The sequence below is a fragment of the Pseudophryne corroboree genome, chromosome 6 (genome assembly GCF_028390025.1).
Source record: "Pseudophryne corroboree isolate aPseCor3 chromosome 6, aPseCor3.hap2, whole genome shotgun sequence".
Lineage (NCBI taxonomy): Eukaryota > Metazoa > Chordata > Amphibia > Anura > Myobatrachidae > Pseudophryne > Pseudophryne corroboree.
Window position 1 is genome coordinate 788,923,406 of NC_086449.1, and position 288,358 is coordinate 789,211,763.

Sequence of the window (288,358 nt, forward strand, 5' to 3'; positions counted from 1 at the left end):
GATGTTGACAGGTCGCGTTCCGCTTGACTTGACAATTTTGTCACCAGCAGGTCTTTCAACCCCAGCAGACCTGTGTCTGCCGGAAAGAGAGATCCAAGGTAGGCTTTAAATCTAGGATCGAGCACGGTGGCCAAAATGTAGTGCTCTGATTTCAACAGATTGACCACCCGTGAATCCTTGTTAAGCGAATTAAGGGCTGCATCCACAAGTCCCACATGCCTAGCGGAATCGCTCCCTTTTAGCTCCTTCTTCAATGCCTCCAGCTTCTTCTGCAAAAGCCTGATGAGGGGAATGACCTGACTCAGGCTGGCAGTGTCTGAACTGACTTCACGTGTGGCAAGTTCAAAGGGCATCAGAACCTTGCACAACGTTGAAATCATTCTCCACTGCACTTGAGACAGGTGCATTCCACCTACTATATCGTGCTCAATTGTATAGGCTTGAATGGCCTTTTGCTGCTCCTCCAACCTCTGAAGCATATAGAGGGTTGAATTCCACCTCGTTACCACTTCTTGCTTCAGATGATGGCAGGGCAGGTTCAGTAGTTTTTGGTGGTGCTCCAGTCTTCTGTACATGGTGCCTGTACGCCGAAAGTGTCCCGCAATTTTTCTGGCCACCGACAGCATCTCTTGCACGCCCCTGTCGTTTTTTAAAAAATTCTGCACCACCAAATTCAAGGTATGTGCAAAACATGGGACGTGCTGGAATTTGCCCATATTTAATGCACACACAATATTGCTGGCGTTGTCCGATGCCACAAATCCACAGGAGAGTCCAATTGGGGTAAGCCATTCCGCGATGATCTTCCTCAGTTGCCGTAAGAGGTTTTCAGCTGTGTGCGTATTCTGGAAAGCGGTGATACAAAGCGTAGCCTGCCTAGGAAAGAGTTGGCGTTTGCGAGATGCTGCTACTGGTGCCGCCGCTGCTGTTCTTGCGGCGGGAGTCCATACATCTACCCAGTGGGCTGTCACAGTCATATAGTCCTGACCCTGCCCTGCTCCACTTGTCCACATGTCCGTGGTTAAGTGGACATTGGGTACAACTGCATTTTTTAGGACACTGGTGAGTCTTTTTCTGACGTCCGTGTACATTCTCGGTATCGCCTGCCTAGAGAAGTGGAACCTAGATGGTATTTGGTAACGGGGGCACACTGCCTCAATAAATTGTCTAGTTCCCTGTGAACTAACGGCGGATACCGGACGTACATCTAACACCAACATAGTTGTCAAGGACTCAGTTATCCGCTTTGCAGTAGGATGACTGCTGTGATATTTCATCTTCCTCGCAAAGGACTGTTGAACAGTCAATTGCTTACTGGAAGTAGTACAAGTGGGCTTACGACTTCCCCTCTGGGATGACCATCGACTCCCAGCGGCAACAACAGCAGCGCCAGCAGCAGTAGGCGTTACACGCAAGGATGCATCGGAGGAATCCCAGGCAGGAGAGGACTCGTCAGAATTGCCAGTGACATGGCCTGCAGGACTATTGGCATTCCTGGGGAAGGAGGAAATTGACACTGAGGGAGTTGGTGGGGTGGTTTGCGTGAGCTTGGTTACAAGAGGAAGGGATTTACTGGTCAGTGGACTGCTTCCGCTGTCACCCAAAGTTTTTGAACTTGTCACTGACTTATTATGAATGCGCTGCAGGTGACGTATAAGGGAGGATGTTCCGAGGTGGTTAACGTCCTTACCCCTACTTATTACAGCTTGACAAAGGGAACACACGGCTTGACACCTGTTGTCCGCATTTCTGGTGAAATACCTCCACACCGAAGAGCTGATTTTTTTGGTATTTTCACCTGGCATGTCAACGGCCATATTCCTCCCACGGACAACAGGTGTCTCCCCGGGTGCCTGACTTAAACAAACCACCTCACCATCAGAATCCTCCTGGTCAATTTCCTCCCCAGCGCCAGCAACACCCATATCCTCCTCATCCTGGTGTACTTCAACACTGACATCTTCAATCTGACTATCAGGAACTGGACTGCGGGTGCTCCTTCCAGCACTTGCAGGGGGCGTGCAAATGGTGGAAGGCGCATGCTCTTCACGTCCAGTGTTGGGAAGGTCAGGCATCGCAACCGACACAATTGGACTCTCCTTGTGGATTTGGGATTTCGAAGAATGCACAGTTCTTTGCTGTGCTGCTTTTGCCAGCTTGAGTCTTTTCATTTTTCTAGCGAGAGGCTGAGTGCTTCCATCCTCATGTGAAGCTGAACCACTAGCCATGAACATAGGCCAGGGCCTCAGCCGTTCCTTGCCACTCCGTGTGGTAAATGGCATATTGGCAAGTTTACGCTTCTCCTCCGACAATTTTATTTTAGGTTTTGGAGTCCTTTTTTTACTGATATTTGGTGTTTTGGATTTGACATGCTCTGTACTATGACATTGGGCATCGGCCTTGGCAGACGACGTTGCTGGCATTTCATCGTCTCGGCCATGACTAGTGGCAGCAGCTTCAGCACGAGGTGGAAGTGGATCTTGATCTTTCCCTAATTTTGGAACCTCAACATTTTTGTTCTCCATATTTTAATAGGCACAACTAAAAGGCACCTCAGGTAAACAATGGAGATGGATGGATTGGATACTAGTATACAATTATGGACGGGCTGCCGAGTGCCGACACAGAGGTAGCCACAGCCGTGAACTACCGCACTGTACTGTGTCTGCTGCTAATATATAGACTGGTTGATAAAGAGATAGTATACTCGTAACTAGTATGTATGTATAAAGAAAGAAAAAAAAACCACGGTTAGGTGGTATATACAATTATGGACGGGCTGCCGAGTGCCGACACAGAGGTAGCCACAGCCGTGAACTACCGCACTGTACTGTGTCTGCTGCTAATATATAGACTGGTTGATAAAGAGATAGTATACTCGTAACTAGTATGTATGTATAAAGAAAGAAAAAAAAACCACGGTTAGGTGGTATATACAATTATGGACGGGCTGCCGAGTGCCGACACAGAGGTAGCCACAGCCGTGAACTACCGCACTGTACTGTGTCTGCTGCTAATATATAGACTGGTTGATAAAGAGATAGTATACTCGTAACTAGTATGTATGTATAAAGAAAGGAAAAAAAACCACAGTTAGGTGGTATATACAATTATGGACGGGCTGCCGAGTGCCGACACAGAGGTAGCCACAGCCGTGAACTACCGCACTGTACTGTGTCTGCTGCTAATATATAGACTGGTTGATAAAGAGATAGTATACTCGTAACTAGTATGTATGTATAAAGAAAGAAAAAAAAACCACGGTTAGGTGGTATATACAATTATGGACGGGCTGCCGAGTGCCGACACAGAGGTAGCCACAGCCGTGAACTACCGCACTGTACTGTGTCTGCTGCTAATATATAGACTGGTTGATAAAGAGATAGTATACTCGTAACTAGTATGTATGTATAAAGAAAGAAAAAAAAACCACGGTTAGGTGGTATATACAATTATGGACGGGCTGCCGAGTGCCGACACAGAGGTAGCCACAGCCGTGAACTACCGCACTGTACTGTGTCTGCTGCTAATATATAGACTGGTTGATAAAGAGATAGTATACTCGTAACTAGTATGTATGTATAAAGAAAGAAAAAAAAACCACGGTTAGGTGGTATATACAATTATGGACGGGCTGCCGAGTGCCGACACAGAGGTAGCCACAGCCGTGAACTACCGCACTGTACTGTGTCTGCTGCTAATATAGACTGGTTGATAAAGAGATAGTATTCTACTAATATTATATATACTGGTGGTCAGGTCACTGGTCACTAGTCACACTGGCAGTGGCACTCCTGCAGCAAAAGTGTGCACTGTTTAATTTTAATATAATATTATGTACTCCTGGCTCCTGCTATAACCTATAACTGGCACTGCAGTAGTGCTCCCCAGTCTCCCCCACAATTATAAGCTGTGTGAGCTGAGCAGTCAGACAGATATATAATATATATAGATGATGCAGCACACTGGCCTGAGCCTGAGCAGTGCACACAGATATGGTATGTGACTGACTGAGTCACTGTGTGTATCGCTTTTTTCAGGCAGAGAACGGATATATTAAATAAACTGCACTGTGTGTCTGGTGGTCACTCACTATATAATATATTATGTACTCCTGGCTCCTGCTATAACCTATAACTGGCACTGCAGTAGTGCTCCCCAGTCTCCCCCACAATTATAAGCTGTGTGAGCTGAGCAGTCAGACAGATATATATAATATTATATATAGATAATAGATGATGCAGCACACTGGCCTGAGCCTGAGCAGTGCACACAGATATGGTATGTGACTGAGTCACTGTGTGCTGTGTATCGCTTTTTTCAGGCAGAGAACGGATTATAAATAAAACTGGTGGTCACTGGTCACTATCAGCAAAACTCTGCACTGTACTGAGTACTCCTAATGCTCCCCAAAATTAGTAAATCAAGTGTCTCTCTAATCTATTCTAAACGGAGAGGACGCCAGCCACGTCCTCTCCCTATCAATCTCAATGCACGTGTGAAAATGGCGGCGACGCGCGGCTCCTTATATAGAATCCGAGTCTCGCGATAGAATCCGAGCCTCGCGAGAATCCGACAGCGTCATGATGACGTTCGGGCGCGCTCGGGTTAACCGAGCAAGGCGGGAAGATCCGAGTCGCTCGGACCCGTGAAAAAAAAACATGAAGTTCTGGCGGGTTCGGATTCAGAGAAACCGAACCCGCTCATCTCTATTGATCACTCCATAATTTGGAGAGCGATCCAGTACAGAATAAATATGACTCCTTACTATCGAAGGAAACCCATCATACCACCATCACCCTGGTGAAATGGTAACAACAATCCTGAATCGAGTGGAGAACCCTGCCATGAGAGATTCCCTCATGAAGTTTAAGTAGGAAAATTGGGATCTGTCTGACCGAGTCGTCCGGCCTCGGGAGCACGAAAAAGCTTGAACAACAGCTTCTTCTTTTTTTTTTTTCTTTTTTTTTATGACCGGAACAGCAGGACAATGACCTGATCCAGACACAACTCTTGTATTACGTCACATACTATCTCCCTGTCATGAGGAGGATCGGTAAGGTTGATTTGAAAAAATCAGTGAGGGGAACGTCTGGAACTCCCGTATGTCCCCCTAGGGACTCTATCCTTAACTCACGGGTCCATGTCCTTTCCATGGACATGGACCCCCGCAAGATAGACCCAACGTCCCACGGTGGACGTGGCAGAAAGAATGGATGATTCCTGCTCCTGTGAACCTGAAAAGGCAGCTGACCTCTTACCTTTTTTTACCTTCCTTTACCTGCAAAGAAAGGGGAATCCTTATCTATTCAGTCGAAATGACTGCATCCTACAACAATGCGTCACCAACCGTTGTGAGGGAACATAGGGCAAGAAGGTAAACTTACCCGTGGCACCTGCCGAGAGCATATTAACAATGCCATCACCAACCAGGCTTCACCTTCATGGGGAAAAGACTCCACTTCTTATCGGATTCAGCATTTGCATCTCTTTGGTGAATCCAAAACGCCCTCCTAGCCGAGACCTCCATGGAAGTGGCCCGCGCACCCAAGAGTCCCATCCCTTGTAGTCGCACGGTAGTATGTTGCAATGTTCTAAACATGACTCAACTCATGGAGTAACACATCTCTCCTCAGGGTAATTATATCGGATGACAAGGTAACCGACCATTTCTGAATACAAGCACTCCCCCCTGCGCATGCAATGCAAGTATAATCAAAGCATATAATTAAATATCACTTAGCTTCCTGTAAACGATCCTTTGTGACAGGGCCCCGTGCAGAACAGGGGTTGACTCTCACTTTATTCTATCCATGGCGGGAAAAGAATAAACACTCGGACTCCTCGTGATGATTTGAAACCATCTTGTCCCGGCTGACCTAGAGTTATTCAACAGAGCGACCAGCACATGAGAAAGAAAAGTTTACTTCAGCATTCGTTATAAATTCTTGTATAAATATACACATTTAAAAACACATATACACACGTATATCTATATATACATATCTCATATATATATATATATATATATATATTTATTTATTTAGTCAGGAACAGCAGGGTCCCTAGTGACATTAATGCGTTCTTAATGTGTATGAACATGTACTGAATGCCGATGTTGTGGATCTAATCAGGAAACATTATGGCCGACATAAGACATAGTATTCGTGTCGACAACAGGGAGTAGTAACTGAGCAAAATAAAATTTTTGCGACCCCGAGGGGTCTGAGGGAAATATATACATAATTTTAATATTACGCCCCCACAAATATTACTACGTCTGTGCTCGAACTACAGATCAATGCAATCGTACCATACAAATACATATATATATATATATATATATATATATATATACATACATACATACAGGTATAGCTTTTTGGAATTGCATCACATTATCATGTTAATTTATACCCAGTCATATTAGTTGGTGCCGACAGGGTCGGCACCCACATATGTCTGTGTCTCCCATATAGTTTTTTCTTTGGAAAAGCTTACAACTACTGACATGCTGACACTTAATCTCATGAATCAAGTACCATCAGGAATCAGCGGTGCCGACAGAGGGATTCCCATCGCCGTTTGTGGCAGAGCACTCACACATGCCGACACACGTGTACTAAACACCCACCGACATTACACTGACTATAATGGGTAGATCCCAGTATCTGACAGGGAAAACACAGAAAACGTTTACCAACTCATTTACCACACGCTCATTATATATAGTGCTTTATTTTTGTACCTATATTCCACTAAACAACTGTGCAACCCCCCCGTTTTACACTGTGAGCTGTTCATCAGTGTTTTGGCAGGGCCTGCGTCTCTGTGAGGAGAAAATGGCGCTGGATAGAGTTGTGAGGGCTAAGCCATGCCCCCTTATCGGCGCGCTTCAGTCCTGCTAGTTTTTCACATTTTTATACTGGCGGGGGTCAGTATACAGTGCCTATGCACTGTATACCTCTTTGCCAGGCTATATATATGAGGTATATTGCTGTCCAGGGCGCCCCCCCTGCGCCCTGCACCCTTGTAGTGCCGCTTGTGTGTGGGAGCAATGGCGCACAGCGCGACCGTTGCGCGGTACCTCAGAGACTCTGAAGTCTTCTGCCGTCACTGAAGTCTTCTGTTCTTCTTTTACTCACCCGGCTTCTTTCTTCTGGCTCTGTGAGGGGGGTGACAGCGCAGCTCCGGGAACGAGCAGCTAGGCGTACCAAGTGATCGGACCCTCTGGAGCTAATGGTGTCCAGTAGCCTAAGAAGCAGAGCCTTGAAACTCACAGAAGTAGGTCTGCTTCTCTCCCCTCAGTCCCACGATGCAGGGAGCCTGTTGCCAGCAGTGCTCCCTGAAAATAATAAACCTAACATAAAGTCTTTTCCGAGAAACTCAGTAGAGCTCCTCAGTGTGTGACCAGTCTCTCTGGGCACAGAATCAAACTGGAGTCTGGAGGAGGAGAATAGAGGGAGGAGCCAGTTCACACCCATTCAAGGTCTTGAGGTGCCCATGTCTCCTGCGGATCCCGTCTATACCCCATGGTCCTTTTGGAGTCCCCAGCATCCTCTAGGATGTATGAGAAAATAATAAGGCGGGGGCGGTCATAACTGTTGTGCCTAGGGGCACCCTCACCCCTAAATCCACCCCTGCTGACCGCACATGCATGAGTGGTGGGTGCAGGGGCGGGACCCATCGGATCCCTTTCCCGGTGCTTTTTGTGCCCAAAGACAACAATGACTAACGCCATTTTCAGGTGGCACTAACTACCGGGGCCAGCTTGGTAAATTCGGCAAGAACGCTGCCCCTATAGGTTTGTATGGGTACTGCTGTAGCAGTCAAAAACTGGAGGACAGCAGCAGATATCGGACCCCTATAGGTACATTCAGGGGACACTTAAAAATGGTGTGTTTTTGGGGGGAATATCCCGCAAATAATAACGGATAAACAGGCCCCTAAATCTTGTGTCAACTGGTAACTTTAATGAAATAGCGGCACCTTTTGCATATTAAAAACACCTACCTATATGGGTGATATTTGAAGAATTATTTACATTATATAGGCATCATCTCACTGCCAGAAAATAACTGTTATCTGTGTATACGTTTGTATGTGTTCTATGGGGGTCATTCCGAGTTGATTGCACGGGCAGCAAAAAGTTGCTATGCGCGATCAACTAGACGCCGCCTATGGGGGAGTGTATTTCTGCATAGCAAGGCTGCGAACGCTTGTGCAACCCTGCTATGCAAAAAAAGTTATGTGTAAAAGAAGACCAGGGTATGAGTTACTTACCCTGTGCGATCGATCCAGCGATGCAGGTCCCGGAATTGACGTCAGACATCCGCCCTCCAAACCCCTGGACACGCCTGCATTGGACTCACCACTCCCCGAAAACGGTGAGTTGCCGCCTGGTTCCGTCTTCCTCCGGTCAGTCTTCTTGCAGTAGCCGCTGCGACCGCTTTCTTAGTTCGCGGCATCGCTGCGTTTCCAGGCAACAATGCGCCTGCGCAATGCGGCCGCCGTGCATACGAAGTTCCGACCCGATTGCATGGCTGCGAGGAAGTGCAGCGTGCGATCGGGTCGGAATGATCCCCTATGTCTCTTGTTACAAATCAGTCCGACATTCTTAATATTTATGTAATGAAAGTTAATTTTTAATAATATAAGACACTGACAGCTAATATCCTGGATTTAGATTGTAATTAAGAGTGCCCCCAGTATAGAGTCTTCGTTTCTCTCCAGACAAGTCTTTGCTATTTCTGACTCCACCAACCCCATTAATATAGTTGATGTGTTAATCAACATTAATCTATAGGAATTTGGTTTACTCTCATCTTATTCCCAATAATGACAACATTTTTATTTTTTTGCTAATTTATTTAATATAAAAAAAAATAAGAAATCACACATGTACATAAGTATTCACAGCTCAATACTTTGTTAATGCACCTTTGACAGCAATTACAGCCTCAAGTATTTTTGAATATGATGCCACAAGCTTGGCACACCTATCTTTTCGCAGTTTCGCCCATTCCTCTTGGCAGCACCTCTCAAGCTCCATCAGGTTGGATGGGAAGCGTCGGTGCACAGCCATTTCCAGATCTCTCCAGAGATGTTCAATCGGATTCAAGTCTGGGCTCTGGCTGGGCCACTCAAGGACATTCACAGAGTTGTCCTGAAGCCACTCCTTTGATATCTTGGCTGTGTGCTTAGGGTCGTTGTCTTGCTGAAAGATGAACCGTCACCCCAGTCGGAGGTCAAGAGCGCTCTGGAGCAGGTTTTCATCCAGGATGTCTCTGTACATTGCTGCATTCATCTTTCCCTCTATCCTGACTAGTCTACTAGTCCCTGCAGCTGAAAAACATCCCCACAGCATGATGCTGCCACCACCATGCTTCACTGTAGAGATGGTATTGGCCTGGTGATGAGCGGTGCCTGGTTTCCTCCAAACATGATGCCTGGCATTCACACCAAAGAGTTCAATCTTTGTCTCATCAGACCAGAGAATTTTGTTTCTCATGGTCTGAGAGTCCTTCGGGTGCATTTTGGCAAACTCCAGATGGGCTGCCATGTGCTTTTTTACTAAGGAGTGGCTTCTGCCTGGCCACTTTTCCATACAGGCCTGATTGGTGGATTGCTGCAGGGATGGTTGTCCTTCTGGAAGGTTCGACTCTCTACACCAGGCCTGGCTAACCTGTGGCTCTCCAGCTGTTATGAAACTACACGATCCAGCATGCCCTGCCATAGTTTTGCTATTAGAGAATGCTAAAACTGTGGCAAGGCATGCTGGGATTTGTAGTTTCACAACATCTGGAGAGCCACAGGTTGGCCAGGCCTGCTCTACACAGAGGAAAGCTGTAGATCTGACAGAGTGACCATAGGGTTTTTGGTCACCTCCCTGACTAGGGCCCTTTTCCCCTGATTGCTCAGTTTAGACGGCCGGCCAGCTCTATGAAGAGTCCTGGTGGTTCCGAACTTCTTCCAATTACAAATGATGGAGACCACTGTGCTCATTGGGACCTTCAAAGCAGCAGATATTGGGGGTGATTCCGAGTTGTTCGCTCGCTAGCTGCTTTTAGCAGCATTGCACACGCTAAGACGCCGCCCTCTGGGAGTGTATCTTAGCATAACAGAATTGCGAACAAAAGATTAGCAGAATTGCGAATAGAAATTTCTTAGCAGTTTCTGAGTAGCTCGAGACTTACTCCTACACTGCGATCAGTTCAGTCAGTTTCGTTCCTGGTTTGACGTCACAAACACACCCAGCGTTCGCCCAGACACTCCCCCGTTTCTTCAGACACTCCCGCGTTTTTCCCACAAACGCCAGCGTTTTTCCGCACACTCCCATAAAACGGCCAGTTTCCGCCCAGAAACACCCACTTCCTGTCAATCACAATACGATCACCAGAACGATGGAAAAACTTTGTTACGCCGTGAGTAAAATACCAAACTTTTGTGCTAATTTACATGGCGCAGGCGCACTGCGAACATTGCGCATGCGCAGTTTGCGACTAATCGCTCCGTTGCGAAAAAAAACTAACGAGCGAACAACTCGGAATCACCGAAATAGCGCTGCTGCGGCTCCAGTCCCCCTCCCTCCTCCTCCTTCTCCGCTGCCCAGCGCTGCTCTCCTCCCCAGTGCGGCGGCGGCGCACGGCGCAGACTTCAGAGGCGGCATGTAATGAGTCAATTTGACTCATTACATGCCGCTGGCCGTGCGCCCTCAGGGCAACTGCGCTGTGTGCCAAGCCCACTTGGCAGACACGTAGTTACGGCCCTGGCTGTGAATACTTATGTACATGGGATTTCTTAGTTTTTTATTTTTAATAAAGTTGCAAAAATCTAAAAGAAAAAAAAAATTCACGTTGTCATTATGGGGTTTTATTATGTGTAGAATTTTGAGGGAAAAAATTAATTTATTCCATTTTGGATTAAGGCTGTAACATAACAAAATGTGGAAAAGGTGAAGCGCTGTGAATACTTTCTGGATGCACTCTATCCATCTATCTAGCTATATATATCTATATAGATATATTTATGTATTTATTCCAAGCATATGATTATATGATTTGCCTTGCATTACTGTAAATAGCTTGTCTCTTCATGAACACAACTTGTTAGAACAGATGAAGGACTTGTATTGCCATCATGTGTGACAGAGCTCAGTTTGATTGACAGGCCAGCTGGTACTCCAGACTCTAGGCAACGCAGACGATCCCCGAGTCGTCGCTCGCCGCACAGGCCCTTGTGTAATCGTTCTCAGAGCTGATCGATTCGCCGGCAGTGCTGCAGCTCCCGTCCTCTCTCTCAGTGCGCCTGCGCCTGCCGGACAAGATGTCGGACGACAAGGTGAGTGGGAGAGAGGCGCAGAGGGGGCGCAGTGACGCTGTTAGTCGGTGGGGTATCTGTGCTTTTGCCCTTCCTACATGGGTGCTGAAATCGGGGTATAACGCGGCCGTGTTTAGCAGTTGGGTGACTTTTATAGAAGTGTCTGGTGCATGAGGTCCCGCGTCGTGGGGGCCGCCATCTTCCTGTAGTCCGGGGGTCTAACTGAGCCCCATATGGTGCATCCCAGCGTGGGGGAGTGTGCTGTGACTTGTAGTTCCTAAGCAGCTGCGGGAACCAAGGCCACACTGACTGTAGCCTTGGTGGGCGTTGGAAAATGTCAGGCTGGGTAATGTCAGACTTGTGTATAGGCCCACAGCAAGGTTCATCTCACCAATATGTCCCCAGGGGGCACTGACTGGCTATATAACTGTTACTAGATCAGCTATCCGGTTATCACATAGGCAGCTAGGTAGTAGCTCACATTCCGGCAGTGTGGTATGGGAAAGTATAAAAATAATAAATAAAATGCATTATAAGGGGTCATTGCCGTGCTGACACGCGCTTATTGATTGGGTTGGCGTCGCAGGCCGTGCTCAGGGCGTACAGTACATCCATCTTTATCTTATATCGACCGGCCATGCTCTCTCCTAGCTACATGTATGGTACAGTGCAGTGATAGGGAACCTTTGGCACTCCAGCTGTTGTTGAACTACACATCCCAGCATGCCCTGTTACAGTTTTGCTATTTGGCCATACTGTAGCAGGGCATGATGGGATGTGTAGTTCAGCAACAGTTGGAGTGCCAAAGGTTCCCCATCACTGGTATAGAGCTTGCCGGGAGACCTCAGCGGGGCGCGCACTGCGCAATAATCCGGGCGGTTTTCTCCTTTGTCTAATAATTCCCAAGGGTCTACAGTCAATCGCCTCCTGTCGTTTTTTCAAACAGCCTGTAACATGACAGGAGCTGATTGACTGGGTTTACCCTCTGCTTTACTCCTTGTTTCTCTGACGTCCTAAGTGGATGCTGGGACTCCGTAAGGACCATGGGGAATAGCGGCTCCGCAGGAGACTGGGCACAACTATAAAGAAAGCTTTAGGTCTAACTGGTGTGCACTGGCTCCTCCCACTATGACCCTCCTCCAGACTTCAGTTAGAATCTTGTGCCCGGCTGAGCTGGATACACACTAGGGGCTCTCCTGAGCTCCTAGAAAGAAAGTATATTTTAGGTTTTTTATTTTACAGTGAGATCTGCTGGCAACAGACTCACTGCAGCGAGGGACTAAGGGGAGAAGAAGCGAACCTACCTAACTGGTGGTAGCTTGGGCTTCTTAGGCTACTGGACACCATTAGCTCCAGAGGGATCGAACACAGGACCCGACCTCGATCGTTCAGTCCCGGAGCCGCGCCGTCGGCCCCCTTACAGAGCCAGAAGCAAGAAGTGTTCCGGAAAATCGGCGGCAGAAGACTTCTGTCTTCAACAAGGTAGCGCACAGCACTGCAGCTGTGCGCCATTGCTCCTCATGCACACCTCACACTCCGGTCACTGATGGGTGCAGGGCGCTGGGGGGGGGCGCCCTGAGGGCAATATAATACACCTTGGCTGGAAATCTACACCATATATAGTCAGGAAGGCTATATAGGTGTAAAAATACCCCTGCCAGAATTCCAGAAAAAGCGGGAGAAGTCCGCCGGAAAAGGGGCGGGGCCATCTCCCTCGGCACACTGGCGCCATTTTTCCCTCACAGCTCCGCTGGAAGGACGCTCCCTGGCTCTCCCCTGCAGTGTCAAGCTACATAAGGGTAAAAAAGAGAGGGGGGGCACTAAAATTAGGCGCAATATATATATATATATATATATATATATATATATATATATATATATATATATATATATAGCACTCCAAAAAGAACGGCACTCAGGGACTGACATATATGCAAACGTGTATTGTAGTTACATCGAACGTAAACGTTTTCGGGGACACAGCCCCTTCGTCAGGATCAGAAGACAATAACATTTAAAACAAGCACAAACATACATTTAAATACCTGCTGGTGACTCACCTGTATTCCTCCGCTCATCAGTCCCTCCGGCGCCGGCAAGCCGCTATGACGGATTTCCTGTGAAGACAGGAACCGTGACCATGGTAACGCTGGTTTGCGTTTCACCTGCTGGGCTTCCCGTTCCACACAGCCGTTATTATTGCGCATGCTCGGACGCCGATGTTCCTGTAAGCGGAGACACAGGGAAAACACGCAGCATGACAGACATTGTGAAAAAGTGACATGCATAAAAATAATAATAATAGCATACACAATAGATAATACCATTGAAACAATTAATAACAGACTACTATACATATACAGAACAGTGCCAGAGAAGTGAAAGCCACCTATATCTCCATTACAATATCCGGTGCTATCAATACTTCTAAATAGTGATTTTAGATAATAGTATACCGTCAAGACCTATAGGGAGTTCCAGTTAATTTTCTCATTAAGACCCATAGGGTAAATAGTACCCAATCGCAGGATCCATTGGGATTCCCTAATTAACAAATTTTTGGGTCTATTCCCCCCACGTAGTGATGCTGGAACGTGATCAATAATAAAATATTTTAAAGAGGACAGGGGGTGGCCCATTTCCTTAAAATGCTTGGCAACAGGTTGATCAATATATCTCCCCTCTAAAGTTAGACGTATGGCAGAGCGATGTGCCGCCATGCGCCCACTGAATTTACGTATAGTCTGGCCCACATAGTAAAGCCCACATGGGCAAACTATTATGTAAACTACGAATGAAGTACTGCAAGTGAGAATATGTCTAATCTCATATGTCTTATCAGTGTGAGGATGCTTGAAGGATTTGCAGGCAATTAAATGAGTACATGTAGCACAATTAACGCACCTATAGCAGCCCGGCTTTTTGGTATATACGTTATGAGGTCTAGTGGCCCCAAAACCTGTAATGTCTGTATGTACCAGACGATCACGCAGATTACTCCCTCTCCTAAAGGCCGCTATAGGTCTACTATTCCTAAAGACTGGTAGGTCTGGATCTGATTTCACCAAAGGCCACAACGCTTGTGTAGCTCTTCTAATAATGGGGCTAGCTACTGTGTAATCCGATACTATAGGCAATATGTCCTGTTCAGCTTTATGTTGCGGATAAAGTAACTCTGTGCGTGACATGCCTAGTACTCTAATTTTCTGTTCCATCAGAACATCCCTGTCATAGCCTCTATCAAGAAATTTGACTATGAGGCTATCTATATGTCCTTCTATTTTAGTAGAATCACTTGTGATCCTAGCAATCCTCATCATCTGAGAGAGTGGGAGGCCCTTTTTCAAGGAATCGGGATGATGGCTAGAGGCTTGAAGCAGAGTATTCCGGTCAGTCATTTTGTGATGCACTTCTGTCTCAAACTTACAATTATTCAGTAAAATCCTGACGTCTAAAAAAACCAGCTTCTGTAAGGCTATACGAATACGTCAACCGGATGGGAGACTGTGCATCATTAATCACTGCCAGCAGATGTTCTAACTTCTCTACCCCGCCCGTCCATAACATGAACATGTCGTCAATGTATCTGGTATACCATAGTACATTGTGACAAATTTCAGGATCCTCGAAGAAAATGACATCTTCGAAACTAAACATAAAAACATTGGCATACGAGGGGGCCACAGGTGACCCCATTGCACACCCCCGCAGCTGAAGGTAAAAATTACCGTCAAACAAAAAGTAGTTTCTTCGTAATGTCAGTTCCAAGAGGGTCACAAATAAATCATGATTAAATTCATCAGCATCTAAAAACGTATTGAGAAATTGGCGCATGGCCCTTAAACCCCCATCATGGGGTATGGAGGTGTATAAGCTGGAGACATCCATACATACCATCAGTGTTCCTGGAGCTACTCTATCAAATTTAGACAGCTCTAACAGAAACATTGTGGTATCCTTAAGGAATGATTGTTTTCTAGACAGAAGTGGTTGTAAAATACAATCAAGTAATTGAGCCACTGGTTGATATAGTGACTCACGTGCTGACACGATAGGGCGACCTGGTGGGTGCGCCCTATCTTTATGCACTTTAGGCAGGGTATATAGAACAGGGACCTTAGGGTATTGTACCACCAATTTGTTATATACCTTACTAGAAATCAACCGGTCATCACATGCTTTTTTAAGAATGCTATTTAATTCTGATTGGTACTGCTCAGTGGGATCTCTAGGTAATTTTAAGTAAACCAATTTGTCAGATAATTGTGACATAATTTCTGCTCGGTAGTCACCAATGTCCTGTATGACGATGGCCCCGCCCTTATCGGCTGGCCTGATGACAATATCGTCATACTGGGCTAGATCCCGTAAAGCCAAAGTCTCCTCTCTCCTCAAGTTGTGTCTGATAGCTCCTGGTGCTGCTGTGTATCTTGAAACTGCACCATCAAGTAATCCAAACGTTTTCAGAGACGCATTAGTGGAGACAGGATCATATTTGGAGCTAGAGGATGATTTCAGAAAATGATCCAAAATGGTGGTCACCGGAAGTTCTTGATGATATTGAAAATGTTCTTTTAATCGTAAATTCCTAGAGAATTTGTGAGCATCTCTCTTCCAGTTAAATTCATTGAATTTGTTGGTCGGTACAAAACTCAAGCCTTTGTTCAATACTTGCACTTCAAGAGGTTTCAAATGTCGTTGTGACAAATTAAATATTAGGTCTTCTTGGATTCTTGAATTTTTCTTCCCCCTCTTGTTTTGGCCCCCCCGGCGGGTGGGAGAATGGCCTGAGGATCCATACCATTCCTGGGTCCCCTGCCTAAAGGGGCACTTGCTGGACGTGAAGTATCATCTGATTCAGAGACGATGAAGTCGCTGTCGCTGTTTGATGTTTGATAATCTTTTCTGGCGCCAGGGTTGCGTTTTTGCCATGGGCGTCTCCTAAATGTGTTTCTGCGACCTTGATTTCCATTGTCTCCTCCTGTCAGCCACTTATACACATGATTGTCGTCATAGTCACCATCAACGGTGCGTTTCTTTTGTTTCTTAAATTTGATTAAGTTATTTTTATATTCATTGTGCTGGAGCTCCAATTTATTCAACCAATCATGACTGGATTCGCCCTCAAGGGTATGTAGATGGTCTTTCTCAAAGTTGGCAATTTTCTGTTTTGTGATTAGTAGTTCTCTGTTGGATTCCTCTATAACAGACACCATTAGGTCAAATGAACACTTGTTCAAAATAGCGATCCATCTGGCAACAAACTCTGGATTGTTCCGGCCAATTGTAGGCACGTTGTGGACCCTGAAGCCTCTAGGAATTTTATGTTCGCGATAATATTCCGATAGCGAGATCGCATGCAAAAGATAATCGGTTTCGCGGCGTTTCAGCTTCAGCAGCTGTTGGTACAGGTCCTCTGAGTTAACTACCGGATCACTGGTGTTCATTGCATCATTACATAGGATGGTCTCAATCTGAGCAGCAGTGTAGCTAAAAGTTGCCCCTTGTGGAGGTGCAGATATAATACAGCAACCAGAAGATTCAGCAATCGGTGCTGGAGCCTCCATTATATTTAAACAAAATGGCCTACACGTATAGAATGAGGGCACTGATACACTATAGATGGAGTCCGATCCAATTTATAAAGGTTCCCAACAGTTAGGTGTACTGGCATGTACCCCAAATGAATGATTAAAACGTTTATGCAATGTCCAAGACCCAGTGTCTAAGTAAATAAATATAAGTATAAACGATGATAAGGTGCCATACAACAGGTGCTCAATTGCACATCATATTCAATTCCAAATCAGTCGGCACTCATATAAAGAACAAATGCCCCGGTGTCCAGCTCAGAAAAAATCCATAGCACTCCAAAAAGAACGGCACTCAGGGACTGACATATATGCAAACGTGTATTGTAGTTACATCGAACGTAAACGTTTTCGGGGACACAGCCCCTTCGTCAGGATCAGAAGACAATAACATTTAAAACAAGCACAAACATACATTTAAATACCTGCTGGTGACTCACCTGTATTCCTCCGCTCATCAGTCCCTCCGGCGCCGGCAAGCTGCTATGACGGATTTCCTGTGAAGACAGGAACCGTGACCATGGTAACGCTGGTTTGCGTTTCACCTGCTGGGCTTCCCGTTCCACACAGCCGTTATTATTGCGCATGCTCGGACGCCGATGTTCCTGTAAGCGGAGACACAGGGAAAACACACAGCATGACAGACATTGTGAAAAAGTGACATGCATAAAAATAATAATAATAGCATACACAATAGATAATACCATTGAAACAATTAATAACAGACTACTATACATATACAGAACAGTGCCAGAGAAGTGAAAGCCACCTATATCTCCATTACAATATCCGGTGCTATCAATACTTCTAAATAGTGATTTTAGATAATAGTATACCGTCAAGACCTATAGGGAGTTCCAGTTAATTTTCTCATTAAGACCCATAGGGTAAATAGTACCCAATCGCAGGATCCATTGGGATTCCCTAATTAACAAATTTTTGGGTCTATTCCCCCCACGTAGTGATGCTGGAACGTGATCAATAATAAAATATTATATTACACAACGACATTTGAAACCTCTTGAAGTGCAAGTATTGAACAAAGGCTTGAGTTTTGTACCGACCAACAAATTCAATGAATTTAACTGGAAGAGAGATGCTCACAAATTCTCTAGGAATTTACGATTAAAAGAACATTTTCAATATCATCAAGAACTTCCGGTGACCACCATTTTGGATCCTTTTCTGAAATCATCCTCTAGCTCCAAATATGATCCTGTCTCCACTAATGCGTCTCTGAAAACGTTTGGACGATTACTTGATGGTGCAGTTTCAAGATACACAGCAGTACCAGGAGCTATCAGACACAACTTGAGGAGAGAGGAGACTTTGGCTTTACGGGATCTAGCCCAGTATGACGATATTGTCATCAGGCCAGCCGATAAGGGCGGGGCCATCGTCATACAGGACATTGGTGACTACCGAGCAGAAATTATGTCACAATTATCTGACAAATTGGTTTACTTAAAATTACCTAGAGATCCCACTGAGCAGTACCAATCAGAATTAAATAGCATTCTTAAAAAAGCATGTGATGACCGGTTGATTTCTAGTAAGGTATATAACAAATTGGTGGTACAATACCCTAAGGTCCCTGTTCTATATACCCTGCCTAAAGTGCATAAAGATAGGGCGCACCCACCAGGTCGCCCTATCGTGTCAGCACGTGAGTCACTATATCAACCAGTGGCTCAATTACTTGATTGTATTTTACAACCACTTCTGTCTAGAAAACAATCATTCCTTAAGGATACCACAATGTTTCTGTTAGAGCTGTCTAAATTTGATAGAGTAGCTCCAGGAACACTGATGGTATGTATGGATGTCTCCAGCTTATACACCTCCATACCCCATGATGGGGGTTTAAGGGCCATGCGCCAATTTCTCAATACGTTTTTAGATGCTGATGAATTTAATCATGATTTATTTGTGACCCTCTTGGAACTGACATTACGAAGAAACTACTTTTTGTTTGACGGTAATTTTTACCTTCAGCTGCGGGGGGGTGCCATGGGGTCACCTGTGGCCCCCTCGTATGCCAATGTTTTTATGTTTAGTTTCGAAGATGTCATTTTCTTCGAGGATCCTGAAATTTGTCACAATGTACTATGGTATACCAGATACATTGACGACATGTTCATGTTATGGACGGGCGGGGTAGAGAAGTTAGAACATCTGCTGGCAGTGATTAATGATGCACAGTCTCCCATCCGGTTGACGTATTCGTATAGCCTTACAGAAGCTGTTTTTTTAGACGTCAGGATTTTACTGAATAATTGTAAGTTTGAGACAGAAGTGCATCACAAAATGACTGACCGGAATACTCTGCTTCAAGCCTCTAGCCATCATCCCGATTCCTTGAAAAAGGGCCTCCCACTCTCTCAGATGATGAGGATTGCTAGGATCACAAGTGATTCTACTAAAATAGAAGGACATATAGATAGCCTCATAGTCAAATTTCTTGATAGAGGCTATGACAGGGATGTTCTGATGGAACAGAAAATTAGAGTACTAGGCATGTCACGCACAGAGTTACTTTATCCGCAACATAAAGCTGAACAGGACATATTGCCTATAGTATCGGATTACACAGTAGCTAGCCCCATTATTAGAAGAGCTACACAAGCGTTGTGGCCTTTGGTGAAATCAGATCCAGACCTACCAGTCTTTAGGAATAGTAGACCTATAGCGGCCTTTAGGAGAGGGAGTAATCTGCGTGATCGTCTGGTACATACAGACATTACAGGTTTTGGGGCCACTAGACCTCATAACGTATATACCAAAAAGCCGGGCTGCTATAGGTGCGTTAATTGTGCTACATGTACTCATTTAATTGCCTGCAAATCCTTCAAGCATCCTCACACTGATAAGACATATGAGATTAGACATATTCTCACTTGCAGTACTTCATTCGTAGTTTACATAATAGTTTGCCCATGTGGGCTTTACTATGTGGGCCAGACTATACGTAAATTCAGTGGGCGCATGGCGGCACATCGCTCTGCCATACGTCTAACTTTAGAGGGGAGATATATTGATCAACCTGTTGCCAAGCATTTTAAGGAAATGGGCCACCCCCTGTCCTCTTTAAAATATTTTATTATTGATCACGTTCCAGCATCACTACGTGGGGGGAATAGACCCAAAAATTTGTTAATTAGGGAATCCCAATGGATCCTGCGATTGGGTACTATTTACCCTATGGGTCTTAATGAGAAAATTAACTGGAACTCCCTATAGGTCTTGACGGTATACTATTATCTAAAATCACTATTTAGAAGTATTGATAGCACCGGATATTGTAATGGAGATATAGGTGGCTTTCACTTCTCTGGCACTGTTCTGTATATGTATAGTAGTCTGTTATTAATTGTTTCAATGGTATTATCTATTGTGTATGCTATTATTATTATTTTTATGCATGTCACTTTTTCACAATGTCTGTCATGCTGCGTGTTTTCCCTGTGTCTCCGCTTACAGGAACATCGGCGTCCGAGCATGCGCAATAATAACGGCTGTGTGGAACGGGAAGCCCAGCAGGTGAAACGCAAACCAGCGTTACCATGGTCACGGTTCCTGTCTTCACAGGAAATCCGTCATAGCGGCTTGCCGGCGCCGGAGGGACTGATGAGCGGAGGAATACAGGTGAGTCACCAGCAGGTATTTAAATGTATGTTTGTGCTTGTTTTAAATGTTATTGTCTTCTGATCCTGACGAAGGGGCTGTGTCCCCGAAAACGTTTACGTTCGATGTAACTACAATACACGTTTGCATATATGTCAGTCCCTGAGTGCCGTTCTTTTTGGAGTGCTATGGATTTTTTCTGAGCTGGACACCGGGGCATTTGTTCTTTATATGAGTGCCGACTGATTTGGAATTGTATATATATATATATATAAGCAGCTATAAGGGAAAAAACACTCATTTATAGTGGGATCCCTGTGTTATATAGCGCTCTGGTGTGTGCTGGCATACTCTCTCTCTGTCTCCCCAAAGGGCTTTGTGGGGTCCTGTCCTCTGTCAGAGCATTCCCTGTGTGTATGCGGTGTGTCGGTACGGCTGTGTCGACATGTTTGATGAGGAGGCTTATGTGGAGGCGGAGCAGATGCCGATAAATGTGATGTCACCCCCTGCGGGGTCGACACCTGAGTGGATGGTTCTGTGGAAGGAATTACGCGACAGTGTCGACTCCTTGCATAAAAGGTTTGACGACATACCAAATATGGGACAGCCGGCTTCTCAGCCTGTGCCTGCCCAGGCGTCTCAAAAGCCATCAGGGGCTCTAAAACGCCCGCTACCTCAGATGGCAGACACAGATGTCGACACGGATACTGAATCCAGTGTCGACGACGATGAGACTAATGTATCTTCCAATAGGGCCACACGTTATATGATTGAGGCAATGAAAAATGTGTTGCATATTTCTGATGTTACCCCGGGTACCACAAAAAAGGGTATTATGTTTGGAGAGAAAAAACTACCAGTTGTTTTTCCTCCATCTGAGGAATTAAATGAAGTGTGTGAAGAAGCCTGGGCTTCCCCCGATAAGAAACTGGTAATTTTTCTGACATTAACCCGAGTACCACAAAACAGGGGTTTTATGTTTGGGGAGAAAAAGCAACCAGTGTTTTGTTCCCCCATCAGATGAGTGAATGAAGTGTGTGAAGAGGCGTGGGTTCCCCCGATAAGAAACTGGTAATTTCTAAAAGTTACTGATGGCGTACCCTTTCCCGCCAGAGGATAGGTCACGTTGGGAGATATCCCTAGGGTGGATAAGGCGCTCACACGTTTGTCAAAAAAGGTGGCACTGCCGTCTTAGGATACGGCCACTTTGAAGGAACCTGTTGATAAAAAGCAGGAGGCTATCCTGAAGTCTGTATATACACACTCAGGTACTATACTGAGACCTGCAATTGGCTCAGCATGGATAGTGCTGCTGCAGCGGGGTCTGTTACCCTGTCAGGACAGGGATACTATTTGGCTAACCATAGAGCATATTAAAGACGTAGTCTTATATATGAGGGATGCACAGAGGGATATTTGCGGGCTGGCATCCAGAATTAATGCAATGTCCATTCTGCCAGGAGGGTATTAGGGACCCGGCAGTGGACAGGTGATGCTGACTTTAAAAGGCACATCTGCCTTATAAGGGTGAGGAATTGTTGGGGATGGTCTCTGGGACCTCGTATCCACAGCAACAGCTGGGAAGAAATTTTTTTTACCTCAGGTTTCCTCACAGCCTAAGAAAGCACTGTATTATCAGGTACAGCCCTTTCGGCTTCAGAAAAGCAAGCGGGTCATAGGCGCTTCCTTTCTGCACAGAGTCAAGGGAAGAGGGAAAAAAGCTGCACCAGACAGCCAGTTCCCAGGATCAAAAATCTTCCCCCGCTTCCTCTGAGTCCGCCGCATGACGCTGGGGCTCCACAGGTGGAGCCAGGTGCGGTGGGGGCGCGTTTCGGGAACTTCAGCGACCAGTGGGCTCGCTCACAGGTGGATCCCTGGGTTCTGCAAGTAGTATCACAGGGATACAAGCTGGAGTTCGAGGCGACTCCCCCTCGCCGTTACCTCAAATCAGCCTTGCCTGCTGCCCTCGGAGAAAGGGGAGGTAGTACTGGCGGCAATTCACAAGCTGTACTTCCAGCTGGGGATAATCAAGGTACCCCTCCTTCAACAAGGCCGGGGTTACTATTCCACAATGTTTGTGGTACCGAAACCAGTCGGTTCGGTGAGACCCATTCTAAAATTGAAATCCTTGAACACTTATATACGAAGGTTCAAGTTCAAAATGGAATCGCTCAGGGCGGTTATTGCAAGCCTGGAAGAAGGGGATTATATGGTATCACTGGACATCAAGGATGCTTACCTGCATGTCCCCATTTACCCTCAGGAGTACCTCAGGATTGTGGTACAGGACTGTCATTACCAATTCCAGACGTTGCCGTTGGTCTGTCCCCGGCACCGAGGGTATTTACCAAGGTAATGGCCGAAATGATGATACTCCTTCAAAAATAAAAAAAAGGGAGTTATAATTATCCCTACTTGGACGATCACCTTATAAAGGCGAGGTCCAGGGAGCAGTTCTTGGTCGGAGTAGCACTATCTCGGGAAGTGCTACAACAGCACGGCTGGATTCTGAATATTCCAAAGTCGCAGCTGGTTCCTACGACGCTTCTACTGTTCCTGGGTATGGTTCTGGACACAGAACAGGAAAAAGTGTTTCTCCCGGAGGAGAAGGCCAAGGAGTTGTCATCTCTAGTCAGAGACCTCCTAAAACAAATACAGGTGTCGGGGCATCAATGCACGCGAGTACTGGGTAAGATGGTAGCTTCTTACGAAGAAATTCCATTCGGCAGGTTTCATGCAAGGATCTTCCAGTGGGATCTGTTGGACAAGTGGTCCGGGTCGCATTTTCAGATGCATCGGCTGATAACCCTGTCTCCAAGGGCCAGGGTGTCGCTGTTGTGGTGGCTGCAGAGTGCTCATCTTCTAGAGGGCCGCAGATTCGGCATACAGGACTGGGTCCTGGTGACCACGGATGCCAGCCTTCGAGGCTGGGGGGCAGTCACACAGGGAAGAAACTTTCAAGGACTATGGTCGAGTCAGGAGACTTCCTTACACATAAATATTCTGGAACTAAGGGCCATTTACTATGCCCTAAGTTAGGCTAGACCCCTGCTTCAACACCAGCCGGTGCTGATCCAGTCAGACAACATCACGGCGGTCGCCCATGTATACCAACAGGGCGGCACAAGAAGCAGGATGGCGATGGCAGAAGCCACAAGGATTTTCCGATGGGCGGAAAATCATGTGTTAGCACTGTCAACAGTGTTCATTTCCAGAGTGGACAACTGGGAAGCAGACTTTCTCAGCTGGCACGACTTCCACCCGGGAGAGTGGGGATTTCATCCAGAAGTCTTCCAAATGATTGTACACCATTGGGAAAGGCCACAGGTGGACATGATGGCGTCCCGCCTCAACAAAAAGCTAAAAAGATATTGCGCCAGGTCAAGGGACCCCCAGGCGATAGCTGTGGACGCTCTGGTGACACAGTGGGTGTACCAGTCGGTTTATGTGTTCCCTCCTCTTCCTCTCATACCCAAGGTACTAAGGATAATAAGAAAAAGAGGAGTAAGAACTATACTCACTGTTCCGGATTGGCCAAGAAGAGCTTGGTACCCGGAACTTCAAGAAATTATCTCAGAGGACCCATGGCCTCTGCCGCTCAGACAGGACCTGCTGCAGCAGGGGCCCTGTCTGTTCCAAGACTTACCGCGGCTGCGTTGACGGCATGGCGGTTGAACACCGGATCCTGAAGGAAAAGGGCATTCCGGAGGAAGTCATTCCTACGCTGATTAAAGCTAGGAAAGAAGTGACCGCAAACCATTATCACCGCATTTGGCGAAAATATGTTGCGTGGTGTGAGGCCAGGAAGGCCCCAACGGAGGATTTTCAGCTGGGCCGTTTTCTGCACTTCCTACAGTCAGGGGTGACTATGGGCCTAAAATTGGGTTCCATTAAGGTCCAGATTTCGGCTCTATCGATTTTCTTCCAGAGAGAACTGGCTTCACTACCTGAAGTTCAGACTTTTGTTAAGGGAGTGCTGCATATTCAGCCTCCTTCTGTGCCTCCAGTGGCACCTTGGGATCTCAACGTGGTGTTGGATTTCCTAAAGTCACATTGATTTGAGCCACTTAAAACCGTGGAATTAAAATATCTCACGTGGAAAGTGGTCATGCTGTTGGCCTTGGCTTCGGCCAGGCGTGTGTCAGAATTGGCGGCTTTGTCATGTAAAAGCCCTTATCTGATTCTCCATATGGATAGGGCAGAATTGAGGACTCGTCCCCAGTTTCTCCCTAAGGTGGTATCAGCTTTTCACTTGAACCAACCTATCGTGATGCCTGCGGCTACTAAAGACTTGGAGGCTTCCAAGTTGTTGGACGTAGTCAGGGCCCTGAGAATTTATGTTTCCAGGACAGCTAGTGTCAGGAAAACTGACTCGTTGTTTATCCTGTATGCACCCAACAAGCTGGGTGCTCCTGCTTCACAGCAGACTATTGCTCGCTGGATCTGTAGTACGATTCAGCTTGCACATTCTGCGGCTGGACTGTCGCATCCTAAATCAGTGAAAGCCCATTCCACGAGGAAGGTGGGCTCTTCTTGGGCGGCTGACAATAGTTTTTGTATGCAGCCCTGCGCTGCCAGTTAAAAGCAGCCTGTTTGCAACACGTGGGATATTCCCTTATTTATCCCTATGAACCACACGAAATATACACAAGCAATAGATGGTTGCAGACTAGCGCTGAGTTTAAAAATAATGAAATTTATAAACAACTTGAGACTTTTCAATCTTCGTCCAAAGTTTCTTTCAAGCTCTTTCCACACATCAGAAAGACACTCACTTTATTATTCTGTCTCGCTTTCATGTAAAGGTATCTTTCTATCACCATACATCCACGGTACACTTCACTTGCAATGGACTTAGCTATTGGAATAACACTTACATTAGTGTCCTATCCCGCGTACACATCAAGGTATCTTTCGTATCCCTCACAGTATGGGCGGCAGGAATAAGGCAGACCAGTATTTTTCCAAAAAACACACGGCTTCTTTATTCATCCAATACAGCAAGTAAGTGATCTGGTATGATGGTTAGCAGCAAACTTCAACGCGTTTCGGGGATACCCTCCCCTTCCTCAAGAAGTAAAATGTATGTTCTAATCAGCCCGGTTATATTTAGGCTTCACAAGGTCACATGATCCATTTTGACCAATCCCTCACCATAGACAATTAACAGGTGTATATGTTTAAACAATTAAGAACTCCCACAACAGGAGTAACTTGCACATAAATCATACAACATGTTTTCAATTCACAGATTAAAAATATGTAAACCTAATTAAACACATTCAGCGTTGGTAATGATTAGGATCAGAATGTTTGATCCTCATAAGCAAAACATGCATTAAAGCAGACCTGTTTAGTTTTCAGAAAACAAGCAGTACAAAACCAAAACGCACTGTTTAGTTTATGTGCCCATATAGAGCGCTAGAAACGTGGAGAATATTCTCTCACTAGATACGATATAAATAGGACCCGCTGTATGTTAAGCACAGTTAAACTCAGATAGGTTTCCAGATATTAAACCGGCAAATAGCCGGCGATGCGGGTTTAATATACCCAAGTAAAACTAATTTGAAGGATAAATGCAGAAAATAAATGCAGAAAATAAATGCAGTCGGCAGATGACTGACGGTGCAGATAAAACGGACCCGAATGGGAATGCTCTCTTGGCGTATATAATACTCGTTTTCTGACTTAAACAGACCCCCCGACATATAAACTGTGGCACAACATTGTAGAGATATCATATTGTAACAGACGTCCAGGAGTCATTGGGTGCAGAGAGCTTCATCTGGTTGTCTCAAACGGTGCTGGATTGTTGTTACAGTTCTTGTCTTCCGTGGGTCAGTTTTTTTATTCCGCATAAAGCACATGATTGTGACTCAAAGATGAAACATGAAAGATGACAGAGACAACACAAAAAAAAGGAGAATTTAGGAGCGGCAGACTACAATACATATAGCATTACAGAAACCATTTAATCTCGAACTCTAAATTTAAACCACTTGGTGTTAGAGTTCTCAAGTGGTGTATAGTTTTCATTTCTGTTTGTGCTAAAAGTTTCTCTGTGCACCGAGATCTCCAGTTATTTTTAACTGTTTTTATGCCTATAAAACTTTTTAGACCTCCGAGGTTGCAGTTGTGCTTATTTTTAAAATGGTTAGATACACTGTGCAACTCGTACCCCTTCTTTATATTCCTAGTGTGTTCTGATAGGCGTTCTTTTAGCATTCTTCCCGTTCTCCCCACATATCGCAGTCCACAATGACACTCTAGAAGGTATATGACATTCTTTGTGCAGCAGGTAATAAAATCCTTAATCGGATATGTGGTCTGTGTCTGATTTGATGTGTATTCTGTTATTTTTCTATTTACATTACAGCTTTTACACATAGGGCAGAAGCCACATCGAAAAAAACCTTTTGAGGTAATTCTAGTTTGCATTCTTTCGATGGGCAAAGCACTCTTTACGAGCATATCTTTTAAGTTTTTAGCTTTACGGTAAATGAATCTTGGGCGATTCCTAATATTACCAGACAGTAACGGATCCTTCATTAATATATGCCAATATTTTCCAATAATCTGCTCTAACTGTTTATGTTGAGAGTTAAATTGGGTTATGAATGCTACTTCTTGATTCATACGGGGATCCTTTTTCTGACTATTAAGCATGGTGGAGCGTTCTAACATCCGAGTCTCAGCACGAGCTTTAGTGACTATTACAGGATTATATCCTTTATCTAGGAATTGTTTCTCCATAATTTCAGCATGTGCATCATATGCACTTATATCCGTACAGTTCCTACGTAATCTCCTAAACTGGCTTTTGGGTATACTCCTCAGCCAGTTGGAGTGGTGATTGCTGTCGGAATTCATAAAGGAGTTACAATCTGTTGTTTTTGTAAAATTCCTTGTAACCAATCTTTCACCCTCGGTATATGCATAAATCTAAAAAATTAATCTCTGTAGTATTAATATTAAATGTAAATTCAATATTTCTGTTGTTTGAATTGAGGTATGCACAAAACGTTTCCAAAGATGGACGATCTCCGTCCCAAATGAACAGGACGTCATCTATATATCTCGTCCAGAGTACTAGACTGGCACCCCACTGGTGATCAGACCAAATCGTCTGATTTTCCCAGTGGGCCATAAATAAATTAGCATAACTCGGTGCCAGTCTAGTACCCATCGCCGCTCCGAGCAGCTGTAAGTAAAAATCTCCCTCATACCAGAAAAAGTTATTGTGCAATATGAGTGATACTCCCTCCAAGATAAATTGTATATCTACAACAGGGGTGTTTGCTTCAGTTAAGAAATGTTGGAGTGCCTCTAATCCCTGATCGTGTGAAATAATCGTATATAAGGACTTCACATCTGCTGTTACCAAGAGGTAATGTGATTTCCATTGTACAGCAGCCAACTTATTGATAACTGATATAGTGTCTCTTAAATAAGATTTTGTGTCCACTACAAGCGATCGTCCATCTTTGGAAACGTTTTGTGCATACCTCAATTCAAACAACAGAAATATTGAATTTACATTTAATATTAATACTACAGAGATTAATTTTTTAGATTTATGCATATACCCAGAGGGTGAAAGATTGGTTACAAGGAATTTTACAAAACCAACAGATTGTAACTCCTTTATGAATTCCGACAGCAATCACCACTCCAACTGGCTGAGGAGTATACCCAAAAGCCAGTTTAGGAGATTACGTAGGAACTGTACGGATATAAGTGCATATGATGCACATGCTGAAATTATGGAGAAACAATTCCTAGATAAAGGATATAATCCTGTAATAGTCACTAAAGCTCGTGCTGAGACTCGGATGTTAGAACGCTCCACCATGCTTAATAGTCAGAAAAAGGATCCCCGTATGAATCGAGAAGTAGCATTCATAACCCAATTTAACTCTCAACATAAACAGTTAGAGCAGATTATTGGAAAATATTGGCATATATTAATGAAGGATCCGTTACTGTCTGGTAATATTAGGAATCGCCCAAGATTCATTTACCGTAAAGCTAAAAACTTAAAAGATATGCTCGTAAAGAGTGCTTTGCCCATCGAAAGAATGCAAACTAGAATTACCTCAAAAGGTTTTTTTCGATGTGGCTTCTGCCCTATGTGTAAAAGCTGTAATGTAAATAGAAAAATAACAGAATACACATCAAATCAGACACAGACCACATATCCGATTAAGGATTTTATTACCTGCTGCACAAAGAATGTCATATACCTTCTAGAGTGTCATTGTGGACTGCAATATGTGGGGAGAACGGGAAGAATGCTAAAAGAACGCCTATCAGAACACACTAGGAATATAAAGAAGGGGTACGAGTTGCACAGTGTATCTAACCATTTTAAAAATAAGCACAACTGCAACCTCGGAGGTCTAAAAAGTTTTATAGGCATAAAAACAGTTAAAAATAACTGGAGATCTCGGTGCACAGAGAAACTTTTAGCACAAACAGAAATGAAAACTATACACCACTTGAGAACTCTAACACCAAGTGGTTTAAATTTAGAGTTCGAGATTAAATGGTTTCTGTAATGCTATATGTATTGTAGTCTGCCGCTCCTAAATTCTCCTTTTTTTTGTGTTGTCTCTGTCATCTTTCATGTTTCATCTTTGAGTCACAATCATGTGCTTTATGCGGAATAAAAAAACTGACCCACGGAAGACAAGAACTGTAACAACAATCCAGCACCGTTTGAGACAACCAGATGAAGCTCTCTGCACCCAATGACTCCTGGACGTCTGTTACAATATGATATCTCTACAATGTTGTGCCACAGTTTATATGTCGGGGGGTCTGTTTAAGTCAGAAAACGAGTATTATATACGCCAAGAGAGCATTCCCATTCGGGTCCGTTTTATCTGCACCGCCAGTCATCTGCCGACTGCATTTATTTTCTGCATTTATTTTCTGCATTTATCCTTCAAATTAGTTTTACTTGGGTATATTAAACCCGCATCGCCGGCTATTTGCCGGTTTAATATCTGGAAACCTATCTGAGTTTAACTGTGCTTAACATACAGCGGGTCCTATTTATATCGTATCTAGTGAGAGAATATTCTCCACGTTTCTAGCGCTCTATATGGGCACATAAACTAAACAGTGCGTTTTGGTTTTGTACTGCTTGTTTTCTGAAAACTAAACAGGTCTGCTTTAATGCATGTTTTGCTTATGAGGATCAAACATTCTGATCCTAATCATTACCAACGCTGAATGTGTTTAATTAGGTTTACATATTTTTAATCTGTGAATTGAAAACATGTTGTATGATTTATGTGCAAGTTACTCCTGTTGTGGGAGTTCTTAATTGTTTAAACATATACACCTGTTAATTGTCTATGGTGAGGGATTGGTCAAAATGGATCATGTGACCTTGTGAAGCCTAAATATAACCGGGCTGATTAGAACATACATTTTACTTCTTGAGGAAGGGGAGGGTATCCCCGAAACGCGTTGAAGTTTGCTGCTAACCATCATACCAGATCACTTACTTGCTGTATTGGATGAATAAAGAAGCCGTGTGTTTTTTGGAAAAATACTGGTCTGCCTTATTCCTGCCGCCCATACTGTGAGGGATACGAAAGATACCTTGATGTGTACGCGGGATAGGACACTAATGTAAGTGTTATTCCAATAGCTAAGTCCATTGCAAGTGAAGTGTACCGTGGATGTATGGTGATAGAAAGATACCTTTACATGAAAGCGAGACAGAATAATAAAGTGAGTGTCTTTCTGATGTGTGGAAAGAGCTTGAAAGAAACTTTGGACGAAGATTGAAAAGTCTCAAGTTGTTTATAAATTTCATTATTTTTAAACTCGGCGCTAGTCTGCAACCATCTATTGCTTGTGTATTCTTCTTGGGCGGCTGCCCGAGGGGTCTCGGCTCTACAACTTTGCCGAGCAGCTACTTGGTCGGGGTCAAGCACATTTGCTAAATTCTACAAGTTTGACACCCTGGCTGAGGAGGACCTAGAGTTTGCCCATTCGGTGCTGCAGAGTCATCCGCACTCTCCCGCCCGTTTGGGAGCTTTGGTATAATCCCCATGGTCCTTACGGAGTCCCAGCATCCACTTAGGACGTCAGAGAAAATAAGATTTTACTCACCGGTAAATCTATTTCTCGTAGTCCGTAGTGGATGCTGGGCGCCCATCCCAAGTGCGGATTGTCTGCAATACTTGTATATAGTTATTGTTTAACTAAAGGGTTATTGTTGAGCCATCTGTTGAGAGGCTCAGTTATTATTCATACTGTTAACTGGGTGTAGTATCACGAGTTATACGGTGTGATTGGTGTGGCTGGTATGAGTCTTACCCGGGATTCAAAATCCTTCCTTATTGTGTCAGCTCTTCCGGGCACAGTATCCTAACTGAGGTCTGGAGGAGGGTCATAGTGGGAAGAGCCAATGCACACCAGGTAGTCCTAAAGCTTTCTTTAGTTGTGCCCAGTCTCCTGCGGAGCCGCTATTCCCCATGGTCCTTACGGAGTCCCAGCATCCACTACGGACTACGAGAAATAGATTTACCGGTGAGTAAAATCTTATTTTTATACCAGGGGCGTGGCCTAGAAGGCACAAGGCCACATCCCATTTTTGCATGTGCGCCTTCGGCATGATGTCGGCTCTTTGACGTACCTAAAGCCCAGTACCCACGGGCCGATGCAGGAGAGATGTGTGCTGAGCGAACCGCTCAGCACACATCTCTCCTGCCGCTCAGCATAGCGCGATCTGTGCTGAGCGTGCGGGGGGAGACAGGGGGGCCGCTCATTTCACCCAACGGGTGAAGTGAGCGACCCGCTAGATTGGCCTGCATGCAGGCCAATCTAGCAGCAGCGATGTGCGGGGCCGCGCATCGCTATCGCTGAGGGGGCTACACACGGAGCGATCATGCTGATATTCTAAGCAATCTAGTCAGATTGCTTAGAATATCGCTCCGTGAGTACCCCCCTTAACACATCTTTTTAGGCTCTTTGTCTCTGACTGGTTGGCCACCCCTGCTCTAGATTGTCACTGGTTTTCCTATTACTACGTCTTATTTATTGTAGCGTTTACCTTGAACTTTCTGTTCTTAACAGGGTGCCCCAAAGTTGAAGGATCTCGCCTTTCTGAAAGATCAGCTGGAGGGTCTACAACGTAGAATAGAGGGCGAGGTACAGTCTGGAGTAACCCAGGTAAAGTAATAGTTATCTTTTATTGGCTGTAGAAAAATTACAAATGCAATTCTTACAGTAATAATTTTTTTTTTCCAATATAATAAATATCCATATAGTAAAACCACAGAGTTCTCATCCCAGTGACGCCAGTGGTTTGGTAGATCCTTATCGCTGCCATTGCCTGCATCCAATGCTTGGAGCAGTTTGCATGTAAACTGTGGACAAGGGACGTCCGCATGTCCCACTATCAGCAGCAGAAGCTTCCCTCTGCCAGCAACATAGAGACTCTGGGGGAAATGTTATAGGCTGCGGCTTGCAGGCATCGGCGCGAATCTGGCAAGTGTGCCCGGTGTGTTAAAGCGGCAATCATTTAAAAGGCAAAACAGCTTGGTTGTCCCTTTTACAATAATGCTGCTAAAAGAATATTGGGCAGAGTGACCAGGATAGCTCTGATGGCTGCACCCCACATGCTGTATTGTATTTCCCCCGCTCAGGCGCTGGTAGGGGCTTAGTACCCGCCCGGCTCCTGCCATAATTTCTGTGTATCGCCAAATCTGCACATGAAAACTGTTTTCCCGGTTTCTTTAATTTGCGGCCTAACTGTTGTGTATTTATAATGTTCCAACATGTTTTATGGTTCTGATACAGAAGATAGGCATTAAAAAGACACACATTAGGCAAACAGGGTAAAAGGTCAACACACACAAAATAAAATGTTGGGTGTTGTTTTGTGATTTTAAACATTTTTTTTTTTTACTCCCTCGCGGGCTTGCTTTGCTCGCCACACTTTGTGCGCGGTTGCTAATGGTGATAGTTTGTGACATGGATAGTCAGTTTGATGAAATGCGTCTGCTTGCGGCCTCGCTTCACTCGCCCCGCTCACCACAAGGTTACTAAAGGTAACAGTTTTGGACATGGATCGTAAATGCAGCAAAAGTTGTAAAAGTGTCGACTTTTTGACGGTCGACCTTATGACCCTATCGACCTAATGCATGTCGATCATTAGTGGTCGACCTATTGACTGTATTCCTTTTTAGTGTAGATCTATAGACTGGATACCGTGTTTTATACCGATAAAGGTTTTCTCTCTCTAAGTGTATTGCGTTACATATAAGAAGCTCATTGTATCCCTCCTTATATCTCATTTCTTGCTTAGATAGCCATACCTCTCTGATATCGGGAGATATGTATTAAAGCTTGGAGAGAGATAAAATAGCAGCCCATCAGCTCCTAACTAATTATTCAAACACAGCCGGTAAAATGGGATGTAGTTATGTAATGGGATATAGTTAGGTCACATTACCGTCACCTACCTCCCGCCGGGATCCGGTCTGAAGATCGACAGTGTCTAGGTCGACAATGTTTAGGTCGACCACTATAGGTCAACAGTCACTAGGTCGACATGGATGGAAGGTCGACAGGGTTTCTAGGTCGACAGGTCTAAAGGTCGACATGAGTTTTTCACTCTTTTTTTTTTTTTGGATTTTTTCATACTTAACGATCCACGTGGACTACGATTGGAACGGTAAAGTGTGCCGAGCGAAGCAGTAGCGGAGCGAAGGCACCATGCCCGAAGCATGGCGAGCGAAGCGGTGCACTAATTTGGGATCCCGGTCACTTTACGAAGAAAACGACACCTAAAAAAAAAAAAAATCCTCATGTCGACCTTTAGACCTGTCTACCTAGCACATGTCGACCTAGAAACCCTGTCGACCTTCCATCCATGTCGACCTAGTGACTGTCGACCTATAGTGGTCGACCTAAACATTGTCGACCTAGATACTGTCGATAAAACGAACCACACCCCCTCCCGCCACCCCCTGATCCCAACAATTGGCATGCCGACTAGCTGGGACTATTCCCACTTGTGAGTGTCCGTGACACCCGTATAGTGGGAATAGAATCTGTGGCGAGTGCAGTGAGCCCGCAAGGGGACTTGCTGCGCTCGCCTCCACCTGCTGGGATCCCGGCGTCGGGATGCTGATCGCCGGAATCCCGGCCGCCGGTAATCCATACCCAACTCGGTAAAATGATAGTTAAAAGCCGATGGGTTGTGTGGTGAGAGGGCATGTGTTTCACCATAATTGCCCATGTTTCTGTGAGGTCAGCTTCCTTCAAGAGAGAGGAAAACAAAACCTGCACATCCTGCACCTGCAGTAGTAATTTTGAACTCCGGGCTTTCTGTATTACACAGCTCTAAGGGTAAAATTAGAAGTCTGGGTTTTCCAGCTCACTTAGAGCCAGCAGGAAGTCAGAAGCAGGAGAGGAGTTTAGAACTCCCATACGCCCAGTACACAGTGCACTGATGCCTGCTAGAGGCCAGCGAGTAGACTGCAGTTTTATAGTTCCGGGGCTTGGACGTTGGCTGTGCCAAGAGAGCATGGCGGATGGTGGCTCTAGGTCATTGCAGCAGAATGACTGTTGAGCACGGGGAATGCTAAGACATTTACTTTGCATTTGTCCAAGTTATGTACCTGTGCAATCAGGCCCAAGCCCGTGTATGCTATGTCCAGTGTCTGTTTCCATTAAAGACCCTGGGGTAAATTTACTAAGAAGGGAGTTCTATTTATCATGGGATGTTGCCCATAGCAATTCTAGATTCAGATTCCAGGTATTATCTTCTAGAACAGTGGTTCTCAAACTCTGTCCTCAGGACCCCACACAGTGCATGTTTTGCAGGTAACCCAGCAAGTGCACAGGTGTATTAATTACTCACTGACACATTTTAAAAGGCCCACAGGTGGAGCTAATTATGTCACGCGTGATTCTGTGAAGAGACCTGCAAAACATGCACCGTGTGGGGTCCTGAGGACCGAGTTTGAGAACCTGTGTTCTAGAAGGTGCTAGATAAATCAAAGTCAAATCTGGTTGGTTGCTATGGACAAATAGAAGTCCCATCTTAGTAAATTTACCCCACAGTGTTTTACTAGACACCTGGTTTCCGAGACCTTATTTCCAGTACCCGTTGTGGTACTTTATCTCTCTCCAATGTTTGATACAGTTCCCCCTTATAGTTGGTATTGTATAGCATGCCCAGGGGACTAAAAAAAAGTTAAAAGTTAACTTCAAGAGACACCGTTACAGCTGCCACTTATTCTGCTCTCATGTACGGTCTGTATTTCTTTAGAAAACATGTTTATGAATTGTACAGTGTGGTTAGCACTTTATATCATTTTCCTGAGAGCCGCCTCTTCCCATTCCCGCTTGCTGAGTCTCTCTGCGTTGCCAGATTGCTGCAGCGAGGTGGTGTGCTTACTGTAAGAGGTTAGTGAGCCTGTGGGGGGGCTCCATCTGCCGCCTGTCCTCCTCTGATAAGATTGACGTAAATGAAGGTTCTGACCATGCTCTGCTGAGGCCAGGAATAAGCAATAATAACGTACTTAATCCCACCTTATTAGTTCTTGTTTGTGATCTCGGCACCACTCGTGGGAGTCTTTGACATTTTGCAGACGTCTGTTGCCAGTTTATATAAGATGTAACTGCAGAGAAGATAGAAAAGTACTTCTGTTGATGGGTTTATTACTATTACTGTACGATTTTACTGTCTTGTTGATTCAACATCAACTGTGTTGCTTGTCCATTTCCATCACCGGCCGCCCCCCCCCCCCCCTGCTAGGATATTGGAATTAGGATGAAAGTAAAAGTTTTCATTATTTCTTTGTGAATGAAATATGCTTAGCTGTTTTGTCTATTTTACATATTATGCATTTTATACTGACTGTTTTATACATATTATAGTTACTGTTGAGGTTTTCTGTCTGGCAGTTGGCACAATGCATTCCAGAGCTAACAAAGCAAATAGCATTTATGCTAGTATTATACACTGCTCAAAAAAATAAAGAGAACACTAAAATAACACATCCTAGATCTGAATGAATGAAATATTCTTATTAAATACTTTGTTTTTTACATAGTTGAATGTGCTGACAACAAAATCACACAAAAATTATCAATGGAAATCAAATTTATTAACCGATGGAGGTCTGGATTTGGAGTCACGCTCAAAATTAAAGTGGAAAAACACACTACAGGCTGATCCAACTTTGATGTAATGTCCTTAAAACAAGTCAAAATGAGGCTCAGTAGTGTGTGTGGTCTCCACGTGCCTGTATGACCTCCCTACAACCCACACAAGTGGCTCAGGTAGTGCAGCTTATCCAGGATGGCACATCAATGCGAGCTGTGGCAAGAAGGTTTGCTGTGTCTGTCAGCGTAGTGTCCAGAGCATGGAGGCGCTACCAGGAGACAGGCCAGTACATCAGGAGACGTGGAGGAGGCCGTAGGAGGGCAACAACCCAGCAGCAGGACCGCTACCTCCGCCTTTGTGCAAGGAGGAACAGGAGGAGCAGTACCAGAGCCCTGCAAAATGACCTCCAGCAAGCCACAAATGTGCATGTGTCTACTCAAACGATCAGAAACAGACTCCATGAGGGTGGTATGAGGGCCCGACGTCCACAGGTGGGGGTTGTGCTTGCAGCCCAACACCGTGCAGGACGTTTGGCATTTGCCAGAGAACATCAAGATTGGCAAATTCGCCACTGGCGCCCTGTGCTCTTCACAGATGAAAGCAGGTTCTCACTGAGCACATGTGACAGACGTAACAGAGTCTGGAGAAGCCAAGGAGAACGTTCTGCTGCCTGCAACATCCTCCAGCATGACCAGTTTGGCAGTGGGTCAGTAATGGTGTGGGGTGGCATTTCTTTGGGGGGCCGCACAGCCCTCCATGGGCTCGCCAGAGGTAGCCTGACTGCCATTAGGTACCGAGATGAGATCCTCAGACCCCTTGTGAGACCATATGCTGGTGCGGTTGGCCCTGGGTTCCTCCTAATGCAAGACAATGCTAGACCTCATGTGGCTGGAGTGTGTCAGCAGTTCCTGCAAGACGAAGGCATTGATGCTATGGACTGGCCCGCCCGTTCCCCAGACCTGAATCCAATTGAGCACATCTGGGACATCATGTCTCGCTCCACACCACCAACGCCACGTTGCACCACAGACTGTCCAGGAGTTGGCAGATGCTTTAGTCCTGGTCTGGAAGGAGATGATCCTCAGGAGACCATCCGCCACCTCATCAGGAGCATGCCCAGGCGTTGTAGGGAGGTCATACAGGCACGTGGAGGCCACACACACTACTGAGCCTCATTTTGACTTGTTTTAAGGACATTACATCAAAGTTGGATCAGCCTGTAGTGTGTTTTTCCACTTTAATTTTCAGTGTGACTCCAAATCCAGACCTCCATGGGTTAATAAATTTGATTTCCATTGATAAGTTTTGTGTGATTTTGTTGTCAGCACATTCAACTATGTAAAGAACAAAGTATGTAATAAGAATATTTCATTCATTCAGATCTAGGATGTGTTATTTTAGTGTTCCCTTTATTATTTTTGAGCAGTGTATATATCTTGTATAATAATTGTGTAGGGTCTGTCCCGTCTTCTTAATATGGGTGCAGTGGAAGCCTGGTCACACACCTCAACGGCGCCCACTGCCGAGGGAGGCAGGACAGACCTAGAAGAGGAGGACCATGGTCAGAAGAGAAGGGGCGGGCCAGACAGAGTGGAGGATGGGGCGGGTGTGGGGGCAGAAACCAAGATGACCCGCCATATGGATCAAGCAGTCATCTGGCTGGAGGAGCACTTGCAGTGAACGTCTCGATTTGTATTAAACCTAGTTTTCAAATTTGGGTGTAGATTGATTAAATCTTCTAAAGACGACAATAGCAGCCAGTGTGATTCTAGATAGCATTTTATAGAATGTACTAGATAAATGACAGCTAGAATCTGAGTGTTCCCATAGGCAACACTTCAGATTATCCTCTTTAGAAGGTTTGATAAATCTCCTCCTTGGTCTGCTGTATGAGATATGATTTGGGATGGCCATCAATTTGGAGCCCACACACAGTATTAGAGGTTGCTAAATTTGTGTACAACTTGTGAAGGTAGTATCTTACACCCTATTTTATGTAACATAGCATCCTAACATGTAAATAAGTAGTATATTCCTTATAATATTGTTACAGGGTTAGGGGAACATATACCATCTCCTGTGGTAGATGCGGTACACAGCAGCCAAGAGAACACACAAGTCCAAGGTTTCTGGTGCAACTGGTCTCAACCAGTTGTATTAAGCAGCAAAACGAAATAAAACAATAAAATAAATACCTTGCCGTCCGGCACTTAATTAAACACAAAGTCGTTCCTAAAGGTGGGTACACACTAGGCGATGTGCTCCATGAGTAACATCGCCTAGTGTGTCCTCCTCCCGGGCCGTGCGACATGGGCATGCACACTGTGCGATATTGCTAACGATAACACACAGTGATGTCATTCCGCAGCCGGGACGTGCAAGCAGCTTTGGACGATGAGTCCAAATTGAGTGGCATACAACCCGCGGGGCTACACGACGTTTGTCGTTTACAGCGTACAAACTGGACAATATAGTAAACGATATCGCTCAGGCAGGGTCAAAATGAGCAACGTCATTTACTGTATCGACTAGTGTGTATGAGCCTTAACTCACTACAAAACACAAGATGTTTTACCAAACATAGCTCACTTGTTTTCAGTAGCTGGTTTCTCGAACAGAGAATTTGCAGTCTTCTTTATCCTCAGGAAGTGTGAGAGGCCTAGTGATCTTGCTTCCAGCCCTAAAACAATCTCATGCAGCTGAAATTACTAATTGGGACCTAAGACCTGAACTGGGTCTAATGAATGGAGGCCACCCTCCTTTCTCACATCCGTACCCCAGGATCCCATAACAGGCTTTAACCAAAAGCCAAAAAGCTCAACACAACATTCCTGCGGTTTTAAAACACATGGGTTAGAAACCTTGGCCAAATAGACCTGCCTTCCAACACTATTCCAGTGTTCTTATCACAACAACCATCTGTTCGCAGTGCCAGATTAGGGTGTTGGTAGATGAGGGGTGTGGGATGGGAGGGTGTATGTGACCTGTGGACCCTAGGACCCAGGGATGAAAAGTCATGGTCCGGATCACCACTAGTTAAACAACTCTGACTGTTGAGTGATCCCAAGGGTCGAACAATCGGCTATTTTTGCACTGTTGTATTAGGGTACATGTTAAATATTACATTTAATGATATTTGTCTAACTGCCACTTCAGTATTTCCCACCTGATTTTAAATCTCTATCATGCATGATGACACAGTGCTCTTCATTTAGACCATTAGGGTCTTACAGTAATTGCCACTCTGAAGTAATAATCCAGCTCTATATGTAGGCACTGCAGTTTATATTTAACCCCTTGCCTGGCACTAACGTATGGAATGCTACAGCATACCAGGTCGCATCACACACGTCCGGCACTCCCCGCTGCTTCCTCCGTCTGTTGTGGAACAAATACGTTCTGCACAAGGACAGAACAGATTTCCTCCTACTGCTGCGGCCCACTGGGAGTGATGTTGCGCTCCGTGACCGCCAACATCACTCCCAATTTTCGCGCCACACAATGCTTTGTGAGCGGCATTCCGGGGTGCATATGCTGAAACTAAAAGTGCGAGGAGGGAAACATAGTTCCCCATTGAACACGAATACGCTGATGGTCAGCCCCACACTCTGCTGTGCTGTCTGCAACAAGGTGGGGGCTGTAACACGGGGGAGGGGGTAAATGGGGGGATGTCGGCTGGCGCTAGGGGGTTACGCTGTCCTCTGGGGAGGGGGAACTAGTAATATTAATCATTATTAAAAAAGCAGCTATATAGTGGCACATGGGTAGGGAGGGGGGTGTTTAACATGGGCCTATTGACACTGGTGGTGAGGGTAGGAGCTTTGCCAGGGGATCTGAAGATCTGTTACCACAAGGGGTTGATAATTCAGGGGATCTTATGCCATTAGGGGGATATTTGTGATGGGCGGTGGGTAGTATAATTACAATGGAGGCCTATGGACACAGGGTTGGGGTGCAAAACAACTATATATATATATATATATATATATATATATATATATATATATATTTGTTTTTTTTTTGTTTTTTGTTTTAAATATATCTTTAAAAATACTATTTAAACTTTATTTAAATTTGAAAAAAAGACATGCTGCGTGGTTTTGGCAAAAAAATTGTCAGATAAGTGTTCAATTAAATTTTAACTTAAGCTTAGAAAAAAAAAACCCTAAACAACTCTTTGTCATTTGCAGGAAGGCTCCATTCTGAGTTCCCCGTTCCTGAAGGGATTCGTGGCCGGTTATGTGTTTGCCAAGCTCAGGGCCTCTGCCGTGCTGGGCTTTGTGGTGGGGACCTGCACAGGAATTTATGCCGCTCAAGCCTACGCAGTACCAAACGTGGAGAAGACCATCAAGGACTACCTTAGCTCTTTAAGAAAGGGACCTGATTAGACTGGAGCAAAGGGGCTGACACTCCATTAACTGCGCCGTTCATGCTTTAGGTGCTATATTGGAACTCTATAGCCTATTGGGTACCTTCTATTTGCACATTCTTACAAACTATGCAGCTGTCTCACCTGGACCTGCCGTGGGTGGTAGGAATTGGCTCAGCAGGCCAGACGGCGTACTGTTAAGTGCTTTCTCTATTTTTGCTTATGTACATTCAATGCCAATTGGAAAGTGATGAGGACATCTCTCTTCCTGGGCACACGTTGCACTTACTGATCGCTCAGTGAGTTGCCTGGGCTACAAGACTTTCATCTCTGTATTGTTCATTAATTTTAAATAACACTGCAGCATCTAGACTATAAGAGCCATATATTGTTGGTCAAATTACATAGACAACCTTTGCTGCCGGCAAACGGCTTTCATATAGCATATTAGCCAAGCCTAGGACTTTTTTTTCCTGTATCTTTGAATTGTTTAAACATTTTAATCCAATATGAATAAACACAACTTGATGCCAATTCTGTGAGCACCTGCATAACTGCCTTTACCTAGTACACCGCTTCTGCAGGGATGTTTATTATTGATAATGTGGAGCCAGAAGAACCGTTGGGTTTGTCCCCTGGTCAGATAATCAGGCGGGTGACATGGGGGCTGATGTTGGTGGCCTCCGTCTGCATCTATGGGTCTCATGCCCCCCTGATTTCCCTGTGCAGAGTGGGTGGGCAGATTCCATTCAGTTCGTCTTCTGTAGTCCTCCTTATTGAGTTGTCCAAATTTGTAGTGTCCATCGTCTTGCTTCTGATCTGGGATCGGCGGTCGTTGCAGGTGTCGGTCTCATGGAGGCTGGCTGCTCCCTATGCCCTGCCCGCCATTCTGTATGGTGCCAACAACAATTTAGTGGTTCACATGCAGCACTTCATGGACCCCAGCAGTTTCCAAGTCTTGAGCAACCTAAAGATCGTCAGCACGGCCCTGCTCTACAGCGTCGTCCTACGTCAGAGGCTCTCCGCCCGCAAGTGGTACGCCTTGTTCCTGCTGATGGCAGCTGGCGCCTTCTACAGCTATGGTGGGATTCAGGATCTAGAGGATCGCTCTGCGGACACCCACATATACGTAAGTCTTCCAGGTCTGCTGCTGATGCTACTCTACTGCACCATCTCCGGATTGTCCGCAGTTTACACAGAGGTCACGCTGAAGACTCAGAAACTCCCACTGAACTTGCAGAACATTTTCCTGTACTCTTTCGGCATAATAATCAACTGGCTGGTTCATGTAACAGGAGGACATGGCCAGAGTTTTCTGGATGGCTTCTCCGTTTGGGTCCTGGTCATCATTATCAGCCAGGCCCTCAACGGCTTGATTATGTCGGCTGTGATGAAGCACAGCAGTAACATCACAAGACTGTTCATCATCTCCCTCTCCATGCTCGTGAACGGACTTCTCTCTTACCTGCTGTTCCAGCTGCAGCTGACCACGCTTTTCTTCTTAGCCGTCCTGCTCATCGGCTGCGCTGTCTATTTGTTTTATGGCCTCAAATGAAATTGCAGGATGCAGCTTGCCAGTTACGCCCATGTGGTCGCCCGTTCTCTAACTCAGTTTGCAACCTCCTCTTCTTCACTCTGCCGGCAACTTCATATCATCGCTATTATTTCTTACTTTGTGTTTTCCTGCTTGAATGTTTACTGCAAGATATTAGTAATTTGGGGGGTAATCGATTGTTCGCTTGTAACAATTGTCTGTTTAAGCTGGCAGTGGATTATTATTAAGGGGGATTTCTTATTCGTTATATAGCTGTTATTCCAGCCGCTAGTGACTGCAGCATTAATGGAAAGTGCCATGGGTGCAAATAAAGTACATGTGCGGGTGTGATACAGGTGCCTAACGTTTGGGATGCCGGCGGGAAGAAGACCGACAGCGGCATCCCGATGGAGGGAATCCCGACAGGGGATAGGTAAGTATACTTACCCTACCCTCCTAACCCTCGTTGGTGGTGCCTAACCCTCCCTTCCCGGCAACCTAACCCTCGCTGGTGGTGCCTAACCCTCCCTTCCCCGCAACCTAACCCTCGCTGGTGGTGCCTAACCCTCCCTTCCCCGCAACCTAGCCCTCGCTGGTGGTGCCTAACCCTCCCTTCCCCGCAACCTAACCCTCGCTGGTGGTGCCTAACCCTCCCTTCCCCGCAACCTAGCCCTCGCTGGTGGTGCCTAACCCTCCCTTCCCGGCAACCTAACCCTCGCTGGTGGTGCCTAACCCTCCCTTCCCGGCAACCTAACCCTCGCTGGTGGTGCCTAACCCTCCCTTCCCGGCAACCTAACCCTCGCTGGTGGTGCCTAACCCTCCCTTCCCGGCAACCTAACCCTTGCTGGTGGTGCCTAACCCTCCCTTCCCGGCAACCTAAACCTCCCTGGTGGTCCCTAACCCACCCTTCCCTGCAACCTAGCTCTCCCTGGTGGTGCCTAACCCTCCCTTCTCCTCAGCCTAACCCTCCCTGGTGGTGCCTAACCCTCCCTTCCCGGCATTACTGTCTCCAGGGGTGCCCATTCCTAACCCACTCTCCCTTCCCCACGGCCTAACTCTATCAGTCCCCGGCATACTTACAATCGGGATTCCGGCGTTAGTATTTCAACTGATGTCTGTATTTTGGCGTCGGTCTTCTGGCTGCGCATCGGATTTCGACTGCTGCATCCCGACCGCCTCCATCCTGAACGTATCCCACCTGTGCATCCACCATTATACTATACTACTGGAATGTGAGGCCAGATTCAATTTCCTTATTGGAGAATGAACAAAGAGTTTTTTATTGGTTGGTTTATTTTAGTTACATTGAATAAAATGTAAATGTTTGGCACTGAAGCATGGCTACTGTTTTGTTACTCTTACCCTGTAATCTGCAGTGGTCACTGTTCATCAGGCACTTTGTAATCCATAACTGCTCCCATCAAAAGCATAAGATCGCCATAACAAAGCACCAAAAGCACACAATAAATGTAATAAATTGCAGTATGAATGGCAGATCACATTGACCGTGACCGTGTTGGCTGCAAGAAGTCAATAACTTGCTGCATGTTGTGAGTAAAATTTTATATCAAACAATGAAATATGTGGATATTCTAAGACCTTAGTCCCAGGATATTATACACATTCAAATATTCTTATGAAATACCCAATAAAATGTATTTTTCTATCTTCTCTAACTGTTCACCACTGATTTTATGTGTTTAATTAAGTTGATGAGGAAATGTGAGTTAATTACAGTAAAACTACCTATACACATCGCAAGATCCCAATCACGATCCACTTTTGGGGGACAATTGCTCCACGTTTCTGCATCCACCAAAACTCTGGAATTTCAGATGGAAATGTTGGGGTTTCTCAGTCTTACAAACTAGCGCTAAGGCTTGTGGTACACAGTGACTAGTGCTAAGCTATGTGGGAGCACAATAGAAGCACCCATGGAACACGAGTCCAGCTCCATTATGTCCTGTGTGTGTAAAGTTTTGGGACATGAAAAGGGAAGGACCTTCATGTATTTTAAGCATAGATAGATTACTTATTCATTATATGCAATTCTAATACTGGTTTAAAAACCAATCAATAGCTGAACACACAACTGAATTGAAATCGCGTACAGTAGCATACACTAATGAGGCAATCGCATTGTAATGCATCACAAGAAGGGGGCGGGCATTTAATAACGGCAGGAATTTTATGTGACAAGAGAGTAGGAACTTTGTGTTGATATATAAATATGCAGCTCCTAGATAATACTCCTAAAAATTTGATGTGCGTTTATAGCGGGGGTGGGGAGTGGGGGGGTTGTAGCTTAAATTTGAAAAGAAATGGACTATTTACTGTACGCTGCTCCAATTCAGGTAATAAAGTCTTTCTAAGCGTTCCAGAAGGTACTATTACACAACAAGGTGCCTCCTCTTTCTCTTGTCTCACATATATTATTACTGTTTGTTTATAAGGCATCACAAAAATCCAGAGCATCGTGCAGGGTGGAAATAGAATAGAGAGGCCAACAGGCAGAGTGCTGTATAACATACTAGGCAGGGTATACAGCAAGTGTTGGCAAGAAGGTACTGAAAGCATAATATAAGGACATAGGTGGACAGATAGATACTGCATGTATTGTGTGTGGTTTATTTATTTATAATGCAGAGCAGAGATTAGCGAGGCACTCGTGCTACAATCTGAATACTTGTGTGCTGACAAAAAGTTTTATCATGTAGAAATCTTGGTAAGATGCACTCCTCTTATTTTTAAATGGTAAAAGACCTTTGACCTGAATTCAAACCAAAAAGGGGAGGCGTTTAGGCCAGGGGTGGGTGTCTGGGCATATAGGGAGGGAGTTTAGGCCAGGGGGTGGGTATCTTTGGGTGTATAGGAATGGAGTTTAGGCCAGGGGTGGGTATCTTTGGACATATAGGGAGGGAGTTTAGGCCAGGGGGTGGGTATCTTTGGGTGTATAGGGACCAAGTTTAGGCTAGGGGTGGGTATCTTTGGCCGTATAGGAATGGAGGTTAGGCCAGGGAGAGGGTATTTGGCTGTATAGGAATGGAGTTTAGGCCAGGGCGTGGGTATCTTTGGCCCTATAGGAATGGCTTTTAGGCTAGGGGTGGGTATCTTTGGGTGTATAGGATTGGAGTTTAGGCCAGGGGTGGGTATCTTTGGATGTGTGGGGGGTTTACACCGGGGGTGGGTATCTTTGGCTGTATAGGATTGGAGTTTAGGCCAGGGGTAGGTATCTTTGGGTGTGTGGGAGGTTTACACCGGGGGTGGGTATCTTTGGCCGTATAGGATTGGAGTTTAGGCCAGGGGTAGGTATCTTTGGGTGTGTGGGAGGTTTACACCGGGGGTGGGTATCTTTGGGCATATAGGAAGGGAGTTTGAGTGTATCGGGCATGGCTTGTGTTTTCTGTGGCTAAATGTTGCGCTACGAAACACAAATGTTGTCTCTCTATATCATGGGTCTTCGACCTGTGGCCCTCCAGCTGTGAAACTACACATCCCAGCATGCCCTGCCACAGTTTTGCTATTTAGGTATGCTAAAACTGAGGCAGGGCATGCTGGGATGTGTAGTTCCACAGCAGCTGGAGGGCCGCAGGTTGAAGACCCATGCTCTATTTAGATCAGGCTTTTTCTACCAGTGTGCCGCGACTAGTTGCAAGGTGTGCCGCGGAGCCAGAGCAGCTCCGGCCGTGACCTATGCCTTGGTGACGCGGCGGTGTGATATCATAGGTCACGGCCGCCGCGTCTCACCACCCAGCCAGCCCACCCGCCTGTATACATATCTTCCAGTTCCTGCCTGCGTACACAGCTTTCCTTGCCCACCCACATCCACACCTGAAACAAAAAAAGTAGAGAATCCCTGCTATGTGGCGCTAAATAGATAAGAGCTGCCCTAGATGGTCTACCCTCCTATATGTCACCAAACATCTCAATACATACATAGATATAACAAATTTTTGGAAGGTATACCGCCCTAGGCGCTTGAATTCAATATTGTGAACAAACAATATGGTGTAGTCACAAATTCAAAAGACTTCAGTGTTGTTCCATCTGTTGATAGTTTGCTTGATTTCAACTCGAAAAGATGCAGTGCATGAAATAAAGAAAAAATATATTTCTCTGACGTCCTAAGTGGATGCTGGGGACTCCGTCAGGACCATGGGGAATAGCGGCTCCGCAGGAGACAGGGCACAAAAGTAAAAGCTTTAGGATCAGGTGGTGTGCACTGGCTCCTCCCCCTATGACCCTCCTCCAAGCCTCAGTTAGGTTTTTGTGCCCGGCCGAGAAGGGTGCAATCTAGGTGGCTCTCCTAAAGAGCTGCTTAGAGTAAAAGTTTTATTAGGTTTTTTATTTTCAGTGAGTCCTGCTGGCAACAGGCTCACTGCAACGAGGGACTTAGGGGAGAAGAAGTGAACTCACCTGCGTGCAGGATGGATTGGCTTCTTAGGCTACTGGACACTAGCTCCAGAGGGACGATCACAGGTACAGCCTGGATGGGTCACCGGAGCCGCGCCGCCGACCCCCTTGCAGATGCTGAAGAGAGAAGAGGTCCAGAAATCGGCGGCTGAAGACTTCTCAGTCTTCATGAGGTAGCGCACAGCACTGCAGCTGTGCGCCATTGCTCTCAGCACACTTCACACCAACGGTCACTGAGGGTGCAGGGCGCTGGGGGGGGCGCCCTGGGCAGCAATGTACATACCTATACTGGCTAAAAATACATCACATATAGCCTCTGGGGCTATATGGATGTATTTAACCCCTGCCAGATTGTCAGAAAAACGGGAGAAGAAGCCAGCCGAAAAGGGGGCGGGGCCTATTCTCCTCAGCACACAGCGCCATTTTCCCTCACAGAACTGCTGGTGGGAAGGCTCCCAGGCTCTCCCCTGCACTGCACTACAGAAACAGGGTTAAAACAGAGAGGGGGGGCACTTATTTGGCGATATGATTATATATTAAGATGCTATAAGGGAAAACACTTATATAAAGGTTGTCCCTGTATAATTATAGCGTTTTGGTGTGTGCTGGCAAACTCTCCCTCTGTCTCCCCAAAGGGCTAGTGGGGTCCTGTCCTCTATCAGAGCATTCCCTGTGTGTGTGCTGTGTGTCGGTACGTGTGTGTCGACATGTATGAGGACGATGTTGGTGAGGAGGCGGAGCAATTGCCTGTAATGGTGATGTCACTCTCTAGGGAGTCGACACCGGAATGGATGGCTTATTTAGGGAATTACGTGATAATGTCAACACGCTGCAAGGTCGGTTGACGACATGAGACGGCCGGCAAACAAATTAGTACCTGTCCAGGCGTCTCAAACACCGTCAGGGGCTTTAAAATGCCCATTTACCTCAGTCGGTCGACACAGACACAGACACGGACACTGACTCCAGTGTCGACGGTGAAGAAACAAACGTATTTTCCATTAGGGCCACACGTTACATGTTAAGGGCAATGAAGGAGGTGTTACATATGTCTGATACTACAAGTACCACAAAAAAGGGTATTATGTGGGGTGTGAAAAAACTACCTGTAGTTTTTCCTGAATCAGATAAATTAAATGAAGTGTGTGATGATGCGTGGGTTTCCCCCGATAGAAAATTATTGGCGGTATACCCTTTCCCGCCAGAAGATAGGGCGCGTTGGGAAACACCCCTTAGGGTGGATAAGGCGCTCACACGCTTATCAAAACAAGTGGCGTTACCGTCTCCAGATACGGCCGCCCTCAAGGAGCCAGCTGATAGGAGGCTGGAAAATATCAAAAAAAGTATATACACACATACTGGTGTTATACTGCGACCAGCGATCGCCTCAGCCTGGATGTGCAGCGCTGGGGTGGCTTGGTCGGATTCCCTGACTGAAAATATTGATACCCTTGACAGGGACAGTATTTTATTGACTATAGAGCATTTAAAGGATGCATTTCTATATATGCGAGATGCACAGAGGGATATTTGCACTCTGGCATCAAGAGTAAGTGCGATGTCCATATCTGCCAGAAGAGGTTATGGACACGACAGTGGTCAGGTGATGCAGATTCCAAACGGCACATGGAAATATTGCCGTATAAAGGGGAGGAGTTATTTGGGGTCGGTCCATCGGACCTGGTGGCCACGGCAACAGCTGGAAAATCCACCTTTTTTACCCCAAGTCACATCTCAGCAGAAAAAGACACCGTCTTTTCAGCCTCAGTCCTTTCGTCCCCATAAGGGCAAGCGGGCAAAAGGCCAGTCATATCTGCCCAGGGATAGAGGAAAGGGAAGAAGACTGCAGCAGGCAGCCCATTCCCAGGAACAGAAGCCCTTCACCGCTTCTGCCACGCAGTGGGCTCACTCGCAAGTGGACCCCTGGATCCTACATGTAGTATCCCAGGGGTACAGATTGGAAATTCGAGACGTCTCCCCCTCGCAGGTTCCTGAAGTCTGCTTTACCAACGTCTCCCTCCGACAGGGAGGCAGTATTGGAAACAATTCACAAGCTGTATTTCCAGCAGGTGATAATCAAAGTACCCCTCCTACAAAGGTTCGTGGTACAGAACTGTCACTATCAGTTTCAGACGCTGCCGTTTGGATTGTCCACGGCACCCCGGGTCTTTACCAAGGTAATGGCCGAAATGATGATTCTTCTTCAAAGAAAATGGACAATCTCCTGATAAGGGCAAGGTCCAGAGAACAGTTGGAGGTCGGAGTAGCACTATCTCAAGTAGTTCTACGACAGCACGGGTGGATTCTAAATATTCCAAAATCGCAGCTGTTTCCGACGACACGTCTGCTGTTCCTAGGGATGATTCTGGACACAGTCCAGAAAAGGGTGTTTCTCCCGGAGAAGAAAGCCAGGGAGTTATCCGAGCTAGTCAGGAACCTCCTAAAACCAGGAAAAGTGTCAGTGCATCATTGCACAAGGGTCCTGGGAAAAATGGTGGCTTCTTACGAAGCGATTCCATTCGGCAGATTTCACGCAAGAACTTTTCAGTGGGATCTGCTGGAAAATGGTCCGGATCGCATCTTCAGATGCATCAGCGGATAACCCTGTCTCCAAGGACAAGGGTGTTTCTTCTGAGGTGGCTGCAGAGTGCTCATCTACTAAAGGGCCGCAGATTCGGCATTCAGGACTGGGTCCTGGTGACCACGGATGCCAGCCTGAGAGGCTGGGGAGCAGTCACACAGGGAAAAAATTTCCAGGGAGTGTGATCAAGTCTGGAGACTTCTCTCCACATAAATATACTGGAGCTAAGGGCAATTTACAATGCTCTAAGCTTAGCAAGACCTCTGCTTCAAGGTCAGCCGGTATTGATCCAGTGGGACAACATCACGGCAGTCGCCCACGTAAACAGACAGGGCGGCACAAGAAGCAGGAGGGCAATGGCAGAAACTGCAAGGATTCTTCGCTGGGCGGAAAATCATGTGATAGCACTGTCAGCAGTGTTCATTCCGGGAGTGGACAACTGGGAAGCAGACTTCCTCAGCAGGCACGACCTCCACCCGGGAGAGTGGGGACTTCATCGGGAAGTCTTCCACATGATTGTGAACCGTTGGGGAAGACCAAAGGTGGACATGATGGCGTCCCGCCTGAACAAAAAACTGGACAGGTATTGCGCCAGGTCAAGAGACCCTCAGGCAATAGCTGTGGACGTTCTGGTAACACCGTGGGTGTACCAGTCGGTGTATGTGTTCCCTCCTCTGCTTCTCATACCCAAGGTACTGAGAATTATAAGACGGAGAGGAGTAAGAACTATACTCGTGGCTCCGGATTGGCCAAGAAGGACTTGGTACCCGGAACTTCAAGAAATGCTCACAGAGGACTTATGGCCTCTGCCGCTAAGAAGGGACTTGCTTCAGCAAGTACCATGTCTGTTCCAAGACTTACCGCGGCTGCGTTTGACGGCATGGCGGTGGAACGCCGGATCCTAAGGGAAAAAGGCATTCCGGAAGAGGTCATTCCTACCCTGGTCAAAGCCAGGAAGGAGGTGACCGCACAACATTATCACCACATGTGGCGAAAATATGTTGCGTGGTGTAAGGCCAGGAAGTCCCCACGAAGAAATTTAAACTCGGTCGATTCCTGCATTTCCTGCAAACAGGAGTGTCTATGGGCCTCAAATTGGGGTCCATTAAGGTTCAAATTTCGGCCCTGTCAATTTTCTTCCAGAAAGAATTGGCTTCAGTTCCTGAAGTTCAGAAGTTTGTCAAGGGAGTACTGCATATACAACCCCTTTTTGTGCCTCCAGTGGCACTGTGGGATCTCAACGTAGTTCTGGGATTCCTCAAATCACAGTGATTTAAACCGCTCAAATCTGTGGATTTGAAATATCTCACATGAAAAGTGACCATGCTGTAGGCCCTGGCCTCGGCCAGGCGAGTGTCAGAATTGGCGGCTTTGTCTCACAAAGCCCATATCTGATTGTCCATTCGGACAGGGCAGAGCTGCGGACTCGTCCCCAGTTTCTCCCTAAGGTGGTGTCAGCGTTTCTCCTGCACCAGCTTATTGTGGTACCTGCGGCTACTAGGGACTTGGAGGACTCCAAGTTGCTAGATGTTGTCAGGGCCCTGAAAATATAGGTTTCCAGGACGGCTGGAGTCAGGAAAACTGACTTGCTGTTATCCTGTAGGCACACAAAAAACTGGGTGCTCTTGCTTCTAAGCAGACGATTGCTAGTTGGATGTGTAGTACAATTCAGCTTGCACATTCTGTGGCAGGCCTGCCACAGCCAAAATATATAAATGCCCATTCCACAAGGAAGGTGGGCTCATCTTGGGCGGCTGCCCGAGGGGTCTCGGCTTTACAACTTTGCCGAGCTGCTACTTGGTCAGGGGCACACCCTGGCTGAGGAGGACCTGGAGTTCTCTCATTCGGTGCTGCAGAGTCATCCGCACTCTCCCGCCCGTTTGGGAGCTTTGGTATAATCCCCATGGTCCTGACGGAGTCCCCAGCATCCACTTAGGACGTCAGAGAAAATAAGAATTTACTTACCGATAATTCTATTTCTCGTAGTCCGTAGTGGATGCTGGGCGCCCATCCCAAGTGCGGATTGTCTGCAATACTTGTACATAGTTATTGTTACAAAAATCGGGTTATTATTGTTGTGAGCCATCTTTTCAGAGGCTCCGCTGTTATCATGCTGTTAACTGGGTTCAGATCACAGGTTGTACAGTGTGATTGGTGTGGCTGGTATGAGTCTTACCCGGGATTCAAAATCCTTCCTTATTGTGTACGCTCGTCCGGGCACAGTATCCTAACTGAGGCTTGGAGGAGGGTCATAGGGGGAGGAGCCAGTGCACACCACCTGATCCTAAAGCTTTTACTTTTGTGCCCTGTCTCCTGCGGAGCCGCTATTCCCCATGGTCCTGACGGAGTCCCCAGCATCCACTACGGACTACGAGAAATAGAATTATCGGTAAGTAAATTCTTATTATAGTGTGATACAGTTTTAAGTGAACAAAATGTCTTCGTAATTATATGTTATGTAGCTCTATAGGTGATAATATATCCAATATTAGCCAAGGCGTACCCCACTCACTATGTGAATGATGCAAAATAAGCACATCAAGGTATCTTTAATCAAAGGAGCATGGCGTACCCTACTCACAATGTCACAAATGGTTTGAAGCTCATTGTGGAATTTGGACCTTTTCTTTCGACCCAAGTTGTTTTGATCCACGTGTACCCAAAACAAACAAGAACAAATTCTCCAATGTGTAGTAGAGCTTCCAAAACCATGTGAGATGCACACTTGACTATACAGTAACGTACTTTTAGGATCAATGTTTTAAATATTAAGAAGAATAAGCGTACCCCACTCACAAAAATGGAGTACTTTCTATACACATCAAGGTATCTTTAATAATCTTGTATTCAGGAGTATAGAATGCGTACCCTACTCACAGAATTATGCGAGATTTGCAAAGCCCATCAAGGTTTCTTTCATTTTCAATTTCCTCTCCAAAAAAAAAAAGGCTGGATGTTTCTTAAAACCATAAAAATTTATTGTACAAAACCCCAATCGGTAGGGGAAAGTTCCAATGAAACAAAGAATACAGTAAAATGCCAATAAAAAGAAAAAACAAAACCACAAAGTTAAAAACATGAACCATCCATGCTGAAACTCTGGAGGTATTTCTCCAAAAAACAACAATTTCCTCCAGAGATTACCTTATCCAGAGTTCAGCTGTGTGTCGTGGATGGATGAAAAAAGCTGCCTATCCCCACTCCTGTTTGTCAGTCAATGCATTTCGGTCTAAATGACCTTTTTCAAGACATGTTCAGTTCCTGTTTTGACGTCACACTGGCACGCCTGCGTTTTTCCGAACACTCCCTGAAAACGGTCAGTTGACACCCAGAAACGCCCACTTCATGTCAATCACACTGCGGCCACCAGTGCGACTGAAATGCTTCGCTAGACCCTGTGCAAAACTACATCGTTCGTTGTGCTCGTACGGCGCGCGTGCGCATTGCGCTGCATACGCATGCACAGAACAGCCGTTTTTAAGCCTGATTGCTGCGCTGGGAACAACTTCAGCTAGCGATCAACTCGGAATGACCACCCTAGTCTCTTGAACACTTCTGTCACAAATAGTTTATAGGGCAAGCCTTTAGTAGGTAATGCTGTGCAGATTTTGCGGCTATACCCCCAAAGAAGCGAAGAGACGTGATAGTCAAATGTTTGACAATCGCAGTTTTTTTATTTTTTTATTAATTCAATAGATTTTTATTGATTTTCAAGACAAACAAATAACATATGCAATGGTGTTACAGAATATGTAAGTCAAAGTATATATGCATAAACAATAAAGAAAAATACAGCCAATAGGAAATATACATTTGAGTGGCGTGATCTCTCGTTACCAACCAGCAAGGTATTTCACTTACAAAAAAAAAAATCGTAAAAAGCAATACCGTACTAGGACTTGATATAAAAGCAAACACAGACAAAGAATATCCATGAGAAAGGGGTATTCTGGAGTTCCAAATAATTTATGGGACAATGGTCATCTGTGGCTTCAGTAAAATGGCCAGTCATTAATACATTGCAGACACGGGTGCACTGATTAAACGGGGAAGATAGGCATCTGGTCCATAATTTATCAAATTTATCCGGGGCCTTTCTAGATATATAAACAAAATTTCATGGGATACAACCGAATTCACAAGTGAGATCCACAGATTAGGGTCTGTAGGTGCCATCCACGAGCGTGCTATCAGTACCTTGGCCAAGGCACATAGATTAAAGACGTATCGTCTAGAGCAGGCATGTCCAAACTGCGGCCCTCCAACTGTTGAGAAACTACACATCCCAGCATGCCCTGACACAGCTTTAGCATTCTTTGACAGCAAAACTGTCAGGGCATGCTGGGATATCTAGTTTCACAACAGCTGGAGGGCCGCAGTTTGGATATGTCTGGTCTAGAGTGTACATCCATTATCTCCTCATCTGCAAGGATACACACAGAGGGCATAAAGATATCTGAGGGGACACCCGTAGAAGTTATTATCTTTATCACTGCTTGCCAGAAGGCTTGTACCACCGGACAAGACCATAATAAGTGCCAGAAGGTGCCATCCAAGGAGGCACACTTCGGGCACTTAGAGTCCCCCTGCCCTCCTATACTAGCTAGACTGATAGGAGTAATATAAACTCGATGCAGTAGTATATACAAGTGTATTTGTTGGAAGCGAGCCGAGGTGGTGGCTGTGCGAGAAGCCCTCAAAGCCTCCTCCCAGATGTCTAAAGAAACAGGTCCCAAATCAACTTTCCATTTGGATCTAAGACTAGGGAGACTTCCAGAATGATGGGCACCGAGCAGAGCAGAGTAAAGAGCAGAGATAGCCTCGGTTTCTCTAACGTCCTAAGTGGATGCTGGGGACTCCGTAAGGACCATGGGGAATAGCGGCTCCGCAGGAGACTGGGCACATCTAAAGAAAGCTTTAGGACTAACTGGTGTGCACTGGCTCCTCCCCCTATGACCCTCCTCCAAGCCTCAGTTAGATTTCTGTGCCCGACGAGAAGGGTGCACACTAGGGGCTCTCCTGAGCTTCTTAGTGAAAGTTTTAGTTTAGGTTTGTTATTTTCAGTGAGACCTGCTGGCAACAGGCTCACTGCATCGAGGGACTAAGGGGAGAAGAAGCGAACTCACCTGCGTGCAGAGTGGATTGGGCTTCTTGGCTACTGGACATTAGCTCCAGAGGGACGATCACAGGCCCAGCCTGGATGGGTCCCGGAGCCGCGCCGCCGGCCCCCTTACAGAGCCAGAAGAGCGAAGAGGTCCGGAAAAATCGGCGGCAGAAGACGTTCCTGTCTTCAATAAGGTAGCGCACAGCACTGCAGCTGTGCGCCATTGCTCTCAGCACACTTCATACTCCGGTCACTGAGGGTGCAGGGCGCTGGGGGGGGCGCCCTGAGACGCAATAAAACATGATAAAAATACCTTACATGGCAAAAAATACATCACATATAGCTCCTGGGCTATATGGATGCATTTAACCCCTGCCAGAATATACAGAAAAACGGGAGATAAGGCCGCCGAAAAGGGGGCGGAGCCTATCTCCTCAGCACACTGGCGCCATTTTCCCTCACAGCTCAGTTGGAGGGAAGCTCCCTGGCTCTTCCCTGCAGTCACTACACTACAGAAAGGGTTAAAAAAAAAAGAGAGGGGGGCACTAATTAGGCGCAGTATTAAAACATACAGCAGCTATAAGGGGAAAAACACTTATATAAGGTTATCCCTGTATATATATATATATAGCGCTCTGGTGTGTGCTGGCATACTCTCCCTCTGTCTCCCCAAAGGGCTAGTGGGGTCCTGTCCTCTATCAGAGCATTCCCTGTGTGTGTGCTGTGTGTCGGTACGTTTGTGTCGACATGTATGAGGAGAAAAATGATGTGGAGACGGAGCAGAGTGTCTGTAACAGTGATGTCACCACCTAGGGGGTCGACACCTGAGTGGATGTACTGTTGAAAATTACGTGACAGTGTCAGCTCTGTATAAAAAAACAGTGGTTGACATGAGACAGCCGGCTACTCAAAGCGCCCGTTACCTCAGATGGCAGATACAGACGCCGACACGGATACTGACTCCTGTGTCGACGGTGAAGAGACAACCGTGATTTCCAGTAGGGCCACACGTTACATGATTGAGACAATGGAAAATGTTTTATACATTTTTGATAATACGAGTACCACCAAAAAGGGGTATTATGTTCGGTGAGGGAAAAACTACCTGTAGTTTTCCTGAATCTGAGAAATAAAATGAGGTGTGTGATGATGCGTGGGTTTCCCCCCGATAACAATTGATAATTTCTTAAAAAGTATTGGCTGTATACCCTTTCCCGCCAGAGGTTAGGGTGCGTTGGGAAACACCCCCTAGGGGGGATAAGGCGCTCACACGCTTGTAAGAACAGGGGCTCTACCCTCTCATGAGATGGCCGCCCTTAAGGATCCTGCTGATAGAAAGCAGGAGGGTATCCAAAAATGTATTCACACACATACTGGTGTTATACTGCGACCAGCAATCGCCTCAGCCTGGAGGTGCAGTGCTGGGTTGGCATGGTCGGATTCCCTGACTGGAAATATTGATATCCTAGATAAGGATAGTATATTATTGCCTATAGAGCATTTAAAAGATGCATTTCTATATATGCATGATGCACAGCGGAATATTTGCCGACTGGCATCAAGTATAAGTGCGTTGTCCAATTCTACCAGTAAAATGGTCAGGTGATGCGGATTCCAAACGGCATTTGGAAGTATTGCCTTTGAAAAGGGACATTTGGGGTCGGTCTTTTAGACCTGGTGGCCACGGCAAAAACTGGGAAATCCACGTTTGTACCCCAGGTCGCCTCTCAAAATAAGACGCCGTATTATCAGGCGCAGTCCTTTGTTGGCAAGCGGACAAAAGGTTCCTCTTTTCTGCTCGTGACAGAGGGAGAGGAAAAAGGCTGAAGAGATTAGCCAGTTCCCAGGAACAGAAACCCTTTCCCGCCTCTGCCAAGCCCTCAGTATGACGCTAGGGCCTTACAAGCTCAGGCACGGTGGGGGCCCGTTCTCAATGAATTTCAGTGCGCAGTGGGCTCACTCGCAAGTAGACCCCTGGATCCTTCAGGTAATATCTCAAGGGTACATATTGGAATTCGAGACGTCTCCCCCTCGCCGTTTCCAAAAGTCGGCTTTACCGACGTCTCCCTCTGACAGGGAGGCAGTTTTGGAAGCCATTCACAAGCTGTATTCCCAGCAGGTGATAATCAAGGTACCCCTCCTGCAACAGGGAACGGGGTATTATTCCACACTATTGTGGTACCGAAGCCAGACGGCTCGTTGAGACCGATTCTAAATCTAAAATCTAAAATCTTTGAACACTTACATACAGAGGTTCAAATTCAAGATTGAGTCACTCAGAGCAGTGATTGCGAACCTGGAAGAAGGGGACTACATGATGTCTCGGGACATCAAGGATGCTTACCTTCATGTCAAAATTTACCCTTCTCACCAAGGGTACCTCAGGTTATGGTACAGAACTGTCACTATCAGTTCAGACGCTGCCGTAGGGATGGTCCACGGCACCCCGGGTCTTTACCAAGGTAATGGCCGAAATGATATCCCTTCGAAGGAAGGGAATTTTAGTTATCCCTTACTTGGACGATTCCCTGATAAGGGTAAGATCCAGGGAACAGTTGGAAGTCGGTGTAGCACTATCTCAGGTAGTGTTGCGGCAGCACGATTGGATTCTCAATATTCCAAAATCGCAGCTGGTTCCGACGACTTGTCTTCTGTTTTCCTAGGGATGTTCCTGGACACAGTCCAGAAAAAAGGTGTTTCTCCCGGAAGAGAAAGCCAGGGAGTTATCCGAGCTAGTCAGGAACCTCCTAAAACCGAACCAAGTCTCAGTGCATCAATGCACAAGGGTTCTGGGTAAAAATGGTGGCTTCCTACGAAGCAATCCCATTCGTTAGATTCCACGCAAGAACTTTCCAGTGGAACCTACTGGACAAATGGTCCGGGTCGCATTTTCAGATGCATCAGCGGATAACCCTGTCACCAAGGACAAGGGTATCCATCCTGTGGTGGTTGCAGAGTGCTCATCTTCTAGAGGGCCGCAGATTCGGCATTCAGGACTGGGTCCTGGTGACCACGGATGCCAGCCTGCGAGGCTGGGGAGCAGTCACACAGGGAAGGAATATCCAGGGCTTAGGGTCAAGCCTGGATACATCACTTCACATAAATATCCTGAAGCTAAGGGCCATTTACAATGCTCTAAGCTTAGCAAGACCTCTGCTTCAAGGTCAGCCAGTGTTGATCCAGTCGGACAACATCATGGCAGTCACCCACGTAAACAGACAGGGTGGCACAAGAAGCAGGAGGGCAATGGCAGAAGCTGCAGGGATTCTTCGCTGGGCGGAAAATCATGTGATAGCACTGTCAACAGTATTCATTCCGGGAGTGGACAACTGGGAAGCAGACTTCCTCAGCACGACCTCCACCCGGGAGAGTGGGGACTTCACCCAGAAGTCGTCCACATGATTAAAAAACTCGACAGGTATTGCGCCAGGTCAAGAGACCCTCAGGCAATAGTTGTAGACGCTCTGGTAACACCGTGGGTGTACCAGTCAGTGTATGTGTTCCCTCCTCTGCCTCTCATACCCAAGGTACTGAGATTGATAAGATGGAGAGGAGAAAGCACTATATTCGTGGCTCCGGATTGGCCAAGAAGGACTTGGTAACCGGAACTTCAAGAGATGCTCACGGAGGATCCGTGGCCTCTACCTCTAAGAAGGGACCTGCTCCAGCAAGGACCCTGTCTGTTCCAAGACTTACCGCGGCTGCGTTTGACGGCATGCCGGTTGAACACCGGATCCTGAAGGAAAAAAAGGCATTCCGGATGAAGTCATCCATATCCTGATCTAAAGCCAGGAAGGATGTAACCGCAAAAACATTATCACCGCAATTTGCGTAAATATGTTGCGTAGTGCGAGGCCAGTAAGGCCCGACGGAGGAAATTCAACTGGGTCGATTCCTACATTTCCTGCAAACAGGAGTGTCTATGGGCCTGAAATTGGGGTCCATTAAGGTTCAGATTTCGGCCCTGTCAATTTTCTTCCAAAAAAGAACTAGCTTCAGTCCCTGAAGTTTAGACGTTTGTAAAAGGGGTACTGCATATACAGCCTCCTTTTGTGCCTCCAGTGGCAATTTGGGATCTCAATGTAGTTTGGGTTCCAAAAGTCACATTGGTTTGAACCACTTAAATCTGTGGAGTTAAAATATCTCACATGGAAAGTGGTCATGCTGTTGGCCCTGGCCTGGGCCAGGCGCGTGTCAGAATTGGCGGCTTTATCCTGTAAAAGCCCTTATCTGATTTTCCATTCGGACAGGGCGGAATTGAGGACTCGTCCTCAGTTTCTCCCTAAGGTGGTTCCAGCGTTTTCACCTGAACCAACCTATTGTGGTGCCTGCGGCTACTAGGGACTTGGAGGAATCCAAGTTGCTGGATGTTGTCAGGGCCCTGAAAATATTCCAGGACGGCTGGAGTCAGGAAATCTGACTCGCTGTTTATCCTGTATGCACCCAACAAGCTGGGTGCTCCTGCTTCTAAGCAGACTATTGCTCGTTGGATTTGTAGTACAATTCAGCTTGCACATTCTGTGGCAGGCCTGCCACAGCTAAAATCTGTAAAAGCCCGTTCCACAAGGAAAGTGGGCTCATCTTGGGCGGCTGCCCGAGGGGTCTCGGCTTTACAACTTTGCCGAGCAGCTACTTGGTCAGGGGCAAACACGTTTGCTAAATTCTACAAATTTGATACCCTGGCTGAGGAGGACCTGGAGTTCTCTCATTCGGTGCTGCAGAGTCATCCGCACTCTCCCGCCCGTTTGGGAGCTTTGGTATAATCCCCATGGTCCTTACGGAGTCCCCAGCATCCACTTAGGACGTTAGAGAAAATAAGAATTTACTTACCGATAATTCTATTTCTCATAGTCCGTAGTGGATGCTGGGCGCCCATCCCAAGTGCGGATTGTCTGCAATACTTGTACATAGTTATTGTTACAAAAATCTGGTTATTATTGTTGGGAGCCATCTTTTCAGAGGCTCCTCTGTTATCATATTGTTAACTGGGTTCAGATCACAAGTTATACGGTGTGATTGGTGTGGCTGGTATGAGTCTTACCCGGGATTCAAAATCCTTCCTTATTGTGTACGCTCGTCCGGACACAGTATCCTAACTGAGGCTTGGAGGAGGGTCATAGGGGGAGGAGCCAGTGCACACCAGTTAGTCCTAAAGCTTTCTTTAGATGTGCCCAGTCTCCTGCGGAGCCGCTATTCCCCATGGTCCTTACGGAGTCCCCAGCATCCACTACGGACTATGAGAAATAGAATTATCGGTAAGTAAATTCTTATTTTTTGCAATATTTGTTAATAGGTGAACAGGAGACGTCTGGAAGAGAGGAAGCAGCACCAAACTGAGACGCACAAGCGTGACGAAGCTGGAGGTACCGATAATAATGAGACGTGGGCAGGGTAAAATCCACTCGGAGTTGTTCAAAGGATTTAAATGTACCCGAGGAGTATAGGTGACTAAGGGAACAAATACCCCAGCGTCCCCACACCGACCCCATTTGTAAAGAAGCAAATTGAGGAAGGGCACGAGTGTAAGTCAATGGAGTGTCAAGGTCCCATCCCTCCCCCTGCATCATGCAATGTACTTGCCTCCATACCACGATAGCCTGTTTAACAAGTGGCATAGCGAGGACAGTAGTATTGTCACTATAATATATAATAGCTGTAGAGGCGAGAGAGACGTCCGAGTAGTTGATAATAAGCTTGAGATCAACGTATCCCCAGAGGGGTTGGTAACCCAGGGTATTAGATGGAACAACTGAGCTGCCAGGTAGTGTAACCTAAATTTGGGAAGAGCAAGACCACCTGAGTCACGAGGTCTAGTTAGGGTATCCAATTTAATACTAGCCCTACGGTTAGACCAAACTAGTGAGGATAAGTGAGTGTTGAAGAACATAAAGCATTTTAGGCAATACATCAATTTTAATGAGATTAATTCTACCAGTGACAGTGAGCGGCAATTTTCCCCACACTCTGATACGTGATCGCAAATAGTCCAGTTGTATGTTCAAATCAGTAAATTGTGAAGACCGATTAGTTATCCATACACCCAAGTATTTTAAAGAATCCACCCAGTGAAGCGGCAGGTCCCCGGACAGGCGAGCAGGACAGAGGCCCCTAAACGGAAGGATGAAGGACTTGTCCCAATTAATGGACAAACCAGAGAATCCCCCAAAAATATTATTTCCAAAACATGGGGCATGGTAGTGGGATAGTCAGATATAAATAAGAGAATACAGGTTGAGTCTCCCTTATCCAAAATGCTTGGGACCAGAGGTATTTTGGATATGGGATTTTTCCGTATTTTGGAATAATTGCATGCCATAATGAGATATCATGGTGATGGGACCTAAATCTAAGCACAGAATGCATTTATGTTACATATACACCTTATACACACAGCCTGAAGGTCATTTTAGCCAATATTTTTTATAACTTTGTCCATTAAACAAAGTGTGTGTACATTCACACAATTCGTTTATGTTTCTTATACACCTTATACACACAGCCTGAAAGTCATTTAATACAATATTTTTAATAACTTTGTGTATTAAACAAAGTTTGTGTACATTGAGCCATCAAAAAACAAAGGTTTCACTATCTCACTCTCACTCAAAAAATTCCGTATTTCGGAATATTCCGTATTTCGGAATATTTGGATATGGGATACTCAACCTGTATCAACTGCATAAAGAGCAATTTTGTCCGTCCTGCCTCCCAACCGGAAAACCGCCACCCGCGAGGAAGATCTAATAATACAGGCCAATGGCAAGAGCAAAAAGGATCGGAGACAGAAGACATCCCTGTCTCGTCCCTCTCTGTAGGGAGAAAGCGGAGGATATATGGCCATTAACAGAAACCCGAGCTGTTTGAGCAGAGTAAAGTAATTGGACCCACTTTATAAAATTGGGTCCAATGCCGAACCAATCCAGTGCCCCCCCACAAGAACCCCCACTTCACTGAATCAAATGCCTTAGCAGCATCCAAAGAAACAATAACCAAGGAGCAGGAGTCCTCGCGAGGGGACTGGAGATGAGCAGAGTCGGACTGGCCCACAGGAGTACCAGGGAAACCACCGGTTGGCCCCACTGCCTGAGTGCCCACTCCTTCCTCTAGGGATCAGGTTCCAGGCTGTACACTTGTATTATACATGGTAGATATGTTGCATTACACTGCACTAAACTATTGTGTATTTCAAGCCTCTGTGGAGGCTGGCCACACCCCCTTTGTAGGCTGGCCACACCCCCTTTGTAGGCTGGCCACACCTTTAAGTATGGGCCCCTATCACTGCATTCCCCCGGTGGGCCCTTTATGCCCCAGTCCGACACTGGTGATGAGTGTAGAGTCTACATAAAGTAGGTACGGTGGACCGGACCGGCGACAATCGGTTTTAATCTTTAGTGTAAGCAGCAGCTGTTTGTTTACTTTCCATTTCTCTTTTCTTTTCCATCTTATCTGTAGAATTTATAATGTAGTTTTGTCAGAGAAAAACCGTGTTTAATAAGCCGAAGTGTTCAAATATAACTGAGAAGTAAGATCTGTAGCACTGGGCCTAATTCTCTCAGCAATAAACCTGCTAGTAACAGATATACAGTATTATTCTGTGAGGACCACAGGAACTCGCTCTGAATTTCCAATGACGTTCTTGAGGGAAAGAGGATAAAACGCGCATGTAAACCAACCCGAAGGAGCTTCTTCTTTTGTAATCCATATAATAATTTGCAATATATCAGATAAAAATTGTACGGAGCTACAATAAAAGAAGGGAAAATAAAACTTTTTTTGTTACAAATGAAAATTGTGCTCGTGCTAAAGACAATAAACATATTTCAATGAAACGCCGTTGTCGGGCTTACATTCTAGAATAAGCAAAAATTTATTACATTGAAAGTTTTCCTGTTGCCTACAAGGGCGATCACTTTTCTGGCTGACCAGTGCCTCTTATCCATTCATATCAAGCAATGATAACCATGAGGCACGAGGCACTTGGTTATAGTCAAAAACAAATGTCAGCCTTCACTCTGAGTATGCCATAGGTACACTTTGTGGATTTGAGGGGTGTTGTACAAAATGCCAATATTCCGAATGTCCAGGGGCGTTTTAAGAGAGGAGGAGGCCCGGGTGCAGCCTCCTCCGTTCGGGCCCCCTCCTCTCTGCCGGCAGCGCTGAGAGTCTGAGCACTAGAGCGCTCAGACTCTACTGCGCATACGCAGATCTCCGGGAAAATGGCGCGGCGGCCATTTTCCCTGAGATTTCTCTACTGCGCATGCGCAGAACTCCATGAAAATGGCAGCTGAGCCATTTTTAAGGAGTTTTAACACTGCTGCGGACGTCGCCGTGGGACTCCGGAGGGGTGGTCTTCTGTATACCGGCGGTCGGGCTCCCGGCGCTCAGTATACCGGCGCCGGGAGCCCGACCGCCGGCATACCGACACTTATTTTCCCTCGTGGGGGTCCACGACCCCCATAGAGGGAGAATAAAATAGTGTGGCGCGCGTAGCGCGCCACCGTGCCCGTAGCGTGGCGAGCGCAGCGAGCCCGCAAGGGGCTCATTTGCGCTCGCCGCACTGTCGGTCAGCCGGCGGTCGGGCTCCCGGCGCCGGTATGCTGGGCGCCGGGAGCCCGACCGCCGGCCAGCCGTAGTGAACCCCTCCGGAGGGGTGAGTATTCAGAAAATGGGTGCAGCGTGTGCGATGGGGGCCCCCTCCTGACTCAGGGGCCCGTGTGCACCGCACACACTGCACCCATTATAGAAACGCCAGTGCGAATGTCCATATGAAATATTCATTGACATGATGTATGCACTGTGAATGTTGACAGTCGGCACGTCAACATAATGGTTTCAGGTGACTGTAACCCTAACCATAGCCCAACCCTGAAATGATCAGTCGTCATTCTGCCTGTGGACATTTGCAATGTTGACATTTTGTATATGTTGACCTTTAGACCACACCAACATTCTCATTGTTAACATAATGTCTCCATACCGTTTGAAGTTATGGGCCAGCTTGGTTGTTCCACCTTCTTGCCACTTTTATACTTCTTTTGTTTGCACCTGTATTTCTGCTGATGGTGCATTACGGGATATGTGAAGGCAGGCATGCATGTCACCATAAACAGTACTGTTCATGATTTGTAACATTAATTACTGAAGGAGTACATTTAGTTTATACCAATGGGGCTTGCTGGAGGTCAAAGCCATGCTCAGGCAGCAGTAGGTACGAGAGGGGCACATCAGAGGGGGCCAACAGATCAAATGTAAATCTGTGGATGTTTGTTGCCATTATTTGTGAAATCATTTGCCAAAGCTGCATTGCAATGTATCATTTCAGTAAGACGACTCAGGATTATCTTTTATTTATATTGGGGGTGGGGGGATAAGAATGTCTGTATCTGTGTATTAGAGTTTAGGTACTAGAGAGGTACAGTAGATGAATTGACCAAATTGGTTACACTAAGCGACAGGTTCTCAAACTCGGTCCTCAGGACCCCACACAGTTCATGTTTTGGAGGTTACCTGTAGATTTTTAAAATGTGACAGTTGGTGATACACAGTGCAGCTGCTGGGTGACATGGAAAACGTGAACCGTGTGGGGTCCTGAGGACCGAGTTTGAGAACCACTGATATCCTAATACTTTATGTAAACTAGGGACAGCCTTGTCTGCTGCGGACTGCGGAGCTTCTCAGTCTTGCATCACTTTGTGATGGGTGTGGATCATTGGGTTGACGGTCAACAGGTCAACCATGTATGGTCAACTTCATGCAATAGCTCGACAGGGTCAATATAGATCGACAAGTAAAAGGTAGACAGTACGAAAGGTAGACACAAAAAAAGGCAACACAAGGTTTTTTTGGGTGTCATTTTCTATGTTATACCACATGTGACCCCAATTAGTGTACTGCTTCGCTCGTCACGCTTCGGGCAAGGTGCCTTGCTGCGCTCGGCACAGGTTACTATTCCCGTTCATAGTCCACGTGGATGCTAAATGATGAAAATGGGCAAAAAAAAACTTGTGTTGACCATTGTCATGTCAATCTTTTACATGTCGACCTTTTGTACCTGCCGACCATATGGGGTTGACCTATTTACTGTCAAAGTGTCATCCGGATCCTCTCTGTGATAGTGCAGAAGGCAAAGTATACATGTTAGCTGTGTAGATTACAGAAACTGTGTATGGGCTGTTAGGGGTAGATCCTATTAGGTGCAAGAGGGCGAATGGATATTGCAATGGGGGTGTGGGCAATGGCACTGCAACTTGCCCCTCTAGTGGCCCAATCCTGCCCCAGACTCTCAGATGTTTGTATGCAGCCCTAGCGTAATTAGTAGCAGGGGCGGATTGGCCATAGGGCTCACCAGGAAGATTCCTGGTAGGCCGGTGTGTCTGTGGGGCCTGTTTTTTTGTGTGTTGTCATGTGGCCCCACCCCCCACATGACAGGCAGCCCCCCGCACTCAGTACACTGCATTGTCCCCATTCATTCTGTTATTCCATCTCTGCAGTACAACGACTCTGCCATCCAGTGATGCTGCCATGGGTACACGGTATGTTATACCTCTTGTGCTGCCCATATCGGGCCACTTCTGCTAAATCTTACAGGTCCCCTTTTAGTTCTCAAGCCGCCCCTGGTCTCAGACACAACTGCAGCAAAAGATGCAAGGAAGGCGGCATTTGCATACAATCAGGCCCTATGAGGATGGATCCCGCCCCCCTCAGCAGACCCCACACCCTCATCAGACCATACCCTCCATTAGGGCTGCTTTCATAAAATTCCCGTGCTGGTTTTCCATCCCAATCCACCCCTGGTATATACTGTAGCATCGTTGCGGCTGGGACCTTTTTATTTTTCTCCCAACCAATCCCATCATCTTCTTTGTTGTTCCGATACGTTTATTTAGATAAGATAAGATAAATTTATTGTCACTGTTCATAGTCATGTACAGCGAAATTACATACAGTTTCATGTCATATACATAATAAAATACATCACAGAAGTTTAGCAAGGTTGAGAATTCAAACCAACAATCGCAGAAGGGAAAAAACTATTCCTTAACCTAGTGGTACGACATCTTAAACACCTATAACGTCTCCCCGATGGCAAGAGGGAAAAAAACACATTACAGGGATGACCCCTATCTTCAATCATCTTGGTTGCCTTTGACAGACTCCTTGCGGTGAATACATCCGCCAACCTAGGCAAGGGCTGGCCGATGATCCTCTCTGCGGATTTAATCACTCTTTCCAAGGCAACAAGATCCGAACACTTGGCATTACCATACCACACCGTGATCGCGTAGGTTAGCAAGCTCTCAATCACACAGCGATAAAAATTAACAAGAGTAGATTGCTGCAGACCTGCTACTCGGAGCTTTCTTAAGAAAAAAAGACGCTGCTGAGCCTTCCCAACCACGGACGTGATATGCAAGGCCCATGATAAATCCTCCGCGAATTTAATCCCCAAAAATTTCACATCGGTGACCCTTTCCACCTCCTCACCATTCAAAAACAGCGGACAGATGCTGTTTTTTTTAGATTTCCTAAAGTCTATCACAACCTCCTTGGTTTTCTTACTATTTAATAACAGGTTGTTTTTAACCCCCCACTCAGCGAGCCTTCTCACTTCCTCTCTGTAACCACTCTCATCTCCACTGGTTATCAAACCCACCAGAGTGGTATCATCCGCAAACTTAATCACAGAGATTGTATCCAAATTAGACTCACAGTCGGAGGTATACAAGGAATATAAGAAGGGACTTAAAACACAACCCTGCGGAACTCCTACACTTAACGATAGGTGATGCTGCCAGCTCTGCCTTTTCTCTGCCTGGCGTTATCAGTATGTTTCTGCAACCTTCCTGTATGCAAACCTCCCATTACAGAGTTAAGGTCCGTACACATTAGACGATGTCGCTCTGTGAGCGACGTCGTCTAATGTTTCCCCTCCCGGGCCGGACAGTCGGGGGCCGACTGTACACACTGAGCGATATGACCGCTCATATCGCTCAGTGGCGTCACGCCTCCGCCAGCCCTGCATGCAGGTCATGGATGACAGTCCAGATCCTGCATGCATGCACTGGCGACAGCGACGATCGTTGCCGACCCGCGGGGCCGCGCATCGGTCGTCGCTGGCGGCATACACACTTGCCGATAAAATGAGCGACGTCGCTCAGGGAGGGGGAAAATGAGCGACGTCGCTCAGGGAGGGGGAAAATGAGCGACGTCGCTCAGGGAGGGGGGAAAATGAGCGACGTCGCTCATTTTATCGGCAAGTGTGTATGGGCCTTTAGAAAAATAAGAAGTCTACAATGCAGCCGTGTATTTACTTAATAGTTACTTTAACAATTTGTAGAAATAAAGTTTCCTGCACAAGGATCCAGTTGTGTCTTTATACTTTTATACAAATAAATACATTTGACAGAATCATTATAATCATTGCTCCAGTATATCTCAGCAGCATGGATCTGCAGGTCTGTGCTCTCTGCAATACATGCACCTGGAACCCTGGCAGACAGGTTGCGTCTAGGATTTCTTCATATCTTTTCTTCTTAGTTCTGTGATCGCTGAAATCAGAGATTGCAAATGAATCACAAAGCGAAACCAACTCCATGTCCGAGAAAACTGCACAAAAGTTCTACATAGCAAACTTCAACAGTGATCTACATATATATAAATAAAAGGCAAATACCACTGACTCATCTCAAAATCTCCTGAACAATAAGGACCAGGAACTTGACATTTGGACAGTAGCTTGCTTTTGTGACGTAGGCATCCAATAAGAAAGGATTTTTTTAAATTTCACCCACAAAGAGGTTAAAAATGGTGAGATAATTCCCCCCTCACAGAGGCGAGACAGCCCACCCAGCCAGGGCTATAAAGAATACATGGTGCTGGCGATACCAAGTTGCGGAGGGGGGAGGACACAATGCTCTGGACTTCCTTGCCAGTGGCAGTTGCAGAGCACTCCATTATTGAAATAGGGGACCCACATCAATTTCCACCCCTAAACACGGTCAAACATCGCTGAGTGTGGCTCCCCTTTTTCAATAATGGACTGCTCTAAAACTGCCACTGGCAAGGAAGTGCAGCCTTATGGTTCAGGAGATTTTGTGATGAGTCAGTGGTATTTGCCTCTTTTATATATATATATATATATATATATATATATATTTATTTCAGATATAAGTACTTAACCAACCTATTTCCAGTCAGGAGAGGATAGTGTCTCAATTATCAGAGGTTAACCTGACACTTGAACTAAACATTGCCGAACCTCTCAGAGAGCAATAGGAGGAACGGAGACATAGATATTTTGACTCTTAAATGCATTAAAGGAAAGCTTGATAGTCAGCAACTGCTTATCTGCTGTGTAAAGGGAACCGACAGCTCTCCCAGTGACCTTAAGTGTTGTGAGAAAATCTTTACCTTTTTACCTCAAAGGAGGAGCCCTAAGGAGAGCGAGAACCTAAGCAAGGACACCTAGGGCCCTTTGAAATAGAGTCAGCCTATCCCTGCAAACCTAACATATGTAACATACAGCGGGTGGAGCTTGGCCTGTCGTCCCACCATTTACAGCACTGAGCAGGGCAGCATTAGAGGCGGGACGGGGCAGAGAAGGAGGCGGATTATTCTCCTCAGCACCAGCATTTACAGCACTGAGCAGGGCAGCATCAGAGGCGGGACGGGGCAGAAAAGGAGGCGGATTATTCTCCTCAGCACCAGCATGTACAGCACTGAGCAGGGCAGCATCAGAGGCGGGACGGGGCAGAGAAGGAGGCGGATTATTCTCCTCAGCACCAGCATTTACAGCACTGAGCAGGGCAGCATCAGAGGCGGGACAGGGCAGAGAAGAAGGCGGATTATTCTCCTCAGCACCAGCATTTACAGCACTGAGCAGGGCAGCATCAGAGGCGGGACGGGGCAGAGAAGGAGGCGGATTATTCTCCTCAGCACCAGCATTTACAGCACTGAGCAGGGCAGCATCAGAGGCGGGACAGGGCAGAGAAGAAGGCGGATTATTCTCCTCAGCACCAGCATTTACAGCACTGAGCAGGGCAGCATCAGAGGCGGGACGGGGCAGAGAAGGAGGCGGATTATCTCCTCAGCACCAGCATTTACAGCACTGAGCAGGGCAGCTTCAGAGGCGGGACGGGGCAGAGAAGGAGGCGGATTATCTCCTCAGCACCAGCATTTACAGCACTGAGCAGGGCAGCATCAGAGGCGGGACGGGGCAGAGAAGGAGGCGGATTATTCTCCTCAGCACCAGCATTTACAGCACTGAGCAGGGCAGCATCAGAGGCGGGACGGGGCAGAGAAGGAGGCAGATTATCTCCTCAGCACCAGCATTTACAGCACTGAGCAGGGCAGCATCAGAGGCGGGACGGGGCAGAGAAGGAGGCGGATTATCTCCTCAGCACCAGCAGTTACAGCACTGAGCAGAGCAGCATCAGAGGCGGGACGGGGCAGAGAAGGAGGCGGATTATTCTCCTCAGCACCAGCAGTTACAGCACTGAGCAGGGCAGCATCAGAGGCGGGACGGGGCAGAGAAGGAGGCGGATTATTCTCCTCAGTGCCAACCTTTTGACAGCATCAATCTGGGGAATATGATTATCATTTTACATTTCCAGGTTAAACAAACTGAGAAGCGTTGGGCTGCAAAAGCCCCCACTTAGTAAATTGGGTTGTGATTACCATTCCGACAGTCGGGATCCCAGCGCACGAGATACCAGCACCATAATCCCGAAACGGCAGAATACTGATGTCAGAATCTCGAAATGGAACACAACACCGACGCTGGGATCCCGACTGTCAACACAGCGTCCCAGGTAAGTACTATGCCAGGGGTGGGGGGGAAGGGGGGGTTAGGTTTAGCCGACCCCTGGAGGACTTAGGGTTAGGGTTTTCTCGCACTCTTGTATTTTTTCACATTTGTACCCATTACATTCCAACATCAATATCTAATTTTTATACCTGTTTTCTCTGACGTCCTAGTGGATGCTGGGGACTCCGTCAGGACCATGGGAATAGCGGCTCCGCAGGAGACAGGGCACAAAAGTAAAAGCTTTAGGATCAGGTGGTGTGCACTGGCTCCTCCCCCTATGACCCTCCTCCAAGCCTCAGTTAGATTTTTGTGCCCGGCCGAGAAGGGTGCAATCTAGGTGGCTCTCCTAAAGAGCTGCTTAGAGTAAAAGTTTTGTTAGGTTTTTTATTTTCAGTGAGTCCTGCTGGCAACAGGCTCACTGCATCGAGGGACTTAGGGGAGAGAAGTGAACTCACCTGCGTGCAGGATGGATTGGCTTCTTAGGCTACTGGACACCATTAGCTCCAGAGGGAGTCGGAACACAGGTCTCACCCTGGGGTTCGTCCCGGAGCCGCGCCGCCGACCCCCTTGCAGATGCCGAAAAGTGAAGAGGTCCAGAAACCGGCGGCAGAAGACTTTTCAGTCTTCATAAGGTAGCGCACAGCACTGCAGCTGTGCGCCATTGTTGTCAGCACACTTCATAGCAGCGGTCACTGAGGGTGCAGGGCGCTGGGGGGGGCGCCCTGGGCAGCAATGATAGTACCTTATTCTGGCTAAAAATACATCACATATAGCCCCTGGGGGCTATATGGATGTATTTAACCCCTGCCAGGTCTCAGAAAAACGGGAGAAGAAGCCCGCCGAAAAGGGGGCGGGGCCTATTCTCCTCAGCACACAGCGCCATTTTCCCTCACAGAAATGCTGGTGGGAAGGCTCCCAGGCTCTCCCCTGCACTGCACTACAGAAACAGGGTTAAAACAGAGAGGGGGGGCACTTATTTGGCGTTATGACTATATATATTAAAATGCTATAAGGGAAAAACACTTATATAAAGGTTGTCCCTGTATAATTATAGCGTTTTTGGTGTGTGCTGGCAAACTCTCCCTCTGTCTCCCCAAAGGGCTAGTGGGGTCCTGTCCTCTATCAGAGCATTCCCTGTGTGTGTGCTGTGTGTCGGTACGTGTGTGTCGACATGTATGAGGACGATGTTGGTGAGGAGGCGGAGCAATTGCCTGTAATGGTGATGTCACTCTCTAGGGAGTCGACACCGGAATGGATGGCTTATTTAAGGAATTACGTGATAATGTCAACACGCTGCAAGGTCGGTTGACGACATGAGACGGCCGGCAAACCAATTAGTACCTGTCCAGGCGTCTCAAACACCGTCAGGGGCGTTAAAACGTCCTTTTACCTCAGTCGGTCGACACAGACACAGACACGGACACTGACTCCAGTGTCGACGGTGAAGAAACAAACGTATTTTCCTTTAGGGCCACACGTTACTTGTTAAGGGCAATGAAGGAGGTGTTACATATTGCTGATACTACAAGTACCACAAAAAAGGGTATTATGTGGAGTGTGAAAAAACTACCTGTAGTTTTTCCTGAATCAGATAAATTAAATGAAGTGTGTGATGATGCGTGGGTTTCCCCCGATAGAAAATTATTGGCGGTATACCCTTTCCCGCCAGAAGTTAGGGCGCGTTGGGAAACACCCCTTAGGGTGGATAAGGCGCTCACACGCTTATCAAAACAAGTGGCGGTACCGTCTCCAGATAGGGCCGCCCTCAAGGAGCCAGCTGATAGGAGGCTGGAAAATATCCTAAAAAGTATATACACACATACTGGTGTTATACTGCGACCAGCGATCGCCTCAGCCTGGATGTGCAGCGCTGGGGTGGCTTGGTCGGATTCCCTGACTGAAAATATTGATACCCTTGACAGGGACAGTATTTTATTGACTATAGAGCATTTAAAGGATGCATTTCTATATATGCGAGATGCACAGAGGGATATTTGCACTCTGGCATCAAGAGTAAGTGCGATGTCCATATCTGCCAGAAGTTGTTTATGGACACGACAGTGGTCAGGTGATGCAGATTCCAAACGGCACATGGAAGTATTGCCGTATAAAGGAGAAAAAGACAACGTCTTTTCAGCCTCAGTCCTTTCGTCCCCATAAGGGCAAGCGGGCAAAAGGCCAGTCATATCTGCCATGGGATAGAGGAAAGGGAAGAAGACTGCAGCAGGCAGCCCATTCCCAGAAACAGAAGCCCTCCACCGCTTCTGCCAAGTCCTCAGCATGACGCTGGGGCCGTAAAAGCGGACTCAGGTGCGGTGGGGGGGGTCGTCTCAAGAGTTTCAGCACGCAGTGGGCTCACTCGCAAGTGGACCCCTGGATCCTACAAGTAGTATCCCAGGGGTACAGATTGGAAATTCGAGACGTCTCCCCCTCGCAGGTTCCTGAAGTCTGCTTTACCAACGTCTCCCTCCGACAGGGAGGCAGTAGTGGAAACAATTCACAAGCTGTATTCCCAGCAGGTGATAATCAAAGTACCCCTCCTACAACAAGGAAAGGGGTATTATTCCACACTATATTGTGGTACTGAAGCCAGACGGCTCGGTGAGACCTATTCTAAATCTGAAATAGTTGAACACTTACATACAAAGGTTCAAATCAAGATGGAGTCACTCAGAGCAGTGATAGCGAACCAGGAAGAAGGGGACTATATGGTGTCCCGGGACATCAGGGATGCTTACCTCCATGTCCCAATTTGCCCTTCTCACCAAGGGTACCTCAGGTTCGTGGTACAGAACTGTCACTATCAGTTTCAGACGCTGCCGGTTGGATTGTCCACGGCACCCCGGGTCCTTACCAAGGTAATGGCCGAAATGATGATTCTTCTTCAAAGAAAATGGACGATCTCCTGATAGGGGCAAGGTCCAGAGAACAGTTGGAGGTCGGAGTAGCACTATCTCAAGTAGTTCTACGACAGCACGGGTGGATTCTAAATATTCCAAAACCGCAGCTGTTTCCGACGACACGTCTGCTGTTCCTAGGGATGATTCTGGACACAGTCCAGAAAAAGGTGTTTCTCCCGGAGAAGAAAGCCAGGGAGTTATCCGAGCTAGTCAGGAACCTCCTAAAACCAGGAAAAGTGTCAGTGCATCATTGCACAAGGGTCCTGGGAAAAATGGTGGCTTCTTACGAAGCGATTCCATTCGGTAGATTTCACGCAAGAACTTTTCAGTGGGATCTGCTGGAAAAATGGTCCGGATCGCATCTTCAGATGCATCAGCGGATAACCCTGTCTCCAAGGACAAGGGTGTTTCTTCTGCGGTGGCTGCAGAGTGCTCATCTACTAAAGGGCCGCAGATTCGGCATTCAGGACTGGGTCCTGGTGACCACGGATGCCAGCCTGAGAGGCTGGGGAGCAGTCACACAGGGAAAAAATTTCCAGGGAGTGTGATCAAGTCTGGAGACTTCTCTCCACATAAATATACTGGAGCTAAGGGCAATTTACAATGTTCTAAGCTTAGCAAGACCTCTGCTTCAAGGTCAGCCGGTATTGATCCAGTGGGACAACATCACGGCAGTCGCCCACGTAAACAGACAGGGCGGCACAAGAAGCAGGAGGGCAATGGCAGAAACTGCAAGGATTCTTCGCTGGGCGAAAAATCATGTGATAGCACTGTCAGCAGTGTTCATTCCGGGAGTGGACAACTGGGAAGCAGACTTCCTCAGCAGGCACGACCTCCACCCGGGAGAGTGGGGACTTCATCGGGAAGTATTCCACATGATTGTGAACCGTTGGGAAAGACCAAAGGTGGACATGATGGCGTCCCGCCTGAACAAAAAACTGGACAGGTATTGCGCCAGGTCAAGAGACCCTCAAGCAATATCTGTGGACGTTCTGGTAACACCGTGGGTGTACCAGTCGGTGTATGTGTTCCCTCCTCTGCTTCTCATAACCAAGGTACTGAGAATTATAAGACGTAGAGGAGTAAGAACTATACTCGTGGCTCCGGATTGGCCAAGAAGGACGTGGCACCCGGAACTTCAAGAAATGCTCACAGAGGACTCATGGCCTCTGCCGCTAAGAAGGGACTTGCTTCAGCAAGTACCAGGTCTGTTCCAAGACTTACCGCGGCTGCGTTGACGGCATGGCGGTGGAACGCCAGATCCTAAGGGAAAAAGGCATTCCGGAAGAGGTCATTCCTACCCTGGTCAAAGCCAGGAAGGAGGTGACCGCAAAACATTATCACCACATGTGGCGAAAATATGTTGCGTGGTGTGAGGCCAGGAAGGCCCCACGAAGAAATTTCAACTCGGTCGATTCCTGCATTTCCTGCAAACAGGAGTGTCTATGGGCCTCAAATTGCGGTCCATTAAGGTTCAAATTTCGGCCCTGTCAATTTTCTTCCAGAAAGAATTGGCTTTAGTTCCTGAAGTCCAGAAGTTTGTCAAGGGAGTATTGCATATACAACCCCCTCCAGTGGCACTGTGGGATCTCAACGTAGTTCTGGGATTCCTCAAATCACATTTTAAACCGCTCAAATCTGTGGATTTGAAATATCTCACATGAAAAGTGACCATGCTGTTGGCCCTGGCCTCGGCCAGGCGAGTGTCAGAATTGGCGGCTTTGTCTTACAAAAGCCATATCTGATTGTCCATTCGGACAGGGCAGAGCTGCGGACTCGTCCCCAGTTTCTTCCTAAGGTGGTGTCAGCGTTTCACCTGAACCAGCTTATTGTGGTACCTGCGGCTACTAGGGACTTGGAGGACTCCAAGTTGCTAGATGTTGTCAGGGCCCTGAAAATATAGGTTTCCAGGACGGCTGGAGTCAGGAAAACTGACTCGCTGTTATCCTGTATGCACCCAACAAACTGGGTGCTCTTGCTTCTAAGCAGACGATTGCTCGTTGGATTTGTAGCACATTTCAACTTGCACATTCTGTGGCAGGCCTGCCACAGCCTAAATCTTTCAAGGCCCATTCCACAAGGAAGGTGGGCTCATCCTGGGCGGCTGCCCGAGGGGTCTCGGCATTACAACTCTGCCGAGCAGCTACGTGGTCGGGGGAGAACACGTTTGTAAAATTCTACAAATTTGATACCCTGGCTAAAGAGGACCTGGAGTTCTCTCATTCGGTGCTGCAGAGTCATCCGCACTCTCCCGCCCGTTTGGGAGCTTTGGTATAATCCCCATGGTCCTGACGGAGTCCCCAGCATCCACTAGGACGTCAGAGAAAATAAGATTTTACTTACCGATAAATCTATTTCTCGTAGTCCGTAGTGGATGCTGGGCGCCCATCCCAAGTGCGGATTGTCTGCAATACTTGTACATAGTTATTGTTACAAAAATCGGGTTATTATTGTTGTGAGCCATCTTTTCAGAGGCTCCGCTGTTATCATGCTGTTAACTGGGTTCAGATCACAGGTTGTACAGTGTGATTGGTGTGGCTGGTATGAGTCTTACCCGGGATTCAAAATCCTTCCTTATTGTGTACGCTCGTCCGGGCACAGTATCCTAACTGAGGCTTGGAGGAGGGTCATAGGGGGAGGAGCCAGTGCACACCACCTGATCCTAAAGCTTTTACTTTTGTGCCCTGTCTCCTGCGGAGCCGCTATTCCCATGGTCCTGACGGAGTCCCCAGCATCCACTACGGACTACGAGAAATAGATTTATCGGTAAGTAAAATCTTATTTTTTTCGGGAGACTATATTTTCTGAAGCTACCATTAGTTTTTTTTTACTCATTCTAACAAAAATGTTCACATAAAATGTAACCCAAGGGAAATTTCAAAAAGAAGCAAAAGCAAACGTTATGTTTTTCCTCGTCTTATAAACACCAGAAAGAAATACTTTGGGGTTCTTGTTTCGCCAATAATCTACCTTTCCAAAACAGTAAAAAGATGAATTCTGTGAGCTGGTTCTGACAACAAAAAAAAAATCTGCACCTGAAATTTAAAATTTTCACTGTCTCGACTCAATGCTCACTCTATAAGAGGAACATGTCGGCCCAACAAGGCATATACTATTTTAAAAACTAGACAAACAACTGCATTAAATGAGGGATTACTTTCATTTATTTGAAACGAGATTGGGGCGATCTGGGCTTTAGATCCCCCCACCACCACCTGTGGAAAAATAATAATTGTGTATTGTTTCAGTTACAGTTATTGTCACAGGTGATCAATGGAGTCTATGGGTGTCAATCAGACTTGGCCGCATTGCAGTTTGCCGTACATCATGCCTGCGTGGTCAACATGATTGACAGTGGCGGGCATTGTGTGGGTGGCGACGCTGCGTTTGGCGGGCGTGGCAGGCTGCGCTGGCAGGGGTCAACCTTAATTTGATGTGTTCCCAATTAAATTGCGTACGCATGGTGAGGCGGCGCCACATATGTTGGGTGGCCTTGCCCTGTGCTGGGCGGCCCCCAGCATGTGAGGAGATGGACGCAGATCTTGCTCCATACATCTCTGAATCACCCCCTATGTACTAAGCCATGCAGAGTGATAAAGTGGACGGAGATAAAGTACCAGCCAACCAGCTCCTGTCATTTTTCAAACACAGCCTGTCACATGACAGTAAGGAGCTGATTGGCTGGTACTTCCACTTTATGTCTCTCCAAGGCTTAGTGTATAGACACTCGCTGCTACGGGGGGCCACATAACGTCAAAGTGGGGACTCCTCACTATCAAATATGGGCATTCACTTGGTTGTAGCTGTAATTATGGGGCAAGATAGGGACGTGGTGCCCTCAGCCCTTTTATACGGAAAGCGTACTGTGGGGTACCATTAACCATAAGTACTAAGAGGCCCCAACATTTGAAAGATGGGACTCCTCTCTAAAATGTGTGCCCCTAAACTGTTCATTGGGGGAGGTTGACCATGCTAAGAACCCCTAAATTGGCAGCTGCCACTGTGTCATTGCCACACTACATACATGATATTCCCAGCATCAATGACAAATGCTCGTAGCGTGTATTGTGACCCCGTGATGGAGGATTACAGTATGTAGGTAGCCCACGCTGCATTTAATTTCAGTCTTACATTAATTTGCCTTCTTAAACACACATGATAACAATCGTTCAAGTTATGGATGGCCATCGGTGGGTTATCCATCGATGGTTACCATCGATGGTACCACTGATGAATAACCTTGATGGTGGGAAACTATCTGTAAAGGAAACATCAATAGTTTCATCCATCGATGGTCACCCCCTACTTTAGTATTGAGCAAGCCGCGGGCCAATCAGGGCATGGGGGCATGGCCTCAAAGGTGTCAGGGGTGGAGCTGTGCTTCGTGTCCCGGCACCTATTTAAAAAACTAAAATTAAAAAAATTGGTTGTGCCATGCTATCGATGGAGGGAAACCATCAGGTTCACCACATCGATGGAAAAAGTATTCTAATTTGGCCAAAAACCATTGATGGTTAGGAATCATCGATGATCGATGGCCATCCCTAGTTCTAATCAATTATAATGGATGAAGCGGGCACAGCGGCCGATCACTAGAAGACTCACTGTTCTGTAGCTGCTTGTTCTCCGCCTCCAGCTCCTGGTTTCTAGCGGAGAGTTGGACGCTGTCCTGAATGGTTTCCTCCAGGAGTTTCCGGTAGCGGTGTTCCTGTGCATCCATCTGTTCCTCTAGCAATCCGCGGTAAGCGTGGAATATCTGATCACATAGGAAGCACAAAGCCAGAGATGAGAGTTTCCTTCTAGGTTTGTAAGCATTATGGGGCGGATGTACTAAGCCTTGTAGAGTGATAAAGTGGAGAGAGATAAAGTACCAGCCAATCAGCTCCTAACTGCCGTGTTACAGGCGGTGTTTGAAACATGACAGTGACAGCAGGAGCTGGTTGGTTGGTTGGTTGGTACTTTCTCTCTACTTTATCACTCTCCAAGGCTTAGTACGTATGATATGCCCCTATGTACATGGTTTACTCTGGCCTGGTTCCATGCAGTCTCCAGGTATTGTACGCCATATCCATTGACTGAGATACTGATGACATCATTCTTCCCGATGGACTCACAAAGTACTATAGTGTCCAATGTCATTAATTGTCACAGTCATTTAGCATGAAGTGGACACCTGTATTTGTTAACCATTGTTGGCACATGACAGCGTTCTCCATTTTGCTTTTTATACCATATACTATAAAAAGTTATGCAAATTAATTTTCTGGATATACGGGTATGGGAAACTATTACAGTGAATGCTTGGAGTTATGTACTTTTCCTTACATTGCAGCCCTAAGTCTAAAATATCTTAAAGTTACAAAAATGACCACAATACTTCCCTGCCCTGCGCCTGACACTGCTCACGTCATTGGATTTAGTAGGGCTCCTCACAGTGACTATGGGGTATATTTATTTATCATGCCTAAAGAAAAGCGGAAACAGCTGTTGAGGAAAATTACTGCAATGGGTCCCTGACACTGGTTCAGTATGATTTCCTGATGGATGGGATGCCGGCAGTCAGAATACCAACAGCGGCATTCCGTCCGTCAGAATCCCGACAGTCCCCTCTAAAGTACCCTCTGCCCCCTACCCTAACCATCCCTTGTGGGTGCCTAAACGTAACCCTCCCTTGTGGGTGCCTAACCCTAACCCTCCCTTCCCCGCTGCCTAAACCTAACCCTCCTCACTTGATGCCTCACTCTAACCTCCCCATATAAGTGCCTAACACTAACCCTCCCTCCCCGGTCCCTAACCCTAACGTTCCCGTGTCTGCACCCTAACCCCCGCAGGGGCAGGACACCGGCGCATCTCGCTGTCAGGACAATCGGGATGCCGGCTGTCTGTATTGTGACGCCGGTATCCCGTGCAGCGCCGGTATATAGACCCTGGGATTGCGTGCTACTTCGGGATCCTGGAGTTGGTATATCGACAGCTGGGCTCCCGTCCGTCAGGAAGGTAGCTAACTGCTTCCCCTTGACTCTGCTCATCCTACACCCACTGACTTTACTTCCCTTGCGGCCACTGCTACAATTGTGACAATGACAATTACACCACTTTCCCAGACATGGCCCAGAGTGTTCACTGCGCATTCAACAGCAGGGGGTGGGTGGGGGGGGAGGGTAAAGGGTCGCTATAGATGGAACCAGGTGAATCTTTCTGTGTTATAATATTCTTATATCAATTTACTTTATAATAATAATTCTGAACAATACATCCCACGGACTTGTGTTATAGTCTTGCAGCACTAATTAGGCAGCATTACTGATACCCCTTTCACACCGCACAAATAACCCGGTATCGACCCGGTATATTGCCCGGTCGACGCAGGTTAATGTGCGGTGTGAAAGGGGTCAATGACGAATTCCCGGGTCGCCTGGCCCGGTAATTCAACCAGGGAATAAAGAAGGATTATTCCCGGGTTGAATACTGGGTTAGGTGCAGTTTGAATGGGTTACTAGGGTCGATGCGACAGGGACCCGTTAACAGCATAGGGAGAGGCGGCGCGGAGATGATGTCATCACCCAGCGCTGCGCCCGATGCCGGCACCGCCGGGTCGGGAAGCAATTTGAAAGGATCCTGTTTCCAATTACCGAATGCGACCCGACATTGCGATGTGAAAGGGGTATGAGTCACCTGCAGACTGTTAAACAAACTCAAAAGCTTGGGATTGTTGAATGGACAAGAACCTGGTTGCAGGATAGGAAACAGAGAGTTGTGGTAAATAGAGTGCATTCACAGGAAGGAAATGTTACCAATGGAGTACCCCAGGGATTCAGTACTTGGACCAGTGCTTTTTAATATCTTTGTTGGTGACATTGCAAACGGTATTGAAGGGAAAGCATGCATATTGCAGATGACACAAAGGTATGCAACAGGGTTTTTAAGATAAATGACTGAGGATCTAGGTAGATTAGAAGAATGGTCAAGAAAATTACAAATCAGTGCCAGAAAATGCAAGATCATGCGCTTGGGTCTCAAACACCCAAAGGCTAAATACAGTATTAATGGCACTATACTGGAAACTACTGAGGAGGAAAGGGATCTAGGAGTCACTATTTCAGGTGACTTAAAGGCAGGTAAGCAATGTAACAAGGCAATGAGGAAGGCTAGTCAGATGCTCGGTTGCATAGGGAGAGGATTCAGCAGCAGAAATAAAGAGGTAATAATAATGCCACTGTATAGGTCATTGGTACGGCCTCATCGAGAATACTGTTTCCAGTTCTGGAGAACTGCTGGGAAAGAGCAGTCCATTCAATCCATCCGCACACTGATCTCCATTAATGTGCGAATGCCTGATTTGGCGCATGCACAGTCACGATTTCTTTCTCCGACACCCATGCGCAGTATGCTGCAATGCGCCAGATCCATCCGCATACCCATCTGACTCAGAATCAGGCCAATGTGTCATCTGTGTTTTGGCATCCACTATCCGTGGGCACCATAAGTTCGGCTGACAGTAGAGCTGGCTCTGCATGCTGCATTTCCTAAGCTGCCACACCTGGCTTACAGACTACCTTTGGCCTACACTCAACAGAGCCAGCTAATAAGTGAGCCGTCCCTGCTACATCACTATTCATCAGTGGACACTGGTACCGTATCTTCTGAATATGAATTCAGCCCACACAACATGGCTGCCCTGACTTCATTTAGGCAGTAGGGTGTTTTATTATGATCTCCCCGCATTCAGGCCAGTAAGTGTACATTATATACCTGTAAGATGTGCTGTTTGTGTGCATGTGCTTCTTCCTTGTAAAAGTGGCACAGTAACTCCAGGTCCTTCTCTGCCTCGTTCCTTTCCCTCCTCAGAGCTTCCAGCTGCAAAACCAGGACCGATTTCTCTCTTCTCAGCTGCTGCACCTCCTGCTCCGGGCGGGAAACCTGCAGGAAATAGGAATATCGCAGCAGGTGAGGATTACTTCATGAGGAGAAAGTGCCTACGTCTGACCTCGTTATGTAAGAAGCGTCATCCTTTCAGTGCAGAAGGTCAAGCAGCCTCTTTATTAATGCGTGGATGGATTGGTTCTGTCATTCTGTGTGATCTCACTCCTTGGCACCAATACCCACTGCCTTCACTATTATGTTATATACGTGAGATTATTCTTATCCTTTAGTTCTTACAATATAAAGACATTATGCAGTGCTGCACATTGAGAGGATTATGATGCAATTAAATGACTTGAAATAGAAGGTAGAAATGTTCCTACTCCAAAGAGCTTACAATCTAAAAGATTATGTCGAAGTTTTGGCAAAAAGCTAATGTAACTGCCTCCTCATGTTGGAAGCACAGCTATCAGAATGCACTGCTTGCACGGGTTGGGAACAAAATGTTGATAGTTGTTGACTACGTCAACGTTCATCCTGTAGAAAGTGAGGACATGTCGACGTGTTAGAATGTCATATATCGTCCCTGGTGGCTGCCGCAGCATCTTGAGGGTCCGTTAAGTATTTAACTGCTAACCCCAAACACCCCCCTGCAGCTTAACACTAACCCTACTGGCCGCAGCCTTACCTTAATGGCAACATTCTGAGGATGTCAACATGTTGCCTGTCGACATTTTAACAATGTAAACATCATAGCTATCAACATGAATGTCTGAATTGTTATTGCCGACCTTTGACTACATCCCATTTGGACAGATATTATGTAAGATAGTTTATTAATATATTTGCATTAGAGATGAGTGGTCCAGATTCCTTGGAGTCGAACATCAGGGATTCGCAGCTTGGGTGTTCACGCCAGACTCGGATTCCACGTCTAGGCTGAACATCATCATCCCGGCGTCGGATTCCTGCGGGACTTGGATTCCATATTAAGGCGCCATTGCCGGGACTCGGTGCCATATCACTCAATGAGCAATGCCGAATACTGTGCTATACTCTGTGTCCATCCAGAGACTGGCTGTGTGTGTGCAGTATAGTAACTGTATATAGGGGCACGCTGCTGTTTGCTGTGCTGTGTCCATCCAGAGACAGGCTGTGCAGTATAGTGACTGTATATAGGGGCACGCTGCTCTATACTCTGCTATTTTGGCTGGCTGTGTCCAGAGACTCCGGATTCACAAGTGACTGTGAATAGGCGGCACGCTGCTGTATGCTGCGCAGTACTCTGCTGTAAATTATACTGTTTGGTGCGCTTTACCCTAATGCGTTTTGTCCGCGTGCATCTCTAATCCCTGTGATTCCACACAGTTTGAACCGAGCTGCAAGTAAAAAAAAAAAAAAATATATATATATATATATATATATATTGTTTGTACTGTTTGGTGCACTTTACCCCAGTACGCTGTGGCCAGGGACGGAGTGGGACCTCTTTTCGGCCCTGGCATCCGTGTGTACCCGCGCGTGCCTTCGGGGGAAGTCGGGGGCGTGGACTCGTGGCACGTCCCCATATTGCTTAGTAATGGGGCACATGCGACGTGACATGGTCGCGCAGTAATTGCTCACGGGGGCGTGCCATGTGTCAGGGGGCATTGACTCACAGCATGCACCCATATTGCTTAGCAACGTGCACATGGTCACTACGGGCGGATGCCGGGGACAAACCTGGGAGCCAGAAGCTGTGCTGCGCGCGGCCTTCCTGGCTCTCTGTTGACCGGACCGGCCCACCAGCCCTTCTGGCATTTGCCAGAAGTGCCAGATGGGCAGTTCGGCCCTGGCTGTGGCAGTGTTTCATAGATGTGCTATAAACTGCTGTCTATTTGTACCACTGCTCTGTCGTTTAGTAACCAGCCAGCTCGCTGCAGCCTTTGGCCAATATTGGTGAAAACAATATTGTGAGCTGTGAGGTGGTCAACATTGACTGGAAATGGATGAAAATTAATGTTATTGAGGTTAATAATACTCTAGGAACAAAAAAGGGCCAAATGATGTGATTTTAGCTTTTTCTCTAACGTCCTAGTGGATGCTGGGGACTCCGTAAGGACCATGGGGAATAGACGGGCTCCGCAGGAGACAGGGCACTTTAAGAAAGAATTTGGATACTGGTGTGCTCTGGCTCCTCCCTCTATGTCCCTCCTCCAGACCTCAGTTTGAATCTGTGCCCGGACGAGCTGGGTGCTGTTTAGTGAGCTCTCCTGAGCTTGCTATAAGAAAGTATTTTGTTAGGTTTTTTTATTTTCAGGGAGATCTGCTGGCAACAGACTCCCTGCAGCGTGGGACTGAGGGGAGAGAAGCAGCCCTACTCTCTGAAGATAGGTCCTGCTTCTTAGGCTACTGGACACCATTAGCTCCAGAGGAATCGTACACAGGATATCACCCTTTGTCGTCCGATCCCGGAGCCGCGCCGCCGTCCCCCTCGCAGAGCCGGAAGACAGAAGCCGGGTGTAAGAAGCAAGAAGACTTCAAAATCGGCGGCAGAAGACTCCAGTCTTCAAACTGAGGTAGCGCACAGCACTGCAGCTGTGCGCCATTGCTCCCACACTAAACCCACATACTATGGTCACTGTAGGGTGCAGGGCGCGGGAGGGGGGGGGGGGGGCGCCCTGGGCAGCAATTAGGACCTCTTGGCAAAAGTTGGGCATATATACAGTTGGGCACTGTATATATGCATGAGCCCCCGCCATAATTTTACACAGAAACGCGGGACAGAAGCCCGCCGCTGAGGGGGCGGGGCTTCTTCCTCAGCACTCACCAGCGCCATTTTCTCTCCACAGCTCCGCTGAGAGGAAGCTCCCCAGGCTCTCCCCTGCAGATTCACGGTAGAAGAGGGTAAAAAGAGAGGGGGGGGGGGGCACATAAATTAGGCGCAAAAACATTATATACAGCAGCTACTGGGTTAACACTAAGTTACTGTGTGATTCCTGGGACATATAGCGCTGGGGTGTGTGCTGGCATACTCTCTCTCTGTCTCTCCAAAGGGCCTTGTGGGGGAACTGTCTTCAAAAAGAGCATCCCCTGTGTGTGTGGTGTGTCGGTACGCTTCAGTCGACATGTTTGACGAGGAAGGCTATGTGGAAGCAGAGCGGGAGCAAATGAATGAAGTGTCTCCGCCGACGGCGCCGACACCTGATTGGATGGATATGTGGAAGGTTTTAAATGATAATGTTAATTCCTTGCATAAAAGGTTGGATAAAGCTGAAACCTTAGGACAGTCGGGGTCTCAGCCCATGCCTGATCCTATGTCGCAGAGGCCGTCAGGGTCTCAGAAGCGCCCACTATCCCAAATTGTTGACACAGATACCGACACGGATTCTGACTCCAGTGTCGACTATGATGATGCAAAGTTACAGCCTAAATTGGCTAAAGCTATAAGTTATATGATTATAGCAATGAAGGAGGTGTTGCACATCACAGAGGAAACCCCAGTCCCTGACAAGAGGGTTCATATGTATGGGGAAAAAAGGCAGGTGGTGACCTTTCCCCCCTTCACACGAGCTAAATGAGTTATATGAAAAAGCTTGGGAATCTCCAGATAAAAAACTGCAGATTTCCAAACGGATGCTTATGGCGTATCCTTTCCCGCCAACGGACAGGCTACGCTGGGAATCCTCCCCTAGGGTGGACAAAGCTCTAACACGCTTATCCAAGAAGGTGGCCCTACCGTGACAGGATACGGCCACCCTAAAAGATGCTGCGGATAGAAAGCAAGAGGGTACCCTGAAGTCCATTTATACACATTCAGGTACCTTACTAAGGCCGGCAATTGCGTCGGCCTGGGTGTGTAGTGCTGTAGCAGCATGGACGGATACCTTGTCTGAGGATCTGGATACCTTGGACAAGGATACTATATTAATGACCCTGGGGCATATAAAAGACGCTGTCCTGTATATGAGAGATGCTCAAAGAGACATTAGCCTACTGGGCTCTAGAATAAATGCAATGTCGATTTCTGCCAGAAGGGTCCTGTGGACTCGGCAATGGACAGGCGATGCCGACTCAAAAAGGCACATGGAGGTTTTACCTTACAAGGGTGAGGAATTGTTTGGGGAGGGTCTCTCGGACCTGGTCTCCACAGCTACTGTTGGAAAGTAAAATTTTTTGCCATATGTTCCCTCACAACCTAAGAAAGCACCGTATTACCAAATGCAGTCCTTTCGTTCACAAAAAGGCAAGAAAGTCCGAGGTGCGTCCTTTCTTACCAGAGGCAGTGGCAGAGGAAAGAAGCTGCACAACACAGCTAGTTCCCAGGAACAGAAGTCCTCCCCGGCTTCCACTAAATCCACCGCATGACGCTGGGGCTCCACAGGCGGAGCTAGGCGCGGTGGGGGCGCGTCTCCGAAATTTCAGCCACAAGTGGGTCGTTCACTCCCAGGTGGATCCCTGGGCAATAGAGATTGTGTCTCAGGGATACAAGCTGGAATTCGAGGAGATGCCCCCTCACCGATTCCTCAAATCGGCCCTGCCAGCTTCCCCCTTAGAGAGGGAAATAGTGTTAGCTGCAATTCACAAATTGTATCTTCAGCAGGTGGTGGTCAAGGTTCCCCTCCTTCAACAAGGAAAGGGTTATTATTCGACCATGTTTGTGGTACCGAAACCGGACGGTTCGGTCAGACCCATATTGAATTTAAAATCCCTGAACATATACCTGAAAAGGTTCAAGTTCAAGATGGAATCGCTCAGAGCGGTCATCGCAAGCCTGGAAGGGGGGGATTTTATGGTGTCTCTGGACATAAAGGATGCATACCTTCATGTCCCCATTTATCCACCTCATCAGGCGTACTTCAGATTTGTGGTACATGATTGTCATTACCAATTCCAGACGTTGCCGTTTGGTCTCTCCACGGCACCGAGAATATTTACCAAGGTAATGGCGGAAATGATGGTGCTCCTGCGAAAGCAGGGGGTCACAATTATCCCATACTTGGACGATCTCCTCATAAAGGCGTGGTCCAGAGAGCAGTTGCTGATCAGCGTAGCACGCTCTCGGGAAGTGTTACAACAGCACGGCTGGATTCTAAATATTCCGAAGTCGCAGTTGATTCCTACGACTCGTCTGCCCTTCCTGGGCATGATTCTGGACACAGACCAGAAGAGGGTTTATCTCCCGATGGAGAAGGCTCAGGAGCTCATGACACTGGTCAGAGACCTATTAAAACCAAAACAGGTGTCGGTGCATCACTGCACGCGAGTCCTGGGAAAGATGGTGGCATCATACGAGGCCATTCCCTTCGGCAGGTTCCATGCGAGAACCTGTCAATGGGATCTACTGGACAAATGGTCCGGATCACATCTTCAGATGCACCGGCTGATCACCCTATCCCCCAGGGCCAGGGTGTCTCTCCTGTGGTGGCTGCAGAGTGCTCACCTTCTCGAGGGCCGCAGATTCGGCATTCAGGACTGGGTGCTGGTGACCACGGATGCAAGCCTCCGAGGGTGGGGGGCAGTCACACAGGGAAGAAATTTCCAAGGTCTGTGGTCAAGTCAGGAGACTTGCCTTCACATCAATATCCTGGAACTAAGGGCCATATACAATGCCCTACGTCAAGCGGAGACCCTGCTTCGCGACCAATCAGTTCTGATTCAGTCAGACAACATCACCGCAGTGGCTCATGTAAACCGCCAAGGCGGCACAAGGAGCAGGGTGGCGATGGCGGAAGCCACCAGAATTCTTCGCTGGGTGGAGAATCACGTAAGTGCACTGTCAGCAGTGTTCATTCCGGGAGTGGACAACTGGGAAGCAGACTTCCTCAGCAGGCACGACCTCCACCAGGGAGAGAGGGGACTTCATCAAGAAGTCTTCACGCAGATTGCAAGTCGGTGGGAACTGCCACAGGTGGACATGATGGCATCCCGCCTCAACAAAAAGCTACAGAGGTATTGCGCCAGGTCAAGAGACCCTCAGGCGATAGCTGTAGACCAGTGGCGTAACTAGAAATTTTTCTCCCCCAAGCCAAAAAATTCTTCGGCGCCCCCCCCCCCCCCCCCCCCCTTCATGCTCCATAATTGGGAGTAAGAAAGGGATAAACATGCGCGCGCGCCAAAAAAAGGGGCGTGGTTTTGTTGGAGTGGGCGTGGTTTTGCATAAAGGGGCGTGACATTGCAGGAAAAGACTATCTTATACCCCAGTTTTGCAACCTGCACGCCCGTACGTTGGCCACCACAGGAAAGAAAAATAATCCTGATTCATGCCCCTTACATTATTTGTCATTTTTCCTCCTTATAGTAATGCCCAGTATACATTATTCCACATACTGCAATGGCCCTTAGACATTATGCCGCACACAATAATGCACGACACAATATGCACACACTGTAATGCCCCCAACACATTATGCCACACACCGTAATGTCTGTGACACATTATGACAGGAATCGCAATGCCCGTTATACATTATGCTACACACTGCAATGCCCCTGATACATTATAGCACATACAATGTCTGTGACACATTATGACACAACGCAATGTCCGTGATACATTATGCCACACACTGCACTGCCCGATACATTATAGCACATACAATGCCTGTGACACATTATGCCACACACTGCAATGACCTTGAGACATTATACCACAATGCCCGTGATATAGTATACCATACACCGTAATGCCTGTGACACATACCGCAATGCCCTGCCCGTTATACCCTATGCCACACATCGCAATGCCCGTTATGTATTATGCCACACTGCAATGACCCTGAGACATTATACCACATACCACAATGCCCGTGATATAGTATACCACACATTGTAATGCCTGAAACATTATGACACACACCGCAATGTCCGTGATACATTATGCCACACACTGCAATGACCCTGAGACATTATACCACATATCACAATGCCCGCGATATAGTATACCATACACCGTAATGCCTGTGACACATTATGACACTAACCGCAATGTCCGTGATACATTATGCCACACACCGTAATGCCCATTACACATTAAGTCCTACAGTAAGGCTTCTAATTACTTTTCAATTACCTGCTCGTTGTCAGGGGTTTCATGCACTGGGTGTCATGCTCGTTGCCAGGGGTTTCATGCTCTTGGTTCCATGCACGGTGCCAGGGGTTTTCATGCTCAGGGTGTCATGCTCGTTGCCAGGGGTTTCATGCACTGGGTGTCATGCTCGTTGCCAGGTGTTTCATGCACTGGGTGTCATGCTCGTTGCCAGGTGTTTCATGCACTGGGTGTCATGCTCGTTGCTAGGGCTGTGCTCCCAGTGCCACATATGTCCCCAGTGCCAGATATTCCCCCACGGTGCCAGGTACTTACATGCCCCAGTGCCAAATATAGTCCCCCCCCCCCATGTGCCAGGTACACATATACCCCCCCAGTGCCACATATGCCCCCAGTGCCAGATATTCCCCCCCAGTGCCACATATGCCCCCAGTGCCAGATATGCCCCCAGTGCCAGATATGCCCCCAGTGCCATATATTCCCCCCCCAGTGCCAAATATGCCCCCAGTGCCATATATGCCCCCAGTGCCAGATATTCCCCCCCAGTGCCAGATATTTCCCCCGTGCCATATATGCCCCCAGTGCCAGATATTCCCCCCCAGTGCCAGATATTCCCCCCGTGCCATATATGCCCCCAGTGCCAGATATCCCCCCCAGTGCCATATATGCCCCCAGTGCCAGATATTCCCCCCCAGTGCCATATATGCCCCCAGTGCCAGATATTCCCCCCCCAGTGCTATATATGCCCCAGTGCCAGATATCCCCCCCCCCAGATATTCCCCCCAGTGCCATATATGCCCCAGTGCCAGATATCCCCCCCAGTGCCATATATGCCCCCAGTGCCAGATATTCCCCCCCAGTGCCATATATGCCCCCAGTGCCAGATATTCCCCCCCAGTGCCATATATGCCCCAGTGCCAGATATCCCCCCCCCCCAGTGCCAGATATTCCCCCAGTGCCAGATATGCCCCCCAGTGCCAGATATTCCCCCCAGTGGCAGAAATGCCCCAGTGCCAGATATTCCTCCCTCCCCCCCCCCCAGTGCCATATATGCCCCCAGTGCCAGATATTTACCCCCCCCCCCCCCCCCGCCGTCGCTTTTTGGAGGGACGCGGAGGGCACACAGCTCGCCTCTCCTGTGTCCCTCCTGCTGCATCATCTCCGGCGGCCGCGGGTCTATTAGGGGGAAGTGCCGGTTCGTGAGCCAATTAGAGCTCACGGACGGCACTTCCCCCTATTAGACCCGCGGCCGCCGGAGATGATGCAGCAGGAGGGACACAGGGAGGCGCGCTGTGTGCCCTCCGTGTCCCTCCAACAAGCGGCGGAGGGAAGGAGACTGCAGACTGACATGCGGACGCTCGTCCGCATGTCAGTCTGCTGTAAATCAGTGGCGCCCCCGCAGCCCCTCGCCCCCAAGCCAACGCGAGGACTGCGGGGGCAGTAGTTACGCCACTGCTGTAGACGCACTAGTGACACCGTGGGTGTTCCAGTCGGTTTATGTATTTCCTGCTCTTCCTCTCATACCCAAGGTGCTGAGAATCATAAGAAAAAGAGGAGTGAGAACAATACTCATTGTTCCGGATTGGCCAAGAAGGACTTGGTATCCAGATCTGCAAGAAATGCTCACACAGGACCCATGGCCTCTGCCTCTAAGACAGGACTTGTTGCAACAGGGGCCCTGTCTGTTCCAAGACTTACCGCGGCTGCGTTTGACGGCATGGCGGTTGAACGCCAGATCCTAGCAGAAAAAGGCATTCCGGATGAAGTTATTCCTACGCTGATGAAGGCTAGGAAGGACGTGACGGCTAAACGTTATCACCGTATATGGCGAAAATATGTTGCTTGGTGTGAGGCCAGGAATGCCCCCAAGGAGGAATTCCAGCTGGGCCGTTTTCTTCACTTCCTACAGGCGGGAGTGACTTTGGGCCTAAAATTGGGTTCCATTAAGGTCCAGATTTCGTCCCTGTCTATTTTCTTTCAAAAAGAACTGGCTTCTCTGCCTGAAGTGCAGACGTTTGTAAAGGGAGTGCTGCATATTCAGCCCCCTTTTGTGCCTCCAGTGGCACCTTGGGATCTGAACGTGGTGTTGAGTTTCCTGAAGTCACACTGGAGTTAACCGTGGAGTTAAAATATCTCACGTGGAAGGTGGTCATGCTATTAGCCTTGGCTTCGGCTAGGCGTGTGTCAGAATTAGCATCTTTATCACATAAAAGCCCCTATCTGGTTTTCCATATGGATAGAGCAGAATTGAGGACCCGTCCACAATTTCTGCCTAAGGTGGTGTCATCTTTTCATATGAACCAACCTATTGTGGTGCTTGTGGCTACTCGTGACTTGGAGGATTCTGAGTTACTAGATGTGGTCAGGGCTTTGAAGGTTTATGTAGCCAAAACGGCTAGAGTCAGGAAAACTGAGTCGCAGTTTATCCTGTATGCATCCAACAAGCTGGGTGCTCCTGCTTCAAAGCAGACTATTGCTCGCTGGATCTGTAACACGATTCAGCAGGCTCATTCTGCGGCAGGATTGCCGCTTCCAAAATCAGTAAAGGCCCACTCCACAAGGAAGGTGGGCTCTTCTTGGGCGGCTGCCCGAGGGGTCTCGGCATTACAGCTTTGCCGAGCAGCTACTTGGTCAGGTTCAAACACTTTTGCAAAGTTCTACAAGTTTGATACCCTGGCTGAGGAGGACCTTGTGTTTGCTCATTCGGTGCTGCAGTCATCTGCACTCTCCCGCCCGTTTGGGAGCTGTGGTATAATTCCCATGGTCCTTACAGAGTCCCCAGCATCCACTAGGACGTTAGAGAAAATAAGATTTTACTTACCGGTAAATCTATTTCTCGTAGTCCGTAGTGGATGCTGGGCGCCCGTCCCAAGTGCGGACTTCTTCTGCAATACTTGTATATAGTTATTGCTTGCATAAGGGTTATGTTATAGTGCATCAGGGTTGATCTGATGCTCTGTTGTTGTTCATACTGTTAACTGGGTAAGTTTATCACAAGTTATACGGTGTGATTGGTGTGGCTGGTATGAGTCTTGCCCTGGATTCCAAAATCCTTTCCTTGTACTGTCAGCTCTTCCGGGCACAGTTTCTCTAACTGAGGTCTGGAGGAGGGACATAGAGGGAGGAGCCAGAGCACACCAGTATCCAAATTCTTTCTTAAAGTGCCCTGTCTCCTGCGGAGCCCGTCTATTCCCCATGGTCCTTACGGAGTCCCCAGCATCCACTACGGACTACGAGAAATAGATTTACCGGTAAGTAAAATCTTATTTTTTTTGTCAATTTAAAAAAAATCCAAATCCAAAACCAATCACGGCGTTATGGCAAATCCAAAGCTAAAACTAGATGACGAATCAAAGCCAAATCCAGCAAAAATGGTCTGGCGCACATCTCTTAGTTTGCATAATTTATGCATTGCATACTTGCTGACCTCTTAAGAAACCAATCCGTAAATGACTGGAATCATGTCACCATGTGCCCCGCCCAATGCACAGTAACCGCGATTTGTGGCACTCAGCAGAAGGACGCGGAGCCACAATAAAGTGATTCACCTCATAAAGAGCTTCCTGAATGTTTGGAGAGTAGTAGACATGTAATGTATGACGTATTGAGGCAAATATACTAAGCCTTGGAGAATAATAAAATAGAGAGAGATAAAGTACCAGCCAATCAGCTCCTAGCTGTCATGTTACAGGCTGTGTTTGAAAAATGACAGGAGCTGATTGGTTGGTACTTTATCTCTCCCCCAAGCTTAGTACATCTGCCCCATTATAACTAAAGGTTCTAAAAATTAAAAGTGGTGACGTAGCCCATAGCAACCAATTGGATTCTGTCTATCATTTTCTAGAATGCAATAGAGAAATGATAGACAGAATCAGATTGGTAGCTATGGGCTACATCACCACTTTTCATTTTTAGAACCTTTAGTAAATTTACCCAAGTGTAGGTTGGTCACGCAGCAATAACGGGTCAGCCCCCAATGGGTCTCATTGCCATTTGTGGCTCTACAGAACTGGCATTTATATAGCGTCATTTTATTTTTATCGTTATTTTTAAATCCAAACAGAATTTGCAGCGATCTGTGACTTTTTGGAGCCAAATGTCGGATGAATTACAGTGCACAGAATTTCTGTGGTATCAAACAAACCTATTCAAGGACGTACAAGTATTACATTTTAGCTATATTATTCTGTCAGCAGAATTGTAAATATATTCTATATTAATTGTAAAGCTATATTCTGTCAGGGAATTGTAGTCCACCCAGGGCCTCCTATGCTGGTTATACCCATTCGGTATTCCCTGTTGTCATTTTATTTGTTACATTTTTATTTCATTGACTGCTCTGAAACAATAGAAGATACTTTATGACGGTTATTTTGGTGTTTCCAGACTATCAGCCTCCGTCTAATGCCACACAGATTATTTCCAGATGCATCACGCTGAAATTCTGTGGTAACTTCATGATGAATCCCAGATTTATATAACAATGCTGCTTTTTTTTCTATATAACAATGACTAATATTAAACGCAAGCTTATGTGTTGACAATAAAAGGCCAGCTCACTATTTATATATTAATAGCAAACATTCGATCGATAGAAATAGTTTAACAATCAGAAAAAAAAACATTGTAAAACCATTATTCTGTTTCATACTGTTCTATAGTACAGGAATGTCCTGGAGACTTTCACATCTTGTGCACTTATGCAGGGAGGAGAGAAAGGATGTGATGACGCGTTTTGCTGTGAATGACATCATAGCCCCGCCTCCTGCTGCAAAGAGCACCCCTTTACAGGAAACTTTCTATACTCTTGTCAATCATTCCAAACTGCAGAAAAAAGTGCCCAATTAATCTCCTTCCAAAGTCAATCATGTTCTTTATGCAATTTTAAACCCAACTAAATAATTCAGCATTTCCCTTACCTCTGTTATATAATTAGGTTCTTCTCCAAACAATTTGCTTACATATCATGCAGAGATCCAGCCATCTCTCTTCCTTCCCCTTCTGCCCTTATGTAAATGCCAACTGATCCTGGCACACTAAGCTCAGCCCAGCTATTACAATGGGTCACTTCCCTTCTAATGTAGGTAGAAACAGGTAGATAATAAACACCCCTGGATGTTATATAATGCAGCTGTTCTTCTTTCCATGTGTCTTTATTTTGTCTCTAGCATTGGTAGGTCAGGTAGTATTTGTTATTTGTCTATAGTGCAGGGGCTTACGTCTTCATCAGTCCCAGCGATGCACCAAGTAATGCTACAAGCTAAAAGAAGCCTGGCTACCCGGGGAACACCAGTGTTATACAGCAGAAAGAGGATTTTAGGAATACAGAACAGTTATTCCAGCAGGATTTTGGAAGGGTCATGGATAGGTCAGAAGTAATCATACCCGCATGCAATGTCCATGGGTATAAGGTGCCAGAAATACTATGGGCCACGCAACTCATGCCATGTCATCCTCTTGGTCATGAAGCGCTCAGGCTATCGTGGCAGAGGTGGCACAACAATATAGCAACTGCTAGCTGGTAACCACAGTAAATGTAGGGAGAAGATGTACTGCTCTCCTGAATGGAACCTGTCGGTACAGAGGGATCAGAGAATAAACAGCAGGTAGTCAGATAGCAAGATAGAAATCAGTAGCCAGAATAGCTTCAGCTATGGGGTGTGCACTGTTTGAGAACCCAAGAGCAATCACCTAGCACCGACTGCGAGGTGAGGTTATACGTTATAGCATTAGGGCAGGGGTGGGGAACCTTTTTTCTACCAAGGGCCATTTGGATACTTATAAAATTCTTCGAGGGCCATACAAAAATGATCAACTTAAAAATTGGCCGCCCCCCAGTAGTTATGCCCCAAGTCAGTAGTTATGCCCCCAGTCAGTTGTTATGCCCCCAGAACATACTGTATGCTGTATGCCCCCATACTGTATGCCCCCAGTCATGGTTATGCCCCATTAGATATGCCCCCAGTCAGTTGTTATGCCCTATTAGATATGCCCACAGTCAGTTGTTATGCCCCATTTAATATGCCCCATTAGATATGCCCCCTAGTAGCGCCGCTTACACACACACATTAAGAGAAAAAGAAACCACAATACTCAACAGCCCCGCTCCTGCTTCTGGACCGCTGCCACCCACTCCTCAGAACTATGGGAGAGACGTCATGACATCTCTCCTATAGCGCACAGCAGCAGAGCCGGAAGCCGGAGCTCAGGAGTGAGCTCCTGCCTCCGGCTGCTGCTGGGGGAAGAAGCCGGACGCCCACTAGTAACAAAATCTCTGCAGGCGCCCGGCATCTCCTTCGGTTAGGTAAGCCTCACCGGGCCGGATCAAGTGGCTCTGCGGGCCTTATACGGCCCGCGGGCCTGAGGTTCCCCACTCCTGCATTATGGGGTAGCGATTCAAATTCAGAGTAGCTGACATCACATGCACATTTAGAAGACACCCACACTAGACCTTCACCTCAATGGATCCAAACAGCAGAGACCCATAGTCAGGACCTATTTTGTCCCGATTTGGCATGTGTTGGGAGGGATGGATACATCTAGTAGTATACTTGGAGTAAATATAACATGTTTACCCCTAGCACAGAGGTTGTGCATTCATATACGATGTAATTATGAGCAGACTACTAACCTCCTGTGCCTGCTTGTCTTCCTCCAGGCCAAGCTGTTCTTTCTGGATCAAGGCTCTGTGCTGCTCCTTCAGCCACTCCCTCCGTGCTTGTGCCATGGAGAATTCCAGCTCCATCCCCAGGCAGGCCGACAATACGCTCTGCCAGAAACAAGCTGCTAATTGTAATGAAATGAGTCACAGCGAAATATAACTAGAATAAAATACTCCCGGATACGGCAGGCCTAGTTCATTTCTAGTGTGATGCCAGCGCTGCCACCTCTTCCTCTTATTCCCCCCTATTCACCTCATGTATACCCCTTCGTCTCCTCAGACTCAAGCTTGTCTTTCCTGCTGGCTCATCTGTGCCCTCACTGCCTCTGTCGCGTCTCACTTGTCAATATATCTCCGGTGTGGGTGAGGTCAACAGTTGTTAGGTCGAACCCAAAAGGCTGACATGCACAATGTCGACTTTGATAAAAGGTCGACCTTGACAAAAGGTCGACATGGGAAAGGTTGACACAAGAAAAGCTCTACATGGGTATTTATAGTTAATTTTGGTGTCATGTTCTCCGTATTAGCACGTGGAACCCCAATAATTGTACCACTTAGCTCGGCCCAGGTTATCATTCCTAATTAGTGCCCACGTGGATGGTAAAATATGAAAAAGGAAAAAACTCGTTGACCTTTTGCTGTGTCAACTAATCTCATGTTGACCTTTTGTCAATGTCGACATTTTGTCAAATGTCAACTTAATGCATGTCGACCATATGGTGTCGACCAATCATCGGATCCCCTTTATTGCCACCAGTGGCGGCTCCAGAGGTGGGGCTGCAGTGCAGTCCAGATTTCAAATAGGGGAGCCACACCAACTGTCACCAACTGTCACTCCAAACTGACTCACTGGCAGTTGGTGTGACTCCCCTATTAGAACTAAGGACTGCGTTGCAGCCCTACCTCTGGAGCTACCGCTGATCGCCACCATTTGTCTAATATCTGCTACCCCTGTCTACCTCCAACTCTTATTTTTACTGAAGACGCAGTGGCGGCAGAATTAGCGTCCATCTCTGAATTGGGCTTTTTGTCCCTAGGGGTAGCAGTTGATTTACCAACGGACACAATATCGACGGTCATAATCCCAACAGCCACTGACCAACAGTCAAAATACCGAAACGGTCAAAATACCGACATTCATTATGCTGACATGTTCAAAATAAAGACATAGTCAGGATACAGACATTTGAAATGCCGACATGTCAAAATGTCGACATGCGTTTTTAAGGAATTTTTGCCCAAAAACAGACTTGTTCATACTTTACCATCCCAGTGGACCTGGACGGGGAATATAATAGTGTGCCAAGCACGCGCTCGCCATGTAAGGGGACGCGCTACACTTAGACAGTGCCCATGTCGACTTATGGCGACACTGACACATAAATTGCAGAAAACATCATGTCGGTATTTCGACACACCGGCATGTCAAATGTCGGTATTCTGACTATGTCGGCATTTTGAACATGTTGGCATAATGAATGTCGGTATTTTGACCTTGTAGGTATTTTGACTGTAGGCCAATGGCTGTCAGGATTATATCCATCGGTAAATCACACTGAACCCGTCCATAAATTGTGTCTTTATCTGAAGTCCAGTAGAAACATACCTTTTTAGGTGCTGTGTGTTGGGTGTAAGGATCCCCGGCACTGGGCTTTCCATGGTCTCCTTGTGTTAGATGACAGTTCTGGCGTGATTGTTTCAGGTCCGTCTCACCTTGTTTGACAAGTTTGAAAAATTATTTGTCTTCTGTTGCATTCATTTTCCATAAGCTCCACACATTTCCTCAAACAAGATTCCAGTTATCAAGGTAACTTGCAAGGTTAGCTAGCCAAGATGTTGACTAAACAGTTCTCCCTATATTGTGATCCTATTTGTTGGGAGGATACGGAAGACACTCCGGACCCTTCTTGTTTTAACAGATATCAGCTAACGCTCAAAAATGTGTGAGTTCCTTTATTCCTGCATAAAGTCCACAATTACTATATATATAAACACAGTTGCTGGAAATGTTAAACCAGTTGGAAGTATAATCGAATTTCACAGGTTCGATGGTTGCGACCGTGTTTGCGGAACGATTGCCTCGGCCATGCTGAGCCGTTAAGGGTTAACTTTTACTGCATCGCCGGCGAAAGTGTAAAGATATATAGGACTTAACTGGGAAACGCGTGACACGGCTAACCGATTCCTGCGCGTACAGTGGAACTAAAGGCAAAGACTTTAGCTTTCAGTGCCCCTTATTGTGCAACGAAAAGGTCATTGTAAAAACTTTTGCAAAAAATGTTTTAAACTACTAGCCATTAAAAAAATCTAGATGCATTGGTGGTCATTCCGAGTTGTTCGCTAGCTGTTTTCGTTCGCAGCGCAGCGTTCAGGCACAAAAAAAAGCGGCACTTCTGCACATGTGTATGTGACGCAATGCGCACGCGCGACGTACTTTCACAACGGCCGATGTATTTTCACACAAGGTCTAGCGAAGCTTTTCAGTCGCACTGCTGGCCGCAGAGTGATTGACAGGAAAGGGGCATTTCTGGGTGTCAACTGACCGGTTTCAGGGAGTGATCGAGAAAACGCAGGCGTGCCAGGAAAAACACAGGCGTGGCTGGCCGACTGCAGGGCGTGTTTGTGACGCAATATCAGGAACTGAACAGTCTGAAGTGATCGCAAGCGCTGAGTAGGTCTGGAGCACTTCTGCTAAGCTAAGATACACTCCCAGAGGGCGGTGGCATAGCGTTTGCACGGCTGCTAAAAACAGCTAGCGAGCGAACAACTCGGAATGAGGGCCATTGTTCAAAGAATATTGGAAATTTTGGGCTTGAGCCAGAGGTGGCCCACTGCCGATGTCACAGTGTAGTGATATTTTGCAACTGTATATATGTCACACAGCGCATATGTCCCGACTATGGCCCTCATTCAGCTTCAGTTGCAGTTTTGCATTTTTACCAAAACTGCAGCTGGCTGCGATCGCATGTTGGGGGCCGCCCAGCGCAGGGTAAGGCCACCCGCCATGCAAATACCCAGCAGCAATGTGATCGCAATGTAATTGCAATTGCATTGCTGATTTGTGGAAGCCTCCCTGCCTCCGCACCTAGGCTGTGAAGGCAGACGCAGGGCGGTCATTTTTTTCAGATCGCATCGGCCGTGTGTGACGTCACACAACCGCCCCGAACCCGCCCCCCTTTTCTAACGACATGCCTGCCCAACGCCAATTCGATGCCCCCGCAATGCTGCGTTAACGCCCCGTTCTGCCCTGCAACACCTCTATCTGCCAATAAGGCAGAGGCGTTTGCATAGTAAGATGCAATCGTTGTTCCCCAGCCTGCGCATGCGCAGTATGGGTCCTACACGTGCACAGTGCAGGATTTAGTGGGGAAATGCGATTGTATATCAGTAGGAGCCTATGCCCGTACAGAGTCGCAGTTGTGTCAGGCGCATGCAGGGAGAAGTGTAATGGAACTGTAGAGGGCGTTCCTGGGCAATGCTGCGAGGTATCTTGGAGCACGCACGAGATGGTTGGTATTATGGGCATGTTATGGGATCATCACAGGCATGCTGGAGACAGTGACTGCGCAGACAGACGCTGGACCGCTCACACAGGAAACATCCACAGATGGAGACACTGCGTCCACCATAGGGGCTGATGCAGATATCAGTGGTTCAGCCTATGGTGGCGTTTAAGGGCATACGGATGTACAAAAGGGAAGGACTGTGTATAGGCATTTCGGCTAATGATGGTTGACCGCCATTAGATGCAGCTGCGGCGTTTCTGCATCCACCTCTAATTAGGCTCCTTGGCTCCAACTTTGTTCCGGTTAAATAACTGTATAGTACAATTTATTTGGATCTTTTATGTTAAGGGGGGTACTGACGGGAGAGATGTGTGCGATCTTAACACAGACCGCTCAGCACACATCTCTCACCCCGCTCAGCACAGCGCGATGTGCTGAGCGAGGGGGAAAGCCGACGGGGGGCCGCTCACTTCACACAACGGTGAAGTGAGCGACCCGCTAGATTGAGCCTGCATGCAGGCTCAATCTAGCATCGGCGATAGCGATGCGCAGGGCCGCGCATCGCTATCGCTGGAGGGCATACACACGGCAGATCCGCGCTTAAAATCTAAGCAATCTAGCAAGATTGCTTAGATTTTAAGCACGGATCTCTCCGTGTGTACCCCCCTTTACTCTTTTCTTTTGCTGTATAAAATGTATTGTAATTTTATTGTATTGAAACGTCAGCCAGTTTGATATTGTAATACATCAATATTTTCTATTGTGTTTTTGTGTATTGTAAGTCAAGAAAGATTATGGGGGGTATCCAATTAGCCACGATAACACGGTTTCATGATAAAAACATGGCTTTTTATCACATTTGCGATAGCTTGGTATCCAATTAGCTGCGATAAGTTATCGCGATAAGTCTCCATAGGGTTTATCGCAAATTTCTCTTCACCATCTCTGAGCAGGTGATAAGTAGTGCAACATCCCTATTTTAAGGTATTATCAGAACCCCTGGGACACCCCATTGAATGACTAATTAGGCACTTAGAAGTTTTTCATTATTTTTAATTGGCCAATAATGACATGTTCATTTTGGGGTCAAAAAATGCAAAGTGGTGGAAATTGGGGTACAGGGTATGGGACAGGTATGTTGGGGTGCTTTATGAGTGGGACTAGTGTTTTTAGACTTGCAGGTGGGACTAATCGGTCTGTTTCCACTTTTTTTTTTTAAGTCCCCTAAAATGTCCCAAATATATACTTATACTAATTTTTATGTACCCCAAATTTAATGAGAGGGCTTATTTTGCTGAACAAAAATAGCTTTCTATAATTTTTTCACATTTAATAAAAATTGCATATAACCCGTCCCAATTTAGTTAAACCAATTAGTTATATTATGGCTACTAACAGACATCTATAATGTTTTCCTATATTAGTTTTTTTGAGGAGTGCAAGCAGATTTCCCCCATTTTCTCCTATATTTATTTCTGGTTTTGCCGGCTAGAATTAGCGCGCAAATCCAATTTTCGCCATTTTGGAATAGTATAGGTGCAAAAAACAGGAGTGCTCAGTCTGCGATAAGCTGTTTTTTTGGGGGGAGATAGAAGCAATAACTTTAGCCTGCAATCACGAATCACATTATCATGGCTTATTGGATACCTCCCTATAAATAGATAAAAAGCAGTGGCAGAATGCAGGCAGGATGTGAATTTTCACCTCAGTAAGCTGATCATGTGACTTGCTGACATCATAAACAGCCTTTGAGATGTCACTCAGCTTTGGCAAAGAGGTCACTGCTGTGTAGAAAACTGTCAGATATCAATTGTAACTGCTGATATGACATCTCACAATGTAAGGTATGCTTTTTTAACCTAGATGTTACATGAATATAACCATCAATCCTCTATCCATCCAAATACACCCCAATTGTAATGTTGAGCACTACTGAGGTTTGCTAAGGCTTGTAGCTTTAGGAATGGAATTATGGAATTATTCCGGCCAATTGCAAAATTTTAGGCAATGCATCACGGTTTTCTGAATGCACATTTTACATCTGCCCCACCTGCAGAGCAGGATTTGGCATCAGAGGTTCAGGCTTCAGCCCCAGTACAGGTTGAGTATCCCTTATCCAAAATGCGTGGGACCAGAGGTATTTTGAATATCGGATTTTTCCGTATTTTGGAATAATTGCATACCAAATGAGATATCATGGTGATGGGACCTAAATCTAAGCAAAGAATGTATTTATGTTACATATACACCTTGGGGGTCATTCCGAGTTGTTCGCTCGCAAGCGGATTTTAGCAGATTTACTCATGCTAAGCCGCCGCCTACTGGGAGTGAATCTTAGCATCTTAAAATTGCGAACGAAGTATTCGCAATATTGCGATTACACACCTCGTAGCAGTTTCTGAGTAGCTCCAGACTTACTCGGCATCTGCGATCATTTCAGTGCTTGTCGTTCCTGGTTTGACGTCACAAACACACCCAGCGTTCGCCCAGACACTCCCCCGTTTCTCCGGCCACTCCTGCGTTTTTTCCGGAAACGGTAGCGTTTTTTCCCACACGCCCATAAAACGGCCTGTTTCCGCCCAGTAACACCCATTTCCTGTCAATCACATTACGATCGCCAGAACGATGAAAATGCCGTGAGTAAAATTCCTAAGTGCATAGCAAATTTACTTGGCGCAGTCGCAGTGCGAACATTGCGCATGCGCATTAAGCGGAAAATCGCTGCGATGCGAAGATTTTTACAGAGCGAACAACTCGGAATGACCCCCCTTATACACACAACCTGAAGGCAATTTTAGCCAATATTTATTATAACTTTGTGCATTAAACAAAGTGTGTCTACATTCACACAATTCATTTATGTTTCATATACACCTTATACACACAGCCTGAAGGTCATTTAATACAATATTTTTAATAACTTTGTGTATTAAACAAAGTTTGTGTACATTGAGTCATCAAAAAACAAAGGTTTTACTATCTCACTCTCAGTCAAAAAGTCCGTATTTCGGAATATTCCGTATTTCGGAATATTTGGATATGGGATACTCAACCTGTATTTGTAAAGTACATTTTAGTGATACCTGAACATTTGTCCTTTCCGTCCAATTCACCATCTTTAGTAAGTTGTTGTTTTCTGCTCTGGTTAATAAGATGGATGAGCCGCTGGTGTGGAGACTGGTCATATCTAGGCTCAGATATGCCTTCCGATACCGTGTTACACAGACAGTTCTGGCATTCCTAAATAATAAATAGCACATACTGTAGCTCAGCACTGGACTCATACTGCAGAACAGATGGGTACAATTAATTTAGAACTTCTGTTTGTTTAATTAACTGTATATTATTAACATGAATAAATAGCTAAAACACACATCCAAAAGACAAGGGTGAGTCCATACTCTAGGCAAAATGTGGCACAGTAATACAGATGGTCACACATACCCCTTGCTCTAACACAGCTTCATCCTGTGTTTTGCATCAAGGCATTGATATCATCCAGACACAGGTATGTATTTTGTTGCCCTTGTATATGACATAAGCTATGTTTACTCTGTGTATTTTAATGATCTGCACCGCAGAGCACTTCTGTCATATCAAAGGGCAAAAAAAGTAACTGTCAAAGATAAAAATAGGCATAAACTCTGGTTGATAAAATGTCCTTGTTAAAAATAAAAAACAACAAACAAACAATATAATGCCATGTATTTAGTAAATAAAGTGTGTCTAGATGCTGGAGGCTCTCTTTAATCTTACTGGACCCTCATATTATAGAAAGGGTAGTATGTTGGGACCCAAAATCCTTAAGTGATGAAGTCATTTCCTTCAAAAGAATGGATTGCAGAGCAGGGGCATTACTAGACTTGGTGACACCTAGGGGGTCAGTCCGACCTGTTTGCATGCTGCCGATTTTTGCAGCGCAGCAATCAGGTCACTACTGCGCATGCGGTACAAAGCGGATCGTTACTGAGCGATGGATTTAACGAAGAATCCATTCGCACAGCCGGTCGCAAGGAGATTGACAGGAAGAGGGCGTTTGTGGGTGTCAACTGACCGTTTTCTGGGAGTGTTTGGAAAAACGCAGGCGTGTCCAAGCGTTTGCAGGGCGGGTGTCTGACGTCAATTCCGGTACCGGACAGGCTGAAGTGATCTCAAGGGCTGAGTAAGTTCGGAGTCAGACCTACTCAGGAACGGCACAAACTGTTTTTGTACCGCTCGGCTGCACAAGCGTTCGCACACTTGTAAAGTGAAAATACTATAGGCGGTGACTATCTGATCGCAGCGCTGCAAAAAGTAGCTAGCGAGCGATCAACTCGGAATGACCCCCCTAGTGCGGGTGAGAAACTCGGGCGTGGCTTCGCAGGAAGTGGGCGTGGCGGGGTTCCCGGAGATGCTGAGCTGCCCCCAGGGACTGTCTGTCTGCTGTACTGTGACAGGAGCTGCACGTAGTGTCACAGTGCAGCACCCAGCTCCTGTCACTGGGGAGGAGCCTAAACCCGGAAGTCCCCACACCGTATAGGACAGCGCTCATCAGGAGATAAGTCATAAGGTGTTAATAAATGCAGATATGCATGCGATTATGAGTGCTCAATTAAACTGTAATTAATTATGCATCCTGACTTAATAGCTTTGTGAGAGGGACATTATTATATCAGCATACCTCCAAAATGTCCTGATTTCAGCGGGACAGTCCTGTATTTCGGGGACTGTCCTGTCAAAGTCGAAAAATATTGTAGCACACACATCATGTACTAACCACACACACGCCCGCTGCGCGTGCACTTGTTCCGTCGTGCGTGCACATATCCGCAATTTGCGTATGGTCACTCCCGCGTTCCTGCGCGTGGTATGGATATTTACGGCGGAGTTTGTGAGCGCATAGAGGGTTATCAGAACATTACATATTTAACCCAAATAGTGCACATTATACACATAGCCCCCCTGCACCACATCAGCGGGTATCAACAGTTTAAATGATTCCAGGACTAAGGGATTCACCTTTGCATGATAGGAAGGGACAGACAAAGGTTATAGGGTGATGTCTGGTATCCAGCTGTAGGGTATTTTAAGGGTAACATTCTGGTGTTGGTTTGCGGAAGATCGCATGTTCCTGCGTATAGTTATGTGCAGAAGTAGAATATAGATATAAACTGTATTTACTGTATATTATGTATGCGGCGGGAATCCAGAGGAGACCACCCACAAGAGCAGTTGGGAAAGACATCGCCCACCTTTTCAAATCAACCTATGACCTCTCCTGTAATGTAAAGATGCATCTCTATGTCCAATAGACAAAGGGATTACAGTAACCATTGTATTGTATATGGAAGTAGTGTATAAAAAGCCTATTGCTGCCTGGCCGGTCAGAAGACTCTGAACACTATCTACCTGATGAGCGGAGGACTGGTCCAGGTTGCGCAAGCGAACATTCTCACGTATGTACATTGACTGTAGCCATTATTCTGTTGTAGATTTATCTTGTTAGCCTTGTAGTGTATAACTTGTACTGTTATCCCCTTTTCAAATAATCCACTGTGGTGTTAGAACCCAGCGGTTAAATACAAATCGGTGTTGTGTCCTCATTTCCCTGCTAGGGTTTAAAGTGTATTTAACTGTATAAGGTTTAAGAGTGTATTGATAAGGTGTGTACGCACTGCAGGTACTTTATACCGTCAGCACTGCGTAAGGTTTAAGGTATAACATCATTGCATTGCATTACTAACAAGGTTTAAAGTTTATAAGGAGTGTGTGCGCGCGCTGTGCGTACTTTGTACACCCAGCGCGGCGTGTGTACGCTAAGTACGTACAACGTACGGGACTCTGTACGTAAATAGCGTACAAAGTGTGTAGCGTGTATATTAAGTCTAGTGGCCGCAGCGGCTACATGGTAAAAGTGTATTTAGAGGTATAGCTTTATGTTTTAAGATAATATCGACATTATCAGTCCCACCGTCCCACCCACGGGCCGCAATGTCCCGTGGGCAGTGGAGAGGTTGGCGGGCATAGCACTGCAGAGCAGCGGATAATGGATGGCAGGCACAGACCCAACAAGCTGCAGAGACTGGAAGAGGCTTCCAGCAGCTCCCCCAGCTCTGGGAAAGTCTGCAGCATGACGAAAAACGTGGGTGTGACCCGTGAGGCCATGCCCCCCATCGCCACTAAGCCACACCCCTCATTTTATGCACTTGTCCCGCATTGGAAGCATCAGAAGTTGGGAGGCATGTAACAGTAAGCCCCAACATTGCGGGGGAATATAGAATCCTCATAACCGTCTTTTCACGTTAACTACTACACAGCCAGGTGGAAATTAACATTTTGACCTACTTTTGTAGAAATGTATGTATCAGAGCCATTTATTATAAAGGTAACGCAGGCGGTATCACTGATATGTCCTGCTTACCTTCCAGCCCTGATCTGGCCTGCCAAAATTAATCAAGCTCCGAAAATACACATTTTCAGATAGTGGGAACATTTGTCATCTTCAGATGGCGTTTGCTCCGGCACCCCTGCGGTCCGGGCTTGCACAGATTGATCTGATCGGATCCCTCCGCCAGAACTCGCGCTTGTGTGAACCCAAATTCACGCATGCACACTAGCACTGCAGTGCTACGTTTCACCACTACTAAAGTAGCGGCGATAGTGAACGTGTGGACAGCTAATCATCGGATCAGCTGTTCCGCACCAGAGCAATGTTGTTGCTACGGCGATTTTGTATCCACCGTTACTACTCGCCCCTTATAATTAACATGATAATAGGGCCCTTATGCACTAAAATATATGAACAAGTTTGACTCCAGAAACTGGGTCCTATTTATCAACGAGTGATAACTCATTGTGAATGATAAAACTCATTGCGTATTATAAATGGTGCTCCAGCCAATCAGCTCCCAACTGTCATTTTTCAAACACACGACAGTTGGGAGCTGAACAAATGACAGTTGAGAGCTGATTCCATGCCTCCCAACTTTTGGTGCAGAGGAAGCGGGACTTGCCACGCCGGAAAAGGGGTGTGGCCTCATAAGGAGTGGGCATGGCCTTGGGTGGATAGGCGTGACCCAGTGCTGTGACATCCTTTTTCTATGCATTTTGGGGGCGTGCCCAGCGCTAACCCTTCCTGCACTGATAGATGCCGTGCGCCGATGCATGGCATACATTCATTGATCGCCAGCTACTTTGTAGAGCAGAACAGCGGTGATCACTGGCTCACCCATTCTGCACCTCCCCCTGCCTGTGGGGCAATGCGGCCCAAGGGAGGGACAATGAGACAGTGTCTAATTAGCGGGACTGTCCCGCTGTATACGGGACAGTTGGAAGGTATGTGATTGGCTGGAGCACCATTTATTCATAGGCAATGAGTTTTATCACTCAGAATGAGTTATCACTCGTTGATAAATGAGCCCCAGTGTTTTTTTTAGTAGCAAGCAAGTAATCCAGTGGGTATAATTATGGCTTTGCACATGGGGCTAAACTCCAGGGCCAATATTTACTAATATTCGTGTTTTAGCCGTTTTTAAGGGTGTTTGAACTCGAATGGTATCGGGTGCATTTTACTGCAACTTTTTGAATCCTTATACGATCATTCACTAAGCTGCCGAGTTTTCCACATTCGTTTTTTCCGATGTCGATGTGATTCGTAATGTCAGGCAGTGTTTTACGGGAGTGATGAGTAAAACACTGCCTGACAAAACACAAGGAATCCCGGCCGGATCTGTGAGATCCGTGCAGGGCTTTATTGTGCACCTTTTTTAAAAAAATTAAAGTGTTAAAAATAAAGAAAAAAATTGCGTGGGGTCCCCCCTCCTAAGCACAACCAGCCTCGGGCTCTTTGAGCCGGCCCTGGTTGCAAAAATATGGGGGAAAAATTGACAGGGGTTCCCCCATATTTTAACAACAAGCACCGGGCTCTGCGCCTGGTCCTGGTGCCAAAAATACGGGGGACAAAAAGCGTAGGGGTCCCCCGTATTTTTTGGAACCAGCACCGGGCTCCACTAGTCAGAGAGATAATGCCACAGCCGGGGGACACTTTTATATAGCTCCCTGCGGCCCTGGCATTAAATCACTAACTAGTCACCCCTGGCCGGGGTACCCTGGAGGAGTGGGAACCCCTTAAATCAAGGGGTCCCCCCCTCCAGCCACCCAAGGGCCAGGGGTGAAGCCCGAGGCTGTCCCCCCATCCAAGGGCTGCGGATGGGGGGGCTGATAGCCTTGTGAAAAAAAATAGAATATTGTTTTTTGTAGCAGTACTACAAGTCCCAGCAAGCCTCAGTTTTTACATTAAACAGACCCTTTCCCATAGATAACCATGCACAGATCTCACTGATCCTCGACTGGAAAAAGCAGGTCTATTTTTTTGCTGCTTTTTTTAACGATTCGCAAAAAAATACACCCGCACTTGAGCACTCAGAGACTAGCACCCAAATACGAATGAATAGTGAATACCCGTGTTGTATGAAATAACAGCCGCGTTTGACCGATGGTCTATTCATTCGTATTTCTGAACTTTGTCATTCAAACCATTACGAATAGTCCAAACACTGCCGAGATTGGTGCTTAGTGAATTCCTGTGTTGGGACTTAGAAAAAAAAACACAAATCGGACAAACTCGATTTTTTAGTAAATATTGGCCCAGGTATCTACTTGGTTCTACAATACAACGGGGAACACTTTTCTCAAACTGTTCCATCCTCTCACCTCATGGTGGCACTTTTTCTTTTCTCCAAGTTGTTTGGAAATCTCTCGCTTTTCATTCCAACTTTGTTTTTTCACCATCTGTGCAGAAAGAAAACATAAAGTCAGAGGAAATGTATTTTTATCTGCATTTTACGGCTACGCTGCCAGGCTGTGACCAAGCTAGAAGTGAGTTATTTCCTCAATAATGCGTAATGTAGCCGGAGTATCGGGAATTGAAGCGCACCGGGCGGAGAAATGGCTGTCTGATCAGTCAGACTAGTGTCTAACAAGTGTTATTGCCAAGCAGCGTCTAGCACGGCCATTACACACTGCATCATGAAGATACTGCTTTTAATTAGTTTTAGCAGAAACAGGCGAGCAGGAGAGGAGATCTAAATGGTTTGGCAAAGTAGTATCTTGGGGGTTTCACATTTTACACGGCCAATGCCTTCAGATTTCTCCTAATACTTCAATGAGGCCTCTCCTAGATACAAGGGGTGTGGATTATTAGATCAACAGTGTCTAGGTCGACAATATTTAGGTCGACCACTATAGGTCGACAGTCACTAGGTCGACAGGGTCAGAAGGTCGATAGGGTCAGAAGGTCGACATGTTCTAGGTCAAAAGGTCGACATGGGTTTTTAGGGGGGGGGGGGTTGTGTTGTTTTCTTTCTAGAGTGACCGGGAATGGCTCGCTTCACTCGATTACCATTCCAATCGTAGTCCACGTGGATCATTAAGTATGAAAAAGTTTTAATTATTTTTTTAAACTCATGCCGACCTTTTGACCTGTCAACCTAGAACATGTCGACCTTCTGACCCTGTCGACCTAGTGACTGTCGACCTATGGTGGTCGACCTAAACATTGTCGACCTAGACACTGTCGATCTTCAGACCGGATCCCGATACAAGGGCACTATACACGACTGTTGTTTATAGGGCTAGATGTATCAAAAGCTTGGATAGGGGTAAACTGGAGAGAGATAAAGGGGGCATTTATCAAAGCTTGGGGAGAGATAAAGTGGAGAGTCATAAAGTATCAGCTAATCAGCTCCTTACTGTCATGTTACGGGCTATGGGCCTAATTCAGGTTGGATCGCAATACGACGAGGATGCAGGCGCATGCGCTCTCATTTTCTGCGGTGCTATGCAGAAAGTGTGATCGCCTCTGCCTGTCAATCAGGCAGAGGCGTTGCGCAGCCAGGGGGAGGGAGGGGCAACATTCTGTTTCCAAGGCGGAGACGGAGCGTTGCAGGCGGCACGGAGTGAAAATGGGGGCGTGGTGGCGTGAAAGGGGGGTTTGGCGGGGGTGTGATCAGGGCGGCCTCTACGATCACACAAATGGCGGCCCTCTTGCGGCCGCAGCAAGGCTGCGCCAGCAGGGGGCTGCCCCATTTTTTACCATCACGCCGAAATTGCGGTGGGACTTTAATTTCAGCATGGGCAAGAGGGGAGGCGGCGGGTCGCATGCTGGGCGGCCTTGTCCTGCGATGGGTGGCCCCAGCATGTGATAAAAAATAAGATTTTAAACCTACCGGTAAATCTTTTTCTCCTAGTCCGTAGAGGATGCTGGGGACTCCGTAAGGACCATGGGGATAGACGGCTCCGCAGGAGACATGGGCACTGTAAAGCTTTAGAATGGGTGTGCACTGGCTCCTCCCTCTATGCCCCTCCTCCAGACCTCAGTTATGACTGTGCCCAGAGGAGACTGACAGTACGAGGAAAAGGATTTTGTTATCTAAGGGCGAGATACACACCAGCCCACACCATACACACCGTACAACATGGTATACAATAGCCAGTTAACAGTATGAACAAAACAGCATCAGCCAGAGGCCGATCTCAACTGTAACTTAACCCTTAAGTATGCAATAACTATTGTGACAAGAACACTGGGATAGTGTTTGAGGGCAGGTATATTTGTCCCAGGTTCTTGTCTTACATGTTTTAGAAAATGTTAACTTCTAGGAAAAATGCTTTTTTGTTTTGTCTGAACCTTTTCAGTTTGCTGTAAAAGCTGGGAAAAGGCTCTGAGAGAGAGATAAGGCGAGTTCTAGACATTGGGCCCAGTTCGGGTCTTTGGCCTCACAGAGGGCTAATCAGGGTTTCAGCTGTGTAAGAGTGATATAGTGCTTCTAACCTGATTAGTATGGGCAGACTGCCTGGGAAGGCTGCAGGATCTGTGTGTGAGAGACACGCTTTCTGATGCAAGTAAGCTATACAGTATGTACTGAAGAACTCTGTGTTTTGTTTAGTGACAGTTAGGAACACCTTATGTTTAGTTAGTGCCGGACAGGCAAGGTATTTTTATTTTGGGGTTTGTTTTATTTTCTGTTTCAATAAAACTGGCCGGGGTCAGTTGTACCAGAAACTGGACTTGTGTTGTTCCTCAGCTGCTGCGTGCTGCCATATTCCCCAGGAAAAGGCACCTTGCACCCCTACAGTGTTACAACTTGGTGGAGAATGCGAGCAGGCCGTTCTGCGCATAAGTGAAAGCAGCAGCTTTGTGAGGCCTGCAGAAAACGGTGGTTTATGCAGATACAGCCCAGTGTGAAGTTACTGAGACTCACCCCTGAGGGTTTGATATATGTCCTGGGTGAAAGCAGCTACAAGGCCGCCTGAAAAATCTGTTGACATGGAGGATCTGCTTAAAGCCTTGCTGCAAGCTACAGCGGCTCAGCAGGAGGCCAACCGACAGCAGCAGGTGGCAATGGAGGAAAATTGGAGACTACAGCGTCAGGATAGAGAGGCCTTAGCAGAAGTGGTGCAGAGACTTGCAGCTCGGGTTGGAGATGTGGCCGTCAGTGCTCCAACCAGCTCTAGTTCTATACGAGCCAGTCACTTCCTGCAGAAAATGACAGAGGCTGATGATGTGGAGGCCTATCTGACCACGTTTGAAAGGACTGCCGAGCGTGAGAACTGGCCGAAAGCACAGTGGGCCAGTCTGCTGGCACCTTTCCTGTCAGGTGAGCCCCAAAAAGCTTACTTTGATTTAAGCCCTGCTGAGGCTCGGGACTATGATAAACTAAAGACTGAGATCCTGACCCGCCTGGGAGTCACGCTGTCAGTACGAGCACAACGGGTGCACCGTTGGCTGTACCCCATGGAGAAGCCTCCGCGCTCCCAGATGCACGACCTTATTCAGCTAACAAAAAAATGGCTACAGCCAGAGACATTAACTGGTCCCCAGATGGTGGAAAGAGTCGTCATGGACCGCTACTTGAGATCTTTGCCCATGGTCCTGCGCAAGTGGGTGAGCCATGGAAACCCGGGTACTGCTGACCAATTAGTGGACATGGTAGAGAGGTATTTGGCAGCAGAGGAACTACTGATGACCACCCAGCAACCCATAGATCCTCGACAGCGCCCTTCAGTAAAGACTGGTAAGACTGTTCCGTGGGAAAACGTTGCTGGGCGGTTAAGAGAACGCAAGGCTGGAGAGACTGTAAACACTGGCCCTGGAAACAGGCCAATGGGGCTAGAACGGTCTATGCTGCCCAAATGGGTTGATAATCGTGTGGTTAAATGTTTTAGGTGTGGTATGCCAGGTCATGTTATTGCCAATTGCCCAGTCACGCAAGAACCCATGCAATGTGATGCTGCCTTTGAATGTCGCAGAATGTCTTTCTTTGCTAGGTTAGCCTGTACTGTGGTACCTTCACCTGAGCTGGAAAAACAAATGTGTGATGTGTTCTTAGAAGGTAACCGGGTAGAGGCCTTGCTAGATTCAGGAAGTTTAGTTACCCTCGTGAAAGCTGGGTTAGTGAACCCCTTAAAGGTCCAGCAAATACCTATTGGGGTAACTTGCATACATGGGGATATCCAACATTATGCCACTGCTGAGGTGAATATAGAAACTTGTTGTGGGTCAGCAATGGTTAAAGTGGGACTGGTCCCTACCTTGGTGCATGAGGCCATAATAGGGAGGGATTTTCCTAATTTTTGGAAACTGTGGGAATCACGGTTATCAACAGATGTGAGAAGTAAAAAGCCAGTTGATAATACCGGTGATTTTATGGATGTACGTGGGTCTTCGGAACTTTCTGGCCCTTTGCCTTTTGCTAGTTTGGCTGGGGAAGTGACAGATGGGGAGTCCAGTGAGGACCCTCTTGCCGGGAACAGAGACATAGTAGTTAGAACTGAAAGCGTGCCTGACCTGGAGGTAAAGAAGGATCTGTTTGCGTCTGAACAGTTAAAGGATCCTACCTTAATAAAGGCTAGAGAGAATGTTAAGATTGTTAATGGGGAACCTGTGGTACCAGGTGACAGGGTTACGTATCCCCACATGGCCATCTGTAATGAGCTCTTGTACCACATTGTCAAAAGGGGTGAGGATGTGGTGGAACAGCTGGTAGTTCCCCAGCCTTATCGGAGAACGGTACTAGATTTAGCTCATAGTCACGTTACCGCAGGACATTTAGGGGCAGAAAAAACCACTGAAAGAGTTTTACAAAGGTTCTTTTGGCCAGGGGTTTATAAAGAAGTGTCTGAATATTGTTCTTCCTGTCCTGAATGCCAGTATCATGCCCCTAGACCCCATTTCAGGAGCCCACTAGTTCCCATGCCTATTATAGAGGTCCCGTTTGACAGAATAGCCATGGATCTCGTGGGGCCCTTGTTAAAGTCTGCTCGGGGCCATCAGTATATCCTGGTAATTATGGACTATGCCACTCGATATCCTGAGGCTGTCCCTTTACGCACTATCACAACCAAGGCGATAGCTAGGGAGCTGGTGCAGGTATTTAGTAGAGTGGGAATACCAAAAGAAATTTTGACTGACCAAGGTACTCCATTTATGTCAAGGATCATGAAAGAATTGTGCAAGTTATTTAAGGTCACTCACCTCAGGACGTCCATCTACCATCCCCAAACTGACGGGTTGGTGGAAAGGTTTAATAAAACATTAAAAAGTATGTTAAAAAAGGTTGTTGAGAGAGATGGGAAAAACTGGGATTGTTTGTTGCCCTACTTGTTAATGGCCATCAGAGAAGTTCCTCAGTCCTCTACGGGGTTTTCTCCATTTGATTTGTTGTATGGTAGACACCCCAGAGGGCTGTTGGATGTTGCCAAAGAGACGTGGGAAGGACAGCCCACTCCTTATAGAAGCGTTATTGAGCATGTAACACAAATGCAGGATAGGATTGCAGCCGTGGTACCTGTTGTCAGAGAGCACATGGAACAGGCCCAAAGTGCTCAACAGAGGGTCTATAACCGGAGTGCCAAGATACGGGAATTTGCTCCTGGAGATAGAGTTCTTGTTTTGGTACCCACTGTGGAAAGCAAATTCCTAGCTAAATGGCAGGGTCCATTTGAGATTAGGGAAAAAATGAATGAGGTTAATTACAAAGTATACCAGCCGGGAAAGAGAAAACCCGAACAGATCTACCATGTTAACTTAATCAAACCCTGGAAAGATAGGTTGTCTCTGTCAGCGGAGCCTTGCCCTTCGGTGTCTTCACCCCGGTTGCTTCCCGCAGTGAAGGTGTCAGAGACATTATCAGCTGATCAGAACAATCAGGTTAAAGAATTTCTCATCCAAAATAGGGAGGTATTTTCAGAGCTGCCTGGCCGAACGACCATAATAAAACATGACATTGTCACAGAACCAGGGGTCAGGGTTCATTTAAAGCCATATAGGATTCCTGAAGCTCAGCGAGAAGCTATTTCTAAGGAAGTTAAAACCATGTTAGAACTTGGAGTCATAGAGGAGTCTAACAGTGAGTGGTCCAGTCCCATAGTGCTCATCCCGAAGCCCGACGGTAGCATACGCTTCTGTAATGACTTTCGTAAGTTAAATGAGGTGTCCAAGTTTGACGCATACCCCATGCCCCGTGTGGATGAGCTTGTAGAAAGGCTGGGAACATCCAGGTTTCTCACCACATTGGACCTGACCAAAGGTTACTGGCAAATACCTTTATCTGATAGCGCCAAAGAAAAAACAGCCTTTTCGGTTCCGGAGGGGCTGTACCAGTATAAGATGTTACCCTTTGGGTTGCATGGGGCTCCAGCAACCTTTCAACGGGCGATGGATAAAATTTTGAGGCCCCATAGAAAATATGCAGCTGCCTATTTGGATGATGTGGTAATTCACAGTACAGACTGGGGGTCACATTTGGTTAAAGTACAAGCAGTACTGGACTCAATCAGAGAGGCAGGGTTAACTGCTAACCCAAAGAAGTGCTGCCTCGCAATGGAGGAGGTCAAATACTTGGGCTTCACCATAGGCAGAGGTCTGATTAGGCCCCAATTGAATAAAGTTGATGCTATTCAAAACTGGCCTCGTCCAGTGAATAAAAAACAGGTAAGGGCTTTTTTGGGAATTACTGGGTACTATAGACGGTTTATTCCTAATTTTGCGACCACAGCGGTGCCGTTGTCAGACCTTACCAAAGGGAAGCAGTCAAATGTGGTGAAATGGAACCCTGATGCAGAAAAGGCGTTCCAAGCATTAAAAGTGGCTTTGTGTTCACAACCCAGTGTTGATAACACCAGATTTTTCAAAAGAATTTGTGGTACAGACAGATGCCTCAGAGGTAGGGATAGGTGCTGTGCTGTCCCAAACCAGAGATGGGGACGAACACCCTATCATTTATTTGAGTAGGAAACTCAATGAGCATGAAAAAAGGTATGCCATTGTGGAAAAGGAGGCTTTGGCCATTAAGTGGGCACTAGATACCTTGAGATATTACCTCTTGGGTAGACAATTCAGACTAGTGACAGACCATGCCCCTTTAAAATGGATGTATGTAAATAGAGGCAAGAATGCTCGTGTAACTAGATGGTTTCTAGCGTTGCAGGACTTTAAGTTTACTGTCGAACATAGACCGGGAACACAATTGGCCAACGCAGATGCATTGTCTCGCATCTTCTGTTTGGGGGCTACAAGTGTTCCGGCCCCTAGGTCGAAACAGGGGAGGGGGATATGTGACAAGAACACTGGGATAGTGTTTGAGGGCAGGTATATTTGTCCCAGGTTCTTGTCTTACATGTTTTAGAAAATGTTAACTTCTAGGAAAAATGCTTTTTTGTTTTGTCTGAACCTTTTCAGTTTGCTGTAAAAGCTGGGAAAAGGCTCTGAGAGAGAGATAAGGCGAGTTCTAGACATTGGGCCCAGTTCGGGTCTTTGGCCTCACAGAGGGCTAATCAGGGTTTCAGCTGTGTAAGAGTGATATAGTGCTTCTAACCTGATTAGTATGGGCAGACTGCCTGGGAAGGCTGCAGGATCTGTGTGTGAGAGACACGCTTTCTGATGCAAGTAAGCTATACAGTATGTACTGAAGAACTCTGTGTTTTGTTTAGTGACAGTTAGGAACACCTTATGTTTAGTTAGTGCCGGACAGGCAAGGTATTTTTATTTTGGGGTTTGTTTTATTTTCTGTTTCAATAAAACTGGCCGGGGTCAGTTGTACCAGAAACTGGACTTGTGTTGTTCCTCAGCTGCTGCGTGCTGCCATATTCCCCAGGAAAAGGCACCTTGCACCCCTACAGTGTTACAACTATATACAAGTCTTGCAGAATGTTTCCGCACTGGGACGGGCGCCCAGCATCCTCTACGGACTAGGAGAAAAAGTGACAATGCTAAATTCCTTTGTCGTATAAACAACCCTTATGAAGCTAAGAACACTGTACGCTGTTTACTTAAGAAGTACCGTAATGGTACGCTATCTGCGTAGCGATCGCTCAGCCGTAGGCGAGACGCTCAAGCGTCACGTTCGCTCACGGCCCAGTGATCACAGGACACGTTATTGGTTATGTCTAGGGGAAAGATTCGCTGTAACGTAGCGTACGCTAGAGACCACGAGGAGGTCACCAGCGATGCAGACGCTCACAACACTATACCTTTATGTTAAACCTTATACCGATGAAATACACTGAATACCTTAATGTGAGTACAGGGTGTAAGTGCAACCTTGTGGAACCTGACTATCTACAAAGCTGCATGAGCGTCACCGACGCTCAAATGAACACTTATCACTATAAGAAATACACAGATACTGGTTTAGGTTTCCAAGGCCTATTAACTGTATTATGTCTAATATACTTGTAAAAGGGGATAACAGTACATATGATACACTACAATATAACAGAGACTTCCTAACCACAGAACTAAACAATAAATACAAAAAGACAATACTACACTGACCTAAATGCAATACGATACAATACTATAATACTATAAGGTATTTAAGAGAAAAAGAGGAGAGAGAGAGATAGAGAGAGAGAGAGAGAGAGAGATTGGCTCGCAGAAAGACAATGATTATGGAGAGAACTTACGCACAAAGGGTATGATCGCCAGCGCCTCGATATCCAGCTCCCGATTATCAGCAGATAACCGTTGATGAGAGAGTGAGAGCTGGATGTGGTCAGCCTGCCTATTTATGCTCCACACACAATGCAATCTCCTGGTCCTACAATCCCATTGTCCATTGGCCGAAGGAATTCGGCCCTGCATCATAACAAAAGGTCATAGGGTGATTCATACAGGTGGGCTGTGACGATTTCCAACAGCTCAGGTGGGTGGGAAACTGGGTTTCCCGCCGCATACCTGAGTATGTGCAAATCATAGAAATGGACATAAACTTCTTATGTCCATAACTATTCGCACGAGCGATTAATACGCTCCAAACCAACACCGGAATATTGCTAATTAAATACTCTTCCGATGGGTACCAAACACTGCAGTATGATTCCTGTTAAACCCTTCGTACGATGCAAAGAGGGATTCCTCAGCTCTGGGACATTATACTTTAACCAAACTTACAGAAACTATCAAAGGGATCATGATCTATAAACTACATTAATTGTGAACATTTGTAACTAATGAGTCGCACGCTACGATCACATAAACTCTACCGTAAATGCGCATACTGCGCGTGCGAGTGCACGCTATTGCGGGTATGCGCTTCCACGGGAGAGCGTACGCATGCGCAGCACGGACCAGTGTGCGGTGCAAATATGGCAACGTGCATTGAGACATTTTTCTGACTTTGACAGTCCACCCTTTGGCAGTCAATAATAACTGCCACAAAACATTTAAGGAGAAAAATGTAAGTCAGGGGTTAATTGATTTCCATGGTTGGGTAGGGGAGGAGAGAGGAGAAGGTGTGAAGAGGGTATGACCTAGTGAGAAAGCAGGAGCATGTGTGTATGAGTCCATGTTTGGAGGGTCATGTATCATCGTGCCGTACGTGTGGTAGATCAAGCTTCGAGGTATTGCGAAGTATACATTTGAATTCCTTCTTATCCTGTGGTACAGGTCTGTGGATGGGCTGTCAAACTTTACCGAGCTCATTTCGGCTGTAGTTGTAACAAAATGGGGATGCACATTTTAGTTGATGATACATGAATGGGGGAGGTATGTGGTTGCTGATATCTGTGCCTGAATTCCCTATCGTCTATGTGTGTCATTACCTGAGGGTTGTAGAGATGAAGATAGAGAACACTTATGAAAAATGCAATGGTATTCTATGTCAGGGAAATGTACATTCGTCGATTGAGGTCTTGATTGGTGTCGGTTGATTGGAGTCTTCTTCTTTGTGCTTTTGCTCATAAATCGTGAGTAAAGCAAACAACGTCCATGGATTTACAAAAAATGTTGGGCTATCGTGATTTTAAAGTTCCTAGGGAAACTGGGGTACCCATGGCATTGTCCATCAAAATCTTGTATATCAGGTCGACTGCTCTTCTTCTTTCCATCTTTCCGTTGTCGGCCCCTTGGCTCATCAAATCCTTCGTCTACGTGGGTCTTTGTACCTCGGAGGAAAACATAGAAATGGGTGAAAGACGGACCGTATACTCATTACATCATTACGTCATGGTTTCTAGCATTGGGTCATAAATCAAATCCAGGTTAATTACAGTTTCCTCACTCCTTAAGCTCATCACTTTCGTACTTTGCTTGCACCTCATCAAAGCCTGCCCGCATCTAAATATCAATCCAAACGATATAACGACACCCAAAATACATAGGAGAAACTTTCCAACATCCATTATGACTCCTTGAGCCCAGTCTCCTAAACCGGAGAACCAATTTCGCGGGTTCAACCATGACACCCAACCAGTCAGCTCATTACCTACAGCAGCAAGGGTGAGATTGTGTTTTCGACGAAATTCCCACTTTAATTGCAGAATATCGTCCATCTTTTGGTCTATGACCTCTACCGGATCCTCGGTGCTATTTGTGATATACGTGCAACACTTTATGCCGTACTGTGTTGCCAATGTAACACAATATCCGCCTGTTACTGCTGTAAGATAATTAAGAATCATCCTATGCTGAACTAGTTCTGTTTTATAAGCTTGAAGTTCTCTTCCAGTGTATCTAAACGTGTCATCATACATTTCAGTGATATTATCTAACAAATTGGCGAGTGCGGAAATGTATCTATAATTCATCACACCTCGAGCGGTGCGAGTGAAATCTAACGCTACCAGAACCTGAATCCCGGTGGATTCATGGATAAGATCAGAGGCCGGATGCTCTAACCTTTCTGACAGTTGTCTTTTAACAAGGTGCTCGTAGTGAGTGTGAGTATAAGGAGTTTGGGCACCACGGTGTATGTCCTTCATTTTGTCATGTGTAACAGTCATCACTTCAGGCAATACTTTTCCAATATAACACAATCCTTCAGAGTTTGGGGCAAGCCACTTGTACGCCTTTCTCCCGCATATGAAATATGCATCATCGGGGAGAACATATGGGACGGAGAAGGACATGACCATGTTACAAACCTTCCAGGTGAAATCTCCTGACCCTAATTCTTCCATCTGCCTAATGCACGTATCGGTTTGTACGATATGTGCACAGTATCCTGGTGATACCTCTCCAACTCTAGTAATCCTATTTCCTAAGGTATATCGATACCGGAAAGATTTTCCTCTACTGGCTATGTGGCGTACGAGCTCTGTATCTGTAGGCATTCTATCTGCTCTGTGTGAAAAGGTCATGGTAAGGTTGCTCCATGACACTTCCCAATTTCCCGGTTTTCTGGGATTGGAGATGTTAAAACATATGAGGGACCTATCCACATGGTATTGGTGGAGCTTCAAACTAGGAGGGCTGGAGATGTTAAACCTCCGGTCCACCGGTCTCCCACCACTTAGCTCAAGTACCTCCCCTAACGTTAAAGGAAATGGTACTAGCCCTGATTTACTGTGACCCTGAGGTACTTGAGAGCATACCCAACAATCTGTTTGGTTTAACACGTTACCCACTAAGGAGTGATAGTCACTCAATGGATGCCGGTCTATATGGATATTAAAACTAGATTGACATTTCTTTATGCATCCATCTTCAACCAGATTATCACATAGCCTACAGATACAATTTTCCTCAGCTAACAATCCATCACAATTTCTTCTATCGGATCGTTTTCTGATACTCGCCTTTGCTTGTTGGTTTGGTTGATCTTGGAAAACTACGCCTCCATCATCATAATCGGAACCCATTCCAGAACCTCTTTCGACCTCTATGGTACTCTCGCCGGAACAGACTGCTCTGGTCAACATCATGGTTAACATCAAAATCCGGACCACAGTCTCTTGGGGCAAGTCCATCTTTGAGGAGGAAATAGAGAAGAATGAGAAGGGGGAAAAAGAAATTTTAAAGGAGAGGGGATGGGAAGTGGAGAAAACAATAAAAGGGAGAGGGGAGTCGACAGCTGCTTTCGGTCTTCAAGGCTCAGGTGCCGCCTCAGTCCTCCTGGAACAGACACTCTAGTGATACAACCTCTACCGTCTGTTCCTTATCACGGGACTTCTCTGGATCAGCAACCTTCTTGCAGTGGGATGAATGGACCCAAGTCTCTCTCTCAGCAACCTTCAATGCTGTGGTGCTAGTCAATAAGACCTGGTATGGTCCTTCCCATCTATCAATAAGACAACCTGAGCGTAGAAAATTTCGTATCATTACATAATCCCCAGGTTCAATGTCATGACAATTACTATCTGGTAAATCAGGAATCACCAACTTCAGATTATCATTTTGATTCTTCAACTGCTTACTCATGTTAATCAAGTACTTTACAGTTACTTCATTGTTACATTTCAAATCATCCTGAGGGTTAATCATGACATGCGGTTGTCGACCAAACAAGATTTCAAAAGGGGACAGATTAAGAGGGGACCTGGGAGTGGTTCTGATGCTATACAAAACAATGGGTAAAGCTTCTGGCCACGTCAATCCTGTCTCTGCCATTACTTTACTCAATTTATTTTTAATAGTGCTGTTCACTCTTTCGACCTTCGCGCTCGCCTGTGGACGGTACGGAGTGTGCAGCTTACTATCAATTCCCATCAACTTACACATTCCTTGAAAGACATCACCTGTAAAATGGGTACCCCTATCACTTTCAATGATTCTAGGGATACCATATCTACATACAAATTCCTGCACAATTTTCTTAGCTGTAAACATAGCGGTATTTGTAGCTGTTGGAAAAGCTTCGACCCAATTCGAGAAAACATCTATACAAACAAGTACATATTTCAAATTTCTACATGGGGGTAATTGAATGAAGTCAATTTGTATTACTTGGAAAGGGCCGCCGGCAGGTGGGATATGGGATGGTTCTGTTGGTATTGCTTTTCCAATATTCTTTCTCAGACAGGTAAGGCATGACATTGCTCTTTTACTAGCATGAGAGGAGAATCCTGGGGCGCACCAGTATGCTCTTACCAATTTGCACATCCCCTCCTTGCCTAGATGAGTCAGCCCGTGAGCTGCTTCAGCCAGACACGGAAGGTATGCCCTGGGGGCCACTGGTTTACCATGTCCATCCGTCCAGAGCCCTGAGGACTCCTGGCCATATCCCTTTGCCTTCCAGACTGCTCTCTCCTGAGTGGAACACAAATTCTGCATTTCACACAACTTTCGTGTGTTGATGGTATTAAATACCATCAGTTGTGTGGTGTCTGTCCGTATGGGGGTAGCAGCTGCAAGCTTTGCAGCTTCGTCTGCTCGGCTGTTACCAAGGGATACTGGGTCTTGGCTATATGTATGTGCTTTACATTTGATAACAGCCACTCTGTCGGGTTCCTGTATCGCTGTTAGAAGCCTTTTTATGTGAGCTGCATGCGCTATCGGTGTACCAGCTGCCGTCATGAAATTTCTGAGACGCCATAGCGCTCCGAAATCATGGACTACCCCGAACGCGTATCTAGAATCGGTGTAGATATTGGCAGACTTACCCTTAGCCAATTCACATGCTCTGGTTAGGGCGACCAGTTCAGCAACCTGGGCTGAGTGAGGTGGGCCTAGCGGTTCCGCTTCTATGGTGTCTTGGTCATCTACGACTGCGTATCCAGTACACAAGTCTCCCGAGTCTGACTGTCTGTGACAACTACCGTCCGTGTAGAACGTGAGTTCTGCATCTTCTAGTGGATTGTCACTGATGTCAGGCCTTGCGGTAAAATTTTGGGTCAAATATTCCATACAATCATGTGTATCTTCCTTTGCATTAAATCCTCCTTCCCCATCACTCTCACCTCCCACCCTTTGTGCCTGTCCAGGCACACCTGGGAGAAATGTTGCAGGGTTTAATGCACTGCATCTCCTTATGGTGATGTTTACGGGGGCCATTAGTGCTAATTCCCATCTCGTAAACCTGGCTGATGAGACGTGTCTGGTTTGGGCAGAATTCAATAAGGCAGATACCGCATGTGGTGTATGGATTGTGAGGTTGTGGCCTAGCACGACATCTTCGCTTTTCGTCACTAGCAATGCTATCGCCGCAACGCTACGCAAGCATGTGGGGAGGGATCGCGCTACCGTGTCTAGCTGAGCGCTGTAGTATGCAATTGGCCTGCTGGCATCACCGTGTTTTTGTGTTAGTACACCTGCTGCGCACCCAGCACTTTCTGTTCCGTATAGTTCAAAGGGTTTCCCATAGTCTGGCATACCTAGTGCTGGTGCCTGCGTTAGGCACTGTTTGAGTCTCTCAAATGCTGTTTCAGATTCGTCTGTATGCGAAATCCGATCAGGTTTGTTTGAAGAGACCATTTCCTGCAAAGGTAGCGCCAATATGGAAAACCCTGGGATCCAATTACGGCAATACCCACACATTCCTAAAAACGTCCTGATCTGTTGCTGGGTTTGTGGCAGTGTCATGTCTCTAATGGCTTGGATTCTATCAGCGGTCAGGTGTCTCAGTCCTTGTGTTAGACAGTGTCCCAAGTATTTTACCTTAGCTTGGCATAATTGCAACTTGTCTTTGGAAACCTTGTGACCTGTGTCTGAAAGATGAAACAGGAGCTGTTTCGTATCCTTCAGGGAAGCTTCCAGTGAATCTGAACACAGCAGTAGATCATCCACGTACTGTATCAACACTGATCCACTTTCCGGTTGGAAAGACTGTAAACAATCATGCAAAGCCTGAGAAAATATACTTGGACTATCTATGAAACCTTGGGGTAACCGAGTCCACGTGTATTGGACTCCTCTGTATGTGAATGCAAACAAATATTGGCTGTCAGGGTGCAGAGGTACCGAAAAGAAAGCGGAGCAGAGGTCAATAACAGTGAAAAATTTGGCAGTGGGAGGAATTTGCATTAGGATGACAGCTGGATTAGGCACTACGGGGAACTGACTCTCGACTATTTTGTTAATCCCCCTTAGATCCTGCACTAGCCTGTAACCCCTCCCCCCACTCTTTTTAACAGGGAAGATGGGACTATTTGCTGTGCTGGACGTTCTTACTAGAATGCCCTGTTGTAGCAAGCGCTCTATTACGGGAAAAACTCCTAACTCCACCTCTGGCTTCAGAGGATACTGTGGGATTTTTGGAGCTATCCTACCTTCTTTTACTTGTACTACTACTGGAGCTACGTTTGCCATTAATCCAGTGTCCTGTCCATCTTTTGTCCAAAGTGACTCTGGTATCTGAGATGTCATCTCTTCTATTTGGGATGGATTCCTATTTGTCATAATGGAATGTGACATTAATTTTGATGGGGAGTCTAACATGTCTCGTACTTCCTGAGCGTGATTCTCAGGGATGTCCAAGAATACACCTTCAGGAGTACAATAAATGACGCAACCCATTTTACATAGTAAGTCTCTTCCCAGGAGATTGGTCGGTGCCGATGCAGCCAGCAAAAAGGAATGCTTGGTATGCAAAGGCCCTATTGTAATCTCGGCTGGTTTGCTAACAGGGTAGTGCTGGACTACTCCTGTTACTCCCATGGCTGGAATTGTCCTACCAGTGGTTCTCATGCCCACTGTCGAATTTATCACTGACTTGGCCGCCCCTGTGTCTACAAGAAAGTTTAAAGTTTTACCAGCCACATTGATTGCAATCTCTGGTTCGCTTCCAAGACTGGCAATCAATTTAACTGGTTGCAGATTACAGGTATGGCCACACCCCTATTGGGTATGCTGACCTCCCTGAATCCCATTGGCAGCAACTATTTGTGAGGGAGTTAGCTGGGAGCTACCAGAGGCATGCCAATCTCTGTTCGGAGGGTATCTTTTTGTTTCCCCTGTATGTGGCTCAAAACTCCGCCTCTGTGGACCCTGCTCCCAATGTCGTGTGTTGTGTTGTTGTCTAGGGGGTTGAAAAGATCTTTGTACATTTCTTACTCTACAGTCTCGTGCATAGTGTCCCTGTCTGTTACAAGAAAAACATGTTATTACACTTGCCTTACCCACAGGATTCGGTGGTACATACGCAGGCTGCCTTGTGGTCAGCGCCTGTATACTTACTGACATCAACTTATCACTTTGCGACTCCCTGTGCCTAGTGATGTTTCTGTCATGATCAATAGCAGCCTCTCTCAAGCCGGACACTGACAGACCTCGCCAACATGGTTGTGTGGTCTGTACCCTAGTTTTTAATGTTTCTTTCAAACCATCCATTAGTACAGATACTGCTACTTCTCGATGGTTTGGGTTGGTCTTAATGTCCTCTATACCAGTGTACTTTGCCATTTCTAATAGTGCCCGGTGAAAATATTCTATTGCCGTTTCGGACTCCTTTTGCTTAATGGAAAATATTTTATTCCATTTAACAATGGCTGGGAAATACTCCTTTAGCTGCAAATTTATCCTTTTTACATTATCCTTATTGTACACGTCTGTAAGCGGTACATCTTTATCCAATGCACAATCAGCTAAAAACTGAGTTGCATCAACATTGGAAGGTAAACAAGCTCTTAGCAGTATCTGCCAATCCTTGTTGTTGGGCTCTAAAGTGTTTCCTAAATCCCTGATGTATTTTTGGCTAGCAACTAAGTCCTTCCTGGGGTCAGGAAATTCGGACACTATTGTTCTTATTTCCATTCTGGAAAATGGGGCGTACATGGCAATATTCCTTATGGGAGTGGCTCCAGACACATTTGTTTTTCCATTGGGAACTGCTATTACCCTTACAGGAGCAATTCTAACAGCCTCTTCCTGTGTAGATTCTACAGCTTGTTGTGGTACAATTGTTTCAGTGTAGTGCATGGTGCCGTACTTACCCGTTGACACGACCTCACCTATCCCTCCGCTAGGGGCTTTCACTAATCTCGTGGGTGTCGCTGTGCCTACTGTGGTCTCTGCTATGGTGGCTGCAAGAGAGAGAGCTGAAATTGTTGCTGAATCGTCTTCTTGATCACACTCCTGAGGAAGGTTCAAAACAGGGTACATCTTGCACGGGTTAATACTTGCATGAGTTATTCGGTTAACATCATTTACATTTACAGGGTTACTAAGAGTTTGTGTTTTACAACCCAGTGCGTTTCTCTCCGCAATCAACTTCTCTCCTGCAATGTATGGTGGAGGAGGAGCTGTGGCAATCAACTTCCTGACTGCCCCAGATCCTGCTGCCAGAGCCAAACCTCTCTGTATCTCACCTTCCTGGTGCCATAACTGTAAGTAATCATGATGCTGAATTCGTCTCTTTGATGATTTTACGAGACATATCCTCCTCCTTAAATTTTGTAACACCTCTGGACTGAAGCTACCTATTCTTGGGAACTTGTCCCTGTCTTGTACAGCCATTCTTTGCCATTCATCACATAAAACCTCTGTGTGACTACCGTATTTTTCACACATAATGTATCTTGCCGACCCAATTGGTCGGTCCTCCGAATCAACCTGAACCTGGGTTGATCGCCCCCTACCGGAACAAATGGCCCCCATAATCTGTAGGCGTTGCTTATTCCTCCTTGGATCTTTTATCTCAAGGTTTTCAGCGAACCCTTACAAACAAACCAAGATGTCCTTGGGCAGGCCGGCGGTGGTGGTTTATCAAGTACCCCACTTACTTCTCGCCCACGTTGGCCTGTGCCGCAATCACTGTAACCAGAGCTGTGGTACCCAACCCAGGGCCCCTGTAAACCTTTACTTACTGGGGCGTGCTGGACCTACCAGTCCCCAGCAAGTATCGGTTGTTGGATAGTTCCTGAGTGACCAGCGAACTTCCCTTCCAAAAATAAAAAATTACACAAATCACGTCAGAATGTACAAATAGCGTTTGTGACCACTTTACTCTAATGGTATTTAGGTCAGATTACTAACTACTGCACACAATTACGTGTGGTCCAATCGTTCAGTACACGAGCACTACTTGTCATGTACTGAAAGACCAATGGAATCGATGTTTCCGGCCGCGATTCCTTCAGCAAGAGCTTATGGCCTATATGGGTTCTGCACCAACACCCCAGGCGTTGTGCCACTGGACTTTTATAGCGGACCTTTTACCTTACGACCTCCTGGTCTTGTTCCTTATGACCTCCTGGTCTTGTTACCTTATGGTCCGCTATACTCTAATGCTCAAATATTATTTTAACCAGGGATGCCTCCCTAGCCACCGTATATGTCACTTACACGTATGTTCCTCGACGAGTACTCGACTTTCCTTTTGGTTCCACCTTAAAGTTATATAAACTTTTGTATACAAACACACTCACTCAACACATGTACACTTTGTTTCTATATCTATTTCTGCGCAGAAATTGTCTTCAGGCCAAAAGTGTTACCAATTAGGAGCAGGATCTGTTAAACTAAATTTCAGATTTTCCAAAAAATAGATTTGCGTTATTTACCGCGTCGCGTTATCTACCGCTGTGCGTTACTTATTGCTTTTGCGCTAATTATCGCTTTGCGCTAATTATCGCTTTTCGTGACTTGGGCTACGTGGGCGTAACCAGACGCTACGTTGCGTAATGAACGCTGCGTGCGTCTGCCTTTTGGATTGCGTACGCTAGTCTTTGTTAGCGACACGTGTACGCAATGCAAAGGATCCACCGTAACACAATATATTTATTTATCAATGTAGATGATCCCTGATCATCTACCGCAATCCACACTGACTGCCTTGTATCTCAGACAAACCGTGTGTTTGTTCTATACTTTAACTATTACCTCTACTTTTAAATAACAGCAAATCTCTTTTTAGCACTTTCTATCAACTATAAAAAATTGGCAAACAGGAATAGTGATATACGAAATTTGAAAAAGAAATGCAGATAAATGTATGCGTACGCAAGACAAAAGAAAAATAAACAGTTTTAAAAGACACAAGCGTTTTGTTCTTACTTCCGGTTACCGGATTCCTTCAGCACTCTTTACCTAAGCGAAGCAGACGCTTATCCCGTCAGCAACTGCGAGACAACCTCCCACCCTTTTGCTGGGGGATAACGTCTGCTGATCTACCTAGTGCAGATGTGAAAAGGACCGGACGAGCCCGCAATTGACAATGCTAAATTCCTTTGTCGTATAAACAACCCTTATGAAGCTAAGAACACTGTACGCTGTTTACTTAAGAAGTACCGTAATGGTACGCTATCTGCGTAGCGATCGCTCAGCCGTAGGCGAGACGCTCAAGCGTCACGTTCGCTCACGGCCCAGTGATCACAGGACACGTTATTGGTTATGTCTAGGGGAAAGATTCGCTGTAACGTAGCGTACGCTAGAGACCACGAGGAGGTCACCAGCGATGCAGACGCTCACAACACTATACCTTTATGTTAAACCTTATACCGATGAAATACACTGAATACCTTAATGTGAGTACAGGGTGTAAGTGCAACCTTGTGGAACCTGACTATCTACAAAGCTGCATGAGCGTCACCGACGCTCAAATGAACACTTATCACTATAAGAAATACACAGATACTGGTTTAGGTTTCCAAGGCCTATTAACTGTATTATGTCTAATATACTTGTAAAAGGGGATAACAGTACATATGATACACTACAATATAACAGAGACTTCCTAACCACAGAACTAAACAATAAATACAAAAAGACAATACTACACTGACCTAAATGCAATACGATACAATACTATAATACTATAAGGTATTTAAGAGAAAAAGAGGAGAGAGAGAGATAGAGAGAGAGAGAGAGAGATTGGCTCGCAGAAAGACAATGATTATGGAGAGAACTTACGCACAAAGGGTATGATCGCCAGCGCCTCGATATCCAGCTCCCGATTATCAGCAGATAACCGTTGATGAGAGAGTGAGAGCTGGATGTGGTCGGCCTGCCTATTTATGCTCCACACACAATGCAATCTCCTGGTCCTACAATCCCATTGTCCATTGGCCGAAGGAATTCGGCCCTGCATCATAACAAAAGGTCATAGGGTGATTCATACAGGTGGGCTGTGACGATTTCCAACAGCTCAGGTGGGTGGGAAACTGGGTTTCCCGCCGCATACCTGAGTATGTGCAAATCATAGAAATGGACATAAACTTCTTATGTCCATAACTATTCGCACGAGCGATTAATACGCTCCAAACCAACACCGGAATATTGCTAATTAAATACTCTTCCGATGGGTACCAAACACTGCAGTATGATTCCTGTTAAACCCTTCGTACGATGCAAAGAGGGATTCCTCAGCTCTGGGACATTATACTTTAACCAAACTTACAGAAACTATCAAAGGGATCATGATCTATAAACTACATTAATTGTGAACATTTGTAACTAATGAGTCGCACGCTACGATCACATAAACTCTACCGTAAATGCGCATACTGCGCGTGCGAGTGCACGCTATTGCGGGTATGCGCTTCCACGGGAGAGCGTACGCATGCGCAGCACGGACCAGTGTGCGGTGCAAATATGGCAACGTGCATTGAGACATTTTTCTGACTTTGACAAAAGATTTACAGGTAGGTTTAAAATCTTATTTTCTCTTACGTCCTAGAGGATGCTGGGGACTCCGTAAGGACCATGGGGATTATACCAAAGCTCCAAAACGGGCGGGAGAGTGCGGATGACTCTGCAGCACCGATTGAGCAAACATGAGGTCCTCATCAGCCAGGGTATCAAACTTGTAGAATTTTGCAAAAGTGTTTGACCCCGACCAAGTAGCTGCTCGGCAAAGCTGTAATGCCGAGACGCCTCGGGCAGCCGCCCAAGAAGAGCCCACCTTCCTAATGGAATGGGCCTTTACCGAATTTGGTACCGGCAATCCAGCCGTAGAATGAGCCTGCTGAATCGTGTTACAGATCCAGCGAGCAATAGCAGGAATGCCAACCTAGTTGGCTGCATACAGGACAAACAGTGCCTCTGTTATCCTAACCATAGCCGTTCAGGCTCAATAAATCTTTAAGGCCCTGACTACATCAAGGGACTTGGAATTCTCCAAGGCCCTGTAGCCACAGGCTCACAATAGGTTGGTACATATGAAATGACTATACCACTTTAGGCAGACATTGAGGACGAGTCCTCAACTCTGCCCTATCCGCATGGAAAACCAGATAGGGGCTCTTGAAAGACAATACCAAAAAGAAAAGAAATATGATAGCGCTAACAATTTTAACTGAACACAGATGTTTTCTTAAAAATATATCACATTTATTTGTTAATATTCAATATATAGTCATAAATGACTTAGCACATATAAAACCATATGTTTAAAAAGCCTCTTATAGCCAGTCTCTAGCCCACGACAATTGATGTTAATCAAGCACACCTTTTTGTGTTATTAGAGTCCCTGTGACCGGTCACAATATCAACAGGATCCTTTATACTGGTTTGCAGACGTGTCCAATTTTATGGTATAGTTACCAATATTTTTGTGGATTAGCCGGGTATCCCACCTAGCGAAGGTCCAGAGGCTTATCTCCGTTCCGACACAGATGTATGATGGTTCTCCCTGTATTAATTTTCCACATCCATAGATGAAATGGGTCCAAAGGGACAACGTCTGACAAGGTGTCCTGATGGTGGCTTCGAATTGTCAAGGTGTAGACTGGTCTCCTAACGCGTTTCGCTGGCGTCTTGGCAGCTTTGAGAAAGCTGCCAAGACGCCAGCGAAACGCGTTAGGAGACCAGTCTACACCTTGACAATTCGAAGCCACCATCAGGACACCTTGTCAGACGTTGTCCCTTTGGACCCATTTCATCTATGGATGTGGAAAATTAATACAGGGAGAACCATCATACATCTGTGTCGGAACGGAGATAAGCCTCTGGACCTTCGCTAGGTGGGATACCCGGCTAATCCACAAAAATATTGGTAACTATACCATAAAATTGGACACGTCTGCAAACCAGTATAAAGGATCCTGTTGATATTGTGACCGGTCACAGGGACTCTAATAACACAAAAAGGTGTGCTTGATTAACATCAATTGTCGTGGGCTAGAGACTGGCTATAAGAGGCTTTTTAAACATATGGTTTTATATGTGCTAAGTCATTTATGACTATATATTGAATATTAACAAATAAATGTGATATATTTTTAAGAAAACATCTGTGTTCAGTTAAAATTGTTAGCGCTATCATATTTCTTTTCTTTTTGGTATTTTCAGTATATGAGAGACTGACTATCTCTCACCCTGGTAGCAGCTTAGAGAACCAGCACAAGTCTTAGCGCCAGAACCTGTATTAAGTAATTAATACTAAATTTTCACCTTGCTCTTGAAAGACAAGGCCGCCAATTCGGACACCCGCCTCGCAGATGTCAAGGCCAATAACATGACCACTTTCCAATTGAGAAACTTCAATTCAACTGTTTGAAGCGGTTCAAATCAGTATGACTCAAGGAAACTTAACATCACGTAAAGGTACCATGGTGCCACTGGGGGCACCAAAAGAGGTTGGATGTGCAACACTCCTTTTACAAAAAACTGGACTTCTGTGAGAGAAGCCAATACCTTCTGAAAGAATATGGATAAGGCAGAAAGCTGCACCTTAACAGAGCCTAACTTTAGGCCCATATCCACTCTTGTCTGTGGAAAATGGATAAAACGTCCTAGTTGGACATCCTCAGTAGGAGCATTCTTGGCTTCACACCAAGACACGTATTTTCTCCAGAAACGGTGATAGTGTTTCGCCGTAACATCTTTTCTAGCTTTAATAAGAGTAGGAATGACCTCCTCTGGAATTTCCTTTAGCTAGGATTTGGTGTTCAACCGCCATGCCGTCCAACGTAACCACAGTAAGTCTTGGAACACGCACGGCCCCTGTAGTAGCAGGTCCACCCTGAGAGGAAGGCCCCTGAAGATCTGCATATCAGGCCCTTCAAAGCCAATCTTGAACAAAGAGTATCGTCTTCACTCTTGTTCGTCTAATGATTCTCAATATTTTTGAGATGAGAGGAAGTGGAGGGAACACATAGACCGACTGAAAACACCCACGGTGTCACCAGGGCGTCCACCGCCGCTGCCTGAGGGTCCCTCGACCTGGAACAATACATTTGAATCTTCCTGTTAAGGCGTGATGCCATCATGTCTATTTGAGGAAGTCCCCAACGACTTGTCACCTCTTAAAGACTTCCTGATGAAGTTTCCACTCTCCTGATGGAGATCGTGTCTTCTGAGGAAGTCTGCTTCCCAGTTGTCTGTAATGAAGACCGCTGACAGTTTGCTTCCATGATTTTCCACCCAGCGAAGAATCCTGTTGGCTTCTACCATTTCTGCTCTGCTTTTTGTCCCGCCCTGGCGGTTCACATGCGTCACGGCCGTGACGTTGTCTGATTGGATCAGAACAGGTAGGTTGCGAAGAAAATTCTCCACTTGTTTGAGGCCGTTGTAAATGGCCCTTAATTCCAGCACATTGATGTGTAGGCAAGCCTCTTGGCTTGACCGTATTCTCTAAAATAGTTTTCCTGTGTGACTGCTCCCCATCCTCGGAGGCTCGCGTACGTGGTCACAAGAACCCAATCCTGAACGTCAAACCTGCAACCCTCTAGAAGGTGAGTAATCTGGAGTCACCACAGGAGAGAGAAAGAGAGAGAGAGACCCTGGCCCGGGGAGACAGGACAATCTTCCAATGCATGTGCAGGTGGGACCCTGACCACTTGTCCAGAAGTCCTTGTGGAATGGCCTCGTAGGCCGCCACCATCTTTCCTAATACATGAGTGCCTTGATGAACCGACACTCTTTTTGACTTTAACAGGTCTCTGACCATGTTCTGGAGTACTTGGGCTTTTTCCTCTGGGAGAAAGACCTTTTGTTTTTTGTGTCCAGAATCATGCCCAAAAACGACAGTCGAGTTGTTGTTGGAACCAACTGCGCCTTATTGTTGATTTAGGATCCAGCAGTGTTGTTGTAGTATTCTCAGGGAGAGAGATACGCTTTGTAACAATTATTTCCCTTGACCTCGCCTTTATCAGGAGATCTTCCAAGTACGGGATAATTGTGACGCCTTGCTTGCGCAGGAGCACCATCATTTCCACCATTACCTCGTCGGGGCCGTGGAACGCCCAAACGGCAAAGCCTGAAACTGGTAAGAACAATCCTGTACAGTGAATCTCAGGCCCGCCTGATGAGGAGGATATATGGGGACATGAAGGTATGCATCCTTTATGTCTAGTGACACCATAAAAACTCCCCCTTCCAGGCTGGAGATCACTGCCCGGAGAGATTCCATCCTGAATTTGAACCTTTTCATATATATATATATATATATATATATAGGTTCAGGGATTTTTAGATTCAGAATGGGCCTGACCGAGCCATCCGGTTTCGGGACCACAAAAAGGCTTGAATAAAACCCCTTCTCCTGTTGTAGCAGGGGAACCTTGATAATCACTTACTGATGATACAGTTTCTGTATGGCAGCTTCCACTGTTTTCCTCTCTGGGGAGGAAATTGGCAAGACTGATTTAAAAAATCGGTGAGGAGGCACATCTTCGAATTCTAGTTTGCATCCCTGGGACACCGTATCTACTGCCCCAGGATCCAAGTCCGACGAACCCAGACTCGGCTGTGCCCCTACCGGCGCTGACTCCCTCAGCGGAGCCCCAGCGTTATGCAGTGGATTTTCCAGAGGACGGGGAGGGCTTTTGTCCCCGGGAACTAGCCGTAGCAGGCGCTGTTTTCCCTCTACCTCCACCTCTGGCGAGGAAGGAAGAGCCCCGACCCTTTCTGGACTTATGCGACCGAAAGGACTGCCTCTGATATTGAGGTGTTTTCCTTTGCTATGGGGAAACATAAGGCAAAAAAGAAAATTTACCCGCGGTAGCTGTGGTAATCGGATCCGCGAGCCCTCCCCAAAAAACTTCAGCTTTGTAAGGCCAAGCCTCCAAATGTCTTTTTGAATCAGCATCACCTGACCATTGGCGGGTCCACAGGTACCGTCCAGCAGAAATTGCCATGGCATTGGCTCTTGCACCCAACAGCCCAATATCTTTTGCAGCTTCTCTCATATATAATGCTGCATCTTTAATGTGACCCAAGGTCAACAAAATGGTATTTTTATCTAGGGTGTCAATGTCAGATGACAAGGTATCTGCCCACGCTGCAGCTGCGCTACCCACCCATGCCGACGCTACTGCCGGCCTTAGTAGGGCACCCGTATGTGTATAAATCGATTTTAAGGTAGTTTCCTGTTTGCGATCAGCAGGATCCTTGAGGGTTGCCGTATCCGAGGATGGTAGCGCCACCTTTTTTGACAAGCGCGTTAAAGCCTTGTTCACCGTGGGTGGGGAATCCCACCGTAACCTGTCCTGGGAGTGGAAAGGTTACGCCATAATAATTCTCTTGGGAATCTGCAGTTTCTTATCTGGAGTTTCCCAAGCTTTTCAAACTGGGCGTTCAGCTCGTGAGATGGGGGAAAATTTACCTCAGGTTTCATTTCCTTAAATATGCAGACCCGTATGTCAGGGACAGAGGGGTCCTTAGTGATATGCAAAACATCTTTTATTGCAATAAACATATATTGAATACTCTTGGCCACCCTTGGGTGCAACTTAGCATCATCATCGTCGACACTGGAGTCGGAATCCGTGTCGGTATCAGTGTCTACTACCTGTGAAAGGGGACGTTTCTGAGACCCCGAAGGGCCCTGTGACACAGTCAAAGCTATGGATTAACTCCCTGCTTTTTTCTTTGGACTCAGCTTTGTCCATTGTGTTTAAAACATTCCACATATCCATCCAATCAGGTGTCGGCGGCGCCGACAGAGACACCACAATCATCAGCTCTGCCTCCTCCTTAGATGAGCTTTCCACCTCAGACATATCGACACACACGTACTGACACCCACACACACACTGGGATACCTAATATCATGGAGACTGACCCACAATAAGGCCCTTAGGAGAGACAGAGAGAGAGTATGCCAGCACACACCCAGCGCCGCTGTACACTGAGACAAAAATCCCAGTCTGTCAGCGCTTTTTATATATATATGTGTAAAAACACTTTTTCACAAATTTTGCGCCAAATAACGTGCCCCCCCTTTTTTTGACCCTCTGTATTAGGTGACAGCAGGGGAGAGTCCGGGGCCGCTTCTCTGCAGCATGCTGAGGAGAAAATGGCGCTGGTTAGTGCTGGAGGATCAAGCTCCGCCCCCCGACGGCGGGCTTCGGTCCCGCTCTAAATCTTTATACTGGCGGGGGATTTGGAATATATAGCCTCTACAGTATATATATGTACTTTGCCAGTGTTATCTGAGGTATATTTGCTGCCCAGGGCACCCCCCCCCCCCTGCGCCCTGCACCCTTACTGTGGTGCCTGTGTGTGTGAGCTGGGAGCAATGGCGCGCAGCGTTACCACTGCGCGTTACCTCATGAAGATCTGAAGTCTTCTGCCGCCTTTGAAGTCTTGTTTCTTCTTTCTTCCGGCTCTATGAGGAGGACGGCGGCGCGGCTCCGGGACGAATGGCGAGGGGGAGACCTGCGTTCTGACTCCCTCTGGAGCTAATGGTGTCCAGTAGCCTAAGAAGCAGAGCCTATCACTGAAGTAGGTCTGCTTCTCTCCCCTCAGTCCCACGAAGCAGGGAGCCTATTGCAAGCAGTGCTCCCTGAAAATAATAAACCTAACAAAAGCTTTTTCAGAGAAACTCAGTAGAGCTCCCCTGCAGTGCATCCAGTCTCCACTGGGCACAGGAATCAACTGAGGTCTGGAGGAGGGGCATAGAGGGAGGAGCCAGTGCACACCCATACTAAAGCTTTACAGTGCCCATGTCTCCTGCAGAGCCGTCTATCCCCATGGTCCTTACGGAGTCCCCAGCATCCTCTAGGACGTAAGAGAAAGGATAGCAAATCCTGTGTTTAGCAGTATCTCCTATATAATAGCCCAGATCTGTCACTCTGTGACTGTGTGTATAGCGCTGGGCGTGGCTAGGAGCTTTCATTGGCTTAGGGGCAGGTCTATCACACCCAGCCCACAGCTGATTGGCAGGGCTGGCCCGACGTATACGCACGCAGCATCCTTGCAGCGGGCCCCGCGGCTGCAGCTGTCACTGATCAGCAGAAACGCTCCGTATACACTGGCCCCGCCATGCTGCTTCCCGGATGCAGAGGTGATCACACAGCAGCCACCACAGAAGGATTTGAACGCGGACACACAGCCCCAGGCACCGGCAGCTTTGGATGCATGACCACTGTCCCTCAGCTGCCCACCAGCACTGATTGCAGCTGGACGCTTCCGCGGGCACAATACCCAGCCTGGGGGAGGCTGTATGGGAAGAACACTGTGTGAGGACAGCGCTGATTGGTAGAGGAAACCGCGGTGGGGGCTGAGAGGAGCGGGGGATGGAGCAGCGGCCATGGAGAGGTGTACAGTAAGACAGTGGAGGAGGTGCTGGCGCACTTCAGCATCAATGGGAGCATGGGATTGGGCTTGGGGCAGGGTGAGAAGGAGAGATGGGGGTCCAATGGTATGTCAGTCAGCTCTCAACCCTGTAGTGTCACATCCCCGCAGTGGCTGGAGTATCATTCATCCCTACATCTGCAGCACCACATACAATCCACTGCTGCCAGAGCCCAGGGATCCGCCGCTGGGGAGAAGGCATCACAGGGTGTAGGGAGCAAGGCCCTGGGGGAGTGTGTATGAAGCAGGTACCGCAGCATGATGTGTGTGCATAGGGAGCAGGCACCACAGGGGGTGTGTATAGTGACTGCAGGGAGGGTGTGTGTATGGACTAGAGGGAGTGTGTAGGACACAGGCACTTCAGGGTAAGGTGTGTTTTGTGAGCAAGGATAGCAAGGAGGGTGTAGGGAGCGAGGGAGCATAGGGTTGGTGCTTGGGTGTGTAGGGAGCAGGATCCGCACATTATATATATATATATATATATATATATACTGCATATGTGCAGGACTCCCTCCCCCACCCGCGGCACCGCCACACCCGCCCCGCCCCCACCCGCAACACCCTGGCAACGGCCCCTCCCCCACCCGCTGTGGATCCGGACCACCTCCCCCACCCGCGGCATCCCCGCAACCGCCCCTCCCCCACCCACGGCACCCCTGCAACCGCCCCTCCCCCACCTGAGGCAACCCCACCCCATCCGCGGTACCCGCGCAACCGCCCCTCCCCCACCCGCGGTACCCCCTCCCCCGCCCCTCCCCCATTCGTGGTGGCTCAAGACTCTCTCCCTCCCCACAGCACCCCCACATTACCCCCTCCACTCCCCCCCCACACGAGGAATAACCGCACCTGCCCCCCTCCCCCACCCACGGCAACCCTGCAACCGACCCTCCCCCACCCGTACATGCAGACTCGTACAGTTCTGCTCTTCCAGTGCAGTGTTCAGTACACGCAGACTCACATTGCAGTTCTCCTCTTCCAGTGCAGTGTTTTAGAGTACATGCAGACTCGTATTGCAGTTCTGCTCTTCCAATGCAGTGTTTAGTACATGCAGACTCGTATTGCAGTTCTGCTCTTCCAGTGCAGTGTTTTAGTACATGCAGACTCGTATTGCAGTTCTGTTCTTCCAGTGCAGTGTTTAAGTACATACAGACTCGTATTGCAGTTCTGCTTTTCCAATGCAGTGTTTAGTACATGCAGACTCGTATTACAGTTCTGCTCTTCCAATGCAGTGTTTAGTACATGCAGACTCGTATTGCAGTTCTGCTCTTCCAGTGCAGTGTTTTAGTACATGCAGACTCGTATTGCAGTTCTGTTCTTCCAGTGCAGTGTTTTAGTACATACAGACTCGTATTGCAGTTCTGCTCTTCCAATGCAGTGTTTAGTACATGCAGACTCGTATTGCAGTTCTGCTCTTCCAGTGCAGTGTTTAGTACATGCAGACTCGTATTGCAGTTCTGTTCTTCCAGTGCAGTGTTTTAGGACATGCAGACTCGTATTGCAGTTCTGCTCTTCCAGTGCAGTGTTTTAGTACATGCAGACTCGTATTGCAGTTCTGTTCTTCCAGTGCAGTGTTTTAGTACATACAGACTCGTATTGCAGTTCTGCTCTTCCAATGCAGTGTTTAGTACATGCAGACTCGTATTGCAGTTCTGCTCTTCCAGTGCAGTGTTTAGTACATGCAGACTCGTATTGCAGTTCTGTTCTTCCAGTGCAGTGTTTTAGGACATGCAGACTCGTATTGCAGTTCTGCTCTTCCAGTGCAGTGTTTTAGTACATACAGACTCGTGTAATATCTCTATAAAAGGGTTCGTACCTGAAACTCTGTCGGTCTCGTAATCGGCCGTATCCACTCTTCAACGATGTCTTGGCCAGCGTCTATTCTTCTCCTCACCTGTAAGGCTGGGGCAGAAGGACCAGGAGAACCCCGGAAGGGCAACCCAAACCCAATGTGCTCAAGGACCACGACACATGGAGACGGTGACAACCATTTATTGCACTGACGATATCAGTCACCGCTGTAACTCAATTTTCATTAAACACAGTTGCATAGGTTGAACATTATTACAATATCCTGAGTCTTTCCCTGTCTTATAACAACATTCACAGTTTTAACACCTCGAAGGTATAACTTTGACCAAATCAAACAATCAAATACTTCACCCGTACTACCAATCATTTGGAGAATAATGTCCTATTAGGGTAAAGTATGTCCTGGCAGTAACGCGGAGCCCTCCCTAAACTGTCCACGAGGGGGACGTTTGCAGCCAATGTCTCTCTAATAGACTGCTTATACTGAAACAGAGGACTTCTAAGGAGGCGTCAGTGGACGCAAGGTAAACAGTTGTAAACAGGCATGCAAAACCACTTTCTCCATAATACAGAACAGCAGTAATGTCTCACGGTACCAACCGCATTTGTATCCACAGAAAGGTGAGTCAGTTATCATCCAGTGATATAAACTAGTAAACAGACCAGTTCTGGCTTGCACAGTAAGAACAGGGGTTTGCACAGTCCTGTTACCTTTTGTCGAACTGTGTTGTAACAACCGGGTGCAGTATAAGTGTGAAGGTCATGACATGGACCCGTTAGGAGGCGCTATTACATAGGGCGAGTCTTTGACGGAGCTGTTTAGGGTTAGGGGCGTCCCCCTTTCTGACAGGCGGCAGTTAATGATAACCCTCTACTTTACGTGGAAACATCTATGAAGACCCAGGTACAGTGCTTCTGTACTTGGGGTTCCTGTAACCCGGATAGCTGGGATATTGGGGATAAGTGAGAGTACCTGCGGTATATTCGTTGCTCCTGCTGTCTGCAGCCGTGCTCCCAATCACTGCAGCCTCTCCCGTATGACTGTTGTTAGGGGAATCCTCTTCCCACGCAATCTCCCCCCTTCCGGATCTCGAGCCCTTGTGCCGCGGCGTCTTTGATGTTGGGCAGGTGTCAGGAAGCCTCCATGACCTGAGCCACCTCCCTCTCTTGTCCACGCGGCGGTGTTGTTCCTTCTCTCCGGCCGTGGCAGGCAGCAGCGATTCCAGCGGGTGGGCGCGCTCTCTCTGTTCCCCTCACACCGCGGTCCTCTCTCTCTCCGTCTTCCCGCCTCTGCCCCGATCTCCTCAGCTCACTGTTCTCTCAGTCTCCTCACTGCCTGCTCACTCTCCTCAGCTCACTGTTCTGCAGGCTGCTGCAGGACAACCCTTTTATAACTTTGCATTCCCAGGAACACATTCTATCTGGGATTTCCCGCTCTTAGTCTGCAAATGGGTGAGTCATGCACTTTGCATTTTGCAGACTGATCTGTATTGCTATGAGCTGTGCTGTTAACTCCTTCTGTGCTGCAAGCTGTTGGCTGCTGGCACAGTGCTATGCAACTCCAGCAAACATTTTATTTTTTTTAAAGTCATGCTGGCACCTGTAGTGCCACAGTTGATTTGGGCTGCAGTTTCAGGGTATCACATGCACCCCAGCTAAAATCTTGCGTGTCCTCACGCCTATGGCAGCAGGCCAAAGTCTCTAATATAAATCTCAATTTAAGCATAACAATAAACAGGTGTAAACAATTCGGATATAAGTATACAGTGGAAAAGGTTAACAGTTTACTCCCTATACCTTAAAGACGGGACGCCCTGGATGCTGCGTCCCGACCTTCTGGTCTCAACCCCAGGGATGTCGCTCTCGTCAGGAGCGGTAATTAGGCTAGGCCGATCCTGGTCATCAACAGGCCCATTGAACACCGGGTTTGGCGTTATGGGTGGGGCTGAATGCGGTGGTGGTAGTCCACCCATAAACACTAAGAGCTCCATGGGATCGTGTAAGGGTATGCCCCCTAGGGTCTCCCGTCCCTCTGCCACAGGTGGATCTGCGCTTCTCATTGGTAACTCTACGGTGCAGAGCTTGAGTTGGTCCCTTGGTACCACGCTGACTGGACCTTCCGGGCCCTTACGGATCTTGTAGGTGTGTCGGTCGCCCTCAGGAACACTGATCACGACGTACGGGCAACTTTCCCACATAGCGTCAAGCTTGCTGGTACGGTGATTCCGTTTCTTCCAGACAAGGTCCCCAGTCTTCAGTGCCTCCGGTCGGATGTGGGCATTGTAGTTTATCTCTTGGAGCTGCTGGGCATGCTCAATTCTTTTTATTACAATTTCTCGGGCAGCTTCTATCCTCCGCTGGTGCTCACGGACCCAGTCGGTCTTTGGGTCGATGGGAGGGACCACAGCAGGGGCCAATTCCAGGTCCTGGGGTAATTTGCCTCGTCGGCCGAACATGAGGTAGTACGGTGTGAAGCCGGTAGAGCAATGTTCAGTGTTGTTGTAAAGATAGGTTAATTCGGGGAGTACGGTCGGCCACTTGGTGCGATCTTCTGCCACCAGGCTCCAGGGCATCCCGATGAGGGTCTGGTTAGCTCTTTCGCACAATCCATTCCCCTGTGGGTGATAGGCTGTGGTCCGAGCTTTCCGACAGCCGTAGTAGGAACACAGTTCGTGAAACAACTGCGACTCAAAGGCAGGGCCTTGGTCGGTCAAGATGCAGTCTGGATACCCATAGGGCCTGGCAAAGTGCTTCAAAAACAGTTCAGCAGTGGTTTTTGCAGTGAGGTCTTTAGCTGGGACGGCTACTAGGAATTTACTGTAATGGTCCGTTATTGTAAGGGCATACAGATATCCATTGGTGCTCGGCTCCAATTTCACGTGGTCCAGGGCAACAATTTGCAGTGGATGTTGACTCTTAATGGGATGCAGAGGATCCTTTTGGGTAATGTCGGCCTGCCTTTTCCTTGTGCATGGAACACAGTCGCGGCACCATCTTTCTACATCCTCTCGCATGCCCACCCAGAAATACCGTGTGCGTAGGATAGCTTCAGTCTTTTGTGTGCCGAAGTGCCCGGACTTGTCATGGTAGGCCGTGAGCAGAAGAGCAGCTTGATCTTTGGATACAACCACCTGAGTGACTGGTTGGTGGGTACTTGGATCTATGCTGGTACGCACTAGGATCCCCTCCTCCAAGTGAATGCGGTCCCTATGCCGTAGTAACTTTATCAATTCCGGGTCGGCTTTATCCCGTTGGGCCCGGGTCAATGGGCGCCGCTGGTGCAACAAGGCCACAAGTTCCCTCAGCACTGGATTCTTCCGCTGCTTCTCGCGCCAGTCGACTGTGGGAGCATCCAGTAGGGCATTCTCCACTCGTGGAGGTCCGGTGACGGGTAGGGGGTCTGACGTGACCGTTCGTCCCTTTCGAGAGACTTTAAACACCGGGGTTTCGACATCCTCATCCACATCTCTATCTTCCTCTGTAATGTCCACAGTGGGTAATCAGGAGAGGGCATCGGCGTTCCCGTTGGACTTCTCACTTCGGTAGGATACGGTGTACTGGAAATTTGCTAATCGGGATACCCATCTCTGTTCCAGGGCTCCGAGCTTAGCAGTGGACAGATGTGCCAGCGGGTTATTGTCCGTCATGATGACGAACGGCGTGGCGGCCAGATAGTGTTTAAACTTCTCGGTGACGGCCCAGATGAGGGCGAGTAACTCTAGCTTAAATGCGCTGTAATTCTCACAGTTACGCTCGGTCTTGCGGAGGACCCGGCTGGCGTATGCAATCACTCTTTCCCGCCCGTCCTGCACCTGGGAGAGTACGGCCCCTAAACCCCGGTGACTAGCGTCTGTGTAAACTTGAAATGGTTGTTCATAATCGGGATAGGCCAACAACGGGGCTTCGATTAAGGACGTCTTCAACCGATGAAAGGCTCGCTGCTGTTCCTCTCCCCAACATACCAGGGACGACCCTCTTCGCTCATGACCCGATTGGCCTCTGAGTAATTCGTGCAACGGGGCTGCCACTGCGGCAAATTGTTCAATGAAGCGTCGATAGTACCCCACAAATCCCAAATAGCTTAGGACATCTCTGACGGTCTTGGGGACTGGCCAGTCCTGAACGACTCTGATCTTCTCCGGCCGGGCATCACGCCCTCGGCGCTGACAACATGCCCCAGATACTGGACCTTGGGCTTGAGCAGGTGACATTTGCTCGGTTTAAGCTTCAGGCCGCAGTGGATCAACTGTTGGAACACTTCTTCCAAATGTCGCAGATGGTCCTCGTAGTTTCTGGAGAAGATTATCACATCATCGAGGTACAGCAGGACCATCTCGAAGTTGCGGTGTCCGAGACAATGCTCCATGACACGTTGGAAGGTTGCCGGGGCGTTGCAGAGTCCAAATGGCATCCTTAAGAATTCGAATAAGCCCATTGGCGTAGTGAAGGCCGTCTTCTCAATGTCTTCAGGGGCCATTTGGACCTGCCAGTAGCCGCTGGTGAGGTCCAGTGTGGAGAAATACGCCGCCGTCTTCAAGGCTGTCAGAGATTCTTCGATTCTGGGAAGCGGATAGGCGTCCTTGTGAGTTGCAGCATTGAGCCTGCGATAATCTACGCAGAAGCGCAGGCTACCGTCCTTCTTCTTCACTATCACCAGTGGAGCGGCCCATGGGCTGTGGCTTTCGCGGATGACTCTAGCCTCTTTCATTTCCGCAATCATGTTCCTCACTGGCTGGTACATAGTTGGGGGGAGGGGCCGGTGGCGTTCCTTGATAGGAGGGGTTGTCCCGGTGGGAATGTGATGATACACTTCATCCGCTTGACCAAAATCCGAAGGGTGTTGGCTGAATGCAGCAACGTTGCGTCGCACCAGCTGTAATATTCCATCTCTTTGGTCAGTGGGGGTGTCAACATTGCCAATCTGGATCTCGGCCCACCATGGGGGTTCTTTCTCAGCCGCCGACTTTTCGCCGTCTGCCGCTCCTGATTGAGCCATGGTTACCCCCTGTCTCACGATGTCTTGGAAGTCGATCCAACTGACCTTCGCCACCGGACAATACTTGTAGAGTCTGATGGCATACGAGTGTGGGTTCAGAAGACGGACTGGTACCCTCCCGTGTACCACCTTGGCTAGTGTCCTCGCCACAGCGAACGGCTGTTGTCCGTCCCGGTCACAGGGTTCCACCAGAGCCTCGTAGTTTCTTCCCCCCGGACCAATTCTCGTTTTGCACCACACCACTTGCTCCGAATTCGGTTTCAACAGAACAGGTTGGCGGTCGGTGATTCGGGCTTTTCCAATCTCACCCTGACCATTAATGAATTTCCTTCGGCCCTCTAGTACTTTGACGGTCTGTTGCAGGGCCTTTCGCTCCTTAGGGGTCGCGGTCTTCATCTCGTGTCGCAGGGCTTCTACTAGTTCCTCTGGACAGTTTCGCAGAATGTTCATGCCTAGGATCACGGGTGGCAAGTGTGCGTTGGGCGCAGTGGTGATGAGGTATCCTTGGCGGGTCAAGGCGGCGTTTTCTACTTCCACGTCGGCTTCCCAGTAGCCTTGGAAGGCGATAGGTTGTCCATTGCTGGCTAGCAAGTGGAGCCATGTAGTGGGTGGGGACACAATGGTAGCTTCGTCCCAGTGTTGGAGGAACTCCGTGAATCGGATTGTAGAGACTTGTGAGCCCGTATCTAAGAGAGCTGGTATTTCGATCCCATTGATGCAGATGTTCAGGTGAGGGCACTCTCCTACATACTGGGGCCACCAATCCCGCGATGGCGGACCTGTCAGTGGTTCTCCTCCCGAGGGTCGGTCCCTCGCCTCGGGGTCCCCCCGTTTAAAGGGTCAAGTGGGCAGTTCCGTTCGATGTGTCCGCTCTGGTGACATCCCCTACAAATCGGTCGACCCTGTGGGTCAAACCGATCGGTAGGCCTTCGGCCTGACTCCCTCGTGACCTCCCATCGAGGGTGGCATCTTCCACCGCGTTCTTGACGCCCTTCTCTGCGTCGGCTTCCACTTGGTTCTTTGCCGAGTTCTTCCAGCTTCTGGCTCATCCGAGACAGGCTGAGCGTCACTTCTGACATCTGTCGGTTAAGGGTTTCGATAGGGTCTGGCCCTGTTGGGGCCTGTGCCTGCTGAAGGACTGCCCCCGCTCGGGTAGTGGTGTCTACATTCTTGTACGAAGGGATGCTCTGGAGGCTTTCTTCGTCCACTTTCCTTGGTGTCTCGTCGTCTTCAGCCTCGTTGCCCTGATTCATTCCTAAGATCTGTAGAACATCTTCTTTAAATGCAGAGAAGGAACTGTCCGGTTTTTGGCGTTTCCACATTCCTAATTGTGACCGAATCGCTTCACCTTGTGCTCCTTCCATAAAGAAATTAATTAGGGTGTCATCGGTCAGTCCGGCATCCAGTGGATCTAGTGTTCGTACAGCCCTCAAGGCTTCCTGTAGGCCTAGTGCAAACTCCCGTAGAGATTCGCCTGGTCGTTGCTTTCTTGCGTACAGACGGCTCTTTAGTTCTGCTACCGTTCTGCATTCAAATATGTTCCTCAATTTCTGGAGTATACAATCTGCACTCTTCTTCTCCGTATCCTCCCATGCTTCTACCTCCCTCAGTGCTGGGCCGGTTAATTGCCCCTTCAGGATCTCTACTTTTTGTTCTTCCGTGAGCGTATATAGGCGGAACATGGAGAGCATTTTGTCTTTGAATGCCTTGAAAGTACTTGAGCCAGGGACTTGTTTTCCTGCATATGTTGGCAACCATGAGGCCCCAAAGTAATATGGCATGGTGATCGGTGATGCCGTTGTCCCTGTCGGATTTCCGGGTGCCGCTGGTGGTTGTCCCTGTGCCGAGGACGACTCCGGAACATCTGGGTTCGACATCTTGAAACGATCCTGTTCGCGGACGCCAAGTGTAATATCTCTATAAAAGGGTTCGTACCTGAAACTCTGTCGGTCTCGTAATCGGCCGTATCCACTCTTCAACGATGTCTTGGCCAGCGTCTATTCTTCTCCTCACCTGTAAGGCTGGGGCAGAAGGACCAGGAGAACCCCGGAAGGGCAACCCAAACCCAATGTGCTCAAGGACCACGACACATGGAGACGGTGACAACCATTTATTGCACTGACGATATCAGTCACCGCTGTAACTCAATTTTCATTAAACACAGTTGCATAGGTTGAACATTATTACAATATCCTGAGTCTTTCCCTGTCTTATAACAACATTCACAGTTTTAACACCTCGAAGGTATAACTTTGACCAAATCAAACAATCAAATACTTCACCCGTACTACCAATCATTTGGAGAATAATGTCCTATTAGGGTAAAGTATGTCCTGGCAGTAACGCGGGAGCCCTCCCTAAACTGTCCACGAGGGGGGCGTTTGCAGCCAATGTCTCTCTAATAGACTGCTTATACTGAAACAGAGGACTTCTAAGGAGGCGTCAGTGGACGCAAGGTAAACAGTTGTAAACAGGCATGCAAAACCACTTTCTCCATAATACAGAACAGCAGTAATGTCTCACGGTACCAACCGCATTTGTATCCACAGAAAGGTGAGTCAGTTATCATCCAGTGATATAAACTAGTAAACAGACCAGTTCTGGCTTGCACAGTAAGAACAGGGGTTTGCACAGTCCTGTTACCTTTTGTTGAACTGTGTTGTAACAACCGGGTGCAGTATAAGTGTGAAGGTCATGACATGGACCCGTTAGGAGGCGCTATTACATAGGGCGAGTCTTTGACGGAGCTGTTTAGGGTTAGGGGCGTCCCCCTTTCTGACAGGCGGCAGTTAATGATAACCCTCTACTTTATGTGGAAACATCTATGAAGACCCAGGTACAGTGCTTCTGTACTTGGGGTTCCTGTAACCCGGATAGCTGGGATATTGGGGATAAGTGAGAGCACCTGCGGTATATTCGTTGCTCCTGCTGTCTGCAGCCGTGCTCCCAATCACTGCAGCCTCTCCAGTATGACTGTTGTTAGGGGAATCCTCTTCCCACGCGATCTCCCCCCTTCCGGATCTCGAGCCCTTGTGCCGCGGCATCTTTGATGTTGGGCAGGTGTCAGGAAGCCTCCGTGACCTGAGCCACCTCCCTCTCTTGTCCACGCGGCGGTGTTGTTTCTTCTCTCCGGCCGTGGCAGGCAGCAGCGATTCCAGCGGGTGGGCGCGCTCTCTCTGTTCCCCTCACACCGCGGTCCTCTCTCTCTCCGTCTTCCCGCCTCTGCCCCGATCTCCTCAGCTCACTGTTCTCTCAGTCTCCTCACTGCCTGCTCACTCTCCTCAGCTCACTGTTCTGCAGGCTGCTGCAGGACAACCCTTTTATAACTTTGCATTCCCAGGAACACATTCTATCTGGGATTTCCCGCTCTTAGTCTGCAAATGGGTGAGTCATGCACTTTGCATTTTGCAGACTGATCTGTATTGCTATGAGCTGTGCTGTTAACTCCTTCTGTGCTGCAAGCTGTAGGCTGCTGGCACAGTGCTATGCAACTCCAGCAAACATTTTATTTTTTTTAAAGTCATGCTGGCACCTGTAGTGCCACAGTTGATTTGGGCTGCAGTTTCAGGGTATCACACTCGTATTGCAGTTCTGCTCTTCCAGTGCAGTGTTTAGTACATGCAGACTCGTACTGCAGTTCTGTTCTTCCAGTGCAGTGTTTTAGGACATGCAGACTCGTATTGCAGTTCTGCTCTTCCAGTGCAGTGTTTTAGTACATACAGACTCGTATTGCAGTTCTGCTCTTCCAGTGCATTGTTTAGTACATGCAGACTCGTACTGCAGTTCTGTTTTTCCAGTGCAGTGTTTTAGGACATGCAGACTCGTATTGCAGTTCTGCTCTTCCAATGCAGTGTTTTAGGACATGCAGACTCATATTGCAGTTTTGCTCTTCCATTGCAGACTCGTATTGCAGTTCTGCTCTTCCAGTGCAGTGTTTTAGTACATGCAGACTCGTATTGCAGTTTTGCTCTTCCAGTGCAGTGTTTTAGTACATACAGACCATACTTACCGACATCTCAAATCTCCTCTCCGGGAGATGCCCGGAGAGAAGCAGGTGGGCGGCTACGAGATAATTGCATCATTAAGCCCCGCCTACTCGCCAGGAAAAACCCACAGTAGGTCATTAAGCCCCGCCTACTCGCCAGGAAAAGCCCACAGTAGGTTAATATTTGCATAGGGGGCGGAGCTAAATGACGTGATTAGCATATAATCGCGTCATTAGGCTCCACCCCCTCCACCAGTCCACGATTTTGCTGTATCTTTCTCCACATTCTGCCCACTTCACTAGGAAGTGGGCAGAATGCGGGAGGTGTGCCCACTCTTCCGGGGCCGCGGGGGCCTACTCGAAAAACCGGGTGTCTCCCGCAGAATCCGGGAGAGTAGGTAAGTATGATACAGACTCATATTGAAGTTCTCCTCTTTCAGTGCAGTGTATTAGTACGTGCAGACTCATATTGCAGTTTGCTCTTTCAGTGCAGTGTTTTAGGACATTCTACATCATAATTCTGTGCAATGAGGAAACTGTACAATGTTACCACAATGATTTACATTGTGAAGGTTGCAGATTTGCTTAGCAGAGCAGTAGGAATGTATTCATTGAAGTGTTGTGCACTGACTACATGGGCATGGCCCGAGGCCAAAACACTGCTGTCTGGACTGTAAATGACACTCAGGGGATTCAGATGACAGTTCCACTACTGACTGCACTCAGAATATTCTAATATTCCTGTTTTTCCCTCTCCTGGTAACTGATCGCTACTTATGACCATGAGGTGACGTCACAATCTGGAAGCTTTTTTGGCACGATGAAGATCCTGGTTCATTGACGATCCATAAAATGTTCAAAACTGCTCACAGAAAGCATGGGGCTATTTACCACAAATTAAATGTAAGCGAAATTAAAATAAAAAAAAATAATTTCTATATATCAATTTGATATTTTTAAAGCAAATGTCTACAGATATAAATAATGGGAGAGTTCTTATTAATTGCCCTGTTTAGGTCTCTCTTCACCATTATTGATACAATTAGTGCTTATAAGATCGTAACAGGCTCTGCTGCACACAGGATCTATTTACCTTCAGTAAGTGGGACGGTGCTTTAAACTAAAGCTTTTTTCGAATATGCCATTTTCCTTTCACCTTAGACGGGTTGCCATGGCAACTAAGCTAGATGGCCTTTGTTTAGGAACAATGTTCCCCTTAGGGACATTTAAGAGCAAGCAGGAACTCAGAGATTTATGATCTCAGGAACTGTACGCCCAATAAAACACCTGAACACAATGGATGGGGAGAAACAGTTGTTATATGGGATTAGAAACCTTAAGGTGGACCTGTGGCCTGTACTCGGCGGAGGCTGCCATTTTGTCAGTGTTCATAATAATAAGAATTTACTTACCGATAATTCTATTTCTCGTAGTCCGTAGTGGATGCTGGGAACTCCGTAAGGACCATGGGGAATAGCGGCTCCGCAGGAGACAGGGCACATCTAAAGAAAGCTTTAGGATCACCTGGTGTGCACTGGCTCCTCCCCCTATGACCCTCCTCCAAGCCTCAGTTAGGATACTGTGCCCGGACGAGCGTACACAATAAGGAAGGATTTTGAATCCCGGGTAAGACTCATACCAGCCACACCAATCACACTGTACAACTTGTGATCTGAACCCAGTTAACAGCATGATAATAGAGAAGCCTCTCGAAAAGATGGCTCACTACAACAATAACCCGAATTTTTTGGTAACAATAATTATGTACCAGTATTGCAGACAATCCGCACTTGGGATGGGCGCCCAGCATCCACTACGGACTACGAGAAATAGAATTATCGGTAAGTAAATTCTTATTTTCTCTGACGTCCTAGTGGATGCTGGGAACTCCGTAAGGACCATGGGGATTATACCAAAGCTCCCAAACGGGCGGGAGAGTGCGGATGACTCTGCAGCCCCCAATGAGAGAACTCCCGGTCCTCCTCAGCCAGGGTATCAAATTTGTAGAATTTTACAAACGTATTTGCTCCTGACCAAGTAACTGCTCGGCAAAGTTGTAAAGCCGAGACCCCTCGGGCAGCTGCCCAAGATGAGCCCACCTTCCTTGTGGAGTGGGCATTTACAGATTTTTGGCTGTGGCAGGCCTGCCACAGAATGTGCAAGCTGAATTGTACTACAAATCCAACGAGCAATAGTCTGCTTAGAAGCAGGAGCACCCAGCTAGTTGGGTGCATAGAGGATAAACAGCGAGTCAGATTTCCTGACTCCAGCCGTCCTGGAAACATATATTTTCCGGGTCCTGACAACGTCTAGCAACTTGGAGTCCTCCAAGTCCCTAGTAGCCGCAGGCACCACAATAGGTTTGGTTCAGGTGAGACGCTGAAACCACCTTAGGGAGAAACTGAGGACGAGTCCTCAATTCCGCCCTGTCCGAATGGAAAATCAGATAAGGGCTTTTACAGGATAAAGCCACCAATTCTGACATGCGCCTGGCCCAGGCCAGAGCCAACAGCATGACCACTTTTTCTGTGAGATATTTTAACTCCACAGATTTAAGTGTGTCAAACCAATGTGACTTTTGGAACCCAAAAACCACCTGGAGATCCCAAAAGTGCCACTAAAGGCACAAAAGGAGGCTGTATATGCAGTACCCCTTTAACAAATGTCTGAACTTCAGGGACTGAAGCTAGTTCTTTTTTGGAAGAAAATTGACAGAGCCGAAATTTGAACCTTAATGGACCCCAATTTCAGGCCCATAGATACTCCTGTTTGCAGGAAATGTAGGAATCGACCCAGTTGAATTTCCTCCGTCGAGCCTTACTGGCCTCGCACCACGCAACATATTTTCGCCAAATGCGGTGATAATGTTTTGCGGTTACATCCTTCCTGGCTTTGATCAGGATAGGGATGACTTCATCCGGAATGCCTTTTTCCTTCAGGATCCAGCGTTCAACCGCCATGCCGTCAACGCAGCCGCGGTAAGTCTTGGAACAGACAAGGTCCTTGCTGGAGCAGGTCCCTTCTTAGAGGTAGAGGCTACGGATCCTCCGTGAGCATCTCTTGAAGTTCCGGTTACCAATTCCTTCTTGGCCAATCCGGAGCCACTAATATAGTGCTTACTCCTCTCCATCTTATCAATCTCAGTACCTTGGGTATGAGAGGCAGAGGAGGGAACCCATACACTGATTGGTACACCCACGGTGTTACCAGAGCATCTACAGCTATTGCCTGAGGGTCCCTTGACGTGGCGCAATACCTGTCGAGTTTTTCCCAACGGTTTATAATCATGTGGAAGACTTCTGGGTGAAGTCCTTACTCTCCCGGGTGGAGGTCGTGCTGAGGAAAACTGCTTCCCAGTTGTCCACTCCCGGAATGAAAACTGCTGACAGTGCTATCACATGGTTTTTCGCCCCGCGAAGAATCCTTGCAGCTTCTGCCATTGCCCTCCTGCTTCTTGTGGCACCCTGTCTGTTTACGTGGGTGACTGCCGTAATGTTGTCCGACTGGATCAACACCGGCTGACCTTGAAGCAGAGGTCTTGCTAAGCTTAGAGCATTGTAAATGGCCCTTAGCTTCAGGACATTTATGTGAAGTGATGTCTCCAGGCTTGACCATAAGCCCTGGATATTCCTTCCCTGTGTGACTGCTCCCCAGCCTCGCAGGCTGGCATCCGTGGCCACCAGGACCCAGTCCCGCATGCCGAATCTGCGGCCCTCTAGAAGATGAGCACTCTGCAACCACCACAGGAGGGATACCCTTGTCCCTGGTGACAGGGTTATCCGCTGAAGCATCTGAAGATGCGACCCGGACCATTTGTCCAGTAGGTTCCACTGGAAAGTCTTGCGTGGAATCTGCCGAATGGGATTGCTTCGTAGGAAGCCACCATTTTTACCCAGAACCCTTGTGCATTGATGCACTGAGACTTGGTTCGGTTTTAGGAGGTTCCTGACTAGCTCGGATAACTCCCTGGCTTTCTCCTCCGGGAGAAATACCTTCTTTCTGGACTGTGTCCAGGATCATCTCTAGGAACAGAAGACAAGTCGTCGGAACCAGCTGCGATTTTGGAATATTGAGAATCCAATCGTGCTGCCGCAACACTACCTGAGGTAGTGCTACACCGATCTCCAACTGTTCCCTGGATCTCACCCTTATCAGGGAATCGTCCAAGTAAAGGATAACTAAAATTCCCTTCCTTCGAAGGAATATCATCATTACGGTCATTACTTCAGTAAAGACCCGGGGTGCCGTGGACCATCCCTACGGCAGCGTCTGAACTGATAGTGACAGTTCTGTACCATAACCTGAGATACCCTTGGTGAGAAGGGTAAATTTTGACATGAAGGTAAGCATCCTTGATGTCCCGAGACATCATGTAGTCCCCTTCTTCCAGGTTTGCAATCACTGCTCTGAGTGACTCAATTTTGAATTTGAACCTCTGTATGTAAGTGTTCAAAGATTTTAGATTTTAGATTTTAAAATCGGTCTCACCGAGCCGTCTGGCTTTGGTACCACAATAGTGTGGAATAATACCCCGTTCCCTGTTGCAGGAGGGGTACCTTAATTATCACCTGCTGGGAATACAGCTTGTGAATGGCTTCCAAAACTGCCTCCCTGTCAGCGGGAGACGTCGGTAAAACAGACTTTTGGAAACGGCGAGGGGAATACGTCTCGAATTCCAATTTGTACCCCTGAAATATTACCTGAAGGATCCAGGGGTCTACTTGCGAGTGAGCCCACTGCGCACTGAAATTCATTGAGAACGGGCCCCCACCGTGCCTGAACTTGTAAAGCCCTAGCGTCATACTGAGAGCTTGGCAGAGGCGGAAAAGGGTTTCTGTTCCTGGGAACTGGCTGATCTCTGCAGCCATTTTCCTCTCCCTCTGTCACGAGCAGAAAAGAGGAACCCTTTTGTCCGCTTGCCAACCAGGACTGCGCCTGATAATACGGCGTCTTATTTTGAGAGGCTACCTTTTTTAAGGCAATACTTCCAAATGCCGTTTGGAATCCGCATCACCTGACCACTTTACTGGTATAATTGGACAACGCACTTATACTTGATGCCAGTCGGCAAATATTCCGCTGTGCATCATGCATATATAGAAATGCATCTTTTAATTGCTCTATAGGCAATAATATACTGTCCTTATCTAGGATATCAAATTTCCAGTCAGGGAATCCGACCACGCCAACCCAGCACTGCACATCCAGGCTGAGGCGATTGCTGGTCGCAGTATAACACCAGTATGTGTGTAAATACATTTTAGGATACCCTCCTGCTTTCTATCAGCAGGATCCCTAAGGGCGGCCATCTCCAGAGAGGGTAGAGCCCTTGTTCTTACAAGCGTGTGAGCGCCTTATCCCCCTTAGGGGGTGTTTCCCAACGCACCCTAACCTCTGGCGGGAAAAGGTATACTGCCAATAACTTTTTAGAAATTATCAATTGTTATCGGGGGGAAACCCACGCATCATCACACACCTCATTTTATTTCTCAGATTCAGGAAAACTACAGGAAGTTTTTCCTCACCAAACATAATACCCCTTTTTTTGGTGGTATTTATATTATCAGAAGAGTGTAAACTTTTTCCATTGCCTCAATCATGCAATGTGTGGCCCTATTGGAAATCACGGTTGTCTCTTCACCGTCGACACAGGAGTCAGTATCCGTGTCGGCGTCTGTATCTGAGGTAACGGGCGCTTTAGAGTCCCTGTATGAGACGTCTGGACATGCACAAGCTGAGTAGCCGGCTGTCTCATGTCAACCACTGTCTTTTATACAAAGCTGACACTGTCACGCAATTTCAACAGTACATCCACTCAGGTGTCGACCCCCCAGGGGGTGACAACACTATTACAGACACTCTACTCCGTCTCCTCATCATTTTTCTCCTCATACATGTCGACACAAACGTACCGACACACAGCACACACACAGGGAATGCTCTGATAGAGGACAGGACCCCACTAGCCCTTTGGGGAGACAGAGGGAGAGTTTGCCAGCACACACCAGAGCGCTATATATATACAGGGATAACCTTATATAAGTGTTTTTCCCTTTATAGCTGCTGTATTGTTTATACTGCGCCTAATTTGTGCCCCCCTCTCTTTTTTAACCCCTTTCTGTAGTGTAGTGACTGCAGGGGAGAGCCAGGGAGCTTCCCTCCAACTGAGCTGTGAGGGAAAATGGCGCCAGTGTGCTGAGGAGATAGGCTCCGCCCCTTTCTCGGCGTCCTTATCATCCGTTTTCTTGTATGTTTTGGCAGGGGTTAAATGCATCCATATAGCCCAGGAGTTATATGTGATGCATTTATTTTAGCCATAAAAGGTTTTCTATCGATTTATTGCGTCTCAGGGCGCTGCCCCCCCAGCGCCCTGCACCCTCAGTGACCGGAGTGTGAAGTGTGCTGAGAGCAATGGCGCACAGCTGCGGTGCTGTGCGCCTACCTTTATCTGAAGACAGGAAAGTCTTCTGCCGCCGATTTTTCCGGACCTCTTCGCTCTTCTGGCTCTGTAAGGGGGCCGGCGGCGCGGCTCCGGTGACCCATCCAGGCTGAACCTGTGATCGTCCCTCTGGAGCTAATGTCCAGTAGCCTAAGAAGCCCAATCCACTCTGCACGCAGGTGAGTTCGCTTCTTCTCCCCTTAGTCCCTCGATGCAGTGAGCCTGTTGCCAGCAGGTCTCACTGAAAATAATAAACCTAAACTAAAACTTTCACAAAGAGCTCGGGAGAGCCCCTAGTGTGCACCCTTCTCGTCGGGCACAGAAAATCTAACTGAGGCTTGGAGGAGGGTCATAGGGGGAGGAGCCAGTGCACACCAGGTGATCCTAAAGCTTTCTTTAGATGTGCCCTGTCTCCTGCGGAGCCGCTATTCCCCATGGTCCTTACGGAGTTCCCAGCATCCACTAGGACGTCAGAGAAAAATTGATAGCCTGAATTATACTTTATGTTTTTCCATCTTCTGCCGCAACAGTCATCATTAGTTTTGGCACTTCCTCCAGCCAGGCTGCAAAGCGGCTTCCATTCACCGTACTCATGACTCAGTAGTACAGTGGAACTCAAGCTACACGGCCATGACACTCCCAGAAGGCAAAACAGTTCCGTGCGATCACATTGTCGCCGCTCAGTTCCCATCCCATTTCACAGTAAGGGACTTAGCCTTAGCCTTGGAGAGAGATACAGTAAAGAGAGACAGTACCAGCCAACCAGCTCCTAACCGTCATTTTTCATACACCGCCTGTAACATGGCAGTTAGGAGCTGATTGGCTGGGTTTTTTTTAATCTCTTTCTACGGCTTAGCACATCTCCCTCTAAACAAGATCCGGCAAAGATCCATCGTTCGAATGCGTAAATTTGTTTAAGTGCTGTATGTTAACACTCGCTATTTGCGTCTGTAAAAAAAGATCAGCTCCACTCCAGATCCGCCTGTTTCCAGAAATATACCAGGCGCCCGGAGGTGAAATAGACGGTGGCGCCCCCCAGTGGCTCCGACTTGCACACGTTCTGACATCACAGCGACTTGCCAATGGTACGTCTGGGAGAATAAAGATTCCTTAGTGCAGCTAATTGTGGCGATACGGAATCATGATTTTCAGGTGCTGGCTGCAAATGATAATAAATAGAGTCCTGCGTGTGTGGGGGGAGGGATATCAAAGCTCGGAGAGAAAATTGTCAGAGATAAAGTACCATCCAATCAGCTTCTGCCTTACATTTTACAGGCTGTGTTTGAAAAATAACAGTTAGGAGCGGCTTTGTTGGTGCATTATCTCTCACAGTTGTATCTCTCTCCAAGCTTTGATAAAACTGCCCCTGAAAGTTTTACTATAATAATTAGTGGATTTCCTTAAAACAACTTCTGCTCTCCTTTCTTTCTTCATATAAGACACACAGCAGAGCTGTAGCTCACTATCACGCAGTCATATTCCAGACTCTTTCGCTGAAGGGGGCTGCAAAGGGGGTTTGTGAACTTGGGGCCTAATTCAGACAAGATCGCTCCTCAGCGAATTTGCAGAGGTTTGCAATCGAATAGTCGCCACCCAGACTGAGTGAAAATCTACCCGGTGCAAGTCTGCATACACCGTGCGAAAAGCTTTGCAAACGCCGGCCAGCTGCAAATCCGTTCGCAACTCACTCACTATCGAATGATTTTTCCAGTCTGTGCAGTGTGCGTGTAGCCCAGGACTTACTCCTACAGTGCGAAAGAAACGGGCTGATCGGGGCCGGAGTTGACGTCACACATGTTTTTCCTGACAAAAGAGATGCTGATTTATTTTGCAGTTTGGCCTCGCACGTGTGCATTACGATCAGTACGCATGCGCAGTCAAACAATAATCATCCGCCTTGCGATTTCGCACAACAGCAATCAGGTCTGAATTAGGCCCATGGGGCAGCAGTCAGCAGTTACTGTAGCAAATCACTATGAAATGAGTAGAGAAAGATCTGTCCTAGTTCAGCAGCCCTCTCTGTCTTTCTTTCTTGGTGCCCCTTTGACAGCTGGACCCCGGCAGCCAGTGCCTCCAATGTCTCTGAGAGTTGCACCACTGATGTAGATTGAAGATTTAAAGTGGCTATAATGTAAAAGGCAGCAGCTTACCTATTTCCCATGCATGGCCATAGTTCCGAGCATTCGTGCAGTAGGATGCTGCGAAGGAATCCAAAGACTAATATGGCCTATAGTCTACACCGTGGCTAAGACCTTCTAAAGATGGTGTCAGCTATAAGCCAAGCAAGACAGCCTAAGCTTTTCTGAGCTTTGTAAATTTCTGCACTTAGGACCCGATTCATATCTGTATGGAATTGCACAGCTGCAAGGAAACTAATTAACATACTAATGCAGCAGGAGGCATCTGTTGGAGATAGATGCCTCCTGTTTGCATTTGCGAGATCCAAGTGCTACGTCTGAGGACACAGCCTTGGATCACCACTGCGACCATCGGTCACGATTTGGTTAAATCAGGTGATGCCTATTGTTGAATATTTTCCAATACTAATATAGGGCTTTATTAAGAGTTGTGGGGTATTGCACAGCCGCAGGGAAGTAGCTATGCAAAACCGTACAACTGATATGCTAATGCAGCAGGAGGCATCTGGTGTAAATAGAAGATGCACCATCGGATCACACTGCGTTACCATCAGTCGTCTGAGTAACCTTAAGGTTACTCAGATGGGCATCTCAGGTCCGCAGCCGAGGTTATTACACAGCCGCTGTGTCTTTTTACTGCTGTGTGATCTGCATCTATCTCTGAATCAGGCCCCAAGGTACTGTATCTACATAGACTTTGAAGAAAGAGGACAGAGCGAGGCAGTGTTCCAATGATGTGGTGCAGCACAAGAGGAGTCTTACAGTCACGCCTGTGACATCACTCACCTGTAGTTCCCTCACCGCTTCTGCGAGTTGCCTCACTGCGCTCTCTTCCAAAGCGTTATCGGACAGAAGCTTGGATCGCTGACTTTTAATTTGCCCTCTCAACTTCTGAACACTCTCCTCAGGATCCCAGAGATTTGCTGAAACCTTTTTGGACAGTCCTCTGACACGATCAGCAACGGAAAGGGCCGAAAGGATTTCCTTTCCAGAGAGCTCTAGAAATACATAACATTACAATAATCATGTCAGATGGGGCAGTACATTGGGAAGCCAGAGAGTAATCAGTAAGCTTGGTCAGAGTAATGCCACAGGTTCCGCATACTTTATGTGAGTTAGCATGGCCAGAGATAACGGTGAAAGTTCAATACACTTTTCATCAGTCCGAAGCACACAAAGTAACGTTTCGTACTGGTTCATAGACACAATGCTCTGGCATTGCCTGCTGGCACCTGAGCTCAATTGCAAATAAGGCTTCCTGTGCGTCAATCAGAATACCAAGGACACGATAGTCTGTGACAAGCACTTGCAGGCAAAATATTTCTAAAAGATGTCTTACAGCGTAACTGATCTGTATATGCACCATGGGGGATTGTGTAGAGTTGTTGTGCTTTGTGACATCTCTCACTTCCAAGCACTCAAGACTTGGTGGTGTGGCGTGAATGTAAAACCTAATAATCCTCGACTGCCCCAAACCCTGCGGTTTTCGGCCACCCTGATACCTAATCACTATCTCAGTGTCATCTGCTGATGCAGCTATGTTTAGTTACCCTGTACTTGTACTATATCGTCTTCAACTGTAAGGCACTGTTTTCCTGTTTTGATTATTTGTGTATGTACTCTGTAATTGGGCGCTGCGGAACCTTTGTGGCGCCATATAAATAAAGGATGATAATAATAATAATAATAATAAAGTGATCTGGGCACCTGTGTTCTCTTGGTATGTTCTAATTAGCACTCACGACTACGAAGGAGATGCATCAAGCCACCGAAAGAGTAGACAAGTGGAGAAAATGTTCATAGCAACCAGCTTCTACCTAGCATTTATCAAGCACATTCTATAAAATAATAGGTATAAGATGAGTAGTTGCTATGAGCAATTTGTCCACCCCTACAACCTTAAAGTTTGCAGCTTCTTCCCCCCTATAAAAGAGGTTCTCAAACGCGGTCCTTAAGGCACCCCAATGGTCCAGGTTTTAGGTATATCCATGGCTCAGCGCAGATGGTTAAATCAAATTGACTGAGATGCTAATTAAGTCACCTGTGGGCAAGCATGGATAAACTTACAACCTGGACCGTTGGAGTACCTTGAGGACCTCTGCCCTATAACCTTTCCATCTGACAGGGTATTGCAAATTTTCTAAGAAGAGATCCTACTGTCCAACCTTTTCTACAATTAATTCATCATGTCCCTAAATCCTGATGGGACTGAGTTGCGTGAAGATGGTGACGATGCTTGCGTGAGTTATGACCCATGTAATACAGGGTGGAAACTGTGCATAGACATAGCTTAGGCTCAGATGGTGATGGTCTGGCTGTAACAACAAAAGGTCCAATAAATCAGCTAGTTTAGGTGATGGTAGTCCCATACTGAGATTACATTTACACACCTTGGCAGGCTGTTGAAGCCTATCTACTTTAAGTAGTTCAAGTGACTTCCTCACATATAAGACTGTCTACCATTCTTATAAAAATGCCCTGGACGACTTCCGGTTCCGGCTCCCATGTGATCGGGTGCCTAGTGTGAGAGCTCCGCTGCTACCCTGGCCAGCACAGCACGCAGCGCCGCTTTCGCGGCAATAATCCCGGCGGTTCCCACAGCCTTAGTGAGGGGAAGCTCTTCTCCACCTTATGGAGAAGTTTCTCACCTCTCCCATGCCGGCAAAGCAGCAAAGATCCCGCTCTGAGCGGCACCGGGCGGAATCCAACATGGCCGCCGCACCGGACACACTGGAGGGCACGCAGCAGCAGGATGATGGATCTCAGCCTGCCTCTCCTGACCCTGCAGCTTCAGTCTCATATGAGGATGTAGTGAAAGCAATCCAGGTAACAATGGGAAAAGTCACGAAAGGAGTCCCCCTCAAAGAGCCGTAAACGTGCAGGGTACAACAGTGCAAACTTCCTGCCCTCCTGGACCAGGCGAGAGCAAATCTGAGAGAAATCCTTGCGAGCTCGGGATACTTCTGCAGAGTAATCTTGAAAGAGACGAATGTCCCCTTCCAATAGGCGTGGGTCCGGGATCGTGGAAGCTGCTACGAGCAGCTGCGGCGTGTCAGGCCTCTCTGAAAAGAGCTCCCTCACTGCCAGGTGCAGGACTACCTGCAGGAAAGGCTGGACGGAGCTTACAGAAGAAGCCCCGTCATAGACCCTCACCACAGGCGTCCAGGTATGTTGGGGACGGGGCGGTCAGCCCCACTGTGTGGGGACACTGTATTGTGAAGCGACGCCCGCCGCTATGTGAGCCGCCCGCCGCCGCTACCAGGACACCACCGCTATGTGAGCCAGCCGCCCACCGCCGCTGGCAGGACACCGCCGCTATGTGAGCGCCCACCGCCGCTATGTAGGCCACCTCCCGCCGCTACCAGAGCCGCGCCGGCCGCACTTGCCACACATAGCCGCCGCTCCACGGCTATATGCAGCTCGCTCCCCGGGTCCCGCTATCCGCTGCCCGGATGCCCGCTCCCCGGCTCCCTCTACCATGTCCCTCTGCCATCGCATGTAAGGTCCCCGGCTCCATGTACCCGCTCCCCGCTGGAATAGGCAGCGGCCCCTCATGGACGCGCACGCTGCTAAGCTGACGCAGGTGGCACAGGACATTAAGTCTCAGATGAAACAGCTGTCCCAGAGGGTATTATCCACTGAGCAAAGATTGGGGGAAGTATTCCAAGACGTGGCAGAATTAAAAACGAATACTGACACTATGCAGAAATCTTATTACCAAGTTATGAATAAATTAGATGACCTGGAAAACAGGTCGAGGAGGAATAACCTCAGGATCATGGGCCTAGCAGAATCTCTGAAAGGGCCAGACCTGTATCGTTTTTTACAAGTGTCCCTCCCAGAGTTGTTGAAAATCCAGGACACATGTGCAGACATGGTAGTGGAAAGGGCCCACCGGTTAGGACCGCCCAGGACGGGTCAGAACGCGAGGCCACGTGTGGTGATTTTTCGCTGTTTAAACTTTCTTCATAAAAAAGCTATTTGGTCTGCTTCCAGGAGACACAGGACTCTTGCATGGGATGGTGGGGACATTCGTCTCTTTCAAGATTACTCTGCAGAAGTATCCCGAGCTCGCAAGGATTTCTCTCAGATTTGCTCTCGCCTGGTCCAGGAGGGCAGGAAGTTTGCACTGTTGTACCCTGCACGTTTACGGCTCTTTGAGGGGGACTCCTTTCGTGACTTTTCTAATGTAGCTGACGCAGATGGTTATCTGTCTGAAGGAAGGAAATCGAGACATGCGTCTTCTCCTACTTCTCCACGTTCCACATCATAGGCCCTGAGCTGGGGGTTACATGCGTTATTTGATGGATGGCCTAGGAGTTCTGGCCGGGACTGCTCATATGCTTGCTATTTGTATGGTACCCATGAACGGGGAATAATTGCCTAAATGCTTTTCATCTATTTTATAAGTACCAGACACCCTCTTTTCCTTAGCCTCAGTTTAATCTGTTCAGTTGGGCTGGGTGGAAGCTGGGATTCTCATTTATCTTGTTGAATGTCGTTATTGGCCGGGGTGTGCTAGGGGTAAGCACGCCCAGTTTGAAGTTAGCCTTACGATATGGCTGGAAGTTCTTATTTCTTTTTCATCCACTAGGGGTCACTGGAGTACTCTTGGGATATGGACGGCTTCAGCAAGAACAGGGCACTGAAAATTTAAATTTAGAACTCTCCTCCCCTCCATATCCCAGAGTACCTCAGTGTTTTTTCTGTGCTCATAGCAGCAACAGGGTTTGTGTGGTTCTCCACACTACTTTTGAATATTTTTATTTTTATTTTTGCTTTTTCTTTTTTAACTACATTTTCCACATCCCTTCCCCCCTTCCAATAGGCGTGGGTCCGGGATCGTGGAAGCTGCTACGAGCAGCTGCGGCATGTCAGGCCTCTCTGAAAAGAGCTCCCTCACTGCCAGGTGCAGGACTACCTGCAGGAAAGGCTGGACGGAGCTTACAGAAGAAGCCCCATCATAGACCCTCACCACAGGCGTCCAGGTATGTTGGGGACGGGGTGGTCAGCCCCGCTGTGTGGGGACACTGTATTGTGAAGCGACGCCCGCCGCTATGTGAGCCACCCGCCGCCGCTACCAGGACACCACCGCTATGTGAGCCAGCCGCCCACCGCCGCTGCCAGGACACCGCCGCTATGTGAGCGCCCGCCGCTATGTAGGCCGCCTCCCGCCGCTACCAGAGCCGCGCCGGCCGCACTTGCCACACATAGCCGCCGCTCCACGGCTATATGCAGCGCGCTCCCCGGTTCCCGCTATCCACTGCCCGGATGCCCGCTCCCCGGCTCCCTCTACCATGTCCCTCTGCCATCGCATGTAAGGTCCCGGCTCCATGTACCCGCTCCCCGCTGGAATAGGCAGCGGTACACGGAGCACGGGGGGGGGGGAGCACACACAAGGGGGGAGATTGTGCCCATAGCAGCAGCAGTATGAAATGCTGCATGGGTTATTAGACAGATAGGCTATTATGCCTTTGTTTAGCAGGATGATCCCAGGTTATATCTGTTTGAAAAATGTTATACCCTGTACACTGTTTTACCTGTAAGCATGGCATGGTGGCCATTTTAACCATGCTTCCTGTTCTTCCTGTTGTGATTCCAGATGTTCCTGTCCTACATCTCTACTCCACCGGAGGCGCAGGGGTGTTAGTGGGAATTTGGGATCAGATTTCATATAGTACTGGTCACGTGCACTGCTCTTGGCCAGATATATATATATATATATATATATATATATATATATAGAGAGAGACACCTTAGTACTGTTTTCCTGAGTCGTGCAAGTTGTCTGTCTTTGTATATTGTGTTGTCTGTCTGCATAATGAGTAAGGCACCAGCAGAAACTAAAAAGCAGTTTCACTGCAATGTCTGTAAGACTGCAAATACAATTTCGGCTCCGTTTTCAATGCCAGTGTCATCCATTAGCAGCTGTCATGGCTGGATTGCAATCAGAATTGGCCGCCGCTCGACAAGAGCGGGAAGCGGCAAGATCTGAGTCAAGGGGGAGACCGCTAGAACTACCGGTGGGGTCTCAGCTTTGCCAAAGGTCCAAGTCCACCTTGGGTAGAAGGGATACATTTCATATGATTTACCTGTTTCTGTGATGTTGCATTCTGACGGTTCTATGCCGGTCCTCATTGTGCAAGATGAGGGTGAGGAGGGCGAAGTAGACCAGCAGTCAGATAGTGAGGTTTTTGACAGCCCAGGCGTTGATAATCTCATCCGAGCGGTGCGTCAGTCTCTGACCTTTACAGAAACTGAGGAGCCTCTGACAAATGTTGTAGTCGTCTTTCCTAAACGACCGAGAACTCCAATGTGTTTTCCTGTTTCAGAATCTCTTAATAAGATGTTACTGGAAACACGAAAGAATCCGGATAGACGGTTTTCTATACCTCGCAGATTTAAGTCTCGTTACCCGTTTCCAGAGTCTGTGACAGCTACATGGGAGAATCCGCCATTGGTGGATTCGTCTGTGTCTAAACTTACAAAGAAATTAACCATACCAGTACCAACTGCTACTACGCTTAAAGACCCTTCTGACCGTAAAATAGTAGCTATGCTAAAGTCCATGTATATAGCAGCAGGAGTGTTGCTTAGACCTGGGTTGGTTGGCATTTGGGTCACTAAGGCGCTAATGGTATGGATAACAGGATCCAAGTCTGCCTTATACTTCTCGCTGATCAAATCTGGGAAGCTCACTTCTCGCCTTTCATCGTCGCTAGTTACAGCACGACGAGCACTCTGGCTGCATTCTTCACAAGCGGAGGCAGAGGTCAAAAGAGGTATAGAGGCGTTGCCTTACAGTGGCGAGAAGTTGTTTGGTCCTGAATTGGACAAATGGATTTCTGAGGCCACGGGAGGAAAGTCTGTTTTCCTACCATTGCCTCCAACGGTACCTAGACGGAAATACTCTGGCCCGGCGTTCAAATCCTTTAGACCTCAGCCCTTTCGAGGCCGTGGTAGTGGAACAGCCACGCCTGGTAGACGCGGTCGAGGACGTGGTTTCCAACAAACCAACACCAGTCGTCAGGACGCTAAGGTCACCGACAAGCCAGTGGCATGGCGGGCTCCCAGCCCATCTCGGATCTCCAATTGTGGGAGCACGCCTTCAGACGTTCCATTTGGCGTGGTACCAGACATCCACAGATGGGTGGATCCGCAATTTAGTGTTAAAAGGTTACAAAATAGAGTTCGACTGTCTCCCGCCACTGCGGTTTTTCAAGACAGGACTGCCTCTGTCGGACAACAAGAGGGCGGTTCTGCAAATTGCATTCCGTCCCTGCTGGATTCAGCAGTTTTGATTCCGGTTCCTGTACACCAACAAGGTCAGGGTTATTATTCCAGTCTGTTTGTGGTACCAAAGCTGGATGGCATCCGTCAGGCCAATATTGAACTTAAAAGGTCTCACTCAGTACGTCACTCACTACAGATTCAAAATGGAATCTCTGCGGTCAGTAATTGCAGGTTTAGAGCCACAGGAATTCATGATTGCGCTAGATCTCAAGGATGCGTACTTACACATTCCGATTTGGCCACCTCATCAGAGGTTCTTGCGTTTTGCGATACGGCAGAACCATTACCAGTTTCAGGCTCTACCGTTTGGCCTCTCGTCAGTGCCTCGGGTATTTACCAAGGTGATGTCTGTGATGATAGCTCATCTCAGATCCCTGGGAGTGATGATAGTTCTGTACTTGGACGATCTGCTCATCAAAGCTCCGTCTCAACAGATGCTCCTCCAACATGCGTTGCTAACGTACAATGTACTTGTTCAGCACGGTTGAATTGTCAACTTCAAGAAATCTACTTCTGTCTCAACGACTTCAATTCCTAGGTATGATTCTCGATACGGTAAATCAAAGAATTTACCTGCCAGAACAGAAAGTACAGATTATTCGTCATCTGGTACAATTAGTGCTCAAGCCACGTACAGTCTCGGTACATTTGTGCATTCGCCTCTTAGGCACAATGGTGGCGGCTTTCGAAGCGCTTCAGTTCGGAAGATTTCACTCACGTCCTTTTCAACTGGATATGCTCGCACAGTGGTCGGGCTCGCATCTGCAGATTCACCACAGGGTGAGGTTGTCGCCACGGGCCGGGGTATCTCTACTCTGGTGGCTCAAAGTGCACAATCTAACCACAGGGAAACAGTTCGGCGCCTGGAATTGGATAACTCTAACGACGGACGCGAGTCTCAGAGGTTGGGGAGCTGTAGTTCAAACTTGTCAGCTCCAGGGTCTCTGGGCGGATCACGAAATATTGCTGTCTATAAATGTCCTGGAACTCCGGGCAATTTACAATGCGCTACGACGAGCAGTGCACATGCTTCGGTCTCAGACTGTCCAGTTGCGGTCAGACAACGCGACGGCGGTCGCATACATCAACAAACAAGGAGGAACGAGAAGCCGCATGGCAATGCGGGAAGTAGCTCGAATCCTCACTTGGGTCGAGTGTCACTGAGTGATTTTGTCGGCAGTGTTCATTCCGGGAGTGGACAACTGGGAGGCGGATTATCTCAGCCGTCGGGATTTTCATCCAGGAGAATGAGCCTTAAATCCAGAAGTGTTTCACATGTTGGTCCTGAGGTGGGGTTACCCTCAAGTGGACCTGATGGCATCTCGCCACAATCACCAAACGCCCCAGTATGTGTCCAGAACGTTAGATCCAAAGGTCAGTGGCGATGGATGCTCTCACAATCGCGTGGCCGTACGGCCTCGTGTATCTGTTTCCACCGTTTCCGCTGCTTCCTCTGTTGCTAAAACGGATCAAAAGGGAGTCCGCCACAGTCATACTAGTGGCGCCTCATTGGCCTCGGGGAGCTTGGTTCTCGGATCTCCGCGGACTACTCGCAGACGATCCTTGGCCGCTCCCACTACGTCCGGACCTGTTACAACAGGGTCCGTTCCTTTACCCCGATTTAGTGCGGCTGCGTTTGACGGGGTGGCTGTTGAGACCGCCCTCTTACGAGGAGAGGGCGTTCCAGAATAGGTTATACCAACCATGTTACGAGCTGGGAAGCCTGTTACGGCAGCTCATTATTACAGAATTTGGCGTGCCTATATAGGTTGGTGTGAAGCTCGGAAGTTCCAACTTCATCTTTCAAGTTATCCCGTCTTTTGTTATTTCTACAGACGGGGTTAGATGGAGGTCTGCGTTTATCTATACTTAAGGTGCAGGTATCTGCTTTGTCAAATTACTTTCAAAGACGATTGGCTCTATTGCCGTCTGTACACACTTTTCTACAAGGTGTCCTCAGCGTACAGCCTCCATTCATTCCACCTACAGCGCCATGGGACTTGAATCTGGTTTTAGTTTTCTTAAAGTCTTCATATTTTGAACCCTTACAACAAGTTGATATTAAGTTTCTCACTTGGAAAACAATTTTTTCCTAGCCTTAGCTTCGGCAAGGCGTGTTTCAGATTTTGGTGCCTTGTCATGCAAGCCACCGTATTTGGTGTTTCATGATGACAGAGCGGAACTTCGGACGAATCCCGCTTTCCTACCAAAGGTAGTGTCATCTTTTCACATCAATCAACCAATAGTAGTTCCTGTGTTAACAAAAGATTCTGGAACTTTGGATGTGGTACGCGCACTACGCGATTATGTATCCCGAACGTCTACAGTTCGTAAGACGGATACGTTGGTTGTTCTCTATGATGCTGCCAAGATGGGTTGGCCAGCTTCTACGCAGACCTTATCCAGATGGATTAAACTGACCATACGTCAGGCTTACCTTCATGCTAGGTTACAGCCGCCTACATCAGTAACAGCTCATTCCACACGTTCTGTGGGAACTTCATGGGCAGCTGGTCGTGGGGCTTCTACAACGCAGCTTTGCCGTGCGGCTACGTGGTCATCAGTGCACACGTTTGTGCGCTTTTACAAGTTTGATACGTTTGCGGCATCAGCATCTTGCTTTGGCCGCCTAGTGTTACAGGTGCCAAACAGCTCTGCCGCCCACGGGGGAAGCTTTGGTACGTCCCAAGAGTACTCCAGTGACCCCTAGTGGATGAAAAAGAAAATAGGATTTTGGTACTTACCAGGTAAATCCTTTTCTTTGAATCCATAGGGGGCACTGGACGCCCACCCAGAGCAGTTTTACCTGGTTTGTGGTAAGTTCAGGGGATCTTATGGTAACACACTCTCACCGACTGGTTCAAGTTTTCAAGTTCTATCGGTTATGGTGTCAACTGTTTAGTTGTCAGTAACGTTATGTGTCAACTTTATTGTTGTCCGTTCTGTTATATGTAATTCTCCATTGTCAACCTCTCTATAGCTCCTGTTCGGCTCAGTAAAAAAACACTGAGGTACTCTGGGATATGGAGGGGAGGAGAGTTCTAAATTTAAATATTCAGTGCCCTGTTCTTGCTGAAGCCGTCCATATCCCAAGAGTACTCCAGTGCCCCCTATGGATTCAAAGAAAAGGATTTACCTGGTAAGTACCAAAATCCTATTTTCTTGGACGGTAGAGGCGAGTTATTGCCTCTTGTCCTGTTCTGTCTTTTTTTTTCTATGTGTTGTTACCCTCTTTATGTCCCGTCTTGTCCCCCCTGTATGTTTGCTCAAGTGTCGTGGTGGATGGAGCAGCGGTGGCTGGACCACCACTTCCTTTACGTACTCGTCATTACTTCATTGGGTTTATTTAGATTAGTTGCATGTCGTCTCTAGCAATTAGCACATGGAATGTGGGGGGTATAAACTCCCCGGCTAAGAGGAAAAAATTCCTTAAGTATCTAAACAAGCTCCGCATGGATATAGCATTCTTGCAGACAACGCACCTCCTCCCTCTAGAGGTAGCCAAACTTAACACACTTCGGTGGTCAGTATTGGCCTCGGCCCCATACTCCTCTAAGGCACGGGGAGTGGCCATACTGATAAGACAGTCACTATCTCATACTGTTCATTCTATAAAGGTTGACCCACAGGGTCGGTACGTTATTGCAGACGTCACAGTAGATTGCACACGCTTATTGCTATGTAATATATATGCTCCGAATAACCGCCCCAAAGTGTTTTTCTTGGATATGTTGAACAAACTATATGGTCATATAGAGTCCAACATTGTGTTAGGGGGGGATTTCAATGTGGTTTCGTCTCATGTTTTGGATAGGAATGTGGCTTTGAGTCGGGGGTATAGCACCCCGAAAGTGGGTGTTCAGTATCTAACACGCCGACTGCGGGTGGTGGATGTGTGGAGGGCGTGCTATCCGCTGGAACGGGATTATACCTGCTTATCTGCTGCGTATGGTACGCTCTCCTGCATTGACTACCTGTTGTTATCAGAACACATGTTCCCCAAGGTTATGGATGCTGGGATCGAAGCTATTAGTATTTCGGAAAACTCCCTATGTTGGATTATCTCAAATTTTCACAACTGCGCCTATGTAAAGATGTTATGGGTGTTGTGTGAAAAAAACAGAAGTGGAGAACAGCAATCTAAATAATAGTGTTTAATAAACTATCATAAGATAAATTCATAATTTGCAAATAAACCCTAATAACCAAATGAAAAAATAGGTGAACAAGAAAAGAAAAAAAAAAAAATTTGGATAAAAATTATATATAAATAAGAAAAAAGAAAAAAGAAAAAGAAGAATGAAAAAAATATATATAAAAAAATTAGTCTCTATTGTTTGAGATGAATTGTTGCCAGTCAAAAAAGAAAATTTTTATTGCTTATACGGTGAGAATAGAGTGTGGCGTCCCACCTCTTTCACACCTTAGGTGTAGTCCTGTACTCACTTGAGTATACAGTGAATTTGGAGGTTCTGAACTGGTACAGGAGTTTGCGGAGTGAAGAGTCCTTTGCTGATTTTATAAGTGAACCTTTTATCAGAGGCTGGTGATGATCTTGAATGTGGTTACTTTAATATGGGGTACCCCAAGTGGATAGCGGAGGGACAAGGTGAATAGGGGACAGGGTGACTGGAAAACTCCGGACTCCCCGCTTGTCACCTCTGTCACGGATGGCGGAAGGCGCCCGCGTCCACGGGCGATCATCGCCTGCCGAGACCGGGGGATGCGGTCACGTCTCTGGGGGGAAGGTACCACAGGCTTCGGGACCCACAAAGGGACTGTCCGCCGTGAACCCTCCCTCCTACGGAGTGTGTTACCTTGTTTCCTATGCTTGATCCCATCGACCGCTTCCACGTCTCTGCTCGGTCTTCTCTGCGCCTGGCGATCGATGTTCCGCTTGTCTGGTCTTTTTCCCCTCTCGGCCGCGCGGTTTAAACTTCCTCCGCAATGTTTCTTGTATCGTATGGGTGTTTAGTCTGGATCTGTTTCTGTAAAGCCACTGTTGTCTATGTGAATGTCTCTCTCCTCTCAAACGCGTATCGACCCGTCTGGGTCTTCCTCAGGGAGTCTGTCAGACTCCCTGAGGAAGACCCAGACGGGTCGATACGCGTTGGAGAGGAGAGAGACATTCACATAGACAACAGTGGCTTTACAAAAACAGATCCAGACTAAACACCCATACGATACAAGAAACATTGCGGTGGAAGTTTAAACCGCGCGGCCGAGAGGGGAAAAAGACCAGACAAGCGGAACATCGATCGCCAGGCGCAGAGAAGACCGAGCAGAGACGTGGAAGCGGTCGACGGGATCAAGCATAGGAAACAAGGTAACACACTCAGTAGGAGGGAGGGTTCACGGCGGACAGTCCCTTTGTGGGTCCCGAAGCCTGTGGTACCTTCCCCCCAGAGACGTGACCGCATCCCCCGGTCTCGGCAGGCGGTGATCGCTTGTGGACGCGGGCGCCTTCCGCCATCCGTGACAGAGGTGACAAGCGGGGAGTCCGGAGTTTTCCAGTCACCCTGTCCCCTATTCACCTTGTCCCTCCGCTATCCACTTGGGGTACCCCATATTAAAGTAACCGCATTCAAGATCATCACCAGCCTCTGATAAAAGGTTCACTTATAACATCAGCAAAGGACTCTTCACTCCGCAAACTCCTGTATCAGTTCAGAACCTCCAAATTCACTGTATACTCAAGTGAGTACAGGACTACACCTAAGGTGTGAAAGAGGTGGGACGCCACACTCTATTCTCACCGTATAAGCAATAAAAAATTTATTTTTTGACTGGCAACAATTCATCTCAAACAATAGAGACTAATTTTTTTATATATTTTTTTTTTCATTCTTCTTTTTCTTTTTTCTTTTTTCTTTTTTCTTATTTATATATAATTTTTATCCAAATGTTTTTTTTTTCTTTCCTTGTTCACCTATTTTTTTCATTTGGTTATTAGGGTTTATTTGCAAATTATGAATTTATCTTATGATAGTTTATTAAACACTACTATTTAGATTGCTGTTCTCCACTTCTGTTTTTTTCACACAACACCCATAACATTTTTACATAGGCGCAGTTGTGAAAATTTGAGAAATGCCATTAACCTTCTGGGGATTTTGGGTTTAGCCCCAATCACGTATTTCTGCCACCCTCATAATATCCATACAGGTAGAGCGCTGATTACATCTGTAATTACTATGTTGGATTAAACTGTCGGTACACGTAGATAAGGGCCTGGTGAGGCAGTGGCTGTTTCCGGCTTATCTGGCTAATTCATTGAAATTTCGTAATATGTTGGAAGCAGCATGGCTAGATTACAAGAGTAATAATGCTGGTTGTGAGTCCGAGAAGCCTCTGACGTTCTGGCAGGCGTCTAAGCCCGTCATGAGAGGGGTTATTATGTCTTACTGTGCACACAGGGATAGGCAATTAGACGGCTCATACTTGGAAGCTCAGGCAAACTTGACAACTTCCTTTCAAAGGTTTAAGCAATCACAAACCCCGACTAATAGGGCTGATTATAATAATAAGAAGGCTGTTTTTGATAATATTCTGAATCACTTGGAAGCCAAGCACACTTTCTATAGGAATGCCTCCTTTCACAGATATGGTAATAAACCGGGTAAATTAATGTCCTTCTTATTGAAGGGACGTCACTCTTCTTCGGTAATTAAATCCCTCCGCACTAGCGACGGTACTAGGGTCCGGACTAATGCCAAGATAACGGAGGTGCTGAGTTCTTTTTATTCCCAACTGTATTCTCAGCCTCCTAGTAATCTGCCCAATATAGAGGCATTTTGGGCTAATATGAGTTTACCTCAGATGTCTGACAGCCAGGCCTCATCCCTTATGGCACCCATATCGGGGGAGGAGGTAGAAAGGGTGATTAAGGCATTGAAAACTGGAAAGGCGCCGGGACCGGACGGCCTCTCCAATGATTATTACAAAATCCTATTACCCCACATCCGGGACACATTGCAGGTATTTTTTAATGAACTACTCTCAGGTCAGGCTCTGCCTAGTTTCTTTAATTCAGCATTCCTTAGGGTGTTGCCGAAGCCAGTTAGGGACCTGGAACTCCCGGAATCTTATAGGCCCATCTCCCTCCTTAATACGGACTATAAGTTGTTTACCAAGATATTAGCTGACAGGTTGAAACTTATATTGCCCTCTATTGTCCTCCCAGATCAGTCGGGGTTCATTTGGGGTCGTCAGGCGGTTGTGAATATCAGAAAAGTTTTAACTGTAATGCAGAGGTTACAGGATTCCTCAGATACGGGCACCAATGTTATCCTATCACTTGACGCCGAAAAGGCATTTGATATGGTGACTTGGGACCATTTATTTGATACACTACATAGGTTCGGGGCCCCATCTGCCTTTTTAGAGGTGTTGGTCCGCTTGTACAAAGACCCTGCCACGCAGGTATTGGGAAATGGCTATATTTCTTCCCCCTTCTACATTAAGAGAGGCACCGGTTAGGGTTGCCCCTTATCCCCACTGCTGTTCGCTCTGGCCCTGGAGCCACTGGCGATAGCCCTCCGTGACGCGTCTTCCTTTAGAGGCATTTATGTGGGCAGGCTGGAGGTTAAAATAGCACTGTTTGCTGATGATATGTTGCTGTTTATTGCTGACCCCAGCAGGTCAATAGGACCTATAGTTTCCATCATTGACAGCTTTGGATCCTTTGCGGGTTACAAGGTTAATCTTTCCAAATCGGAACTAATGCCTCTATCGGGAGATGCGTCTTTTTTCAATAGGCACCCGGTTTTATCCCAGTTCCCTAGGACCCAGGGGGCTCTTAAGTATTTGGGGATAATGACCCCTACGTCACTGGAACTGTTATATGCAGTTAATGTTGCACCGGTCCTGACGGCTGTTCGGGTCCTCCTAGACGGGTGTGTTAATTTGCCTTTGTCCCTGATGGGTAGGGCCACGGTACTTAAAAGCGTGGTGTTCCCGAAACTCTCATATGTTTTGCAGATGCTGCCATTTCGCCTTACAAAAAAAGACTGTAAGTCGGTAAATTCCATGTTCTCTAAATTTTTATGGGGAGGGAAGAAACCTAGGATTTCTTATGCTAAACTTCAGTTGCCAAGGGCGGAGAGGGGCTGGGAATCCCAGACTTGGAGGCGTTTAGTAGAGCAGTGATGTTCCGTTATGTCACCGACTGGTTATGGCAGCGTTCCTGCTTTACCAATTATACATTGAAGGAGGAACTGTTTGCCCCCTTCTCTCCCAGCGCCCTCCTTCACACCCCAAAGAACAAACTGCCGGCATCACTTAACGAATATTATCCTTTCTGATACTTATGGAGCCTGGCACTATTCCAATTCTAAATTACATAGACACTCGACCTATTCCCGATACACAACTTTCTGGGGGAACCCTTGCTTCAGCCCGGGGCTGGAAAATGCTAACTTTAAGCAGTGGCGGGAGCGGGGAATTTCGTCTATTAGAGATGTATTTGACCCTGGGGGACGACATATGCTGTCCTTTGAGGAATTGAGGTCCAGATATGGTATAGCAAATTCAAATTTTTATATGTACCTGCAAGCCCGACATTTTGTCACCACTATGGCGGTCCCTATGCCCTCGCCAGACATACAGGATCCGATAGCCACTCTCCTCACTCTCACGAATGCCTCTACTTATCGTCTATCATATTATTATGATCATTTACGGGTGGTGCAGGAGGAAAAGCTATGGAATCGCACAATTTCTAATTGGGCGGGGGATATACCAGATTTCCCGGCGCAATCAATCCTACTGAAATCCTGTCAGTATACATTTAAATATTTACATTCGGCTCAGCTTCAGGAAGTGTATTTTAAGTTATTACACAGGGCTTATATAGCCCCAGCCCAAAGAACACATATGATCCCGGATGGGACAAGTGAATGCTTAAAATGTCACGTGTCAAGGGCCTCTTTCTTTCACTGCTTCTGGGCATGTAGGAAGATTGCTACGTTTTGGAACAAAGTTATTGTTTTCATTAATAGATCTCTCTCATTGGGGGTTGCCAGAGACCCCATAGCTTGTTTATGCAACTGTTTTGAGGGTTGGCCTCTTGGCCCAGATAGGAAGCGAGTCACTCCCATTCTCACGGTCATTCTCACGGCGGCTAACAAAGTTATTCTGAATCATTGGACGAAAACGTTGTCTCCCTCTTTAGGGGAATTAAAAAATGTGCTTTTACGGGTTCTCTATTTCGAGCGCCAAGCCACCTTGCCAGACATTGAGAGGGGGGTTGCTCGGATTTATTCGAAATGGGAGCTTTACATTGACAGCCTAGACATTGCAACACAGGGCCATATTGAAAGGCTCTTTGAAAATACCTCCTGGATTCTTTATAAACGAGTGGATGCTAATTGATATAAGTGTACACTTTGCTGTTTTGAGGCTGATGAGTTCATAGGTTGTTTGTACTGTATGTACTCCGCGCGACTACGGAGTGAATTGTCTTGTCTCCCCCTTCCCCCTCTTGTTTTTCCCCTTATTATTATTTTATCATGTTTATAAGTGGGTGATAATAGTTTACAGTTTAAAGTGTATGAATACAGGATATGTGGAATTAGGTGGCACAAGTTGCAAGGCACTGAGATCCCGCGGTTCTGCTATAGCGGGGATGTACGTCTGTATTTATGCCTTACTTATAATTTTTCATTATGAATCACCACTGTATGTAACTCTTACATTATGAAAATAAGAAAATAAAAACAGTTTAAAAAAAAAAAAAAATGCCCTGGACACTGCCAAACAAACATATTTCCAAACTCTTATCTCTGCTCAAGTCTCTAACCCCAAACGACTCTTTAATACATTTAAATCACTTCTGAATCCTCCCTCACCTACCCCACCCGCCACTATCAAGGCACAGGATCTTGCTTCCTACTTCAAGGAGAAGATTGATAAGATCCGAGATGAAATGGTATGCTCTCCGGCAGCCAGTGACCTGCTCCGTTCTTTACCTGAACCTTCTGGCACTCTTTCTTCATTTGATCCCACAAATGAAGATGAAGTATCATCACTCTTCTCATCCTGCTACTCTACTACCTCTCCTCTTGATTCTTTACCCTCACAAATAAGTAAAGCTCTGTCTCTGGTGCTCATCCCTACCTTAACTAACATATGTAATCTCTCTCTCTCTCTACTGGTATTTTTCCTTCACTCTTCAAGCATGCAGTGATTACTCCCATTTTAAAAAAACAAGATTCTGACCCTAATGCTCTCTCAAACTACCGCCCTATCTCTCAGCTCCCTTGTCTCTCTAAGCTACTTGAGAGACTTGCCTACCCTTGACTCACACACTTTCTTAACTCATACACATTGTTGGACCCACTTCAGTCAGGCTTCCGTTCCCAACATTCCACAGAGACGGCACTGACTAAAGTGGTTAATGATTTGGTCACTACGAAGTCTAAAGGCCACTACTCACTACTTATTCTTCTAGATCTATCTGCTGCATTTGACACTGTAGGCCACTCTCTTCTCATACAGACACTACAATCCCTAGGTCTTAAAGACACAGCCCTTTCTTGGTTCCTATCGTACCTATCTAATCGCTCCTTCAGTGTTCGCTTCTCTGAATCTACCTCCTCTTCGCTACCTCTTTCAGTTGGAGTACCGCAAGGCTCAGTCTTGGGTCCTCTGCTTTTCTCTATCTATACTTCATCTCTTGGTAAACTAATCAGCTCTTTTGGTTTTCAGTATCATCTGTACACAGATGATACTCAAATCTACCTATCCTCCCCTGACTTGTCCCTATCTGTACTGGACCGTGTCACTGAATGCCTTTCTGCCATTTCATCCTGGATGACATCTCGCCACCTCAAACTGAATATTTCAAAGACAGAGTTAATACCATTAATACCTCACAGTCTGAATTTGCAGAAGAGATGGTACAAGGATTATACCCCTAGTCAGCAAAGAATGGGCTCTGTCTGGTTGAACTGTATATATACTGTAGCGTTATACACATTTTGCAGTGGTGATCAAATCAAAATATCTAAAGAGATTTCGAAAACGCTCTCCAAAATTGTGCTGCAAAAGTTGTGTCCCACCATCTTACACAATGGGGTAAATTTACTAAGGTGGAAATTTTTTAGAATTGGTGATGTTGCCCAGGGCTGGAGTCTTGTGGACCTACAGGAACAGTTCACAGAAAGCTAAAACGCAGATAAGGCTTGTTTTAAGATGTCCTCTCTGAGCCTCAGACTGCTGTTGATTCACAGACTAGCGCAGCTCTATAGGTATTGGCAGTAGGAGCTAGGGGTGGGCCCCCCTCTCTCTGTAAGGGCCCGGGACACCAGTCCCCACAGTCCCCCCTGGTGGCTTCCCTGATGTTGCCCACAGCAACCAATCAGATTCTATCTATTATCTTCTAGAAACAGCTAGATAAATGTTAGGTAGAACCTTATTGGTTGCTATGAGCAACATCACCAGTTCTAAGAAACTCCCACCTTAGTAAATTTACCCCAATGTATTCTGGAGAGCAAGTTCATTTTTAAAGTGTGCTTTGGAACCAGATGAGCTGTCTGAGGTGCTGATGGCAGTTTCTTAATGGTAAAACCACTTGCTGTCTTAGTAAAATCATTGATTGATTGTCCTATGCAGGCGTTTCTGTGTCATTCTCTAAACAAGTAGTATTTATAAGATAATAAAAGTTTGCTGTACACAGAATCAGTTTTCCCTCAGTAAGTAGGACGGTGCTGTACACTAGAGCTATTCACGAACAGTATATATGCTTTTCTCTTTTCTGCTTAGATGGGTTGCCATGGCAACTAAACTAGATGGCCTTTATGTAGGAACAATGTCCCTCTAGGGACATTTCAGTTCAGACCAAGCAGGAATTCAGAGATTTATGATCTCAGGAACTGTGCACCCAATAAAACACCTGAACACAAAGAACGGGGAGGGGGGGGGGGGGGGGGAGTGTTATATTTAATTGCCAACATTAAAGTGGACCTTTGCTTGAACACACACATACACACTGCCCGATCCGTCGGGGACTGACGTCATGAACTGGGCGGGCGTGTACACACGCCCGCCCAGTTCAGCTGTCAATCACCGCCGGCCGCCACAGCATGTGTACGGGCAGTCGGCCGACCGCCGTATACACACAGCGACGCGCCAATATATCGGTAGATATATTGGCCGTCGGCTGTGCTGCGGGGCCGACGCGATACGTCTATGAACGACGGAGTTCACAGACGTACACAATGGCCGACGGACCCGCGATATATCGGCATTCACGAGAACGGCCGATATATCGGCCAGTGTGTACGGGCCTTTAGTGATATCCCTGCTTAACAGGATTGGACTATTTTGTTTTAGATGTTCAATGTGAAAAATAGACCCTACGTCTAATTGTTTGCTAGGGTTGGTACTTTGTTACTCCCCTGCAGAGAGCAACCATGCTTTATCTCCACATAGAGGCCACATAATTGGGCAGCCCTGCCTGTCCCAAATGTCACTCCGCAATGGCAGGTCTGTCTCCCTGATGCAAGCTTCTGACTTGGGTTTGGGACATTTGCTACTAACGAGTTAGTAAATGATGCCCTCCTTACCCTTAAGTATGCTATCCTGAGGATTCTACCACTTATAGTATGCAAATTATAAATGTTACTTCAATGCTGATTGGTTGCCATGGGCAACTTCTCCACTGGCTCACTTCTCCACTCTTTTCACTGCTTAGTACATCTCACCCTAAAGCAGGTCACTCCAGCATCCAAACAATCAGTGGGCCACATGGAGGCACGTGGCAGGCCACGTTTGGCCCACGGGACACCCCTGTTCTTACACACTGTAGATGTTACATGATTACTGCTCTTTAAAGGCACCCTAGCTCTTGTCCAAATGGTTTCTATAGACGGGATCAGTACGAGATACTGCCGGACGGGGATCCCGGCGGTCAGAATACCGATACCGGGATCCTGACCGGCACAATCCCGACAGGGGGGCGAGCGCAACGCAGCCCCTTGGAGGCTTGCTGCACTCGCCACGCTGCGGGCACGGTGCCTTGCTACGCTCGCCACACTCATTTATTCTCCCTCTATGGGTGTCGTGGACACCCACAGAGGGAGAATATGTCAGGATTGTGCCGGTCGGGATCCCCGTGTCGGTATTCCGACCGCCGGGATCTTGACCGCATCCCCTATAGACAACAGTGTGAGAGCATTGATATACTGTACATTACGAAGTTAATATAGATTTGGTTACTTAAGAAAATATATAAATTCTTTTGGCTGACACCTCCTCTCAAATGACTTACCTTCAACGTTTAAGCAGGCCAACAAAACCGTCAAACTGTTCCCCTCCAAGGCCTCTCTTAAAAGCAGTGGCAGTAGCCTCTCATTCCGTTCCAAATCAGCTTTCTCTATCACATTCAACAGCGACCAGGTGCCACTACAACAGAAAGTAACTAATAAGTAACAGTAAGACCCATTCCACTGATTCCTCATGAGCAATTATACAGTACTTTGGGTCAGCTGTATATACACCAGATCTAGACTCACACACTATCCTCTTGCTTTAATGCTAAGAGATACTGGACCTTGAACTTCATATAGGACCTTATTCCGGTACACCTTTTTGCATACTTGGCTACGCTCCCAGGACCGGAGACTCCTGATTTATTTTCTAGTCTCCCGCACCCCCCTGAAAAGTTGACACACCTCCTGCATTCCGTCCACTTCCTAGTAAAGTGGGCAGAATGAGGCGATGAATACCATGAATCAGCCACTTATTGGGTGGGGCTTAATGATGTCATTTTATGGTAATTGCATTATTTTAGCCCCACCCCTATTCAAAGATTTGTGAACCGCAAGGGAATGGAGCCCAATGACCCAACTGGTCTGGCCCCGCCTACATCCCCGCCCACCTGCTTCTCCTCTCAGTGCTTCTTCTGGAGTGGAAACATAAAAGGTCGGTAAGTATGATTTATTATGTTTGCATGCAGGGTAAATACTGGCTGCTTTTGCATGTAGCCCACAAATGCTGGACAGCTTTACTTTTACACCCGAATGTAAATCTCTCTGTACATGTTACACCTGCCCCACCTGCAGTGAATGGTTTGCCCAGAATCACCAGTTACACCTGCCCCACCTGCAACGCAGCATGGTTTGTCCAGATGCACCTGTTACACCTGCCCCACCTGCAGCACAGCATGGTTTGCACAAATGCACCTGTTATGCCTGCCCCACCTGCAGCACAGCATAGTTTGCCCAGATGCACCTGTTACGCCTGCCCCACCTGCAACGCAGCATGGTTTGTCCAGATGCACCTGTTACACCTGCCCCACCTGCAGCACAGCATGGTTTGCCCAGGTGCACAGTTACTGGCTCTTTTTTGTCCCATAATCACTTAAATATTGTTTTGTTTTTAAATGAAATACAGATAAAAAATACAAATAATTGAAATGAAGATTAACATCTGGGTCCAGTATGTTTCCTCTTAAATCGCCAGAGCACAGGCACAACCTATGAAGAGACGTTTCTCTGGTCACTTTTTATTTACTTTCCTTGGGTGACATATGTGTGAGAATTGTGTCTTTTACACCGTGCAGACTGTAGAGATAAGCAGTGTCTGTACTGGAAGCCCCTGGGATGTCTCAGCCGGCTATGGCTGCTGTCTGCCAACCTCTCAGTGACTTGAAGGGTAAGTACAGAGGAAGGTCTGCTCATTCTCTAGGCCGGGTAATATTAAGTGATAAGTCGTTTGGGCGGAGGCAGGCACCAAATATGTATTTTAAGTAAACATCTGTGTTGCTGTTATTTTAAAATAAATAATATTGTATAAAGGTTTCATATAGTAAAATATTTCATGATTGGGGTGGAGGAAATGGTCTGTGGCCCTCATTCAGAGCCGGCCGCAGCAGCACGTCTATACGCAGCGGCTTGCATTTGGCGGGTCTGCGCACTTGCGCCGGCCATAGTGCACGTGTGTGACCCTACACCTTGCGGCTGCATCTTGACAGCGGCGGGAGTTCGGAGGGTGGCGGCCAAAATGGGGGCCTGTCGCGACCGTTTTGGGGGCACTGTGTGATGTCACACTTAGCTGCTCCAATTTAAAAAATGGCGGCGGGCAGCCTGACAGCGCAGCCAGGCTGCTATGTCAGGGGTCAACCTTAATTCAATGCATCCGCAATTACACTGCGGACGTATCGTGAGGATGCGCCACATATGCTGGGCGGCATTGCCTGTGCTGGGCTCCCCCAGCATGTGAGGAGATGGACGCAGATCTTGCCGCTTATGCAGCCATCTGCATTTATTTCTGAATCACCCCCTGTAGCCTTGCTGACAGGCTCTAAATCAGTGGTTCTCAAACTCGGTCCTTAGTTCATGTTTTCCAGGTCACCCAGCAGGTGCACAGGTGTATTTATTACTCGCCGACACATTTGAACAGATTCACAGGTGGAGCTAATTATTTCATGCAATTTATTTGCGATTCTGTGACGAGACCTGGAAAACATGAACTGTCTGTGGTACTGAGGACAGAGTTTGAGAACCTATGCTCTAAATTAAACCAAAATTCCTGTGCATATTTTCCTGTCTTCAGTTCGGAGTCACTGTCAGTCTTGGGCTGTAGGGCTATTGTAGATGTGTAGTCTTAATAAGCCTGTGCTTCATCCAGGTTTCTTTCTATTTTAAGTAGACAGAGAAGGGGCAGAGGGGAGACACAGGAAAACTAGTGATCATGGACCCCTATAAGAAAACATGCAGCCACTTCACATGGGCCTCTTAACAAAATGCAGTGCAGACACACGGTGCAAAATATTCTATATAACAAAAGTGTAACGCTGCTGCTCACCACTAGATGGCGCCCAACAGAGCAATCCAAGTGTTGCTCTGTTCGGCCGCATAGTGCCGCCAGGACTGACATTACTGTTATGTTGTTCCGTCATTTTGACTGGCTGGTAACTAGTAGACACATAATAGGACATGCTAACCAGAAAAAAAAAGGGACATGACATTGTCAGATTAAGCATTTACTAGTGTTCCTTGAATTCTAGCACTAGCATGTAAATGGGTAAGGAGGTGAAACTTATACCCACTTTCACTTAGTCCTGGGGTTGCGGGCGGTTGCGGCACAGCAGTGCCTCTCTGATGACGTCCGCTGCAAATGCCAATCAACTGGCATGCAGAGTCACTGGCGTTTCCTTAATACCAGTGGGAGCCAACCTACACAAACTCACGTGCACTTAGCCTTTGATCACATGACATTAACTGTCATGAATTCAGGATGCTGAATTTTTTTTTTACTGTACGTTGGACTGAATTTCCCCCCAGCGAAGTATTCCAGTAAAATCAGAATTAGAAAGTACAGGCAGTAGTTTGTAAACGCTGCAATCACTTCTCAGTATATCAGTATGGTACAGATACCTAAATAACGGAAAACAGGAGAAGCTTAATACTTGTCCAGCAGTAATACACTCTGAATGCTATGTAACACCAGTGTTGTGCACATTGCCTGATATATATGTTCTACGAACTCAGATTCAATTAGCCGCGAGTTGGCCAAAAATTACTTAACACGTTTAAAAAAAAAACTGTGTATGCTACTTTTTGCTATTCTATTAGAAATCCGTGTTAGCGTAGGTCTCATTGGGAGTTACCACTAAAGAAAGGTCGTGCATATCTATATATCAAAACAATATTGAGAGAATGCCAGTGGTTTCTGAATAGGATAATAGGATTTTAATACCTACCGGTAAATCCTTTTCTCCTAGTCCGCAGAGGATGCTGGGGACTCCAAAAGGACCATGGGGGTATAGACGGGATCCGCAGGAGACATGGGCACACTAAAAAACCTTTGGGTGTGAACTGGCTCCTCCCTCTATGCCCCTCCCCCAGACCTCAGTTATAGGAACTGTGCCCAGGAGAGACGGACATTTCGAGGAAAGGGTTTTTGTTAAACTAAGGGCAAGAAACATACCAGCCCACACCACAAACATACCGTACAACCGGATTAGCAGGAAACCAGATAACAGTATGAACTAACAACAGCAACAAGCTGAATATAACTGATACACAAACCTCGTGTAACCGAAAATAACCAGTATCAATACAACTGCAAGGAACAGTCTGCACTGGGATGGGCGCCCAGCATCCTCTACGGACTAGGAGAAAAGGATTTACCGGTAGGTATTAAAATCCTATTTTCTCTTACGTCCTAGAGGATGCTGGGGACTCCAAAAGGACCGTGGGGTCTATACCAAAGCTCCAGACCCGGCGGGAGAGTGCGGACGACTCTGCAACACCGATTGAGCAAACATGAGGTCCTCATCAGCCAGGGTATCAAACTTGTAGAAGTTAGCAAAAGTGTTTGAACCCGACCAAGTAGCTGCTCGGCAAAGTTGAAGTGCCGAGACCCCTCGGGCAGCCGCCCAAGATGAGCCCACCTTCCTGGTAGAATGGGCCTTTACTGACTTCGGCAACGGTAGCCCAGCCGAAGAATGAGCGTGCTGAATCGTATTACAAATCCAGCGTGCAATAGTCTGCTTAGAAGCAGGATTTCAAATCTTGTTGGAAGCATACAGGACAAACAGAGCCTCTGTTTTCCTAGTAAGAGCCGTTCTGGCGACATAAATTTTCAAAGCTCTTACAACATCAAGAGATTTTGGGACTGCCACAGCATCCGTAGCCACAGGTACCACAATAGGTTGATTTATGTGAAACGAAGAAACCACCTTCGGCAGAAATTGTTGACGACTCCTCAATTCCGCTCTATCCACATGAAAAATCAAATATGGGCTCTTGTGAGACAAAGCCGCCAACTCGGACACTCGTCTGGCAGACGCCAAAGCCAAAAGCATGACCACTTTCCAAGTGAGAAACTTTAACTCAACCTTACGCAAAGGTTCAAACCAGTGAGACATAAGAAACTGCAACACCACATCAAGATCCCACGGCGCCACGGGTGGCACAAATGGAGGATGGATATGCAGCACACCCTTCACGAAAGTCTGAACCTCAGGAAGGACAGCCAATTCTTTTTGAAAGAAAATAGATAAAGCCGAAATCTGCACTTTGATGGAACCCAATTTCAGGCCTGCATCCACGCCTGCCTGCAAAAAATGGAGGAAACGTACCAAGTGAAAGTCCTCTGCAGGAGCTGCTTTGGTTTCACACCACGACACATACTTTCTCTAAATACGGTGATAATGCTTCGCCGTGACCTCCTTCCTAGTCGTAAGGAGAGTGGGGATGACCTCCCCGGGAATACCCTTCCGAGCTAGGATTTGGCGTTCAACTTCCACGCCGTCAAACGCAGCCGCGGTAAGTCCAGAAACACGCAGGGCCCCTGCAGTAACAGGTCCTCTCTTAGAGGAAGCGGCCAGGGATCTTCCACTAGTAATTCCTGAAGATCCGGATACCAGGCCCTCCGTGGCCAATCTGGAGCGACGAGTATAGCCCGAACCCTTGTTCGTCTTACGATCCTCAACACCTTTGGAATGAGAAGAAGTGGAGGGAACACATACACCGACCGAAACACCCACGGAGTTACCAGGGCGTCCACCACACAGGCTTGGGGTTCCCTCGACCTGGAACAATACTTCGGAAGCTTCTTGTTGAGGCGAGATGCCATCATGTCTATCAGAGGAATTCCCCAACGCCTTGTCACTTCTGCAAATACCTCTTGATGAAGAGCCCACTCTCCTGGATGGAGATCGTGTCTGCTGAGGAAGTCTGCTTCCCAGTTGCCCATGCCCGGGAGGAAGACTGCTGACAGAGCGCTCACGTGCTGTTCCGCCCAGCGGATAATTCTTGTGGCTTCCGCCATTGCCGCCCTGCTCCTTGTTCCGCCTTGTTGGTTTACGTACGCCACCGCTGTTATGTTGTCCGACTGGATCAGGACAGGGAGACCCTGAAGAAGGTTCTTCGCTTGCAGGAGGCCGTTGTAAATGGCTCTCAACTCGAGAACATTTACGTGGAAACAAGATTCCTGGCTTGACCATTTTCCCTGGAAACTTCTTCCTTGCGTGACTGCGCCCCAGCCTCGGAGACTTGCATCTGTGGTCAGCAGGACCCAGTCCTGGATTCCGAAACGGCGTCCCTCTAGAAGGTGAGAGCCCTGCAGCCACCACAGGAGAGAAATCCTGGCCCTGGAAGATAGACTTATTTTCCGGTGCATGTGCAGGTGAGACCTGGACCATTTGTTCAGCAGATCCCACTGAAACACCCGGGCATGAAACCTGCCAAACGGAATGGCTTCGTAAGCCGCAACCATCTTCCCTAGCACTCGAGTGCATTGATGAATCGACACTCTTGTCGGTCTCAGAAGCTCCTTGACCATGGTCTGTATTTCCAGAGCTTTGTCCTCCAGAAGAAACACTCTCTGTAGTTCCGTGTCTAGGATCATGCCCAGGAAGGGCAGCCGAGTTGTCAGGAACAACTGAGACTTTGGCAAATGTAGAATCCAACCGTGATGTCGCAGAACCGACAGGGAGAGTTCCACCTTTCGTAGCAATTGCTCTTTTGATCTCGCCTTTATCAGGAGATCGTCCAAGTATGGGATAATTGTGACCCCTTGCTTGCGAAGGAGTACCATCATTTCCGCCATAACCTTGGTGAAAACCCTCGGGCCCGTGGAAAGCCCAAACTGCAACATCTTAAATTGGTAATGACAATCCTGCACCGCAACTCTCAGGAAGGCCTGATGAGGAGATATATCGGGACGTGTAAGTAGGCATCCTTTATGTCGACTGACGCCATAAAATCCCCCCCTTCTAAGCTGGAGATCATGGCTCGAAGAGATTCCATCTTGAACTTGAAAGTTTTCAAGTATGGATTGTGGGATTTTAGGTTCAGAATCGGTCTGACCGAGCCGTCAGGCTTCGGCACCACAAAAAGGCTCGAATAGAACCCTTCCCCTCACTGCTTTTGTATCGCAGCATTTACTACTACTCTTTCTGGCCGAGACCGCCATGGCATTGGCTCTTGAGCCCAAGAGGCCAAAATCCCTCGCCGCATCCTTTAGGTAACCTGCAGTGTCCTTGATATAACCAAGAGTCAAAAGAATGTTATCCTTATCAAGGGTATCCATATCAGAAGCCAAATTATCAGCCCACTTAGCAATAGCATTACTCACCCATACCGACGCCACAGCAGGTCTGAGCAAAGCACCAGTATTGACGAAAATGGCCTTCAATGACGTCTCCAGCTTGCGATCCGCTGGATCCTTGAGAGCAGCCGTGTCAGGAGACGGAAGCGCCACCTTCTTGGACAATCAGGACAGAGCCTTGTCGACATTGGGAGACGCCTCCCATTTCTCCCTGTCATCAGAGGGGAAAGGATATGCCATAAAAATTCTCTTGGGAATCTGCCACCTTTTGTCCGGCGACTCCCAAGCCTTTTCACAAAGAACATTAATTTCATGAGAGGGGGGAAACTTCACCTCAGGCTTTTTTCCCTTAAATAAGCAAATCCTTGTGTCTGGAACAGCAGGTTCCTCAGATATATGTAAAACATCCTTAATAGCCACAATCATGTACTGAATAGTACTCCGAACTACCCTTGGGTGTAAAGTAGTCTCATTGAAATCGACATCGGAATCAGAGTCCGTGTCGGTATTTGTATCTACCATCTGGGTAAATGAGCGTTTTTGTGACCCCGAGGAGGTCTGTACCTGAGACAGAGCGTCCTCCATGGATTTCCTCCATGTTTGTGTCTGAGAATCAGATTTATCCAGCCTCTTAGACAATAAAGCCACATTTGCATTCAGCGTACTCAACATATTCACCCAATCAGCAGTCGGCTGTGCCGACAGAGTCATTCCCAAATCCTTTTCTGTGCCCCCAGTAACTTCCTCCGGGGAGGTACACTCAGCCTCAGACATGTCGACACATAGTACCGACACACCCACACTCACACCGGCCAAATCAAGGGGACAGACCCATAGGGAAGCCTGCAGAGTGAAACACGGAGGGAATATGCCAGCTCACACCCCAGTGCCCATATACTACAAAGCAATAATATATGTGGTCAGCGCTGCCATAGAATAATAAAAAGCACCAAAATGCCTGTCGTCCCCCCCCCCCCCCCCCCCCCCCCCGTTTTGCTCCCCTCTACTTGGAAGGAGCTTGGAGGTCCGGGCCAGCGTCTCTGCAGCGGCTGTGGAGAGAGAGAAAATGGCGCTGGTGAGCTGTGCGGCTAAGCCCCGCCCCTTCCCGGTGCGCTGTAGTCCCGCTAAAATTTTAAAATTTTATACTGGCAGGGGTATAGTATACGGTGCCCGGGCACCGAATATGCCTTCTGCCAGTTTAATTTGACCCCAGTAACTGCTGCCCAGGACGCTCCTCCCCCAGCACCCTGCAAGTGCCGTTGGTGAAGTGTGTGGAAGCATGGAGCGCAGCACTAACGCTGCGCTGTACCGTTACTGAAGTCTGCTGCCGTCTGATGTCTTCGGTTCTTCTAATACTCACCCGGCTTCTTTTTCTGGCTTCTGTGAGGGGGGTGACGGCGCGGCTCCGGGAACAAGCAGCTAGGTGAACCAAGTGATCGAACCCTCTGGAGCTAATGGTGTCCAGTAGCCTAAGAAGCAGAGACTTTAACTAAGAAGAAGTAGGTCTGACTTCTCTCCCCTCAGTCCCTCGATGCAGGGAGCCTGTAGCCAGCAGGTCTCCCTGAAAATAAAAAAAACTAACAAAAGTCTTTTCCAGAGAAACTCAGAAGAGCTCCCCTAGTGTGTGTCCAGTCACTCCTGGGCACAGAATCTAACTGAGGTCTGGGGGAGGGGCATAGAGGGAGGAGCCAGTTCACACCCAGTCAAAGTCTTTTTAGTGTGCCCATGTCTCCTGCGGATCCCGTCTATACCCCCATGGTCCTTTTGGAGTCCCCAGCATCCTCTAGGATAGAGGTTCTCAAACTCGGTCTTTGGGAGCCCACACAGTGCATGTTTTGCAGGTAACCCAGCAGGTGCACAGGTGTATTAATTACTCACTGACGCATTTTAAAAGGTCCACAGGAGGAGCTAATTATTTCACTTGCGATTCTGTGAGGAGACCTGCAAAACATGCACTGTGTGGGCCCCCGAGGACCGAGTTTGAGAACCTCTGCTCTAGGACGTAAGAGAAATTATATTTAATAAAACACTCCTTCAAGACAATAAAAAACAAACACAAACATTAATTGTATAAACAATTGCCTCACACACAACAGCATCCAGGATCAGAGTTTTTTTAACCAGGAAAATAAGGTCAATAGACTTGTATATACACACACTTAAAGATCACTGTATAGAGACCCTTTAATATCCCTCCACACAATTTAATTTGCAAATCACTGTGCGACATCTGCAAATTGCTGTTTTTAATTCAATTACAAGTGAATTGAGAGCGCACATCACGAGAATAGCCTGCAAAATAAGCAATGCTAACCCAGGAGCACAGGGCGCGGAACCCACTGCTGACTGAATGGGCCCCTAAGCGTAACTACTTAGCAGAGACCTTCGCATGCGGACTTTATAAGGTAACAGCTGGACTCCCCCGGCTGATATGAGATACATACATGTTTTCACTGGCCTGTAAAGACTTCTCACTAAGTTCAAAAATCTTCACCACAGAGCGGACAAACAGTGACCTTTCGCTGTCTCCTCTGTTGCTTCTTTCCACTGTGATCTTATATAGGGTGCTGCAAATGAGGAAAACACCAGCTCATAAACATCAATGTTATTTCACACTTCACAAATGTTCGATCTTTATGGAAAACTTACCGAGAATACATAAGTGACACTTTTATTGTGGTTTTCCACTACTGATTTGTGTTGCTATTGCCCCAGGGGTAGGGTATGGCATCCTGGCAGTGGGGATGACGGCAGTCACATGACCGACAGCGGCATCTCAACATTGAGGATCCTGACATCAGAGGAGGTAAGGTAAGTATTTTTACCCTGGAAATGATCAAAGGCGCCCACAAATAGAGAAATAGCAACAGTGGGGTGAGTCTAATAAGGAAAAATGAATAAAAAACCTTTTACAATACGGTCTAGATGTCCCAAACACAGTCCTTGGGTCACTCGTAGCAGATCGAATGTCCACGGGAAACATGCAAATAAAAGAAATACAAAAATTCCAATGGGTAATATTGCTGGAAAATTCTGTCTTGTGATAATCAGAATAAGAGCTCTGGTGATTCAACTTGATAGAAGGGAGGACAGACTCACCACCAATTCAGTATCGAATGGAGCGTACCGAAACTCACTTGTATAGTGATGGAGAAAAGCACATAAAGGTATCTTTGTCTAATGGTATTGCATCAATTCATATAGGCACAGCGTACCATAACTCACATGTAAAACAGGTTCAATCCACATATAAAGGTATCTTTCAATCACAATCCAACCCGATGGATGAGCAGAATTTTTTTTTCTTTTTATTACACAAAAAATTGCCAATTAGAATTTACATAAATGATAAAATGAGCAAGATGACCTCATGTAAAACTGGGAAGTGCAGACTGGGGTATTAAAGGGGTGTAGTACAGCTGACCGGCGGTCAGGAGACCACCGGTCAGCTTACTGGCGCCGGGATCCCGGCAGCATACCGACGCCGGGATCCCGGCAGGGAGGGGCGAGTGCAGCAAGCCCCTTGCAGGCTCGCTGCGCTCGCCAAGCTGTTCTATTCCCACTCTGTGGGTGTCGTGGACACCCACGAGTGGAAATAGTCCCTGTTGGTCGGCATGCCGACCATCGGGATAGTGAGCCGTCGGGATGGTGGAGGAGGTCATGTGACTGTCGGTCAGCTGACCGGTGGTCACATGAATACCACCCTATTAAAGCAGATGGAAAAAACTGTAACACAGATGGGAAGTCCAGAATACCCACTGTATATTAACCCCAGCGTACCTCGCAGAATGATACAGACGGACAAACTTGCTGCCAAAATAAAAAGTGTTGAGTTTAAAGGAAAAATCCACTCTCAGCATGCACCAACGCCGTTTCGACCATGGAGGTCTTTTTCAAGGTGTGTATGCTGAGTGTGGACCAAGTGCTGTTTAAGCCCATGAGGCAGGAAGTAGATTAACCCAATGCATGATGGGATTACCAGATTTAATATTATGTTTATAACCATATAAAATTCATAGATGTCCTATAGGAACTAATAAAATAATGGAATAAATATATAAAAGAGAAGATCATCATGAGAAAATAGTGAAAGGCAGGAGAAACACTTAGAAACGCTGGACCAGAAGTAACCGCGGTCCGCGATTCGTTCCACCTGACCGGAAGCGTGGTTTGCATTCCAACGGACAGGAAGTGCGTTCCACCTGGCCGGAAGTGCGGTCCGCGCTTCACCGGGCGGGGAATGCATTCCACTCAATGGAATAGTGCGCGTGGTCAGATCAAGGAAATTGACACTCTTTTGGCTTATCACAAAAGTCAGTTTAATATTAAGATTATTGGAATTGAGAAAAGAGCAAAAATTACTTAATTCCAATTGATTTCCACGCCAGATGAAAAAAATGTCATCTATGTAACGGCACCAGGACACCACTTTTCTGACCATTTTTATTAAATACAATAATATACTTACCAAAGGTTACACCAAAACGATGGATTGTAACAGTCTAATACCATACAATAGTCAACACCACCCTAATTGGCTAAAGGGTATTCCAAAAGGACAATTTTTGAGATTAAAACGAAACTGTAGTGAGACATTAGAATACCAATCTCAAAAAAACATCATGAAAAAAAAGTTTCTGGAAAAAGGGTACAAAAAAGAAATCTTAGAGAAAGCAGAAGGTGAAGTGGAGAACATAGAAAGAAAAGACATCCTAGTAAAACATCAAGATAAGGTCCCAATCAACAACTGTGAATGGGCATTCATATCCGGATTCGGTTCAGACTACAGGAAGCAAGAACAGATAATTAAACGTCATTGGCACCTCTTAATGAGAGATCTCATATTAAAGAACATCATTCCGGAAAAGCCGCGATTCATATATAGGAAAAGTAATAACCTGAAAAACTCCTTGGTGAAAAGTGCGTTACCATTTGAATCAAGTAATCCTATCCGGACCAAAGGATTTCATCGATGCGGCACCTGTATAGTATGCAGGAATATACCTGCAACCACCTCCAAAATCATCGAATTTGTCCATAATAATATCAAATATCAAATAAAAGATTTTATAACTTGCCACACCACCAATGTAATATACCTCATTAAGGGGGTAATACCAAGTTGATAGCAGCAGGAAATTTTTTAGCAGTTGGGCAAAAACCATGTGCACTGCAGGGGAGCTAGATATAACATGTGCAGAGAGAGTTAGATTTGGGTGTGGTGTGTTCAATCTGCAATCTAAATTGCAGTGTAAAAATAAAGCAGCCAGTATTTACCCTGCACAGAAACAAAATAACCCACCCAAATCTAACTCTCTCTGCAAATGTTATATCTGCCCCCCCCCCCCCCCCCCCCCCCTGCAGTGCACATGGTTTTGCCCAACTGCTAAAAAATGTCCTGCTGCGATCAACTTGGAATTACCCCCCAAGTGCAGTTGTGGTCTCCTCTATATAGGAAGAACAGGGAGAGCACTAAAAACACGTATTGCAGAACATCTACGCAATATTAAAAAAGGTATTAACACCCACACCTTATCAGAACATTTTCAGAGTAAACATAATTGTTCTGTGTCACATTTAGCCTCATTCATAGGCATACAACAAATTAAAGCTTCTTGGAGAGATCACGACACAGAGGGGAGTCTTGCTAAGGCAGAAATGCAGTGGATATTCAAAATAAATACCCTTATCCCTGCAGGATTGAACTCTGAGTTCGAACTAAAATGGTTTCTGTGATTATATACATGCAGTACTTTTTTGTTCATTTATAAGTTTTTTTCTGTTATTTGTATGCCATTATCTGTACTGATATTTATTGTATAAGGCATTCTTATACTTGTAAATTTTAGGTATACATTTACTCATTTCTTGCTTAATTTTTACATTACCTTTATTGCATCCTATTTATTTATGTGAAAGCCCCATTTTATAAGATTTTCTACATTTGAAATATACAGGGGACCATTGTTTACATATGCACGGTGTAATATCTGTGGCCATTATATGTCCTTTGCTGCATTTTTTACTATGTGTTCTGCTCCCCATATGGCTTTTTTACTTTAGGTGACCAGGCATCGCAGGCGTAGAGTGGCTTTTATTGAAGTGTAATGTGTCTTCTATGGACACAACACCTCGGCCCCCATGAGTGCATGCGCACTATTCCATCGAGTGGAACGCATTCCCCGCCCGGAGAAGCGCGGACCGCACTTCCGGACAGGTGGAACGCACTTCCTGTCCGTTACATAGAAACATAGAAACATAGAATTTGTCGGCAGATAAGAACCACTTGGCCCATCTAGTCTGCCCCTTTTTTTTCTTTTATATATTATTTTTATCTCTAACCTTATTTGATCCATATTTCTTTGTAAGGATATCCTTATGTCTATCCCATGCATGTTTAAATTGCTCTACTGTCTTAGCCTCTACCACCTCTGATGGGAGGCTATTCCACTTGTCCACTACCCTTTCTGTGAAATAATTTTTCCGCAAATTTCCCCTGAACCTCCCCCCCTCCAGTCTCAGTGCATGTCCTCGTGTCCTATTGCTTCTCTTCATTTGGAGAATGTTTCCCTCCTGGACTTTGTTAAAACCCTTGATATATTTGAAAGTTTCTATCATGTCCCCCCTTTCCCTTCTCTGCTCCAAACTATACATATTGAGATTTCTTAGTCTTTCTGGGTATGTTTTGTGATGTAGGCCATGCACCATTTTAGTTGCCCTCCTTTGTACAGTTTCTAATGTATTAATATCCTTTTGAAGATATGGCCTCCAGAACTGAATACAGTATTCTAGATGAGGCCGTACCAATGACCTATACAGTGGCATTATTACTTCTTTCTTTCTGCTGCTGATTCCTCTCCCAATGCAGCCAAGCATCTGACTAGCCTTCCTCATTGCCTTGTTACATTGCTTACCTGCCTTTAAGTCATCTGAAATAGTGACTTCTAGATCCCTTTCCTCCTCAGTAGTTTCCAGTATAGTGCCATTAATACTGTATTTAGCTTTAGGATTTTTGAGACCCAAGTGCATGATTTTGCATTTTTTGGCATTAAACTGTAATTGCCAGACTCTTGACCATTCCTCTAGTCTACCTAGATCCTCAATCATTTGTTTTACCCCACCTGGTGTGTCTACCCTGTTGCATACCTTTGTGTCATCTGCAAAAAGGCATACTTTCCCTTTAATGCCATTTGCAATGTCACCAATAAAGATATTAAAAAGCACTGGTCCAAGTACAGATCCCTGGGGTACTCCACTGGTAACATTTCCCTCCTGTGAATGCACTCCATTTACCACAACTCTCTGTTTTCTATCCTTCAACCAAGATCTTATCCATTCAATAATCCTAATATCCAATCCCAAACTTTCAAGTTTATTTAGCAGTCTGCGATGTGGAACTGTGTCAAAAGCCTTACTAAAGTCTAGATAAGCTATATCCATGGCTCCACCTTTATCCATCACTTTAGTCACACAATCAAAAAAGTCAATAAGATTTGTTTGACACGATCTCCCCCCAGTGAATCCATGCTGTTTGGGATCCAGTAAATTGCCGGATTTGAGATAATCTACAACTCTTTCTTTTAAGAGTGTTTCCATCAATTTCCCTACTACTGATGTAAGACTCACTGGTCTGTAGTTGTTTGCCTCTTCCTTGCTTCCACTTTTGTGCAGTGGGACTACGTTTTGTCACGATCCGGGTATCTGGACGCCATTACTTACCCTTCAGATGCCTCCTAAGGCTGGCTCAGCGTTCCAGGACCGGATCCCGCTGTTCCTGAGTTTCCACATGCAGAATGTCAGAGTGGTGATTTCATCAGCCGCGGCCTCCGCTGTGCCCGCGTGGTTAAATGTGCGCTTGTCAGTCTGGCGTCTCCTGTCTCCTGTGGCCGGCGTCGCCATTACTGTTTCAATTCTCACATGGATTACAAACCAAACTTCCCTCCAAGTGTCTGCATGGGCGCAGCCATCTTGGATTTTGTCATCTGATTATTTCCACCAATCTGCTGTCTGTATTGTTGATTTGCATAATTGCCTAGCCAACCCCTTCCTTGCTGCAGGTATAAGTATGCTGTGCCTGAGCAAGGAAGGCGTCAGTGCTTTGGTTGTCTAACCTAGTTCCAGTTTGTCTCTCTCCTGTGGTTGTCTTCCAGGTTCCAGCTCCTGTCTCCAGACTTCTGCTATAGAGACCCGCACCAGCATTCCATCTGCGGTGTAGCCTGACTCTCCGATCCATTCTGGACTCACCTGTTTCCAGCTATCAATCACCTGCTTCCAGCCCAGCTTCCAGCAGTGTACAGCTTCTCTTAAAGGGCCGGTGTCCTTTCTGCAGTTTACCACTCTCCACCGGTATTATTATTTCACCGCTCTCAAACTCCAAACTTCATTATCAATCACCTGCTTCCAGCCCAGCTTCCAGCAGTGTACAGCTTCTCTTAAAGGGCCGGTGTCCTTTCTGCAGTTTACCACTCTCCACCGGTATTATTATTTCACCGCTCTCAAACTCCAAACTTCATTATTATTTCATCGCTCTCAAGTTCGTTTATTATTTAACTGGTTCCAGCCAGTATCCACTCCGTACCAACAACAGTCTGGTTCCAGCCAGTATCCACACCAGCCGTTTTATCTTCAGCAGCCTTTCCTGGAACACCAGCTGGTACGATCCTGGGTTCTCTCCATTGCTACAGTCAGGCCTGGTAAGGACTTTCCAACTAGAAGATTATAAGAACTGTCTCACACTACCAGTGCCTGTGGCCCTTGCCACCCTGTAGTACCCAGGAATTGTATTTATCCTCTGCTGACTTTTATGTTTCCTTTACTGCTGCTGTGTTACGGAGTTTGTCATAATAAACATCATTGACTTTTATCCTGGTTGTCGTGGTCACGCCTTCGGGCAGTTATTCTACATGTTACTTACATGTCTAGGGGTCTGATACAACCTCCCAGGTTCCGTTACATCTCAGCCCCTACAACTGAGGCTGCCTCCCGTCAGCTCAGGCCCTCAGTTGTGACAGTAAGCACTGACCTAATGAATCCAGCCGGAGACCAGGATCAAGCGACCAGGCCGATGCAAGAACTGGCAGCCCGACTTGAACATCAGGAGGCTGCACAGGGCCACATCATCCGCTGTCTTCAGGATCTCTCTACACGGCTGGATGGGATTCAAACGACCCTCCGTGGACCTGGCACGTCCGGTGCATCCACTACAGTGACACCAGCTGTAACCCCACCCACCGTACCCATTTCCAGTCCACATCTTCATCTTCCAACGCCAGCAAAATTTGATGGATCTCCAAGGTTCTGCAGGGGATTTCTCAATCAATGTGAAATCCACTTTGAGCTTCTACCTGGCAATTTCTTCAGTGACCGTACCAAAATTGCCTATATCATCTCCCTTCTCAGTGGCTCAGCCCTTGACTGGGCATCACCTTTATGGGAGAAGTCTGATCCCCTGCTATCCTCCTATACTGACTTTGTAGCTACATTCAGGCGCATCTTCGACGAGCCAGGCCGGATAACATCTGCTTCATCTGAGATTCTCCGTTTACGCCAGGGAACACGTACTGTGGGACAGTATCTTATACAGTTTAAAATCCTGGCATCCGAACTGGCATGGAACGACGAGGCCCTGTATGCTGCATTCTGGCATGGCTTATCAGAACGCATCAAGGATGAGTTAGCTACCAGAGACTTGCCCTCTAAGTTGGATGAGCTAATTTCTCTTTGCACGAAGGTTGAGCTACGTTTCAGAGAGAGAGCAACCGAGCGAGGAAGATCATCTACTCCTAAATCTTCTGCTCCTCCTCCTCGTCAACCATCTCCATCCAAGGATGAGCCTATGCAAATTAGTCGTTCCCGTCTATCTCCCGCTGAGCGCCGAAGACGTCTCTCTGAGTCTCTCTGTCGCTACTGTGCAGCTCCGTCGCACACTATCAATGCCTGTCCCAAACGTCCGGGAAACTCCAGATCCTAGCTCGCCAAGGAGAGGGCCGGCTAGGGGTAATGATCTCCTCTCCATCTCCTCATGACTGTAACCTCCCAGTGTCGCTCCAAATTGCTCAACGTTACAGGAACGTCATTGCCCTCCTTGATTCCGGAGCAGCTGGGAATTTCATAACCGAAGCTTATGTTAAACGGTGGTCCCTACCCACCGAGAGACTGTTCTCGTCCATCTCTTTGACTGCCGTGGATGGCAGCAAGATTTTTGACGCAGTCATTTCCTTAAGGACTCTTCCAGTTCGTCTGAGAGTGGGAGTTCTTCATTCTGAGTATATTTCTTTTTTAGTGATTCCAAGAGCCACACATCCAGTGGTTTTAGGCCTTCCATGGCTCCGTCTCCACAACCCATCAATTGACTGGACGACTACGCAAATACTGGCATGGGGTCCCTCCTGTGCTGAGACTTGTTTAGCCAAAGTTCTTCCTGTTTGTTCTTCCTTCCCCAGGTCATCTGATGTTCCGCCTCCTCCATATCAAGACTTCACGGACGTGTTCAGTAAAGCCTCTGCTGATATCCTTCCTCCTCATAGAGAATGGGACTGCCCAATCGACCTCATTCCAGGGAAGGTTCCACCGCGAGGTCGAACTTATCCGTTGTCTCTGCCTGAGACACACTCCATGGAAGAGTACATCAAAGAGAACCTGGCGAAGGGTTTCATCCGACCATCTTCTTCTCCAGCCGGCGCAGGCTTCTTCTTCGTTAAGAAGAAAGACGGTGGTCTGCGTCCGTGCATCGACTACAGAGGTCTGAACGACATTACCGTCAAGAACCGATACCCTTTACCCCTGATTACCGAGCTCTTTGATAGAGTTAGTGGTGCAACTATTTTCACAAAGCTGGACTTGAGGGGTGCCTACAATCTCATCCGAATCCGTGAGGGTGACGAGTGGAAGACCGCCTTTAACACCCGTGACGGACATTATGAGTACATCGTCATGCCCTTCGGATTGAGCAACGCTCCAGCAGTCTTCCAGCACTTCGTGAATGAGATTTTCAGGGACATCTTGTACCGCCATGTCGTGGTTTATCTAGACGACATCCTCATCTTTGCTAATAATCTCGAAGATCATCGTTTCTGGGTAAAAGAGGTTCTTTCCCGTCTCCGTGTCAATCACCTCTATTGTAAATTGGAGAAGTGTGTGTTTGAAGTTAAAACCATTCCGTTTCTAGGTTACATTGTGTCCGGTTCCGGACTAGAGATGGATCCTGAGAAACTCCAAGCAATCCAGAATTGGCCTATACCCTTAAGCCTCAAAGGGGTCCAGAGGTTCTTAGGGTTCGCCAATTATTATAGAAAATTTATACGAGACTTTTCCACCATTGTGGCGCCTATCACTGCATTAACCAAGAAAGGTGCTAATCCGTCCAAGTGGTCCGAGGAAGCTACACAGGCCTTTCACCTTCTGAAGCAACGGTTCATCTCTGCACCAGTTCTGAAACAGCCCGACACCGACTCTCCTTTTATCTTAGAGGTAGATGCCTCCTCCGTTGGAGTAGGAGCAGTGTTATCCCAGAGGGCCAAAGATGGACATCTACATCCTTGCAGTTTCTTCTCCCGGAAGTTCTCCCCAGCTGAGCGCAACTATGCCATTGGCGATCAGGAGTTGCTAGCCATCAAGCTCGCTGTGGAGGAGTGGAGATACCTGTTGGAGGGAGCTTCCCACTCAATCACCATACTTACCGACCACAAAAATCTTTTATATCTCAAAGGCGCACAATGTTTGAATCCTCGTCAGGCCAGATGGGCACTTTTCTTCTCTAGGTTTGACTTTAAACTCCAGTTCTGTCCGGGTTCTCAGAATCGTAAGGCCGATGCCCTTTCCCGCTCATGGGAGCAAGAAAATGAGTCCGAGTCTGCAGACAAGCATCCTATTATTAATCCGTTGGCATTCTCCACGGTAGGGATGGACTCTACGCCTCCACCAGGGAAAAGTTTTGTTAAGCCAGTTCTAAGGAAGAAGCTCATGCATTGGGCCCATGCTTCCCGTTTTGCTGGACATACAGGCATTCAAAAAACCCTTGAATTTATTTCTAGGTCCTACTGGTGGCCAACTCTGAAGAAGGACGTTATGGAATTTATTGCCTCCTGCCCAAAGTGTGCCCAACACAAAGTCTCCCGCCAGTCGCCTGCGGGGCAACTGGTTCCATTATCTGTTCCCCGTCGACCTTGGACCCATTTGTCAATGGACTTTGTTTCCGATCTACCTATCTGCAACAAGTTTAATACCATCTGGGTGGTAGTTGACCGGTTCACCAAGATGGCACATTTCATCCCTCTCACCGGTCTTCCGTCAGCTTCCAAGTTGGCTCAAGTGTTTATACAAGAGATCTTCCGACTTCACGGTCTTCCTGAAGAGATCATCTCGGATCGTGGAGTACAATTTGTAGCCAAATTTTGGCGAAGTTTGTGTCAAGCCCTCCAAGTCAAGTTAAAGTTTTCCACGGCTTACCATCCTCAGACCAATGGTCAAACCGAGAGGGTGAATCAGGACTTGGAGGCCTTCCTCCGTATATATGTGTCTTCCTCTCAAGATGACTGGGTTCAACTCCTTCCTTGGGCCGAGTTCAGCCACAACAATCAATACCATTCCTCATCTTCTTCTACACCATTCTTCATTAATTATGGATTCCACCCTAAAGTCCCAGAATTCCAACCGCTTCCCGCAACTTCTGTTCCAGCAGTGGATGTCACCTTGCGTCAGTTTTCAAATAACTGGAGGAACGTCCGCGCAGCCCTGCTTAAAGCCTCATTCAGGTATAAGAAGTTTGCCGATAGGAAGCGTAGAGCGGTTCCTGCTCTCAAGGTGGGTGATCGTGTGTGGCTGTCCACGAAGAATTTGAGGTTGAGAGTTCCCAGCATGAAATTTGCACCTCGCTACATCGGACCCTTCAAGATTGAACAAGTCATCAATCCTGTTGCCTACAGGTTACAGTTACCATCCTTCTTGAAAATACCCAGGACATTTCATGTTTCTTTGTTGAAACCGCTGATCCTGAATCGGTTTCATTCCGCACTTCCTCCAGCTCCCAAAGTTCAGACTCAACGGGGAGTCGAGTACGAGGTGGCCAAGATTCTGGACTCACGTTTCCGTTACGGTCAGTTACAATACCTCATTGACTGGAAGGGCTATGGTCCTGAAGAACGCTCTTGGACCAATGCCTCAGACGTCCATGCTCCTGCCTTGGTCCGAAATTTCCACGCAAAGTTTCCTTTAAAGCCTAAGAAGTGTCCTGGGGCCACTCCTAAAGGGGGGGGTGCTGTCACGATCCGGGTATCTGGACGCCATTACTTACCCTTCAGATGCCTCCTAAGGCTGGCTCAGCGTTCCAGGACCGGATCCCGCTGTTCCTGAGTTTCCACATGCAGAATGTCAGAGTGGTGATTTCATCAGCCGCGGCCTCCGCTGTGCCCGCGTGGTTAAATGTGCGCTTGTCAGTCTGGCGTCTCCTGTCTCCTGTGGCCGGCGTCGCCATTACTGTTTCAATTCTCACATGGATTACAAACCAAACTTCCCTCCAAGTGTCTGCATGGGCGCAGCCATCTTGGATTTTGTCATCTGATTATTTCCACCAATCTGCTGTCTGTATTGTTGATTTGCATAATTGCCTAGCCAACCCCTTCCTTGCTGCAGGTATAAGTATGCTGTGCCTGAGCAAGGAAGGCGTCAGTGCTTTGGTTGTCTAACCTAGTTCCAGTTTGTCTCTCTCCTGTGGTTGTCTTCCAGGTTCCAGCTCCTGTCTCCAGACTTCTGCTATAGAGACCCGCACCAGCATTCCATCTGCGGTGTAGCCTGACTCTCCGATCCATTCTGGACTCACCTGTTTCCAGCTATCAATCACCTGCTTCCAGCCCAGCTTCCAGCAGTGTACAGCTTCTCTTAAAGGGCCGGTGTCCTTTCTGCAGTTTACCACTCTCCACCGGTATTATTATTTCACCGCTCTCAAACTCCAAACTTCATTATCAATCACCTGCTTCCAGCCCAGCTTCCAGCAGTGTACAGCTTCTCTTAAAGGGCCGGTGTCCTTTCTGCAGTTTACCACTCTCCACCGGTATTATTATTTCACCGCTCTCAAACTCCAAACTTCATTATTATTTCATCGCTCTCAAGTTCGTTTATTATTTAACTGGTTCCAGCCAGTATCCACTCCGTACCAACAACAGTCTGGTTCCAGCCAGTATCCACACCAGCCGTTTTATCTTCAGCAGCCCAGCCTTTCCTGGAACACCAGCTGGTACGATCCTGGGTTCTCTCCATTGCTACAGTCAGGCCTGGTAAGGACTTTCCAACTAGAAGATTATAAGAACTGTCTCACACTACCAGTGCCTGTGGCCCTTGCCACCCTGTAGTACCCAGGAATTGTATTTATCCTCTGTTGACTTTTATGTTTCCTTTACTGCGGCTGTGTTACGGAGTTTGTCATAATAAACATCATTGACTTTTATCCTGGTTGTCGTGGTCACACCTTCGGGCAGTTATTCTACATGTTACTTACATGTCTAGGGGTCTGATACAACCTCCCAGGTTCCGTTACATCTCAGCCCCTACAACTGAGGCTGCCTCCCGTCAGCTCAGGCCCTCAGTTGTGACACGTTTGCTCTTTTCCAGTCCCCTGGAATTACTCCTGTAGCTAATGACTGGTTGAATAATTCTGTCAATGGTGCTACCAGCACCTCTTTAAGTTCTTTTAATATCCTTGGATGTATCCCATCTGGCCCCATAGATTTGTCCACTTTCAGCTTTGAGAGTTCTGTTAGGACCTTCTCCTCTGTAAATGTACTTGTTTCATTTTCCTGAATATCCCTGCAACTTAACTGTGGCCCCTTCCCCTCTCTTTCAGTAGTAAATACTGAGCAAAAATAATAATTAAGATGATCTGCTATTAAATTGTCTCCTTCAACAAGACTCCCAGTGTCCGTCTTTAGTTTTATAATTCCGCCTTTTGTTTTTCTCCTTTCGCTTATATACCTAAAAAAAGTTTTGCCTCCTTTACCCACTGACTGGGCCATTTTCTCCTCAGCTTGTGCCTTTGCACATCTGATTACCTTCTTTGTCTCCTTCTGTCTAACAAGATATATCTTTTTGTCTTCATTATTTTGTGTCTGCTTATATTTCCTAAAAGCCATCTTTTTTGCTCTCACAATATTTGCTACTTCTTTTGCAAACCACACTGGCTTTCTTTTCCTTGTGTTTTTCCTAACAGTTTTGATACAAAGGTCTGTTGCCTTCAATATTGCACATTTTAATGTTTTCCACCTCTCCTGCACTGTTTCCAAGTTCCTCCACTCTGCCAAAGAATCGCTTACACATTTTCCCATCCCTACAAAATCAGCCTTCCTAAAATCCAACACCTTTGTTTTTGTATGGGACGAGTCAGTCTCTGTCTTAATGCTGCACCATACTGCTTGATGATCACTGGATCCCAGGTTTTCACCCACTTTTACGTCCGATAATCTGTCTCCATTTGTAAGTATTAAGTCTAATATTGCGTCTTTCCGAGTGGGCTCCCTCACCAATTGGTGCAGGATGCTCCCTGAAGGGAATTTAAAATGTTCCTACTTCTAGTGGAACTAGCAACAGACACCTCCCAGTTTACATCAGGAAGATTGAAGTCTCCCATGATTATTACCTCTCCTTTTAATGCCGCGCTTCCGGTCAGGTGGAACGCATCGCGGACCGCGGTTACTTCCGGTCCAGTGTTTCTAAGTGTTTCTCCTGCCTTTCACTATTTTCTCATGATGATGTTCTCTTTTATATATTTATTCCATTATTTTATTAGTTCCTATAGGACATCTTAAATTTTATATGGTTATAAACATAATATTAAGTCTGGTAATCCCATCATGCATTGGGTTAATCTACTTCCTGCCTCATGGGCTTAAACAGCACTTGGTCCACACTCAGCATACACACCTTGAAAAAGACCTCCATGGTCGAAACGGCGTTGGTGCATGCTGAGAGTGGATTTTTCCTTTAAACTCAACACTTTTTATTTGGCAGCAAGTTTGTCCGTCTGTATCATTCTGCGAGGTACGCTGGGGTTAATATTAATTTACAGTGGGTATTCCAGACTTCCCATCTGTGTTACAGTTTTTTGCATCTGCTTTAATACCCCAGTCTGCATTTCCCAGTTTTACATGAGGTCATCTTGCTCATTTTTATTATTTATGTAAATTTGAATTGGCAATTTTTTGTGTAATAAAAAGAAAAAAAAAATTCTGCTCATCCATCGGGTTGGATTGTGATTGAAAGATACCTTTTATATGTGGATTGAACCTGTTTTACATGTGAGTGATGGTACGTTGTGCCTATATGAATTGATGTAATACCATTAGACAAAGATACCTTTATGTGCTTTTCTCCATCACTATGCAAGTGAGTTTCGGTACGCTCCATTCGATACTGAATTGGTGGTGAGTCTGTCCTCCCTTCTATCAAGTTGAATCACCAGAGCTCTTATTCTGATTATCACGAGACAGAATTTTCCAGCAATATTACCCATTGGAACTTTTGTATTTCTTTTATTTGCATGTTTCCCGTGGACATTCGATCTGCTACGAGTGACCCAAGGACTGTGTTTGGGACATCTAGACCGTATTGTAAAAGGTTCTTTATTCATTTTTCCTTATTAGACTCATCCCACTGTTGCTATTTCTCTATTTGTGGACGCCTTTGATCATTTCCTTGTCCTTTTTCTCATTTGTTTGTATTTACCTGAAGTTGGGCAGGTATTAAGGGTTCTCATTGGGCTGACCACATTACTTTAGTGCACCAGAGTTCACCTCCATATTTTCCTTTACAAGTATATTTACCCTCCCCCCCGTCTCCAACCTTAACCCTCCAGGGGTGACGGCTAGGACTAAACCTCCAGGGGTGGCGGCTAGGACTAAACCTCCGGAGGTGGCGGCTAGGGCTAACCCTCCGGGGGTGGCGGCTAGGACTAAACCTCGGGAGGTGGCGGCTAGGGATAACCCTCCGGTGGTGGCGGCTAGGACTAAACCTCCGGAGGTGGCGGCTAGGGCAAACCCTCGGGGTGGGGGTGGCTAGCGCTAACCACACACCCTAGTGCCTAACCCCCCTCCCCCCGCTTAGTGCCTAACCTGAGTGCTGAACTCATCCCTGTCCAGAACATGATTTAAAAAAATTGTTTTTTTTTTAACACATTGTAATTTGGAGAACTGTTTTTGTATAACCATAGTGGAAGGAGCACAGTGCTCTAATCAGGGCTGTTTTAGTCACACAGGCAAACTAGGCAAAATCCTACAGCAGCAGTCATCAGGGAGCACTGTATAAATACTGTTATACTTGATTATGTTCTATTACGTCGACATATGAAGAGACGTTTCTGTATGCATGTTTGTATTTATTTTCCACGCTTGACAAAATGTGAGTGTGTCTGTACTGGAAGCCCCTGGGATGTCTCAGCCGGCTATGGCTGCTGTCTGACAACCTCTCAGTGACTTCAAGGGTAAGTACTCAGGGAAGGTCTGCTCATTCCTTATTACTGCCAGATAAGAAGCACCAGGTAATACTAAGCGACATAAGCCAAGCACCAAATATGTGATAGTAGTATAAGAGGTTTTATATAGCAACATATATTTGGTGCTAGTGTCAACATGAAGATAAAGAGTTCTCATTTGCTCTTTATGGTTATAGTAACAATTGTTTTATATACAGTAAGTATGTGTTTGTAAAGGTGGGTACACACTTAGCAATAAAGTAAACGACTTCGCTCATTTTGACCCTTCCTGAGCGACAACGTTTACTATATCACCCAGTGTGTATGCCGCCACCGCCAAGCGATGTGCAGCCCCGCAAGTCGTTAACGACCCTCGGTGTCGGCTGTGCATGCAGCTTGTTTTGGACTCGTCGTCCAATACTGCATGCTCCGGCCGGCCACGGCGCGACGTCACTGTGCGATATTATTAGTGATATTGCGCAGTGTGTGTGCCCGTGCTGGGGTGGCCCGGCCCAGGAGGGTAAACACTGTGCGACGTCGCTCACCGAGGTACATCACCTAGTGTGTACCCACCTTAAGACTTATGTTTTATTTACAAACAGAACTTTTCTTTTTAATGGCTGATAACACTGTGTAATGCTGGGTGCACACTTATAGATATATCTGCAGATCAGTTCATACACACTGCCCGATCTGTCGCGACTGACGTCACAAAGTGGGTGGGCATTTACAGTCGGCTGACTGCCCATTCACATAGCACATTGCGCCAATATGTCTTTAGCCATCGGCTGTGCTGCAGGGCCGACGCGATATATCTGTAAACGGCGGCACTCACAGACATTTCGTTGGTACACACTGGCCGACGGACCAGCGATATATCGTCTGTTCAATTGAATGGCACCTTAACAAAATTTTTGTCCTTGGGTAGTAAGTGCTGGCTCTTAATTGCTTATATTTCAATATGAACATATAAAGTTGTACACAAAAGAGTTAGAAGTGAGGAGCTTTTGGAGATTTAAGACTATACAGTACATCACTTTCACAAATCAGTCCCCAGGTGCAGTCTCCCATCATGTGCTCATTATACTTTCCTCGGTAGCAGCGTCCAGACCCTGTGGAGATCTGATCCGAACCGAATCCGAATGTGAATCTTTCTATGGTTCGGAATTCGGATTTTAAATCCGAATTTCAGGTTTTGGATTGCAAAAATTACATGATTTTAGCTGCTTATGTCAATTTTTATCGATTTTTTTTTTTTTTAATCAAACCAAAAACCGAACCTGAATCAAAACACGAGAGTGGTTTTGCCAAAACATGATGATGAAATAAAACCGAAACCAAGACATGGGGTTCCACGCACATCTCTATGGGAAGCTCTAGAGAGCTCTCTAGGGTTAGCTTCCAGATGAACGGGATCCCAGCGTTCAATATACCAATGCCGGGAATCCCGATGGAGGACAGAACACCTGGCATCACTATACCGACTATACGCCGATGCCGGCGTTAAAAAAAAACGTCAGCCAGCATGCCGTCCTACAATGGGGGGGGGGGTAAGGTTTAGGCAGGAGAAGGGATTAAAAATAGGCTGCAGCGCCAGAAAGGTTAGGGTTAGGCACCGGGGAGGAAGGGTTAGGGTTAGCCACTTAGTGGGGGAGGTTAGGGACCGGGGAGGAAGGGTTAGGGTTAGACACTTAGTGGGGGAGGTTAGGGTTAGGGACCGGGGAGGAAGGGTTAGGGTTAGCCACTTAGTGGGAGAGGTTAGGGACCGGGGAGGGAGGGTTAGGTTTAGGCACATAGAAGGGGAGGTTAGGGTTAGGCACCAAGTGAGGAGGATTAGGTTTTGTCAGCAGGGAAGGGAGGGTTAGGGATAGGCACCACCGGGGAGGGTTAGGGTTAGGCACTCCCAAGGGAGGGTTAGGGTAGGGAAAAGGTGAGGGTTAGGGGGCTTTCTGGGGGGCTGTCAGGATTTTGATAGATGGGATGCCGCTGTCGGTATACTGACCGCCGGCATTCCGTCCATCTGCAAATCATACTGATCCCATCTCTAGCTCAAACTGACTTGTTTCTTACACACCTGTAACTCTGGTCTTCTAGCTGTTCCCGTCCACAAAGATACAGACTGTAGGCGTCCTCGGGGCTGGTTACAATGATCTCACTGGCTCCATCCACGGCCCTGGAACGGTGCATCAAAGAGTTTATGTGTTATTATTGTACTTGACGTCTAAACGAAAAGGGCCAAACTGAATCCATTGTCCTAGCGATCATTCAGCGATCATTCAGTTCAACCGCAAGTTATACTACACAGTGATTCTGCCTAGCGAGTCTATTACAGGTTGAGTATCCCATATCCAAATATTCCTAATTACGTAATATTCCGTATAGTGTAACCTCTGTTTTCTGATGGCTCAATGACACAAACTTTGTTTAATTCACAAAGTTATTAAAACTATTGTATTAAATGACTTTCAGGCTGTGTGTATAAGGTGTATATGACACATAAATGCATGCTGTGCTTAGACTTGGGTCCCATCTCCATGATATCTCATTATGGTATGCAATTATTCCAAAATACGGAAAAAGCCCATATCCAAAATACCTCTGGTCCCAAGCATTTTGGATAAGGGATACTCAGCCTGTACTAGAGCACAAAATCTGAGTGAAATGGGATCTCAGTATACGCAACTGCCAGCAACTGTGTCTACACGTCCATGGGACGCTTCTAGGTGCGTATGCCCCATTACCATAATTTCTCTGACGTCCTAGTGGATGCTGGGAACTCCGTAAGGACCATGGGGAATAGCGGCTCCGCAGGAGACTGGGCACAACTAAAGAAAGCTTTAGGACTATCTGGTGTGCACTGGCTCCTCCCTCTATGACCCTCCTCCAGACCTCAGTTAGAATTTTGTGCCCGGCCGAGCTGGATGCACACTAGGGGCTCTCCTGAGCTCTTAGAAAAGAAAGTTATATTTAGGTTTTTTATTTTCAGTGAGATCTGCTGGCAACAGACTCACTGCTACGAGGGACTTAGGGGAGAGAAGCGGACCTACCTGCTTGCAGCTAGCTTGGGCTTCTAAGGCTACTGGACACCATTAGCTCCAGAGGGATCGAACACAGGGCCCGACCTCGATCGTCCGGTCCCGGAGCCGCGCCGCCGTCCCCCTTGCAAAGCCAGAAGCAAGAAGATGTTCCTGAAAATCGGCGGCAGAAGACTTCGGTCTTCATTAAGGTAGCGCACAGCACTGCAGCTGTGCGCCATTGCTCCCCATGCACACCACACACTCCGGTCACTGATGGGTGCAGGGCGCTGGGGGGGGGGGGGGCGCCCTGGGGCTGCAATAAGAGTACCTTTCTGGCAAAACTACACATAATATAGTCATTAAGACTATATATGTGTAAAATCCCCTGCCATATATTCCATAAAAAAGAGGGAGAAGCCCGCCGAGAAAGGGGCGGGGCTATCTCCCTCAGCACACTGGCGCCATTTCCTCTCACAGCTCTGCTGGAAGGACGCTCCCAAGGCTCTCCGCTGCAGTTTCCAGACTTCATAGGGTAAAAAAGAGAGGGGGGGCACTAAATTTAGGCGCAGTATCTGTATATTAATAGCAGCTATAAGGGAAAAATCACTGTATGTATAGTGTGAATCCCTACATTATATATAGCGCTCTGGTGTGTGCTGGCATACTCTCTCTCTGTCTCCCCAAAGGACTTTGTGGGGTCCTGTCCTCAGTCAGAGCATTCCCTGTGTGTGTGCGGTGTGTCGGTACGGCTGTGTCGACATGTTTGATGAGGAGGCTTATGTGGAGGCGGAGCAGGTGCCGATAAATGTGATGTCACCCCCTGCGGGGTCGACACCTGAGTGGATGGATATATGGAAGGAATTACGCGACAGTGTCAACTCCTTACATAAAAGGTTTGACGACATAGCAGATGTGGGACAGCCGGCTTCTCAGCCCGTGCCTGCCCAGAAGTCTCAAAAGCCATCAGGGGCTCTAAAACGCCCGCTACCTCAGATGGCAGACATAGATTTCGACACGGATACTGACTCCAGTGTCGACGATGATGAGACTAGTGTACAATCCAATGGAGCCACCCGTTACATGATTACGGCAATGAAAAATGTGTTGCATATTTCTGATATTACCCCAGGTACCACAAAAAAAAGGGTATTATGTTTGGGGAGAAAAAACTACCAGTGGTTTTTCCCCCTTCTGATGAATTAAATGAAGTGTGTGAAGAAGCGTGGGCTTCCCCCGATAAGAAAATAGTAATTTCTAAAAAGTTACTAATGGCGTACCCTTTCCCGCCAGAGGACAGGTCACGTTGGGAGACATCCCCTAGGGTGGATAAAGCGCTCACACGTCTGTCAAAGAAGGTGGCACTACCGTCTCCGGACACGGCCGCCTTAAAGGAACCTGCAGATAGAAAGCAGGAGGCTATCCTGAAGTCTGTATATACACACTCAGGCATTATACTGAGACCAGCTATTGCTTCAGCATGGATGTGCAGTGCTGCAGCTGCGTGGTCAGATTCCCTGTCAGAAAACATTGATACCTTAGACAAGGACACTATATTGCTAACCGTAGAGCACATTAAAGACGCAGTCTTATACATGAGAGATGCACAGAGGGATATTTGCCAGCTGGCATCTGAAATAAACGCATTGTCCATCTCTGCCAGGAGAGGATTGTGGACTCGGCAGTGGACAGGTGATGCTGATTCTAAAAGGCACATGGAAGTTTTGCCTTACAAGGGTGAGGAGTTGTTTGGGGATGGTCTCTCGGACCTCGTTTCCACAGCTACAGCTGGGAAATCAGCATTTTTACCCCATGTTCCCTCACAGCCAAAGAAAGCACCGTATTATCAGGTACAGTCCTTTCGGCCCCAGAAAGGTAAGCGGGTTAAAGGCGCGTCCTTTCTGCCCAGAGGCAGAGGGAAAAAGCTGCAGCATACAGCCAGTTCCCAGGAACAAAAGTCCTCCCCCGTTTCCTCTAAGTCCACCGCATGACGCTGGGGCTCCACGGGCGGAGCCAGGTACGGTGGGGGCCCGTCTCAAGAACTTCAGCGACCAGTGGGCTCGCTCACGGGTGGATCCCTGGATTCTACAGGTAGTATCTCAGGGGTACAAGCTGGAATTCGAGACATCTCCCCCTCGCCGTTTCCTCAAATCTGCCTTGCCGACGGCTCCCTCGGACAGGGAGGCAGTGCTGGTGGCAATTCACAAGCTGTATTCGCAGCAGGTGATAGTCAAGGTACTCCTCCTTCAACAGGGACGGGGTTACTATTCCACAATGTTTGTGGTACCGAAACCGGACGGTTCGGTGAGACCCATCTTAAATTTGAAATCCTTGAAACGAAGGTTCAAGTTCAAAATGGAATCGCTCAGGGCGGTTATTGCAAGCCTGGACGAAGGGGATTTCATGGTATCACTGGACATCAAGGATGCTTACCTGCATGTCCCCATTTACCCCCCTCACCAGGAGTACCTCAGATTTGTGGTACAGGACTGTCATTACCAATTCCAGACGTTGCCGTTTGGTCTGTCCACGGCACCGAGGGTATTTACCAAGGTAATGGCAGAGATGATGATACTCCTTCGAAAAAAAGGAGTTATAATTATCCCGTACTTGGACGATCTCCTTATAAAGGCGAGGTCCAGGGAACAGTTACTGATCGGAGTAGCACTAGCTCGGGCAGTGCTACAACAGCACGGCTGGATCCTGAACATTCCGAAGTCGCAGTTGGTTCCTACAACGCGTCTACTGTTCCTGGGGATGGTTCTCGACACAGAACAGAAAAAAGTGTTTCTCCCGGAGGAGAAGGCCAAGGAGTTGTCATCTCTAGTCAGAGACCTCCTAAAACCAAAACAGGTGTCGGTGCACCACTGCACGCGAGTCCTGGGAAAGATGGTGGCTTCTTACGAAGCAATTCCATTCGGAAGGTTCCATGCAAGGATCTTTCAATGGGATCTGTTGGACAAGTGGTCCGGATCGCATCTTCAGATGCATCGGCTGATAACCCTGTCTCCGAGGGCCAGGGTGTTGCTGCTGTGGTGGCTGCAAAGTGCTCATCTTCTAGAGGGCCGCAGATCCGGCATACAGGACTGGGTCCTGGTGACCACGGATGCCAGCCTTCGAGGTTGGGGGGCAGTCACACAGGGAAGAAATTTCCAAGGACAATGGTCAAGTCAGGAGACTTCCCCACACATAAATATTCTGGAACTAAGGGCCATTTACAATGCCCTAAGTCAGGCAAGACCCCTGCTTCAACACCAGCCGGTGCTGATCCAGTCAGACAACATCACGGCGGTCGCCCATGTAAACCGACAGGGCGGCGCAAGAAGCAGGATGGCGATGGCAGAAGCCACAAGGATTCTCAGATGGGCGGAAAAATAAGAATTTACTTACCGATAATTCTATTTCTCGGAGTCCGTAGTGGATGCTGGGGTTCCTGAAAGGACCATGGGGAATAGCGGCTCTGCAGGAGACAGGGCACAAAAAGTAAAGCTTTAGGATCAGGTGGTGTGCACTGGCTCCTCCCCCTATGACCCTCCTCCAAGCCTCAGTTAGGATACTGTGCCCGGACGAGCGTACACAATAAGGAAGGATTTATGAATCCCGGGTAAGACTCATACCAGCCACACCAATCACACTGTACAACCTGTGATCTGAACCCAGTTAACAGTATGATAACAGCGGAGCCTCTGAAAGATGGCTCACAACAATAATAACCCGATTTTTGTAACTATGTACAAGTATTGCAGATAATCCGCACTTGGGATGGGCGCCCAGCATCCACTACGGACTCCGAGAAATAGAATTATCGGTAAGTAAATTCTTATTTTCTCTATCGTCCTAGTGGATGCTGGGGTTCCTGAAAGGACCATGGGGATTATACCAAAGCTCCCAAACGGGCGGGAGAGTGCGGATGACTCTGCAGCACCGAATGAGAGAACTCCAGGTCCTCCTTAGCCAGGTTATCAAATTTGTAGGATTTTACAAACGTGTTTGCCCCTGACTAAATAGCCGCTCGGCAAAGTTGTAAAGCCGAGACCCCTCGGGCAGCCGCCCAAGATGAGCCCACCTTCCTTGTGGAATGGGCATTTACATATTTTGGCTGTGGCAGGCCTGCCACAGAATGTGCAAGCTGAATTGTATTACACATCCAACTAGCAAAAGTCTGCTTAGAAGCAAGAGCACCCAGTTTGTTGGGTGCATACAGGATAACAGCAAGTCAGTTTTCCTGACTCCAGCCGTCCTGGAACCTATATTTTCAGGGCCCTGACCACATCTAGCAACTTGGAGTCCTCCAAGTCCCTAGTAGGCGCAAGACACCACAATAAGCTGGTTCAGGTGAAACACTGACACCACCTTAGGGAGAGAACTGGGGACGAGTCCGCAGCTCTGCCCTGTCCGAATGGACAAACAGATATGGGCTTTTTTGAGAAAAAAACCACCAATTTGACACTCGCCTGGTCCAGGCCAGGTCCAAGAGCATGTTCACTTTTCATGTGAGATGCTTCAAATCCACAGATTTGACTGGTTTTAAACCAATGTGTTTTGAGGAATCCCAGAACTACGTTGAGATCCCACAGTGCCACTGGAGGCACAAAAGGGGGTTGTATATGCAATACTCCCTTGACAAACTTCTGGACTTCAGGAACTGAAGCCAATTCTTTCTGGAAGAAAAATCGACAGGGCCGAAATTTGAACCTTAATGGACCCCAATTTGAGGCCCATAGACACTCCTGTTTGCAGGAAATGCAGGAATCGACCGAGTTGAAATTTCTTCGTGGGGCCTTCCTGGCCTCACACCACGCAACATATTTTCGCCACATGTGGTGATAATGTTGTGCGGTCACCTCCTTTCTGGCTTTGACCAGGGTAGGAATGACCTCTTCCTGAATGCCTTTTCCCTTAGGATCCGGCGTTCCACCGCCATGCCGTCAAACGCAGCTGCGGTAAGTCTTGGAACAGACATGGTACTTGCTGAAACAAGTCCCTTCTTAGCGGCAGAGGCCATAAGTCCTCTGTGAGCATCTCTTGAAGTTCCGGGTACCAAGTCCTTCTTGGCCAATCCGGAGCCATGAGTATAGTTCTTACTCCTCTACGTCTTATAATTCTCAGTACCTTAGGTATGAAAAGCAGAGGATGGAACACATACACCGACTGGTACACCCAAGGTGTTACCAGAACGTCCACAGCTATTGCCTGAGGGTCTCTTAACCTGGCGCAATACCTGTCCCGTTTTTTGTTCAGACGGGACGCCATCATGTCCACCTTTGGTAATTCCCAACGGTTTACAATCATGTGGAAAACTTCCCCATGAAGTTCCCACTCTGCCGGGTGGAGGTCGTGCCTACTGAGGAAGTCTGCTTCCCAGTTTCCATTCCCGGAATGAAACACTGCTGACAGTGCTATCACATGATTTTCCGCCCAGCGAAAAGTCCTTGCAGTTTTTGCCACTGCCCTCCTGCTTCTTGTGCCGCCCTGTCTATTTACGTGGGCGACTGCCGTGATGTTTTATCCCACTGGATCAATACCGGCTGACCTTGAAGCAGAGGTCTTGCTAAGCTTAGAGCATTATAAATTTACCCTTAGCTATATTTATGTGGAGAAAAGTCTCCAGACTTGATCACACTCCCTGGAAATTTTTTCCTTGTGTGACTGCTCCCCAGCCTCTCGGGCTGGCCTCCGTGGTCACCAACATCCAAAACTGAATGCCGAATCTGCGGCCCTCTAGAAGATGAGCACTCTGTAACCACCACAGGAGAGACACCCTTGTCCTTGGATATAGGGTTATCCGCTGATGCATCTGAAGATGCGATCCGGACCATTTGTCCAGCAGATCCCACTGAAAAGTTCTTGCATGAAATCTGCCGACTGGAATTGCTTCGAAGGAAGTCACCATTTTTTTACCATGGCCCTTGTGCAATGATGCACTGATTTTAGGAGGTTCCTGACTAGCTCGGATAACTCCCTGGCTTTCTCTTCCGGGAGAAACACCTTTTTCTGGACTGTGTCCAGAATCATCCCTAAGCACAGGAGACTTGTTGTCGGGATCAGCTGCGATTTTGGAATATTTAGAATCCACCCCTGCTGTTGTAACAGTATCCGAGATAGTGCTACTCCGACCTCCAACTGTTCCCTGGACTTTGCCCTTATCAGGAGATCGTCCAAGTAAGGGATAATTAAGACGCCTTTTCTTCGAAGAAGAACCATCATTTCGGCCATTACCTTGGTAAAGACCCGGGGTGCCGTGGACAATCCAAACGGCAGCGTCTGAAACTGATAGTGACAGTTCTGTACCACGAACCTGAGGTACCCTTAGTGATAAGGGCAAATTTGGGACATGGAGGTAAGCATCCCTGATGTCTCGGGACACCATATAGTCCCCTTCTTCCCGGTTCGTTATCACTGCTCTGAGTGACTCCATCTTGATTTGAACCTTTGTAAGTGTTCAAATTTTTTTAGATTTAGAATAGGTCTCACCTAGCCTTCTGGCTTCAGTACCACAATATAGTGTGGAATAATACCCCTTTTCTTGTTGTAGGAGGGGTAATTTAATTATCACCTGCTGGGAATACAGCTCGTGAATTGTTTCCCATACTGCCTCCTTGTCGGAGGGAGACCTTGGTAAAGCAGACTTCAGGAGCCTGCGCAGGGGAAACGTCTCGACATTCCAATCTGTACCTCTGGGATACTACTTGTAGGATCCAGGGGTCCTGTACGGTCTCAGCGTCATGCTGAGAGCTTGTCAGAAGCGGTGGAACGCTTCTGTTCCTGGGAATGGGCTGCCTGCTGCAGTCTTCTTCCCTTTCCTCTATCCCTGGGCAGATATGACTCTTATAGGGACGAAAGGACTGAAGCTGAAAAGACTGTGTCTTTTTCTGCAGAGATGTGACTTAGGGTAAAAAACGGTGGATTTTCCAGCAGTTGCCGTGGCCACCAGGTCCGATGGACCGACCCCAAATAACTCCTCTTCCTTTATACGGCAATACACCTTTGTGCCGTTTGGAATCTGCATCACCTGACCACTGTCGTGTCCATAAACATCTTCTGGCAGATATGGACATCGCACTTACTCTTGATGCCAGAGTGCAAATATCCCTCTGTGCATCTCGCATATATAGAAATGCATCCTTTAAATGCTCTATAGTCAATAAAATACTGTCCCTGTCAAGGGTATCAATATTTTTAGTCAGGGAATCCGACCAAGCCACCCCAGCTCTGCACATCCAGGCTGAGGCGATCGCTGGTCGCAGTATAACACCAGTATGTGTGTATATACTTTTTATGATATTTTCCAGCCTCCTGTCAGCTGGCTCCTTGAGGACGGCCCTATCTATAGACGGTACCGCCACTTGTTCTGATAAGCGTGTGAGCGCCTTATCCACCCTAAGGGGTGTTTCCCAACGCGCCCTAACTTCTGGCGGGAAAGGGTATACCGCCCATATTTTCTATCGGGGGGAACCCACGCATCATCACACACTTCATTTAATTTATCTGATTCAGGAAAAACTACGGTAGTTTTTTCACATCCCACATAATACCCTCTTTTGTGGTACTTGTAGTATCAGAAAAATGTAACACCTCCTTCATTGCCCTTAACGTGTGGCCCTAATAAGGAATACGTTTGTTTATTCACCGTCGACACTGGATTCAGTGTCCCTGTCTGTGTCTGTGTCGACCGACTAAAGTAAACGGGCGTTTTAAAACCCCTGACGGTGTTTTTGAGACGTCTGGACCGGTACTAATTGTTTGTCGGCCGTCTCATGTCGTCAACCGACCTTGCCGCGTGTTGACATTATCACGTAATTCCCTAAATAAGCCATCCATTCCGGTGTCGACTCCCTAGAGAGTGACATCACCATTACAGGCAATTGCTCCGCCTCCTCACCAACATCGTCCTCATACATGTCGACACACACGTACCGACACACAGCACACACACAGGGAATGCTCTGATAGAGGATAGGACCTACTAGCCCTTTGGAGAGACAGAGGGAGAGTTTGCCAGCACACACCAAAAACGCTATAATTATATAGGGACAACCTTATATAAGTGTTTTCCCTTATAGCATCTTTTTTATATATTTCTAACGCCAAATTAGTGCCCCCCCCCTCTCTGTTTTAACCCTGTTTCTGTAGTGCAGTGCAGGGGAGAGCCTGGGAGCCTTCCCTCCAGCCTTTCTGTGAGGGAAAATGGCGCTGTGTGCTGAGGAGATAGGCCCCGCCCCTTTTTCGGCGGCCTCGTCTCCCGCTCTTAACGGATTCTGGCAGGGGTTAAGTATCTCCATATAGCCCCCGGAGGCTATATGTGAGGTATTTTTAGCCAAAAATAGGTTTTCATTGCCTCCCAGGGCGCCCCCCTCCCAGCGCCCTGCACCCTCAGTGACTGCCGTGTGAAGTGTGCTGAGAGCAATGGCGCACAGCTGCAGTGCTGTGCGCTACCTTAAGAAGACTGAGGAGTCTTCATGCCGCCGATTCTGGACCTTCTTCTTGTTTCAACATCTGCAAGGGGGCCGGCGGCGAGGCTCCGGTGACCATCCAGGCTGTACCTGTGATCGTCCCTCTGGAGCTAATGTCCAGTAGCCAAAGAAGCCAATCCATCCTGCACGCAGGTGAGTTCACTTCTTCTCCCCTAAGTCCCTCGTTGCAGTGATCCTGTTGCCAGCAGGACTCACTGTAAAATAAAAAACCTAAGCTAAACTTTTCTAAGCAGCTCTTTAGGAGAGCCACCTAGATTGCACCCTTCTCGGCCGGGCACAAAAATCTAACTGAGGCTTGGAGGAGGGTCATAGGGGGAGGAGCCAGTGCACACCTAAAGCTTTACTTTTTGTGCCCTGTCTCCTGCGGAGCCGCTATTCCCCATGGTCCTTTCAGGAACCCCAGCATCCACTAGGACGATAGAGAAATCATGTGTTAGCACTGTCAGCAGTGTTCATTCCCGGAGTGGACAACTGGGAAGCAGACTTTCTCAGCAGACACGACCTCCACCCGGGAGAGTGGGGACTTCATCCAGAAGTCTTCCAAATGATTGTACAACATTGGGAAAGCCCACAGGTGGACATGATGGCGTCCCGCCTCAACAAAAAGCTAAAAAGATATTGCGCCAGGTCAAGGGACCCTCAGGCGATAGCTGTGGACGCTCTGGTAACACCGTGGGTGTACCAGTCGGTGTATGTGTTCCCTCCTCTGCCTCTCATACCCAAGGTACTGAGAATAATAAGAAGGAGAGGAGTAAGAACTATACTCATTGTTCCGGATTGGCCAAGAAGAGCTTGGTACCCAGAACTTCAAGAAATGATCTCAGAGGACCCATGGCCTCTGCCGCTCAGACAGGACCTGCTGCAGCAGCGGCCCTGTCTGTTCCAAGACTTACCGCGGCTGCGTTTGACGGCATGGCGGTTGAACGCCGGATCCTGAAGGAAAAGGGCATTCCGGAGGAAGTCATTCCTACGCTAATTAAAGCTAGGAAAGAAGTGACCGCAAACCATTATCACCGCATATGGCGGAAATATGTTGCGTGGTGTGAGGCAAGGAAGGCCCCAATCGAGGAATTTCAGCTAGGTCGATTTCTGCACTTCCTACAGTCAGGGGTAACTATGGGCCTGAAATTGGGTTCCATTAAGGTCCAGATTTCGGCTCTATCGATTTTCTTCCAAAAAGAACTGGCTTCACTACCTGAAGTTCAGACATTTGTTAAGGGAGTGCTGCATATTCAGCCCCCTTTTGTGCCCCCAGTGGCACCTTGGGATCTCAACGTGGTGTTGGATTTCCTAAAGTCGCATTGGTTTGAACCACTTAAAACCGTGGAACTAAAATATCTCACGTGGAAAGTGGTCATGCTGTTGGCCTTGGCTTCGGCCAGGGGTGTGTCAGAATTGGCGGCTTTGTCATGTAAAAGCCCTTATCTGATTTTCCATATGGATAGGGCGGAATTGTGGACTCGTCCCCAATTTCTCCCAAAGGTGGTTTCAGCATTTCATTTAAACCAGCCTATTGTGGTGCCTGCGGCTACTCGTGACTTGGAGGACTCCAAGTTGCTGGACGTAGTCCGGGCCCTAAAAAATCTATGTTTCCAGAAAGACTGACTCGCTATTTATCCTGCATGCGCCCAACAAGTTGGGTGCGCCTGCTTCAAAGCAGACTATTGCTCGCTGGATCTGTAGCACGATTCAACTTGCACATTCTGCGGCTGGACTGCCGCATCCTAAATCTGTAAAAGCCCATTCCACGAGGAAGGTGGGCTCTTCTTGGGCGGCTGCCCGAGGGGTCTCGGCTTTACAACTTTGCCGAGCAGCTACTTGGTCGGGGTCAAACACATTTGCTAAATTCTACAAGTTTGATACCCTGGCTGAGGAGGACCTAGAGTTCGCTCATTTGGTGCTGCAGAGTCATCCGCACTCTCCCGCCCGTTTGGGAGCTTTGGTATAATCCCCATGGTCCTTACGGAGTTCCCAGCATCCACTAGGACGTCAGAGAAAATAAGATTTTACTCACCGGTAAATCTATTTCTCGTAGTCCGTAGTGGATGCTGGGCGCCCGTCCCAAGTGCGGATTGTCTGCAATACTTGTATATAGTTATTGTTTAACTAAAGGGTTATTGTTGAGCCATCTGTTGAGAGGCTCAGTTATATTTCATAGTGTTAACTGGGTATAGTATCACGAGTTATACGGTGTGATTGGTGTGGCTGGTATGAGTCTTACCCGGAATTCAAAATCCTTTCCTTATTGTGTCAGCTCTTCCGGGCACAGTATCCTAACTGAGGTCTGGAGGAGGGTCATAGAGGGAGGAGCCAGTGCAGACCAGATAGTCCTAAAGCTTTCTTTAGTTGTGCCCAGTCTCCTGCGGAGCCGCTATTCCCCATGGTCCTTACGGAGTTCCCAGCATCCACTACGGACTACGAGAAATAGATTTACCGGTGAGTTAAATCTTATTTTAATGCCCACTCAGCTGTATGCACGCAGCGTCCGAGATGTGTACAACTCTGAATTGCTCATAAATGCTCTACATTGCGGCCGAGATGCATACAAAGTGAACTAAAAACGTTGGGATCCGACAGCAGTTGATTGCACGCAACTCTGAATCAGGACCAAAGTGTATGAGTGACATCACTTGTTCCTACCAAACTGATGAATAGCTGCATGCTTATGAATATTGGATGAACCCCAAAAAATTCTGCCCCACCCTCCTCCACAACGTGTTACTATAGCAAATTATAGATCTGAATCTGAGTGATCATGCGTACGAGATGAATGTAATCATGAATGTTACGCCAAATATTCTAACATTCTAAAGCGTGGAGCAGTTGCCCATAGCAACAAATCCGCTTCTACCGTACCTTTCATTATATAGAATATACTTGATCTGTGTCTGCATGCCCAAACAAGCATGGACGCCGTCCTACACTCCCCTGAGACTCTCATGAGACAGATGTGTTCTGCGTGCTCCCAGTCCTGCGATCGCCTCTGCCTGATTGACAAGCAGAGGCGGTTGTTGGGCAGGAGGAAGTGGGCCGGCGGCGTTTGGCCGCCGTTTTAGGGCCGCGGTCCGGGCAACGCAGGCGTGTCCGGACCATGCGGGGGGCGGGCCGCGGCAGCTGCGTGACATCACATGCAGCCGCTGCGACCCGGACAGCGACGAGTAGCTCCCTGCCAGCGCGCAGGAGCTGCACTGGTGGGGAGCTACTCTTCAAGTACAAAAGCATCGCCGCAGTGCAATGCTTTTGTACTTGTGCGGCGGTGTAGGTCCTGACATGCAGGGCGGACTAGCCCTGTGCTGGGCGTCCCCCCGCATGTCAGGGAAACTGATCGTAGATGTGCCTTTGTACGGATAGCTCATACTTTTTTTTTTAGTACTTACGATCCAAGCCCAGAAATGTACACGGCTGCCAGATCTTGATTGCAGGGATTAAATAAATCCATGGCTTTTCCATCAGGATTAAACTGAAAGATGAACACGTTGATCGGTATGTGCATCGAAAACATAAAGCAAGGTGATTGCACAGTGCTATAAGAGGAAATTAATTGGGGCCTGATTTAGGCGTCTGGTGCACCTGCCTGCTCAAGAAATCTCCAGTCATAGGGGGGAATTCAAATGTTTGAAAAGTCAGTTGGGTGTCTGTTTTTTTCCTATCTAATAGACAGGGAAAAACAGACACCCAACCGACTTTTCAAACATTTGAATTCCCCCCATACAGCGCATGTGCAGGTAACAAAGGCTATACAACCGACATGTGTGATCTTGGCATCTACCGATCTAATGATGTTTGTGGAGCGCAAAGGAGACTTTAGTTTCTGGGGAATGCGAGGAAGACCCTAAAGACAATCGCAAGCTCTTCAGGCTGCCCGGATGGCACAGTAGCACAATGGACCTAATTTAGATCTGAGTCATATAACACAAAGTACCAATGTCCGGTACGTTGCGCATCTGCTGGACCCATACTGCGCATGTGCTGTTCAGGTCCTACGTCGTTGGGCGCACTATGGCTGTAGAGTGACAGTCTGCAGTCGTTTAAAGAAGAGGAGGGGTTGGAAATGGCATCCATTTCCCAAAACAGAGGTGTGTCTCTGCCTTTTTGGGGGAGATCTGGGGCCAGGATCTCCGTTGGTAGACAGAGATTTCCTGGCCTCTTTGATGGATCTGTGGTGGCCAGCTTGCGCGACCCTAAAGGTGGGTACACACTAATAGAAATATCTGCAGATCAATTGATCTGCAGATATATCTATGGACGGATCGAGCAGTGTGTTCAGCATACACACTGCTCGATCCGTCGGGGACTGACGTCATGAACTGGGCGGGCGTGTACACACGCCAGCCCAGTTCAGCTGTCAATTACCGCCGGCCGCCGCAGCATGTGTACGGGCGGTCGGCTGACCGCCCCGTACACACACAGCGACGCGCCAATATATCGGTAGATATATTGGCCGTCGGCTGTGCTGCGCAGCCGACGCGATACGTCTGTGAACGACGGAGTTCACAGACGTATCGGCCGTACACACTGGCCGACGGTCCCGCGATATATCGTCCGTTCAAAAGAACGGCCGATATATCGACCAGTGTGTACGGGCCTTAAGGGTCACACAGCCGGCCGATGGTATCGCAGGTGATCAGATACTGCGCCCTAGGATGTAGCACGGATCACTAATGGAAGCAGTAGGCTTCTTCTAATATCAGATGCCTCCTGCTGCATTACCATACTGAAAACCACATCTGAATCAGGCCCAGTGTACATAAAGGCTTATGATAAGTCCAAATCATCATATTTGTATGCAGACCATTGGGTATGTGTACATATATGTATAAGGCCCTTGGTCACATCGCCACAGCCACATGGTTGTCACTGCCGCCAACATGGAATGAGGTAGGTCTTTATTTTATTCCCTGGCTGCAAACCTGGTGGCGTGCCCCCCCCCCACCTCCCCCCTCCGTGGTCTGGCGCCCTAGGCGTCAGCCTCATCAGCCTAATGATTAATCAGACTCTGACTTTTATAATAAACGCCCGAGCAGTCGAGCACACACATCTTGTTTCATGCTCTTGTTTTTAATTCTTCTAAAACTATTTTGAATTGGGTACAGTTTACTAAGGGACTAATTGTTTGATCCACTGGTGCTCAGCCATTTGGGGATCTGATTAATAGATCACGAATAGGGTAACATATTAGTGTAATTTAGACGGCAGACCTTGGCCACAGTATGTTCTAGTTTTGGACACCACTGCAGCCAGAATTGTCCATTCGTTCCTCATGGTCACTTATCGATCACCATTTTCTGTTCACTTATAGGCCCTACCCACTGGCCGATTTTTTTGAAAGATATGAACGATCTCGTTCATAAATGAACGAGAACTCGTTCATATCTTTCAGTGTGGAGGCTCCAGCGATGAATGATGCGCGGCCCCGCGCTCGTTCATCGCTGGTCCCCCGTCGGCTGTACATGCAGGCCAATATGGACGATCTCGTCCATATTTGCCTGCACTTCAATGCAGCCGGGTGACGGGGGGAGTGAAGAAACTTCACTCCCCCCGTCACTGCCCCCCCGCCGCCGGGTCGCTCGTCGGCCGTTTCGGACGTCGGGCACCTCGGCGGCGCATCGTCAAATGTGTAGGGCTCTTCGATATAGCATTTAAGGGAGTACAACATCCCCCGGGGTCATGCTTCAAAAGTGCTCACCAGCCCCCTGCTACCCTCTCCCTAAAAAACACATTAATTATTGTGTGCACCCAAGGTACCTACCTAGCTCTTCCAAAGCACAAGGTAGCATACCTACCAACCTCCCCCCACAGCAGTACTGACTCCTGCCTAAACTGGGACAGCTGGGAGGTATAAGTAACTGTTTCATTTCCAGATATCTCACCTTACAGGGAACACTAATCATTACATGCGTCCTTTCTTGGATTAGAACACTTTCCATATTGTATGTGTTATGTGTTGCAATACCTCCTTTAGTTATTCTTTTATGATGTGTTGCAATACCTCCTTTAGTTATTCTTCTATGATGTGTTGCAATACCTCCTTTAGTTATTCTTCTATGATGTGTTGCAATACCTCCTTTAGTTATTCTTCTATGATGTGTTGCAATACCTCCTTTAGTTATTCTTCTATGATGTGTTGCAATACCTCCTTTAGTTATTCTTCTATGATGTGTTGCAATACCTCCTTTAGTTATTCTAGATTATACATGCATGAGACCATCGCTACATACCTGCATAAATGCCGCTGTAATGAGAAATTCTTCATTGTTCAATGAATTAACGCCTTGAAATATTTGTTCCAGAGCCTGATAAATTATACAGAGAATATATTACGGCCATGAAATTATTATGCACACGTTTGTATCACCATTAAGCCTCCTCGTGAGCTGCCAGCGACAAACTACTGTTCTTATATTGGAAGAACAGTCCGAGTAATTATATTCATTGAAATTACGCCCACTATTCCCGCACATTGGGGGTCATTCCGAGTTGATCGCTCGCTAGCAGTTTTTAGCAGCCATGCAAACGCTATGCCGCCTCCCACTGGGAGTGTATTTTAGCTTAGCAGAAGTGCGAGCGGCGACAAAGTTTTTTTGTGCAGTTTTAGAGTAGCTCAAAACCTACTCAGCGCTTGCGATCACTTCAGACTGTTCAGTTCCTGTTTTGACGCCACAAACACGCCCTGCGTTTTTCCTGCCACGCCTGCGTTTTTCAGAACACTCCCTGAAAACGGTCAGTTGACACCCAGAAACGCCCTCTTCATGTCAATCACTCTGCGGCCAGCAGTGCGACTGAAAAGCTTCGCTAGACCCTGTGTGAAACTACATCGTTCGTTGTAATAGTACGACGCGCGTGCGCATTGCGCCGCATATGCATGCGCAGAAGTGCCATTTTTTAGCCTCACCGCTGCACAGCGAACGTATGCAGCTAGCGATCAACTCGGAATGACCACCAATGGGCCTGATTCAGATGCGGACTGTATTGCACAGACCTTGGGCTCAGCACACCTATAAAACGGGGGCGACACACCTCCGTTCTGTAGAATGGTCCCAGTTGCTGCCCTTGCTCTGCCCCCCAAATGCTGCAGCATGTCATTCATGCTGAGTCTAAGGGAGGGCTGCGAGCGACCACACAGGGCCTTGACCGAGTGCTGAGCCTGTGCAGACCCAGGAACATCGAGCTACGTACTAATCAGAATCAGGCCCACTGTGGCAGTCTGCTCGCTTTCCATTCAGCAACTCACAAAATAATGCAGAGTTTTAACAGGCACAAACAGAATATAGATTTAGAGTGTGTGAATGAATCACATGTATCACATTACAAATGGATAAGGTGGCCCATACTCCGGAGAGGGTACATCAGCTTCCCACATCTGCCCACATCCAGCAAGTATGCGCCAATGAGACTTATACCCCTTTTACACCGCCAGCTTTGAACGGTATCCGTTCACATGGTCGACCATGTTATGGTCGACAGTCATTAGGTCGACCACTATTGGTCGACATTGACATGGCCGACATGGACACATGGTCGACACATGAAAATGGTCGACACATGAAAGGTCGACACATGAAAAGGTCGACATGGGTTTTTTAACTTTTTTTTCTTTTGGGGAACTTTTCCATACTTTACGATCCACATGGACTACGATTGGAACGGTAAAGTGTGCCGAGCGAAGCGGTAGCGGAGCGAAGGCACCATGCCCGGAGCATGGCGAGCGAACGCAGTGCACTAATTGGGGTTCCCAGTCACTTTACGCAAAAAACGACACCAAAAAAAGTAAAAAAACTCATGTCGACCTTTTCATACGTCGACCATTTTCATGTGTCGACCATGTGTCCATGTCGACCATGTCAATGTCGACCAATAGTGGTCGACCTAATGACTGTCGACCATAACATGGTCGACCATTCATACCGGAACCGCTTTGAACACGGGTGATTGCACATGAGCGTGCATAACTCGTGTTGCTGTGCGGTGTAAAAGGGCCCAGTTGGTATAATCCAGATCGAGCGACCCGGTATTCCAACTCGGGAAGCGAGCAGGGTTGAACGCGTGTTCAACCCAGCTCGCTGTGCTGTGTAAACGGGAAGCCGGGTCTATGCGACCCGTTTCCCGTTCACTTTGTGTGGATGAGCGGCGAGAGATCATGTGATCTCTAAGCACCGCCCCCGCCGTGTCACAGCTGACTTCACCAACCCAGCAGTATGCTGGGCTGGAAACAGCGGGCAGAGAGGGGCCTGAGGTGGGTCGCAGCCGGGAAACTCCCGTGTTAGGCTCCCGAGTGCGACCCACCTTAGGCGGTATAAAAGGGGTATAATCAGGGCCAATTCAGGGGCTTTCTGCGACCCGGGCTGCCATAGGGGGCGTGGCTTCATACAGGGGGCGTGGTCAGTTACGCCTCCTGTACAGTAGTAGCGCCGCTGAAATTATGTGCAGTGCGCGATGACGTCATCGCGCACCGCACAGCAAAGGTCCTCTCCACGAAGGAAAACTAGATGCTACATGTCTAGTTCCCTTCGTGGAGAGGACCTTTGCTGTGCGGTGCGCGATGACGTCAACGCGCACCGCACATCATTACAGAAAAGGTCCTCTCCACGAAGGGAAACTAGACGCGTAGCGTCTAGTTTCCCTTTACAGTGGGCAGCGGCAGCGGGGGACACAGCAACAGCGGATCTTGCCATGGTGCGGCGCCCTCTGGATGGCGCCGGCGCCCTCCGGAAGGCGGCGCCCCGGGCAAAAGTCCTGCTTGCCCGTGGCAAGATCCGCTACTGGGTATAATTAAGGCAGTTTTCTGAAGCAGTAGTTTTGGAGGGGTCTCAAATGGACTGAACCTTTACGTTTTATTTTTTTATTTTGCTGCAATAACACCATATAAACAGTAGATTTAGGTTTAATAATAGTTAAGCAGCACTAAATATCTAATAGTTCAACTTGAAATTCCCATGTTTAACGACAAAATAAAAAAAAATAAGGAAAATAATTTTTGCTTGTATGACACTGGCCGCTAGGGAGGCCAATCCCGGGATCGGCGGGATCCCGGGATTTGGGCCCAAAAATGCCGGGATTTGAATCCCGGGATTGGAGCTTCCAATCCCGGGATTCACAGGATTAGAGTGCGCATGCGCAGTTTTTACCGGACAGCACTGAGCACTATAGCTCAGCGCTGCCCGGCTGTCAGCGAGGTAGTTCCACACACACACTGACCGCGCTAGCTGCATTTCAAATGTAGTGCCGGCTGCCAGCCAATCAGAGCTGGCAGACTGGCAGCCAATCAGGGACGCGGCAGCGGCTGCGGCTCCTGATTGGCTGCCGTCGCTACATTTGAAATGCGGCCAACGCGGTCAATGTGTGTGTGTGTGTCCATGGCTGCTGCCCGCGGCCCGCCCAATTAGTAAGTACTATCGCTACCTACAGCCACACTCCCTCACTGCTCCAGACATCCTCCCTCTCTCTCTCTACTCCTGACATCCTCCCTGCTCGCTACACCCACCTTCCCTTCCTGCTCCTCACATGCCCCCTACACACCCACTGTCCCGCTGCTCCCTACACCCACCCTCCCTTCCTGCTCCTTACATTCTCCCTACACCCACCCTGCCTTGCTCCCTACATCCACCCTCCTTCCCTCGCTGCCTTCCACCCCTCGCTGCCCTCCACATATACTCTCTCTGCTCCCTACACTGATCCCTACTGCAATCCCGGGATCCCGGGAATCCCGGGATTGAGCATTTTTCAATCCCGAATCCCGGGATTGAAAAAATGCCCCGGGATTGGCCTCCCTACTGGCTGCCTCTCTATGGAGCCTGGAAGTAACCACTTATTTTGGGGGTCCAGGCCCCATAGTGACAGCGCCCAGTGCAGTCACTGTAGGCACGCCCCTTCTAGTGGTTCATGTTACCCACTAACTTCCACGTAGCAACTGCCTCCCCAACTGCTGATCTTATGTGGGGTATACACTTGAACGATGTAAATGCCGACCGACCTGATGAAGGGTGTGGTATGGAAGGTAGATAGTAACTAGGTCGACAGTGTCTAGGTCAACCACTATTGGTCGACAGTAACTAGGTCGACAGGGTCTCTAGGTCAACAGGGTCTTTAGGTCAACATGGTCTAGGTCGACAGGTCAAAAGGTCGACATGAGTTTTTTATGGGGGTTTTGGTGTCGTTTTCTTCGTAGAGTGACCGGGAACCCCAAATTAGTGCACCGTGTCCCCTCGCATGGCTCGCTTCACTCGTGGTCCACGTGGATCGTTAAGTATGAAAAGGTTCAAAGAAAAAAAATGTGAAAAACTTATGTCGACCTTTTGACCTGTCGACCTAGAACATGTCGACCTAGAAACCCTGTCGACCTAGTTACTGTCGACCTTGATAATGCTGATTTATGATTACCTTATAACTTTACAATAATGGGTAAGAGACACAGTACGCAATTGGCATATGGGTTACCGTAAGGGTACGTATTTAACGTAGCATACGCTAGGCCGTGATCGAGACGCACATGCGGCACGCTCGCTCACAGCTTAATGCGTGGAGTCGAGCACGCTATAGGCGAGTGACAACCGTAATGCTACGCTATCAGCGCAGCGGACGCTCGAGACCACGAGGAGATCACGAGCGGCGCTGACGCTCACAAGATGACACACAGAAAGGGTATTCTTATACTGTAAACCTTGTACTGAAACACTGTAGCGATATAACGCTGCTTAACCTTGTTAACAATAAAGCTGTTTGAGCAATCGAGATGCTCCTATTACTCTCTGCAATGTAATGAACACACAATACCGTGCTAAGGATCCAACACCTTTACTAACAAGCTTTTAGTTAAATTGAAAAGGGGTAAAACAGTTTACAAGTCATACACTACATACTAACATATAATTCTAACAGAATATCTAAACAGAAATATACAATAACGTTACAGTCTTAAACTAAACAGAGAGAGAGAATGTGGCCAATACAAACAAAGAGCGATATAATCACAGAGAATTACTTACACACACACTGGGAACAATCGCAGCGCAGCCTGGTACCAGCCCCGAGTTTGTCAATATGAAAACCGTTTGTGGAGAGAGTGAGAGAGCTGTTCAGGCTGGCTGACCTTATATACACTGAGTACAGTATACTACAAAGGGACCTACAATCTCATTGTTCATTGGACACAAGAATGTCTCCTCGCATCATATCAAAAGGTCATAGGTTAGTTTGAACAGGTGGGCTGTGACTATTTCAAACAGCTCAGGTGGGTGGGAATCTCCGGATTCCCGCCGCATGGATAATGAACTGCAAATATAGAATATGTCCAGAAACTACTAATGGTCATAACTACACGCAGGAGCGATTAATCTTTACCTAACCAACACCGGATTATTGCTATTAAAATACTCTTCAGTTAGGTACCAGACTCAGCTGTTCAACCTTAATCAGACCCTTTGTACCACGTAAAGAGGGATTCCCAAGTCCGTGAACAAGTCACATTAACCAAACTTACAGTTATCATTAAGGGGAACATTATCTATAAAACGAGCTATTTGGTTCTATTATTAAACGATTGAGTCGCCCGCTAGACGCACACAAAGTCTACCGTAAATGCACATACCACGCGCTCGAGCGCATGGCCGAGGCGCCATCACGCGGCTGCGTGTATCCGCACGCACGGGAGAGAATGATCACGTGCAGCAGGCACGCGCATGAGGTGCATATATGGCAACGTGCAGCGTGATATTTTTCTGACTTTGACAGTCCACCCTTTGGCAGTCACCAATAACTGCCACTTCCTGAAAACAGTTCAAAAAGAGAAAAATATATGTCATATAAAAATACATTTCTATGATTGGGTAAGGGAGAAGAGAAGAAGGTGGGAAAAAGGTATGACCTAGTGAGATAGTAGAAGCATGTATGTATGAGTCCATGTTTTGAGGGGTCATGTATCATCGTGCCGTACGTGTTTTAAATCAAGCTTCGAGGTATTGCGAAGTATACATTTGAATTCCTTCTTAGCCCGTGGTACGAGTCTGTGGATGGGCTGTCAAACTTTACCGAGCTCTTTTCGGCTTTTGGTTGCAACAAAAATGGGGGAGCACATTTTAGTTGATGATACATGAATGGGGGGGATATGTGGGTGCTGATATCTGTGCCTATATTCCCTATCGACTATGTGTGTCATTACCTGAGGGTTGTAGAGGTGAAGATAAGCAATTATGGTAAATGCAGTCGTAAACTATGTGAGTTTAATGTACATTTGTTGATTGAAGTCTTGTCTGGTGTCTTGTCTTGATGTACATGTTGACTGTAGTCTCTTTGGGCTTTTGCCAAAATGCGAGCAAAAAGCTTTCTCAATGTCCATAGACTTACAAAAGTGTTGGGCTATCGTAAAATTTTAAAATCGCTAGGGATATTGGGAGTCTATGGCATTGTCCATCAATGGTCTGTGTAAAAGGTTGTCAAATTCTTCTTCCAAGCGGATGTCTTTGTACCTTGGAGGAAAACAAAGGAGAAACGGGTGAAAGAAACGGACCGTGGAATCACATTTTCATCACAACATTGTCTCTATCGTTGGGTCATACATCAAATTAATCGTTGTTAATACAGTATCTTCACTTCTTAAACTCATCACTCGGGCGCTACGTTTACACTTTGTTAAAACCCGAACGCATCTAAATATCAGACCAACCAATATGACGACACCCAGAATACACAAAAGAAATTTACCTACATCCATGATAATACCTTGGGCCCATTCTCCTAAACCAGAGAACCAATTTCGTGGGTTCAACCATGACACCCAACTGGTCAGCTCATTACCCACAGCGGCAAGGGTGAGATTGTGTTTCCTTCGGAACTCCCATTTTAATTGCAAAATGTCATCCATCTTTTGGTCTATGACCTCGGCTGGGTCCTCAGTGCTGTTTGTAATGTACGTGCAGCACTTGATTCCATATTGAGTTGCCAGGGTAACACAATACCCGCCTGTCACAGCTGTGAGGTAATTGAGAATCATCCTATGCTGAACCAGTTCTGTTTTGTAGGCTTGTAACTCTTTCCCAGTGTACCTGAAGGTGTCGTCATACATTTTGGTGATATTGTCTAATAAATTTGCAAGCGCAGATATATATTTATAATTTATCACTCCTCTGGCGGTACGAGTGATATCTAACGCGAGTAGGAATTGAATCCCGGTGGATTCATGGATCAGGTCAGAGGCTGAATGCTCTGTTCTTTCTATCAGGTGCCGTTTAACGATGTGCTCGTAATGAGTGTGAGTATAAGGAGCTTGGGCACTGCGGTGAATATCTTTCATTTTAGTGTGGGATACAGTCATTACCTCAGGCAGTACTTTTCCAATATAACATAACCCTTCTGAGTTTGGGGCAAGCCACTTATACGCCTTCCTCCCGCATATGAAGTATGCATCATCGGGGAGAACATATGGGACGGAGTGTGACATAACCATATTACAAATTTTCCATGTGAACTCTCCTAGCCCTAATTCTTCCATCTGTTTAGTACACGTATCAGTTTGTATGATCTGTGCACAGTATCCTGGTGATACTTCTCCAACTCGCATGATCCTACTTCCTAAGGTGTACCTATACCGAAAGAATTTCCTATGGTCGGCTATCTGGCGTATAAGTTCTGTGTCTATGGGCAATCTGTCGGCTCTATGTGAGAATGTCATGGTTTGATTACTCCATGACACTTCCCAATTTCCCAGCTTTCGGGGATTGGAAATGTTAAAGCACACTAAGGACCTATCCACATGATATTGGTGGAGCTTCAAACTAGGAGGACTAGAGATATTAAACCTCTTGTCCACCGGCCTCCCACCATTTAGCTCAAGTACCTCTCCTACCGTTAAAGGGAATGGTACTAATCCTGATTTGCTATGGCCTTGAGGTACTTGAGAGCATACCCAACAGTCTGTCTGATTTAACACTTTACCCACTAAGGAGTGATAGTCACTCAATGGATGCCGGTCCATGTGGACATTAAAACTGGACTGACATTTCTTTATGCACCCATCCTCAACTATATTGTCACAATGCCTACAGATGCAGTTCTCTTCAGCTAACAATCCTTCACAATTCCTTCTATTGTCAATGCTACCAGATCGTTTTCTGATACTCGCCTTTACTCGGAGATTATGTTGTTCTTGGAAATCTACGCCTGCATCCTGGTCATCAGAACCCATTCCTGATCCTTTCTCGACCTCCATGGTACTCTCACCGAAACAGACTGCTCTGGTCAACATCATGGTCAACAGGAAAATCCGGATCACAGTCTCTTGGGGCAAGTACATCTTTGAGGAGTAAAAGGAGGAAAATAAGAAAGGGGAAAGGAAATAGGAGGGAGGTGGGAACTGGAGAAAATAACAAATGGGAAAAAGAAATCTGGCTCGACAAGCTTCCGGTCTTGTTATTCTAAGCGCTCAGGTGTCGTCTCAATCCTCCCTGAACAGACACTCTAGTGATACAACATCTACCGTCTGTTCTTTATCACGGGACCTCTCTGGGTCAGTGACCTTTTTACAATGAGACGAATGGACCCAAGTCTCTCTCTCGGCAACCTTCAAAGCAGTTGTGCTGGTCAATAAGACTTGATATGGTCCTTCCCATCTGTCAATAAGGCAACCTGAGCGTAGAAAATTCCGTATCATTACATAATCCCCAGGTTCAATGTCATGACAATTACTGTCTGGCAAATCAGGAATCACCAACTTTAGATTATCATTCTGATTCCTCAATTGCTTACTCATCTTAACCAAGTACTTTACGGTTACTTCATTGTTACATTTCAAATCATCCTGGGGGTTAATCATAACATGGGGTTGTCGACCAAACAGAATTTCAAAAGGAGACAGATTAAGAGGGGATCTGGGAGTGGTTCTGATGCTGTATAATACGATTGGCAAAGCTTCAGGCCATAACAGTCCTGTTTCAGTCATTACCTTGCTCAATTTATTTTTAATAGTGCTGTTTACTCTTTCCACCTTCGCACTCGCCTGGGGGCGGTACGGAGTGTGCAGCTTACTATTAATTCCCATCAATTTACACATTGTTTGAAAGACTTCACCTGTAAAGTGGGTACCCCTATCACTTTCAATTATTCTAGGGATACCGTATCTACACACAAATTCCTGCACAATTTTCTTTGCAGTGAATACAGCAGTATTTGTGGCCGCAGGAAATGCTTCAACCCAATTTGAAAATACATCAATACAGACCAAAACATACTTTAAATTTCTACAAGGTGGCAATTGTATGAAATCAATTTGTATCACCTGGAAAGGGCCATCTGTTGGAGGGATATGAGATGGCTCTGTCGGTATTGCCTTTCCGATATTCTTCCTCAAGCAGGTAAGACATGTCATTGCTCTCTTACCCGCATGGGAGGAAAATCCTGGGGCGCACCAATAAGCTCTTACTAGCTTACACATCCTTTCTTTGCCTAGATGAGTCAGCCCATGTGCTGCTTCCGCTAGACTTGGAAGGTATGCTCTTGGTGCCACTGGTTTACCATGTCCATCTGTCCAGAGTCCTGAGGACTCCTGGTCATATCCTTTTGACTTCCAAACTGCCTTTTCCTGAGGAGAACACAAATTTTGCATTTCGCACAATTTCTGTGTGTTGACAGTATGAAATACCATCAGTCGTGTACTATCTGTTTGTATGGGGTTACCAGCTGCTGATTTAGCAACTTCGTCTGCTCGGCTGTTACCAAGTGACACCGGGTCTTGGCTATATGTGTGTGCTTTACACTTGATAACAGCCACTCTGTCGGGTTCCTGTATCGCTGTTAGAAGTCTTTTGATGTGGGCTGCATGCGCTACGGGTGTGCCAGCTGCCGTCATTAAATTTCTGAGGCGCCATAGGGCTCCGAAATCATGGACTACTCCGAAGGCATACCTAGAATCTGTGTAGATATTGGCTGACTTGCCCTTAGCCAATTCACATGCTCTGGTTAGGGCAACCAGTTCAGCAACCTGGGCTGAGTGAGGTGGGCCTAGCGGTTCTGCTTCTATGGTGCCTTGGTCATCTATGACTGCGTATCCAGTACACAAGTCTCCCGAGTCCGTCTGTCTGTGACAACTACCGTCAGTGTAGAAAGTAAAATCTACATGTTCCAGTGGGTTGTCACTGATGTCAGGCCTTGCCGTGAAATTTTGGGTCAAATATTCCATACAATCATGTGTGTCATCCTCTGTATTAAATCCTCCTTCACCATTACTCTCATCCTCCACCCTTTGTGCCTGTCCAGGCACACCTGGGAGATACGTTGCAGGATTTAATGTGCTGCATCTCCTTATGGTAATGTTTACGGGGGCCATCAGTGCCAATTCCCATCTTGTAAACCGCGCTGATGAGACGTGTCTGGTTTGGGCAGAATTTAGTAAGGCTGACACTGCATGTGGTGTATGGATTGTGAGGTTGTGTCCTAGCACTACGTCTTCGCTTTTTGTAACTAGCAATGCTATCGCTGCAACGCTTCGCAAGCATGTGGGGAGGGATCGCGCTACCGTATCTAGCTGAGCGCTGTAGTAAGCTACCGGCCTGCTGGCATCACCATGCTTCTGGGTTAGGACACCTGCTGCGCAACCAGCACTCTCTGTTCCGTACAGCTCAAAGGGTTTCCCATAGTCAGGCATACCTAATGCCGGTGCCTGTGTTAGGCACTGTTTTAGTCTTTCAAATGCCATCTCGGATTCTTCCGTGTGCGAGATCCGATCAGGTTTACTTGATGAGACCATCTCCTGCAAAGGTAGGGCTAGTATGGAAAAACCTGGGATCCAGTTACGGCAATATCCACACATTCCTAAAAACGTTCTGATCTGTTGCTGTGTTTGTGGCAGGGTCATGTCACGAATTGCTTGAATTCTATCAGCGGTAAGGTGTCTCAGTCCTTGTGTTAGACAGTGTCCCAAATACTTCACACGAGTCTGGCATAATTGTAACTTGTCTTTGGAAACCTTGTGTCCTGTTTCTGAAAGATGAGACAGTAGCTGTTTCGTATCTCTCAGGGACGCTTCCAATGAATCTGAACACAGTAGTAAATCGTCCACGTACTGTATCAATACTGATCCTCTCACTGGTTGGAAAGACTGTAAACAATCATGCAGGGCTTGTGAGAAAATACTTGGACTGTCTATGAAACCTTGGGGTAGGCGAGTCCATGTATATTGAACTCCCCTGTATGTGAATGCAAATAAGTATTGGCTGTCAGGGTGCAGGGGTACCGAGAAGAAAGCGGAGCAGAGGTCAATCACAGTGAAAAATTTGGCAGTGTGAGGGATTTGCATTAGGATGACAGCTGGATTTGGCACTACGGGGAATTGACTCTCAACTATTTTGTTGATCCCTCTTAGATCCTGCACTAATCGGTAGCCCCTCCCCCCACTCTTTTTAACAGGGAAGATGGGACTATTGCAGTGCTGGACGTCCTTACCAGAATGCCCTGTTGTAGCAAGCGCTCTATTACAGGGTAAACTCCTAACTCCACCTCTGGCTTCAGAGGATATTGTGGGATTTTTGGAGCTATCCTACCATCTTTTACTTGCACAACTACTGGGGCTACATTTGCCATCAATCCAGTGTCTTGTCCATCTTTGGTCCAAAGTGACTCCGGTATCTGGGAAATCATTTCTTCTACCTTGGACGGACACCTATTTACAATAACAGTGTGTGACATTAATCTTGTTGGGGAGTCTAGCATATCTTGCGCTTCCTGAGCGTGGTTTTCGGGTATGTCCAAGAACACACCTTCAGGAGTACAGTATATGACGCATCCCATTTTGCACAGTAAATCTCTCCCTAAGAGATTAGTCGGAGCCGATGCAGCCAGCAGGAAAGAATGCTTGGTATGCAAAGGCCCTATCGTAATCTCTGCGGGTTTGCTTAAAGGGTAGTGCTGTACTACTCCTGTTACTCCCATGGCTGGAATTGTTTTACCAGTGGTTCTCATGCCCATGGTCGAATTTATCACTGACTTGGCCGCCCCCGTATCTACAAGGAAATGTAGAGATTTACCAGCTACATCAATTGTAACCTCGGGTTCACTTCCAAGGTTCGCAATTAGTTTCACTGGCTGTAGATTACAGGTGTGGCCTCGCCCCTATGGTGCGTGGTGGCCTCCCTGTATTGCGCTGGCAGCTATTACCTGTGAAGGGGGTAAATGGGATCTATCAGTGACTTGCCAGTCTCTTTTTGGGGGATATCTTTTTGTTTCCCCTGCGTGTGGCTCATAACTCCGTCTCTGCGGTCCTTGCTCCCAATATCGTGTGTCATGTCGTTGTCTAGGGGGTTGGTATGATCTTTGTGCATTCTTTGATTTACAGTCTCGTGCAAAATGTCCCTCTTTATGACAGTAATAACAAGTTACCACATTTGACTTACCCACAGGGGTCGGAGATTTATACAGAGATGGCCTTGTGGTCAGGGCCTGTATACTTACGGCCATTAACTTATCACTTTGTGACTCCCTGTGTCTGGTGATATTCCGTTCATGATCAACAGCAGCCTCTCTCAAAGTAGCCACCGACAGACCTCGCCAACATGGTTGGATGGTCTGTACCCTTGTCTTTAATACTTCTTTTAAACCTTCCATTAACACAGATACTGCTCCTGCTCTATGATTTACATTTGTTGAAATATCTTCTATGCCTGTATACTTAGCCATTTCCTGTAGTGCCCGATGAAAATAATCAGCAGCTGTTTCTCCCTCTTTTTGTTTGATGGTAAAAATGTTATTCCATTTGGCAACAGCTAGAAAATACTCTTTTAACTGTAAATTTATTCTCTTTACATTATCTTGATTGTACACATCCGTAAGGGGTACATCTTCATCTAATTTACAGTCAGCTAAAAATCTTGCTGAGTCGACATTGGAGGGTAAACATGCCCTCAGCAATATCTGCCAGTCTTTGTTATTGGGCTCCACAGTATTTCCTAGATCTCTAATGTATTTCTGAATAGCAGCTAGATCTTTCCTAGGATCAGGGAATTCAGACACCATTGTTCTTAATTCCATTCGGGAAAAGGGGCAGTGCATGGCGATGTTTCTGACAGGAGTGATTCCTGAAGTGTCAGTTTTCCCATTTGGCACTGCTATTACCCTAACGGGATTAAGTCCAATAACATCTTTCTGAGTAGATTCTACAACATGTGGTGAAATGGTTTCAGCATAGTGTATGGTGCCGTACTTACCGGATGATACGACCTCACCTGTCCCTCCGCTAGGGGGCTTTGACGCTAATCTTACGGGTTGGGCCGTGCCCACGGTTGTTTCTGCTATGGTGGCTGCTAGAGAGAGTGCCGATATTGTTGTTGGCTCATCCTCTTGATCACACTCCTGGGGAAAGTTTAAAACAGGGTACAGCTTGCACGGGTTAGTATTTGCATCAATAATCTTAGTCACATTATTCTTAACATTTATACAGTTACTAAGTGCATGTTTATCATTCACCAGTGTGCCATTCTCTGTGACCATTTGCTCTCCTGTTATGTATGGTGGCGGTGGCGCCGTGGCTATCAGTTTCTTGATAGGGTTAGATCCAGCCGCCTGAGCCAATCCTCTCTGTATTTCACCCTCCTGCTGCCATAGCTGTAAATAGTCATAATGTTTGATTCGTCTCTTTGCAGATTTAATGAGACATATCCTTCTCCTTAGATTTTGCAACACATCTGGGCTAAAACTGCCTACCCGTGGGAACTTTTCCCCATCGTGCACAGTCATTCTTTCCCATTCATCACACAGAACCTCTGTGTGTGATCCGTATTTCTCACACATTACATACCTTGCCGACCCGATTGGTCGGTTTATTAAGTCAACCCGAACCGAGGTTGATCGCCCCCTACCTGAACAACTGGCCCCCATCCTTGCAGGTGTTGCTTTCACTACCTCTGACCTTCAAATCAGGGTCTTCAGCAAACCCTTACAAAACCAAGATGTCCGGGGTAGGCCGGCGGCGAAGTTTACCGAGTACTCCACTCACTCGCCCACGTCGACCAATACGCCCACACACTGCCTTAGCGCTGGCGTACTCAACCTAGGGCCCCTGCGACCTGAACCTCTATTTACTGGAACATGTGGGTGTGATCCGAAGAGCAATTAACCCTTTCCAGTAACTATTGGTTGTTGGATAGTTCCCAAGTGACTAGCGAACTTCCCTTAAAATAAAAAAAATATTACACAAATCACGTTAGAATGTACAAATAGCGTTTATGACCCCTCTAGCGTACGCAAATGGTACTGGGTCAAGTTACTAACTAATGCACACAATTACGTGCGGTACAATCGTTCTGCACATAAGCAACTAATCTTATGTGCGGAGCGACCAGTGGAATCGAAAATTGTGGCTGCGAATTCCTTCAGCCTGAGCATAATGGCCTATATGGGTTCCGCACCAACCCTTACTGGTGTTGTGCTACTCTTTATCTATAGCGGACTTCTTAGTCTGCTGTACCTGGACCTCCTGGTCTGTCTGGACCTCCTGGTCTGTGCTACAGTAGACCTCCTGGTCTGCTATACTCTAATGCTCTTTTTTAATGTTTAACAAGGGATGCCTCCCAAGCCACCATGCAGTCACTTACACGTATGTACCTTCACGAGAACTCGATTTCCTTTGGTTCAACCCCAAAAATTAGAAACTTATATATATATGTATACACACTCTTTCACCTCATATACACTTTACTTTCGTTTCTGCGCAGAAATCCCTTTCATTCAGTAACACAGTCTAGTCCAGATGGGTTGCAAATTAGAGAAGGATCTATTAGCTTAAAATTTTGGACACTGAAATTGACTTGCGCTATTTATCGCGTTGCCTCCTTTTCGCCTATTTAAAATAATACTATCGTGTGATTTGTATTATGTGGGCGTACCCAGGCGCTCCGTTGCGTAATATACGCTCCGTGCGTCGACCCTTGCATCGCGTACACTCGTTCTGCCCCTTTGTTAGAGACACGTGTACACAGGCCAGACACGTCCACAGTAACACAGCTAACACGTTTATCAATGTAAATGATATTTAGCTATAATCATTTACCGAACACCACACAGATTCCACTGTATCAACCTTTAACTAGGCCAGGCTGTGTGCGTGTTTTTTATAATTACTCCTTTAAGTATTAATTTTAACTTTTAACTACCAATAGCAACAAATCTTTCTCAGCACGTTATCAATTGTGAAATGGCAAACAGGAAGGTGATATGTGAAAATACACAAATGAAAAAGAGATACAGTTGTGTGTGTGCGTGCGTGCGTACGCAAAACAGAAATAAACAGTTTTTCTTAAAAAAACAATAGCGTATTGTTCTTACCTCCGGTTCCGGATCCCACCAGCACTCCTTCAATCTAGCGAAGCAGACGCTTATCTAGTGAGCACTACTGTATCCCGATACGAAGGGATACTGCCTTCCCGCCCTTGCTGACGGATAACGTTTGTTTTCGCTAGTGCGGATATGTGGAGGACCGACGAGCCGCCAATTGATAATGCTGATTTATGATTACCTTATAACTTTACAATAATGGGTAAGAGACACAGTACGCAATTGGCGTATGGGTTACCGTAAGGGTACGTATTTAGCGTAGCATACGCTAGGCCGTGATCGAGACGCACATGCGGCACGCTCGCTTACAGCTTAATGCGTGGAGTCGAGCACGCTGTAGGCGAGTGACAACCGTAATGCTACGCTATCAGCGCAGCGGACGCTCGAGACCACGAGGAGATCACGAGCGGCGCTGACGCTCACAAGATGACACACAGAAAGGGTATTCTTATACTGTAAACCTTGTACTGAAACACTGTAGCGATATAACGCTGCTTAACCTTGTTAACAATAAAGCTGTTTGAGCGATCGAGATGCTCCTATTACTCTCTGCAATGTAATGAACACACAATACCGTGCTAAGGATCCAACACCTTTACTAACAAGCTTTTAGTTAAATTGAAAAGGGGTAAAACAGTTTACAAGTCATACACTACATACTAACATATAATTCTAACAGAATATCTAAACAGAAATATACAATAACGTTACAGTCTTAAACTAAACAGAGAGAGAGAATGTGGCCAATACAAACAAAGAGCGATATAATCACAGAGAATTACTTACACACACACTGGGAACAATCGCAGCGCAGCCTGGTACCAGCCCCGAGTTTGTCAATATGAAAACCGTTTGTGGAGAGAGTGAGAGAGCTGTTCAGGCTGGCTGACCTTATATACACTGAGTACAGTATACTACAAAGGGACCTACAATCTCATTGTTCATTGGACACAGGAATGTCTCCTCGCATCATATCAAAAGGTCATAGGTTAGTTTGAACAGGTGGGCTGTGACTATTTCAAACAGCTCAGGTGGGTGGGAATCTCCGGATTCCCGCCGCATGGATAATGAACTGCAAATATAGCACATGTCCAGAAACTACTAATGGTCATAACTACACGCAGGAGCGATTAATCTTTACCTAACCAACACCGGATTATTGCTATTAAAATACTCTTCAGTTAGGTACCAGACTCAATCTGGAAAAGCTGCTGAAAGGACTGCCGCGCCCCAGAGAGCAGCAGTAGTGATATCTTCAGGGGGCCACTCAGCACCCCTAAAACATCAATACACACAAAAAAAGAGAGAGATCACGTCTGCGCTCATCTAAGGTAGAATACTTAAGGATAATATATTTTCAAAGTTGACTGAGGTAACACGTAAAGTCAATAAACCGTTGTGGAACCTGTCCTTGTTTCTCCTTAGTTCTCCAAGCTTGAATATGTCTATTCACTTGACCGTGCTTCGGACTATGATGTATTTTCTCCTTAGCGATGTCTCTAGAATTGGTTCTCTGAATTTTCTCCTGTGTTTCCTTCCAAAATATTGGGGTAGTTCTTATCCTCAATGGTGGGAGACAGAAAGACAAAGAGATAGCCGCTGATAGTGTAGTAGGTGTATTATAAGTCGTGGGAGGATATTATTGAAGAAATCCTAAAAAAGGTAGTGGCTGCTGATTGCGTACCAGTACTCACGTGAAAGACGTGATGTACCCCATGCATAAAGGTATCTTTGGTGTTCTTATAATTTCTCCTTTTCGTGTAGACCGAATCTTTTTGTAATTCTTATCCTCGGGAGTGAAAGAAGAAATGGAACAGATGATAGTGTAGTAGGTTATGTGAATAAAATGAGACGTATTTTACCCTTCTAAATTTATGGTCTATGATAGGGGGGTGCGTACCGTACTCACATCCACAAGGGAGGGTGAAAAACACATAAAGGTATCTTTTAGGTTGAAAAAGACTTCTTTAGTCGAAACGCGTCGGTGTGAGGACCAGGACTACCAGGGACTGATTGGGACGGTACCCACTAAGGTGAGAACAATCCGGACATTAACATCTTTTTCACCTGTGTATACCTCCCGCTCTTACCTGGAGTACTTTGGCAGTTTTTAATATTATTTTAGAAAATAAAATTCTTGTGTGTCACTCTATGACACTATGCTTCGTCTCTCTTTATGCATAAAACGAGAGGGACGGATTTTGGAATAAGGAGTACCTGGAATCAGCAGGAGCTCCATAAAGATACCTTTATACACAAGTTTCCTCAATGCACAGTGTGAGTTGGGTACGCCCATTCTTCCCGTTATTTGGTTTATCTGCATGAGTGTGACCGTGTACGACAGCACTTCAACCTAAAAGATACCTTTATGTGTTTTTCACCCTCCCTTGTGGATGTGAGTACGGTACGCACCCCCCTATCATAGACCATAAATTTAGAAGGGTAAAATACGTCTCATTTTATTCACATAACCTACTACACTATCATCTGTTCCATTTCTTCTTTCACTCCCGAGGATAAGAATTACAAAAAGATTCGGTCTACACGAAAAGGAGAAATTATAAGAACACCAAAGATACCTTTATGCATGGGGTACATCACGTCTTTCACGTGAGTACTGGTACGCAATCAGCAGCCACTACCTTTTTTAGGATTTCTTCAATAATATCCTCCCACGACTTATAATACACCTACTACACTATCAGCGGCTATCTCTTTGTCTTTCTGTCTCCCACCATTGAGGATAAGAACTACCCCAATATTTTAGAAGGAAACACAGGAGAAAATTCAGAGAACCAATTCTAGAGACATCGCTAAGGAGAAAATACATCATAGTCCGAAGCACGGTCGAGTGAATAGACATATTCAAGCTTGGAGAACTAAGGAGAAACAAGGACAGGTTCCACAACGGTTTATTGACTTTACGTGTTACCTCAGTCAACTTTGAAAATATATTATCCTTAAGTATTCTACCTTAGATGAGCGCAGACGTGATCTCTCTCTTTTTTTGTAGGTACCAGACTCAGCTGTTCAACCTTAATCAGACCCTTTGTACCACGTAAAGAGGGATTCCCAAGTCCGTGAACAAGTCACATTAACCAAACTTACAGTTATCATTAAGGGGAACATTATCTATAAAACGAGCTATTTGGTTCTATTATTAAACGATTGAGTCGCCCGCTAGACGCACACAAAGTCTACCGTAAATGCACATACCACGCGCTCGAGCGCATGGCCGAGGCGCCATCACGCGGCTGCGTGTATCCGCACGCACGGGAGAGAATGTGCACGTGCAGCAGGCACGCGCATGAGGTGCATATATGGCAACGTGCAGCGTGATATTTTTCTGACTTTGACAACCTAGAGACCGGATCCCCCTGATGAGTTACATAACAATTGACAACACACAATGGGGCAGATGTATTAACCTGGAGAAGTGATAAAGCAGTGATAAGTGCAAGGTGATAACACACCAGCCAATCATTACGGATTTGAAAAATGACAGTTAGGAGCTGATTGGCTGGTGAGTTATCGCCTTGCACTTATCACTGCTTTATCCCTTCTCCACACTTAATACATCTGCCCCAATATTGCACATACACACTAAACAATCATTGTTCCTATTTGAACGATACATCTGTGTAGCGGTTCTCAAACTCAGTCCTTAGGACCCCAAACAGTTCATGTTTTCCAGATCACCTGTGGATCTTTAAATTGGGACAGTTGGTCATACACATGTGCACCCGCTAGCTGCTTTGGAAAATGTGACCTGTTAGGGGTCCCGAGGACTGGAGTTGAGAAACACCAGACTAACTAGTACAGTATGTAGCTGGGCACAGGTGTATGACCAACTGTCACAATTTAAAGTTCCACAGGTGACCTGGAAAACATGAACTGTTTGGGGTGCAGGGGACCGAGTTTGAGAACCCCTGGTTTAGAGGATTGTGAGCTACAGTACCAATCATGTCATTGTACACACTGTCAGATCGTCTGTACACACTGCCGTGCCGATACAACATCTGTAGCAGATGAATTGGGTGTACGTGTACCCAGCACTACACTTTGTCACAAGCAGTCCAGTCCGAACCATGGGCCTAATTCAGATCTGATAGCAGCAGCAAATCTGTTAGCTAATGGGCAAAACCATGGCCCTCATTCCGAGTTGTTCGCTCATTGCCGAGTTTTGCTATATTGCGATTAGTCGCTTACTGCGCATACGCAAGGTTCGCAGAGCGCATGCGCTTAGTTATTTTACTCAAAAGTTAGGTATTTTACTCACGGCATAACGAGGATTTTTCATCGTTCTGGTGATCGGAGTGTGATTGACAGGAAGTGGGTGTTTCTGAACGGAAACTGGCCATTTTATGGGTGTGTGCGGAAAAACGCAGCCGTTTCTGGGAAAAACGTGAGAGTGGCTGGAGAAACGGGGGAGTGTCTGGGCGAACGCTGGGTGTGTTTGTGACGTCAAACCAGGAACGAAACTGACTGAACTGATCGCAATGGCTGAGTAAGTCTGGAGCTACTCAGAAACTGCTAACAATTTTCTATTCGCAAATCTGCTAATCTTTTGTTCGCAATTCTGCTAAACTAAGATACACTCCCAGAGGGCGGCGGCTTAGCGTGTGCAATGCTGCTAAAAGCAGCTAGCGAGCGAACAGCTCGGAATGAGGGCCCATGTGCACTGCAGGTGGGGCAGATGTAAAATGTGCAGAAGGAGTTAGATTTGGGTGGGTTAAATTGTTTCTGTGCAGGGTAAATACTGGCTGCTTTATTTTTACATTGCAATTTAGATTTCAGTTTGAACACAGCCCACCCAAATCTAACTCTCTCTGCACATTACATCTGCCCCCCCTGCAGTGCACATGGGGGGTAATTCCAAGTTGATCGCAGCAGGAAATTTTTTAGCAGTTGGGCAAAACCATGGCCCTCATTCCGAGTTGTTCGCTCGCAAGGCGAATGTAGCAGAGTTACACACGCTAAGCCGCCGCCTACTGGGAGTGAATCTTAGCTTCTTAAAATTGCGACCGACATACGCGCAATATTGCGATTACAAACGAGTTAGCAGTTTCTGAGTAGCTTCAGACTTACTCTGCCTGTGCGATCAGTTCAGTGCTTTTCGTTCCTGGCTGACGTCATAAACACACCCAGCGTTCGCCCAGGCACTCCCACCGTTTCTCCGGCCACTCCTGCGTTTTTTCCGGAAACGGTAGCGTTTCCATTCACACGCCCCTAAAACGCCGTGCATCCGCCCAGTAACACCCATTTCCTGTCAATCACAATGCGAACGTCGGAGCGATGAAAATGCCGTGAGTAAACTTACTTTCTTCATAGTAAAGTTACTTGGCGCAGTCGCAGTGCGAACATTGCGCATGCGCACTAAGAGAATTCTCACTGCGATGCGATGAAAAACTCCGAGCGAACAACTCGGAATGAGGGCCCATGTGCACTGCAGGAAGGGCAGATATAACATGTGCAGAGAGAGCTAGATTTGGGTGTGGTGTGTTCAATCTGCATTCTAAATTGCAGTGTAAAAATAAAGCAGCCAGTATTTACCCTGCACAGAAACAAAATAACCCACCCAAATCTAACTCTCTCTGCCCAACTGCTAAAAAATTGGCTGCTGCGATCAACTCTGAATTAGGCCCATGGGCCCTCATTCCGAGTTGTTTGCTCTGTAATTTTCTTCGCATCGCAGCGATTTTCCGCTAATTGCGCATGCGCAATGTTCGCACTGCGACTGCGCCAAGTAAATTTGCTAAGAAGTTTGGTATTTTACTCACGGCATTACAAGGTTTTTTCTTCGTTCTGGTGATCGTAATGTGATTGACAGGAAGTGGGTGTTTCAGGGCGGAAACTGTCCGTTTTATGAGTGTGTGAAAAAACGCTACCGTTTCTGGGAAAAACGCGGGAGTGGCTGGAGAAACCGGGGAGTGTCTGGGCGAACGCTGGGTGTGTTTGTGACGTCAAACCAGGAACGAAAATGACTGAACTGATCGCAGTGGCAGAGTAAGTGTGGAGCTACTCTGAAACTGCTAAGAAATTTCTATTCGCAATTTTGAGAATCTTTCGTTCGCAATTTTGCTAAGCTAAGATACACTCCCAGTACGCGGCGGCTTAGCGTGTGCAATGCTGCTAAAAGCAGCTAGCGAGCGAACAACTCGGAATGAGGGCCCTGGTTTTGCCCATTAGCTAACAAACTTGCTGCTGCGTTCAGATCTGAATTAGGACCCACAATCCAGGTCAGTAGTGTTTAGAATGAATGCTGCTGACATACATGGCTGCATTTAAATACCGGTGCGGAAGTGGCATCGAGAGAGCGCCTTCAGCTAGCGTTCGGTAAATTGCGATGAAGACCTGGAACATGAGCTGAATATATGGCGAATTTAGGGATACCAAATCAATCACATAAGTAAGTGTGGAGGACAATATGGAAAGTGGATGATGGGGGAGGAAAGACTTGGGAACAGGTTTTAAGCTTCAATACCTGATACATGAATCCAAACTGATTCCCGTCGTCACCGCGTACAATATCTATACCATGGCTGCGGCATCCGTGCAGCAGGATAGATACATTGTATCCCGATGTCACTGTGTTAAACATGGATGAAATGAGCTCAAAGAACATCTTGTCCTGCAAAAAGCAGATTGCAGAGAAATACAATATTCCTGACATACTGTATATCTTACACTGCATAGAGAGAGCACTATACAATATATCACAGTATATCACACTCCCTGAGAAATGTTTGACACTAATTCCCATGCTGAAAACATAATGATTGCATTCAGAGCCGTAACTAGACTTTTTGGTGCCCCCTCCCGTGTATAAATTACAGTAACGTCCGCCCTGCCTGTGTATAAATTACAATAACGTCCGCCCTGCCTGTGTATAAGTTACAGTAACGTCCGCCCTGCCTGTGTATAAATTACAGTAACTTCCGTCCTGTCTGTGTATAAATTACAGTAAAGTCCGCCCTGCCTGTGTATAAATTACAGTAACGTCCGCCCTGCATGTGTATAAATTACAGTAACATCCGCCCTGCCTGTGTATAAATTACAGTAACCTCCGCCCTGCCTGTGTATAAATTACAGTAACCTCCACCCTGCCTGTGTATAAATTACAGTAACTTCCGCCCTGCCTGTGTATAAATTACAGTAACTTCCGCCCTGCCTGTGTATAAATTACAGTAACAGCCACCATGCCTGTGTATAAATTACAGTAACTTCCGCCCTGCCTGTGTATAAATTACAGTAACGTCCGCCCTGCCTGTGTATAAGTTACAGTAACGTCCGCCCTGCCTGTGTATAAATTACAGTAACGTCTGCCCTGCCTGTGTATAAATTACAGTAACGTCCGCCCTGCCTGTGTATAAATTACGGTAACGTCCGCCCTGCCTGTGTATAAATTACGGTAACCTCTGCCCTGCCTGTGTATAAATTACAGTAACCTCTGCCCTGCCTGTGTATAAATTACAGTAACGTCCGCCCTGCCTGTGTATAAATTACAGTAACGTCCGCCCTGCCTGTGTATAAATTACAGTAACGTCCGCCCTGCCTGTGTATAAATTACAGTAACGTCCGCCCTGCCTGTATATAAATTACAGTAACGTCCGCCCTGCCTGTGTATGAATTACAGTAACGTCCTCTCTGTTTGTGTATAAATTACAGTAACGTCCGCCCTGCATGGGTATAAATTACAGTAACGTCCGCCCTGCATGTGTATAAATTACAGTAACGTCCTGTCTGCCTGTGCATAAATTACAGTAACGTCCGCCCCGCCTGTATATAAATTACAGTAACGTCCTCTCTGTTTGTGTATAATTTACAGTAACATCCGCCCTGCCTGTGTATAAATTACAGTAACTTATGTCCTGCCTGTGTATAAATTACAGTAACGTCCGCCCTGCCTGTGTATAAATTACAGTAACATCCGCCCTGCCTGTGTATAAATTACAGTAACGTCCGCCCTGCCTGTGTATACATTACAGTAACTTCCGTTCTGCCTGTGTATACATTACAGTAACTTCCGTTCTGCCTGTGTATAAATTACAGTAACTTCCGTCCTGCCTGTATATAAATTGCAGTAACGTCCGCCTGCCTGTGTATAGATTACAGTAAAATCCTCTCTGCCCAGTGGCGGATCGAGGGGGGGGGGGGGTTACTCGGGCCCGTGCCCCCCCTGTCATTTGTGCCCCCCCCCGGCGCCGCACAGGGAGATGACGGGCGCTCGCTGGATTGTGTTACCAGCGGGCGCCCCTGTAGTTATGCCCCCCTTGTAGTTTCCGGCGCTGTCACTGTGCGGCGTGCGCTATGGGAGAGACGTCAGTCATGACGTCTCTCTCATAGTGCTGAGCTGCGGACGCCAAGAGGAGGACTGCATCGGTCTGGAAGCGGGAACGGGGCTCGGTAAGTATGATGGTTTTTTTCTTCCTTAATGCAGCGGGGGCATCTACTGGGGGCAAACTACGGGGGGACATTAATACTGGGGGGGGGGCATCAACAAGGGGCATTACAACTGGGGGGGCATTACTACTGGGGGGGCAAACTACTGAGGGCATTATTACTGGGGGGCATCTACTGGGGGCATTACTACTGGGGGGTCATCTATTGGGGGCATTACTACTGGGGGCAGCTACTGGGGGACATTTTTACTGGGGGCCATCTACTGGGGGCATTATTACTGGGGGGCATTACTACTGGGGGGTCATCTATTGGGGGCAAACTCCTAGGAGTCATTACTACTGGGGGCAAACTACTGGAGGACATTATTACTGGGGGGCATCTATTGGGGGCAAACTACTGGGGGACATTATTACTGGGGGCATCTACTGGGGGCAAACTACTGGGAGACATTATTACTGGGGGTCAACTACAAAGGGGCTAACTACTGGGGGCATACTACAGGGGCATTACTACTGGCGGTGTAACTACAGGGGCATTACTACTTGGGGCTAAACTACAGGGGGGCCAAACTACTGGGGGCATAACTACAGGGGCCAAACTACTGGGGGATAACTACAGGGGCCAAAATACTGGGGGCATTACTACTGCGGGCTAAACTACAAGGGGGGCATAACTACAGGGGCTAAACTACAATGGGGCAAACTACAGGGGGGCATTACTACTGGTGGCTAAACTACAAGCAGGCAAACTACTGGGGGCATTACCACTGGGAGGCTAAACTAAAGGGGGCGGGGGTAAACTACTGGGGTCATAACTGCAGGGGCATTAGCACTGGGGGCATAACTACTAGGGCGCTAAATGACTGGGGGCATTACTACAGGCAACATTACTACTGGGGGCAATATGAGCATTGCATAAGGGGCACCACTACTATGGGGTCTATATAAGGGGCACTACCAGTACAGTGGACATTGCATAATAAGCGCTACAACTGTGGGCATTGTATAAGAAGCGCCACCTCACATGCACCAAAGCCGCACGCAAATGTACTTACCCCTTCCATGGTGCCACCCCTATCATTTTCTTCTGGATCCGCCCCTGTCTCTGCCTGTGTATAAATTACAGTAATGTCCTCTCTGCCTGTGTATAAATTACAGTAACATCCGCCCTGCTTGTGTATAAATTACAGTAACGTCCGCCCTGCTTGTGTATAAATTACAGTAACGTCCGCCCTGCTTGTGTATAAATAACAGTAACGTCCGCCCTGCCTCTGTATAAATTACAGTAACTTCTGCCCTGCCTGTGTATAAATGACAGTAACGTCTGTCCCGTCTGTGTATAAATTACAGTAACTTCCGTCCTGCCTGTGTATAAATTACAGTAACGTCCTCTCTGCCTGTGTATAAATTACAGTAACGTCCTCTCTGCCTGTGTATAAATTACAGTAACTTCTGCTCTGCCTGTGTATAAATTACAGTAACGTCCTCTCTGCCTGTGTATAAATTACAGTAACGTCCTCTCTGTCTGTGTATAAATTACAGTAATGTCTGCCCTGCCTGTGTATAAATTACAGTAACTTCCGCCCTGCCTGTGTATAAATTACAGTAACCTCCGCCCTGCCTGTGTATAAATTACAGTAACGTCCTCTCTGCTTGTGTATAAATTACAGTAACGTCCTCTCTGTCTGTGTATAAATTACAGTAACGTCCGCCCTGCCTGTGTATAAATTACAGTAACGTCCGCCCTGCCTGTGTATAAATTACAGAAACGCCCGCCCTGCCTGTGTATAAATTACAGTAACGTCCGCCCTGCCTGTGTAAAAATTACAGAAACGTCCGCCCTGCCTGTGTATAAATTACAGTAACTTCCGTCCTACCTGTGTATAAATTACAGTAACGTCCGCCTGCCTGTATATAAATTGCAGTTTCGTCCGCCCTGCCTGTGTATAAATTACAGTAACGTCCACCCTGCCTGTGTATAAATTACAGTAACTTCCGCCCTGCCTGTGTATAAATTACAGTAACGTCCGCCCTGCCTGTGTATTAATTACAGAAACGTCCGCCCTGCCTGTGTATAAATTACAGAAACGTCCGCCCTGCCTGTGTATAAATTACAGTAACATCCGCCCTGCCTGTGTATAAATTACAGTAACGTCCACCCTGCCTGTGTATAAATTACAGTAACTTCCGCCCTGCCTGTGTATAAATTACAGTAACTTCCGCCCTGCCTGTGTATAAATTACAGTAACTTCCGCCCTGTCTGTGTAAAAATTACAGTAACGTCTGCCCTGCCTGTGTATAAATTACAGTAACATCTGCCCCGCCTGTGTATAAATTACAGTAACGTCTGCCCTGCCTGTGTATAAATTACAGTAACATCTGCCCTGCCTGTGTATAAATTACAGTAACGTCCACCCTGCCTGTGTATAAATTACAGTAACTTCCGCCGTGCCTGTGTATAAATTACAGTAACTTCAGCCCTGCCTGTGTATAAATTACAGTAACGTCCACCCTGCCTGTGTATAAATTACAGTAACTTCCGCCCTGCCTGTGTATAAATTACAGTAACGTCTGCCCTGCCTGTGTATAAATTACAGTAACGTCTGCCCTGCCTGTGTATAAATTACAGTAACGTCCGCCTGCCTGTGTAGAAATTGCAGTAACGTCCGCCCTGCCTGTGTATAAATTACAGTAACGTCCTCTCTGCCTGTGTATAAATAAACTTCACACGTCAGATGCATCCGCACGCCACTCAAGCACACTTATCCTAAGAAATAAAGACACAACACCGTAATTGGCGTGAAAGGGGTCAGCTTTTTATTTTGACTGAGAGGAAGGCCTATTAATACTAAAACTAAAAATGCAGACTTCCCTCTCTAACTAAGGTGGCGGGGAGAAGAACGGTTAAGCATGATAAACAACTTAATACGGGTGATTCAAAATTATATGACAAAATAGAGCAATAAACATGTGTGTGAGGGGGGCCTTCTGCCCCAGATGTTCCGGGATCGGCCTGCTGCCTCCATCCCGAGCAATAAAAACATATGTGTGAGGGGGCCTTCTGCCCCAGATGTTCCGGGATCGGCCTCCTGCCTCCATCCCAGACATCGGAATTCCAAAATCCAAGGCTAGGGGTCGACCTTCTGCCACTACCCCTGCCCACCAACAGTTGTAGGGACGGAGGTACGCTCCGCCCCTATGGGGTAAAAAATTGGGCCTCCGGCCCCGATATCCACACATGTTTATGGTCCATCATATGGGCCACCAGGTACGGTGGTGCCCATAAATTAATACTAAGACTATAATAATACCCAAAAGTTCACCCGAAGTTACTAACAATAAAGTCCTTAAGTTAAACTAAAATAACCGTTCAGAAACCGGCCACCAAAAGCCGACACAAGTAACCCCAGAGGGGCAACAAAACAAAACAATTCCCCAGGGCGGGAGGGTGGGTCATGGAAAAAACTGGAAGAGGCAGAATGCCCTAAGTCTGAAGACTATATGTATGCCAGACCAGCCCCTATACAGAATCCAGCCAATCACAATCCAGGCAATTTTCCTTAAGTTCCTCCCACAAAAAACTGTAACCCCTTCCGTGCCAGCGTGTTGCATGAAGAGGCGTGCCGCAAGCCCAGACGGCGAGTTTATGCTGCTGTCGGCCACATTCATGACCTACGCAGTCTTAAACTTCACACGTCAGATGCATCCGCACGCCACTCAAGCACACTTATCCTAAGAAATAAAGACACAACACCGTAATTGGCGTGAAAGGGGTCAGCTTTTTATTTTGACTGAGAGGAAGGCCTATTAATACTAAAACTAAAAATGCAGACTTCCCTCTCTAACTAAGGTGGCGGGGAGAAGAACGGTTAAGCATGATAAACAACTTAATACGGGTGATTCAAAATTATATGACAAATTAACATGTGTGTGAGGGGGGCCTTCTGCCCCAGATGTTCCGGGATCGGCCTGCTGCCTCCATCCCGAGCAATAAAAACATATGTGTGAGGGGGCCTTCTGCCCCAGATGTTCCGGGATCGGCCTCCTGCCTCCATCCCAGACATCGGAATTTCAAAATCCAAGGCTAGGGGTCGACCTTCTGCCACTACCCCTGCCCACCAACAGTTGTAGGGACGGAGGTACGCTCCGCCCCTATGGGGTAAAAAATTGGGCCTCCGGCCCCGATATCCACACATGTTTATGGTCCATCATATGGGCCACCAGGTACGGTGGTGCCCATAAATTAATACTAAGACTATAATAATACCCAAAAGTTCACCCGAAGTTACTAACAATAAAGTCCTTAAGTTAAACTAAAATAACCGTTCAGAAACCGGCCAACTGCCAGGTTACCAACCTGCCACCGCCACCTGAACCGAAAAAACCCACTCACTAATCAAAGCAGAACACGTAGAAAACTAAACTCAACCCAAACTGAATAAAACAGAACACAAAGCTACGGCCGACAAGCCATATAAAGCGTGGGGTCTAGCCGCCTTCCTGCAAAAGAAGGGTGTAACTGAGGGTAATAAATGAAAATGGTATAGAGAAAATGGGTAACCTAACCTAAACTCAACCCAAACTAAATGAAACAGAACACAAAGCTACGGCCGACAAGCCATATAAAGCGTGGGTCTAGCCGACTTCCTGCAAAAGAAGGGTGTGACTGAGGGTAATAAATGAAATTGGGTAACCTAACCTAAACTTAACCCAAACTAAATAAAACAGAACACCAAGCTACGGCCGACAAGCCATACAAAGCGTGGGTCTAGCCGCCTTCCTGCAATAGAAGGGTGTGACTGAGGGTAGTAAATGAAATATGTTATTGAGAAAATGGGTAACCTGACCTGCGGCCCTAACAGAGGGGGGGAAGGGGGGGGGGGGGTCGCCCAATTTGACTTGAGGCAAAAACAAAACTTCGTCAGCCGACAAAAGCCGTAATTAAAACCAACGATAAAACAAAAATTCCTCAAGGCCCCCGCAATCGCAAAGTGCAACTGCGACGAGCGGCTAGTCCTCAAAGGGGCGCACTGGGAGGAAAAGGCCTGATATAGCGTCAGACTGCACCAGACCTCCACCTACCCAGTGCCCGGACGTCGACTTCAGACCAACCCGCTGCAGCGGCTGCTAACGCAGCGCCGATGCGGAAAGAGTGAGTCCCATAGTCGGCCGGAGATAGACCCAGGTATCAAAGACAACGTCCCAAAACTGACTGGAATTGATATCTGGTCAACGGGGAGCCGTCCCAATGGACGAGCCACCCGGTGGGCGTTGGAGGCCGTACGGACGAATAAGCCTGGGCTGCAGTGACCGGACAAAATGCCCCGCGCACGAGCCTGACCCATTCGAACCCACAGCCCCCCCGCTGGCTACGTCAGTCTTGGAGTGCTGAATCCGACACCACGAACAGTCGGGGTATGCGACGATGTGGGCCGCCAGCATGGGCGAGGCAAAAGTCCGAGAGACGGACATTAGCTCATCCATCCTGAACGCACCGTGGAAGGCCATCGTAAAGGCCGCCACGAAGAGGCAAACCATGTATACCCGTATGGTACCCCCGTATCCTCGTATTGTGAGCGCTGAATCTTACACCCCAAACCGTCGGGGCGTACGTCGACGACTTTTATGAACTGAAAGGAAGGTCAATTAAATCTAAACTGGGATGAAAAAAGCCCCTCTCTAACGAAGGGACGATTGACCTATTAATCACACATAGCACAAAGCGGAGAGCGCATGAAAATAAAATATCTCAAAAGTGTAATTGAAATAATAACCTAAATGTTGGAGGGCCTTCTGCCCCCCGATATTCAGGGATCGGCCTTCTGCCACCATCCCTGAGGGCCTGCTACCCAGATGTTATGGGATCGGCCTTCTGCCACCATCCCTGAGGGCCTGCTGCCCGGATGTTCAGGGATCGGCCTTCTGCCACCATCCCAGACATCCCGAATCCAATGCAACTATGGGCCATCTGCCTTGTGAGGGGTCCTACCGCTATGGCCCCTCTCGAGAAAGTAACGACTCCACCACTCCCAAGCGGGCAGATAATCCGCGCAAGTTACAGGAGCCAAGGACCTGTGGGCTAAATCCTCCAATCCGCACACAAAAGCAGGACAGAAGTCCCCTTGGATTAGAGCTGCAGGAGCCAACTGCCTGAACCTAGTTGCTAGCTGCCGCGAGAAAGAGTATCATCAGTTTCGTTACGCTCGGCCGGGACATGCGTGGCTCACAAGACTATCTGTGCGAAGACCCGCAGTCCAGAAAGGGTGTGGACTCCTGCCTAAAGATGGCAAAACCCACGGCCAAATTGTCGCACCAGCAGACCACCTGCTTATTACGCAGGGCATAGCGCCAGAGCTCCACTGCGCAACAGCCGGAAACGCCAGCACCAGAGGCGGACGCGAAAAGCTTCCAGGGAGGTGGTGAAACAAACTATAAATTCGTCCCAAATCGTAAATCCTTTGAGTGCTAAACCAAGAAAATGATGCCGGCGTCTAATCCCAACTGTCGCCCGTTCCAAGTTCCTACCGAAAATCCTTACCCCTGGGGGTAACGTTGCAAGCAAAAGGAAACAGGCCCAAGAAGTAGTGAGCCTGGTGTAGAGCCCATAGATGATATCATCGTGAAGACGCAGCACCTTGTCCCCAAGGAGCCTACAGAGACCACCGACCACATCATCTGAATCCCGAGGGAAACAAGGAGGCTCAGGGGACCCTAGCAATGTCCTCTGCAGCAAGACAACGCAGAGAACAGAGCCAGGTGGGCCGAACTGCACCTTTCGAAGTATGCGCCAGAGAGAGAAAACCCCACAGGGAGGCCGCGAAAAATGGAGTAGCAATTATCCAGTTGAAAAAACACCTAAATCAAAAGGCGAAAGGGTGCAGCGGGAGGAGCGAAACGCTGACTAGATGTCCAAATACACGTCACCAACCCCGGACCAAACGACCGAATGGCGTCTATGGCCGAATCAAACTTTCAGGTAAGTAAACGACCCTACCTGCTAATAGGGATAGCCTAATTAATCAATGATCCGAGAGGATAGGAAAGACGGTTGAGTCAAGATTCGCCCACGGACTTCCTGGGCACTATACCTACGTGGGATAATGACCAATCCGGTAAGGAGGGGGGGGGGGGGGTTTCCCGGAAAAAGCCATCATCCAACTCGACGACACTGCAGCCGCAACCTTCTGGCGGCGCACGGCCGGAACTCCCGAGCCAAACGCAAGTTCGTACTGTAAGAATAGGGCATCCACCGGCAAAGGGTACCGTCGCAGCCAGGGTATGAGCGCCCGTAGTTTAATTGGGGTGGGGGCTGTGGCCAGCGCCAGGTGCCGCGGGTCGGAACTACCCCCGTGCCCTGGAGTGGGGCAGCCTTGATCCCGTGGCCTCCGCCACCGCTGATGCGGGAGTGCCAAAAAACGCAGCCGCCGCCCCAAGCCGCATTGGGCAGTATTGAAAGCGAAGCATTAACTATACCCCGCGGTAGATGGACTCCCTCGAAAGCCGGCAGAACGAGAGCAGGTCGTGGTGCCCGACGTCCCGATGTACCATCGTCATAAGCGCCGTCTGAACCCTGTAGCAGCTCCGAGCACAATTCCACGTACTTTTTACTGACGTTATAGATCTGCCGCCCGTGCTGTTTGAGCCGGACGTACTCATAGTACGTCGCCAAGCCGACCCTTCGTACTTATGGTCCAGCAAGTGTATAAGGAACTGATGGCGCACGATGTTCAAGTGTTCGTCCGGGCACGTCTGTAAGTAACACGCCGCAAAGGTAACATGTACCTAACTAAAGTCGGGTAGCAGCGCAAAGCGTCTTCGCTGCCCCGGCCCTTTTGCTTAGTCGAAAGCAAGGCTATACGAGCATCGCTAGTAAGAGCAAAATATGGACATATTGGCCCTTACAGATCTGCTCCTGGACCCAGGGCCGGAAACCCCGGTGCACTGCCGTGTTGGCACAGTGAACGGTGTCCGATGCAACCGAAACATGCGTGGCGTAAGAGGTGGCATACCGGTGCTAACGCTGTTTGCAACGCTTGACCCAGTGCAAAGCCGTAGGAGGAGGACCCACACTCTAAGGACGTGGAGGCAAGGGAAGAGTCTGTGCCCCAATGCCTATGTATACTGCGCTCGCTGGAAACCCTACGCGTACTGCGCCCCAGCTAGAGGACCGGGACTGAGTACTCGATCTCCATCCGCTTCGGGGGAGTAACGGCGCTCCCCCGGGACCAGTTAGGGTCCGATGAAGACTAACCTGCACGAGAGGGTCCTCCATCGGTCCCTGCACCTGCCGGACGACTGGTGGATGTACCGACTGACTCCAGATTCTTTTCGGCGTCCACGGCTGGTGAGACAAAAGTTCCCCCACCGGTCCCGCAGCCGCTGTGAGCGAGGCGACCACCGCCCCCAAGGACAGGCGTGGTGTAAGAGATTGCACAATGTCATCCGACAAAGAAACAGTGGGCAGACCCAGTCCACCGGGCTCGGAGGACAACAAGGGAGCCACTGCCGACACAACAGCGGCACAAATGGCAGGCAAGACGGTGGAGACCACCAAGGGGGCAGCCGCCGGTGAAGGCGGCCGAAGATCGGACCCGACACACGAGTCGCGCACCCCAAGGGAGGTTCGCAAACCACCCGTCGGGAGCAAGGACCCAGAAGATCCATAACTGTCGGGCGTAACGGCGTAGCCGTCCCGCTGTAATAAATCCTGCCATAACCGCTTGCGCCGCCTCCTCCGTTCCCGAACATCGGCCTAAAGACGTGAAACCGGAGCCTTGTTACTGCTAGAAAGGGGGGCAGCGCAATGGTCGACGGAGGGCTGTCCGCAGCAGCATAGGAAGCAGCAGTGTGGACACAGGGGAGGGGGGGGGCGACTGCTCGCCACCCGCCTGAGCACACCGACCCTATGGGGTGAGTGATGGGCAGCCGGGGCCCCTGCCCGGCAAGGGGCGCACGGCTACGTCTGGCTATAGAACTAAGCACCGTGCGAACGACCCACGGGCGGGCGTGGCGCGACCCCTGCCGACGGGCTCTGCAAGGTCCGACGGCAGCGGCAGGCCAAGAGAGCAGAAAGGGCGGGCACGTCGTGCTGCCCGGGCGCTGGCCGTGCTGGAGCCTGCATTTGATAATCTGCACCATCGGGGGCAGGCGGCCTATTAATACTAAACTAATATGGGCCCCCTTGGTTACGAAAGGGATGGCAGCACGCGCGCGACGCACGGACCCATCATGTCCGGCTGCCGCGCGACCCCCTGCTGGAGCAGTCCAGATGGCCTGACCTTTATTTATTTATTTTTTATTTTTATTATATTTTTATTATATATATATATATATATATATTCCAAAAGAAGGCGGCACTCAGAGACTTGTTAAATCACACAAAATTCTTTAGTGAACAAACTGCATGGATTACATCATCTTGATGATGTAATCCATGCAGTTTGTTCACTAAAGAATTTTGTGTGATTTAACAAGTCTCTGAGTGCCGCCTTCTTTTGGAATATGGATGGAGGTGCAACCTCATAGGATGGCACCTGAGCCAGATAGCCCATGGAGGTGTTCTGAGTGCCGGCCACTACCTGGATATTTATATATATATATATATATAAAATTATTTTTTTTTAATTATTGTTATTTATTTATTTATTTTTACATCTCCTAGTAAGGGGAGGGGGAGGCTGCCCCCCTTGGTGGCAGGGAGTTGCCGAGCGGTAGGGCTGAAGAGCTGTCCCGGCCCACGTGACTCGTGCGGCCGCCAGCTAACTGAAGCGGTGGGTCAGGGACGGAACGACTCCGTCCCAGGCAAGCCACCTCAGCCGCTACCGTCCCCCCGGCGCTCCGTCCTCAGCCGCAGCAAGCAGCGGGGACGGAGACGGAAAGAGAGGCAGGCCACCTCAATGGATCCCAGACAGCCAATCGTGCACGGGCGGGCGGCCGAGGCCGGGCGCGCACGAACGAGGTCTCCTGCACTGCAGGCGCGGCAGGCCTACCCCGGCCTGGCCAGGCCCATTGGAGACCATGATCCGGGCGGGAGGGCCGGACGGGAGGGCCGCGCTGCGCCGGAGTCTAAGCTCTGACCGGGCTTATATGTAAGTACACAAGGTTGTAAAAAAAAAAAAAAATTAAGAAAAAGGAGGAAAAAGAAGAGAACAGGGAGAGATAGAAGGGGGAATTAGGGAAAGAACAAGAGAGAAAAAAGCTAGGGAGATGATATGGGAAGGAAATGAAACAGATTATATAAATCAGTATACTTATCAGTCTCATGGAAAAAACTGGAAGAGGCAGAATGCCCTAAGTCTGAAGACTATAGTATGCCAGACCAGCCCCTATACAGAATCCAGCCAATCACAATCCAGGCAATTTTCCTTAAGTTCCTCCCACAAAAAACTGTAACCCCTTCCGTGCCAGCGTGTTGCATGAAGAGGCGTGCCGCAAGCCCAGACGGCGAGTTTATGCTGCTGTCGGCCACATTCATGACCTACGCAGTCTTTACAGTAACGTCCACCTGCCTGTGTATAAATTACAGTAATGTCCTCTCTGCCTGTGTATAAATTACAGTAACGTCCTCTCTGCCTGTGTATAAATTACAGTAATGTCCTCTCTGCCTGTGTATAAATTACAGTAACGTCCACCCTGCCTGTGTATAAATTACAGTAACGTCCGCCCTGCCTGTGTATAAATTGCAGTAACGTCCGCCCTGCCTGTGTATAAATTACAGTAACGTCCTCTCTGCCTGTGTATAAATTACAGTAACGTCCACCTGCCTGTGTATAAATTACAGTAATGTCCTCTCTGCCTGTGTATAAATTACAGTAACGTCCTCTCTGCCTGTGTATAAATTACAGTAATGTCCTCTCTGCCTGTGTATAAATTACAGTAACGTCCACCCTGCCTGTGTATAAATTACAGTAACGTCCGCCCTGCCTGTGTATAAATTACAGTAACGTCCGCCTGCCTGTGTAGAAATTGCAGTAACGTCCTCTCTGCCTGTGTATAAATTACAGTAACGTCCGCCCCTCCTGTGTATAAATTACAGTAACATCCGCCCTGCCTGTGTATAAATTACAGTAACTTCCGTCCTGCCTGTGTATAAATTACAGTAACGTCCGCCCTGCCTGTGTATAAATTACAGTAATGTCCGCCCCGCCTGTGTATAAATTACAGTAACATCCGCCCTGTCTGTGTATAAATTACAGTAATGTCCGCCTGCCTGTGTAGAAATTACAGTAACGTCCTCTCTGCCTGTGTATAAATTACAGTAACGTCCTCTCTGCCTGTGTATAAATTACAGTAACGTCCGCCCTGCCTGTGTATAAATTACAGTAACTTCCGTCTTGCCTGTGTATAAATTACAGTAACGTCCTCTCTGCCTGTGTATAAATTACAGTAACGTCCGCCCTGCCTGTGTATAAATTACAGTAACTTCCGTCTTGCCTGTGTATAAATTACAGTAACGTCCTCTCTGCCTGTGTATAAATTACAGTAACGTCCGCCCTGCCTGTGTATAAATTACAGTAACTTCCGTCTTGCCTGTGTATAAATTACAGTAATGTCCGCCTGCCTGTGTATAAATTACAGTAACGTCCGCCCTGCCTGTGTATAAATTACAGTAACTTCCGTCTTGCCTGTGTATAAATTACAGTAACGTCCTCTCTGCCTGTGTATAAATTACAGTAACGTCCGCCCTGCCTGTGTATAAATTACAGTAACTTCCGTCTTGCCTGTGTATAAATTACAGTAACGTCCGCCCCGCCTGTGTATAAATTACAGTAACGTCCGCCCCGCCTGTGTATAAATTACAGTAACGTCCGCCCTGCCTGTGTATAAATTACAGTAACGTCCTCTCTGCCTGTGTATAAATTACAGTAACGTCCGCCCTGCCTGTGTATAAATTACAGTAACGTCCTCTCTGCCTGTGTATAAATTACAGTAACGTCCGCCCTGCCTGTGTATAAATTACAGTAACTTCCGCCCTGCCTGTGTATAAATTACAGTAACTTCCGCCCTGCCTGTGTATAAATTACAGTAACTTCCACGCATAGACAATATGACTCACCTGTCCCATGTTGAAACTGAATACGCCATCAAAGGTAAAATGGTATTCCTGATAAACACATAAATATAGAACAATTAACTTTTTAATCAGTTAAAAGGAGTATTTCAAAAAGTAACATTACCTCTTGTTTCTCAACGTGACCTACTTTGCTGTATACTGGAGAGAAGGGGCACATTTGGCCATATAGTTTGACAATGCTAAATTCCTTTGTCGTATAAACAACCCTTTATGAAGTCTAAGAACACTGTACGCTGTTTGCTTAAGAAGTACCGTAAGGGTACGCTATTTGCGTAACGATCGCTCCACCGTAGGCGAGACGCTCAAGCGTCACGTTCGCTCACGGCCCAGTGATCACAGGACACGTTATTGGTTATGACTAGAGTAATGATTCGCTATGGCGTAGCATACGCTCGAGACCACGAGGAGGTCACCAGCGGCGCAGACGCTCACAACGCTATACCTTAATGTTTAAACCTTATACCAATGAAATACACAGAATACCTTAATGTGAGCACAGGGTGTAAGTGCAACCTTGTGTAACCTGACTAACTACAAAGCTGCTTGAGCGTCACCGACGCTCAAGTGAACACTTAACACTATAGAAAATACACAGATACTGGTTTAGGTTCCAAAGCCTATTAACTGTATTATATCTAATATATTTGTAAAAGGGGATAACAGTACAAATGATACACTACAATATAACAGAGACTTCCTAACCACAGAACTAAACAATAAATACAAAAAGACAATACTACACTGACCTAAATGCAATACAATACAATACTATCTAATACAATACAATACTAGCCTAGTCTAGGGGAGATATGAGAGAACAGAACAGGGAGAGAGAGAGAGAGAGAGAAATGAGAGAAATTGGCTCACAGAAAGACAATGATTACGGAGAGAGACTTACGCACAAAGGGTATGATCGCCTGCGCCTCGATATCCAGCTCCCGGCTATCAGCAGATAACCGTTGATGAGAGAGTGAGAGCTGGATGTGGTCGGCCTGCCTATTTATGCCCCACACACAATGCAATCTCCTGGTCCTACAATCCCATTGTCCATTGGCCGAAGGAATTCGGCCCTGCATCATAACAAAAGGTCATAGGGTGATTCATACAGGTGGGCTGTGACGATTTTCAACAGCTCAGGTGGGTGGGAAACTGGGTTTCCCGCCGCATACCTGAGTATGTGTAAATAATAGAAATGGACATAAACTTCTTATGTCCATAACTATTCGCACGAGCGATTAATACGCTCCAAACCAACACCGGAATATTACTAATTAAATACTCTTCCGATGGGTACCAAACACGGCTGTATGATTCCTGTCAGACCCTTCGTACGATACAAAGAGGGATTCCTTTAACCAGGGACCTTCTATTTTAACCAAACTTTCAGAATCTATCAAGGGGACCATGATCTACAAACTACATTAATTGTGAACATTTGTAACGAATGAGTCGCACGCTACGACTACATAAACTCTACCGTAAATACGCATACCGCGCCTGCGAGTGCACGCTATCGCGGGTATGCGCCTTCACGGGAGAGCGTACGCATGCGCAGCGCGGACCAGTGTGCGGTGCAAATATGGCAACGTGCATAGAGACATTTTTCTGACTTTGACAGTCCACCCTTTGGCAGTCAATAATAACTGCCACCTTCTAAAATATTTAAGGAGAAAAATGTAAGTCAGGGGTTAATTGATTTCCATGGTTGGGTAGGGGAGAAGAGTGGAGTAGGTGTGAAGAGGGTATGACCTAGTGAGAAAGTAGAAGCATGTGTGTATGAGTCCATGTTTGGAGGGTCATGTATCATCGTGCCGTACGTGTGGTAAATCAAGCTTCGAGGTATTGCGAAGTATACATTTGAATTCCTTCTTATCCTGTGGTACAGGTCTGTGGATGGGCTGTCAAACTCTACCGAGCTCATTTCGGCTGTGGTTGTAACAAAATGGGGATGCACATTTTAGTTGATGATACATGAATGGGGGAGGTATGTGGTTGCTGATATCTGTGCCTGTACTCCCTATCGTCTATGTGTGTCGTTACCTGGGGGTTGTAGGGATGAAGATAAAGAACACTTACGAAAAATGCAATGATATTCTATGTCAGGGAAATGTACATCTGTTGTTGAAGTTGTGTTCGGTATCTGTTGAGAGTCGTCTTCTTTGCGCTGTATTGCTCCTTGGGCATGAGCAAATAGCTTTGTCTGAGCCATCAGATTTACAAAAAATGTTGGGCTAGCGTGAGTTTAAAAGTACTAGGGAAACTGGGGATCCATGGCAAAGTTCATCAAGTGTCCATATTTAAAGTTGTCAAATCTTCTTCTTTGGTCAATCCGTTGTCTGTATACATCTCGTCTCGTCAGCTTCCTCGTCCAAGGGGGTCTTTGTATCTGGGAGAAAAGCAGAAAAACAGGTGAAAGAAACGGACCGTATAATCGCATTTTCATCACATTCTGGTTTCTATCATTGGGTCATAAATCAAATCCAGGTTAATTACAGTTTCCTCGCTCCTCAAGCTCATCACTTTTGTACTTTGTTTGCACCTCATTAAAGCCTGCCCGCATCTAAATATCAATCCAATCGATATAATGACACCCAGGATACATAGTAGAAACTTTCCAACATCCATTATGACTCCTTGAGCCCAGTCTCCTAAACCGGAGAACCAATTTCGCGGGTTCAACCATGACACCCAACCAGTCAGCTCATTACCTACAGCAGCAAGGGTGAGATTGTGTTTTCGACGAAATTCCCACTTCAATTGGAGAATATCGTCCATCTTTTGGTCTATGACCTCTACCGGATCCTCGGTGCTATTTGTGATATACGTGCAACACTTTATGCCGTACTGTGTTGCCAATGTAACACAATATCCGCCTGTTACTGCTGTAAGATAATTAAGAACCATCCTATGCTGAACTAGTTCTGTTTTGTAAGCTTGAAGTTCTCTTCCAGTGTATCTAAACGTGTCATCATACATTTCAGTGATATTATCTAACAAATTGGCGAGTGCGGAAATGTATCTATAATTCATCACACCTCGAGCGGTACGAGTGAAATCTAACGCTACCAGAACCTGAATCCCGGTGGATTCATGGATAAGATCAGAGGCCGGATGCTCTAACCTTTCTGACAGCTGTCTTTTAACTCGGTGCTCATAATGAGTGTGAGTATTAGGAGCTTGGGCACCACGGTGTATGTCCTTCATTTTGTCATGTGTAACAGTCATCACTTCAGGCAATACTTTTCCAATATAACACAATCCTTCAGAGTTTGGGGCAAGCCACTTGTACGCCTTTCTCCCGCATATGAAATATGCATCATCGGGGAGAACATAAGGGACGGAGAAGGACATGACCATGTTACAAACCTTCCAGGTGAAATCTCCTGACCCTAATTCTTCCATCTGCTTAATGCACGTATCAGTTTGTACGATATGTGCACAGTATCCTGGTGATACCTCTCCAACTCTAGTAATCCTATTTCCTAAGGTATATCGATACCGAAAAGATTTTCCTCTACTGGCTATATGGCGTACGAGCTCTGTATCTGTAGGCATTCTATCTGCTCTGTGTGAAAAGGTCATGGTAAGGTTGCTCCATGACACTTCCCAATTTCCCGGTTTTCTGGGATTGGAGATGTTAAAACATATGAGGGACCTATCCACATGGTATTGGTGGAGCTTCAAACTAGGAGGGCTGGAGATGTTAAACCTCCGATCCACCGGTCTCCCACCACTTAGCTCAAGTACCTCCCCTAACGTTAAAGGAAATGGTACTAGCCCTGATTTGCTGTGACCCTGAGGTACTTGAGAGCATACCCAACAATCTGTTTGGTTTAACACGTTACCCACTAAGGAGTGATAGTCACTCAATGGATGCCGGTCCATATGGATATTAAAACTAGATTGGCATTTCTTTATGCATCCATCTTCAACCAGATTATCACAGAGCCTACAGATACAATTTTCTTCAGCTAACAATCCATCACAATTTCTTCTATCGGATCGTTTTCTGATACTCGCCTTTGCTTGTTGGTTTGGTTGATCTTGGAAAACTACGCCTCCATCATCATAATCGGAACCCATTCCAGAACCTCTCTCGACCTCTATGGTACTCTCGCCGGAACAGACTGCTCTGGTCAACATCATGGTTAACATCAAAATCCGGATCACAGTCTCTTGGGGCAAGTCCATCTTTGAGGAGGAAATAGAGAAGAATGAGAAGGGGGAAAAAGAAATTTTAAGGGAGAGGGGCTGGGAAGTGGAGAAAAACAATAAAAGGGAGAAGGGAGTCGACAACTGCTTTCGGTCTTCAAGGCTCAGGTGCCGCCTCAGTCCTCCTGGAACAGACACTCCAGTGATACAACCTCTACCGTCTGTTCCTTATCACGGGACTTCTCTGGATCGGCAACCTTTTTGCAGTGGGATGAATGGACCCAAGTCTCTCTCTCAGCAACCTTCAATGCTGTGGTGCTAGTCAATAAGACCTGGTATGGTCCTTCCCATCTATCAATAAGACAACCTGAGCGTAGAAAATTTCGTATCATTACATAATCCCCAGGTTCAATGTCATGACAATTACTACCTGGTAAATCAGGAATCACCAACTTCAGATTATCATTTTGACTCCTCAACTGCTTACTCATGTTAATCAAGTACTTTACAGTTACTTCATTGTTACATTTCAAATCATCCTGAGGGTTAATCATGACATGCGGTTGTCGACCAAACAAGATTTCAAAAGGAGACAGATTAAGGGGGGACCTGGGAGTGGTTCTGATGCTATACAAAACAATGGGTAAAGCTTCTGGCCACGTCAATCCTGTCTCTGTCATTACTTTACTCAATTTATTTTTAATAGTGCTGTTCACTCTTTCGACCTTCGCACTCGCCTGTGGACGGTACGGAGTGTGCAGCTTACTATCAATTCCCATCAACTTACACATTCCTTGAAAGACATCACCTGTAAAATGGGTACCCCTATCACTTTCAATGATTCTAGGGATACCATATCTACATACAAATTCCTGCACAATTTTCTTAGCTGTAAACATGGCAGTATTTGTAGCTGCTGGAAATGCTTCGACCCAATTCGAGAAAACATCTATACAGACAAGTACATATTTCAAATTTCGACATGGGGGTAATTGAATGAAGTCAATTTGTATTACCTGGAAAGGGCCGCCGGCAGGTGGGATATGGGATGGTTCTGTAGGTATTGCTTTTCCAATATTCTTTCTCAGACAGGTAAGGCATGACATTGCTCTTTTACTCGCATGAGAGGAGAATCCTGGGGCGCACCAGTATGCTCTTACCAATTTGCACATCCCCTCCTTGCCTAGATGAGTCAGCCCGTGAGCTGCTTCAGCCAGACATGGAAGGTATGCCCTGGGGGCCACCGGTTTACCATGTCCATCCGTCCAGAGCCCTGAGGACTCCTGGCCATATCCCTTTGCCTTCCAGACTGCTCTCTCCTGTGTGGAACACAAATTCTGCATCTCACACAACTTCTGTGTGTTGATGGTATTAAATACCATCAGTTGTGTGGTGTCTGTCTGTATGGGGGTAGCAGCTGCAAGCTTTGCGGCTTCGTCTGCTCGGCTGTTACCAAGGGATACTGGGTCTTGGCTATATGTATGTGCTTTACATTTGATAACAGCCACTCTGTCGGGTTCCTGTATCGCTGTTAGAAGCCTTTTTATATAAGCTGCATGCGCTATCGGTGTACCAGCCGCCGTCATGAAATTTCTGAGCCGCCATAGGGCTCCGAAATCATGGACTACCCCGAAGGCGTATCTAGAATCGGTGTAGATATTGGCTGACTTACCCTTAGCCAATTCACATGCTCTGGTTAGGGCGACCAGTTCAGCAACCTGGGCTGAGTGAGGTGGGCCTAGCGGTTCCGCTTCTATGGTGTCTTGGTCATCTACGACTGCGTATCCAGTACACAAGTCTCCCGAGTCTGACTGTCTATGACAACTACCGTCCGTGTAGAACGTGAGTTCTGCATCTTCCAGTGGATTGTCACTGATGTCAGGCCTTGCGGTAAAATTTTGGGTCAAATATTCCATACAATCATGTGTATCTTCCTTTGCATTAAATCCTCCTTCCCCATCACTCTCACCTCCCACCCTTTGTGCCTGACCAGGCACACCTGGGAGAAATGTTGCAGGGTTTAATGCACTGCATCTCCTTATGGTGATGTTTACTGGGGCCATTAATGCCAATTCCCATCTCGTAAACCTTGCTGATGAGACGTGTCTGGTTTGGGCAGAATTCAATAAGGCAGATACCGCATGCGGTGTATGGATTGTGAGGTTGTGGCCTAGCACGACATCTTCGCTTTTTGTCACTAGCAATGCTATCGCCGCAACGCTACGCAAGCATGTGGGGAGGGATCGCGCTACCGTATCTAGCTGAGCGCTGTAATATGCAACTGGCCTGCTGGCATCACCGTGTTTTTGTGTTAGTACACCTGCTGCGCACCCAGCACTTTCTGTTCCGTATAGTTCAAAGGGTTTCCCATAGTCTGGCATACCTAGTGCTGGTGCCTGCGTTAGGCATTGCTTGAGTCTCTCAAATGCTGTTTCAGATTCGTCTGTATGCGAAATCCGATCAGGTTTGTTTGAAGAGACCATTTCCTGCAGAGGTAGCGCCAATATGGAAAACCCTGGGATCCAATTACGGCAATACCCACACATTCCTAGAAACGTCCTGATCTGTTGTTGGGTTTGTGGCAGTGTCATGTCTCTAATGGCTTGGATTCTATCAGCGGTCAGGTGTCTCAGTCCTTGTGTTAGACAGTGTCCCAAATATTTTACCTTAGCTTGGCATAATTGCAACTTGTCTTTGGAAACCTTGTGACCTGTGTCTGAAAGATGAAACAGGAGCTGTTTCGTATCCTTCAGGGATGCCTCCAATGAATCAGAACACAGTAGTAGATCATCCACGTACTGTATCAACACTGATCCACTCTCCGGTTGGAAAGACTGTAAACAATCATGCAAAGCTTGAGAAAATATACTTGGACTATCTATGAAACCTTGGGGTAACCGAGTCCACGTGTATTGGACTCCTCTGTATGTGAATGCAAACAAATATTGGCTGTCAGGGTGCAGAGGTACCGAAAAGAATGCGGAGCAGAGGTCAATAACAGTGAAAAATTTGGCAGTGGGAGGAATTTGCATTAGGATGACAGCTGGATTAGGCACTACGGGGAACTGACTCTCAACTATTTTGTTAATCCCCCTTAGATCTTGCACTAGCCTGTAACCCCTCCCCCCACTCTTTTTAACAGGGAAGATGGGACTATTTGCTGTGCTGGACGTTCTTACTAGAATGCCCTGTTGTAGCAAGCGCTCTATTACTGGGAAAACTCCTAACTCCACCTCTGGCTTCAGAGGATACTGTGGGATTTTTGGAGCTATCCTACCATCTTTTACTTGTACAACTACTGGAGCTACGTTTGCCATTAATCCAGTGTCCTGTCCATCTTTTGTCCAAAGTGACTCTGGTATCTGAGATGTCATCTCTTCTACTTGGGATGGGTTCCTATTTGTCATAATGGAATGTGACATTAATTTTGATGGGGAGTCTAACATGTCTTGTACTTCCTGAGCGTGATTCTCAGGGATGTCCAAGAATACACCTTCAGGAGTACAATAAATGACGCAACCCATTTTACATAGTAAGTCTCTACCCAGGAGATTAGTTGGTGCCGATGCAGCCAGCAAAAAGGAATGCTTGGTATGCAAAGGCCCTATTGTAATCTCGGCTGGTTTGCTAACAGGGTAGTGCTGGACTACTCCTGTTACTCCCATGGCTGGAATTGTCCTACCAGTGGTTCTCATGCCCACTGTCGAATTTATCACTGACTTGGCCGCCCCTGTGTCTACAAGAAAGTTTAAAGTTTTACCAGCTACATTGATTGCAATCTCTGGTTCGCTTCCAAGACTAGCAATCAACTTAACTGGCTGCAGATTACAGGTATGGCCACACCCCTATTGGGTATGCTGACCTCCCTGAATCCCGTTGGCAGCAACTACTTGTGAGGGGGTTAGCTGGGAACTACCAGAGGCATGCCAACCTCTGTTCGGGGGGTATCTTTTTGTTTCCCCTGTATGTGGCTCAAAACTCTGCCTCTGTGGACCCTGCTCCCATTGTCGTGTGTTGTGTTGTTGTCTAGGGGGTTGAAAAGATCTTTGTACATTCTTTGTTCTACATTCTCGTGCAAAGTGTCCCAGTCTGTTACAAGAAAAACATGTTATTACACTTGCCTTACCCACAGGATTCGGTGGTACATACGCAGGCTGCCTTGTGGTCAGCGCCTGTATACTTACGGACATCAACTTATCACTTTGCGATTCCCTGTGCCTAGTGATGTTTCTGTCGTGATCAATAGCAGCCTCTCTCAATGTGGACACTGACAGACCTCGCCAACATGGCTGCGTGGTCTGTACCCTAGCTTTTAATGTTTCTTTCAAACCATCCATCAGTACAGATACTGCTACTTCTCGATGGTTTGGGTTGGTCTTAATGTCTTCTATACCAGTGTACTTTGCCATTTCTAATAGTGCCCGGTGAAAATATTCTGTTGCCGTTTCGGACTCCTTTTGCTTAATGGAAAATATCTTGTTCCATTTAACAACGGCTGGGAAATACTCCTTTAGCTGTAAATTTATCCTTTTTACATTATCCTTGTTGTACACGTCTGTAAGCGGTACATCTTTATCCAATGCACAGTCAGCTAAAAATTGAGTTGCGTCAACATTGGAAGGTAAACAAGCTCTTAGCAGTATCTGCCAATCCTTGTTGTTGGGTTCTACAGTGTTACCTAGATCCCTGATGTATTTTTGGCTAGCAACTAAATCCTTCCTGGGGTCAGGAAATTCGGACACTATTGTTCTTAATTCCATTCTGGAAAATGGAGTGTACATGGCAATGTTCCTTATGGGAGTGGCTCCAGACACATCTGTTTTTCCATTGGGAACTGCTATTACCCTTACAGGAGCAATTCTAACAGCCTCTTCCTGTGTAGATTCTACTGCTTGTTGTGGTACAATTGTTTCAGTGTAGTGCATGGTGCCGTACTTACCCGTTGACACGACCTCACCTATCCCTCCGCTAGGGACTTTCACTAATCTCGTGGGTGTCGCTGTGCCTACTGTGGTCTCTGCTATGGTGGCTGCAAGAGAGAGAGCTGAAATTGTTGCTGAATCGTCTTCTTGATCACACTCCTGAGGAAGGTTCAAAACAGGGTACATCTTGCACGGGTTAATACTTGCATGAGTTATTTGGTTAACATCATTAACATTTACAAGGTTACTAAGAGTTTTTGTTTTATAACCCAGTGCGTTTCTCTCCGTAATCAACTTCTCTCCTGCAATGTATGGTGGAGGAGGAGCTGTGGCTATCAGCTTCCTGACTGCCCCAGATCCTGCCGCCAGAGCCAAACCTCTCTGTATCTCACCTTCCTGGTGCCATAACTGTAAATAATCATGATGTTGAATTCGTCTCTTTGCTGATTTTACGAGACATATCCTCCTCCTTAAATTTTGTAACACTTCTGGACTAAAGCTACCTATTCTTGGGAATTTGTCCCTGTCTTGTACAGTCATTCTCTCCCATTCATCACATAAAGATTCGGTGTGACTTCCATATTTTTCACACATTACATATCGTGCCGACCCAACTGGTCGGTTCACAGAATCAACCTGAACCAGGGTTGATCGCCCCCTACCTGAGCAACTGGCCCCCATAGTCTGCAGGTGTTGCTTAGTCCTCCTTGGATCTCTGTATCAAGGTTTTCAGCAAGCCTTTTCAGACAACCAAATTACTCCACAGTAGGCCGGCGGTGGCGGTTTACCGAGTACCCCACTCACTCGCCCACCTCGACCAATACGACCTGATCACACCGACGTGGTGCTGGCGTACTCGATACAGGGCCCCTATGGAACCTTCAGTTTACTGGAACATATGAGGGTTACCCGCAGGACACTTACTCTTTCCAGTAAAGGTGGGGTTGTTAGATAGTTCCTGAGTGACCAGCGAACTTCCCTTTAAAAATAAAAAATTACACAAATCACGTCAGAATGTACAAATAGCGTTTGTGACCACTTTACTCTAATGGTATTAGGTCAGATTACTAACTACTGCACACAATTACGTGCGGTCCAATCGTTCAGTACACAAGCACTACTTGTTATGTACTGAATGATCAAATGGAATCGATGTTTCCGGCCGCGATTCCTTCAGCAAGAGCTTGTATGGCCTATATGGGTTCTGCACCAACACCCCAGGCGTTGTGCCACTGGACTTTTATAGCGGACCTTTTACCTTACGACCTCCTGGTCTTGTTACCTTATGACCTCCTGGTCTTGTTACCTTATGGTCCGCTATACTCTAATGCTCAAATATTATTTAACCAGGGATGCCTCCCTAGCCACCGTATATGTCACTTACACGTATGTCCCTTGACGAGTACCCGGCTTTCCTTTTGGTTCCACCTTAAAGTTGTATAAACTTATGTATACAAAACCACACTCACTCAACACATGTACACTTTGTTTCTATATCTATTTCTGCGCAGAAATTGTCTTCAGTCCAACAGTGTTACCAATTAGGAGCAGGATCTGTTAAACTAAATTTCAGATTTTTCCAAAAATAGATTTGCGTTATTTACCGCTTCGCGTTATCTACCGCTGTGCGTTACTTATCGCCTTTGCGCTAATTCTCGCTTTGCGCTAATTCACCTTTTTCGTGACTTGAGCTACGTGAGCGTAACCAGACGCTACGTTGCGTAATGTACGCTGCGTGCGTCTGCCTTTTGGATTGCGTACGCTAGTCTTTGTTAGCGACACGTGTACGCAATGCAAAGATCCACCGTAACACAATATATACTTTTATCAATGTAAATGATCCCTGATCATCTACCGCAATCCACACTGACTGCCTTGTCTCCTAGACAAATCGTGTGTTGTTCTATACTTTAACTATTACCTTTACTATGAAATAACAGCAAATCTCTTTTAGCACTTTCTATCAACTATAAAAATTGGCAAACAGGAATAGTGATATACGAAATTGAAAAAAAAAAGAAATGCAGATAAATGTATGCGTGCGTGTATACGCAAGACAGAAGAGAAATAAAACAGTTTTAAAAGACACAAGCGTTTTGTTCTTACTTCCGGTTCCCGGATTCCTTCAGCACTCTTTATCTAAGCGAAGCAGACGCTTATCCCGTCAGCACTGGGAGACAACCTCCCACCCTTTGCTGGGGGATAATGTCTGCTGATCTACCTAGTGCAGATATGAGAAGGATAGGACGAGTCCCCAATTGACAATGCTAAATTCCTTTGTCGTATAAACAACCCTTTATGAAGTCTAAGAACACTGTACGCTGTTTGCTTAAGAAGTACCGTAAGGGTACGCTATTTGCGTAACGATCGCTCCACCGTAGGCGAGACGCTCAAGCGTCACGTTCGCTCACGGCCCAGTGATCACAGGACACGTTATTGGTTATGACTAGAGTAATGATTCGCTATGGCGTAGCATACGCTCGAGACCACGAGGAGGTCACCAGCGGCGCAGACGCTCACAACGCTATACCTTAATGTTTAAACCTTATACCAATGAAATACACAGAATACCTTAATGTGAGCACAGGGTGTAAGTGCAACCTTGTGTAACCTGACTAACTACAAAGCTGCTTGAGCGTCACCGACGCTCAAGTGAACACTTAACACTATAGAAAATACACAGATACTGGTTTAGGTTCCAAAGCCTATTAACTGTATTATATCTAATATATTTGTAAAAGGGGATAACAGTACAAATGATACACTACAATATAACAGAGACTTCCTAACCACAGAACTAAACAATAAATACAAAAAGACAATACTACACTGACCTAAATGCAATACAATACAATACTATCTAATACAATACAATACTAGCCTAGTCTAGGGGAGATATGAGAGAACAGAACAGGGAGAGAGAGAGAGAGAGAGAAATGAGAGAAATTGGCTCACAGAAAGACAATGATTACGGAGAGAGACTTACGCACAAAGGGTATGATCGCCTGCGCCTCGATATCCAGCTCCCGGCTATCAGCAGATAACCGTTGATGAGAGAGTGAGAGCTGGATGTGGTCGGCCTGCCTATTTATGCCCCACACACAATGCAATCTCCTGGTCCTACAATCCCATTGTCCATTGGCCGAAGGAATTCGGCCCTGCATCATAACAAAAGGTCATAGGGTGATTCATACAGGTGGGCTGTGACGATTTTCAACAGCTCAGGTGGGTGGGAAACTGGGTTTCCCGCCGCATACCTGAGTATGTGTAAATAATAGAAATGGACATAAACTTCTTATGTCCATAACTATTCGCACGAGCGATTAATACGCTCCAAACCAACACCGGAATATTACTAATTAAATACTCTTCCGATGGGTACCAAACACGGCTGTATGATTCCTGTCAGACCCTTCGTACGATACAAAGAGGGATTCCTTTAACCAGGGACCTTCTATTTTAACCAAACTTTCAGAATCTATCAAGGGGACCATGATCTACAAACTACATTAATTGTGAACATTTGTAACGAATGAGTCGCACGCTACGACTACATAAACTCTACCGTAAATACGCATACCGCGCCTGCGAGTGCACGCTATCGCGGGTATGCGCCTTCACGGGAGAGCGTACGCATGCGCAGCGCGGACCAGTGTGCGGTGCAAATATGGCAACGTGCATAGAGACATTTTTCTGACTTTGACAGTCCACCCTTTGGCAGTCAATAATAACTGCCACCTTCTAAAATATTTAAGGAGAAAAATGTAAGTCAGGGGTTAATTGATTTCCATGGTTGGGTAGGGGAGAAGAGTGGAGTAGGTGTGAAGAGGGTATGACCTAGTGAGAAAGTAGAAGCATGTGTGTATGAGTCCATGTTTGGAGGGTCATGTATCATCGTGCCGTACGTGTGGTAAATCAAGCTTCGAGGTATTGCGAAGTATACATTTGAATTCCTTCTTATCCTGTGGTACAGGTCTGTGGATGGGCTGTCAAACTCTACCGAGCTCATTTCGGCTGTGGTTGTAACAAAATGGGGATGCACATTTTAGTTGATGATACATGAATGGGGGAGGTATGTGGTTGCTGATATCTGTGCCTGTACTCCCTATCGTCTATGTGTGTCGTTACCTGGGGGTTGTAGGGATGAAGATAAAGAACACTTACGAAAAATGCAATGATATTCTATGTCAGGGAAATGTACATCTGTTGTTGAAGTTGTGTTCGGTATCTGTTGAGAGTCGTCTTCTTTGCGCTGTATTGCTCCTTGGGCATGAGCAAATAGCTTTGTCTGAGCCATCAGATTTACAAAAAATGTTGGGCTAGCGTGAGTTTAAAAGTACTAGGGAAACTGGGGATCCATGGCAAAGTTCATCAAGTGTCCATATTTAAAGTTGTCAAATCTTCTTCTTTGGTCAATCCGTTGTCTGTATACATCTCGTCTCGTCAGCTTCCTCGTCCAAGGGGGTCTTTGTATCTGGGAGAAAAGCAGAAAAACAGGTGAAAGAAACGGACCGTATAATCGCATTTTCATCACATTCTGGTTTCTATCATTGGGTCATAAATCAAATCCAGGTTAATTACAGTTTCCTCGCTCCTCAAGCTCATCACTTTTGTACTTTGTTTGCACCTCATTAAAGCCTGCCCGCATCTAAATATCAATCCAATCGATATAATGACACCCAGGATACATAGTAGAAACTTTCCAACATCCATTATGACTCCTTGAGCCCAGTCTCCTAAACCGGAGAACCAATTTCGCGGGTTCAACCATGACACCCAACCAGTCAGCTCATTACCTACAGCAGCAAGGGTGAGATTGTGTTTTCGACGAAATTCCCACTTCAATTGGAGAATATCGTCCATCTTTTGGTCTATGACCTCTACCGGATCCTCGGTGCTATTTGTGATATACGTGCAACACTTTATGCCGTACTGTGTTGCCAATGTAACACAATATCCGCCTGTTACTGCTGTAAGATAATTAAGAACCATCCTATGCTGAACTAGTTCTGTTTTGTAAGCTTGAAGTTCTCTTCCAGTGTATCTAAACGTGTCATCATACATTTCAGTGATATTATCTAACAAATTGGCGAGTGCGGAAATGTATCTATAATTCATCACACCTCGAGCGGTACGAGTGAAATCTAACGCTACCAGAACCTGAATCCCGGTGGATTCATGGATAAGATCAGAGGCCGGATGCTCTAACCTTTCTGACAGCTGTCTTTTAACTCGGTGCTCATAATGAGTGTGAGTATTAGGAGCTTGGGCACCACGGTGTATGTCCTTCATTTTGTCATGTGTAACAGTCATCACTTCAGGCAATACTTTTCCAATATAACACAATCCTTCAGAGTTTGGGGCAAGCCACTTGTACGCCTTTCTCCCGCATATGAAATATGCATCATCGGGGAGAACATAAGGGACGGAGAAGGACATGACCATGTTACAAACCTTCCAGGTGAAATCTCCTGACCCTAATTCTTCCATCTGCTTAATGCACGTATCAGTTTGTACGATATGTGCACAGTATCCTGGTGATACCTCTCCAACTCTAGTAATCCTATTTCCTAAGGTATATCGATACCGAAAAGATTTTCCTCTACTGGCTATATGGCGTACGAGCTCTGTATCTGTAGGCATTCTATCTGCTCTGTGTGAAAAGGTCATGGTAAGGTTGCTCCATGACACTTCCCAATTTCCCGGTTTTCTGGGATTGGAGATGTTAAAACATATGAGGGACCTATCCACATGGTATTGGTGGAGCTTCAAACTAGGAGGGCTGGAGATGTTAAACCTCCGATCCACCGGTCTCCCACCACTTAGCTCAAGTACCTCCCCTAACGTTAAAGGAAATGGTACTAGCCCTGATTTGCTGTGACCCTGAGGTACTTGAGAGCATACCCAACAATCTGTTTGGTTTAACACGTTACCCACTAAGGAGTGATAGTCACTCAATGGATGCCGGTCCATATGGATATTAAAACTAGATTGGCATTTCTTTATGCATCCATCTTCAACCAGATTATCACAGAGCCTACAGATACAATTTTCTTCAGCTAACAATCCATCACAATTTCTTCTATCGGATCGTTTTCTGATACTCGCCTTTGCTTGTTGGTTTGGTTGATCTTGGAAAACTACGCCTCCATCATCATAATCGGAACCCATTCCAGAACCTCTCTCGACCTCTATGGTACTCTCGCCGGAACAGACTGCTCTGGTCAACATCATGGTTAACATCAAAATCCGGATCACAGTCTCTTGGGGCAAGTCCATCTTTGAGGAGGAAATAGAGAAGAATGAGAAGGGGGAAAAAGAAATTTTAAGGGAGAGGGGCTGGGAAGTGGAGAAAAACAATAAAAGGGAGAAGGGAGTCGACAACTGCTTTCGGTCTTCAAGGCTCAGGTGCCGCCTCAGTCCTCCTGGAACAGACACTCCAGTGATACAACCTCTACCGTCTGTTCCTTATCACGGGACTTCTCTGGATCGGCAACCTTTTTGCAGTGGGATGAATGGACCCAAGTCTCTCTCTCAGCAACCTTCAATGCTGTGGTGCTAGTCAATAAGACCTGGTATGGTCCTTCCCATCTATCAATAAGACAACCTGAGCGTAGAAAATTTCGTATCATTACATAATCCCCAGGTTCAATGTCATGACAATTACTACCTGGTAAATCAGGAATCACCAACTTCAGATTATCATTTTGACTCCTCAACTGCTTACTCATGTTAATCAAGTACTTTACAGTTACTTCATTGTTACATTTCAAATCATCCTGAGGGTTAATCATGACATGCGGTTGTCGACCAAACAAGATTTCAAAAGGAGACAGATTAAGGGGGGACCTGGGAGTGGTTCTGATGCTATACAAAACAATGGGTAAAGCTTCTGGCCACGTCAATCCTGTCTCTGTCATTACTTTACTCAATTTATTTTTAATAGTGCTGTTCACTCTTTCGACCTTCGCACTCGCCTGTGGACGGTACGGAGTGTGCAGCTTACTATCAATTCCCATCAACTTACACATTCCTTGAAAGACATCACCTGTAAAATGGGTACCCCTATCACTTTCAATGATTCTAGGGATACCATATCTACATACAAATTCCTGCACAATTTTCTTAGCTGTAAACATGGCAGTATTTGTAGCTGCTGGAAATGCTTCGACCCAATTCGAGAAAACATCTATACAGACAAGTACATATTTCAAATTTCGACATGGGGGTAATTGAATGAAGTCAATTTGTATTACCTGGAAAGGGCCGCCGGCAGGTGGGATATGGGATGGTTCTGTAGGTATTGCTTTTCCAATATTCTTTCTCAGACAGGTAAGGCATGACATTGCTCTTTTACTCGCATGAGAGGAGAATCCTGGGGCGCACCAGTATGCTCTTACCAATTTGCACATCCCCTCCTTGCCTAGATGAGTCAGCCCGTGAGCTGCTTCAGCCAGACATGGAAGGTATGCCCTGGGGGCCACCGGTTTACCATGTCCATCCGTCCAGAGCCCTGAGGACTCCTGGCCATATCCCTTTGCCTTCCAGACTGCTCTCTCCTGTGTGGAACACAAATTCTGCATCTCACACAACTTCTGTGTGTTGATGGTATTAAATACCATCAGTTGTGTGGTGTCTGTCTGTATGGGGGTAGCAGCTGCAAGCTTTGCGGCTTCGTCTGCTCGGCTGTTACCAAGGGATACTGGGTCTTGGCTATATGTATGTGCTTTACATTTGATAACAGCCACTCTGTCGGGTTCCTGTATCGCTGTTAGAAGCCTTTTTATATAAGCTGCATGCGCTATCGGTGTACCAGCCGCCGTCATGAAATTTCTGAGCCGCCATAGGGCTCCGAAATCATGGACTACCCCGAAGGCGTATCTAGAATCGGTGTAGATATTGGCTGACTTACCCTTAGCCAATTCACATGCTCTGGTTAGGGCGACCAGTTCAGCAACCTGGGCTGAGTGAGGTGGGCCTAGCGGTTCCGCTTCTATGGTGTCTTGGTCATCTACGACTGCGTATCCAGTACACAAGTCTCCCGAGTCTGACTGTCTATGACAACTACCGTCCGTGTAGAACGTGAGTTCTGCATCTTCCAGTGGATTGTCACTGATGTCAGGCCTTGCGGTAAAATTTTGGGTCAAATATTCCATACAATCATGTGTATCTTCCTTTGCATTAAATCCTCCTTCCCCATCACTCTCACCTCCCACCCTTTGTGCCTGACCAGGCACACCTGGGAGAAATGTTGCAGGGTTTAATGCACTGCATCTCCTTATGGTGATGTTTACTGGGGCCATTATTGCCAATTCCCATCTCGTAAACCTTGCTGATGAGACGTGTCTGGTTTGGGCAGAATTCAATAAGGCAGATACCGCATGCGGTGTATGGATTGTGAGGTTGTGGCCTAGCACGACATCTTCGCTTTTTGTCACTAGCAATGCTATCGCCGCAACGCTACGCAAGCATGTGGGGAGGGATCGCGCTACCGTATCTAGCTGAGCGCTGTAATATGCAACTGGCCTGCTGGCATCACCGTGTTTTTGTGTTAGTACACCTGCTGCGCACCCAGCACTTTCTGTTCCGTATAGTTCAAAGGGTTTCCCATAGTCTGGCATACCTAGTGCTGGTGCCTGCGTTAGGCATTGCTTGAGTCTCTCAAATGCTGTTTCAGATTCGTCTGTATGCGAAATCCGATCAGGTTTGTTTGAAGAGACCATTTCCTGCAGAGGTAGCGCCAATATGGAAAACCCTGGGATCCAATTACGGCAATACCCACACATTCCTAGAAACGTCCTGATCTGTTGTTGGGTTTGTGGCAGTGTCATGTCTCTAATGGCTTGGATTCTATCAGCGGTCAGGTGTCTCAGTCCTTGTGTTAGACAGTGTCCCAAATATTTTACCTTAGCTTGGCATAATTGCAACTTGTCTTTGGAAACCTTGTGACCTGTGTCTGAAAGATGAAACAGGAGCTGTTTCGTATCCTTCAGGGATGCCTCCAATGAATCAGAACACAGTAGTAGATCATCCACGTACTGTATCAACACTGATCCACTCTCCGGTTGGAAAGACTGTAAACAATCATGCAAAGCTTGAGAAAATATACTTGGACTATCTATGAAACCTTGGGGTAACCGAGTCCACGTGTATTGGACTCCTCTGTATGTGAATGCAAACAAATATTGGCTGTCAGGGTGCAGAGGTACCGAAAAGAATGCGGAGCAGAGGTCAATAACAGTGAAAAATTTGGCAGTGGGAGGAATTTGCATTAGGATGACAGCTGGATTAGGCACTACGGGGAACTGACTCTCAACTATTTTGTTAATCCCCCTTAGATCTTGCACTAGCCTGTAACCCCTCCCCCCACTCTTTTTAACAGGGAAGATGGGACTATTTGCTGTGCTGGACGTTCTTACTAGAATGCCCTGTTGTAGCAAGCGCTCTATTACTGGGAAAACTCCTAACTCCACCTCTGGCTTCAGAGGATACTGTGGGATTTTTGGAGCTATCCTACCATCTTTTACTTGTACAACTACTGGAGCTACGTTTGCCATTAATCCAGTGTCCTGTCCATCTTTTGTCCAAAGTGACTCTGGTATCTGAGATGTCATCTCTTCTACTTGGGATGGGTTCCTATTTGTCATAATGGAATGTGACATTAATTTTGATGGGGAGTCTAACATGTCTCGTACTTCCTGAGCGTGATTCTCAGGGATGTCCAAGAATACACCTTCAGGAGTACAATAAATGACGCAACCCATTTTACATAGTAAGTCTCTACCCAGGAGATTAGTTGGTGCCGATGCAGCCAGCAAAAAGGAATGCTTGGTATGCAAAGGCCCTATTGTAATCTCGGCTGGTTTGCTAACAGGGTAGTGCTGGACTACTCCTGTTACTCCCATGGCTGGAATTGTCCTACCAGTGGTTCTCATGCCCACTGTCGAATTTATCACTGACTTGGCCGCCCCTGTGTCTACAAGAAAGTTTAAAGTTTTACCAGCTACATTGATTGCAATCTCTGGTTCGCTTCCAAGACTAGCAATCAACTTAACTGGCTGCAGATTACAGGTATGGCCACACCCCTATTGGGTATGCTGACCTCCCTGAATCCCGTTGGCAGCAACTACTTGTGAGGGGGTTAGCTGGGAACTACCAGAGGCATGCCAACCTCTGTTCGGGGGGTATCTTTTTGTTTCCCCTGTATGTGGCTCAAAACTCCGCCTCTGTGGACCCTGCTCCCATTGTCGTGTGTTGTGTTGTTGTCTAGGGGGTTGAAAAGATCTTTGTACATTCTTTGTTCTACATTCTCGTGCAAAGTGTCCCAGTCTGTTACAAGAAAAACATGTTATTACACTTGCCTTACCCACAGGATTCGGTGGTACATACGCAGGCTGCCTTGTGGTCAGCGCCTGTATACTTACGGACATCAACTTATCACTTTGCGATTCCCTGTGCCTAGTGATGTTTCTGTCGTGATCAATAGCAGCCTCTCTCAATGTGGACACTGACAGACCTCGCCAACATGGCTGCGTGGTCTGTACCCTAGCTTTTAATGTTTCTTTCAAACCATCCATCAGTACAGATACTGCTACTTCTCGATGGTTTGGGTTGGTCTTAATGTCTTCTATACCAGTGTACTTTGCCATTTCTAATAGTGCCCGGTGAAAATATTCTGTTGCCGTTTCGGACTCCTTTTGCTTAATGGAAAATATCTTGTTCCATTTAACAACGGCTGGGAAATACTCCTTTAGCTGTAAATTTATCCTTTTTACATTATCCTTGTTGTACACGTCTGTAAGCGGTACATCTTTATCCAATGCACAGTCAGCTAAAAATTGAGTTGCGTCAACATTGGAAGGTAAACAAGCTCTTAGCAGTATCTGCCAATCCTTGTTGTTGGGTTCTACAGTGTTACCTAGATCCCTGATGTATTTTTGGCTAGCAACTAAATCCTTCCTGGGGTCAGGAAATTCGGACACTATTGTTCTTAATTCCATTCTGGAAAATGGAGTGTACATGGCAATGTTCCTTATGGGAGTGGCTCCAGACACATCTGTTTTTCCATTGGGAACTGCTATTACCCTTACAGGAGCAATTCTAACAGCCTCTTCCTGTGTAGATTCTACTGCTTGTTGTGGTACAATTGTTTCAGTGTAGTGCATGGTGCCGTACTTACCCGTTGACACGACCTCACCTATCCCTCCGCTAGGGACTTTCACTAATCTCGTGGGTGTCGCTGTGCCTACTGTGGTCTCTGCTATGGTGGCTGCAAGAGAGAGAGCTGAAATTGTTGCTGAATCGTCTTCTTGATCACACTCCTGAGGAAGGTTCAAAACAGGGTACATCTTGCACGGGTTAATACTTGCATGAGTTATTTGGTTAACATCATTAACATTTACAAGGTTACTAAGAGTTTTTGTTTTATAACCCAGTGCGTTTCTCTCCGTAATCAACTTCTCTCCTGCAATGTATGGTGGAGGAGGAGCTGTGGCTATCAGCTTCCTGACTGCCCCAGATCCTGCCGCCAGAGCCAAACCTCTCTGTATCTCACCTTCCTGGTGCCATAACTGTAAATAATCATGATGTTGAATTCGTCTCTTTGCTGATTTTACGAGACATATCCTCCTCCTTAAATTTTGTAACACTTCTGGACTAAAGCTACCTATTCTTGGGAATTTGTCCCTGTCTTGTACAGTCATTCTCTCCCATTCATCACATAAAGATTCGGTGTGACTTCCATATTTTTCACACATTACATATCGTGCCGACCCAACTGGTCGGTTCACAGAATCAACCTGAACCAGGGTTGATCGCCCCCTACCTGAGCAACTGGCCCCCATAGTCTGCAGGTGTTGCTTAGTCCTCCTTGGATCTCTGTATCAAGGTTTTCAGCAAGCCTTTTCAGACAACCAAATTACTCCACAGTAGGCCGGCGGTGGCGGTTTACCGAGTACCCCACTCACTCGCCCACCTCGACCAATACGACCTGATCACACCGACGTGGTGCTGGCGTACTCGATACAGGGCCCCTATGGAACCTTCAGTTTACTGGAACATATGAGGGTTACCCGCAGGACACTTACTCTTTCCAGTAAAGGTGGGGTTGTTAGATAGTTCCTGAGTGACCAGCGAACTTCCCTTTAAAAATAAAAAATTACACAAATCACGTCAGAATGTACAAATAGCGTTTGTGACCACTTTACTCTAATGGTATTAGGTCAGATTACTAACTACTGCACACAATTACGTGCGGTCCAATCGTTCAGTACACAAGCACTACTTGTTATGTACTGAATGATCAAATGGAATCGATGTTTCCGGCCGCGATTCCTTCAGCAAGAGCTTGTATGGCCTATATGGGTTCTGCACCAACACCCCAGGCGTTGTGCCACTGGACTTTTATAGCGGACCTTTTACCTTACGACCTCCTGGTCTTGTTACCTTATGACCTCCTGGTCTTGTTACCTTATGGTCCGCTATACTCTAATGCTCAAATATTATTTAACCAGGGATGCCTCCCTAGCCACCGTATATGTCACTTACACGTATGTCCCTTGACGAGTACCCGGCTTTCCTTTTGGTTCCACCTTAAAGTTGTATAAACTTATGTATACAAAACCACACTCACTCAACACATGTACACTTTGTTTCTATATCTATTTCTGCGCAGAAATTGTCTTCAGTCCAACAGTGTTACCAATTAGGAGCAGGATCTGTTAAACTAAATTTCAGATTTTTCCAAAAATAGATTTGCGTTATTTACCGCTTCGCGTTATCTACCGCTGTGCGTTACTTATCGCCTTTGCGCTAATTCTCGCTTTGCGCTAATTCACCTTTTTCGTGACTTGAGCTACGTGAGCGTAACCAGACGCTACGTTGCGTAATGTACGCTGCGTGCGTCTGCCTTTTGGATTGCGTACGCTAGTCTTTGTTAGCGACACGTGTACGCAATGCAAAGATCCACCGTAACACAATATATACTTTTATCAATGTAAATGATCCCTGATCATCTACCGCAATCCACACTGACTGCCTTGTCTCCTAGACAAATCGTGTGTTGTTCTATACTTTAACTATTACCTTTACTATGAAATAACAGCAAATCTCTTTTAGCACTTTCTATCAACTATAAAAATTGGCAAACAGGAATAGTGATATACGAAATTGAAAAAAAAAAGAAATGCAGATAAATGTATGCGTGCGTGTATACGCAAGACAGAAGAGAAATAAAACAGTTTTAAAAGACACAAGCGTTTTGTTCTTACTTCCGGTTCCCGGATTCCTTCAGCACTCTTTATCTAAGCGAAGCAGACGCTTATCCCGTCAGCACTGGGAGACAACCTCCCACCCTTTGCTGGGGGATAATGTCTGCTGATCTACCTAGTGCAGATATGAGAAGGATAGGACGAGTCCCCAATTGACAATGCTAAATTCCTTTGTCGTATAAACAACCCTTTATGAAGTCTAAGAACACTGTACGCTGTTTGCTTAAGAAGTACCGTAAGGGTACGCTATTTGCGTAACGATCGCTCCACCGTAGGCGAGACGCTCAAGCGTCACGTTCGCTCACGGCCCAGTGATCACAGGACACGTTATTGGTTATGACTAGAGTAATGATTCGCTATGGCGTAGCATACGCTCGAGACCACGAGGAGGTCACCAGCGGCGCAGACGCTCACAACGCTATACCTTAATGTTTAAACCTTATACCAATGAAATACACAGAATACCTTAATGTGAGCACAGGGTGTAAGTGCAACCTTGTGTAACCTGACTAACTACAAAGCTGCTTGAGCGTCACCGACGCTCAAGTGAACACTTAACACTATAGAAAATACACAGATACTGGTTTAGGTTCCAAAGCCTATTAACTGTATTATATCTAATATATTTGTAAAAGGGGATAACAGTACAAATGATACACTACAATATAACAGAGACTTCCTAACCACAGAACTAAACAATAAATACAAAAAGACAATACTACACTGACCTAAATGCAATACAATACAATACTATCTAATACAATACAATACTAGCCTAGTCTAGGGGAGATATGAGAGAACAGAACAGGGAGAGAGAGAGAGAGAGAGAAATGAGAGAAATTGGCTCACAGAAAGACAATGATTACGGAGAGAGACTTACGCACAAAGGGTATGATCACCTGCGCCTCGATATCCAGCTCCCGGCTATCAGCAGATAACCGTTGATGAGAGAGTGAGAGCTGGATGTGGTCGGCCTGCCTATTTATGCCCCACACACAATGCAATCTCCTGGTCCTACAATCCCATTGTCCATTGGCCGAAGGAATTCGGCCCTGCATCATAACATAAGGTCATAGGGTGATTCATACAGGTGGGCTGTGACGATTTTCAACAGCTCAGGTGGGTGGGAAACTGGGTTTCCCGCCGCATACCTGAGTATGTGTAAATAATAGAAATGGACATAAACTTCTTATGTCCATAACTATTCGCACGAGCGATTAATACGCTCCAAACCAACACCGGAATATTACTAATTAAATACTCTTCCGATGGGTACCAAACACGGCTGTATGATTCCTGTCAGACCCTTCGTACGATACAAAGAGGGATTCCTTTAACCAGGGACCTTCTATTTTAACCAAACTTTCAGAATCTATCAAGGGGACCATGATCTACAAACTACATTAATTGTGAACATTTGTAACGAATGAGTCGCACGCTACGACTACATAAACTCTACCGTAAATACGCATACCGCGCCTGCGAGTGCACGCTATCGCGGGTATGCGCCTTCACGGGAGAGCGTACGCATGCGCAGCGCGGACCAGTGTGCGGTGCAAATATGGCAAAGTGCATAGAGACATTTTTCTGACTTTGACAAGTTTTATAGGTCCTGCATATCAATAACACCCATGCAATATTGATCTGCGTCCCCCGGCAACAGGGGGTACAAAGGGGACACTCAAGATTCCGTGGGGCCCAGGATCCTCCGGAACATCATGAGTCCAATACCGGTGTTCCCTTTGCCTGTGTCACGCTTGTGTTCAGCAGGGCACAGGCAAAAAGAGAGGGAGCTCGGTCGTCCACCTTCAAGTGGCACAATAAAGTTTGTTTTGTGCTGACACAGCGAGCATGATGTCATGATATCACAAGGGGATGGTGAGGCTGAGAGACACAGGACGGGGGAATAATGAGGATGAGAGACACAGGGGAATAGAGAGGCTGAGAGACACAGGGGAATGGGGAGGCTGAGAGACACGGGAATGGTGAGGCTGAGAGACACAAAGGGGAAATGGAGAGGCTGTAAGATAAAGGGGAATGGAGAGGCTGAGAGACAAAGGTGAATGGAGAGGCTGAGAGACACAGGGGGAATTGGAGGCTGGGAGACACAGGGGGATACTGAGACTGAGAAACACAGAGGAATGGTGAGGATGAGAGACACAGGGTTATGGTAAGGCTGAGAGACACATGGGAATGGTGAGGCTGAGAGACACGGGAATGGTGAGGCTGAGAGACACGGGGATGATGAGAGACATAGGGGGAGGCCAAGAGACATAGCATGGGGAATCAGGCTGAGAGACATGAGGAGGGTGAGGCTGGGAGACATGGGTGAGATGAGTGAATAGATGGAGATAGAGGGATGTGCTGGAGAGACACGGATGAGGAGTGGGGTAAGGCTGGACAGAGATAGGGGGATGAGCCAATGGCTGACTGACCTGTGGCTTCCGGGGATGGATAGGGGACCCCAAGATTTCTTCTGCAGGCCCTTCCCAGAAATTACCAACAGGACACATGCACAGGGCATCTCGGATACATGCGCAGCTGCCCAATGCTTTACCTTCATCCGCCAGTGTGTTACAGCCCACGTTGCGACAGGTACGCGGCGGCCGCTATGCCCGCCGGTAGCCTATGGGTGCCTGGCAACTGGGATGCCGGACGCAGGCAGCGTTCACGGTTGCTAAGCAATTTAGAATAACAGCTTCTGGCCTTCAGCTGGGATGTGGATGTGCAGCAGTGCAGCTGCGAGACATTAGTTATTACTGCACCCTCCTCACTGCCTGCTTATTGATTGGTTAGGATACCTTTTATATACCTTGCTGGCCACTCCCTCTGTGCTGGTTACATTTTACCCTTGCCGTTTAAACCACTGGTCCCTGTTATCTACATCGATCGTTGTCCTGTGGATGCTCTGACGGAATCTCTGCCTATCAGCGTCCAGTATCCTGCTCTGCCTGCCATTACCCAGGTTGGTGTGGCGTTCTCCATCTGCCTACCCTAGCTCCCTGGCTGGGAGCTTGTGCACCATCTGCACTGTTAAACACCTACCTAGACGGAGGTTAGTCCAATTTGGGCCTCATACCTCTGGCAGCTGTGTATCTCATTCTCATCAGCTACCCAGTGCAACTTGGGGTCCTCAGTCTATTAGGTGAGCTCCTACTGCTGGAGGTATCAAGTCCTGGGGGCCCCCTAAGTACTGGTGTGCGCGCGACAAGCACTAAAGGGAACAGTGGGGGGTTGCTATTGGTGAAAATCCTCTTGAGGGCTCTATGAGTCTCACCCCAATAGCTCTGAGTTCCTTATAACATCAAGCAAGTCCAAGTATCTGCACATCTATTAAGTCCAAGCATCTGTACACTTATCATGTCCAAGTATCTACACGTTCATCAAGTCCAAGTGTTCCCACGCTCATCAAGTCCAAGAACCAAAATTCTAAGAAAGTCCAAGAGTCTCTACGCCAAGCAAGTCCAAGGTCCCTAACACAGTGAGTCACCCTCTGAATGTTTGTGTAGCTATTAGAACTATTTTTTTCTCTTACATTTCATGGAGGACACTGACGCTGAGTGAAGAGGCAGAGGCGATCGCTGGGCTGAGATGCTGATCGCATTTCCGGCATGCGCCAGCGCACTGCGGCACCTGCACATGCGCACTTCAAACCTGATCGCCCGCTGTGCAAAAACGCACAGCAGCGATCAGGTCTGAACTAGCCCCTCAGTGTCGAATAGTTGCACAAAACATGGCAAGGACACTTAAATTCCTAAATCGCCTATGTTACTTAGGGGCAGATGTATTAACCTGGAGAGGGCATAAGGAAGTGATAAACCAGTGATAAGTGCAAGGTGATAAATGCACCAGCCAATCAGCTCCAATATGTAAATTAACAGTTAGGAGCTGATTGGCTGGTGCGTTTATCACCTTGCACATATCACTGGTTTATCACTAACTTATGCTGTCTCCAGGCTAATACATCTACCCCTTAATACCAAGCTGGACATTACAAGCCTGTGCATCAGTTTTTACAAATGCTAATGTTCTTGTTAGAATCTGAGTAAGTACTCCTCTACAATTGCAAATATGTCTTTAATAAAATAATTAGCAATTTTTTTATTATGCTAAAAAAATGTCTTGGTTCACTGCTAATTCACTTTTAATTGCATAACAACAACCAGCTGTGCATTGTGTACTTCAGTCTAATTGAGTTATACAGAAATGTATTCCTATGCCAACTTGTATGGAAAGGCTTGCTGTCACACTCCTCTAACCTCTGCCCCCGCCCTCTTCTGTATAGAAGGTAGAAGAACTCTCTGTTCTTGTCAGACATTGGTTTAGGTGGGAGGGAGGGAGGGGCAGTAAGAACCACATTCCACATTCTGATTTTCGGGAGCCTCCCTGCAGTTCTGGGAGAGATAGGATTAGGGAAAAATCTCCACTGTCTTCATGCATATTGTCGACATGGTAGACAACTCACAAAATACCCTGGTTTGACGTAGATGTTTCTGTATGGTTTATTTGTCTCCGAGCTGGATGCTGACATTGGTGGAGTGATGTCACTAGAGGTGGGCGGGCCTAGAATGAGGTAGACTGAGGAAGCTGTCTCTGGCTGAAACAGAGTGTACAGATGTGTTCTCGTACATCATTGCTGCAGTCACGCCAAACAGACCCTCTCGGCGCACCAGGTCCCGCTAGCCTCTGCTATCAGGCGTCTTTTTTCACATCTAGCCAAGTAGCACAAGATGCCAGGCGGGAGTGAGCCACCAGGTCCCATGCACTTCTGCAAGTCATCCGGCGTCTGTGACAAGGACGTGCCAGGAGACTGTGCAGATTAATTTGATATATGGCACATGGGTGTGGATCATAGGGTCGACCACACTTAGGTCGACAGTGTCTAGGTCGACCACTATTGGTCGACAGTAACCAGGTCGACACACAAAATAGGTCTACACAAGAATTTGGTCAACATGAACAAGGTCGACATGACTAAAGGTCGACATAGGTTGTTTTTTTTTTAAATGGTGTCGTTTTCTCCGTACAGGGGGGGGGGGGGTCATTCCGAGTTGATCGCACGTAGCAACTTTTTGCTGCTCGTGCGATCAACTTGACGCCGCCTATGGGGGAGTGTATTTTAGCATAGCAAGGCTGCGGTCGCTTGTGCAGCCTTGTGCAGCCAGCCAGCAAAGAACCGCTGTGTGCGAATGGGTCGGAATGACCCCCAGTGACCGGGAACCCCAATTAGTACACCGTGTCCCCTCGCATGGCTTCAGGCAAGGTTACTATTCCCAGTTGTAGTCCACGTGGATCGTAAAGTATGAAAAAGTTAAAAAAAAAGTAAAAAAATCATGTCGGCCTTCTGTCATGTCGACCAAGAACATGTCGACCTAGAGACCATGTCGGCCTACTTACTGTCGACCTATAGTGGTCGACCTAGCCTTTGTCGACCGGATACCGTGGCACATGTATATACATGTATACTGTTCCATAGATAGATAGATAGATAGATAGATAGATAGATAGATAGATAGATAGATAGATAGATAGATATACTATATATATATATATATATATATATATATATAAATAAAAATTTTATATATATATATATATATATATACACACAGTATATATATTAGCCTGCTCAGTTGCAGAACAGCGCAGTTATTACCTTTGTTTCCGTCTCGGTTTTGTCTCTAAAAATTAAACTCTTGCGGTCGTCGTTAACACAAACTGTTTTGTCTTCTTCTGAAACGGGAAGAGATATTATATTGTAAACGTTTAGATGTGCTTTGCGCATATGCTTATTACAATAATATTCTATTTCATTTTCATCATTACCATTATAAGAACTTAATGATTTGCTTTTAAGAGATCACATTTGAAAAAAAGCCCAAAAACCTCCGGTTCTGGTCAAAAACAGAATCATTTAAAATAAAAATACACTAATATAAAATATTACTTTCATTAGTAACAACGTAATGTAAAGTCATTCTTAGAGAAAACCAAGTCTATACCCTCACAGAGGCAGCACCAGGCATCTGAGTTATATCAGAGTCGCGCAGAACTAAAGGGTTAGTAACCGCCAGTGGTTATGGCGTCTTGACAGGGGGTGCGCTGGTGACGTCCAGCTTGTCTGGTACGATACAGGCTGATCGTTTTCAGAGAGGAGTAAGTCAACTGAAGACTGCGCCAAAGCGTTTCATCACTGGAAACAATAACTTCAATAGGAGTTTAAAACTGAGTTATTGATATTGTGTATGAGAAATAATAATAATTTAGAAAAAGCTCAACCGCTTCTGACCACCAGGCAGTCACCATCATATATATTATTTGTATATTTATTGTGCTATGTAGTGTTAAAATGGGACCGAATAAATAACGTTAGCTGTTCCAGGAGCCAACGCAGGATTTCTGGAGGGGAGGTCTACAAATGATTAATTTTAGAGTGATTGCAGCCAGCCCATGAAGGACGCATAATTAACGGGTAGCAGTTGATTTACCGACGGACACAATACCAACGTTCATAATCCCGTCAGCCATTGACCAACAGTCAAAATACAGACAAAGGTCAAAATATTACCGACATTATTATACCGACATGTTCAAAATGACAACATACACAGAATACCGAAATTTGAAATGCGTTTTTAAGGAATTTTTGACCAAAAACAGACTTGTTCATACTTTACCATCCCAGTGGACCTGGAGGGGGAATATAATAGTGTGCCGAAGAGTGGCGAGCACAGCGGTACACTTAGACAGTGTCCTATGTCGACATTGACAAAAAAACAAACAGAAAAACTCATGTCGGTCTGTTGACATGTCGGTATTCTGACTATGTCGGCATTTTGGACATGTCGGCATAATGAATGTTGCTATTTTGACCGTCGGGTATTGTGTCTGTCGGTAAATAATACTGAACCCGTAACAAGCTATAGTCTGCCGCACAGCTCAGCTGTGTGATGAGTCTTTCATTTACATCTCTCTCTGGCCGGCGCTGGCAACTTGTGCTGAGCTGTGTGAGTGTAATCATTAACTCTGCCGATTGCCAGGCCTCCTCAGCTGTCAGGGCCCAGGACTCCAGTCCCGGCAGTCCCCCCTGATGGCGGCAGGCTCAGACTGGCCCACAGGGGTACAGGGGAAACCACGGTAGGCCCCACTGCCTGGGGGGCCCTCCTCCTCTAGGGATCAGGTTCTAGACTGTGCGCTTGAATTATATATTATACATATGTTACCTTATACTGCACAGGATTATGATGTATTCTCTACAGTACATTGCTGTCATTAATCTGGCACATTATCATGCATGCACTAACATTAATTACTATATAAATGATCAAGGAGTCCAGACCAGGTTCTCTATAATGGTTAGTCAAACCTCTGTAGTGGCTGGCCACACCCCCTTTGGAGGCTGGCCACACCTCTAATCATGGGCCCCTACCGCGGCATACCCCCGGTGGGCCCTTCATGCTCCAGTCCGAAACTGGATGGCGGTCCTGGCTCTACCTACTTGTCTGTGCCAACCCTGTTAAAAATTGACTGTGCCAATTCAACATGCCTCAGTGACTGACAGTGAGGACACTAGTTGCTAACGAACAAATGTAATATTCTGCAATTTGCGATAGCTGGCGCAATTCTGAAGAGATAGGGGGACATTTACTAAGCAGTGATAAGAGCGGAGAAGTGAGCCAGTGGAGAAGTTGCCCCATCAACCAATCAGCAGCTCTGTACCATTTTATAGTATGTAAATCATAGCTGTTACTTCAGTGCTGATTGGTTGCCATGGGCAACTTCTCCAGTGGCTCACTTCTCCGCTCTTATCACTGCTTAGTAAATGTCCCCCTATAGTCTGTGGATTTAAAGCGGCAATTAGCTAACCAGGTTGGGTTTTCCTTTAAATTACTGAAGTTGCCAGTTAAAATCTAGTGCCAATCTCACCAGGATCACGCCAGCTCCCGCAAATTGCGGACTATTGCATTTGTCCCAAAGGGCTACATTTTCATGACTAATGGAAGGCTGCCCCCACTCTGTAGGTGACGGCTGTAACGTAACGTTGGCCTGAATTATATTTTAATGTGTGTTACTTTAAAAACATGCAAACCATTTAGTGCTGTGAAATTGCCATTATCTGCAAGGCTTTCATTTACATGGAAATGATTTAAGTTGGCAGCAGCTCACCGTGTCAGCGGCGAGGGAACAACGTAGAACATGATATTCTGTATTGACTTGACAGAGTGACTCACGCCCATTATTAGTGATCTCTGCGTAATATTACACCGAGTGATGGGGCCAGGCAACATGATGTGCTTGTGGGTACCGCTGTTTCATTATTAACATTTTCGGATAATAAACTCCATGGAAATTATGCTACTGTCATTGGGAACCACACCACAACGAAGTAATACAAATAGATTTTTGCAGCAATCTGTGACACGGTTATTAGTAGTAAAAGCCGGGTTGCAGAATTTAAATAAAATACAATAAAAAAGAGAAACGTGAAATCCTGCAGATTATTTTTTATTGCTTGCTGACTGTGGGTCTAATTCAGACCTGATCACAGCAGCAAATTTGTTCTCTAATGGGCAAAACCAGGGGCCTAATACAGACCCGATCGCTTGGCTGCATTTTCGTACAGCGGGGGTAATTCCAAGTTGATCGCAGCAGGATTTTTTTTAACAATTGGGCAAAACCATGGGGGTAATTCCAAGTTGATCGCAGCAGGAAATGTTTTAGCAGTTGGGCAAAACCATGTGCACTGCAGGGGAGGCAGATATAACATGTGCAGAGAGAGTTAGATTTGGGTGGGTTATATTGTTTCTGTGCAGGGTAAATACTGGCTGCTTTATTTTTACACTGCAATTTAGATTGCAGATTGAACTCACCACACCCAAATCTAACTCTCTCTGCACATGTTATATCTGCCCCCCCTGCAGTGCACATGGTTTTGCCCAACTGCTAAAAAAATTTCCTGCTGCGATCAACTTGGAATTACCTCCCATGTGCACTGCAATGGAGGCAGATATAACATGTGCAGAGAGAGTTAGATTTGGGTGGGGTGTGTTCAATCTGCAATCTAATTTGCAGTGTAAAAATAAAGCAGCCAGTATTTACCCTGCACAGAAATAAAATAACCCACCCAAATCTAACTCTTTCTGCACATGTTATATCTGCCTCCACTGCAGTGCACATGGTTTTGCCCAATTGCTATCAAAAATCCTGCTGCGATCAACTTGGAATTACCCCCAGCGGGCGATCAGGTCTGAACTGCACATGCATATGCACCACAATGTGCAGGCGCATCGCACGGGTACAAAGCGGATCGGCACTCAGCGATGGGTTTGTGCGAAGAATTCATTCGTATAGGCGATTGCAAGGTGACTGACAGGAAGAAGCCGTTTGTGGGTGTCAACTGGCCGTTTTCAGGGAGTGGTTGGAAAAACGCAGGTGTGTCCACTGTCCATGCATTTGCAGGGCGGGTTCCTGACATCAATTCCGGTTCTGGACAGGCTGATGGGATCGTAGCGGCTGAGTAAGTCCTGGGCTACTCAGAAACTGCACAAGATCTGTTTGTACAGCTCTGCTACACGTGCGTTCGCACACTTGCAAAGCGAAAATACACTCCCCTATGGGCGGCGACTATGCGAACGCAGGACTGCAAAAAAACCCTAGTAAGTGAACAGGTCTGAATTAGACCCCATGTGCAGAGAGAGTTAGATTTGGGTGTGGTGTGTTCAAACTGAAATCTAAATTGCAGTGTAAAAATAAAGCAGCCAGTATTTACCCTGCACAGAAACGAAATAACCCACCCAAATCTAACTGTCTGCACATTTTACATCTGCCTCCCCTTCCCCCCCTGCAGTGCACATGGGGGGTCATTCCGACCCAATCGCATGCTGCAGTTGTTTGCAGTGCAGCGATCGGGTTGGAACTGCGCATGCGCTGGCACCACAGTGCGCCGGCGCATGCCAGATGGCTGAAGGCCGTCGTTACCTAGTGATCGCCTCTGCCTGATTGAAAGGCAGAGGCAGTCGCTGGGAGGGAGGGGGCGGGCCACAGCAGCTGCGTGACATCACACTCAGCTGCTGCGACCCAGGGCAGCGACGAGTAACTCCCAGACAGCCACAGGAGCTGTGCTGGCCGGGAGTTACTCTTCAAATGCAAAAGCATCGCCGCTGTGCGATTCTTTTATACTTGCGGGGGGGGGGGGGGGGGGCGGACTGACATGCGGGGTGGACTAGCCCTGTGCTGGGCGTCCCCCTGCTTGTCTGTGCTGGGCGTCCCCCCGCCATTGGTAGCCCGCTCTAGCCTAGGGGCTACACACCACAAGTGAAGTTCCAGAGGGGCCGCGCAGGAGCACCGGCAGCTCACGGAGAACATCCTTTTGGAGCCCTGCGGGTACATCCCACCGTTATAATCACATATTGCAATTGCAATGCGATTTTGGGTGCTGATATTGACAATATTATATATGCGATTAATGATAAATACATCTGCCCTAAGCATTGCACTTCAACCCGGCAGAGACTCAGCAAAGCCGTAAAGGCTTCGCTGGACCCCACATGTATATACTGCTGCACCTGTGTATAATGCCCAAATGTATATACTGCTGCACCTGTGTATAATGCCCACATGTATATACTGCTGCACCTGTGTATAATGCCCACATGTATATACTGCTGCACCTGTGTATAATGCCCACATGTATATACTGCTGCTCCTGTGTATAATGCCCACATGTATATACTGCTGCACCTGTGTATAATGCCCACATGTATATACTGCTGCACCTGTGTATAATGCCCACATGTATATACTGCTGCACCTGTGTATAATGCCCACATGTATATACTGCTGCACCTGTGTATAATGCCCACATGTATATACTGCTGCACCTGTGTATAATGCCCACATGTATATACTGCTGCACCTGTGTATAATGCCCACATGTATATACTGCTGCACCTGTGTATAATGCCCACATGTATATACTGCTGCACCTGTGTATAATGCCCACATGTATATACTGCTGCACCTGTGTATAATGTACACATGTATATACTGCTGCACCTGTGTATAATGCCCACATGTATATACTGCTGCACCTGTGTATAATGCCCACATGTATATACTGCTGCACCTGTGTATAATGGCCACATGCACCCTTGGGCTCATACTATTATTTGGCCTAATTCAGACCTGATCGTAGATGTGAGGAAAAACTCACATCTACGTTCAAAATCTCTGACGTGCCCAGCGCGGGGCAAGTCCGCCCCACATGCCGGGTGTCCCCCCTCCTCTGCAGACATGCAAAAGACTGCCGAGTAGCTACCTGCCTACGCAGCCTAGCTGCGTATTACGTCACGCAACTGCTGCGGTCTGCCCTGTAAGCCTGCGTTGTCCGGACCGTGCCCCAAAAACACTGCGACAACACCGCCGTCACGCCCCACGACCGCCTCTGCCCTCGCGTCTCACTGTGTGCGCACGTGCAGCACGGCTGCTGCGTGTGCACACACCTCCCCATGCTTCAGCCTGCGAGCATTGTTGTAGCAGCGTCCAGGTCTGAATGAGTCCCATTGTGTATAAATCTGGCACTAGCCAGTGTCTCCTCAGCCATTTACCTCACCGCACATCACTGGTGGCCAGCCACCACAGAGGCTTGGCTAACTATTAGAGCAGTGGTTTCCAAACTTTTTTGAATCACGGCGCCCTAGAATATCAGAATTTTTTTCACGGCACCCCTAGGCCAAAAATTTCTTATTGAGAAATTTAGAAAGAAATATTACATTAAGTAGATCGCGTTTATATGTCATCCTTAGGGTCAGTTGTGTGGTGAGGGACAAGATTTGCTTCTGTTTGGCCACATATTTTATGGCTGGCAGCCATCAGTACTGGTTTTGCCTATTATATTGACCATGAATAATTGGAATTGGTCCTGGACCACCAACCCAGGGCACCCCTGCAAGTGTCCCAAGGCACCCCAGGGAGCCACGGCACACAGTTTGGGAACCTCTGTATTAGAGATTGTGGAGGAGGGGGTGGGCCCTCGGGCAGTTGGACCCACCGGGGGGTTTCCCCTGTACACCTGTGGGCAGGGCCGGACTGGCCATCTGGCACTTCTGGCAAATGCCAGAAGGGCCGATGGCCACGTGGGCCGGTCCAGCGGTCACTGAGACGCGCTGCCGCTCAGTCCGGCGGCAGCGCGTCTCAGCTGTCAGGATTGGAGAGCTGTGAGGGACGGGGGTCAGAACGCCGGGCGCCCGCCAGCACGGCTGTGTCTGGCGCGGCGCGTATAGCGGACTTCAAAGCAGCCGCCGGTTTGTGAGCCAATCAGAGCTCGCGGACCGGTAGCCAATCAGAAGCCGCCGGTCCACGAGCTCTGATTGGCTCACAAACCGGCGGCTGGTTTGAACGCTATACGCTGCTGCGCCAGACACAGCCGTGCTGGCGGGAGCCCGGCACTCTCACCCCCGTCCCTCACAGCCCGGAGGAGGAGGAGCAGCAGCAGCAGTGCAGCAGCGGTAAGCAGCTGCAGCACTGGCTGCTGTGGGGGCAATTGTATACCTGGCACTGTGGGGGCAATTGGCTGGCACTGTGGGGCATTTGTATACCTGGCACTGTGGGGGCAATTGTTTACCTGGCACTGTGGGGGCATCTGTATACATGGCACTGTGGGGGCATCTGTATACCTTGCACTGTGGGGGCATCTGTATACCTGGCACTGTGGGGGCATTTGTATACCTTGCACTGTGGGGGCAATTGGCTGGCACTGTGGGGCATTTGTATACCTTGCACTGTGGGGGCAATTGTTTACCTGGCACTGTGGGGGCATCTGTATACATGGCACTGTGGGGGCATTTGTATACCTGGCACTGTGGGGGCATTTGTGGATCTGGCACTGTGGGGGCATTTGTATACCTGGCACTGTTGGGGCATTTGTATACCTGGCACTGTGGGGGGCATTTGTGGATCTGGCACTGTGGGGGCATTTGTATACCTGGCACTGTGGGGGCAATTGTTTACCGGTCACTGTGGGGGCAATTGTTTACCTGGCACTGTGGGGGCATTTGTATACCTGGCACTGTGGGGGCATCTGTATACCTGGCACTGTGGGGGCATCTGTATACCTGGCACTGTGGGGGCATTTGTATACCTGGCACTGTGGGGGCATTTGTATACCTGGCACTGCACTTTCGGGGGCATATAATGTAAATTTCGGCTCATACCGGGTGCTGTAATGTGAATTTTGGCTCATACTGTGTGGTATAATGTGAAAGGGGCAGCAGTACTAGATAGTATAAGGGGTCCTACTATTGTGGTGCATAATGCGTATAAGGGGTGTATGGTGTGGTAAACTACACTGAAGGCCACGCCCCCTTTGAGTGGCCACACCCCCTTTTCCAGAGCGCGCGCTCTTAATTACAAACCTCACATTTCCATACCCCCACTTAAAAATTTCTACTTCAACCACTGGTTGTGTATATTTTAATATAGAGAATGATGTACGCCTGTATGTTGTTAGAATATTAATTATGGGGGTAATTCCAAGTTGATCGCAGCAGGAATTTTTTTAGCAGTTGGGCAAAACCATGTGCACTGCAGGGGAGGCAGATATAACATGTGCAGAGAGAGTTAGATTTGGGTGTGGTGAGTTCAATCTGCAATCTAATTTGCAGTGTAAAAATAAAGCAGCCAGTATTTACCCTGCACAGAATTAAAATAACCCACCCAAATCCAACTCTTTCTGCACATGTTATATCTGCCTCCCCTGCAGTGCACATGGTTTAGCCCAATTGCTATCAAAAATCCTGCTACGATCAACTTGGAATTACCCCCTATATTTGTAAGAACATAGACTAAAAAGTGGGAGGAGTCAGGAATAGTAAGGGGAGGAGTCACAGAGGTGGGCCTGTGTGCTTCAAAAATGCCAGGGCCTATTTTTAGTCCCAGTCCGGCCCTGCCTGTGGGCCAATTCGACCCAGGCTGGAACCAAATAAAGAAATAATAAAGACGTTCCACAATAAAATAAAATATAATATAATGAAACAAGCATTACCTTCTGTCTGCCATAATCCTACCACTGCCTTCACACACACGTCTTGTCCTAGCTGCAAGCAAAACATAACACTGTGTTATAGGTGCTGAGGCAAAACATTATTCCACAGGATTTTCTTTATCATTTATTTCTTTATTTAAAATAGTATGGTTAGTAATTGTTCTTAAATTCATGCTCCAGGTATCCAGCTACTGGAGGACAGTTTATTCACAGACAAAGGGGTGTGGCCTAAAGAACCGCTACATGGTAATGGCTGATGGACAGAGACTTTAAAGGCCCAGATTTATCAAGCCTTGGAGAGTGATAAATTGCACGGTGATAAAGTACCAACCAATCAGCTCCTAACTGTCATTTTTCAAACCCAGCCTGTAACATGACAGTCAGGAGCTGGTTGGTTGGTACTTTATCACCGTGCAATTTATCACTCTCCAAGGCTTGATAAATTTGGGTCTTAGAGGTCTATTTACTACGCCTTGAATGGAGATAAAGTGGACGGAGAAAAGGTACCAGCCAATCAGCTCCTAACTGTCATGTCACAGGTTGGGTTTGAAAAATGACAGTTAAGAGCCAATTGGCTGGTACTTTGGCCCTCATTCCGAGTTGTTCACTCGCTAGCTGCTTTTAGCAGCATTGCACACGCTAGGCCGCCGCCCTCTGGGAGTGTACCTTAGCTTAGCAGAATTGCGAACGAAAGATTAGTAGAACTGCTACTAACTAATTCTTTGCAGTTTCTGAGTAGCTACTCACAGATTGCGATCAGCTCAGTCTGTTTAGTTCCTGGTTTGATGTCACAAACACGCCCTGCGTTCGGCCAGCCACTCCCCGTTTCTCCAGACACTCCAGCGTTTTTCCCTGACACGCCTGCGTTTTTTAGCACACTCCCGGAAAACGCTCAGTTACCTCCCAGAAATGCCCCTTTCCTGTCAATCATTTACCGTTCAGCAGTGCGACTGAAAAGCGTCGTAGGAACACCAGCAGAACTGCTAAGTTTTTCCATGGGGATAATTCTGAGTTGATCGCAGCAGGATTTTTGTTAGCAGTTGGGCAAAACCATGGGGGTAATTCCAAGTTGATCGCAGCAGGAATTCTGTTAACAATTGGGCAAAACCATGGCCCTCATTCCGAGTTGTTCGCTCGTTATTTTCCTTTGCATCGGTGTGATTTTCCGCAAACTGCGCATGCGCAATGTTCGCACTGCGGCTGCGCCAAGTAAATTTGCTAAGAAGTTAGGTATTTTACTCACGGCATTACGAGGTTTTTTCATCGTTCTGGTGATCGTAGTGTGATTGACAGGAAGTGGGTGTTTCTGGGCGGAAACTGGCCCTTTTATGGGTGTGTGTGAAAAAACGCTGCCGTTTCTGGGAAAAACGCGGGAGTGGCTGGAGAAACGGGGGAGTGTCTGGGCGAACGCTGGGTGTGTTTGTGACGTCAAATCAGGAACGACAAGCACTGAACTAATCGCACTGGAAGAGTAAGTCTCGAGCTACTCAGAAACTGCAAAGAAAAATCTTTTCGCAATATTGCGAATACTTCGTTCGCAATTCAGCTAAGCTAAGATTCACTCCCAGAGGGCGGCGGCTTAGCGTGTGCACTGCTGCGAAAAGCGGCTGGCGAGCGAACAACTCGGAATGAGGGCCCATGTGCACTGCAGGGTGTCAAAGTCGAAAAATATTCCAACACACACATCATGTACTAACCACACACACATGCCCGCTGCGCGTGCACTTGTTCCGCCGTGTGAGCACATATCCGCAATTTGCGTATGATCGCTCCCGTGGTCCTGCGCGTGGTATGGGTATTTACGGCGGAGTTTGTGAGCGCATAGAGGGTTATCAGAACATTACATATTTAACCCAAATAGTGCACATTGTACACATAGCCCCCCTGCACCACATCAGCAAGTATCAACAGTTTAAATGATTCCAGGACTAAGGGATTCACCTTTGCATGATAGGAAGGGACAGACTAAGGTTATAAGGTGGTGTCTGGTATCCAGCTGTAGGGTATTTTAAGGGTAACATTCCGGTGTTGGTTAGAGGAAGATCGCATGTTCCTGCGTATAGTTATGTGCAGAAGCAGAATATAGATCTAAACTGTATTTACTGTATATTATGTATGCGGCAGGAATCCAGAGGAGACCACCCACAAGAGCAGTTGAGAAAGACATCGCCCACCTATTCAAATCAACCTATGACCTCTCCTGTAATGTAAAGATGCATCTCTGTGTCCAATGGACAAAGGGATTACAGTATCCATTGTATTGCTTTTGGAAGTAGTGTATAAAAACCCTGTTGCTGCCTGGCCGGTCAGAAGACTCTTAACGCTATCTACCTGATTACTCTGTTGTATTGTAGTGTATAAATTGTATTGTTATCCCCTTCCAGATATATACGCTGAGGTGTCGGAGCCCAGTGTTTAACTACAAATCGGTGTTGTG

The 288,358-nt window shown here is 46.9% G+C and overlaps 3 protein-coding genes across 5 annotated transcripts; 2 read left to right on the forward strand and 1 right to left on the reverse strand.

Annotated features, from left to right (window-relative positions):
• Positions 1 to 11,199: 11,199 nt before the first annotated feature.
• On the forward strand, positions 11,200 to 40,579 carry LOC134933521 (SLC35A4 upstream open reading frame protein). 2 transcript variants are annotated; one of them, XM_063928772.1, is made up of 3 exons: positions 11,200 to 11,340; positions 31,632 to 31,727; positions 39,867 to 40,579. In XM_063928772.1, exons 1-3 carry the CDS (start codon positions 11,326 to 11,328, stop codon positions 40,062 to 40,064), a joined length of 309 nt encoding a protein of 102 aa, XP_063784842.1. In that variant the 5' UTR covers positions 11,200 to 11,325; the 3' UTR covers positions 40,065 to 40,579. The 2 variants fall into 2 exon arrangements, with proteins under 2 accessions (XP_063784842.1, XP_063784841.1); XM_063928771.1 differs by lacking the exon at positions 11,200 to 11,340 and adding an exon at positions 11,403 to 11,435.
• Positions 40,580 to 40,631: 52 nt separating this feature from the next.
• Positions 40,632 to 43,255, forward strand: SLC35A4 (solute carrier family 35 member A4). The gene has a single exon (XM_063928770.1). The coding sequence runs from the start codon at positions 40,632 to 40,634 to the stop codon at positions 41,598 to 41,600; it is 969 nt and encodes a 322-aa protein (XP_063784840.1). The 3' UTR covers positions 41,601 to 43,255.
• A 22,649-nt stretch (positions 43,256 to 65,904) lies between these two features.
• Positions 65,905 to 211,234, reverse strand: LOC134935737 (uncharacterized). Of its 2 annotated transcripts, XM_063930588.1 has the most exons (12): positions 211,132 to 211,234; positions 198,341 to 198,439; positions 181,256 to 181,378; positions 172,021 to 172,154; positions 152,244 to 152,455; positions 105,132 to 105,209; positions 99,524 to 99,680; positions 94,541 to 94,647; positions 92,905 to 93,042; positions 79,136 to 79,303; positions 75,989 to 76,139; positions 65,905 to 66,225 (listed from the first exon to the last, which is right to left on the reverse strand). In XM_063930588.1, the coding sequence occupies exons 1-12, from the start codon at positions 211,191 to 211,193 to the stop codon at positions 66,185 to 66,187; spliced, it is 1,470 nt and encodes a 489-aa protein (XP_063786658.1). In that variant the 5' UTR covers positions 211,194 to 211,234; the 3' UTR covers positions 65,905 to 66,184. The 2 variants fall into 2 exon arrangements, with proteins under 2 accessions (XP_063786658.1, XP_063786659.1); XM_063930589.1 differs by lacking the exon at positions 79,136 to 79,303.
• Between the last annotated feature and the right edge of the window lie 77,124 nt (positions 211,235 to 288,358).

What these genes read in the sequence shown, in the direction of transcription:
- SLC35A4 (XM_063928770.1), top strand. Translation starts at nt 40,632, where the DNA reads ATGTTTATTATTGATAATGTGGAGCCAGAAGAACCGTTGGGTTTGTCC.
- LOC134935737 (XM_063930588.1), bottom strand. Translation starts at nt 211,193, where the DNA reads ATGGATTTATTTAATCCCTGCAATCAAGATCTGGCAGCCGTGTACATT. An exon ending in CTAGAAGACCAGAGTTACAG is followed by an intron (nt 181,379 to 198,340) that starts GTGTGTAAGAAA and finishes CCTCATTTGCAG; the next exon opens with CACCCTATATAAGATCACAG. An exon ending in AACACACAGCACCTAAAAAG is followed by an intron (nt 93,043 to 94,540) that starts GTATGTTTCTAC and finishes TGTTTCTGGCAG; the next exon opens with AGCGTATTGTCGGCCTGCCT.
- LOC134933521 (XM_063928771.1), top strand. An exon ending in TACAGTCTGGAGTAACCCAG is followed by an intron (nt 31,728 to 39,866) that starts GTAAAGTAATAG and finishes TGTCATTTGCAG; the next exon opens with GAAGGCTCCATTCTGAGTTC.